The sequence below is a fragment of the Hemitrygon akajei genome, chromosome 6 (assembly GCF_048418815.1).
Source record: "Hemitrygon akajei chromosome 6, sHemAka1.3, whole genome shotgun sequence".
Classification (NCBI taxonomy): Eukaryota; Metazoa; Chordata; class Chondrichthyes; order Myliobatiformes; family Dasyatidae; genus Hemitrygon; species Hemitrygon akajei.
In genome coordinates, this window is record NC_133129.1 from 163,826,174 (window position 1) to 164,114,531 (window position 288,358).

A 288,358-nucleotide genomic window follows, 5' to 3' on the forward strand; every position below is an offset into this window, starting at 1 on the left:
ACACACTGCTCTAAAAAACATCTCATAGACATTACACAAATTGCCTCTCTTGGCATCCAACACCAATCTGATTTTCCCAATCTACCTACATATTGAAATTCCCTCTATCAAAGCACGCTTTTTCCATCCCCCATTGTAATTCATATCTCACTTTCTGCCTACCGTTCAGTAGTCTGTATTTAACTCCCATCAGGGTCTTTTTGCCCTTACAATTTCCTTCAAGGATTCTACATCTTCCAATCTTATATCACTTCTTTCTAAGGATTTGATTTAATTTTATACCAACAGAGCAACCCCATTCCCTCTGCCTAACTGTTTGATACAATGTGTACCTCAGATGTTAAGCTCCTAACATCTTCTTTCAGCCACAACTCAGGGATGCCCACAACATCATATCTACCAATCTCTAACTGCAGTACAAGATCGTTTACTTTATTCCATATACTGTTTGCATTCAAACATAACACCTTCAGTCCTGTATTCATAATTATTTTCAATTTTGCCCTATCATCTGCCTGTCCTTCCTCACAGTCTCACTACACAGTACTGTATATCAACTGCCCCACCCTCAGCCCTATCACTCCTGTTCCCATTCCCCTGCCAAACTGGTTTAAATCCTCACCAACAGTTCTAGCAAACCTGCCCACAAGGAAGCTGGTCCTCCTCAGGTTCAGGTGAAACCTGTCCTTTTTGTACAGATCACACCTGAAGCTGAAGTTGGGTGCACTTCCTGAAGATGTAGTCATCAGGAAGACTGTTCAGTACCCTGCAATGTCACAGGAGGCACATTCCACTGTCTGAACTACCATTCTGCCTACACTTGTACCTTTGGCTCTAACTTCTAAAGCTTAAATTCTACAATCGACTAGATGATTTCAAATAACTCAGCACCCTTAGCCTCCAACTGATCTCACTGAAGCCTGCTGAGCCACAGCCTGACCGCTCTAACAGTGGCCCATTCACACTATGACCATTCCAACAAAGGCCACTCATCGTTTCTTTTTATTGGCCCTTGATAAGTTACTAATAACCCAAGCAATCTCATGCTTGACGGATAAGTAATGAAAGGACTTGGTTACTTGTTAAACCTGGTGCATAAAGTTCACAAGGAACTGCTCGAACTCACTCCGCAATATTCCACTACACAGACTAATCACTAATTTATATCAAATAAACTCAGTGGCCACCTCCTGTACCTGATAAAGTACGTTCACGGTCTTCTGCTGCTGTAGCCATTTACTTCAAAGTTCGATGTGTTGTGCATTCAGAGATATTCTTCTCTACACCACTGTTGTAACAGCTTGTCAGCTTGAACCATTCTGGCATTTCTCCTCTCTACCTTTCTCCCACAGAACTGCTGCTCACTGGATGCAATTTGCTTCTCGCACCATTCTCTGTAAACTCTGGACCCTGTTGTTTGTGATTAGATATTTGCATTAACGAAGTGTACAGATGTATCTAATAAAGTGGCCACAAAGAGAAAGCGTATGCACAAACAGAGCTAAACAAAAAAAAACTTTATTTGCAAAAATTATTAGGCCAATTAAGTTGAAATGATGATCTATAGAAAGTGCTGTATCCAATTCAAAAACAAAGTTTGTTTTGTAACCATCCCCATAGTCATATACAAATTGCCTGCTGGAACAATTAGCATTAATACCATAAATTAATTCAGAAAGAAAACTCACTGATATCTGTTCAAGACATACAGGAAGTTTGCCTGCACTCTTTACTTTATGTTATCATGTATTATGACATAGCAAATACTGCACAGGTGTGAGCTGAAGAAACATTTTACTTAGCAACATTCATCTTTAGTATATGTACAATGTCCTGTGTATGTTACTAAAAAGGGCTTCTTTGGTTTGTTACGAGTAGGGATGTTTCTTTGTCTGTTAAATGTTTCTCTCGCCGTTGTTTCGCTTTAGAATGGCTGACATGGTAATTGTATTCATTTGTTAATCAATGGGGAATGTTATTGTGTTTTGTGAGGCTGGGAACTTGGGGGAGGGGTTGCGCGGGGCTTGGGGGTGAAGGGAGTCGGGAGGGAGACGCCGAGGAAGGTGGACGTGCGCACGGAAGCCCACCAGGAGTCCGAGGTGGAAGACGTGGAAGTCGGAGGCAAGTGACGAGGGGTCGAATGGTTCGATGGTTGAGCTCCAACGAGTGCACTAACTGACTGAACTTTGATAAGTTGGCGCCTTTTGTTTTTTTCTTGTGTATATATATATATATTGTATTGCCTAATACGCTTTTAATTTTAGTAAACTCTTTAAAGTGTATTTCATACCGGTATTTGTTGTGGGTTTGATACTGTTGGTGGGCGCGAGGCATAAACGCGATTCTCATAGCACCTGCGTGTACGGGAGGCGGGGTCGGTGAGTGGCTGGATCTCCTTTTCCCCTGGACATATACCAGCCTTTTGGGTAAGTGTTACATTTGATTATTGATGCAAATGTGCATATCAACAGTGATATAAATATGCTTTTCTGATTTGCTGTGACAAGTCAAGTCAAGTCATTTTTATTGTCATTTTGACCATAACTGCTGGTACAGTACACAGTAAAAAATGAGACAACATTTTTCAGGACCATGGTGTTACATGACACAGTACAAAAACTAGACTGAACTACATAAAACAACAACACAGAGAAAGCTACACTAGACTACAGACCTACACAGGACTACATAAAGTATATAATTTACATTATTTTGCCTTCAGCATTGTGAATCAGCACTGAAAGATTTCTACCCAGCAATACTGGCTTACTCTAGAAATAAAAATTTGATGTGTAGGAATTCATCTTTCTTTCCTTTGCCGATTACGCCGCTGGCATTTAGGCCAGTAATGAAGGTCCGTCATCTTTGGCTGTCTTCATAGCTTCCTTCATCATGCTAGTATCTTCCTCTTGGATTTCTATTACTGTCAGCCATGCAAGTCCCAGATGGAGACTCAGGAATACCATTACAACAGATGTAGAAAGAATTTTCATTGACGTTTCCATAACAGTTTTGTTTTATCAGTCAGGGTTGTTAGCTCTGAGCTGAACTCCCAAACCTGGAAGATCAATGGACTATTCTTAGTCCACCCTCTACCATCTGGCCTGTTTGGGTTGTGTGACCCTGCCAAGAGCCAAAGCATTAAGCCCTGACTCCAGCCAGCCTCGCTCTCTGGGACATTGAGGCATGCAAGCCTCCAAACCACAAAATGGTTGTGGTCATCTTGGAGGTAGAAATTCATGGACTTTAGATAAATCAGGAATTCACATTTGGAACACATTGAAGGACCTTGGGTAATTAGGTACAGTTCAGAGGGAATTCCTAACTACATTCATCATGCAAATCCAGAAATGAGATCCAGCATTCCCAAGAGTGTTCTAAGCAGGAACATTGTCAAAGCCAGTAATCCCTTCACACACAAATTTTCATTCCTGCACTGAGAAAGTAATGTTCAGAATAGGAAAATTGAGGCAACACGCAAGATTTCTTAAGGCCCTTACACCCAATGCTCTTTAATCATTGATATAAATTCTCTTTTTCCAGATGCTACCTGACGAGTATTGCCAACACTTTCAAACTGCAGGATTTTGCTTTCTTACATCAATGTGAAACTGAAATCACATACGTACATGTGCAACTAGCTAGGAATATAGGCTTCCCTGTCTAAAGAATATTGCTTTATTTTCATTGGCAGCTCTTATGGCCATTGCTTTTTTAAAGTATTTTTTTTTTATTGGCTTGTATTAACCATCCCAACTGGCCATCAGACGGAATGGCTTGCTGTTCTAATTCAAGACAGCTGAGAGTCAACCATTCTGTTGTGTAGGAAGTCACAGATAATGGCAAATTTCTTTACCAGAGCAACACACCATGGAATTCTCTAAATTTGCAGAATCTCTTGTGTTTAAAATTTCCTTGCCTCCCTGATAAATTTTTTATAACTATCTATTTCATGGCTACTATTACCAGTATTAGCTTTCCCTCCCACATGTTTATTTGATTACTGTAAATTAAGTTCCCCAGCTACTTAGGATTTGAACTCTGGTTTCTAGATCACTTATCCAGGTACTCGCCTATTAAACATGATTCTATACTCTCATGTTTAATGAATTAGTGATAAATTTGTTTCGGTGAAGAATAAAAGCACCTCTGTGGAATGTCCCATGAGAAGGAGAGGGTTGGGTGTATCATAGGGTTTATTTTCAATGGAAGTAGCAACGGGTGTTATGCTGAATATTGATGGACAAATGTTTTAAATGCACTAATGCCTCATTTAAATTTTCAACATGTTCTAAAATACTTGTACTTTTTCCAGTGAAGTCAGTGTTAGTCTGAGCAAACATGGCAGCCAAACTGTGTACAGAAGGTTCCTATAAACACCATGGAAATAAATAACCAGTTAATTTCTATTTGTGACATTAGTTGAGACATAAATGTTGGCCATCATATTTAATTTTCAAACAAAATTAAAATGTATTTAGATTTAACAACACATCTTAGTCCAACTTTTAGTTCAATTCCAAACTTACTACCTGTGATCTACTTCCCTGTTCAACTAAGTCATTAAAGTAATATAAAATTCTATTGGGAAAAAAATGAATTACTGCCAGAAATTTGCAGTTATCTTCAGTGAACTATTTTCCTGCAATCTAATCAGATGACTTTAAAATTCCAATTTTGGTTCAGAAGTTGATGTAGAATGAGTCTCCACAAAAGCTGTTTATAAGATATAAATGTAGCTTTTTGTCTGAAAGTAAATTAAATAAGGAAATGGATAATTGCTGCCTGAGGGCACACAGGAGATGATGTGGCAGCACTAGCTAAAACAGAATTGTTTAGAAGCAATTGGGCTCTAGACCCAGTTCCGTACACAGAACAGAGAAATTTTAATTTGTCAGCAGTGCTATTTTAAAAGGAAGTTATAAACCGAGCAAACGTCTCAGTAAATAAACTGAAATAAACTGTGTGGTCCCAGAATGTTCCAGTATCAATCCTCGATGTATGTTAGCCTAGCTGTTTCCAACTTGCAGTCACTATTCACCTTCCCAAAGATCACTTTTCCTTGATAGGCAGGAAGCTTATGACTACCTGAACTGGAAATGTAGGGTTTCAACAAATGTTTAAATCATTAAATTATCATAAATAAGAGTACTGCAGTAATATTTCAAATAGTCATCAATATTGAAATCTTTTTCTTCTAGTTTCCAAATTCTGCTATTAATCTTTTCTTGATCTCTTGAATCCTCAAAATCACAGCCAGTTGCTTTCAAGGTTGCTTCAGGTTCAGAGCTTCCATTTTGCAGATCACTATTTATTTTTGCTATTGTGTACAAACATATCTTACTCTTACTAATATTTACAAGGTTTTCACTATTTAACACTTGCCATTGTATTCTTCCTATGAAACTAGACCTTTGCAACTAATCATAAAGGCCTATTGTCATCTGTGCAATCAAACAACACTCTCAATAGACTCTTAATCACAAACACAAGAGATTCTGCAGATGCTGGAAATCGCACGTGTGTGTCTTAATCACATGTCATTTTGTTTATTCCACTTTGAAGGTAAATTATTTAACATCTCTGCCAGTTCCTTAACTCCTATGTATAATAATTTGATCTGTATGAACAGTATTCAAGACAAACTTAACATTGTGTCTTGGTACCTGCAACAACAATAAACCAATAACAATACCAATACCAATTCATCCTTAAGGATTAGTTTCACTCTACATCAGGCTTTAGGTCCAAGGATGCCAGCACAAAAATTGGGATTGACACTACTGCAGGACTTTGAGATGAGCCATTAAAACAAGAACCCATGTGCTCCCTCTGAGTGCTTACAAAATCCCATGGCACCATTTGAGAAACAGTTATCCCTGGTGTTGTATTCAGTAGCCTTCAATCAACTTGCCCAAAATCATTTTCAACTTTATTTGTTGGAGACTTTATGTTAACTTTCACTGATCTCTTAGTTATTTCATCGTTGCAGATGATGATGAGAGGCATTTGACTCTGGATAGTCAAAAGCTTTTTCCCAGGGCTGAAGTGGCTAACACGAGGGGGCATAGTTTTAAGGCGCTTGAAAGTAGGTACGAGGGATGTCAGAGGTAAGTTTTTCACAGAGACAGGTGGATGCATGGAATGCACTGCCAGCGAAGGTGGTAGAGGCGGATGCAATTGGGTTTTGAGGCTATGTGGTAGGGAAATTCTAGGCAGTTTCTAGAGTAGGTTACATGGTCGGCACAACACTGTGGGCTGAAGGGCTTGCAAAGTGCTGTAGATTTCAATGTTTCTATGTTCCTCTCACATTCTATTTCTATGGCTCTAAAATTTGAGATGTCTAAGTATAGTGGTGGAGGAGCAGTTAAGTTATTGAACTAGTAGAGCTCCAAATTAAGGTGCAACATGACAACTGTAGAATACAAATTTAATTAGCAATCATGTATTTAAAGAAACGCTACATACTAGATGTTGTATAAACCTACCTGTTTCACTGATGTCCTATACGTGACTCTAAGGCCCATAATGTAGTTGAATCTAGAGCACCTTCTAAAATTGCCAAGAAAGCTATTCAGACTCAGGGTAATTAGGAATGGATAATAGATACTAGTTTTGTCATCAAACTCCAGATCTCAAAAACATGAATAAGGAATAAGCGTGTGCATACAAGTATGCACATGCACACATAAAATTTGGGGTGGACAAATGGCACAGCCAATAGAGTTGCTTCCTCATGACACTGGTCACCTGGACATCAGCTCCCGTCCGTACAGAATTTGCAAGTTTTCCCTGTGACCATGTGGGTTTCCCTCAAAAGAACACAAACCAAAGACATTCAGGTTGTTAGATCAATTGGCCACTGGTGTTCAAATGCCTTTAGTGTTGATGTGAATGTCAAATTCTGAGTCTAGTTGAAGAAAATGTGCAAAAAAATAAAAGAGCAGCTGGAATTAGTATAGATGGGTGCTTGATGGTCAGTGTGGACTCAGAAGACTAGAGGGCTTGTTTCGGTAATGTGTGCATGACTCTCTGACAAATACAGAAACCAAAGCATACTCATTGAATCAAGTAGTTCAGTGTCAGGGGCAGCAATTCACCTATAGCAAAAACCTATAATACATCTCTATTCATCTAAGTGAAGAAAAGTGGCTATGCAGTTGACCATAAGATATAGGAGCAGAAGTGGGCCATTCAGCCCATTGAGTCTGCTGCTCCACCAATCACTGGCTGAATCAATTCTTCCAGTCATCCCCACTTCCCTGCCTTCTTCCCATACCCTTTGATGCCCTGGCTAATCAAGAATCTAACTGTCTCTGCCTTAAACGCACCCAATGAGTTGGTCTCCACAGCCACTCATGGCAACAAATTCCACAGATTTACCACCCTCTGACTAAAGTAATTTCACCACATCTCTGTTCTAAATGGACGTCCTTCAATCCTGAAGTCATGCCCTCTTGTTCTAGACTCCCCTACCATGGGAAATAACTTTGCCATATCTAATCTGTTCAGGCCTTTTAACATTGGAATGTTTCTATGAGATTCCCCCTCATTCTCATGAACTCCAGGGAATACAGCCCAAGAGTTGCCAGATGTTCCTCATACAGTCACCCTTTCATTCCCGGAATCATTCTCGTGAATCTTCTCTGAACCCTCTCCAATGTCAGTATAGCCTTTCTAAAATAAGAAGCCCAAAACTGCACACAATACTCCAAGTGTGGTCTCACGAATGCCTTTTAGAGCCTCAGCATCACATCACTGCTCTTATATTCCATACCTCTAGAAATGAATGCCAACATTGTATTTCATTTGCCACTTCTTTGCCCATTCCCCTAAACTATCTAAATCTCTCTGAGGGCTCTCTGCTTCCTCATCATTATCTGCTTCTCCACCTATCTTTGTATCATTGGCAAGTTCAGCCACAAATCCATTAATTCCATAGTCCAAATCATTGACATACATAGTAAAAAGCAGCAGTCCCAACACCAACCCCTGTGGAACTCCACTGGTAACCGGCAGCCAGCCAGAATAGGATCCCTTTATTCCCACTCTGTTTTCTGCCGACTAGCAATGCTCCACCCATAATAGTAACTCCCCTGTAATTCCACAGGCTCTTACCTTGTGGCACCTTGTCAAAGGCCTTTTGAAAATTTAAGTACACCACATCTACTGCATCTCCTTTGCTTAACCTGCTGGTAATTTCCTCAAAAAATTGCAGTAGGTTAGACAGGCAGGATTTTCCTTTCAGGAAACCTTGCTGGCTTTGGCTTATCTTGACATGTGTCTCCAGGTGCACCATAATCTCATCACTAACAATCGATTCCAACAACTTCCCAACCACTGATGTCAGGGTAACGGGTCTACAGTTTCCTTTCTGCTGCCTCCCACCCTTCTTCAATAGCGGAGTACCATTTGCAATTTTCTAGGTATTCGGTATAATGCCAGAATGTATCGATTCTTGAAAGATCATTGTAAATACCTTTGTAATCTCTCCAGCTTCTTTCTTCAGAACTTGAGGGTACAATCTATCAGGTCCAGGAGATTTATCCACCCTCAGACCATTAAGCTTCCTGAGCACCTCGAGGTTCCAAGTCTTACTTAAATTGCACTTTACTTATTTGCTAGTAGTTCAATGCTCTTATTATAAAAAACAATACTAAATATTCTTTTTATTTAAAAATTCTTATTACTTTTGAACTATTTAAGAGTCAGATTAGTCAGGGACTGTGGCTCAGCAAACTGTCAACTAAATCTTCTTCAATTTTGTTCTAACCTCTCATATAATGACATATACACATGCAAGTCCTGTCTTTGTTCTGGGCTTCATGGTTGAGGACCATGTCAATGATTGCAGGAAATTGATTCAACTGATCTGCAAAACCTAAATTCAGACCTACCATCATAAAGCAACTGCAAAGCATGGGCCCTCACTGTTGGCAAGGAATACTGGGCCATTATTTCTTGACAGGAAGTAAACAAAATATGAAAATAAATCACCATTTCCTTGTTCATCCTTTACTTATTTCTAAAGACCTGCCAATTGTTGCACTAATTTGTCTTTTTAGCAAGCCTGTAAGCCTCTTAATTTAACGAACTACTACCCTCAATCCTGCTAATAAGTTACAAATGCACTATTTTTCAAGGAAATTTTTATTTAACATAGGAAATATTTACTCAGAGCAAGTTATTTCTTTAAATATTTTCAGTGCTTAACTACCATCATATCTTTCAATCTAATTTCTCAATCTAACTGGCCAACTCCTGTTCTAAACAGTTCCACATCATGCAATTAATCTAACTATCATGTTTAAGCAACAATCTGTTTCACTTCACTATCTGCTAAAAGCAAAATAGTAAATGCAAATGATAAGTACATAGAACATGAAAATTATAGAACTAATTTGCAACCATGAATCAATTAATTTCCAATTACATATCCCTCAGGCAATTTCATTTGCTTAAATTTAAAAGTCTATTTTAAACTTTAACTCTTAAATTTAATGCAAAAGTCCAGAAGATTTTTATTATTCTTGTTCAATAGTTCTTCACTTTAAGATTACTAATTAGCCATCTCATTACACAATATTGAAGCTAAAATAGACCATTCCTAAGTTTGTTGAAACTTTTCCAGTCGGTCTAATGATGATTTGTGAATGCATCAAAAGCGAATTACTTTGCAACTTTATATTAGTAAATTAACTAATTAAAAGAGACACAAATAAAACTATATTTCATTCAACATTTATTGGACATTAGATATTCAGAGAGCATATGCAACTCTGGCAATATCGAACAAGGAATATAAAATAACCTTTTAATTAAAATATAAATACAGAAAAATATGCACCTGGTAATTCCAGAAAACAGAAAAAAAAAACAAAAAGTGGAATATACTGACGCTGTCAATGAAAGTCACCTTGCTTTCCTCCAACCATTTCCAACAACAAGATTGTCCTTTGGTCTGAAAGCCACATTTGAATGTGGGATATATAGGGATGTAGATTTTGGTTTCACTTTTTCCTTAGAGGTTATTTTTTTAATGTTATCTTCTGAACATGGCACAGGGATGGGTTTCCATGGAATTGGATTGAAGTAGCTTGGAGCTGGATATGAACTTCCATAATAATATCCTATATTAATTACAAAATCAAAGTAAGGTTTACATTGTTCAAGATACCATTGAAAATAGTTAATACACTAAAGAAATTTTGTCTCTTCAATTTAAACTACATGTGAACCAGTAGGTAATTTAATCTTTCCAACAGCAAAGACGATGAAATGGTCAAATGAAAAGCATTAAAAGATAATAGTGATGGTATTGTGCAGCACAGAAACAAGCCCTCAGACCCATCACATCCATAGCAATAATTTTGTCCATCCATACTAATCCTATTTGCTATGCCCTGTTTTGATACCCTTACGTGGGTATACGTTTACGACTATCTACCCTATCAATGCCTTTTGTACCATTATGAGATCACCCTTCTGTCTCTTTCACTCAAAGGAAAACAAAACCAGCCAGTCCAATCATTCACCACAACTAAAGCCCTCCAATAAAATAGCAACATCCTGGTGAATCTACTCCGCATTCTCTCCGATAGAACTACAATCAATCCAGCCCTCGCTTTCATGGAGCAGCTTTACATAGTGGTGACCAGCAGTCTAACCAGTGTTCTGTAAAGGTGCAACAATGTTCCTTCTTTTATATACCATACCTTGACCTCTGAAGACAAGCATGCCATCTACTTTCTTCACTGACCTATCTATGTTACCATTTACAGGGAACTATGAACTTGAAGCCCCAAGTCCTTCTGTTCATTAACATTCCTAGGTGCCCTAGCTAGCATTTTCTGGAAATGCACTTCCAATTGGATATAACATCAGTTTCTTCAACCCATATATTTTTCAGCAATTTATAGAACATAAAACAGTACAGCACAGGAACAAGCCTTTCGGCCTACAATGTTATGCTGAAGCAATTAAATTAGTAAACAAATGGCCAACTATTTCCTGGAGGCAAACTATTTCAATTCTAATTCCTGTTCCCATTCTGACACGTTGGTCCATGACTTCTTCTACTGCCATGACGTGGCCACTTTCATGTTGGAGGAGCAACACCTCATACTCCATTTGGGTAACCTCCAACCTGATGGCATTGAACATTGATATCTCTAATTTCTGGTTATTTTACCCCTTCCCACTTCCTCAATTCCCCAAACTGGTTCCCCTCTTACCTCTACTATTCTCCTCAACTGCCTATCACCAAATCCCCCCCCCCCCCACCGTCCCTTTCTCCCATGGTCGACTCTCCTCTACTATCAAATTTCTTCTTCTCCAACCTTGTACCTTTTCTACCTATCACCCCCAGCTGTTTACTTCATCCCCCCCCTCTCCCACCCTCCTTCTAGCTTGTTCTCCACGCTTGATCTCTCGTGGTCTGTACATACTGGCTGTGTGGTGAAAAAGGCACAACAGCACCTCTTTCACCTCAGACGGTTGAATAAGTTTGGTGTGGGCCCCCAAATCCTAAGAATTTTCTACAGGGGCACAATTGAGAGCATCCTGACTGGCTGTATCACTGCCTGGTCTGGGAACCATGATGCAGTCCCTCAATCGTAGGACTCTGCAGAGCGTGGTATGGACAGCCCAGCGCATCTATAGATGTGAACTTCCCACTATTCAGGACATTTACAAAGACAGGTGTGTAAAAAGATCCTGTAGGATCATTGCGGACCCATCACCCCAACCACAAAGTATTCCAGCTGCTACCATCCGAGAAATGGTACCACAGCATAAAAGCCAGGACCAAAAGACTCTGGGACAGCTTCTTCCACCAGGCCATCAGACTGATTAACTCATACTGACAGAAGGTTATATTGACTATCCTGCTGTACACACTATTTATTATAAATCAATATAAATTGCATATTTAGACAGAGACATAACGTAAAGATTTTTACTCCTCATGTACATGAAGGTTGTAAGTAATAAAGTCAATTCAATTCAATTCCCCCCACCTGCTTATTCTGGCTTCTTCCCCTTCCCTTTCCAGTCCTGATGAACGGTCTTGGCTGGAAATGTCAACTGTTCATTCATTTCCATATATGTGCTTGACCTGTTGAGGTCCTCCAGCATTTTGCTTGTGTTTCTATAGAATCTTACATATTTTTACCAATATTCACGGAAGTTGGAGAATATAGATTAGACTTAAGTAGGTTAAACAGGAATTTGTCCTAGCTGCCAATCAAACAAGGGATGACAACACCCTAGAGCAACAAAGCACTGCCATGGGGCAGGTTTACCTCTACACAATGCAACAGCAAAACTAACTGCAAACTACTGACTGAAACAAATGCTACTGATAAGTCATCATACGGAGAGAATACCAAAACACAAAAGGAACAAACGCAGGATCCTTGTAATAAATATAATGGTATCTTCTGGGCTGCCCTCTGATATCTGATATGCATGAGAAGCAAAAGCCTACAGAATGCCAAAAGAATGAAAGGAGGGAAACTTCTACTGGGTATTTGTTAAATACTTTCTGAGCCTTTCTGTTATTCTGTTTATACTTGTGCTGTTTACTTGAAAGTAGAATTAACATCTAACGTAACACAGTGAAGATTTTTTTTCCTTTTTTTGACTATTAGTATGCAGATCAGACAAATTTTAATGCCTAACTTACCACAGTGAAGAAATTTTCCTTTTTCTGACTGTAATTTTTGCTCCTCATATCAGACAAGTTTGGAAATATATTAAGTGTACACCAAAGAAATATCAAGGACCACATTTCCACCCACTCTGCTCCCTGCCCCCAGTAATTCTTTTTCATGCAATTATTCTCTATTCCATTTTCTGCTTTACATCATGGAAAAACAAAACAATATACATACATAATATACACAACTACTAAAAGTAATGGAATTCGCTTCCAGCCACAAATAAAATTACAACTATTTTACTTCTAACCTAATATATACAAACAGAAGCCATTTGACTTTTGTTGCAGCTGACAGGACTCCCATTATGATGACAACACATATAAAAGAAGGCTTGTTTACTTCCATTTATTTTGCAGATTACAGACATAGAAATGTCTTGTAAGTCAGCAAAGTACCTCAAGGTCAACGTGTTCAAGAATTATTAAGTGCTGTGTTTGGTGTGTTATCTCAGACTTTCAACATAATACTTTTAACATACTCCAGACTCCAAATTTAAAATATTTTTTTGAGAATTAAGGCTTTACAGGGTTCATAGGAAATATTCTAAGAACAATTTACAAATTTCGGTGTTTTCCCCATCAATAGTAAGAGCACTGTATTTTATTTGAATTTAACTGTGCATCATATACCACAGCTTCAATAAGAGGAGAATTGTTGCGGTATTGTTTAATTTTGTATTTTTTTGTAAATGGTACAGACCTGTGAGTTTACCATTAGCATACGCAAGGCTGCTCGGAACAGTCCGTGGTCTGCTTTTCACTTTTTCAAACCACTCTTGGAAAACTTTGTCTGCTTTTTCTCTCCTTTCCTGCAACTCAGCGATTTTCTTTTCTTCAGCATTCTGAATGTATAAAGTAAATGTTATTCACAATATCACAAAATTACTGCTTACTGATCCAAACTTGAATTGGTAAAGCAAGCAAATATTCTCCTCAGTGAAATAATGACTTGATTATACAGGAAGAGTGCTTACTATTTAACTCAAGACAGTAAAAGAACATTTCAACACTGTAATTTAGTAACATACTGCATAATTCAGATTATGGACTTAATGAAGTTAACTTTACCCAAATCAAGTCCAATTACTAGCACAGAAAAATTACAACATTAAATATTCAGTTGTATTATATAAAAATAGGTAATTGCGCCATGGGTTATAGCTAGGTGGCTACAGTTTAACCAACTACTTACCAACATTATCAGAACAAATTTTTGAGAAATAACATAGGGTAGCTGTGTGCTACATGCAGCGCTGGAATAACGACACGGAGTTGACGAGCTGCAGTTGTAAAAAGAGATTTATTCAAATTTTGCGGCCTCGCTTTAAAGCCTTCCTGATCCCGCCCTCCCCGGGCGGGAATGCTGTAGGGGGCGCGTATTCACAGTCCCGTCCCGCGCGCGGGCTTTTCCCCTTGCTGGTGAAGCAGGCTTGGCGCCCTCTTTGGGACCGGCCTCAATGCCGGCGCGCGCCACTTTGTGAGCCGGTTCGAGTGTGCTGGGAAGTGGGTTGCCACATAACCCCACCCCAGAACTGGCGACACCCCCCCCCCCCCCCCCCCCAATGTCCACAGTCTGGGTCGGACTCTGTTTGGGAGGTATGCCTCTGCGCCGCGGTGCCCGAATCTCGACCGGCTGCACCGTCCACATGGGCCGGTTTGAGTAAGTCCACCGTGAAAACTTCCTCTTTCCCCCCAATGTCCAGCACGAATATGGACCCGTTGTTTCTGATCACCGTAAATGGCCCCTCGTAGGGCCGCTGTAGCGGTGCTGATGTCTGCCCCGTCGTACAAAAACGAACTTACAGTTTTGCAGGTCTTTGGGTACGCAGGTCGGGTTCTGCCCATGCTGCGAAGTGGGTATAGGGGCCAGGTTACCGAGCCTCTCGCGTAGTCTACCCAGGACTGCTGCAGGTTCTTCCTCTTGCCCCCTTGGGGCTGGTATGAACTCTCCTGGGCCGACCAGGGGTGTGCCGTACACCAACTCGGCCGACGAGGTGTGCAGATCTTCTTTGGGTGCCGTGCGGATTCCGAGCAGGACCCAGGGAAGCTCGTCCACCCAGTTAGGCCCTTTGAGGCGGGCCATGAGAGCCGACTTCAGGTGACGGTGGAAACGCTCCACCAGTCCATTCGACTGTGGGTGGTAAGCAGTTGTGTGGTGCAGCTGTGTCCCCAAATGGCTGGCCAGAGCTGACCACAGGCTGGAGGTGAACTGGGCGCCTCTGTCGGAGGTAATGTGGGCCGGTACACCAAAGCGAGATACCCAGGTGGCAATCAGTGCCCGGGCGCAAGATTCGGAGGTGGTGTCGGTGAGTGGGACCGCCTCTGGCCATCTTGTGAACCGGTCCATGATAGTCAGGAGGTGCCACGCTCCTCGCGACACTAGCAGGGGGCCCATGATATCCACATGAATGTGGTCGAAAGGCCGGCTGGTGGGGTGGAACTGCTGTGGCAGAGCTTTGGTGTGCCACTGCACCTTGGCTGTTTGGCAGTGCATGCACGTTTTGGCCCATTCACTGACCTGCTTGCGGAGTCCGTGCCAAACGAACCTGTTGGCCACCATCCAGTCGGTTGCCCTGATAGAGGGGTGCGCTAAGTTGTGAATGGAGTTGAAAACGTGCCGCCACCAGGCTGCCGGAACGACGGTGCGGGGTTGGCTGGTGGTGACTTCACAGAGTAGGGTCCTCTCACCTGGGCCTACGGGGAGGTCCTGGAGCTGCAAACCAGAGACTGCAGTCCCGTAACTAGGGATCTCCTCGTCTGCCTGCTGCGCCTCCGCCAGTGCTTCATATTCTACCCCCTGGGACAGGGCTTGGATGTTAGGGGAGAGTGCGTCCGCCACGACATTGTCCTTTCCCGAGACATGCCGGACATCCATCGTGTATTCAGAGATGTAGGACAGATGTCGCTGCTGGCGGGACGACCAGGGATCAGATGCTTTCGTGAAAGCAAAGGTAAGAGGTTTGTGGTCCGTGAACGCGGTGAAAGGCCTACCTTCTAAGAAGTACCTGAAATGCCGGATTGCCAGGTATAGCACCAACAGTTCCCGGTCGAAAGCACTGTATTTGAGCTCGGGTTGTCATAGGTGTTTGCTGAAAAACACCAGGGGTTTCCAGCGACCCTCGATGAGTTGTTCCAGCACCCCACCGACTGCCATGTTAGATGCGTCCACTGTGAGGGCGGTAGGGACATCTGTTCTGGGGTGCACTAGCATCGCGGCGTTTGCTGAGGCTTCTTTGGTTTTAATGAAAGCGGCAGCGGACTCCTCATCCCAGGTAATGTCCTTGCCCTACCCGACATCAGGGCGAACAGGGGGCGCATGATTCGGGCAGCTGAAGGGAGGAAGCGGTGGTAGAAATTCACCATACCCACGAATTCCTGAAGGCCTTTGATTGTGTTGGGTCGGGGGAAATGGCGGACCGCGTCTACCTTAGCAGGCAGAGGGGTTGCCCCGTCTTTAGTAATCCTGTGGCCCAGGAAGTCGATGGTGTCGAGCCCAAACTGGCATTTGGCTGGGTTGATTGTCAGGCCGTATTCACTCAGTCGGGCGTAGAGTTGACAGAGGTGGGACAGATGCTCCTGACGACTGCTGCTGGCTATGAGGATGTCGTCCAAATAGATGAAAGCGAAGTCCAGGTCGCGTCCCACCGCGTCCATTAACCGCTGAAACATCTGTGCGGCATTCTTTAGGCCGAATGGCATGCAGAGGAACTCGAAAAGGCCGAAAGGGGTGATGAGTGCCGTTTTGGGGATGTCATCCGGATGCATCGGGATTTGATGGTATCCCCGCATGAGGTCTACCTTGGAGAAGATCCATGCGCCGTGCAGGTTTGCTGCAAAGTCCTGAATGTGCGGCACAGGGTAGCGGTCCGGTGTTGTAGCCTCGTTCAGCCTGCAGTAGTCGCCGCATGGTCTCCAGCCCCCTGTTGCTTTGGGCACCATGTGCAGGGGGGAGGCCCATGGGCTGTCAGACCGCCGTATGATCCCCAATTCCTCCATCCTCTTGAACTCCTCCTTCGCCAGTCGGAGCTTGTCCGGGGGAAGCCTTCGAGCACGGGCGTGGAGGGGTGGTCCTTGTGTCAGGATGTGGTGCTGTACGCCGTGTCTGGGCATGGCTGCCATGAACTGCGGTGCCAGAACCGATGGGAAATCCGCCAGGACTCTGGTGAAGCCGTTGTCGGACAGCGTGATGGAGTCTAAGTGTGGGGCCGGCAACTGGGCTTCACCCAGGGAGAACGTTTGAAAAGTCTCAGCGTGGACCAGTCTCTTCCTTGGCAGGTCGACCAGTAGGCTGTGAGCTCGCAAAAAATCCGCTCCGAGGAGCGGTTGGGCTATGGCGGCCAGTGTGAAGTCCCACGTGAACCGGCTGGAGCTGAACTGTAGCCGCACCGTACGGGTGCCGTAGGTCCTTACTGTGCTGCCGTTCGCGCCCCTCAGGGTGGGACCCAGTGCTCTGTTGTGGGTGTCATAACTCGTTGGAGGTAAGACGCTGATCTCGGCTCCGGTGTCGACCAAAAAGCGGCGTCCCGACCGCTTGTCCCAGACATACAGGAGGCTATCCCGATGGCCAGCTGCCGTAGCCATCAGCGGCGGCTGGCCCTGGCGTTTCCCGGGAACTTGCAGGACGGGCTACAGCGGTAGGCTTCTGTGCCCCACCGCTGGTGGTAGAAGCACCATTGTTGGTTGGCCTCCTCACCCCTGCCTCTGGGGTTAGCGGTCTCTGCGGCCGGGCCTGGTCTGGTTTGCTGCTGGGAGCGTGGCCTGGTGATCTGTGCGACGGATGCCCCATTCTCCTTCTTGGCTTTCCACAGCACATCTGCCCGGGCCGCCACCTTCCGAGGGTCGCTGAAATCCGCGTCGGACAGCAGCAGGCATATGTCCTCGGGCAACTGCTCCAGGAATGCCTGCTCAAACATGAGGCAGGGCTTGTGACCTCCGGCCAGAGAGAGCACTTCGTTCATCAAAGCCGACGGTGGCTTGTCCCCCAAACCATCCAGGTGCAGTAAGCGGGCAGCTCGCTCGCGCCGTGAGAGTCCGAAAGTCCTTATGAGCAAGGCTTTGAATTTTGTGTATTTGCCGTCCTCCGGGGGCGACTGTATGAACTCCTCAACCTGGGCTGCTGTTTCCTGGTCAAGGGAGCACATCATGTAGTAGTAACGTGTGGCATCTGAGGTTATCTGCCGAATGTGGAATTGGGCTTCTGCTTGCTGGAACCATAGGTGAGGCCGCAGTGTCCAGAAGCTTGGCAGTTTTAACGAAACTGCATGAACAGATGCGGCGTCGTTCATCTTCGGCCCAAATATCGTTTGGGTCATCGGGATCACCAATTGTAGTGGTGTGCTACACGCAGCGCTGAAATAACGACACGGAGTCGGCGAGCTGCAGTTGCAAAAAGAGATTTATTCAAACTTTGCGGCCTCGCTTTAAAGCCTTCCTGATCCCACCCTCCCCGGGCGGGAATGCTGTAGGGGGCGCGTATTCACAGTCCCGTCCCGCGCATGGGCTTTTCCCCTTGCTGGTGAAGCAGGCTTGGCGCCCTCTTTGGGACCGGCCTCAATGCCGGCGCGCACCACTTTGTGAGCCGGTTCGAGTGCGCTGGGAAGTGGGTCGCCACAATAGTTCATTATCCTACCTTTTCCTGTTTCTTTATCTCCATTTCCTGAAGCTTCTTTTTCTTAAGCCATTCTTGAAACGTTTTACTTGCTCTTTCCACAGCACGCTCTCTTTCTTGTTCTTTGACATTCTTTTCCTCCTGCTCTTTCTGAAGCTTCTTTTCCTTTTCCAGTTTTTCCTAGTCAATAAATTGCCCACAATAAGCTTATGTATAGATTCATATAAATCTTTACCTTGCTCAAGCAGGTTAGAACAAAAAACAGATGGATTAAGATCTTACATTCAAAAGTGATATTTACCAATTTACATCAATAATGCCAAACTGCTTATTTGCAAGAATTAATCAACAATGGACAACGTTTATCCATTATGTGCTAATACTACCTCCCCACACCACCACAAAGTCATCCATTTTTTCAACTCACTGATTAAAATCAAGATTATGGGGACTATTTATTTTTCATTTATAGCAGAAAACAATTTTCTTATCGCAGTCACAGCCCTGTGGTAAGATATGATTGCAGTAGATTCAAATTCTTCACTATTATGTTAGATTTTTGCAGGACTTTCACAATTAAAAAGACATTATTCATAACTACATATGTACTTAATGGATGTTACAACAACTAGCTTGCAATTATCTCCAGAAAACCAGGCTGAAGTTCAACATAACATCCCATCTTCTGTACTCAATAATTGATTTATGAAGGCCAATGTACCAAAAGCTTTCGTTATGACCCTTATCCACCTGTGACATTGACTTTCAAAAAATTATGTACAGTATGCCCTCCTTATCTGCGGGGGATTGGTTCCGAGACCCCCCGCGGATACGGTCTTAGGACTCAGCGGAACCCCGGACTTTATTTAATGTGTCTCAGTGTGGTGGACATTAGGACCTGGTGGTGAAGCTCTGAATCCGCAGTGTTTCTGTTCACGAAAATAATCGTGATCACGATTGAAAATAAGGTGGAAGTATTAAAGCGATCGGAAAGAGGTAAAACGCAATTGATCATTGGAAAAGCATTAGGCTACAGTCAGTCAACGATCGGAACAATTTTAATGGAGCATGTGAAAGGCCCTGCCCCGATGAAAGCTACAATTATTACTAAGCAACGCAGTGGTTTAATTATTTAAATACGTATGTTTCTTAAGTGTTTTATATGCGTAGGAAGGTAAAATATGTTCTATATACTAAGAAAAGCGTTTGACTAACTGACGCTAAATAAAACTGGATGTACCTGTTCCGACTTCAAATCTGACTTAAAGACGGACTCAAGAATGGAACTCATTCATAACCCGGGGACTGCCTGTACTTTCAAGTCATTTCTAGATTACTTCTAATAATTAATACAATGTAAATGCTATGCAAATAGTTGTTATATTGTATTGTTTAGGGAATAATGAGAAGAAAAAATAGTCCGTACATGCTCAAACAACGAGTGCTGGAGAGAGAACTTCCGAGTTTTCCCGATCTGCGGTTGGTTGAATCCACGCATGCAGAATCCGCGGATAAGGAGGGCCGACTGTATCTGTACTCCCTGATCCTTTTGTTCTACCATGCTCCTCAGTGCCTACCATTCACTGTGTATGACCTACCCTGCTTGTTCCAATCAAAGTGCAAAACTTTACACTTGAGTGCATTAAATTTCATCTGCTGTTTTTCACAGCTGATGCAGATCTCTCTGTAGTATCTCTGCTAGGGCCCCAGCAATTTCAGTACTTGCCTCCTGTAGGGTCTGAAGGAATACCTTGTCAGGCCCTGGGGATTTATCCACCCTGATTTGCCTCAGATAGCAAACACTTCCTCCTCTGTAATCTGTACAAGGTCCATAAAGTTGATGCCATCTTGCCTCAATTCTATTGACTCTGTATCTGTCTCCCATAAATACAGATGCAAAGAATGCATTTAAGATTTCCCCCATTTGCTTTGGCTCCACACATAGATTACCATTCTGGTCTTCCATAGGACCAATTTTATCTCCAACAATCTTTTTGCTCTTAACATACCTGTAGAATCCCATAGGATTCTCCTTTAGCTTGTCTGCTAGAGCAATTTTATACCTTCTTTTAGCCTTCCTGATTTATTTCTTAAGTGTTCTCTTGTATTTCTTGTACTCCTCATTTATTCCTACTTACCTATACCTGCTATACTTCCTATACCTGCTATACACTTCCTTTTTTCTCTTAATCAGGGTCTTGATATCTCTTGAAAACTAAGGTTCCCTACACTTGGCTTTACCTTTTATTCTACAGGCACATACAAGCTTTGTACTCTTAAAATTTAGTTTTTAAAGGCCTCCCACTTTCCAAGTACACCTTTGCCAGAAAACAGCCTGTCCCAATCCACATATGGCAGATCATTTCTGTTACCATCAAAATTGGTCTTTCTCCAAGTTAGAATCTCAACCCAGGGACCAGATTTATCTTTTTGCATATTTACTTTGAAGCTAATGACACTGCGGTTGCTGGTTGCGAAGTGTTCCCCTACACAAACTTATGTGATCTGCCCCGTCTCATTCCCTAATAGCGGATTCAGCATCACATGCTCTCTCATTGGGACATCTACATACTGATGAAGGAAGCTTTCCTGAACATATTTGACAAACTCTATGCATCTAGTCTTTTTACAGTATGGGATTTTCAGTCAATATGTGGAACGTTAAAATCACCTACTACCTTATGTTTTTTGCAACAGTCTGCAATCTTTTTACAAATTTGTTCCTCTAAATCCCTAGAACTACTGGGTGGTCTGCAATAAATGTAGTCATACCTTTCTTATTTTTCTTTTCCATCATAACACCTCACTAGTCGAGTTCCAGTCTGTCCTGACGGAGCACTGCCATGACATTTTCCCTGACTAGTAACGCATCCCCTTCTCCTTTAATCTCTCCCGCTCTGTCACATCCAAAAAGAACAGAATCCCAGAATACTGAGCTACCAGTCCTGTCCCTCCTGTAACCTAGTCTCACTAATGGCTACAATGTCATAATTCCAGGTGTTGATCCATCACCTGAGCTCATTCACCTTTCCTACAATACTTCTTGCATAGAAATACAGGCAGCTCAGGACACTAGTCGCAGCATGCTGAACCTTTTGATTCCTGACTTTGTCTGAGGTCTTACCACCATCTGCCTCTATAACCTCTCCACCAACTGTTCTGGCACTCTGGTTCTCATCCTCCTGCAACTCTAGTTTAAACCCCACTGTGCAGTATTAACAAACCTTCCCGCTAGGATATTAGTTCCACCCCAGTACAGGTGCGAACTGTCCCTTCTGTACAGGTCCTACTTTCCCTGGAAGAGATCTTATGCCCTCCCTCCTACACCAACTCCTTAGCCACGTATTAAACTATATAACCTTCCTAGTTCTGGCCTCACTAGCACATGGCACGAGTAGCAATCCTGAGATCACAACCCTGGAGGTCATGCCCTTTAACTAAGAAGCCTAACTTCCTAAACTCCCAATGTAGAACCTCATCACTCGTCTTATCCATGTCATTGGCACCTACATGGACCACGACCTCTGGCTGTTCACCCTCCCACTTAAGAATGCTGAGGACTAAATCCAAGATGTCCAGGCCCTGGCACCCAGGAGGCAACATACCACATGCTCGTTACCCCTTTCTGACTGTCACCCAGTTTCCTGTGTCCTGCATCTTGGGTGTACCAACCTCTCTATATGTCATATCTATCACCTCTTCAGCCTCCCGAATGATCCAGTGTTCATCCAGCTCCAACTCCAACTCTTTAACATGGATTGCAAGAAGCTGCAGCTGGATGCACTTCCCACAGTTGTAGTTGTCAGGGACACTGGAGGTCTCCTTGCCTTCCCACGTCCTGCAAGATGAGCATTCAACTATCCTGCCTGGCATCTCCACTGTCCCAGCTGAGCAGTTATAAAGAAGGGAAGGAAATAGAATTAGCCTAGAGCTTTCTTCTTTGCTTTCTCTGACCAAAGCCTCAAGATCACCACACTGACTTTGCCCACTCAGACAATGGCCGCTGTGACAATGGCTACTGTCTTCCTTTAATTCATTCTTATTAATCATTCACAAACACGGATTGGTTGCTGGTCCAAGTTCTATTACGCTGCCATAACCCGCTTGCTGCTGAATTTTTCTAGTCGGGCAGTGGACCTGAATGAAATCCCCTCCTCTCAAACTTCCAGTGTCCAGATTGGTTGCTGGTCAAAGCTCTGTTATGCTTTAAATACATCCGCTTTTTACACCATTGTCACTATAATCTGAAAAAATATCTTTAAGTGTAATAATAAATGATTGCTTTTGAGAAAATGCAGTCTCAATTCCTGATGATAGCTCTTTATGATGGAGGGCCTTCCACCCCATAAACGTTGAATGCTGGCCTTAAAACTGCAGGGAACGTGTTCCTTAACTTTAATTGGCCAAAGGAAGGTGTTCATATAATTGAACTTTACTCTAACACTATATTTCCCCCAAAAATATAGCCAGAATATTCCAAATTATTCCATCGAGCAGACCACCAACAAGACAAAAAAAATCCAGCTGAAAAATTTGATTTTATGGCAAACTATTATGACTTAATTAGATAATTCTATAATGGTAGATCTATTGAATTCTGGGAATTCTGGAAAACGTGTTTCTATTTAAACCAAGTATGGGATACACGTCCATAGATCGCTCAAAGTTACCAGACAAGTTGACAGGGTTGTTAAGAAAGCGTATGGTGTGGTGTGGACCTCATTAGTCTAGGGATCAAATACAAGAGCTACAAGATAATGTCGTAGCTCTACAAAACTTAGACTGGACATCACTTGGAATATTGTATTCAGTTCTGGTTCCTCATTATAGGAAGGATGCTTAAGCTTTAGAGAGGATGCAGAGGAGATTTACCAGGATGCTGCCTGGATTAGAGAATATGTCTTATGAAGGTTGAGTGAGCAAAGGAGATTGACAGGTGACTTGATAGAGGTGTACAAAATGCTAAGAGGCCTCGATCAAGTGGATATGGAGAGACTTTTATCCCGGGTGGAAATGGCTAATACCAAGGGGCATAACATAAAGGTGATTAGAGGAAAGTATTAGGGAGATGTCAAAAGATTTTTTTTAAACAAAGAGCGCTGAGTGCATGGAAACCAGGGGTGGTGGTAGAAGCTGCTACATTAAGGGCATTTAAAAAAACTCTGTAGAATCTACAGCAGTTGGATGATAGAAAAATAGAGGTATAAGTAGGAGGGAAGGTTTAGATTGATCAGAATAGATTAAAAGGTCAGCACAATATCATGGTTTAAAGAGTCCTGTACTTTGCTGTAGTGTTTTATGTTCTATGTAATTCATGCAGAAAATACTTAAAATACAACATACACCAATAAACTGCATTTTACTTTCAGTTAAATAAAAGCAAATTAAGTATGAGCTTTTCATCCCCAACTTCAGCTCCAGACTGACAAAGTCAAGAAAGTGGAGCTGGAGCTGGATACACTTAGGACTATCCAGGAGGATGAAAACCTCAAAAATAAAACTTTTTTTGAAGTAGTCACATCCAAAGTGGGGGCTTCAGAAAGTAAATGGGTGACCACTTAAGAGTAGTAAGGGGAGTAAGCACTCAATGCAGGGTTCCCCTGTAGCCATTCACCTCAGCAACAAGCGTACCCCTTAGGATTCTTATGGGAGGGATAACCTGTCAGGTCACAGCAGCAGCAGCCAGGCCAGTAGCACTGTGGCCGTTTCTGAGGTCCAACAGGGAAGAGTAAAGTCAGGCAGAGCAATAGTGATAGGAGACTCAATAGTTAGGGGAACAGATGGGAAATTCTGTAGCTGGCGACAGAGAAGCCAAGATGATGCCTTCCAAGTGCTGGGGTGCAGAATATCTCAGAAAGGCTACAGAATATTCTCAGGGGAGGGTGAGCAGCCAGAGGTTGTGGTGCACATTGACACCAATGACATAAGTAGAAAGGGGGAAGGGGACCTGTGCAGAGTATAGAGAGTTAGGAGAGAAGATGAAGAGCAGGGTTTCAGGTTCTTGGATCACTGGAACCAACTCTGGAACAGAGACGAACTGTATCAGAGATGGCTTGCACCTCAGCTGGAGAGGAACCAATATTCTGGCTGGGAGGTTCACTAATGCTACTCAGGAAGGTGGCAGGGGGAATGGGTACCAGAGCACCAAGTCAGAAAGTGGAGGAATAGAGAGGAAAGTAGATGTCAGGACTAGAAAAGCCAGTCAGGAGCAAAGTAATAGATACGATGGGATGGACTGTTTGAAGTGTGTGTATTTTAATGTTAGGAGTATAATGGGTAGAGGTGATGAACTTAGAGCATGGGTCAGTACATGGAATTATGATGTTGTGGCCATTACAGAGACTTGGTTGAGTGCTTAATGCTCCAGGGTTTTGAATTCTTAGGGATAGGATTTGAGTATTTGGAAATCCATAGCTTAATTAAAAAGAGCCAGCATGACTTTGTGCAGAGCAAGTTATGTTGTATTAACTTGACTGACTCCTTTGACGAGGTGCATGGGTGACTAATGAAGGTACAGCTGTAGATGTTGTATACATGGATTTTAGTAAGGTCCTTGACAAGGTATATCATGAGAGGCTCATCCAGAAGATTAAGATGCATGGGATCAATGGTGAATTGGCCATTTGGATTCAGAGGTCATGAATTTAAGGTGAGTGGGGTAACTTCAATGATGTGAGGGGCAGGTTTCTTGTTTACGTAGAGAGTGATGCATTGTCTGAGGTGGTGGTAGTGGCAAATGTATGTATTTATGTATGTATGTATGTATGTATTTATTTATTTAGCAATACAGCACGGAACAGGCTCTTCCAGTCCACCGAGACACACTGCACTACAACCCAACAATTTAACACTAGGCTAATCACAGGACAATTTACCTACTAACTAGGTTACCAATTAGCCTACTAAGTAGTGGATCTTTGGAGGAAACTAGATGACCAAGAGGAATCCCAGGCACAAACTTTTTTACAGACAAAGTCAGAATTGAACTCCAAATTCCAACATCCCAAGCTGTAACAGCATCATGCTAACCGCTACAGTACTGTGGCACCCATGTTCTATGTTCAACAGTTCTTCATTTCCAGTTTGCACAGAAACCAATATTAGGTAACCAGGCATTATTGAAGAAATTTGCAAAACTGTGAAGGGCATTGTATCATTAAGCAAACTGGGAAAAAAAAACACTAAGTGCAGTTCATAATTAAATATTTACCAAATACCAGATCACCAGGATATTGTGAAAGCTGATTAATAAGTTTCAATGCTTTGGCCAGTTACTGTAAGGTTATTTATGTTCTGATTGCAACATGAAAAGACAAGCATGTTAAAAATTTTCGACCAGCAAAATGATTGGTTTTGAGTATTTATTATTAATAAATACTACAAGTGGCATTAACTAGAAGCTTGAATAGTTTGGGTTATTATGAAGAAAACAATAAATTAAAACTTCAGGGTAGTTTAAAAGAAACATAATCTAATACAACTATAGACATCAGTCTTGGGAAAATTTATTGCATATTGAGATTTAAACAGTGTCTGGACTAGGACTAAAAAGAAATGTGTAGAACAGTAGTGTTATTTGAATCAGAAATACATAGAATGATTCTACAAAAAAACATTTAAACAGGGTAGTAGTTCAAAAATAAACTGGATTTACATCTATATACATGAATACTGGCTGCTAAAACGTCATTGCTGACATACTGAACCTAAAGCCAATCACTAAGAAAGATTAAAGTGACAGGAGGCTGTGGTCCACACAAGATTACCAGACGCTGAAGTCACTAATAAGTACATTTCCAATGAGCTCTGGTGATCTACTTATCTTTGGAGACAGGGAGGACAGTGGCCAGATTTGTTTTTGATCAATGGTATTTTAAAATAAGTGTAAATCAGACAACTGCTATTTTAGAGTAATCAGTAACATTCAGGCTCCTCACCCACAACAGATTTAGAGTGGGCATTGAGATAACTTCCTTCTATTTAATTTGGTTACTTCTGTCAACATCTTCTGGCAGAGAAAAAACAATCTCTCTGTATCCAATAGGAAGTTCAATTTTCAACCTAGCTACTCCAAAGAAAAATGTTAGTTATGCAAAATTGCAACACGGTCGTAGAGTCACAGGACAGAAACAGGCTCTTCAGCCCAATTAGTCTGTGCTCAGCAACACACACAAAATGCTGGAGAAACTCAGCAGGCCAGGCAGCATCTATGGAAAAGAGAAAGCAATCGATGTTTCGGGCCAAGACCCTTAATCAAGACTGGGAAAAAAGATGAGAAGTTAGTGCAAGAAGGTGGCAGGAGCGGAGGAAGAAGTACAAGGTGAAACTGGGAGAGGAGGAGGGGTTGAAATACAGAGATGGAAGTGAAGGGTGGAGGAGGGGGAATATGATAGGAGAGGGCAAAAGACCATGGAACAAAGAGAAGGGGGAGGAGAACAAGTGGGAGGCGATGGGCAGGTAAGGAGACAAGGTAAGAGAGGGAAATTAGAATGGCAGACTGATGAAGGTGGGGGGGGGAAGGAGAAGCAATTACCGAAAGTTTAAGAAATTGATGTTCGGGCCCTCATGTTGGAGGCTGCTCAGGCAGAATATGAGGTGTTGCTCCTCCAACCTGAGTGTAGCCTCGTCCTGGCAGTAGAGGAGGGAGGCCACGGACTGACATGTCAGAATGGGAACGGGAAGTAGAATAGAGAGGCTGCTGGGAAATCCCACTTTAGTGGCAGATGGAGCAAGGGTGTTTGGCAAAACGATGTCCCTTTCAGGAGGCTGCACCTGGAGTACTGGATACAGTACGTGATCCCAACAGACTCACAGCTTAAGTGTCACCTCACCTGGAAGGAATGTTTGCGGTCCTGAATGGTATTAAGAAAGGAGGTGTAGGAGCAGGTGTGGCACTTGTTCCGCTTGCTCAGAGAAGTATGAGGAGGGAGCTCAGTGGGGAGGGGACAAATGAACAAAAGTCATGTTAGGAGCGATCCCTACGGAAGACGGAAAGTGGGGGGGGGCAAAATGTGATTGGTGATAGGATCATGTTGGAGATGGCAGAAGTTACGGAGAATTATGTGCTGGATGTGGAGGCTAGTGGAGTGGTAGGTGAGGACAAGATTAACCCTATCCCTGGTGGGGTGGCAGAAAGATGGGGTGAAGGCAGATGTACGTGAAATGGAAGAGATGTGGGTGAGGGCAGCATTGTTGGTGGAGGAAGGAAAGCCCCTTTCTTTGAAGGAGGAGGACATCTCATTAGTTCTGGAATGTAAAGCCTTATCCTGAGAGCAGATACAGTGGAGAATGGAGGAGCTGAGAGAAGGGGAATGGCATTTTTACACGTGACAGGGTGAGAAGAGGTAGCTGTGAAAATCAGTGGGTTTATAGAAGATATCAGTAGATAAACTGTTTCCAGAGATGGAGAGATCGAGATAGGGGAGGGAGATGTCAGAAATGAACCAGGTAAATTTGAGGGAAGGGTGGAAGTTAAAGACAAAGTTGATGAAGTCTACAAGTTCAACATGGGAGCAGGAAGCAGCACTAATGCAGTCATCGACGTAGCGTAGGAAAAGTTAGGGAGTAATATTGGAACATAGACTGTTCCACGTAGCTGACAAAACGGCAGACATAACTAGGACCCATGTGAGTGCCCCTTGGTTTGAGGGAAGTGGGATGAGCCGAAAGACAAATTATTGAGAATGAGAACCAGTTCCGCCAGACAGAGGAGAGTAGTGGTGGAGGGGGAACAGGTTGGGTCTGTTGTCTAGAAAGAAGTGGAGAGCTTTAAGGCCCTCCTGATGGGCAATGGAGGTGAATAGGGACTGACGCCCAAGGTGAAAATGAGATGATTGGTTGTATAGGGACTGGGCGTCCATGGTGAAAATGAGATGATTAGGTGTATAGGAACTGGATGTGTCGAAGAGTCACAGTGCAGCAGAGATCACAGAGGGGGAGCAGTGAGAGAGGGTTTCACAGAACTCCCATAGAAGAGAAGATTTAAACTTCTTCAGGTTAGGCATCCCTGGAAGAGACTTTGCAGTGTAGTAGTAGTGCAAACATGAGAAAATCTGCATTTGCTGGAAATCCAAGCAACACACACAAAAAGCTAGAGGAACAGCAAGCCAGACAGCATTTATAGAAAAGAAGAAATACAAAATGTATTACTCTTTTCCATAGATGCTGTGTGACCTGCTGAGTTCCTCCAGCAGTTTACGTGTGTTGCTTCGATGTCCAGCATCTGCAGAATTTCTAGTGTTAGTCTGCACTGAAGTATTATTCTGCCTAGTCTCACTGACCTGAACCCAGACCATAGTCCTTTATACCCACCCCATCCATGTACCTATCAAAATTACTTTTAAAAGTTGAAATTCAACCTATATCCACTACTTCCACTAGCATTTGTTCCATACTCTCACCACCCTCGCCCTCTCAGTGAAGAAATTCCCTTTCTTGTTCCCCTTAAACATTTTACCATTCACCCATGACCTCTTGTTCCAGTCTCAGTAAACTTCAGTGGAAAAAGGCAGCTTACATTTACACTCATAATTTTGTACATCTCTCTCAAATCTTCCCTCAATCTCCTACACTTTAGGGAATATAGTCTTAACCTATTCAACCGTTCCCTACCACTCAGATCCTCAGGTCCTGGCACATCCTTGTAATTTTTTTCTACACTTTTTCAATCTTACTGATAGCTTTCCAGAAGGTATGTAGAACTGCACACAAAAATCCGAATTGGGCCTCACCAACTTTTTATATGACTTCAAAATAATAACACAATTCCTATACTCAACACTTTGACTTATGAAAGCCAATGTGCCAAAAGCTCTCTTTACAAGCCTATTCACCTGTGACACCACTTTCAAGGGTTTATGGATCTGTATTCCCAATTCCCCACGTTCTACTGCACTCTGGAGTGCCCTATCAATCACCATGTAAGTCCCACCCTGGCTTGTCCTCCCAAAGTACAACACCTCATAATTGTCTGCATTAAACTCCATCTGCCATTTTTCAGCCCATTGTTCCTTGGCATCATCCGCCAATTTGCTGATCCAATTTACATTATCATCCAGATCATTGATATAGATGACAAACAACAAGGGACCCAACACCGATCCCTGTGGCACACCACTAGTCACAGGCCCCCAATTCGAGAGGCAACCACCTATTACCACTTCCCCAGATATCCTGTGTGTGTTGCTTTGTATTCTGGCATCTGCAGAATCATTTGTGTTTATGATCAGCTTAGGAAAAAGTAGCATATTGAGTTATACTCAAGAGACAAGATTAATGTTCCAAGCAAGCTATAATTCTAAAAGGGTAAATGAGTTTCAATTTATTATTCAACTAGTCTGAAAAAAGTAATATGTAATAATGATCATGAAATGAAATTGCCCTAATGAGCCTTCATCTCACTCCGAGCAGGGAAAGAAATCTGCTTGTTCTCACTTCGTCTGATCTTTTGCATTCTGTGTCATATAGTGAAAAGCTTAGTTTTGTAAGTTATCCATACAGATAATTTCAAAACATAAATACACCGAGGTTCATAACTAAGGCAATCTTAATTGATGTTAGTGAAGCTGAAATCCCTACTACTATTAAACTATTATTTTCATACTTCTCTGTGATTTGCCAACAAACATGCTCCTTTATCACTCTCTTTTTGGATGTAAAGCGCAGCTCCAAAGTAACTACCAATATGGAGTTCCGACTGCTCTGCAATTCAGGAAGTTCAAGAGTGAACTCTTTATAAATTATTCCAAAGAAAGCTAATTTAGATGTCTTACCTTTTCATTTTTTCTCTGCACCCAGTGTCTATGCTCTTCTTCTGCACGAGCTTTTTTCCTTTGAAGTTCTTCTTGCTCTTTTAATTTTGCTTGTTTCAGTATCACCTCCTGTAGGATACAGAATATTTCTTGGATATCTATCTACCTTCCTCCAAAATGATTAATCCTTACTATATTTCACTTGTGGGAAAATTTAAAGTTAAAAAAAAATTGACTATCTCAATCTAAACTACAGATATAAACATCATAAGGTGTAGTTAGCACAACATTTTACAGCACAGGTGACCTGGTTTCAGTTCCCGCCACTGCCTATAAGTACGTTCTCCCCGTGATCGTGTGGGTTTCCTCTGGATGCTTTGGTTTCGTCCAACAGTCCAAAGACGTACAGGTTAGTAGGTTAACTAGTCACTGCAAATTGTCCCATGATTAAGATAGGATTAAACTGGGGGATTGCTGGATGGCATGGCTCGAAGTTCTAGAAGGGCCTATTCCGTGCTGTATGTCAATAAATAAAGATTGTGATAGGCGAGTAAGGCTGTATAGCTCATTGTAATTCATCAATACAGAAAATTACCAAAAATCTCCATTCATAATACAATTACTTCTTAAAAGATTCACAGGATCATGTATCAACTGCTGTCCCTATTCTTTTAGATTGATGCATAAGTTAAATGATTAGATTTCTTAGTATCCAACACGTTGAATATCAGAGAGCTAGTGATCTTTCATTTATGGTGATTGCTAAAGCATATAAATATTACATGCCAAATAATGTAGGAATTAATTTGATAACTTCACAATAATAGTTAGTAATTAATTGTCATTTGACTTTCTACATTCTGTTTAGCAATTATACCTTAAAACATCAAAGACTGTTTTTCTCAGTTTAGAAAAACACAAGCAAGAAATAAGAGTTTCAACTATACTAGAATAACTTCCACAAATCTAACTTTATTGTTATACATTATAATGTACAAGAAGATTATGAGAAGATGTCAAAAATACTTGTCAAGTAACAGAATGATCAACACAGAATCAGATTACCACGAGTCTTAAGTCAATTTTTCAAGATTACTTGTTTATTTGTCACAAGTATATTGAAACATACAAAGTGTGTCATTTGCATCAACAACCAATAAAGTCCGAAGATTGTTGTGGGGACAGCTCACAAGTGTCGTCATGCTTTCGCCACAAACATAGCATGCCCACACTCACTAACCCTAACCCTGAACATCTTTGAAATATGGAAGGAAACCTGAGCACTTGGATTAATAGAGTATGAAAGTAATGAATCTCAGGGTTGTATATGGTGATGTATATGTACTTTGAAATAAATTTACTTTGAACTTCAAATGTGAAAACATTAACACATACTAAGCTACTTACTTGCTGAGATTTTTTCTGCACTTCAGTGCGTTCTTCCTTTGCTTTCTTGATAAGCCATGCCTCCCAGGCAGTAAGCTCAACTTCCTTTAAATGCTGTTCCTCCTCTTCACTCTGTTTTGCCTTTCTTGCACAAGTTCTAAGCCTTTGAAACACATATATTACTTTATCTCAGAATGTATTCAGTTCACTACATCAGACATTAAATGAAAGAGCATAGAAACAATGCAAAGGTCAAATTGATAAACAACAAATAATAACATATAACTATGTCCAATTAAAATTGATTTACAAATATAATGGTATTTCTGGTATAGTTACAATTTGTGGATCAATTGATTACCAGCCTGACAGCAATACAATTCCATTGGTTGGCTCTAACTCAAATCAGTCAGCCTCACAGGAACTCAGTATACACAAAATTCTCTATTAAACCTTTCAAACTTCTGGTAATGTCCCCCCTTCACTATTCCCCATTCCCATTTCCCTCTCTCACCTTATCTCATTACCTCCCTCTGGTGCTCCTACCCCTTTTCTTTCCTCCATGGCCTTCTGTCATCTCCTATCAGATTGTCCCTTCCCCAATCCTTTATCTCTTTCATTAACCAACTTCCCAGCTCTTTACTCCCCCCTTCCACCTTATGTTTCTTCCTCCCTTCCCCCCACCTTATTCTGATTTCTCATCGTTCTTTCTCCAGTCCTGATGAAGAGTACTGGCCTGGAACGTCGACTGTTTGCTCTTTTCCATAGATGCTGCCTGACCTGCTGAGTTCCTCCAGCATTTTGCGTGTCTTACTTCACTGCTCAGTTGGCATCACTGCAGTGTAGGATTCCTGTATAATGAACTTTGTATATTAACTAGGTAAGCAGAAATTTGATGACTGTGGCTGTCAGTGGCATTCTGTAAACCGGCAAAATCTATACCAGTCTTCATTGGACAACTTTAGGAAAGCTAATAGCTAAAATTCCAACCAAACTTACACTGAATTAGCAAAGTGTTACAAGGGTTAATAAACAAGTTATCCCATATGTTTCTTTGGATCTGTGAACAGCTTAGTTCAAAGTTAACATTTTGTAGAAATTACATTACACTGAAGCGAGTGTATTTAAGAAGAGAGTATTTAAGTGTTTATTCTAAGGGTCAAAACCAAGCAGTGTCTTTAGACCTGCCCATGTATATTTTATGTCAAGTTTAATTAAATTACCTGTGCTAGTAACATTAAATTTCACAACAATCCAATTACAGATTTAGTTTGGTGATTTCTGAATCATAAACTACTTGAGTTTTGAAGTACCGGACCAGATGATGTAATCAATTAAGACAGTCACATTTTATATTTACAGTTTAACCAACTTTAATGCAGCCACACACTAACTTGTCACCTTTTACAGAAGTGTTATTTGAAGACTATAACTGTGTTGGCTGGACCACAATTGCATTAAGCATATGTTGAATAATACTTAGATTAACTGTACAACCATTTATCATTAAATTTTGTTCCCACCGTTCAAGTTTCCCTTGCTATTCTTACCAATTTTCTCCACTCCTGAAAGTATTAACTCTTCGTAGAACTTCAAATATTAAGGGTTATTCTCTGGAACCATTCTCAAAAATCATTCTGCAATGTTTATTCAATGTAATAGAACTTAAGTGTAATAGTTCATGTGTTTTTTATGAATAACTCAAATTAGTATAATTGGCTGGCAGAAATAGAATTCAGGGCTATGCACACTATCAGCATTTGATGCTGATAGAAATATATGAAAAACAGTTAAAATTGTGATTAGTGGACATGTTTAACAATCAGAATACCTCATCAAAGAGAGTGGCAGAATCAGTATTGATGTGCACAGTGCACCAAACTATCTTGCCAAAATGTTCCCAGTAGCTTAGGTTGCTCAAATAGCCAATAAGTACTTCAAAAACCTTAATCAATGATACAAACAAACATTTTACTTTACAGTTTAGTTACAGAAGCACTAAAAATATAATTTTAAAAAGGTCCAAAGATGAACAAATAAACTATAACAGATGTTACAAATATATGATGCAACATGTACCTAGATGTTTTTGATTTGACTGGAGTGCACATTGTCAATTTCTTTGACACAGTTTTGTTTGTACTACGTGCCACTTCTCTGTCTGAAACACTGCTTGTAGGTGTTTTGGAAGTCGCTGTCTCACCACCCTCACTTTCATAGCTGTCATGGTAAATAGGAGAGAGCAGCAATGTTGTGGATTCTTTGGAAGGCTCCAAAGTACATCTCTTGCACAGACTTTCTCTTTTCAAGCAAATGTTCTGCCTATATGAATTCAAAATTGCAGTTTAGAAATTTCAAATTTTAGATCAAAACACACTTACTACATAAGAAAACAGTTTGTTCTGCAAGCACTGCTTAAGTAAAAACCTTCAGAACAGGTCCTCTCTGTCAGCCATCACCTCTAGTATGAAAGGTACTGTACCAGTAATCCATAAAACTGTCAAAAGTTGATGCAACTTTAATCAACAGATTTCTAACAGTAAACACAAAGCCCCTCAAGAATCAAACTACAATTGAACTGTTTCCAGGCCAGTATTCCTGTAAGGCACTGTGCTTAATCATTTATGAACCAATTCTGAACAATTTAATTGCAACCTAACAGTAAGAATAAGTAAGAAAAAACAGCTTTATTATAAGACAGAACCACCCTGCTGCTAAATTACACATTCAGTCAAGCATTGAATATCAAAAGACAAATTAAACCTTTGGTCCAAAATGAAAGTTACAACACCAATACGCATTACAGTGCAATATCAAAAGAAAAAAAGACACCCTAATGAGTAGCATTAACAATTTGCAACCTCCAATAAGAAATAAACAGGAGGTTGTTATAAACCAAAACTATTTCAGTGGTGAAATGTTTAAAAAGCCTACAAATAAAAAGCTTGAAAGTGATTGTGGAAAAGTACAGCATCAAGATGATGAGAGGCATTGATCGTGTGGATAGTCAGAGGCTTTTTCCCCAAGGCTGAAATGGTTGCCACAAGAGGACACAGGTTTAAGGTGCTGGGGAGTAGGTACAGAGGAGATGTCAGGGTAATTTTTTTACTCAGAGAGTGGTAAGTGGGTGGAATGGGCTGCCAGCAACAGTGGTGGAGGCGGATACGATAAGGTCTTTTTAGATAGGTACATGGAGCTTAGTAAAATAGAGCGCTATAGGTAAGCCTGGTAATTTCTGAGATAGGGACTTGTTTGGCACAACTTTGTGGGCCAAAGGGCCTGTATTGTGCTGTAGGTTTTCCATATTTCTATGATGAGGGCTGGTGTTCATCTCACTATCCAGCAAGGTTTACTTGTCTCTGTGCTGAACTGAGGCTGTGGCCTGCAACTAACAGGCTCCTGGATCGGCTTCAGTGATAACTGGCTTAGTGGCTGTGAACTCACCTTCGTGAACTTTAGTTCTGAATGTTATTTGCTTATTTTTTATTGTTTGCATGATTTGTTCTTTTTTGCACACTGGGTGATTTTTTAATGTGTCCTATGTTTTTTTTGTGGCTGTTTGTGAGGAGATGAATCTCAAGGTTGTATATAGTTTGACACTAAATGTACTTTGAACTTTGACATTTTTGCCTGATTTGCATGCCAGTTGCACAAAAAGAATGAACAAGCTAACAAAGGTACCCAGGGTTTCCCAGGGCTGAAATCTCTAATGCCAGAGAGCATGCATTTAAGATGGGGTAAATTTCATGGAGATATGAGAGGCAAGTTTTATTTTACAGCGAGTGGTGGATGCCTGGAATGCACTACCTAGGCTGGTTCAGAGGGATATACATTAGGGATTTAAAAGAGACATTTAGATAGGCATTTGAATGTGAGGGAAACAGGATATAGATAATGTGTAGGTAGAAGGGATTAGTTTACTTGCAAATGATTGATCCTACACCCAGTCTTTCAAACCAAATTCCTTGCTCTCACTTGTCATCATCCACAAGGAAAATATATTTTATCAAAGGGATAAAGAGGTCAAAATAAGAATGAGAAGATGACTACTAGGTAACTTCTGTGCTGCACTTAATTTCTACTTTGTATCCAACAGTGAAGGGAACACAGTGAGCAGAAAGCGCAACATGGATCAGAGAAAGCCCAAGTAAATTATTATTCTACATAGAAGCAGTCATAAATTCATGAAATTAAATAAGCCGATGTTGGACTTGCTATGGCTGTATAGGAAAACCTTCAGAGTAAAGTCGGCTGAAAATAGAAGTCTTCCTGAGAAAAACTGTTCTTCTTGGAACTAAAACTGGGTAGTGAATATTTATTTTGTGCTGGTTTGATAGAACAGGTGGTTAAAAAATAGGACAGATGGAAAGAAATATGACAGAAGATGAGAACAAGGGTAACTCAGTCACAGTTATAATGGAGGAGGAGGTACTTGTAGAAGTATAGAAAATAATTAAAATTCTGAGGGTTTCTTCAAACATTGTTGGAAGAAATCTAACAGAGAGAATAAATATTAATCTACAGGTGCTAAAATGCAAAGATATACCTGGATTTCTTTTGTCCACTTGGAGTTGACACTACTGGTGTTTTTGAAAAACTAACTACCCTTTTACTTGGGGTGGATTCTGAGTATCTTCTTGAAAGTTTGTCTGTCTGCTTGCTTAATGACTCATTTTCTTCATCTTCACTTTCATAACTTTCATGGTAAATAGGAGACAGCAGAGAGGAGGTGGAACCTGATGAAGAGGATAATTCACAACTCTTGACCTGAATCTCATTTTCCAACCTGCTATCCCGTTGATATTGATTCAAATGAGAGTATATTTTCATATTTTCTTCCTCACTGGATTCTGAAGACATTCTTCGCAGAAACCTTTCTGGTCAAAGCAAAACATAAACATCAGACCTTCAAAACAGACACTAAGCTTTATTGGAGATCTACACAAAATTATTCATCATGCATTGAAAATTATATTGTCTCCTTTTCATAGCTTTTTTTCACTGGTGAAAGGGAGGTATGGAAAGGAAATTTAATTATGATAAAATCAGCCCTATTGAGCATATGGAAACAATTATTTGAGAACTTCTGACTGAGTTGTAACGTTATGTCAAAATCATTTTATTAATATATAATTTTAAATTAGTTTCACTATTAAAAAATGACAACCTTTAAGCATCAATATTTTATGCTGAGTTATACAGGTCAAAACACTTTTAACTGTGACATGAGTTTGGATGGCAGACATAGGTAACTTAGCCACTCACATCCATTCCATAACATAAATGATCCATTTCAATATTTGATATGACATACTTATAGCCCAGCTCAATAAGAGCTTTACTCCTTGATACCTTGAATATTTGTTAACCAATGAATCTCAGATTTGAAACTGACTTCCAATCACTGTAATTTATGGAAAAGTTCCAAACAATAAATATCCTTTATATATAGAAGTATTTGATAGCTTTGCTTGGATTGACACATTTAGATTATGTCTCTTATCCCTAACTAGGGAAAATCATTTACTATCCACCCTACCAACAACCCATAAAATCTTGACCGAAGTAATAAATTTAAACCATCTAAGTTCCAGTGAATATAAAACACAGTCATCATAACCTAACTTTTGCAGTCTGTCTCAACTAAATTAGATTGAGATTGACAGTTTAATTATCCTATAACAAAGCAGTACAAATATCCCTATTACAAATATTCTGAGTAAAAATTACAATATTTGTATCCTATAGCACATTTGAAGCAACAGTTGAAAGAAATCCAATGCAAAATTTTATTTTCACTAAAAAATGAAATATAAAGAAACATTGAATGCCTTTATAACTTTACCACATTAATCTGTAGTTCCACTTACCTGAGAAGGCAAACCAGAAGCATAACTTCAAACTTATTATATGTTCATTTGTTGATCATCAGCAACAGTGAACACTGAAAGAGGCAAATAAGGTATGCACATCCTAACCAACTTATTTGTTAACAAAGCAATTAAAATAATTGTTTGCAATAAATCTTGAAACTAATTCAAGAGTTGAGGGCCCATATTCACCTATTCCTCAGAAAATCTGTATTGAACTCTCTGATTTCACTCTATTCAAATGTTATATATTTACGAAGGATCTCATTCAACCTCTTGCTGTCTCAATCTTATCAGAAAAGCAGAAAATTTGTCCATCTGCATTCTGGGAAAACAAAAGGTATTATCTTCAATCCTCATCAATAAACCTATTCCTCTTTATGACAGCATCCTTTTCCAAACCTCTCTGCAATTTAAAGCTAATTTATTTTCTCATTCTCCCAGTCCTGAAGAACCTTTTTACCTTGTACATTAATTCTGCTGTCTTTCCACAAAATGATCTGCCAAGCATTTCTAACCTTTTATGATTTTCTTTATGTCTCCAGAATCTGCATTTTAAAAATATTCAATCTTTGATTCCACTTTATCTCAGCAAGATCTATTTTCATTTCAATGAAATTGAATATTTACCAAATGATAATTTTTACCTGTATCCCTTTTACCTGACTGTACATATATACAATCAAATGAAACAATGTTCCTCGGACCACAGTGCACCTACAATACATTTATCATATACAGCACATAAACAAAATATTACTACAAATAAGTTAATAATATATAATTCAAAATGCATGTTTATGTGTTGTAATATGATAAATGTACAATAAACAGGTCACTGCCTTAGTGACAAGGCCTCAGTGGAGGCAGTGCATTCATTAGTTTCACAGCCTGAGGAAAGATGCAGTTACCCAGTCTGGTAGTCCTAATCCTGATTCTCCTGTACCTCCTTCCTGACTGTAGAGGGTCAAAGAGATTGTGGAATACGTGGTAGGTATCCTAAACAATGCTTCGGGCTCCTTGTAAACAACACTCCCAATAAATGTTACAAATAGTGGGAGGGAACCCCTGGTTATCCTTCTCGGTAGTTTTTACAAACCTCTGTATGGTCTTGTTGTCCAATGCACTGCAGCTTCCCTACCACACAATGATGCAGCCAGACAGGTCACTCTCGATGGTGCTCCCATAGAAAGTTGTTAGAATGGGGCAGGAAGCCTTGCACGCCTCAGTCTCCTCAGAAAGTGAAGGCACTGTTGTGCCTTCTGGACTAATAAGGAAGTGTTACAAATCCAGGCCAGATTGTCCATTATGGGCACACCAAAGAACTTAGTGCTCCTCATTCTCGCCACAGCAGAACCATTGATGTGCAATGGAGAGTGGTCAGCCAGCACCTTCCAGAAGCCTAGAACTGTTGTCTTTTGTAATTCCAGAAACTAAGCGAATAGAAAACGCGAGAGCCAGGACACGTTTTGTCTACAGGTTTTCTTTAGTGAGGTGCTCATATATGATGTATTGACATAAGCCATTCATGTACTTTTTACATATAACACATAATGATTTATGTAAAGCAGGGGTTCCAACTTTTTTTATGCCATGGACCAATACCATTAGGTTGGGAACCCCTAAGCAAACAAAGACCACGTAATCAAACAATATATTTACAATATTGCTCAAATACTACTGAAATATGAAATACATAACTCTCTTCCCTGCTTAGCTATAAACTCCAATTCAGTATAGAATTAATGTATTGCTCTCTAGTCATCATATACATATATATACACACACACACACACACACATATATATATAAAATGACGAGATATACACACGTGCACACACAGTAAATTACATAACACAACTACTATATAGACATCCACAGCACAGTAAATTTTAAATTGTCCAATTCAGGCCTAAAGATTTCATCGGTGTGGAGGATTTCCTACTCTTGTTGGTTTCTTTCTGGATGGGGGTAGGGGAAGTTACACTGTTTGGCAGGTGAGAATTGTGGCTGTGAAACAATCTCTGGTTCCAGGGCCTCCTCCACGGTGGTTGTAGGCGATAACTCTGGGACTGCAGGAGTAGTCCTGAATGGTCTGCCAAAATCCACAGGAATCCCTTGCCAAGGCAATGCAGGCCATTAACAGGGATGGAGAGGCAATACTCTTGGCATCCCGAACAGTTCATGGCAAGCTGCTGGATCTGCTGATCTATCCCAGATAGATAGAGATTCCATAAGACTATAAAACATAGGAGCAGAATTTGGCCATTTGGCCTATCGAGTCTGTTCCGCCATTCATTCATGGCTGATCTTATTTCTGAGCCAACGCTTTCATTTTCACTATGCCTAGCTCCTCTAACACTTTAGCTCTCAGCTTGGATGGTACAACAATTTTCAATCCTCATTTAAGGCAAACCCGTCAAGACCAAGTTCTTCCTGGGGCTGGTAAAAATAAGGAACTGGAATTTCTGCAGCGCATCCCGGCTATTTTCGGTAGCCATGTAGACCTGAGACAGTGTGGGGTCTTTTCTGGTTTTCTTTTGGATCATCACCACCGTAATGTAAAGAGATTCAATTTGCGTTAGGGAGAATTTATCAAAAGGAATGATGTACTTTATCCTCTTTTATCAATTTCTGAGGCAATGCCTTTTCCAAGAGTAAACAGGACAATCCATCAGCATTTTCATTAGCTATTCTTTTGAATTTGACTTTGTAATTGTGTCCTCTGAGAAACACAGCCCATCACTGCAATTGTGCTGCTGTTAGTGGAACACCATTCTGTGGAGTGAAAATGGGCACCAGTGGTTGATGAAGATAACCTCTCTCCTGTACAGGTACTGGTTGAAACATTTAACACCCCAAACCAAACTCAAGGCCTCTGTTAATCTGTTCATAATATTTCTCTGCAGCAGTAGGGGAATATGATGCAAAGGCTATGGGGGTGTTCACTTCCATCATTCATTACATGTGGCATGACTGCACCTAGACCATAAGGTGAGGCATCACAGGTAAGCTGCATTGGATGATGTGGATCATAATGTTTGAGTACAGTGTCTAACGTGACTATTTCCTTTGCCCTTAGGAAAGCTGAATGGACGAATGGACAAGGGAGGCGTGGAGGGAGTGATCCCTGCAGAAAGCAGAAAGAGTGGGGGACAGAACTACGCGACTCCCTTGTCCATTCGTCCCCCCCATCCCTTCCCACCGATCTCCCTCACGACACTTATCCTTGTAAGCGGAACAAGTGCTACACCTGCCTGTACACTTGCTCCCTCACCACTATTCAGGGCCCCAGACAGTCTGGTGCGGCCTTCTATATATCGGTGAGACCCAACACAGACTGGGAGACTGTTTCACCGAACACCTATGCTCTGTCCACCAGAGAAAGCAGGACCTCCCAGTGGTCATACATTTTAATTCCACATCCCATTCCCATTCTGATATGTCTATCCATGGCCTCCTCTACTGTCAAAATAAATCCAAACTCAGGTTGGAGGAACAACACCTTATATATCGTCTGGGTAGCCTCCAACCTGATGGCATGAACATTGATTTCGCTAACTTCCGTTAATGCCCCCCTCCCCTTCGTACCCCATCCCTTATTTATTTATTTATTTATTTATGTTTGTTTGTTTGTTTGTTTATTATTTTCCCCTTTTTTCTTTTCTCTCTTTTTTCTCTCTCTGTCCCTCTCACAATCACTCCTTGCCTGCTCTCCATCTTCCTTTGGTGCTCCCCTCCCCCTTTCTTTCTCCCTAGGCCTCCCGTCCCATGATTCTCTCCCTTCTCCAGCTCTGTATCACTTTTGCCAATCAACTTTCCAGCTCTTAAGCTTCATCCCGCCCCCTCCTGACTTCTATCATTTCGGATCTCCCCCCCCCCCTCAAATCTCTTACTATCTCTTCTATCAATTAGCCCTGACGAAAGGTCTCGGCCCGAAACATCGACTGTATCTCTTCCTATAGATGCTGCCTGGTCTGCTGCGTTCCACCAGCATTTTGCGTGTGTTGCTTGAATTTCCAGCATCTGCAGATTTCCTCGTGTTTGCGTGATCCCATTCCCTCATCAGTTTTGTACATTCACTTCTACTCTAACAAAGCCTGTTCTTGCATTTAAGACCCTACGTGACCTCACCCCCTCCCCTTCTCTGTATTCGAACTGACACACTCCTCTAGTTATGGCCCCTAGTGTTTTCCAAATTTTAATGCATTCCAGCAATGACTCCTGTATCTTTTTAACACCAAGCTCTGTAACACCCTCCTAAATTTATTACTTCAGTATTCATTTTTCTAAACATCTCATCATGTACAGTTAGCAACTGATAAGACAGCTGGCAGAACCGAATCCTCATTGCTCTAGCAACCAGATACAATTCTAACCTCCTGCGCTCTTTTTGTGGTAATTGTACTTGTACTTTAACCATGTGACTCTCCGCTGGGAGGTCCAGTTTCCTTCACTTCCCAAAGGTGTGCAAGCTGGTTGTTGTAAATTGCCCCTAGTGTATAGGTGGGTGGTAGTATCTGATAGGAAAAGTTGATGGGAATGTGGGAAAATTACAACGGGATTATTGTATGTTAGTGTAAACAGGTCCTTGATTCAGTGAGTCAAAGGTCCTATCTTAGTATTGTTTATCATCTCGTGCTTTGTTGTTAAATCCTGTTGTAATGGAAATGGCGAATTTTTACTGCATTAATAACTTCAATGAATTAAATTGTTCTCTTTCAAGCCTTGGAACAAATATGTAATGGAAGAACAACTGACAACAAAACATCGATTAACTGATAGCCAAGCCTTTGAACCATTTAATCATGAAATCAGTGGGTTTCCCCTCCTGATTCAGCATGTCAAAAGTTGTTTCATTGTATGTAGCAAACTCAAAAGATGGGAAAACAACGACAGATGGTGAAATTCTAAAATAAAGATCAAACAGTTAACCTGTCAAGTTGATAAACAAAATTATGCTTATTTCTCTTTACATCGCCTTTACGGACTAATAGCCCATCCACTACAGGACGAATGAGTTGCACTCAGTTGTCCTGTAGAACCCTTTCCCACATTACTTACTACAATTTTATTTTGCAAAGGACCCTCCTTTTACACAGTGTGGGCCGTGCAGAGCTACTGAACTTGGTCCTGTGGGATCGGCACTTCTGCAAAGTGTCGCTGCCATTAACCCAAAACACGGCGGACTCACTACCCTCCCATCCCACCGCCAGGTCACGTCTTTACCTTTACTCGCATCGGTTTGTGCCTCGGCAGCCTTAAACCTCCCGCCCGCCGCTAACTCGGCCTCCTCCCGGGCCCGGCCGCTACCCAGAATCCACCGCGCCAGGCGCCGAATCTACCAATCAAGGCCGAGCAGAGGCTCGGAGGGACGCGGTGGCGTGGTCTCCATGGCAGCGCGTCAGTCCCTAGCGTCCGGGGGCAGGTTGCCAGAGCTGATCGGCTGTGGGCAAATCTGCGCAGCACAACCACGTCGTGAAAGCAGCTTTGCAACTCATGTTTCATTCCAAACGGTTAGCCATTCTTTCTTTGTTACCATAGAACCATCGAACATTAAAGCACAGAAACAGGCCTTTTGGCTCTTACTGGCTGTGCCGAACCATTTTCCTGCCTAGTCCCTCTATCACTCTCTGACTTCTCCCATTGAGCCAATGACTAATCCAGTTTACTACCTCACCATGACTCACCTCCCATGCGGGACCTTCTTTTTACTCCTTCTCCTTCCACAATCCATGGGCACAAACACGCCTTCCGAGCAAATCAACTATTTACTCACCTTTCTCCCATTTTAGTGTACTAAACTTGGGTGTTCGGAACAAATGATCCTCAGTTTGTAATCAGACTCCTATCCAGAGGTGGGAGTTTTGTAATGAAGATAAACACAGTGTACTCACATGACTTTTGGTATCTTGACAAAGGAGAGGGGACATTGATCTGAATCATTAATTCTGTATCTATCTCCACCCATACTGTTCGACCAGTTGAGTATTTGCTATTTTTTTTATTTCTAATTTCTAGCGTATGTAGATTTATTTTGTGGTTTTTTAACCTCAGTTAAGCAGAAGTTTTGGTACATCCTTGAGTTTAAATTTTAATAAAAGTAATCCTGCAACTGCAAATTTGTAAAAGTTTTACAGATTCACTGATGAACAAAGTATGCTTTAATCACACAGTTTATATATACCCTGCAAAATTATGGTGGAAATTTAACTTTCCTTGGAGCAATTAAATGGACAAAAAAATTGTAATGATGTCCAAATTCTATAAAGAAATATAAGCAACTAATATACCTCACGGTGAACACGTTTACCCCATGTTTGACTACAAATCACAGGTCAGGACAAACTAGGTACACAACTTCAACAAGAGCAGCTACAGTTTTTCATCCTTAATTGGTTGTCATCAAAGTCAATGGGGGTTGGGGTTGTGTGGTAAAGATGTGTCATGCACCTGGAAGGAGGTCAGAATTGTAATCAATGTACAAATTGAGAGGAGGAAGAGAAAGTACAACAAAAACTGTTTCTCATTTAATTGATGTTGGGGTATACAAAACTTGCAATCTTTCATTTTTGCATGGAATATAGTCAAGTTTTATCAATTTATTGTTGACAGTTATTTCATAAGAACATAAGAAATAGGAGCAGGAGTAGGCCATCTGGCCCGTCAAGCCAAATGTGCCATTCAATAAGATCATAGCTGATCTGGTCATGGACTCATTTCCACCTACCTGCCTTTTCCCCGTAAACCTTAATTCCCCTACTATGCAAAAATCTATCCAACATTGTCTTAAATATATTTATTGATGTAGCCTCTACTATTTCATTGGGCAGAGAATTCCACAGATTCACCACTCTCTGGGAAAAGCAGTTCCTCCTCAGCTCCATCCTAAATCTACTCCCCCTAATCTTGAGGTTATGTCCCCTAGTTCTAGACTGACCCACTAGTGGAAACAACTTCCCTGCCTCTGTCGTATCTATCCCTTTCATTATTTTATATGTTTCTATAAGATCTCTTCTCATTCTTCTGAATTCCAGCGAGTTCAGTCCCAAGCGACTCATTCTCCTCATCGTCTAAACCCTTCATCCTCTGGAACCAACCTGGTGAACCTCCTCTGCATCACCTCCAAGGCTGACTTTCCCCACCCTTATTGTCCTTGCTTTTTAACTGGAATATAGTTTTGTTGAGCACTGTGATAAATCTCTTTGAAAGTCTTCCACTGTTCCTTAACTGTCCCAACATATATCCTGTGTTCCAGTCTAGCTAAATCTTCCCATTGTAGTCTTCATTGTTTAGGCATAATAGATTTTTGATTGAACTATTGCATCCTCCATTTGTACGGAAAGCTCAGTCATACTGTGATCACTCTTTCCAAGAGGATCCCTGACTACGAGATATTTAATTTTACCTGTCTCATTGCACAGGACCAGATCTAAGAAAGCACATTCCCTTGTAGGCTCAGTAACATGCTGTTCAAGAAAGCCATCATGGATGCAATCTATGAAGTCGTCCTCAGACTGCCTTGACCAACTTGATTCACCCAATCTATGTGCAAGTTAAAATTCCCCATGATAACTGCGGTTCCATTCTTACATGCCTCAAATATTTCTCTGTTTATTGCCTGTGCCACTGTAGTATTATTATTTGGTGGTCGATAGACAACTCCCACCAGTGATTTTATCCCCTTATTATTCTTAATCTCTGCCCAGATGGATTCAACATTCTGCTCCTTAGATCTCATATCATCTCTCACTATCACCTTGATCTCATCTTTAATTAAGAGCACTTCCCCATCTCCCTTACCCTTCTGCCTATCCTTCCGTATTACCTGATATCCTCAAATATTTAATTCCCAATCCTCTCCACCCTGCAACCACTTTTCTGTAACGGTGACTAAATCATACCCCTTTGTACTGATTTGTGCCAGAAGTTCACTGACCTTCTTTTGAATACTATGGACCTTCAAATAAAGTGCCCTTACACACATTGTGCTTTTAAAATCTTGAGATCTTTAACTCTTTTACACTTGACTTTTCTTCATGCCACTCTTTCTTTTCTCTTTTTGCTTTATCTTTATCCACACTTTTCTTTTTTACTTTATCCATACTTCTCCAATCTGTTGAACCCACCCCCCTACTATTTAGTTTAAAGCCCTATCCACAGCCATAGTTATGCGATTTGCGAGGATCCAGATCACATCATAGTTCAGGTGGAGCCCGTCCCATTGGTATCGCTCCCTCCTTTTCCAATACTGGTGCAAATTTCCCATGAATTCAAACCCACTTCTCCTACACCAATATTTGAGCCATGCATTTAACTCTCTAATCTTCTTGACCCTGTGCCAATTTGCACATGGCTCAGGTAGTAATCTAGAGATTGCTACTTTTTTGGTTCTGTTTTTTAATTTAGTCCCCAGCTGTTCAAATTCCCTCAGCAGAACCTTTCCTCGTTCTAACTATGTCGTTGGTACCCACATGTACCACAACAACTGGGTCTTTCCCCTCCCACTGCAAATCAAATAAGATGCCCAAACCCAGGCACCAGACATGCAACACAGCTCAATCCGCACAACAGAGAACTCTGTCTATTGCCCTGATGATCACCAATTACCACTGTATTTCTCTTTTCTCCCCCCTCTTGAATGGCTCCCTGAACTACTGTTCCATAGTTAACTTGTTCATCCTTTGTACAGCCCCCACTCTCATCCACACAGGGAACAAGAATCTCAGACCTGTTGGACAACCTCAAGAACTGAGGCTCTTCCAGCACCGTCTCTTGGATCCCACTACCCGCCTCACTCACAGTCACACCCTCTTGTCCCTGACCACAGACCGAATTTGAGACAGCTAATCTAATGGGTGTGACTACCAGGTAACTTCCCTTCCCTGATGTGCCACAGTGTTTGAAGCTCAGATTCAAGGTCATCAACTTTGAGCCTGAGTTTCTCAAGCAGCCAACACTTGCCGTAGATGTGGTCACCAGGAACCACAATGGGGTCCACCAGCTGCCACATCATGCAGCTACAGCATATCACCTGATCCTGCATTATCCCTACTTTATTTACAGACAGACAGACATACTTTATTGATCCCGAGGGAAATTGGGTTTCGTTACAGTAGCGCCAACCAAGAATAGTGTAGAAATATAGCAATATAAAACTGTAAATAATTAAATAATAATAAGTAAATTATTCCAAGTGGAAATAAGTCCAGGACCAGCAGTTTGATGGCCACGGGCAGGAATGACTTCCTATGACACTCAGTGTTGCATCTTGGTGGAATGAGTCTCTGGCTGAACATGCTCCTGTGCCTAACCAGTACATTATGGAGTGGATGAGACACATTGTCCAAGATGGCATGCAACTTGGACAGTATCCTCTTATCAGACACCACCATCAGAGAGTCCAGTTCCACCCCCACAACATCGCTGGCCTTACGAATGAGTTTGTTGATTCTGTTGGTGTCTGCTGCCCCAGCTGCAGATGATTCTGCTCACACCATGTGACAAAGTTTCCCACCATAGCCCTGTACTCAGCCTCATCTCCCTTGCTGATGCATCCAACTATGGCAGAGTCATCAGAAAATTTCTGAAGATGGCCAGACTCTGTGCAGTAGTTGTAGTCTGAGGTGTAGATGGTGAAGAGAAAGGGAGACAGGACAGTCCCCTGTGGAGCCCCAGTGCTGCTGACCACTCTGTCTGACACACAGTGTTGCAAGTGCACGTACTGTGGTCTGCCAGTCAGGTAATCAATAATCCATGACACCAGGGAAGCATCCACCTGCATCACTGTCAGCTTCTCACCCAGCAGAGCAGGGCGGATGGTGTTGAACACACTGGAGAAGTCAAAAAACATGACCCTCACAGTGCTCACCGGCTTGTCCAGGTGGGCGTAGACATGGTTTAGCAGGTAGACGATGGCATCCTCAATTCCTAGTCAGGGCTGGTAGGTGAACTGGAGGGGTTCTAGGTGTGGCCTAACCATAGGCCAGAGCTGTTCTAGAACAAGTCTGTCCAGGGTCTTCATGATGTGGGAGGTCAATGCCACCAGTCTGTAGTCATTGGAGCCACTGAGGTGCGGCGTCTTCGGTACAGGAACGAGGCAGGACATCTTCTACAGAACAGGAACCCTCTGGAGACTCAGGCTCAGGTTGAAGACCTGGTGAAGTACTCCACATAGCTGGGGGGCACAGGCTTCGAGCACCCTGGGGCTGACACCATCCGGGCCTGCAGCCTTGCTTGGGTGGAGACGTTTCAGCTGTCTTCTTACCTGTTCAGCTGTGAAGCCCACCGTGGTGGTTTCAGGTGGGGGAGGGGTGTAGTCATGAGAGCAGGGTGGGGGGCTGTGAGGAGGGGTAGGAGGGGGGTAACAATATAGTCTATAGTTCACAGACTATATAAGTGCATTAAAATATGCAATCACTGAGAAATTCTACATTATAGCCTGAAAGCTCAATTGGACAATTCTTATTTTTGTATTACACAGTGTCTTTATCACAGCTACAGACAATATACTTGCAAGACACACTTTCAATATTCTATATTCTGGCCTTTACTGTCATTAATCTTCTGATTATCGTCTTTTTTGGTCAGCTAACTAAACCTCAGCTTTCAGTCCATTTGTCATCAGTGCTCTAAATTGAACTTTCACCATAATGACATTCAAGATGGATCATATAGGCAGAACTTAAACCAAGATATTTTTACCTACAAGTATATTGGCAAAACGTAGTACCCTTCACATACAAAATGTTCTTGGACATGTTATTGGAGTATTAATTCATTTTATGCTAAGCCACAAAAAGCAACATTCCAGCAAAAGACCAGATGTTTAGGCAAAGGGCTAAAATCTATAAAGTTTCATGAAGTGAGAGGCAAGCAGGTTAAGGCAGGGAATTGCAAAGCCTTGTTAGTTGAAGATGATCACTTATGGTGTAGTGCTCAAGGGCTCAGAGTTAAAGAATTGATTAAATCTGATAAAGGGTCTTTGAAATTAAGTATTAACTTTTATTTTTCCACCAATGCTGCCTGACTTGCTGAGTGTTTCCAGCATTTTCTGTTCCTATTTTGATTTGGAGGTGATAACAAAGAAAGGGGGAAGGGTACGAAAATCATCTTTGAAAACAAGGACTACTTAAAAATTGATATTATTTAAGGAGGGAGTCAGTGCAGGTCAGCAAGTAAAGTGGATAGGCAGATAATACTTAAATTAAGTTAGGAATTTTGATGATGAGATTTCTGTAGTAAGGGTGCAGAAATGGGTGGAATCCACTAGCATTTACTAAGGCTAAAAGGGAAGTTTTCAATGCAGATTACCCATGTCCAGGGCAGAATTGGGAAATATTAGGTCAGTAGAGCTAGTCAATCTGAGTCATGACCATATGAGGTCTAAAGCTCATCCTCCTCAACCTCAAATACGACACCCTGATTGTAAATACCTTCGTTCAGTTTCTGACAATTATGAGGAAGAGGGATACTGTTTGTGGGTTTGGGACAAACTTCATTATGTGAGATTGTAGATTATGCTTGGTCTCTGTAATGTAAAGAACAATCAACATTAATCAAAAGTCTATTTGTTACGAAGCATGAAAATCCAGACAGTAGAGATGAGTGATTTCTAAAATAAGAGTTAAAGTTCAAAAAGTTCAGAGAAAATTATTATCAAAGTACATATATGTCACCACATACAACTCTGAGATTCGTTTCCTTTGGGGCATTTGCAGTAAATACTGGGAAACACAAAAAAAATCAATGAAAAACTGCACACAACAAGATGGATGGACAACCAATGTGCAAAAGACAACAAACTACAGAATACAAAGAGAATAAAAATGAACAAATGAGCAAAAAATACCCAGAACATGAGTCACTGAAAGTGAGTCTATAGTTTGTAGGATCAGTTCAGTAATTGGGGCGAGTGAAGTTATCCCCTCAAGACAAGAGCCTGACAGCTGAGAGATAATAATTGTTCCTAAACCTGGCGGTGTGGGTCCTGATGTATTGTACCTCCTTCCTGATGACAGCAGTGAGAAGAAAGCTTGGCCTGGATAGTGGTGGTCTCTGATGATGGTTACTGGTTTCCTGCAACAGTGCTCAATGGAGGGGAGGGCTTTGCCCGTGATGTGCTGGGCGATATACACTACTTGTTGTAGGTTTTTCCATTCAAAGGCATTGCTGCTTCTATACCAGGTCATAATGTGATGAGTCAGTATACCCTCCACTGCACATCTATAGAAATTTGTCAAAACTTTAGATGACAAGCCAAATCTTTGAAAACCTTTAATGAAGTAGAGGCATTGCCATGCTTTCTTCGTAAGACCACTTACGTGATGGACCCAGGAAGAGAATCTCTGAAATGATAATGCCAAGGAATTTTAAGTTGCTGATCTTCTCCACCTCTTATTCCCCCAATGAAGACTTTCTCGTGGACTTCTGGTTTCCTCTTCCTGTAGTCAATAATCAACCACATTAAGTGAGGGGTTGTTGTTGTGACACTGAAAGTCAAGCTGAATAATCTCCCTCCTGTATGTTCATTACCACTTTTGATTCAGTCAACAATGATAGTGTCATCAGCAAACATAAATATGGCATTGAAGCTGTGCTTTGCCTCATAGTCATAAGTATAAAGCACGTAGAGCAAGGGGCTGAGCACACAGCCTTGTGGTGCACCTGAGCTGATGGAGATTGTGGAGGAGATATTGTTACCAAACCGAACTAACTGGTGTCTGCAAGTGAGGAAATTGAGGATCTAGTTGCCTAAGGAGGTACTGAAGCCTAAGTCTTGGAGTTTATTAATTAGTTTTGAGGGGATGATAGTGTTAAATATGTAGCTGTAGTCAATGAAGAGCATTCTGATGTATGTATTTTCACTGTCAACATGTTCCAGAGCTGAGTGAAGAGTCAACGACATGCCATCTGCTGTTGACTACCATTACATATCTAGACCACAAATCTGATCACATTGCTGTCCTCCTCCTCCCTGCATAGAGGCAGAAACCACTATCCAGAGATAAGGACAACAAAGAGCTTGTCATGGGAGGTGGGGGAGTGGCGATAATATTGCTTCAAGTTGGTGGACTGGAACATGTTCAAGGACTCATCAGATGATCTGAATGACTACACCATGGTTGTCACAGACTTTATAAAAACAGTCATAGACAAGTGTGTTCCCACAAAATCATCCAGAGTCTTCCCCAACCAGAAGCCCTGGATGAATAATGAGAACTGCAGTCTGCTATTGGCCTGAGTAGTGCATTCAGGTCTGGCGACAAAGTAAGATTCGAGAGGTTCAAGTACGATCTCTGGAAAGCCACCTCACATGTGAAGTGGCAATTCTGGATCCAACTTGAATCACTGAAGGATGCTCCATAGCTGTGGCAGAGCTTGAATGCGATTAACTCTTCCAAAGTGAAACTGAATGACATACAGTACTGTGCAAAAGTCATAGGCACCCTAGATTTTTCTGTAAGGTTTCAGATAGTATGGACTCCACAGAGCCCTGATCTCAGTGTCATCGAGACTGCCACGGATTTCCTGGTGAGACAGAAGCAAGCGAGCAGCCAAAGTTGAAATCAGAATCAGGTTTAATATTACTGGCATATGTCACGAAATGTCATGTAATTTGTGGCAAGTTCTCCAAGAAGCTTAGAACAACCTAGCAGCCGATTTTCTAATAAAATTCCATGACAGTGTACCTAAGAGAATTGATGCAGTTTAAAGTCAAAGTGTGGTCACACCGAATATAGATTTGATTTAGTTTTTACTGTTTACTGCTCTTTATAGTAAACCTTTTGATATTTAGAAACTTTTTATTTTGTTATGTTTGAAAGCATCTTTCACTTCACATGCGCCCAGGACTTTTGCACAGTACTCTAGAAGACAAGGCCTCGCTTTGACCTTCAAAAAAAGAAGAAGCCTTTACAAACACCTAAAGGTCCCGATGACCCTGTGATTTCTGTGACTGAGTCTGACATGAAAGCATCCTTTAGGAGGGTGAATCCATGGAAAACATCCGGTCCAGATGAGGTACCTAACTGAGTAATAAATAAAGACTGTGCTAATCAACTGACTGGAGTGTTCACCGATATCTTTAACCCCTCACTTTGACAGTCTGTGGTACCCACCTGCTTTAAGCAGGCTTCAATTATACCAGTGCCTAAGAAGAATGTCGTAACCTGCCTCAATGACTATCATCCAATAGCACTTACATCCACTGTGATGAAGTACTTTGAGAGGTTGGTGATGAAACATATCAATTCCTACCTGAGAAGTGACTTGGATCCACTCTCAATTGAAAGGTTTCAAAAGTACATTTAATGTCAGAGGAATGTATACAATATACATCCTGAAATTCTTTTTCTTCACAAACATCCACAAAAACAGAGGAGAACCCCAAAGAATGAATCACAGTTAAATATTAGAACCCCAAAGTCCCCCCAACTCCACCCACCTACGCATAAACAGCAGCAAAGCGATGAGCCCCCAGCAGCAAAAAGAAACATCAGCACCCCCCACCGAGCACTCAAACATGCATCAATAAAGACACAGACTTGCAGTACCCCAAAGACTACTCGTTCACCCTGTAATTTGACATACTACAGGCTCTCTCTCTCCCCAATAAGGGAAAAAGAGGCATCCCTGTTTCACAGCGGGAGGGGAGACATAACAAACAACTCACTGATTTACAATGTTAAAATCTGTTATGTCGCTTCTTCTGAGCTCTGTGTCCAAAGAACTTGGGACTCTAGGCACACAACCAGCAACCAGCTTGCTGCTGTTGATCTTCCGTCTCCCACGACACACCAATTTTCTTTGGTGGCACCGACCTCCAGTCCGAAATTCTGCAACCCTATAGGCGCATTAGTCTTCTAGGCTGCGTCCTTGGCATATCAAATAGCGGTCAGTCATGAGACCCCAAGAGCCTGTCCCATTCCCGCAAAGAACCAAAGTCAGCATGTAACTCCATGTCACTGTCTTCAAAAGAAAGGAAAAAAATTGAGATATTAAAGATAGAAATAGAATTGTTTCCGAAGATGCAAACAAAGAATCATTCTCCTAAGCTCCTAAGCAATTTGTCTACTGTGTTAACAGGTCCACAGCAGATGCCATTTCATTGGCTCTTCAATCAACCCTGGAACAAATAGACAACACAGACGCATACATCAGCATGCTCTTTATTGATTACAGCTCAGCATTCAATACTATCATTCCTTCAAAACTAATCAATAAGCTTCAAGACCTTGGCCTCAATACTTCCTTGTACAATTGGATCTTTGATTTCTTTATTTGCAGACCCCAGTTAGTTCAGATAGGCAACATCTCCTCCACAATCTCCATCAACACTGGTGCAGCTCAAGGCTGTGTGCTTAGTCCCCTGCTCTACCCACATTATACTCATGACTGTGAGGCTAAGCACAGTTGCAAAACCATATTTAAGTTTACTGTTGACACTACTGTCATTGGCCAAATAAAAGGTGGTGAAAAATCAGCAAATAGAAACCAAATGAAAATCTGCCTGAGTATTGCTACAACAACCTCCCGCTCAATGTTAGCAAGAACAAGGAGCTGATTATTGACTTCTGGGGGTCCATGAGCCAGTCTTCAGAGGAGAATCAGAGCTGCAGAGGGTCAGCAACTTTAAATTCCGCAGTGTTATCACTTCAGAGAATCAGTCCTGGTTCCAGCACATTAATGCAATTATGAAGAAAGCATGGCAGTGCCTCTTCTTCCTTAGAACTTTGATTAGATTTGACATGACATCTCAAACTGACAAAGTTCTCTAGCTATGTGGTGGAGGGCATATTGACTGCTTGCATCGTGGCCTGGTATGGAAACATCAATTCCCTTGAACAGAAAATCCTACAGAAAGTAGTGGATACTTCTTCCTTAACCTCTAAATGCCCCAACATAATTATACACTCAGCACTGATCTCTTGGACTTCCATGTCCTTTCCCTTGGTAAATACTGAAGCAAGGTACTCATAAAGCACCTCACTCACATTCTCCACATCCAAGCAACTAACATAGTCCCTCATGGGAGGCTAATCCAGAAGATTAATATGCATGGGGTTTCCAGTGAATCGGCTGTTTAAATTCAGAACTGGCTTGCGCACAGAAGACAGAGGGTAGTGGTTGAAGAGACTTATTCAAGCTGGAGGTCTAAAATTTGCAGTGTTCCATAGGGATCTTTGCTGGGACCTCTGCGGTTTGTGATGTAACTAAAAGACTGGATGAAAATGTAAATGGGAGGGCTAGTAAGTTTGCAGATGACACCAAAATTGGTGGAATTGTGGATTATGTAGAAGACTGGCAAGGAAACAACGCAATATAGATCATTTCCAAATGTGGGCTGAGAAATGGCAGATGGAGTTTAACCCAGATAATGTGAGGTGCTGCAGCTTGGTAGGGCTAATGCAATGAAAGAGTACACTGTTAAGGGTAATACCCTTACCAGTATAGCTGAGCAGAGAGAAATTGGTTACACAGGTCAATATGGTCATTATGGAATGCTTACTTTTATTAGTTGCAGCACTGAGTTCAAACTTTAGTTGTAACTTGAGAAAACGCTGGTTAGGCTACATATGGAGTATTGCATACATTTCTGGTTGCCCGACTATAGGAAAGATGTTGAGGCTTTGCAGAGGGTAAAGAAGAAGTTTATCAGGATATAGCCTGGTTTAGAGGGCACGTGCTATCATGAGAGGCTGGACAAACTTGGGTTATTTTCTTTAGAGCGGTGGAGGTTGAGGGGAATTCTGATAGAGGTGTATAAGATTATGAGAGGTATAAACAGAGTAGACAGAGAGTATCAGAGCATGCTGCATGCCTAGAATGTGCTGCCTGTTACAGTGATAAAGGCAAATACACTGGAGGCTTTTGAGAGATGTTTAGATAGGCACATGAATGTGAGGAAGATAGGGGGATACAGACATTGTATGGATATGGAGGAATTAGCTTTTGAGGGTTTTTGATTTACTTTTTATCTGGCTTGGCACAACATTTGGGTCAAAGGACCTGTTCCTGTGCTGTTCTATGTTCTACTGTTATGTTTTGTAACTTCAAAACATTAAACTAATGGAAGACACTCGAGTCTGAAATGTGAGTCTAACTTCATGTTCACCTTAAGCAAGGTGAGTACGTGTCATGTGGTAGCATGATAATGTATGGAGTTCAAGTATTTATATATATAACTTATAATGCATTATTTAAACTATCAAGAATGTTCAATGTATTTACAATATTACTTAAATACCACTGAAATATTAAATACACAGCACTCCTCCATGCTTAGCTGTAAACTCCAACTGAATAGAAAATGCATCTCAACTATATGCACAGTATACTACATAATACAACTAATATAAAGACACCCACTGCCTAGTAAATTTTTAAGTAGTCCCATTCAGGCCTAAATATTTCATTGTTGTGGATGGTTTCTTACTCTTTTGGGATAATATCTTTCCTGACAAGGAGGAACACTCTACTTGGCAGGTGTGACTTGTGGATGTGAAAACAATTTCTGGTCTGGGGCCTTCTCCATGGTGGTTGTAGAAGTTGATTCTGAGACTGCAGGAAGTGGTTCTGATAGCTCTGGACACCTTTCTTCTCCTTACTTTTCCTTCTTCTAGTTTGTGCATCTTGATCTTGGGAAGGTCCATTTAGTTCACTGGAGTATTGTCTTATTAAACCTTCTATTGCTCCCTTTATCAGAATCAGAATCAGAATCAGACTTTAATCGCCAAGTACCTATGCACATACAAGGAATTTACTTCCGGCAGATGTTGTCTCTCTGCTCATAACAATAATAATGATAAATATAAATGAAAATATAAATTGTACATACAGGTAGTGCAATCCAAGTAATAGTTAGCTGACAGTTAACCGGCAGTTAACTCTCTCTGATCTCTCCTTTTGGCTTCCACATCCACAACATTATCTGACGAATCCTCTGTTTTCGTATCTCCATTGACTTTTTTTCTCTTTGGTAGTCCATTCATCCAGCTGGGCTTTGGTCTTTGCATCTACTTTAACAAACAGCTTTTTGTCTCCCACTTGAAGTTCATGCAATAACCTTAATGCACACTGAGTAGATTCTGGTTCTTTAAACTCAAAAAACCTGAATGCTTGCAACTTTCCTGATGCTCCTTGAGCTCTAGTTTAAAACTAAGATACAATTTGCATTTAACTGCCTGATTAGCATATTAGAAGCTTTCTCAGATATGTTGCCTACAGAAACTTTTGATGTCGGACCACTGCTTTTGTCACTTCCATGCTTCCTCTGAGTAGTATGGTCCTTGGTCCAATATGCTTTCCAATCAAAGGCAGATAGGTCGGCACCAACACCTATTTGTCCTCTTTTGGGCAACAGTTCTTGGTGTTCAGCATGGAGACAGTTGTGGCATCATCCAGTACTTTTCTTAGTTTGCTTTCAGTTGACTTTATTGGAGGAGATGCGGCATGCCAATTGTCAGTGGATCTCCAATCAAGTTGTAGTTGTCTCAGCCAATCACGCCCCCAGAATGCTGGCCCTTCCGTTTTTACCACATACAAGCTCAATGTGGCTTGTTGGTTGTTGTATTTCACTGTTATGTATGTGATTCCCACAGGAGTTATCTATTCTCCAATATAAGTTCTTTTTCAGATATCTGCAGCCTTCAGTTTAATATCTTTGTAATGTCATTCAAACTCATATTGTGGAACATCTGAAACAGCCAAACCAGTGTCCAAATCAATTTTAATTAATTTGCCATTTGCTTCTGGTGTAAGCCATATTGCTTGCATATTGTTAGTTTTCACAATGTAAATCTTAAGGCTACACAGTCCTGTGTCAGTCTCATCATATTTTTTTATGAACTAGATGTAGATTAGTGCTCTTTTCAAAACTGCAACTTGAATTTTTGTCTTTTTCCTGTCTCCGTGCAGACCATGCTCTTGGTATGTGTTCTCCTTTGTTGCATTTTCTGCAAGTTTCAACTTTAAACATGCATTTGTCTAGCTTAGTTGATCACCTAGCACAATGGCAACACAATTTGTTTAGTCAGGCCAGTTTCTGTATAGATGTTGCAATTTTTTTTTTCATCCTCACTTTCAATTCCTGACTGCAATTCAATTTCGTCTCTGGTAGCTGTTTCTATGGATACAGCAATTTCAACCGCTCTTTTAAATGTGAGTTGTGCTTCAGTTAGGGGCTGTTTTTGAAGGCGTTCTTGTAAGATTCCACAAACTTAGGCAATCTCTCAGTGCATCATTAAGCCCATCACAGAACTAACAATGTTTAGATTATTTCTTGAATTCAGCCATGTTAAACTGAAATGGACTCCCTTTCCTTTTGATTCTGCGTATGAAAACTAAAGCGTTCTGCAACCCATAATGGTATTGGTTCTAAATGTTCCAACATTATGTTAATGATATCAGCAAATCTCGTTTCTTCTGGTTTAGTTGTAGTAGTTAAACTTCTAAGCACTGTATGCCTTTAAACCCAGTACACTTAGCAAAACTAAGACTCTCTTTTCATTGGCTATTTCATTTCATTCAAAATACAGCTGAACTCACTTAGTATACAAAATCCAGTTATAACCCATGCAATTCAATGCATCTATCTTAACATTGTGGCCAGCCATTTCTGCTTTTCAAAAATTTATGATTATTATCACAAAGTCCTCACTGTTTATGAGCCCATGAGTTTTGTATGTTTTCTGTTGTTTTTTTAATGGAACCTAAAGGATTCTGTAATCAACAAAGATTTTGGATCTAAGTGTTTCTGCATTACTTTCACAATAGCAGCAAAGTTCATTTTTGCTGGTTTGGTTGGAGCAGTTAAACTTCAAAGTAAACTGAATGCCTTTAAACCCAATGCAGTCAGCAAAATTGGTACTCATTTCTCATTGGCTATTTCATTTGCTTCAAAATACTGTTCAATTAGCTCAGAATACACAAGCCAGTTACAAATTGAGAAATCAAACATGTCAATCTTTCCAATGTAGCCAGCCATTGCTGCTCTTTTTTATGATTATTATCACCTGGTACTCACTGTTTCTTGGATTTACTGTGTATGCCCAAAAGAAAATGCATCTCAGAGATGTATATGGTGACATATACGTACTTAGTTAATAAATACTTTGAACTTTGACTTCTTGTGACAGTAGGAAGATTGGAGCAGATGCAAGTCATTCCTCAGGCAGTATGTAAACTATGGTCAGGATCACTCTCTCAGTAAGTTAAATTGATGGCACTTAATCATTAGATATTCCAGGTCAGGGGAACAAGAATGCAACAAGTCCAGTACTTCTAAGCATCATGAAGAGTTTATCATGAAACATAGACCCCCAGTTTATGCCCTCTTCAAATTTGCAGTCCAGTCTATCTGGTGGATCTATAAGTTCCTCAGTCTAGTTGTCATATCTAGCCTGTTTTAAGTGAACCATGTCTCTGTGAAGCAGAGAACACAGCAATCCCCTATTGCTGGTGATCAGGCACTATTGGAGGTGCCTGATGGAGGTGATGTTGCCAATCTGAACTGACTGGGGTCTGCAAATGAGGGAATTGAAGATCCAAGGAGGTATTGAGGCCTTGAAGCTTATTAATTAGCTTTGAGGGGATGATGGTATTTAATGTAGAGCTTTAGTCAATAAAGAGCATCCTGGTAAATACATCTTTGCTGTGCAGATGTTCTAGGGTTGAGTGAAGAGGTAATGAAATGGCGTCTGCCACAGACCTGTTGCGATAGTAGACAAATTGGAGCTGATCCAAGCTGTTTCTCAGGCAGGAGTTGATATGTTTAATCACCAAACTTTCAAAACACTTCATCTCTGTGGATTTAAGTGCTGCTGATAGTCATTGAGGCAGGTTACCATGTATTTCTTAAGCACTGGTGTAATTGAAGCCTGCTTGCTAAGCACCCACTGGCTATAGAAATACCTCCTCATCTCTGTTCTATATGGACATTCCTCTATTCTGAGACTAAGCCTTCTGGTCCTAGACTCCCCGACTATAGGATACATCCTCTCCATGTCCACTCTATCTAGGCCTTTCAATATTTGATAATTTTAAATGAGATCCATCCTCATTCTTCTGAACTCCAATGAGTAAAATGACTTTTCCTCCCCAGAGGATATGAAGCTTTGAAACCCAAGTGAGCTGTGAAGGCACAGATATTGAATACATTCAGAGTTGAACTACACAACAACAAAATATCTATAGGGGAAATGAGTGTTAAAAGGAATAGGCAAGAAAATGGAATACAGCCTAAGGTGAAGGGCCATGATATATTCAAGATCTGATTTCCTATCTTCATTGTGTTGATAAGTGTTGTTTCAAATATATTTTGGTAATTCTAATCTGGCATGTAAAACTGCATTCTCCCCCACCTCCCATATAAAGTATACCACTTTAACAAGCACATTTTGAATTTCTTGTGAAAATCTGGTGCCTTGTAAAAAATATTCAGCCCCCAACCCTTTGTTCACATAAATAACTATTACAACCAAGGATTTTGACCTATTTAACCAAGATTTTTTTATTTGTGATTCACGCACTCTTTCCACACCCCCCCCCCCCCCCACCACCCCCACAGTAGAGCCCAAAATGACAGGGAAAAACAGGCAGCATGAAAAACTAAAATTTCAAAAATTGTATGTCAGCAGTTCAAAGGTGTTCATATACATTCGTCAGTACTTAGTTAAACCACCTCTTGCAGCTATTATAGCCCAGTGGTCCCCAACCACCGGGCTGCAAAGCCTGTGCTACCAGGTTGCTAGGAAACAATATGATCTGGCGGTATAAAGCGATATGAGTCAGCTGCAGTGCATAATATAGCCAGTAGTCTTTTTGGATAAGTCTCTATTAGCTTTGCACAACATGATGGAGCAAGATTTGCCATTCCTCCTTGCAAAATTGCTCAACGTTTTCAGACTGTTGCTGAAAAGCATCACCATAGCATGATACAACTTCCACTATACTTTATAGTAGGATGGTGCTACCTGGCTGATGCGTAGTATTAGATTTATACTGCACGTGCCACTTAGACTTATCTTATCAGAAGACCTTCTTCCACATCTTTACAGTATCTTCTAAATAATGCTTTGCAGAGCCTTTATGGGGAAGGATATGTTCTTTTTTAAAGCCGGGGCTTCTTCCTTGTCACTCTTCCATAAATACCATTTTTTGCAAGGCCTTAGAGATTGTGGAGCTATGAACTTCATCTCCAACTGCAACCACTGAGAGTGACTGTTAGTGTTTAGGTGACATACTCCTCCAGGAACTAAGTTTAGGGAGGCAGCCTCACCTAGCCAGTTGTAGTTGTGGTTTCGTGATTTTTCCCTTTTTCCATATTGGTGCATTGAGTCTACAGTATATTCAGTGCCTTTGAGATGTTCTTGTACCCTTCTCCAGCTTTGTGCTTCTCTGTTATAATTTTACTGACTTTCTAAAATGCTCTCAAATTCATTTTGGGTTGGTCTATTGAAAATCGACCATACTGTTGGATCTTACAAACAGAGGGTTATTTATTCTTATGAATTCATTGAGAACAGGTGATCCCCTAATTTTCTACATCAACAAAGCAGGTGAGTTGAAAAGGTAATACTGTATATTGCACCTGAGAAAAGTTAGCAAAGTACTTACAAAGAGGCTGAATACTTCATCAGCCTCACAATTTTGTTTTTTAGTTTTTCATAAATTGTTGACAGGTTTTGATTTTTTTCCTTTTGATTTGACATGATGCACAATGTTTTGTAGATTAACTCAAATCCCGCTTCAGTATTTTTCAAATTTAGAAAACGAGACAGTAAACTGTGAAAATAGTTGTGGGGGCAGAATACTTTTTCAAGGCACCGTATTTCACAGATAAATGTAAGCATAGGCATTTCCAGCAATTAGATAAATTGTGTTAAGAAAAATATTCTTGATACAAAGTGAGGGATTATTCTTTTGTACAGTATTATCTTGGTATTCAATACAAGACAGGCAAAGAATTTTTGAAATGTAACTTTATACTTAAACCTTTTACCACTGTTCAAATGTCTGTAGGGCAAAAAGTACTACAAAATACAAGTTTGTGCTAAGCTTTTTTTTTACAAAAAAAGGTCAATAGCACAGCAATACTTAAATAATCAGTACTGTAACCTGAAGTTTTATTCAGACAACATTAGGTTACACAGCAAGACCGTAAGACATAGGAACAGAATTAGGCCATTTAGCCCATTGAGCCTGCTCCACCATTGCATCATGTAGGGTTAGTACTTTGCTCCGGGTGTCAGATGTGGGAATCTTGGGAATCTTCCAGTCTCCCAAATGGCCACATCTGTGCCAGGTGCACCGAGATGCAGCTCCTGAGAGACCGTGTCAGAGATCTGGAGCTATGGCTTGATGACCTACAGTTTATTAGGGAAAGTGAGCAGGAGATAGATAGGAGTTACAAGGAGTTAGTCAACCGGATGATGCAGGAGTAAGATAAGTGAGTGACTATCAGAGAAGGGATGGGAAGAGCCCAGATAGTAGAGAGCACCCCTATGACCATTCCCCACAGTAATCGTTATCTCATTTTGGATGCTGTTGAGGTGGGTGACCTGACAGAGGACAACCACGGTGATCAGGTTGAGCCACAACCACTGAGCCTGGTTCCGTAGTGCAGAAGGGAGAGAAGATGAGGAATGCGGTAGTCATAGGGGATTCCATAGTGACAGGAACAGACAGGAGGTTCTGTCAGCCTGATAGGGATACCCGCATGGTGTGCTGCCTCCCAAGTGCCAGGGTACGGGATGTCATGGATCGGGTGCTGAAGGGAGAGGTGAATAGCCAGAAGTCTTGGTACACATTGGTACCAATGACATAGGTAAAAAAAGGGAGATAGTCCTGAAGAGAGAATTCAGGGAGTTGGGTAGGAAGCTGAAAAGCAGGACCTGCAGGGCACTACTGTCAGGATTGCTACCTGTGCTACGTGCTAATGAGCACAAGAATAGCATGATCAGGCATATTAATGCATGGCTGAGAGACTGGTGTAGGGGGCAGGGCTCAGCTTCCTGGATCATTGGGCCATCTTCTGGGGGAGGTTCGACCTGTACAGAAAGGATGGATCACAGCTGAACCCAAAGGGGTCCAATATCCTAGCAGGCAGGTTTAACCGAATTGTTAGGGACAGTTTAAACTAATTTGGCAGGGGGATGGGAACCGGAGTGAGAGGGCTGAGGAAGGGGAAAACAGAAATAAATCAAAGATAGCATGCAACAGAGATGATAGAAAGGACAGGCAGGGGATGAGGCATAATCACAGCCATTGGAATGAGTTACAGGGCAATAGAGGCGTGGTGCAGTTAAAACAGAAAGCAACAAATACTGGACTGAAAGTGTTATATTTGAATGCATGCAGCATAATAAATAAAATGGATGATCTTGAAATTCAGCTACAGAGTGTCAAGTGTGATGTTGTGGCCATCTCTGAAACTTGGCTAAAGGATAGCTGCCATTGGGAATTGAATGGCCAAGGATATACAGTGTATCAGAAAGATAGGTAGTAGGCAGAGGGGGTGGTGTGGCCCTGTGTATAAGAAAACATATTAAATCATTAGAAAGGGATGACATAGGATCAGAAGGTGTAGAGTCTCTATGGGTTAAGAAATGAGAAAGGTAAAAGGACCCTAATGGCAGTTGTATACAGGCCTCGAAACAACATCCAGGACGTAGATTGCAAATTACAGCAGGAGATAGAAATGGCGTGTCAGAAAGGCAATGTCTTAATAATCGATGGGGATTTTAACATGAAAGTGGATTGAGAAAACCAGGCCAGTATTGGACCCCAAGAGAAAGAATTTGTAGAATGTCTAAGGCTACGTCCACACTAGAGCAGATAATTTTGAAAACACCGGTTTCACATTAAAACGATAGGTGTCCACACCAAGCATTTTTGAAAATACCTCCGTCCACATTAAAATGGGTATTTGGGCGAATCTCCTCCTACTGAGCATGCGCAGGACACATCTACCGAGAACAAGCGACATGTTTGGTGTCGAATCTCGCCGTGAAAGACTTGGTGTGTGTTTATCTAGTTACAGACTAGAAAAATTTAATTGCCAAATGACAGAGCTGTAGGCTCTCATGCAGGAAGACTTAAAACTAAAAAAAAAACAAATACTGGAGTGTATGGAGGCAACCAACAGGGAGTTCACGGACAGTATGACCCAGGTGACGACAAACATTGAAAAACTGACTAACTCTGTTGCATTAATAAAGCACCTTGTTAAATGTATAAAACATGTCTGCATCAGTGTTATCTTGTATTTCCATACAATGGTATATTAGGCTGTTACACATCTATTGTCAGAGAAGTACTTGCATAAATAGGTAAACCATCTTCAAACAGGCAAGGACAGAAAACAGGGCAAAGTGAGTGTGTTGCCTTTAAGGCATTTGTTTAGCTTTATTATATTTTTGCTAATAATTTGTTTGTAATCATTTTCTAGTTAAAGTTAAGGTTGTTGAAAGTAAATTCGCTGTCTGTGATATATCGCGGCATGCGATGATGTCACACCCGGTTTCGCCACGTCTTGTATGAAAATACCGGTTTGGAGAAACAAGGAGGGGATTGTGTGTGCAGGATCAGCGTGAGAAAAGTTTTCTTTCTACGCACTAGAAACATCAGAGAAGCAACGCCGTAAGTTCATAAGATAATCGATATGTTGAAGTAAAAATGTTAACGCTGATTCTGTTAAAAGTAATGACGGTTGATAAAGTTTATGTTCTTTGTTATTTAAAGAGTTGCAGATAGTTTGTGTTGAAGTGTATTTAAAGCAGTTGATGGCGTAGGTAGATTCTGACTGTATGTTGCACTTTAATGTAATATCGTTGTTGTAGTTTTACTTTTGCAAGTATTTATGATGTAAATGTGATGTCAAGAAGGAAACAAATACTGTATATATTTTGTATTTTATCAACAGTTTTCACCATACGTTAATGTGGAAGAGTGAACAGTAAACGGTTAATCTTACTGGGATCGCGCCTCATTGACCGGTTTATACTTGGTGTTTAGTTCAGAGTTTTTACACCTGTGCAAGAACACTACAGTGAGTATACTTATTTATTCAGTAAGTTAAGGGTCAAAGTATTTGGTGAGTACATTTCTAACTCTTCTGGCTTCAGTCTCATTGCCGTCTGTTCTGAAATTGTTAGGTTGCGTTCAAGAAAACAATGAAATGGCGTGATGCTGTCACCATCTGTTCCAGCACATCATGAGAGCGTTTTTAGATTTCTCTGGTTACCCCATCCACACTGCTCTGCCCAATCCGGCATTTTCAAATTTATACACCCTGGAGGGTGTTTTAGAAAAACTCCGTTTTCGGGGGAGGAAAACACCGTTTCAGTGTGGACGGAGGGTCAAAATGAAGAGAAAAGGCTTCGGTTACAGATTTATCCGGTCTAGTGTGGATGTAGCCTAAGGGATGGCGTTTTAGAACAGCTTGTTTTGAACCCACCAGGGGATTGGCTGTGCTGGATTCGATGTTGTGCAATGATCTGGAGGCGATAAGAGAGCTTAAGGTTAAGGAACCCTTAGGGAACAGTGGTCGAGTTCACTTTGATATTTGAGAAAGAGAAACTAAATTCCAGTGTGTCAGTATTTCACTGGACCTTTTCAGATTTACTCTCTCCCTGGTTAAGTAAAGTTTTTAAAGATGCTTTATTAGTAGGTAAATTACCACAATCCTTTTATGAAGCATCAATTTCCTTAATTCATAAAAAAGATAAAGATCCCACTGAATGTACATCATACAGGCCTATATCTTTGTTGAATGTGGATTCTAAAATCTTTTCCAAAATATTAGCGATTAGATTAGAGAAGGTATTGCCACAGATTATTTCTGAGGATCAGACAGGATTTATTAAAAATTGTTATTCACATTTTAATGTTAGGAGGTTAATGAACATTTATACACTACTTCATCCAATACTTAAGAATGTATTATTTCACTTGACGCCGAGAAGGCGTTTGATAGACTTGAGTGGAAATATTTATTTAATATACCTGAGAAATTTAATTTCAGTTCAAAATTTATATCTTGGATTAAACTGTTACATCATACACCCTTGGCTGCCATATTTACCAATAATCAGAGATCCCCCTTTTTTAGGCTTTTTTGAGGTATTAGACAGGGCTGTCCTTTAAGTCATTTATTATTTGATATTGCCCTGGAGCCCTTGGCAATTGCTATTTATGATTCACCTAATATATTTTGCATTATTCATGGGAATGGGATGCATAAAATATCATTATATGCAGATGATCTGTTATTATATATTTCTAACCCAGAGAAATCCATTCCTGCAGTAATAACTCTACTTGCCCAGTTTAGTAGTTTTTCTGGGTATAAATTGAATCTTGATAAAGAGTGCTTTTCCCATTAAATATGCAAATCCCTATTTATAGACAATCACCATTTAGATTGGCTACTGATTATTTTACTTATTTGGTGGTTAAAATTACTAAGAAGTATAAGGATATATTTAAAGTTAATTTTTTACCTTTAATTGATTATGTTAAACAACTGTTTACTAAATGGTCCCCATTGTCCTTATCTTTGATCGGTAGAATTAATGCTATTAAGATGTTTATTTTACCTAAATTTCTGTATCTATTTCAGGCAGTATCAATTTTTATTCCTAAATCCTTTTTTTGATACTATCAATTCTAACATTTCTTCATATATATGGCAATATAGAAACCCCAGGTTAAGTAAGAAATATTTACAGAAATCAAAAAAGAAAATCTTAGATTTTATTACTGGGCAGTTAATATTCAGTATTTAATGTTTTGGACACAAGAGTTGGATGAAACTCAATCTCCACAATGGATGAATCTCGAGTGGGAATCTGTACAGGGGTTTTCATTGGCTTCTATTCTAGGAGCTGGGCTTCCCTTTGTATTTACTAAACTGAATAAACAAATGATAAATCCAAATAGTTAAACATACAATACGAATATGGTTTCAATTTCGTAAACTTTTTGGATTGAATAAATTTATCCTGTCAAGCTCTATTATACCTAACTTTTTTCCCCCCAACCATCTAGAATTGATCAAGCCTTTTTATTATGGAAAACAAAAGGAATAACATGTTTTCATGATTTATTTATGGATGATTGTTTTATGTCTTTTGAACAGTTGTCTAATAAATATAATTTGCCTAGATCACACTTCTTCAGATATCTAGAGATTAGAAACTTTCTGAATGCTACCTTACCTACCCTTCTGATATCACATCCAATCAAAGTTGCAGAATTTTTTGGGGGTTTAAACCCCTTTCAGAAGAGTTTAATAGCAATTATTTATGATTTGATTATGAAAATACGTCTAGGTATTTCTGATAAAATTAAAAATGAGTGGGAAAGAGAACTTCAAATATCTTTATCTACAGAGGAATGGGAGAAAATTCTTAAACTAGTTAATACTTCATCAATGTGTGCCAGATATGCTTTGATACAATTTAAGGTGTTTCATAGGGCTCATATGTCCAAGGATAAAAGTTAGCACATTTTTACCGTCATATAAACCCTGTTTGTGATAGATGTAATTCTGAATAAGCTTCTTTGACACATATGTTCTGGTCATGCCCTCTGTTAAGAAAATATTGGAAAGATATTTTTGATATTATTTCAGCAGTTCAGCGTGTTGATTTAAAACCTCATCCTATTACTGCAATCTTTGGACTACTAGTGATAGACTCTAGTCATTTATCCTCATCAGCTTGTCGTTTAATTGCTTTCATGACATTAATAGCCAGAAGATCAATTTTATTTAAATGGAAAGATTCCAATCCTCCTACCACATTTCAATGGTTTTCCCAAACTATTGCATGTTTAAATTTGGAAAAGGTTAGGAGCAGTACTATGGATTCCTTGGTTAAATTTTAAGAAACTTGGAAGCCATTTATTCAATATTTTCATATGATGTAAGTTGACCCTTTCTAAATCTTTTTTTCAGTAACTTATTTTTTATAGATAGAGTGGAGTTAAATGACAAAATATAATTTTAACCGATGAATTATGGTAGCCCAATCTTTTTTTATAGGTTAGTTTGTTTTAGTTTGGGATTTTTTTTCTCTCCTTTTATAATTATAATGATCTTTTTCATAGTTAATTACTAAGAGATTGGGAGGTTAGACTCCATTTGTTACTTGAAATATGTGTTTTTACATGTTAACCGTTATTAATGTATTCCTGATTATGTATTAGTATTAATATTGTTTATTGGAAACTTAACAAAAAGATTGAAAAAGAAAAAGGTATTTCACTGGAATGAAGGAAATTACAATGGCATCAAAGGGGAACTGGCCAAGGTTGACTGGAAGGGGACACTAGCAGGAAGGACAAATGACTGGAGTTTCTACAAAAAATGAGGGAAGTACAAGACAGATATATTCCAAATAAGAAGAAAGTTTCGAATGGAAGGAGGACACTACCATGGCTGAGAAGTGAAGTCAGAGCCAAAGTAAAAGCAAGAGAGGGCATACAACGAAGCCAAAGCTAGTGGGAAGATAGAGGATTGGGAAGCTTTTTTAAAACTTACAGTAGGAAACTAAGGTCATTAGGAAGGAAAAGATGTATTATGAAAGAAGCTGGCAACTAATATCAAAGAAGATACTGAAAGCTTTTTTAAGTATGTAAAGGGTAAGAGAGTTGAGGATATATATAGGACCAACAGAAAATGACGCTGGAGATATTGTAATGAGAGACGTAGAGAAGGCAGAGGACTGAATGCGTATTTTGCATCAGTCTTCACAGGGAAAGACATCTGCAGTACTGTTTACCGGACATTCAAGAGTGTCAGGGAAGTGAAGTATATGCAGTGAAAATTACAACTGAAAAGCTGCTCAGAAAGCTTAATGGTCTGAGGGTGGATAAATCTCCTGGACCTGATGGAATGCACCCTTGGGTTCTGAAGGAAGTAGCTTGAGAGATTTTGGAGGCATTAACAATGATCTTTTAAGAATCGATAGTTTCTGGCATTGTGCCGGATGATTGCAAAATTGCAAATATTACTCTGCTATTTAAGAAGGGTTTGAGGCAGCAGAAAGGAAACTATAGACCTGTTAGCCTGACATCAGTGGTTGGGAAGCTGTTGGAATCGATTGTTAGGGATGAGATTACGGAATACCTGGAGGCACATGACAAGATAGGCTAAAGCCAGCATGGTTTCTTGAAAGGAAAATCCTGCATGACTAACCTACTGCAATTTTTTGAGGAAATTACAAACAGGGTAGTAATTTGTCCGGTGTCGGATGTGGGAGGTCCTGGAGTCTCCTAACCTCCTGGACATCCATATCTGCGCAAGGTGTGCCGAGCTGCAGCTCCTAAGGGACCACGTTAGGGAACTGGAGCTGCAGCTCGATGACTTTCGTCTGGTCAGGGAGAGTGAGGAGTTGATGAGAGGAGTTACAGGCAGGTGGTCACACCAGGGCCATGGGAGGCAGACAAGTGTGTCACAGTTAGGAGAAGGAAGGGGAAGAGTCAGGTACTACAGAGCACCCCTTGACTATAAGTACTCCTGTTTGAGTACTGTTGGGGTGGGGCGGGGGGGGGAACGACAGCCTAACTGGGGGAAGCAACAGTGGCTGTGCCTCTGGCAGTGTCCAGCCCTGTAGCTCAGAAGGGTAGGGAAAGGAAGAGGAAGGCAGTAGTAATAGGGGACTCAATAGTTAGGGGGTCAGTTAGGCAATTCTGTGGATGCAGTCGAGAGACCCAGATGGTAGTTTGCCTCCCTGGAGCCAGGGTCCAGGATGTTTCTGATCGCGTCCAAGATATCCTGAAGTATGAGGGTGAGGAGCCAGAGGTCGTGGTACATATAGGTACCAATGACATAGGTAGGAAAAGGGAAGAGGTCCTGAAAGGACTGGAAGCCAACCAGAGAAGGCCCCTTTTATTTCCACTCGCTGCCTCCTGCCTGTCAGCCATTCCTCTATCCATGCCTGCATCTTTCCTGTAACAACTTAGGATTTTATCTTGTTAAACAGCCTCATATGTGGCACCTTATCAAACGCCTCTGAAAATCCAAGTAAATGACATTCACTGCTTCTCCTTTGTCCACTCTGCTTGCTACTTTCTCGAAGAACTCTAACAGATTTGTTAGGCAAGAATTCCCTTTACAGAAACCATGCTGACTTTGACTTATATTATCATTAGTTCCCAAGTACTCCAAAACCTCATCCTTAATAATAAACTCCCAACAGTTTCCCAACCACTGAGGCTAGGCTAACTGGCCTATAATTTCCTTTCTTCTGCCTTCCTCCCTTCTTAAAGAGTGGAGTGACATTTGTAATCTTTCAGTCCTCCAGGACCATGCCAGAAACAAGTGATTCTTGAAAGATTATGATCAATGCATCTGTTACCTCTTCAGTAACCTCTCTCAGAATTCTGGGATGTAGTCATCTAGTCCAGGTGCCTTATCCTCAAAACCTGAATTTGCCTAGGACTTTTTCCATTGTAATAACAATGGCACTCACTCCTGCTCCCTGATACTCATGGACTTTTGGCACACTGTTGGTGTCTTCCTCAGTGAGGACTGATGCCATTTCTTTGTCCCCTATTACTACATCAGCATCATTTTCCAGTGGTCCAGTATCAACTCTCACCTTAATTTTACTCTTTGATAAAACTGAAGAAAAACTTTTAGTATCCTGTTTTATAGTATTGGCTAGTTTGCCCTCATATTTCATATTTTTCCTTCTTACAGCTTTTTTTTGTTGCTTTTCATTGGATTTCAAAAACTTCCCACTTTTGGTACCTTATTTGCACTTTCCTTTGCTTTTATTCAGCCCTTAACTTCCCTTGTTAGCCATGGTTGCTTACCCCTACCAGTTGAGAACAACTACTTCTGTGGGACATATCTATCCTGCACCATGTGAACTGTTCCCAGAAACTTCAGCCATCTCTTCTCTGCTGTCATCCTCCTCCAATCCACCTGGGCAAGCTCTTCTCCTCCCTCTGCAATTCTCTTTATTCCATTGTGATACAGATACATGTGACTTGTACTTCTCCCTCTCAAACTGCAGTATGAATTCAATCATATTATGATCACTGTCTCCTAAGGGTTCCTTTACATTAAGCTCCCTAATAAGATCTGGATTATTATACAACATCCAATCTAAGACAGCCTTTCCTTTAGTAGGCTTGAGCACAAGCTGCTCCTAAAAAGCCATCTCTGAGGCATTCAGCAAATTCCCTCTTTTGCAATCCAATACCAATCTGATTTTTTCAATCCCTTGCATATTGAAGTCCCCATTACGATTGTGTCATTATCTTTATTACATGTGTTTTTCAGCTCCCTTTGCAATCTCAACCCCACATCTTGGCTACTATTTGGAGGCCTATATATGATTTCCATAATGGTTTTTTTTACCCTTTCAGTTTCTTAACTCCACCCAAAGGTTGAATATTCTCTGATCCTATGTCACCATATAATTCAAAGGCAACACGAGTGAATCTGCAGATGTTGGAAATAAATAAAATAAAAACACAAAATGCTGGCAGAACTCAGCAGGCCAGACAGCATCTATGGGAAGAAGGTAGCGACGACGTTTCGGGCCGAATCATCGTCACTACCTGCTCCCATAGATGCTGTCTGGCCTGCTGAGTTCTGCCAGCATTTTGTGTTTTTATTTCACCATATAATTCCATCATTCCAATATCATTCCATCGAAGAGCGTGCAGAGAGATGTAGATAGGTTAACTGAGTGGACAAGGGTCTGGGATATGGAGTACAATGTTAGTAAATACGAGATCATCCACTTTAGAAGGAAAAATAGAATATCAGATTATTATTTAAATGGTACAAGATTGCAGCATGCAGCTGTGCAGAAGGACTTGGGAGTGCTTGTGCATGAATCACAAAACGTTGGTTTGTAAGCGCAGCAGGGTATCAAGAAGGAAAATGAAAACGTGGCCTTCATTGCTAGAGGGATTGAACTTAAGAGCAGGAAGTTATCACATATCAGAGACAATTTATAGGTACCAATTAACCTAGTATTCTGTGGGTCTTTAGGACATAGCTGGAAAATGGAGTAATTCATGCATTCACATAAGAATATGCAAATTCCACAGACGACTTAAAAGGTCAGGTCCAAACCTGGGTCTTTGGTGCTGTGAAGCAGCACTTCCATTAGTAGCACAGTTATGTCACTATCAGCTAGGTGAAAAATCCTAGGTTTTAGTAATGAGACTGAATTCAAAGTATTTTAAAATGCTCACTTTGAACACAAGTCATACAAATGTCTCACTTAGGTTGCTGGCATCCAGTTACTTGGGAATATATTATAAACAAATCAAATAATTGACTGGGTGTTTATATGTCCTGTAGCCATACCCAGCAACATACTAAATATTAGGAAATGGAAAATCTGTTTGATGTGTTCTATAATCTATTTACAAATCAGTCTCATATCCCATACTGTAGATCCAATAAACTTCCTCATTAAGTGAGCATAATTCACAGTTAAATAAAAGTACTTTGCACAGAACAATGAACTTGAACTAATACGGAAAATGGGTTGGAATCTATGCGTTATTTAACATGTAATGGGAATTATAATTTAAGTTTTCTAAAATATAACCATGAAGGACAATACTTCTGTTAACCTTTCTTTGCCTGACCTAGAATTAATTCTAATTCAGCAACAATTTCCCATGCTTTTCATACTCCAAGATTTTCTTACAGTACTCCAGAAGGCTCTTCTCATGCACAAAACATAAATTAATCTGCACCAGAATTAAAATGTTGCAGTTTTATTTCACATTTCTCCCTTCCTAGAAATCCCAAACTAGAAACTTAAAAAAAATAATTTTGCTTTACCTACTTGTACTTCTGGATAAATGTATTTGAACCAAAAGTACAAAAACATAGAAACATAGAAGACCTGCAGCACAATACGGGCTTTTACTAGGCTTACTGATAGCCCTCTATTTTACTAAGCTCCTTGTACCTATCCAAAAGCCTCTTTAAAGACTCTATCGTATCTGCCTCCACCACCATTGCTGGCAGCCCATTCCACGCACTCACCACTCTGAGTAAAAAATTTACCCCTGACATTTCCTCTGTTCCTACTCCCCAGCACCTTAAACCTGTGTCGTCTTATGGCAACCATTTCAGCCCTGGGAAAAAGCCTCTGACTATCCACACGATCAATGCCTCTCATCATCTTATACACCTGTATCAGGTCACCTCTCATTCTCCTTCGCTCCAAGGAGAAAAGGCCGAGTTCACTCAACCTGTTCTCACAAGGCATGCTCCCCAATCCAGGCAACATCCTTGTAAATCTCCTCTGCAACCTTTCTATGGCTTCCACATCCTTCCCGTAGTGAGGCGACCAGAACTGAGCACAGTACTCCAAGTGGGGTCTGACCAGGGTTCTATATAGCTGCAACATTAACTCTCGGCTCCTAAATTCAATTCCACAACTGATGAAGGCCAATACACCATACGCCTTCCTAACCACAGAGTCAACCCGAGCAGCTGCTTTAGGCATCCTATGGACTCAGACCCCAAGATTCCTCTAATCCACCACACTGCCAAGAGTATTACCATTAAACTTTCCTTTATTAACTGCTTGCAAATACTATCCTGTGCAAAAGTCAGGCACATGTAAAAAAAATCTGTAAAGTGAAGATGCTTTCAAAAATGAAAAGTTTCTAACTATCAAAAAAAACTATAAAGATCAGTAAACAGTATAAAAATCTAAACTAAATCAAAATTTGATATGACCAAATTTAAAACTGTATCAGTTCTCTTAGGTACACTGTTGTGCAGTTTTATAAGAAAATCAGCTGGTGGTTGTTCCAAGCATCTTGGAGAACTTGTCACAGTCCTTCTGCAGAGTTTGGCTGTCTCACTTCTGTCTCTCTAATTAATCCCAGACAGCTTTAATGATGTTGAGACCAGGGCTCTTTGGAAGCTGCAAAACTCGTTCTTCTTTTCGCTGAAGGTAGTTCTTTATGACCTTGGCCGTGAGTTTGAAGTCATGGTCTTGCTGTAGAATGAAGTTGGGACCAATCAGGCACTAATGGTGTATGATGAATGAGCATTTGCTTGTACTTCTCAGCATTGAAATTCCATTAATTCTGACCTGATCACAAACTCCATTTGCAGAAATGCAGGCCCAAACCTGCAAGGACCTGTTGCCGTGCTTCACTGTTGGCTGCAGACACTCATCCATGTAGCACTCTCCAGCTCTTCTACAGACAAACTGCCTCCTGGTTGACCAAAAAGCTTGAAATTTTAACTCAACAAGAGAGGCACTTGTTGCCATTGATCAGTCCTTGTGTTTTTGTGTGTAGTTACATTTCATGGCTTTGTTTCTACTTTGAAGGAATGGTTTTCTGGCAGCAACTCATCCATGAAGACCACTTCTGTAGAAGGTGCACTTGGGTTCCATTGGTTTCTATGAGCTCAGAGCTGATAGCAGTGCTGCACTTCATCTGATTTATAAGGGACATGAGTTTGATGTTTCTCTTGTCTGTTGCACTCAGTTTCTGTGGCTGACCACTGTGTTTCTGGTCCTCAACCTCACCCGTTTCTTTGTGCTTCTTCAGAAGAGATTGGACAGCAGCTCTTGAAACTCCTTTCTGCAGTGAAACTTTTGCTTGGGAGAAACCTTGCTGATGCAGGATGATCATCTTGATTTTTCTAGCTGTACTCACTCTTGGCGTGGTGTAAAAATTGATGATTTGAAGGTTGAACTGTCACATCTGGCACACCATCACATTTTAGTTTACTTGTCCTTAACCCAGTTTGATTCCTTCTACACTTGTATTAATCTGTCTAGTTCATTCAATTCACTATGCCATTACTCATTAGTATTATGCTTGTTATCTTTGTTTAATCATGCACTGGTCTATATACTTCCAAAACAATCAAGTTTTTAATTTGAAAAGTGGCCTTTTACTTAATGTATTACTTTCTTTAATGAAATACAAGAAGTTCCCTGTAACATTTTATTATTTGGGAAGTGAATGTTTGGAAATCTAAAATTTGTTCTTTTCTACTGACACACTAACGTAGAAGACAAAAAAAATCTAAAAAACTTGTATAAAAAATGTAGGGTGCCTAAGATTTTTGCACATTACTGTATTTGTCCCCAAGTTACATTACTATATGTGTGTGTATATATATATATATATATATATCTGTATGTAGAGAGGGGGAGAGGGGGAGAGGGGGAGGGAGAGGGAGAGGGAGAGGGAGAGAGAGAGAGAGAGAGAGAGCTCTCTCTGCTCATTCAATTAATCAATGCTATCCTTTAAAGCAAGTTTTCAGATTAAAATATAAAATTTTGAGAGTCCAGGTCAAAATCTGAACCATCTAAACACAAATGGTCCCTTTACTATGGTTTTCAATAGTATTCATTTGGAAACTGCCAAGACTACAAAATTAATGAGACAGAAATAGATGGCTCAGTAAAGTTACTATTAATGGAAGAGTACAGGCCAGAGAAACAGAAAATCTGCATATCAGTTTTAAAAACATGATTTTCACTATCATTTCTTAAGTTTCTATGTTTTTGCTAGTAACACCAACACATGTAGTAAGTGGGCAGTTGTAATTAATTGTACAATGAAAATCCAGGGAGCCATATTTTTAAAAAAAAAGCAATTTGATCGTTAAAAAATGTGCACCATTTTAAGACATGTTTGAACTTCTTAGTCTGCAATCAATACAATCAACATCTTGCAAGAAATTTCCTTCAATCTTATGTTACCACAGATGTTGAACCTGTTTGGGCAATGTGTGGCTTTTGTTAAAAGAGTGCCTTACTTTGAACCAGGTATATATTTACTATTACTTTTAGCCAAACTCAAGACATGAAGTGAATTCTGGAAGGCTTTTCTGAGAGATTTGTGATTATAAATTAAACACAATGGAAAACTGAAGATTTTAAAACATTTTAGTATTGTATATTTGGCTTAAAATCACAATATTAATATTCCCTTCAACATGATTTAAAACTACAAAAAGTTACATTGAAATATTGATTTACAAAGATTGCTTTATTTTTATAACATGATGATAATGTACATCCAAAACTATTTACAAGAATTGTTAAAACCATGTACTGTATATAGACCATAGTCGGATAAACAGCTACTGGTGGTTAACTTTAAGAGGTAGTTACCATTACTTAAAATGAGTACATAAAATCATACCCCTTATATTTTCAATCCAATAATTTATAATACAAATTTGAGAACATATGCACAATATCTACAATCCATTCCTGAAATTTCAGTTTTGGAAGTAATTTTTTGGCATCTCCTAACCATCTGAGGAGCTACAAGTAATGAACCCAAAAAAAAGGTATTCACTTTTTTTTAATATATACTAACTGTGTGGAGCTTCTGTTTATTTTGCAAAGTAGGCAAGTGTTATGTTACTCACTAGGGAAACTGATTAAAAGAAATAATAAAACTGGCAGTGAGTTTTTCATAAAATGACATTAAACAGCAGTTGTAAGCAAACAGCTACACAATGCCCAAAAACACAGCAAAATGACTATAAAACAGAATGAATCATAGATATTATTTTAAAAATAAATCTTCTTGGAACAAATTTACAAACACTTTTGTAAAAGTCTGTTATTATATAGCATGGACACACAGTTAATCTGTTTGGGTACTTCTCTTTTTGCAAGAACAGATGGCTCAAAAAAAACTTACTATCATGATTCCCTTTTCTTTTGACAAATGTCAGATTGAAGAAAAAGTGCTTCCCAGAATAAAAGTTCACACCAAGAAAAATTAGATTGTTTTTAAGTGTCCATATATTGGATTAAGTCTTGTGCGGTCAGTCCTTGATTCTTGGACTATTATATGCATAGTGAACCAAAGGAAATCCCCGACTTTGATAGAAGCAGGCCCTCCCACAGGCCTGTACTTGGTCAGAACTATCCGAAACAAATGAGTCCCCTTCATCAGCATATTCTGAGTGAGCAGACTGAGTCCCACAGTCTGACCAGTAGCCACTGGGCCGCTGGCATGGAACCACAGCCAGGGCTGGGCAGCTATGTGACTTCACTAAGTGCTTGCATGTTGAAGGTCTTGTTAGTAACAGTGACTCACAACAGTCACATACTGTGAGATTACCATGTAGGTCGGTATACATTCCACAATCGTAGTAATATTCTGGTGTCATACAGCTGTTTTGAGAGTTCATTGTCGCTGCAATCGATTTATCTTTCTGCTTTGGGCGCCATTTTAACATATTCCAGTCTTGCTTGAATCGTGGATTGAAGAAAACATATAAAACAGGGTTCAGACAAGCAGGCAGTGGAAAAAAGATTAGTGTTACAGACTTCATTATTTCAGGACTGATGGAGATCGCGCTGATGAGAGGTGCAAATGAGAAGAAAGCAACAGGACAGAAGAAAATACAGTTGGTAAAAATTAACCACGCAACATGCTTAATCATACTTGTCTGAGAATTTTCTGCAAGATCTTCTTTCTCCAAATTGCAGTAGAGCTTTGTGTAGACAATTGCCATTATCAGGAAGGCTACCGAATTTAGCAGCACGAGAGTCACTGTATAACCCAAGGAAGGAGACTCACCAGTAGGGAAGGGTAAACAGAGTGGAGATGCTGAGAATTCTCCAATATGAAACCATGGGAGACAAGCTATTATGGCAGCAAGCAAAACAGCAAAGGTAGCAGCTACCTGAAAATGTATCAGACGATGGCTTTTTCCTTTTTTGATTAAATCACGTGCGGTCATAGTCCGTTCAAAGGATGCCAAGGTAAGGAAAAAAATGGATGCTTCAGAAGAGAACATAGCGAGGAATCCAGCAACTTTGCAGCCACATCCTGTCTCCCACCAGGCACCAAATTGAGAAAAATTTCCCCAAGACACTGAATCTAGAATAGTCAGGATACCAGTATATACTCCCATTAAGAGATTGGCTGCTGCTATTAAACCCACAAACAGCTTAGCAGAAGACAATGGAGCACATGATGCAAACGTTGTTACGACAACAAGAATATTGAAAATTAGCGCCACCAGAAAGATGAACCACACAGTCAGACGAATCATCCAGCTTCCCAGCAAATGTTGGCATGGTTTGAATGCACCTGGTAAGAAGAAAATATAAACTCATTAATAATTTATCTCTAGTTTAGCAAAGTAAGTTTGTTGATTTCTACAACTCTTAAAACAATTTCTTTCTCTCTCAACAAACAACACACACAAAATGCTGGTAGAACACAGCAGGCTAGGCAGCATCTATAGGGAGAAGTGATGTCGATGTTTCGGGCCGAGACGTCTTTCTCTCTCCTCTTCTTTGAAGTAATAACTTGTATAATAAATTCTGGGAGATAATGGATTAGTTAGTTCTTCTGCAGCACTAACAGATTGTTTCAGACACAAAAGTCCATGGCTTTCACATTCACAGTATACAAATGGTTAGAAAGACTGTTTGTCTCCTCAACGTCTTCATTCACACAAAGAGACTGTTTTAACAGCTCATTCCTTTTGCTGCCTGTTATCTATTGAACTAGAGAGCTTCACACAAGTGTTAATGAATTAATAATTTAATTCATTAAATTGCCTTTTGTATTAGCTTGGTTCAATTAAACTGTAGGATTCTCTCCTTAATGAAAGTATATTTGTGGACTGTTCAATTATACAAGTTAATTTAGCAAATTATTCATACTTTTTCATAGTCTACTCTTTCGAGTAAAATGTATTTACAGTAGAAACTAGGTGGTTCATGGTCACAGTTGATATTCTTTTGTTTACTTTTTTCCTAACAACATATAGAATGGTGTTTAAAAATGGTTGCTCATCCAAAGACAGGGTAACGTGTATTTTAAAGTAGAGAACAAACTGCAATAGCTCAGTTCCTTAATATAAAGGGAAAACCTAACTGCATCACAAAAAGTAAAACACCAGAGAAAGGGGGACTGTCAGAAGAACTTTGAAAGGTTTAAGAAAATAGACATGGTGAGGAGATTCCACAAAGCAGGACCCAGTCAGCTGACCATGTTGGATCAAAGTAAGGATGTACAAGAAACAAAATTAAGTATGCCTTAGCATAGATGAAAATTTAAAAAAACTAAAATATGCTGGAAATTTGAAGCAAAAGTAGAAAATGCTGTAAAGACTCAGTAGGTCAGACAAACTTTACTTCTTTCCCACAGAAGCTAGGTTTCAGGTCTGTAGCCTTTTGCTAGAACTGAATCACTAACTGATTCGCTTTCCGCAGATGAATTTTCTCTGACAAATCTAAGATAAAAATTCCTATTAACTATTCTGAAAAGTCAGTTTTCTTATATTCACAGCATTACTGTTATTGTTTCATTTACTGCTAATCTTAAATTGAATGTGTCATTTGAACTAATACACCAATGCAAGCGCAGTAGACATGACTGAAAGGGATTGGAGTGAACAAGGGAGAAGAACGATTAGGTGCTCCTATCTCTGATCATTAGAAAGTTACCCCTCTGGCAATGGGATTGAACTTTTCTATGTTGTGCTTCACAAATAAAAAGCCAACCACCCATTAATATATTATCAGTATAACACAGATTCATAGAGAGATATAGAATGGAATTAGGCTCTTCGGCTCACTGCAACCAGCATACCATCAACCACCCACTTACACATCAATCCCATTTTATTTTCCTCATATTCTCATCAAGCTCCGCCTCCCCGCCCCTGTATCTACTACACACATATATAACACAGGCAATCTAGAGTGGCCTATAAATTTCCCTACGGCTTAGGAAGTGGGAGGAAACCAGGGAATTCAAGGGATATCCATACAGCCAAGAACATGCAAATTCCACATAAATAATTTGAGTCGGGATTGAACTCAGGTCGAAGGCAAAGTGAAGAACAGCAGCTCTGTGACTGACTGCACTACTATGCTACCCAAGTAGGAAAATAATGAAGAATAATCTTTGGAGAAAGGTGCCAAAAAAAGTGACCAATGACAAGAGAATCATACCCCAGCAGTAGGGAAAAAAGTAAAAACCCAAGAGAAATTCCCAGAGTTATTTTAAAGGTATCTATGAAAATAATTACATGTAGGTCTCCAAACATAAAAATTTGCAGAAGCAATTTTCACTGCAGATTCTGAATTAACAGAAAATTCATTAATGTCAGGATGAAAAATAACAAATGTTACTTCTGAGACTAATCCCTTCATTTCTAGTTTAGTTTTATCTAGCCATTTTAAAAATAGGTTCCTAATGACAAACCAATGACTTCCAACTATTATTTTTAAGATGAGAAATGACACCCAGATAAAAAATAATAGAAAACTAAGCTTTAATAACATTTTCTATTTGTAGTCACACACCATCACACATAAAATGATTTAAATTGAATGCTTTGTTAAGTACCTGGAGATGGAGTGCAGTGGACTATTGGCTGAATCCTTTCATCATCATTCTTAATTTCATTGTCAATACTTTGGCCTTGAAAATATAAAAGTTAAAAGATTCTGGAGAGAAATCACCTAACATTAAAAATTATCACAAATATGCTTTTGTTGAATCGAACATGCTATTATGCTGTCATGAGATGTGGATATCACTGGGAAGAACAACATTTACGTCCACTTGCTTACTAGCTGCTGTTGAGAAGATGCTGCAAGCAGCTGCCTTGAAATATTGTGGTATTTTTGAAAATTCCAGAATTTAACCCTTGATTTAAGAATAATAACTTGACAATCTTACACAACAAACCAATTCTGCAGGAGAGACAGGATTGTTTATGTGAAGCAACAAGTAGTGCCAATATAAGAATGTCATGCTAAAATTAGGTAACTAAATTTTTTAAGTTCCAGAATTGGGTGACCTGGATACAAGAGTAATAGGAAATGCAATCAGAGAAATGAGTCCAAAAGAAAATGAAGACAGACTAGCCGAATTATGTATTTTATGAACTTAAGGTCAAAGAATTGAAAAATGTCAAATATTTTTAAAGATATTATGGAACAAATGTACAAAATTACAAATTATTAATCCTTATTTTTGTGGAGCAATTACTACTACTCTGGAAAGCAAAGGATACTATTAATTTATGAATACAGGATCATGTAAAAATAAACACATTTGCCCCAGAAACTTTAATCCATGGTTAATTTCTTTTAAGGGAGTGGAGAAATTATGAATGGAGATGTAAGAGACTAGAAAGTAGAAAACAGATGGATTTCATAAATGATGTTACTCCACATAAAGGATTACTGCATAAAATTCAGTCCCGGGATAGATATTATGTTAGCTTGCATTGCCAATTAGGTTGCTGGAAAAAAGCAGCAGAAACCTGGGTACTTACAATTAATGCTGAATTTGATCAATGAATTGGATATCAAAATCCAAAGTTTGAAAGAGATGGGATATTGCTAATAAGACTCACCTCCAAAACGCTCATTAGATTTGCCCCAAGGATCCTAGCATTATGATTTTAACTATCACTCATTTGGCATGTCTCAACATATAATTTGAAATTTTAATATTAAAAAAATCAGAGAATTTGACAGAGCCGAGCTACTCAGCTAAATTTTAGCTAGGCCACAAAATATAATACTTCTCAGCAGTCAAACAAAGGTAAAAGCTTAACAAAACCCACATCTCTCTCTAGCAAACAGATATCCCACCACCAAGCAACACTAGAACTTCTTCAGCATATTGGAACATAACACTTCCTTGGTATCAGCATGGTCTTGTAGCTGCTGACCACCTGTAACCAATAACTTGCAACTAGGAGTAGATAATCAAAGAATTGGCTGCACTTACCAGTTTTCTTTTCTAATGGAGAAACACTGGTTTCCTGGTTTTTAGTGCCCTCCATAATTACAGTTTGATGGAGATCACAGCTACTAAAAGCACAGCACTGATAGGCATATGGAACCATCAAAGTCCTATAAAGTGCAAAACATTTGAATCATATTTAAAAGCAAAATATTTGTCCATTTACATCACTATATGGCTAACTATTAAATTTCTCCACTGTATGCAAAAACTCACCATGGAATCAGGTACTCTCAATTAAAATTCAAATTTTATTACTCTCCTAAATTGTCCTTATGGTTAAGCAAGCTGGGTTACAGTGACTTTCTCCCAAGAATTATAGACAATTTTCTGCAGACTGAACAGGAAAGGGAGAATGCCATGGGTCACTGATAGTCACAAATACATTCTCCTTCAAAGTAGCTTTTGGTTGATTGTCATTCATGTGATTTTAGGTTTGACAAGGTCACAATGCAAGATGAATGTGCATTAGTTCAGAGGCATTAATCTTTCAGGAATAACTAATAAAAGTATGCTGCTCTAATCTTACAACAAGGCACTCAGTTTTGCATTGCAAGCTACCTTTAGACAAAGAGTTTGAGATTCAAAACTTTAAGATCAGTCCTTGAAAGAACGTACATGAAAGATTTTGGGTTAACTCAAGCATAGACATTAACTGAGTTATTGCTACCTCGTACTTTGTGCATGATTTAGTACAGGAGCTATGGAGAAACTGTGCACTAAAGGAAATCTATAACAGAAATAACAGTGGCCAAAGGTCCAGTAAATAACCAGTTCCTGGATACCTGCCAATAACACTTGGTAATTGTGCAAGTGATTCAGAAGAGCAGCATATATCACCATATGAGACAAATACAAATGGTCCAACTTTGCTAGTATTAGTTCTTTTTAACTTCACCTTTGTGATAGTTGACAGATTGCATTCTCTTTTAAATAATTTGCCAAATAATGTTTTGCCATATGTACATTTCTAAAACTTGTAAAACAAATAAAACAGTTAAATATATTTATGAGCAGAATATCCAAAGACTTTGACCTGAAAGATTTATTTGTTGGATCAGAAGACTCAGTATCAAAATTGATGCTGGCTTATCAGTGAGTATGAGGTTGCTGGTCATGCTCAGTAATGTCAAATGGCAGCTAACATGCAATATTAATCTCTCAATCTAAGTTTCAAAGCTTTCAATGGACTTTGCCTTTTCGGAAGAATGCTCAAATCTCTACCATCTTTTGTTTTCTGTTATTTCTCTTTTGCAGCACAACACTAATTTTACATCCCCTTGTTCTGGATTTTGCTCACCAAAAAAAAAAAAGTTAATCTCCATCATACTTTGTCACACATTTCAGTAATATCTTTGATATACAGGAAAATACTGGCCCTATATTTAACCCCCATATCATTCTTGTTGAAGTATCATTTCACATCAAAGTCAAGTTATCCTTCCAATGCAATAAGAATTGAATGTAATTCTGCACTTGCCATCAAATGAGAATATTCTATAATTTTCCATTTCTATGGAAAAGTTGTAAAATTACAGACTAAAATGTTAGGAGTAAAACAAAAATTGCATTATTAACATTCATTCATAATTGGGCAACTTTTACCGCATGGTTACAAATAACGACAACAAAATAAATTCAAACCGAAAAGAAACACAAGTAGCAAACCTGAGCTTCAGGAAATTTTCCACTTTCAGCAGTTCCTTAAAGTTTGGATTCCCAGATAGTTTAAGTTGATTTAGTCCTTCTAGCCCAACCACTGGGAAATAATTCAACTGATTTGAACTCAGGTCTCTGAAAATAAATTTGCGCATTTTAAATGGTAACGCAGGCACAATAGGCTGGTTGATATATACTGAAAATAAAATTCCAATATATGGAACATTAAAGTAATGTTCTATAAAACTGAGCAAATATCTATAGTGAAGCTGTCAATATGAGATTCGGATTTAATTCAAACAAACACTTTCAAAGATCAATGATTTTCAAATACACAAATGACAGACAAATTTCAATAAGTCATATCCCAATTACTTAGTTCAAATTTGAGTATGTAAGATTGACTAAAAGGCTAAGAATTTGAGTCACTTACAAACTAGTCAGTTCAGTCAAAGAAGTTAATGCATTCTTGTGAATTGTAGAGATCTGGTTTTTACTTAAGTCACTAGAAAGGAAATGGGGAAAGATATATTATTCAAAAACATCACAATTTTATTAAACCTAACAATAAGCTATTATTATAAGCTACAAAATATATAATCAGTCACTTTTAGTAAATATGGTCATTAAGATTACAATTAAGTTGTTAGAAAAAGGTTTTTACTTCCACATTGCTTGTGCTCTGATTAGAGAGAACCTTTAGGACTCAATATTTCTATCTACTAATTCAAACAAGACTTTAATACCGATGCAGGTGAACATTTCATCAAAGAAGACAATTGTTTATGTACAGGCAATTCAGGAGAATCTACAATTGTAAAAACCTCTTACAAGGAAGATACTTTTTAAAAAAAATCATAACTTTAAACTGAGGAAAATAAAAAAATGTGTACTTACAGGTAATGCAGGGAGTACAGTCCTTGAAATGTGTCTGTTCTGATCTCTTTGATTTCATTGTGCTTCAAAGAACTGTGAATAAATTTTTTAAAACAGGGTTTGGTCAAAGTCTGAGTATAAATTTCTACTGTGGCTACTACACTTGGTTTCACACTAAGACGATAAGCAAACCAAGCTTTCTTTTGGCTCAGGTTAATATTTATGTTTATTCTCAACATGGCACAAGAAAGGAATAAAAATTGGAAGCAAGGGAAACTTGAAAGGCTATTTTGATACAGACTACGACCTTTCAAATCGTACACAAATACAGGGCTTATTTATCCCTTCTAGAATTAATGTTTTGTTAGCAGACAATAAAGTCTTTAAAAAATTAGAAAACTAAAGACGCTGGAAATCTGAAACAAAAGCGGGAAAAGCAGAAAATACTTCATACCATAACAAGAACTGTTCCTTTCCCCCAAGAGCTCCCTTCATGCACTCCCACATGCCTGAAGCTGGGTTTGGAAGATGGTACTGTAGCAGTCTAGGCAGGTAACCACAGTGGTCTTGTAGATGGCACATACTAGTTATGGCATATCATTAGTATAAGGTCATGCTGTCAACCATCTCTGACATATGCAGGAAAATGGAGAATATTCCATCATACACTTAATCTGTATTTTGAAGGTGGTGGAAATACTTTGGACTATCACCTAATGAATTACCACTCTTGTTGCCAAAGGATGTGAGCACATCTTGAGCCTCTAATTAATGGTGTCTCCGAGAGGTTAACCATGGAGTCTCTGTGATAGTAATGCTACATTGGCTTTTTGTGAACAGGACAAAATAATGCTGTAAATGTACTGGACGAGACTGGCTAGAGAAGTGGCTGGTTCTGAAAGTATGTTTTCATCAGCAATATTATCCATTTCCACAGTCTTGGGTACACCACATGGTCTCAGCTGTTTTTTAAAAAAAATATATAATAGAATGGATCAAGTTGGTTGAAGCCTGACTTCTGTGAGACTGGGGATATCAGGAGGAAGCAATTATGAACTATGCACTTGGCATTTCTGGCTGAAGAGTGGTTAAAAATACTTCACCTTTTTTAAGGATAAGACCTTCTTAGAGTCCCATCCTTCCATTTTCTGTTTAATGGCCCACAACTTTGAATGACTAGGTGTGGCAAGAACATAGAACTTTGACACAATGTTAGTTGAGAGATCACTTAGATTCCTCTATTGCATGTTGGTTTTTTTTTGGAGCTGCTTAGCACACATGTACTCCTGAATTGCACCTTCAAATGTTTAGCATCTGTTTATGCCTTTTATTCACTGAAACAGGATTCATCTTTGGTTTGATACAGTGGGGTGATGAGAAACATACTGAACCTAGAGGTTACAGGCTGTGGTGTATATTTGTGCTCTTGCTGAGGGTTCTTGAATATCCAATTTCGAGCTGCTATATCCATTTTGAAGCTCTTCTATTTAGCACAGCTGCAGTGCAAAAGAACACGGAAGCTGTCTTCACTGTGAACATGCGAATGGTGTTAGAATTGTACAGCATGGAAACAGGCCTTTCGAACCAACTGTTCCATGCCATTCAAATCACTTAACTGAGCTGGTCTTATTTGCCTAGTTTGGCCCTTATCCCTTCTAAACCTTTCCTATCCATGCAACTGTCCAATGTCTTCTAAATGTTGTAATTGTACTCACTAAAAGGACTGTGCCAAGCTGATTCCTAACAACATCAAGGACAGTTACCTCTACCACAGCTCAACTCTCAAGGATGAAGGCAAAGGAATGCACTCTATTTACCATCTGTTGCTAATGTAACTTAACAGCTATATTCTAAAGGATTTGACCAGCTTGGCCAGTGGTGGTCCTACCACCACTTAGTGATGGACAATGAAACTTTGCACTCTCGCTAGAGTCTTATCATTATTTATTTATTTTACTTTTATTTAGAGATAGAGCGTGGAACAGGCCTTTCCAGCTCAAACAGCTACATGGCCCAGCAACCCACCTATTCAACTCTAGCCAAATCACAGGCCAATTTATAATGAACACATAACCTACTAGACTGTGCGTTTTTGGACCATGAGAGGAAGCCAAGCATCTGGAGGAAACACATGAGCTCACAGGGCAATGTTCAACTTCCTTAGAGGACAGTGGAATTGAACTCTGATGCCCCAAACTGCAATAGCATTGCACTGATTGCTCTGCTCCAATGTATCTTCAGTCTCAAAGATAGTTTTCTCTTCAATTCTTTCTATCATTTTTCAATTAACAGAAAATAGGTAATTAGAAACAGTTACACAAATGGGAATCGAATTTTAAAGAGGAACTAAAGCAGACTTTTAGAACAACATGGCAGATAAGACAATTTTCTGTTATTAGTCTAGAGTCTAAAGAAGAGTTCAGGGATCCATAACTATCAATCTTCATTATTGTGAAAAAAATTGGCATACTAACATCCTTCATAGCAGGGACACTCGTACCCATCTTTTCCATCAACAACTCTATTAAGAGGAATAGAGCCAGCGCCAGCGCCTCTTCCCCAGGGCACCACTGCTCAGTACAAGAGGACATGGCTTTAAGGTAAGGGGAGGGAAGTTCAAGGGGGATATTAGAGGAAGGTTTTTCACTCAGAGAGTGGTTGGTGCGTAGAATGCACTGCCTGAGTCAGTGGTGGAGGCAGATACACTAGTGAAATTTAAGAGACTACTAGACAGGTATATGGAGGAATTTAAGGTGGGGGGTTATATGGGAGGCAGGGTTTGAGGGTCAGCACAAAATTGTGGGATGAAGGGCCTGTAATGTGCTATACTATTCTATGTTCTATGTTCTAACTCAATCTTCACAAGAACTTACAGGCATGTACTGCCATTGAAAATAAAGGTTTGGTTAATAAGTACTGCCTTGCTACTATCAAACATCCTAAGAAATGCAAACATAACAAAATATCCAGAAACATTATTTTTGGTCCTTATATTTTGGTTACAATATTGTGCCGCTGTTATTTGGGTTGCAGATTTATTTAACAGAATATTTGTTTTACAATTATATCTACATATTTATGTATCAGACACAACTTACATTTCCTCCAACGCTGAACAACCATGGAAACTTGGCAGTTCTTCTATTTGATTATAAGATAAGTCCCTGAGATGAAGAATGCAATTTTCACTTAAGAGCATCCAAACAAAAAACACACACAGCCCACTATAATTACTGAAATTAAGAACTGAATATATCTGCAGAGTTTTGCTTTTTGCTGTGACTGTCAACTTTGATCAGCAGTTTAGATAGAATTTGTGAAGACAGAACCCATTCCTTCTCTTCTTCAGAAATGAAATGTTAATTTTTATTTCACAGATGCTACCTGATCTGCTGATTTTAAAAGTTTGTTGTACTTCAATTTCCAACGTTTAGGTTTGTTTTATCTCGGCTTAGGTCAGAATTATCCCAAATTCTCAAAAAATTGTTATCTAATATTTTGTTCTATATTTTAGAGATAAAATAATACCTCTGTATCTGTTATTGGGCTATTAAATACTATATCATTGTTAATGTAATTGGATTGTTTATACAATCACTAGTTCAAAAGTTTACAGTTCCATACTGAAGGGTTTAGGAGGTCTCCCAGTTCTGGACAGTGACATGAATACTGTTGTAAATAGCACTGCTGTATAATTTACATAAATGCACATCTTGAAAGGCCAAGTGTCTCAGTTCCTCAAGCATGCAAAAGAAAATCAAATGAAACCTTAATACTCTTGCTGTATAATCAGGATAATTAATTAAAAAAATAGGCCAAAGTCAGCATGGCTTCCTTAAGGGGGAAGTCATGCCTGACAAATCTGCTGGAATTCCTTGAGGAAATAATAAGGATGGACAAAGGAGAGTCAGTGGACGTTGTTTACCTGGATTTTCAGAAGGCCTTCACAAGGTGCTGCACATTAGGCTGCTTAACAAGTAATAGCCACAGGATTACAAGAAAGATACTAGCATGAAAGAAGATTGGCTGTCTGGTAGGGGGCAAACAGTGGAAGTAAAGGTGGCCATTTGTTTCACTGTCGGTGATTAGTGGTGTTCCATAGGGAGTGGTCAGTGTTGTGACCGCTTTTTAAAAAAAAGTTATATGTCAATGCTTTAAATGACGAAATTTATGGCTTTGTGGCCAAGTTTGCAGATGATACAAAGATGGGTGGAGGGGCTAGTAGCGTTGAGATGCAGAAAGTCTGCAAAAAGGACTTAGACAGATTGGGAGAATGGACAAAGAAGTGGCAGATGGAATATAATGTAGGAAAGTGTATGGTCACGCAATTTGATAGAAGGAATAAAAGATGTAGACTATTTTCTAAATGAGGAGAAAGTTCAAAAATCGGAGGTGCAGAGGGATTTGGGAGCCTTTGTGCAGGATTCCCTAAAAGTTAACTTGAAGGTCAAGTCAGTGGTAAGGAAGGCAAACACAATGTTAGCATTAATTTCTCAAGGACTAGAATATAAAAGCAATAATATAATGCTGAGGCTTTATAAGGCATTGGTCAGACTGCACTTGGAGTATTGTGAGCAGTTTTGGGCCCTTCATCTAAGAAAAGATGTGCTAGCATTGGAGAGTATCCAGATGAGGCTCATGGCTATGATTCTGGGAATGACAGGGTTAATGTAGGAGGAGCGTTTCATGGCTTTGGGCCTGTACTGACTGAAGATTAGAAGAATGAGGTGGGATCTTACTGAAACTATCAAATATTGAAAGGCCCAGAGGGTACAACCTCAGAATAGGGGGATGTTCATTTAGGACAAAGATGAGGAGCAATTTCTTTAGCCAGAGGGTAGTGCCACGGACTGCTGTGGTGGCCAATCACTGGGGCTATTTAAAGCAAAGATGATGTTCTTGATTAGTCAAAGGTTATGGGAAGAAGGCAGGAGAATGGAGTTGAAAGGGATACTATATCAGTCATGATGGAATGGTGGAGCATACTCAATGAGACAAATGGCCTAATTCTGCTCCTATGTCTTAAAGACTTAAGGTCTAAATCCCCTTAGCTTCCCCAAGACAACAGCTCGTGATACTCAAGGCATTTCTAACATCTGTCACAAAATCTAAAGATTTTACAAAATTTATATCCTCTTAATTATCTTTATATTCTCCAGTTAACATTTAATTTGACAATATAAAGCTAATATTTCAAACTTATTCAATTTTAAATTTAATAATTGCTTTTCTGCTATTGCAAAAAGTCCAAACTTACAAAAATCTAAGCATCTTCAGTTGTTGGCACAAGTCAGGTGGAATTTTACTTATTCTTGTTCCAGTCAATGTACTGAATAGTAAGAAGATAACAATGCAGATATATTAGTATAAGGTTCGACTGTATCCAGTCACAAAAGTAAGATTTTAGAATAATTCTGTTTATCAAATAATTGTATTATCATGGTTAAAAGTAATCTGTCTTGGGTGTACAATAGCATACAGATTTCAGTTAATGCAAACGTTCTGGATTAGATATCCAGAGATGACAAGTTTGAATCCTTCAGTTGCAGGTGCAACATTGAAATCCAGGAAACTGAATAAACCTGGAATAAAAAGTTAGTTATTACTAAACCTGTTACAATTTACCTGGTTTAGTGAAGTCCTTGAGAGAAAAGAAATCTTAAATAGCCTGAAGAACCAGGCAGTAGCAAGTAAAACGTACAATAAATGTCAGTCTTACATCTATGTTGGGATCACAAGAACTAGTTAAACAGTGATCTATCTACTGAGACATATCAGTTATTGAACAATGTTGCAACAACATTAGCATGACCAAGGAACTTCAGGAGAACACACACCATTCCTCATTGAAGGGCTAGCGGTGGAAAGGTTGAGCAGCTTCAAGTTCTTGTGTGACAACATCTTCCAGGAGGGTTTAACACTTTGATGCGATTGCAAAGAAAGCATACCAGCAGCTCTACTTTGTTGTAGGTGGAGATTATTTCGTATGTCACCAAAGACTCTTGCAAATTTTTTAAAGATGTATGGTGAAGAGCACTCTGACTGGTTATATCAGAGCCTGATTTGGAGTCTCCAATGCACAGGATCACAATAGGTTGAACGAGGTTATAAACTCATCCAAGTCCATCAAAGCCTCAACCCTCCCCACCATCAAGAACATCTTCAAGAAGTGGTGCCCCAAGAAGGCGGCATTAAGGACCCTCACCAACTGGGGACTGCCCTCTTCTCATCACCATCAAGGAGAATGCACAGGATCCTGAAGACCCACACTCAATGTTTTAGTAACAGCTTCTTCACTTACTCTATATCAGTTTTCTCACCAGTCTATGAACACTACTTTATGATTCTTTTCCTACCACTATTTTTGTGAAATAGATTTTTAACTTGGCACTGCAAAACAACAAACTTCAAGTCATACATCAGTGATAATAAATTTGATTCTGAAGTACTGTTTTGTTATTAATACTATAAGTCAAGATATTAAGGTAATTGCTTTCTATGTCAACACTGAAAGTTAACTTGATTACAATTTTTAATTTATTATGCCAAACTCTTGAATGAATGCCTTTTACTTACTGATCAAATGTTAAAGGAAATTGTCAAAGGAGTAAATATAGCACAACTCAAGTCCCCGATATCTCTGCCAACAACAATGACAATCGAGGTTCATCTCGTCTGTAGTCCAAATCACTCAATTCCCAGTCAGTTCAAATGCCTCTAAAAAGTTGCTGTTGTATCAATTTCCATTACTTCCCCAAGCAGCGTGTTCCATGAAACTACCTAAAGAAAATACTTCCCTCATAACCTCCTTCAGACCTTCCCCCTCTCACTTTAAACCTATACCTAGTAGTATTTGACATTTCCACCCTAGGGAAAAGACTTGGCTATCTACGCTGTCAACACCTTGTATCATTTTATATTTCTTTCAGATCGTCCCTCAGCCTGCAACCTTCCAAAGAAAACACTTCAGATTTGCCGAGTCTCTCCCGAAGTCAATTTTCTCTAATCCAGGCATCATCTCTGTGAATTTCTTTCGCACTCTCTCCAAAGCCTGCAAATACTTGCTGTAATGCTGTGACAAGAACTGGTTACAGTACTCAAAGTGTAGCCTAATAAGAACTTAATAAAACCCACAACATGGCTTCCCAACTTTCATACTCAAAACCCTGAATGATCAAAGTATGCTGTATGCATACTTTTGTATCAAACCCCTAAAGTGTTCCATATTATAATACAATGCACTGCAACTGAATAATGATAAAATCGATCATTGCACCTTGTGAACAGTGCTTTTCTAAACTACTGGTTAAAGGCAAGTTAGTTTCACGTCCATCGCTGTATGTTTCAATGTACATGTGATAAATAAACTTGAACCTTAAATCTTGAGTTTCAGGTCATTTGAAAACTTGAGGTAAAGTCACAAATATCCTGATAATGTTTAAAATGAAGCACTTTATGTATTCAGATTATTATACTTCTACAAAAATAAAATTATCTGAGATTAGAACATACTGTTTATAACTGTTCTTTATTTTTTATTTCTCATTTTTAATATTAATCATCCTAATTATTTAACAAAAGCCCAGCCTCTTTTCAGATACTTTAACAGGTATGATGTTGTAGGAATCACTGAATCATGGCTGAAAGAAGATTATAGCTGGGAGCTTAATGTCCAAGGACATTATATTAAAAGGACAGGGAGGAAGACAGAGGGGACGGCATTGCTCAGTTGATTAAAAGAAATAAATCAAATCATTAGAAAGAGGTGACATAGGCTTGGAAGGTGTTGATTCAATGTGGATAGAGCTAAGGAACTGCAAAGGTAAAAAGATCCCCAAACAGTAGTAAGGATGTGGCCTATAAGCTACAATGGGAGACAGAAAATGCATGCCAAAAAGGGAATGCTAGAGTAGTCATGGGGGACTTTAATATGCAGGTAGATTGTGACAAAAGTCCCCCATGACTATTCTATCATTGCCTTTTTCGCATGCATTTTTTATCTCCCATTGTAACTTACAGGAGGGGTAATTTCTAGAGTGCCTACAAGATGGCTTTTTAAAGCAGCTTGTAGTTGAGCCCATTAGGAGATCAGCCATTCCGGATGCAATTCAGAAGGTACAAGATATATACATCCCAAAGAGGAAGTAGTATTTTAAAGGAAGGAGGACACAACAGTGGCTAGCAAGTCAAAGCCAACATAAAAGCCAAAGGAAAATCATATAATAGAGCAAAAATTAGTGCTAAGTTAGATGTTTGGGAAGCTGTTAAAAACCAACAGAAAGCAACTAAAAAAGTCATTAAGGTAAAGATGCAATAGAGAAGTAAGACTAGCCAATAATATAAAAGAGGATATCAAAAGTTACTTCATATACATAAAGTATAAAAGAAAGGCGAGAGTGGATATCAGACCGATGGAAAATGATGCTGGAGAGGTAGTAATGGGGGGGAAATGAAACAGCAGACTAACTGAATAAGCATTTTGCATCAGTTTTCACTGTGGAAGACACTAGCAATATGGTGAAGATTCCAGATATCAGGGGTCATGAAGAGTGTGAAGTTACCATAATCATAGAGAAGGTACTTGGGAAACTAAAAGGTCTTAAGGTAGGTATGTCAGCTAGGCCAGATGGTGTACAACCCAGGGTTCTGAAAGAGGTGGCAGAAGAGATTGTGGAAGTATTAATTTTTAACATTTATAAAGCAGTGGGAATAAATAGAGCCTTTTCTGGCTGGCTGCCAGGGTCTAATGGTGTTCTACAGAGTTATGTGTTGGGACTGATTCTTTTTATGTTATGTCAATGATTTAGATGATAGAATTGATGGTTTTCTTTTGTGCAGTTTGCAGACGACTTGAAGTTAGGTGGAGAGGCAGGTAGTTTTGAGCAAGTAGAGAGGCTACAGAAGGACAGATATTAGGAGAATAGGCAAAGAAATGGCAGATGGAATACAGTGTCAGGAAGTGTATGGTCATGCACTTTGTTGAAGAAGTCAAAAGGTTTCACTATTTACAAAATGGAGAAAGAATACAAAAAACTGAAGCGCAAAGCTACTTTGGAATCCCTAAATGTTAATTTGCAGATTAAGTCTGTGGTGAGGAAGGCAAATGCAATGTTAGCATTCATTCCAAGAGGACTAGAATATGAAAGCAAGCATGTAACGCGCTCAGTCCAATGGTTTGAGATGTGTCTATTTTAATGCAAGGAACAGCATGAATAAAGCGGATGAGCTTAGACCGTGGATAAGCACTTGGGCATTATGATGCTGTGGCCATTACAGAGACTTGGATGGTGCAGGGGCAGGAATGGCTACTTCAAGTGCCAGGCCTTAGATGTTTCAGAAAGGATAGGGAGGGAGGAAAAAGAGGTGAGGGCGTGGAACTGTTGATCAGGGACAGTGTCACGGCTGCAGAAAAGGAGGAAGTCATGGAGGGGTTGTCTATGGAGTCTCTGTGGGTGGAAGTTAGGAACAGGAAGGGGTCAATAACTCTACTGGGTATTTTTTTTTTATATAGACCACCCAATAGTAACAGGGACATCGAGGAGCAGATAGGGAGACAGATTTTGGAAAGGAGTAATAATAACAGGGCTGTTGTGGTGAGAGATTTCAATTTCCTAAATATTGACTGGCATCTCCCTAGACTGAGGGGTTTAGATAGGGTAGAGTTTGTTAGGTGTGTTCAGGAAGGTTTCTTGACACAATATGTAGATAAGCCTACAAGAGGAGAGGCTGTACTTAATCTGGTATTGGGAAATGAACCTGGTCAGGTGTCAGATCTCTCATTGGGAGAGCATTTTGGAGATAGTGATCAGAATTCTATCTCCTTTACCATAGCATTGGAGAGGGTTAGGAACAGACAAGTTAGGGAAACGTTTAATTGGAGTAAAGGGAACTATGAGGCTATCAGACAGGAACTTGGAAGCATAAATTGGAAACAGATGTTCTCAGGAAGAAATATGGCAAACATTCAGGGGATAATTGTGTGAGGTTCTGAGTAGGTATGTTCCCATGAGACAGAGAAAGGATGGTAGGGTACAAGATCTGTGGTGCACAAAGGCTGTTGTAAATCCAGTCAAGAGGAAGAGCGTATGAGAGGTTCAAAAAACTAGGTAATGATATGAATCTAGAAGTTTATAAGGCTAGCAGGAAGGATCTTAAGAATGAAATTAGGAGAGCCAGAAGGGGCCATGAGAAGGCCTTGGCAGACAGGATTAAGGAAAACCCCAAGGCATTCTCCAAGTATGTGAAGAGCAAGAGGATAAGACGTGAGAGAAAAGGACCAATCAAGTGTGACAATGGAAAAGTGTGTATGGAACCGGAGGAAATAGCGGAGGTACTTAATGAATACTTTGCTTCAATATTCACTACGGAAAAGGATCTTGGCGATTGTAGGGATGACTTGCAGTGGACTGAAAAGCTTGAGAATGTAGATATTAAGAAAGAGGATGTGCTAGAGCTTTTGGAAAGCATCAAGTTGAATAAGTCACCGTGACTGGACGTGATGTACCCCAGGCTACTGTGAGAAGTGAGGGAGGAGATTGCTGAGCCTCTGGCAATGATCTTAGCATCATCAATGAGGACAGGAGAGGTTCCAGAGGACTGGAGGGTTGGGGATGTTGTTCCCTTATTCAAAAAAGTGAGTAGGGATAGCCCAGGAAATTATAGACCAGTGAGTTTTACTTCAGTGGTTGGTAAGTTGATGGAAAAGATCCTGAGAGGCAGGATTTATGAACATTTGTAGAGGCATAATATGATTAGGAATAGTCAGCATGGCTTTGTCAAAGGCAGGTCGCGCCTTACAAGCCTGGCTGAATTTTTTGAGGATGTGACTAAGCACATTGATGAAGGTAGAGCCGTAGATGTAGTGTATATGGATTTCAGCAAAGCATTTGATAAGGTACCCCATGCAAGGCTTATTGAGAAAGTAAGGAAGCATGGGATCCAAGGGGGCATTGCTTTGTAGATCCAGAATTGGCTTGCCCACAGAAGACAAAGAGTAGTTGTAAACGGGTCATAATCTGCATGGAGGCTGATGACCTGGTGTGCCTCAGGGATCTGTTCTGGGACCCCTACTCTTTCTGATTTTTATAAATGACCTGGATGAGGAAGTGGAAAGATGGTTTAGTAAATTTACTGATGACACAAAGGTTCGGTGTGTTGGCGATAGTGAGAAGGGCTGTCAGAGGTTACAACAGGACAATGATAGGATGCAAAACTGGGCTGAGAAGTGGCAGATGGAGTTCAACCCAGATAAGTGTGAGGTGGTTCATTTTGGGAGGTCAAATATGATGGCAGATTATAGTATTATTGGTAAGACTATTGGCAATGTGGAGGATCAGAGGGATCTTGGGGTCCGAGTCCATGGGACACTCAAAGCTGCTATGCAGGTCGACTCTGTGCATATGGTGCATTGGCCTTCATCAATTGTAGGATTGAGTTTAAGAGCCGAGAGATAATGTTGCAACTACATAGGACCCTGGTCAGACCCCACTTGGAGTGTGCTCAATCCTGGTTGCCTCACTATAGGAAGAACGTGGAAACCATAGAAAGGGTGCAGAGGAGATTTACAAGGATGTTGCCTGGATTGGGGAGCATGGCTTACGAGAATAGGTTGAGTGAACTCGGCCTTTTCTCCTTGGAGCAAAGAAGGAGGATTCCCCAGGGCTGAAATGGTTACCACGAGAGGGCATAGTTTTAAGGTGCTTGGAAATAGGTACAGAGGAGATGTCAGGGATAAATTTTTATGCAGAGAGTGGTGAGTGCGTGGAATGGGCTGCCGGTGGCGGTGGTGGAGGCGGGAACGATAGGGTCTTTTAAGAGACTCCTAGATAGCTACATGGAGCTTAGAAGGATAGAGGGCTATGGGTAAAGCCTAGGTAGTTCTAAGATAGGGACAAGTTCAGCATAGCTTTGCGGGCCACAGTGCCTGTATTGTGCTGTATGTTTTCTATGTTCTATGTTTCTATGTAATGTTGAGACTTTATAAAGCACTGGTGAGACCTCACTAGGAGTACTGTGAGCAGTTTGGTGCTCTCAACTTAGAAAGGATGTGCTGAAACTAGAGAGGTTTCAAAAGTGATTCATGAAATTGATTCTGGGATTGAATGGCTTGTCATATGAAGAGCATTTGATGCCTCAAAAGAATGAGGGGGTGACCTCATTGAAACCTATTGAATAGTGAAAGACCTTAATAGAGTGCATGTGGAGGGGATGTTTCCTATGGTGGGAGAGTCTAAGACCAGAAGACATAGCCTCAGAATAGAGGGGTGTCCTTTTAGAATGGAGATGAGGAGGAATTTCTTTAGCTAGAGAGTGGTGAATCTGTGGAATTGTTTGCCACAAACAGCTGTGGAGTATTTATCTATATTTAAGGCAGAGGGCAGGAGACTGGAGCTGAAAGCATTGTTGATCAGCCTTGATGAAATGGTGAAGCGAACTCAATGGGCCAAATGGCCTGATTCTGCTCCTGTATCTATGGTCTACGGTCTTATACTTTGGAACAGTTGCTTTACAGTCTCTGAAACTAACTTAAAAAAGATGTGGCAAAATATATCACCAAGTATTTCTTGTAATAAAAAATGGAATCTTACTATTTGAGCATGCTTACATTGTGAGTTAAAAGAGCCAGAAATGTCTAAATTTCACCAAGCCTCTCAAGTTTTGGTGAGTTAGCTATCATGCCTGAGATAACAGTAGATAGCATTAATCAGAAGTTGTGCTGTGATACAGCATTAGTGCAGCTACTGGACAACTCCAGTAAACTAGGCTCATTTTGATCTTTGGTATCTGGAGCTAGCACATTCCTCCCATAACCATATTTCTTCTAGGTACTCTGGTTTGCTCCAACATCAAGATGTACTGCTACTTTTCCTGTTAGCTAATTACATTAGAGTCAATTTATAATACACATTTATCAGGTTAATGGGCATTATAAATTGACTCTAATGTAATTAAGTGGCAGGAGCATCAAAGGTGAATTGATAGACATGAATTAATTGATTGCAGGGAAATTGCACTGATGGGATTACTCTGGTGGTAGTGACTCAGTGGTAGTGTACTTTGTGAGGAGTATAAAGCATGAAAAATATGAAATAAAACTTGTACTCACAGAGACTGGAGTTCTGACAGATTCTGGAAAGCAGAAATTCCCACAGACAAGATTGGATTATCATACAAGTGTCTGAAAAATAGGAAACCAGTCAGCTAACCTACCAGAAAGCAAACTTAAAGCAAAATGTAAAGAATCTGAGTGAGTAAAATTCTACTTACATGGTCCGAAGCAAAGGATTCCCACTGAAAGCTTTATCTGGAATTACTGCAATATTGTTGCTATGGAAACCACTGAATCAAGTAAAACACAGGTCAGTTTTAAGCTCATTAAAGTTAAGGGAAAATAGAATACCACACATTTCTCAGTCTCTAATTTTGACCAGATGAAATTCCAAAACTTATATAACTATTTGTCAAACAAAACCAAGGAACAGGTAAATTTAACTGCAATACTACTTTTGTTTACCCAGTAATTCAATCTGTTTAGTACTCTATGTTTGTATTTGATGTTTTAGATAACAGCTTTTTGACTTATGTACCATAACGATTGAAAGCAGTCTTGAAGAACACATGAACATAGAAATTATTGGGTAGAAAGATATACAAATACAAGTTAGTGTTACTGTTAAAAGTTACCTATTTCTCCCAAGCTCGCTGCAGTTACAAGATTCACAAACGATACGAGTGCAAGATAAAAGTTCATGGCATTAGGGGAACAGTTTTAACATGGATCAGTTGTTGCATAAAATACAAATGGGTCTCTTTCTGTGTGGAAGGATGCAATTAATGGACTGCTTCAAGAATTGGTTCTTGGCTCCCAATCATTTATGAATTTTATTAATAACTTGGAGGAAGAGACAGTACAAATTATCCATATTTGCCAATGACACAAATAGGCAGCATTGAGGATAATTGGATCCTGCACATGGAAGGCTAAGTATAGTCAAAAAGCATGGTGATTGTAATTTAATATAGGAAGGTGCAAAATTATGCAATTTGGCAAAAGAAATCGAATGGAGAATGAGCCCTAACTACAGAATAATCTAGTTGTTTTGTACATGAATCATACAAAGTTGGCAAGTTTGTGCAGCAAGTTGTTAGGTAGGCAAATACCACATATTTTTATTGCAAACGGGTTGGAGTTTAGGGGAAGGATTGTTACAGCTTTACAGGGCCACACCTGAAGGATTGCATACAATATTGCTCCACTCCTATAGGGCAATGGAGACTGGTCAAAGAAAATACAACAGGCTATGTCCTGTGAGCAGAGGGCTGTCCTATCATGAATGGCTACAGAAATGAGGTCTAATGGGAGTGATCTTACCTTAACATACAAGGTCCTCTGGAGAAAGACCAGGTAGATGTCAAAATAATTTCACCAGTGAGAATATCTTGAGAGGACATAATCACACAATTAAGGGGCTAACTACTTCCTGCAAGGAATGATTTCTTGCTAGACTTCTCTGTCCAAGAGGATTGTGGATGCTTGATCATGGTAGGGGTGATGTGGATCAGTATATAAAGGGAAAGTGGATACATTTTTGAAAGATTAGGAAAATAAAAACTATGGGGAGCTAGCACAGGAGAGACATCAAGGTCTTATGCAGATCAGTCATTATTCTATTGAATGGCAGGGCAGACTTGAGGAGCCAGGTTGCCTACTTTCCTGCTCCTTTTTTTATGTTCTTAAAAGACTCTTATGCAGGCACATCACATAATTGGAAAAGCTAGCAAGTATTATTTATTGATATAGAAATTGGAGAAAAAGGTGTGGTTAAACTTCAGCTAATTACTGTGGAGAGCTCCTTTGGAGTACTCCGTAGTGCTGATTTTCTTACTTGAAGAATGTGAATACATAAGCAGTTCAAAGGATGTTTACTGGACTAATAACTGAAACGGGCAGGTTGTCAAGAGGCAAGGTTGGACAGGCTAGGTTTGTATCTGCTAGAGCTTAGAAGAGTGGGACGAATGTGTTTCAAAACTACATCTAGGAATTTAAAAAATTTCTTTCCAAAAAGTAATACATGAGATTTGCTTAACAATAAGATGATGGCATGTGTTCAGTGTCTCTCCAGAAGTGTGTTCCATAAATTTACTGAAGTAATACTTCCACTGATTTTTCAGTTTGTGCTCCAAGTCTATGGTTCTAGTCTTTTGAACGAAGAAAAGCTTTTCAGAATTTTATGACTACTGTGTCTCTAAAGGGACTAGATAACATTAACTTCTAATATAGCTGACATAATCATTACTCATATGTCTACCCCGTCATTCTGAATGCTCTTTTGAACCCTTGATAGTTTAATCAGCATGTAAGTAACTAAATGTACACACATTATATAAAATACACCATTTATTTATTCCAATTTATAAAGGTCCAAGAGTATTTTTGTATTTCACATTACTTTAGATCTTTCAGAAAATTCCAATACACAATTAGCTTTACTTATTGTCACAGGACACTGTGAGAATGAGCTAAATTTATTGGCAGAATCACAAATCTACCACGCTTATTGCTTTCAAACACTACTGTAATTCATCTATGAAGGTCCTCATGTTATCTTCATTGAAGTTATTGGAACAGTCATCTCGATCTTCCGGGGCACCTAGGCGTGACATGAGTAGCAGCAGTACTCTCAATGGATGTGATTAAATATTCTCATTTCAGCCTGATACGGCTAAAAATCACAACTGCTTCCAAGGTCAGTACAGTCAACAAAGATGTCTTAATGCGGTTAAACAAACTATCGCTGCCTATACTGACGGAAACTACACTGATTCCGATCGGAAGCGCCCATGTAGGATACCTCAGAGGAAGCGCGGGTGTAGAGCAGGGTTACAAGTGCGTTTAAGGAAACAGGGTTTTAAACTCCCTATACCGACTATCTTGCTGGTGAATGTGCAGTCTCTGGTGATGATCACAGAGCTAGGGTGCTGAAATAGAGGGACATTAGAACTACATGTTTCCTTTGTTTCACAGAATCCTGGTTAGCCCCTCCCATATCGATGGATTTATGATACACCGCCAGGATAGATTTATAGTCTGTCAAAAGCAGAGGAGGAGGACTATGCCTCATGATCAACTCTTCCTGGTGCACAAATATATAAGTGCTGTCCCAATTCTGTTTGTCAGACCTGGAATATCTAGCAGTTAAGTGCCATCCTTTTCACCTACCATGGGAGTTCTCTGGGATCATTTTGGTAGCAGTTTACATTCCACCTCAGGCCAATGTCAAGCAGGCTTTAGATGATCTGAGCAATGGGATCAACATGTACGAAACAGCGCACCCTATTGCCTTCACCATCATTTTGGGAGATTTTAACTAGGCCAGTCTGAAACAAAATCACTAAGCAACTACCATCAACAAATCACTTGCAATACCAGAGGAAACAACACACTAGATCATTGCTACACTACCATCAAGAATGCCTACCGTGTTATCCCACGCCCTCACTTCGGGAAGTCTGATCCCCTGACTGTACTTCTACTACCTGAGTATAGGCACAGACTGAAGACTGCAGCACAGCAGTGAGGACCAAAAAAGTATGGACAAGGGGAGCACAGGACTTCTTTGAATTGTTGGACTGGACTGTATTCAGGGATTCATCTTCGAACCTGGATGAGTATGCTGCAGTTGTTTCTGACTTCATTAAAATCTGTGTGGATGAAGGTGTGCCTATAAAGACTTACTGTCCGTTCCCAAACCAAAATCCATGGATGAACCAGGAGATACGTCATCTGTTGAAGGCTAGATCTGTGGCATTCAAGTCTGGCGACCCAGGCCTGTACCAGAAAACCAGGAATGATTTATGGTGGGCTATTTCAAGGGTGAAGAGACAATTTCGAATGAGGTTGGAGGTGACATCAGATGCATGGCAACTCTGGTAGGGTCTGCAATACATTACTTCCTACAAAGTAAAACCCAATATGTATGTATGGCAGCTTTGCTTCACTACCAGATGAACTCAACGCCATCTATGCCCGCTTTGAAAGGGAGAACACAACTACAGCTGTGAAGATCCCTGTTGCATCTGATGAACTTGTAATCTCCATCTCAGAGGCCAACGTTAGGCTGTTTTTAAAGAGAGTGAACCCTCGCAAGGCGGAAGGTCCCGATGGAGTACCTGGCAAGGCTCTGAAAACCTGTGCCAACCAACTAGTATTCAAGGACATTTTCAACCTCTCACTGCTACGTGCAGATGTTCCCACTTGCTTCAAAAAGGCAACAATTATACCAGTGCCTAAAAAGAATAATGTGGGCTACCTTAATGACTGTCACCCAGCAGCACTCACATCGACAGTGAAGAAATGCTTTGAGAGCTTGGTCATGATCAGACTGAACTCCTACCTTAGCAGGGATCTAGACCCATTGCAATTTGCCTATCGCCACAATAAGTAGCAATCTCAATGGCTCTCCACACGGCTTTAGACCACCTGGACAACGCAAGCACTTATGCCTGGATGCTGTTCACCGACTATAGCTCAGCATTTAATACCATCATTCCCACAATCCTGATTGAGAAGCTGCAGAACCTGGGCCACTGTACCTCCCTCTGCAATTGGATCCACAACCGGAAGACCACAATCTGTGTGGATTGGTGATAACATATACTCCTCGCTGACAATCAACACTGGCACACCTCAGGGGTGTCTGCTTAGCCCACTGCTCTACATGGCTGTGTGGCTAGGCATAGCTCAAATACCATCTATAAATTTGCTGACGATATAACCATTGTTGGTAGAATCTCAGGTGGTGACTAGAGGACGTACAGGAGTGAGGTATGCCAACTAGAGAAGAGGTGATGCAGCAACAACCTGGCACTCAACATCAGTAAGATGAAAGAACTGACTGTGGACTTCAGGAAGGGTAAGACGAACGAATACATAACAATCCTCATATAGGGATCAGAAGTGGACAGAGTGAGCAGTTTCAAGTTCCTGGGTGTCAAGATCTCTGAGGATCTAACCTGGTCCCAACATATCGATGTAGTTATAAAGAAGGCAAGACAGCAGCTATACTTCATTAGGAGTTTGAAGAGATTTGATATGTCAACAAATACACTCAAAAACTTATATAGTTGCACCATGGAGAGCATTGTGACAGGCTGCATCACTGTCTGACATGGGGGGGGGGGGGGGCTACTGCACAGGACCGTAAGAAGCTGCAGAGGGTTGTAAATCTAGTCAGCTCCATCTTGGGTACTAGCCTATAAAGTACCCAGGATATCTTCAGGGAACGGTGTCTCAGAAAAGCAGCGCCTCCAAAATACTTAAGGACCTCCAAAACCCAGGGCATGCCCTTTTCTCACCATTACCATCAGGTAGGAGGTACAGAAGCCTGAAGGCACACACTCAGCAATTCAGGAACAGCTTCTTCCCCACTGCCATCCGATTCCTAAATGGGCATTGAATCCTTTGACACTACCTCACTTTTTTTAATATACAGTATTTGTTTTTTTTTGCACATTTAAAAAAAATCTATTCAATATACGTATAATGTAATAGATTCACTTATTTATTTATTACTTTTTCTCTCTTCTATATTATGTATTGCATTGAACTGCTGCTGCTAACAAATTTCACGTCACATGCTAGTGATAATAAATCTGATTCTGATTCTGTTTGTAAGCTAACTCCTCAAAAATAGCCAAATGCCGCTACATTTTATCTTGGTCAGATGCCATCTTAACTTTGTACTGTTTGACAACTCATTTGGTTAATTTATTTATTATCAAAGTATTCTCTGGGTTGTTTTGAAACCAAGAAAGAAGACAATGGTAGCACGATCATCAACCCCCAAATCCCTCCTCCCTGCACAAAAAAAACCAAACAGAAACGGAACAAGCACATATCTGGCACTAATCACTTATATTTCCTGAAATATTTCCACCATGTTAAACTCCATGAGGAATCCTATGTTTGAAGTTGGTCTAAATAACAGAACTAAATTTTTCAGTAAGTTCTGGTCCAAGACATAAATTGTTTCTCAACTAAACCAACTTATCCAAGATTGCATGCATTGAAATAAATGCAGTAAAACCTACTAGTCCTCTCCTACTTGCCTTCTCACTAGATATGCTGTTCTATTTTCTCCATGAGTAAATCTCTCTCTCTGATACACTATCTTTCCAAAACCGAGAGCACTACTCTCCTCTCACATCATCTCTCTAGCTTAATACTTCCCAAATTAGGATAAGCAACCCTTCCTGCAAGTGTATTTCTGCAAGGCATCCCCTCCCCCTGCTACAATACAGGTGGAACATCATGATCTTCTAGTGCAGGGAAGATCTCAATGACCTAAAAATCTGAAGCCTCTCTCCTGTACCAACCCTTTAGCCAACATGTCCATCTGTCTCTTATAGATATGAGCATGTGGCACAAGAAGTAGTCCTGAAATTACAGCCATTGAGGTCCTGCATTTAGCTTTCTACTTGACTCTCCAAATGTCCCCACCAGTATCCTATCTATTATCTATGCCATATATACCAACATAGACTATGAGTGCTTGCTGCTCACCCTCCCTTTGCACTTGGTACAAAGCATCCTTGACCATGGCACCAGAGAGACAAATAAATAAACAAGATATTGAACTCACAGTTCTTTCAGATGTGGAAGAGACTTGATTGCTTCAGGAAACTCCATTAGGTTGTTGTAGTTCAAGTCCCTAATAAATAAAAGCAGAAACTGCTATTTAATAATAATTCTCATCACCACAAGTTTAATGAACACTGACTAAATGAAAAAAAAATCCAGCAATTTTAACCAAGGTGAATGCACCATTGAAATTCAAAAGCAAAACATTAAAGCTAAAAATCTGAAATAAAACTGAAAAATACTGTAAGTACTGAAGATTGATAATACTTGTGAGGAGAGAATTAGTATTTCAGGCTTCCCATTTATGAGAATTGGATGTTAGATCATAAATCTGAAATGTAACACGAACCAGCTGAGAATGTCCACCCTTATCTGTTACTAATTCAGATTTAAATATTGATTTTTTGTGCATCATGAAAAAATGCATGTGGATGTATGATAGGAAGGACATGCTCTTTACTTATTATAAGTCAATAAAAAACTTGCACTCAATTTAAAAAGGACAAAAGTGCAATAAATAAATTAGTACTTGCAAGATTATGTAAAAACAAAATAGAAAATCAATAAAAATATGTTGCTAAAGTCAAACATTAACATTCCGTGATTTTTTTTATTAAAAAGCTCCATTTTAAAAAGTTGAGCATTATATTATGTGAAAGATTCCAATTTTTCAAAACCTGATAATGCTGCCCATTGCTTACAAATGACAAGATCTAGAGGTCATTAAAACTCAACAGGTTAACAAGAAACATTCAGTAGAAGTGAAGTGGTTTCAGCAAGCATTCAAGTCATCTAGGTTGTTTTTCTGCAACTGTACAATTTTGGTTACTTAGCCAGAAGGCCAAAAGGAAATAAAAATAGTACTTACAGTGTCTCTAGATTGTCAAGCCCATCAAAGCAGTGGATATCTATCGTGTCAATTTTATTATTGTGAAGATGTCTAAAAACAATTGAACAATAGAGAAAGCAGGAAGATCAGCATTAAAATGACAAAAATGCACTTGTGCATTACAATCTCTTTACACATCAACATATTTGAAATAGTCCAGTGCCACAGAAGTAATAATCACATAGCAGAGAAAAGTCTTCATAAACAGCAATATAAGTGCACAATTATTTTTGGTGCACTTAGTTTAGAAAATTCGCAACAGAACATAGGGAGAACTTTCCCAACATCTATTGAAAACCTGAGAAATGGGAAAACAGTCATCCTATGATAGCATCCCCAAAAGTTAATACTATTCTGAAGTGATTCAACATGTCAAAAGCTCAGCACAGCTCACTGATCAAACTGCTGAAGGCCAAGGAAAGCATTTTCAAATTAAATATTTACATCAGATTGAAAATCTACTTGGCATCATATTCAGACTAAAATGTTTCAATTTACATGAAGCAAAACTAGGTAGTCATAAAGAACTATGTGTACTCTGCTAGAAACCTGAAAAAAATTGGGGACAAATGTTGTTTGAATTTCCAGCATCTGCAGATTTCCTCGTGTTTGCTCTTCCATTGAGAGCTACTTTTCCCCTTATCAAATTCTAGATTAAATTATTTCAAGAGTTATTACATTTGGAACAAATACTCCAAATATTGATCTTTGCAAAAGCATTGTTCCCTAAAGTCTGTCATGTATTTGAGAACTTATGCCAAGTTTATACCTTTAACTTCTTACGTACAACCTTCAGATACTTGAGTGCATACATTAAAGATGAGGAGGCAAAAGTTTAAGAAGATACAGAAGAATGTATGACTGGAAAACACTGATAACTGGAATGGGCTGCCAGAGACAAATATGACAAAGGTATTTTAAAGAATTTTAGATAAATACATCAACATGCAGGGTATGGAAGGCTATGGACATGTACAAGCATAAGAGATGTAATTTAATTGAGCATTGTGTTAAGCACAAGCATAGTGGGCCGGAGAACCTGTTCCCATGCTGTACTATTCTGTGCCCCATGTACAAGCATATTTGTATTCCAAATTAATTTTTATATTCCTGTACTTTGTAGACTTCCAAAGGTTCACTTTCATTCTAATTCCACAACTGGCTGTTTCAAACCCTTATTCATAGGGTTCAACAGCATTGAAAAATTAGTAATTGCATATGGGAGGGATGGAAGTCTCAACTTTGAGGATGAACTTTTTCATAAATGCAAACCCATCATCATATACTTAATTAATCTTCACCAGTTTCCCAATAGCTCATTTCACTTTTTGTAGGCGTTTTAAGAGATAGGTGGCTCCAGTATGCACAGAAGAAACATGCGCGGTGCCAGTTTTGGAACTGTTTATTTCCTTTTAAGGGGCCCTCCACAGTATGTCATCCCTCAGCTGAAGGGTTTTAAAATGAGAACATGAAGAAAAATTTTACAATTCCAAACTAGCAATGGGAATCTTCTAGCATCGATACAATTGCATAGTGCAAAATAGCACATCCCATTTCATATTCTTTCAACTCGATACATCTGAGAAATGCTTGTAAAAAGTGGAGAAGAAACTCAATGAATTACTGATTATGTAATATATTACATATTTATCCTTGGCATGCATGCTGTGCCACCCTATTTCAAAATATTTAACTGTTATTAGAATGAACTATTGTAAATGAATAAAGAATCACCAGTGGAAAACTAGCAAAAAAAATGTTCAAGGTTGGAAGGTTATATGCATGGATCTGTGGCATACATTCAAATCCAACTATATTACTAGCTAATGAGTGTTATTTGGATTCAAAAAGAAAATTAAATAATATAAGCAAACAAAAAGTCAAGTGAGTGGAATATGAAGGCAATATGATTTACAGTTTTGCCAAGTTGTTTGTGCACATAAAATTAATGGTGTTGTCTGAGCTCTCATTGTACTACATACATCCATACCACTACTGAGCAATTGATTTAATACTCAAAAACATAAACAATAGATTACTGAAACCCAATTAATTGCAACCCAGATTTATCCAACAAACTTGAATTTAAAATTATTTCAAGGGACTCAAGTATGCCATTAGGTATGATAGAGCAAAATATCAAAATGATTCCATTCCCTTTATTGCACAAAATATACATTTAACTCTTCCATTAGCCCAATGATGATATAATATTTGCAGTTGTATGTACATTGCATGATTAATTTTTAATAAAGCTTCATAGATATATCATTTATAATGTTTCCACTTACAAGACAACTAGACTAGAGAGATTTGCAAATGCAAAGTTGGGTATGTGAGTTATTTTGTTTAATGCTAGTGTCAAGGCTTGCAGTGCAGGTAGTTTGCTCAGTTGATAAATAGGGATTCGAGTTAGGCTATTGTCGTCGAGCCAAAGATGCCGCAGTTGCACCAGACCTTCAAAACTGTCTTCAGGCACAGATGTGATATGGTTTGCATCCAAACGCCTAAGAATAAAAACAAAACAGTAAGCAAGCATCTTTAGCCCAACTACTTGCAGTAATATCCAATCACCTTCATTCAATATATTGGTGTAATTCTTAATCAGAACAGGAATAATATCTCAATGAAAATGTTCAAGAGATCTTATTCCATTTATTAAGGTTTAAAAATAAATTTTATTTTTAGTGGTTAATATCACCAGTTTCAAAGCTATAATTGTAAAACTCATTCCATTTATAAACAAGGTTCTATAAACCATAATGAATTCAAAGGCTCCTATATTCATGTGGTAGTGGGAGGGTGCAAAGAATGACAAAAATTATAATGCTAGGTTGCATTACAATTGAAATCATAGGTTCTATAATTGCTTTTGTATTTGTATATTATTGTCACATACTGAAATATAACGAAAAGCTTTTACGTGCCACCCAGACCATGTAGTACATCATTACAAGGTAGCATAAAGAAAACCGAATGTAGACTATAGCATTGTAGTTACAGAAAAAGTGCAGTGCAAACAGACAAATAAAGTTTACTTGCACTGGTAGACTTGATTATTTTATGCAGTGCTATATTTAACAACTCACTAAATCAGCAGCAAGGGTGAGAGGATGGGATCTTTGGCAAGTGTGTGGGGAGAAGAGGTTGGCCCAGAACAGACCACTGAGCAGCTAAATCAAGGTTTGGAAATGAAAAGAGAAGGAAAGGCCAGGAAAAGAGCTGGAGGGGGTGGAAAAATCATTTTCTTCTGAATGGTGATGATTACAGCAAGGGATGTGGGAGAGGGAAAGACTAAGCAGCTCCAACCTCAGAGTGTCATGAAAAACTTTTCAACCTTCATTGCTAAAATTTTTGTGTCATTGGAAATAATGCAACATCATTTAAATTTTAATCCATCACTAATTTCCACAAGAGATCTAGATTCACTTCTGTTCTTCAAATAGTCATCCTTTTCACAACAGGAATTTCAGATACCACAAGCCTGCTGCCATAAATTTAGCAATGAGGCTTTGCTTGTGTAATGGGTTAGGATTTGATTTCTGTTATGGTCCTACACCGTTACTGGGGCGGATAAGGCTACTGCCTCTATAAATTCAGAACTAGTATTAAATGGAATCCTTTCACCCCAAAATGGGTTTCATTCAACACAACTTTTGAAATAACCCAAGCTTATTTCAAAACAGCTCAGAACAAGCCAGGTAAGACTACTATTTGAACAAGATTCTACTGCAATTGATTCATCTGATTGAACGTAACCATCTTTCATTACTCCTCCGAAATTTCATTACAAATCCTGTAAGGAAAAGTACCGGGGATCTAAAGCACCTACACCTTGGAAGATTAAGCTGCCAGTCCTGTCCCTCCCTTGAATCTATTTGTGTAATAACTATTATATCACAGTCCGCTTAGCTTCTTTTGGAGTATTGTGTCCAGTTCTGATTGTCGCATTATAGGAAGGATATGGAGGTTTTGAAGAGAGTGCAGAAGAGGTTTACCATGATGCTTCCTGTATTGGAGACAATAGCTACAAAAAGAAGTTGAACAAACTGGAATTTGCTTTTCCAGGAGCATCAGAAGCTGAAGGACAACTGACAAAAGTATATAAAATTACGAGAGGTGTAAGTAGGGTAGATAATCAGGACTTTTCCTCAGGTAGAAATGTCAAAACCTAGATGGTATAGCTTTGAGGAAAAGTTTAAAGCAAATCTATAAGGGAGGTGATTTTATTGAATCTATATACAGAAGATGGTAGATGCAAGGGAAAAATTTAAAGGAGATTTACGAGGGAAGTGTTTTTCAAAGATATACATGTGTACCTAATCACAGATGTGTACATAGATACGTAGATGCTTAATATGTGCTGCCAAGGGAAAGAGTGACAGCAATACAAGAGCAACACTTAAGAGGTATTTAGACAGGTGCATGAACAAGAAAGGAATGGATGGATATAAACTATGTGCAGGCAGATGGGATTATTTTCAATTGGCATCATTGTTGGTACACACATCATGAGCCAAAGGGCCCATTTCTGTGCTGTACTGTACGATGTTGTAAATATTCATTTCAGCCCTCTTCAACATTACCTGACACCACATACAGATTACCCCTTTGGCTGGCCACTCCACTGCTCTTAACTTGCTTATAGAATGCCTTGGGTTTCTACCTGATCTTACTCCCCCTTTTTGCCTTCCTAATTTCTTAAATTTTCTCCTGCATATTCAATTATCCTCAGGATACTAACTCAGTCCTCTACGATTCATATATTTTCCTAACTGTTAAATAAATAAAAGCATCAGACTAGTCGTGCCACACCCAAATCTTCAAATTTGATTATTCCAAAGCATTTTCTTTGGTTACTACTCAGTCACTTTGCCTGGAACTCTCCACCAGGAGTAAGCATTTAAGAGGTAAATGCCAGTCAATCAAGGTGACCAATAGAAGTGCCTAGCTCAGATACTTGAAGGTAGGATTATCTGGGCAGCTTTGACATCCTGCATGGGCACAATGGGATGAAATGACTCAGTGTCATAAATATCCTAAGGTGAACAAATCAACTGTTAAATACTTACAATTCAATAACCAGTATACACTGATTAAATGCATTTTTGATCACATCTTGATAAACTGAAAAATAATACTTACTGGATTATACTACAATCCAGGATCAGCAATCCAATTGAATACAGTTACATTTGTACTGCTGTTCAGTTTTTGAGTATAATCAAATTTACTTCTCACACAGCAATATTTAATAAAACAAGTAGCACATAGTTCACAGCAGACACATCTGTTGCACGTAAATCTTACAGTAAGAAGCTGTTCAATTTCCATTAAATATATAAGAAAGTGCTTCTGCAAATGTGTAGTGTTATATGCCATCAATGTTATCTGGCCTTTTCATAAGTTTTACACAATAGAGTTCAAACCTATTCCTTAAATCTGTGCGACATGCAAGTATGCCAGTTATGCAATATAATTTAAACATGGTATCAATTTGCCTATCTTATAAAGAAAGCAAACAAACCCAGTTATTTGTAACCTGAAAATAAGAGTAAAATCCTATAACAATGTATAGCACAATCTCCCTCAAACTGAATAGAAACAAAAATCATCGAAGAATAAAATTTTTAAAAATCTTGTCTTAATGCAGGGTGGCATAATTATTCTGGAATAACTTTCAGAATGTTAGTATGTTGAACAATTATAGCTAAAAGTAACAGCATAAAATTAACTTTAATGGAAAGTGACAGCATTTCCCACTGTCCTCAAAAATAAATACCCCGACAAAGGGTCAACAGTCTTCACTTGGAGAATTTCTTGTTTTCGAACACATGCTGCCGTCTGGAGTTAATACAAAGGGACCCTCCACTTAAAGGTAACAATCTCTGGATTGTCACCCAAGCCACATGGAAATTGGCAAGGGTTAATAAAATTAGAAAGCTTAATGTGTGGCTCAAAGATTGGTGTAGAGAAGTGAGTTTGAATTAATGGAACATTGCCACCAGTATTAGGGAAGGACAGAGCTGTTCCATGGGAAGGGCTCCACCTGAACTATGCTGGCAAATCGCATAACTAGGGCTGTGGATAAGGATTTAAACTAAATATTACAGAGGTAGGTTCAACAGCTTAGAAAAGCAAGTATAAAGTAAATAGGAAGGAGTGTACAGGAAAGCCTACAAAAGTCTCCAGAATAAACAGACAAAAAGTTTAGAAAGGGATAACAATTTAATTTTCTTTTAAATTGAAAATGGTGATGAATACAGGACTGGAAGTGTTATATTTGAATGCACATAATATATGAAATAAGGTAGATGTTCTTGTAGCAGAGTTAGAAATTGACATTTATAGCAATTGTAAGCATTGTATACCAACAGTATCGTGTTTGAAAGAAGATCACAGCTGGGAGCAAAACATACAAAGAGTTTGGAATGGTTCTGGAGGACTGCAAAAATTACAAATGTCACTCCACACTTTCAGAAGGGAGGGAAGCGGAAAAAAAAACCAGGAAATTATATACAGTTAGCTTGACTTCACTGGTTGGCAAGATGTTAAGAGTCCATTATTAAGGAGGCTTGGAAATACATGATAAAATAGGCCACAGTCACCATGGTTTCCTTAAGGAGAAAGCTTGCCTGACAAATCTGTTGGATTTCTTTGAGGAAATAACAGGCAGGATAGACAGAGGGTCAATGGATGATGTTTACTTGGATTTTCAGAAGGTGCTACACATGATGCTGCTGAGCAAGAGCCTAATGTATTACAGGACAGATACTCTCATACATAGAACATTGGCTGACTGGCAGAAGGTAAAGAGTGGGAATAAAGGAGGTCTTTCCTGATTGGCTGCTAGTGACTAGTAATGTTGCACAGCAATTGGTGTTGGGTCCGCTACTTTTTATGTTATATTTTAATGATATGGATAATGGAACTGATGACTTTGCAGCCAAGTTTGCAGATTATACAAAGATAAGTGAAGAGACAGATAGTGTTGAGAAAGCAAGGAGAAAATTCACAAATCAGAAGTGCAAAGGGACTTGGGAGTCCTAGTGCAGGATTCCTGAAGGTTAACTTGTACATTGAATCAGTATTAAGAAAGGCAAATGTAATGTTAATATTCATTTCAAGAGGACTAGAATACAAAAGGATGTACTGTTGAGACTTTATAAGCCCACATTTGGAATGTTGCGAGCAGTTTTGAGCCCCTTAGCTGTGCTGGCATTGGAGGAGGCCTAGAGGCGGTTTATGAGAATGATCCCAGGAATGAAAGAGTATACATATGAGGAATGTTTGCTGGCTTTAGGCCTGTACTCACTGGAGTTCATAAGAATCCCGGGGGGGGGGGGGGGGGGTTGAATCTCATAGAAACCAACCAGATATTGAAATGTCAAGTTAAAACTGACATGCAAAGAATGTTTCCAATAATGAAAGTGTCTAGGACCAGAGGGGACAGCCTCAGGATAGAAGGACTTTCCTTTAAGAACAGAGATGAGGAGTTATTTCTTTAGCCAGAGGGTGGTGAATTTGTGTAATTCATTGTCACAGGCGGCTGTGGAGACAAGTCATTGGTTGTATATAAAGTGGAGGTTGATAGGTTCTTGATTCAAAAGGGTTAAAAGGACAAGACAGGAGAATAGGGTTGGGAGGGAATATAAATCAGCCATGATTGAATGGTAGCATATTCAATTGGGCCTAATGACCTAATTCTGCTATTACGACTTGTGTCATTAAACTGGCTAATGAACCAATTACACTAAACAGCCTGAACAGAAAACAATTTAACTTCAAATATTATACAGTGCTAAATATAAGACAGATCACGACAAGTATAAACTGAACTAAACCAATTAAAATAAAATTTTAAATCCTTTTATAATTGATGAAATACAATTTTTTGGGGGGAGCGGGGTGGCCTGATAGTTTGCTAAGCAGCAATTATGATTTAACATCAATAAAAGCTCAGTATGAGAGTGAAGGTGAGATTTTCCATCAGTATGTTTAACAATTTAAACTATTATCAAAGTAGTTCCAATAATTATACTAATTTGGAGTGGGGAGGGAGGTGAGAACTGGAATGATGGGACTCAGGATAGGACGGATGGTAAAGATAGGGTGCAGTCAGTCTGTCAGGAAGGGCAGGCAGGTGATGGGACATAGTCGCAGCCAACAGGATGAGTATCAGTACTTTAGAGATGCAAAATCAAAAAGGGTAGCAAATACGGTACTCAAGATGTTGTCTCTCAATGTGCAGAGTATAATAAATAAGGTGGATGATCCTGTTGCACTATTATAGATTGCCAGGTATGATGTTGTGGCCATCACTGAGTCATGGCTGAAGGATGGTTGTAATTGGGAGCTGAATGTCCAAGGTTAAACACTGTATCGGAGGGATAGGAAGGTAGGCAGAGGGGGAGGCATGGCTCTGCTGGTAAAGAATAGCATCAGTTCAGTAGAAAAATGTTACATAGGATCAGAAGATATTGAATCCTTGTGGGATGAGTTAAGAAATTGAAAGAGTAAAAGGACTCTGGTGGCAGTTATATACAGGTATCCCAACAGTGGCTAGGAGGTGGACCACAGATTACAACAGAAAATAGAAAAAACTGTTATGACAGTCATGGGAGATTTTAACATGCAGGTCGATTACAAATATCAGGTTGGTAATGTATCTCAAGAGAGTGAGTTTGTTGAATGCCTAAGAGATGGCTTTTTAGAGCAGTTTGTTGTTGAGCCTACTAGGGAATCAGCTATACTGGATTGGGTGTTATGTAATGAACCAGAGGTGATTAGGGAGCTTAAGCTAAAAGAACCCTTAAGAACCAGTGATCACAATATGATTGAGTTCAACTTGAAACTTGCTAGGGAGAAAGTAAAGTCTGACGTAGCAGTATTTCACTGGAGTAAGGGAAATTACAGTGGTATGAGAAAGGAGTTGGTCAAAGTAAATTGGAAGGAGCTGCTGGCAGGGATGTCAGCAGCAGCAATGGCGTGAGCTTCTGGGAAAAATGAGGAAGGTGCACAATATGAGTATTCCAAAAGTGAAGAAATAATCAAACGGCAAAATAGCACAACTGTGGCTGACAAGGGAAGTCAAAGCTAATGTAAAAACAAAAGAGAGTGGACACAACAAAGCAAAAATTAGTGGGAAGATATCAAGGATTGGGAAGTTTTTAAAAACCTATAGACAGCAACTAAAAGAATCATTAGAAGGGAAAAGATGAAATATGAAAGCAACCTAGCAAATAATATCAATGTGGATAGTAAAAGCTTTTTCAAGTATAAATAAAAGGAGATGACAGTGGATATAAGACCGCTAGAGAATGAGGCAGGAGAAATAATAGTGGGGGACAAGGAGATGGCAGATGAACTAAATGAGTATTTTGCATCAGTCTTCACTGTAGAAGACACTAGCAGTGTGCCAGATGTTGTGGTGTGTGATGGAAGAGAAGCAGATGCAGTTACTATTACAAGAGAGAAGGTGCTCAAAAAGCTGAAAGACCTAAAAGTACACAAGTCACCCAGACTAGATGAACTGCACCCTAGGGTTCTGAAAGAGGTAGCATTAGAGATTGTGGCGGCATTAGAAATGATCTTACAAAAATCATTGTACTCTGGTGTGGTGCCAGAGGACTGGAAAATTGCAGATGTCACTCTGGTCTTTATGAAAGGAAGAAGGCAGCAGAAAGGTAATTATAGACCAGTCAGCCTGACCTCAGTGGTTGGGAAGATGTTAGAGTCAATTGTTAAGGATGAGGTGATGGAGTACTTGGTGACACAGGACAAGATAGGACAAAGTCAGCATGGCTACCTTATGGGACAATCTTGCCTGAGGAACCTGTTGGAATTCTTTGAGAAGATTACAAGTAGGATACATAAAGGGGATGCAGTGGATGTTGTATATTTGGACTTTCAGAAGACCTTTGACAAGGTGCCACACTTGAGGCTGCTTATCAAGTTAAGAGCCCATGGTATTACAGGAAAGTTACTAAGATGGTTAAAGCATTGGCTGATTGGAAGAAGGCAGTGAGTGAGAATAAAAGGATCCTTGTTTAGTTGGCTGCCAGTGACTAGTGGTGTTCCACAGGGCTTGGTGTTGGGACCACTTCTTTTTATGCTGTGCATCAATGATTTAGATGATGAAATAGATGGCTTTGTTGGCAAGTTTGCAGATTATATGAAGATTGGTGGAGGGGCAGGTAGTGTTGAGGAAACAGGTAGGATGCAGAAGGACAGATTAGGAGAACAGGCAAGAAAGTGGCAAATGAAATATAATGTTGGAAAATGCATGGTCATGCACTTTGGTAGTAGGAATAAATGTGCGGACTATTTTCTGAACAGGGAGAAAGTCCAAAAACCTGAGATGCAAAGGGAATTGGGAGTCCATGTGCAGAACACCCTAAAGGTTAACTTGCAGGTTACATAGAAACATAGAAAATAGGTGCAGGAGTAGGCCATTCGGCCCTTTGAGCCTGCACCGCCATTCAGTATGATCATGGCTGATCATCCAACTCAGAACCCTGTACCTGCTTCCTCTCCATACCCCCTGAACCCTTTAGCCACAAGGGCCATATCTAACTTCCTCTTAAATATAGCCAATGAACCGGCCTCAACTGGCAGAGAATCTGTGGCAGAGAATTCCACAGATTCACCACTCTGTGTGAAGAAGTTTTTCCTCATCTCGGTCCTAGAAGGCTTCCCCTTTATCCTTAAACTGTGACCCCCTCGTTCTGGACTTCCCCAACATTGGAAACAATCTTCCTGCATCTAGCCTGTCCAATCCCTTTAGAATTTTATACATTTCAATAAGATCCCCCCTCAATCTTCTAAATTCCAGTGAGTATAAGCCTAGTTGATCCAGTCTTTCTTCATATGAAAGTCCTGCCATCCCAGGAATCAATCTGGTGAACCTTCTTTGTACTCCCTCTATGGCAAGAATGTCTTTCCTCAGATTAGGGGACCAAAACTGCACATAATATTCTAGGTGCGGCCTTGTACAACTGCAGTAGAACCTCCCTGCTCCTGTAGTCAAATCCTTTTGCTATGAATGCCAACATACCATTTGCCTTTTTCACTGCCTGCTGTACCTGCATGCCCACCTTCAATGACTGGTGTACAATGACACCCAGGTCTCGTTGCATCTCCCCTTTTCCTAATCGGCCGCCGTTCAGATAATAATCTGTTTTCCTGTTCTTGCAACCAAAGTGGATAACCTCACATTTATCCACATTAAATTGCATCTGCCATAAATTTGCCCACTCACCTAACCTATCCAAGTCACCCTGCATCCTCTTAGCATCCTCCTCACAGCTAACACCGCCGCCCAGCTTCGTGTCATCCGCAAACTTGGAGATGCTGCATTTAATTCCCTCCTCTAAATCATTAATATATATTGCAAACAACTGGGGTTCCAGCACTGAGCCTTGCAGTACCCCACTAGTCACTGCCTGCCATTCTGAAAAGGTCCCGTTTACCCCCACTCTTTGCTTCCTGTCTGCCAACCAATTCTCTATCCACATCAATAACATACCCCCAATACCGTGCGCTTTAAGTTTGCATACTAATCTCCTGTGTGGGACCTTGTCAAAAGCCTGAGTTGAGGTTGAGTCAGTGGTGAGGAAGGCAAAGGCAACATTAGAATTCATTTCAAGTGGTCTAGAATACAAGAGTAAGGATGTGATGCTGAGGCATTATAAGGCACTGGTGAGCCTCGCCTTGCGTACTGCATAGTTTTGGGCTCCTCATCTTAGAAGAGATGTGTTGGCATTGGAGAGGGTTTGGAGGAGCTTCAGAAGGATGATTCCAGGAATGAAAGGGTTATCATATGAGGAACGTTTGATTGGTCTGGGTCTGTACTTGCTGGAATTTAGAAGGATAGGGGGGATCTCATTGAAACCTTTCGAATGTTGAAAGGCCTAGACAGAGTAGATGTGGAAAGGATGTTTCCCAAGGTGGGAGAGTACAGGACAAGAGGGCACAGCCTCAGGATAGAGGGGTGCCCATTTAAAAGAGAGATGCGGAGAAATTTGAACTTGTGGAATTTGTTGCCATGTGCAGCTGTGGAGGCCAGGCTGTTGGGTATATTTAAGGCAGAGATTGATAGGTTTTTGATTGGACATGGCATCAAAGGTTATGGGGAGAAGGCCGGGAAATGGAATTGAGGAGGAGGGGAAAAAGGATCAACCATGATTGAATGGCGGAGCAGACTCGATGAGCCAAATGGCCTCATTCTGCTCCTATATCTTATGGTCTTGTGGTCTAATATCAGTTCAAGCAAATCAAACATGATTGTAACAGAAATAGCTGCAAACAGCTCTGCCTATGAAAATGCACTGGAGCAGGCAACATTTTCTGGATTTCCATATTAAATTTTATCCATTCAAAAACCTAAAATTGCTGTCTGATTCATAGAGGAATAGTGATACAACACAAAATCCAGATCAGTACTTACAATGACTGCAGTGTTGAAAGTCCTTTTAGGGCTGCACTTGGTACAGTTTTCAACTGGTTGTTCTGAAGCATTCTATAAAAGAACAGCAGACCACTCAATTTTCAGATATAGTATGCTGTTAAATATATTAATCGGTGCAGAAAGTGTCAAAATACAATCAAATACTACTGCACATTCACTCTCTATCTATTCATTTTCACCCACTAAGTTTGGCTTACATAATTGGCTACACATTTTCCCACAAAATAGTGAACAGCAAATAAGGATATCCAAGCCAAAATTAACGTTCCATGGATCAACATATTTTCCCACTTTTAATAATCCCACAGGAATAACAGTGGTCTAAGTTAACAAGGCCTAATATTCTGGAAATGATCACCGAGACTCTGTACTGCCAGAACCTTGATGGTACAATCTAGTCACGGGCTCGAACAAACTTGACACTGGCTGTAAAAGGGGAGTATTTTAACATCTGCAGTGATGGGAAACTCAAAGCTGGAACCACTACAGACAGCATATAACAGACTGCTGAAACTGATAAACAGAACAGATGTAATTTTATATAGCTTAGAATGTAGTCATTTGGTAGATCATGTTTCTGCTGGTTCTTCTAAACTGCACCAATTATATTTATCTTCCCCATCGACCCTCAACCCAATACACATCTTCCCCCACAGACCTTCAATACCAAACTATTCAATATCTGAACACATCTGTTAGGTCCCCTCTTAAAACTGCATGCTTTAAGTTGATCTAGTAAATCTATTAATGACACACATCTCTTGCACCATTCCAGCAAAATGACATCCACACTGACCAAACACTGATTCTTCAAACATGAACCAAAATTGAAAATTATTTTCGAAACAGGCCTTAACCAATTAACATAATGTCTTTAATTTCCATTCAGAAAGTCTGCAATCTTGTATGTTTAATAGCTTTCTCAACTTATTAAAGATCTCTCATCTTTATGCACATCTGTTTGGACATTCCCTCCAAGACTGTCATATTTAGTTTTTAATTCCTTTCATTCTTGTTAAATAAAGTACATAATTCCATAGTAGGCTGTATTTAACTGTGAGTCTATCGATTCCACAGGTCTGCTATATGCCCTTCTTACTGGTTACAATGCTGAATTTCCTATCATCTGCAAGTTTTGAAATATTCTCTTTACACCCAAAGCAAAAAAAGGTCGAAGTTCAATCACCGGAAAGCCATTGCACGTGTGAAGCGGCAACTCGGGACTAAACATGTACCAATGACAGATGCTTGACAGCTGTGGTGGGGCTTGAATGTTAACGCTTATGAAGTAAAATCAAGCAACATAGGTGTCAACAGGGCTTCACTTCCAGATGAGCTCAATGCATTCCATGCTCATTTCAACTGTTGAACAATGGAAGAAACTTCACAAACTCCCACACCTCCAATGACCCTGTGATTTCATTCTCTGAGACTGATGTGAGAGCATCCTTCACGAGGGTGAACCCATAGAAAGCACCCAGATGTGGTTCCTGGCTGAGTATGAAAGACCTGTGCTGATCAACTGACTGGAGTGTTCAATGATATCTTTAACCTCTCACTTTGGCAGTCTGAGGTACCAACCTGCTTTAAGTTGGTCTCAATCATACCGGAACCTATTTAGAACATAGTAACCTGCCTCAAAGACTAATGTCCAGTAGCACTTACATCCACTGTAATGAGTGTTGTGAGAGGTTGATGATGAAACACATTGACTCCTGCCTGAGAAGCGACTTGGATCCACTCCAATTTGCCTAATGGTACAACAGGTCCATAGCAAATGCAACTTCATTGGCTCTTCACTCAACCATGGAACATCTAGACAGCAAAGATCATAAATCAGGATGCTCTGTATTGACTACAGCTCAGTATTCAACAGAATCATCCTCTCAAAACTAATCAATAAGTTTCAAGATCTTGGCCTCAATCCCTCCATGTGCAATTGGATCCTCAATTTCCTTACTTGCAGACCCCAGGTATAGTTTGGATTGCCAACAACATCTCCTCCACAATCTCCACTGGGCTAGAGGCACTGCAAGGGTGTGTGGTTAGCCCCCTACCATATTTAACTTTGCTGTCGATACCACTTTCAATGGCCGGATCAAAGGTAGTGATGAATCAGCATATAGGAGGGAAATTAAAAAGCTCGCTGAGTGATGCCACAACAACAAGCTCACACTCAATGTCAGCAAGACCAACAAGCTGATTACTGACTTCAGGGGCAGGAAAATGGAGGTCCATGACCTATTGGGGATTTAGAGGGTCAGCAACTTAAAGTTCCTCATTTCTAAGGACCTGGCCTGGGCCCAGTATGTAAATGCAACTATGAAGAAAGTATGGCTGTGCCTCTACTTCCTAGAAGTTTGAGAAGACTTGGCATAATATCTAATACTTTGACAATTTCTATAGGTGTACAGTGGAGAGTATATTGACTGGTTGCATCATGGCCTGGTATGAAAACACCTATGCCCTTGAATAGAAAATCCTACAAATAGCAGTGAGTACAGCCCAGTCCATCATGAGTAAAGCCCTCTCCTCCATTGGGCACATCTACATGGAGCGCTGTCACAGGAAAACAGCATCCGTCATCAGGGACCTCCATCACCCAGGCCATGCTCTCTTCTCGCTGCTGCCATCAGGAAGGTGGTACAGGACCATCAGGACTCACACTACCAGATTCAGAAATGGTTATTACCTCTCAGCTATCAGGCTCTTGAACCAGTGTGGATAACTTCATTCAACTTCAATTGCCCCATGATGGAACTGTTCCCAAAAAATTATGGACTCACTTTCAAGGACTCTTCCAATTCATGATCGCAATACTTTACATTTATTTCTTCTTATTATCATTATTATTTTTGTACTTACGAAGTTTGTTGTTTTTTGCACATTGGCTGTTTGTCCAACCTGTTGGATATGGTCTTTCATTGATTCAATTATTGTTCTTGGATTTACTGAGTATGCCCACAAGAAAATGAATCTCATTCTATATGGCCACATATGCTGTATGTATTTGGATAATAAATTTACTTTGAACTTTGACTTTGAATGAACTGTTCAGAAATCTTGTGGTGGGGCTCCTGTACCTCCTTTCTGATGGTAATGAGAAAAGAGCATGTCCCAAATGGTGAGGATTCCCTGTCACTGTGGAAGGAGCAATATCTGTCTCACCCTTGTTAATGTGAGAGAAAGTCTGTGGGATGTCGGAATGTTGTAGTGAACAGTTAGCTTTTGATGGGACTGTAGACCAGGGTCTCTCTTTGGGGGCTTTGCTGTTGCTTACATAGTGGGTAGTGGAAATGCTGATGCTTTATGCTAGAATAATTTAGGGGAAGAGGGCAGGGGCTTAGGGTTCTTACATCTTTATTTCTGTCATTCATTCTTTGGGTGTTTTTCCTTCTGTTCCGTGGATGTTTGCGGACAGTAAGAATTTCAGGTTGTATATTGTATATAAGACCATAAAACCAAAAGGTATAGGAGCAGAAGTAGGTCATTTGGCCCATCGAGTCTGTTCCATAATTCAATCATGGGCTGATCCAATTCTTCCAGTTCCTCCCTACTCCCTACCTTCTCCCCATACCCTTTGATGCCCTAGCTAATCAAGAACTATCTTTGCCTTAAATACACCCAATGACTTGGCCTTCAAAGCTGCTCGTGGCAACAAATTCCACAGATTTACCACTATCTGACTAAAGTAATTTCTCCACATCTTTGTTCTAAATGGACATCCTTCAATCCTGAAGCTGCGCCCTCTTGTCCTAGACTCCACTATCATGGAAATAACTTTGACATATCTAATCTCCTTTTAACATTCAGATGTTTCTATGAATTCCCCCTCATGCTCCTGAACTCCAGGGAATACATCCCAAGAGCTGCAAGACTTTCCTCATATGGTAACCCTTTCATTCCTGGAATCATTCTCATGAATCTTCTCTGAACCATCTCCAATGCCAGTATATCCTTTCTAAAACTGCACACAATACTCAAAGTGTGGTCTCATGTGTGTCTTATAGAGCCTCAACATCATATCCCTGCTCTTATATTCTATACCTCTAGAAATGAATACCAGCATTGCATTTGCATTCTTCACCACTGACTCAACCTGGAGGTTAACCTTTAGGGTATCCTGCACAAGGACTCCCAAGTCCCTTTGCATCTCTGCATTTTGAGTTCTCTCCCCATCTAAATAATAGTCTGCCCATTTATTTCTTCCACCAAAGTACATGATCATACACTTTCCAGCATTGTATTTCATTTGCCACTTCTTTGCTTATTCCCCTAAACTACCTAAATCTCTGCAGGCTCTCTGATTCATCAACACTACACGCTCCTCCACCTATCTTTGTATCATCGGCAAATTTAGCCATAAATCCATTAATCCCATAGTCCAAATCACTGACAAAAATCATAAAAAGCAGTCCCAACAGTCCCGTGTGGAACTCCACTGGTAACCAGCAGCCAGCCAAAATAAGATCCCTTTATTCCCACTCTCTGTATTCTGCTCATCACTCAATGATTCACTCATGCTAGAAACTTCCCTGTAATTCCATGGACTCTTATCTTGATAAGCAGCCTCATGTGCGGCACCTGGTCAAAGGCCTTCTGACACCACATCTACTGCATCTTCTTTGTCTATCCTGCTTGTAATTTTCTCAAAAAATTGCAGTGGGTTTGTCAGGCAAGATTTTCCTTTCAGGAAACTATGCTGGCTTTGGTCTATCTTGTCATGTGCCTCCATGTACTCCATAATCTCATCCCTAACAATCGAGTCTAACAGCTTCCCAACCACTGAGGTCAGGCTAACAGGTCTATAGTTTTGTTTTCTGCTGCCTCCCACTCTTCTTAAATAGCAGAGTAACATTTGCAATTTTCCAGTCATCCGGTACAATGCCAGAGTCTATCTATTCTTGAAAGAGCACTGCTAATGCCTCTGCAATCTCTCCAGCTATTTCCTTCAGAACCCAAGGGTGCATTCCATCAGGTCCAGGAGACTTTTCCATCCTCAGACCATTAAGCTTCCTGAGCACCTTCCAGTCATAATTTGTACTGCACATACTTCACTTCCCTGATACTCTTGAATGTCCAGTATACTGCAGATGTCTTCCACTGTGAAATCTGAGGCAAAATGTATATTCAGTTCTACCATCTCTGTGTCTCTCATTACAATATCTCCAGTGTCATTTTCTATTGGTCCTATATCTACCCATAACTCCCTTTTACCTCTTGTACACTTAAAAAAAAGCTTTTAGTATCTTCTTTGATATTAGTCACCAGCTTCCTTTCATAATTTATCTTTTCCTTTCTAATGACCTTCTTAGTTTCCTTCTGCAAGTTTCTAAAAGCTTCCCAATCCTCTATCTTTCCACTAGCTTTTGCTTTTACTTTGGCTCTGACTTCCATTTGAAAAGTTCTTATTTGGAATATATGTGTCTTGCACTTACTATATTTTTCACAGAAACTCCAGCCATTGCTGCTCTGCTGTCCTGCTAGTGATTTTTTTTCCTGATATTGTAACTATTGACAGTGGGGTGGCTTTTGCCTGTGAGGAAGTTGGCTGAGCTTACAACGGTCTGAAGCTTCTTACAATCCTGTGCACTGACATCTCCATACCAGTGATGAAGCCCTCCATAGAACATCTGTAAAAATTTGCTTATCTTTGGTGACATACCAATTCTCCTCAAATTCCTAATAAAGTTTTGCAGCTGGTGTGCCTCCAATGCGATTGTCTCAATATTGTGGGCCTGGGATAGATCTTCTGAGTTGGTGACTCAGGAATTTGAGGAATGAGGATTGGTGCATGTTCTCCCAACTTCCCCTTCCTGATGTCTATAATCAATACTTTGGTGTTGCTGACGTTGAGTGCAAAGCTGTGATTGCAACACTTGACCAGCTGACCTATTTCACTCCAGTTTGCCTCCTCGGGCATCATCTGAGATACTATCAACAGTGGTGCCATTAACAAATTTATAGATGGCATTTGCGCTATGCCTAAGCTTACATTCATGTGTGTAACGGGAGTTGTGCAGTGGGCTAAGCATGCATCCTTGAGGTACATCAAAATCAGAAACAGGTTTATTATCACTAGCATGTGACATGAAATTTGTTAACTTAGCAGCAGCAATTCAATGCGATATATAATCTAGCAGAGAGAGAATAAATAAAATAAAACATAATAATAAATAAACAAGTAAATCAATTACATATATTGAATAGATTTAAAAGAATGTGCAAAAACAGAAATACTGTATATTAAAATAAGTGAGGTAGTGTCCAAAGCTTCAATGTCCATTTAGGAAACAGATGGCAGTGGGGAAGAAGTTGTTCCTGAATCGCTGAATATGTGCCTTCAGGCTTCTGTATCTCCCACCTTATGGTAACAATGAGAAAAGGGCATGCCCTGGGTGCTAGAGGTCCTTAATAATGGACGCTGCCTTTCTGAGACACCGCTCCCTAAAGAAGTCCTGGGTACTTTGAAGGGTAGTGCCCAAGATGGAGCTGACTAGATTTACAACCTTCTGTAGCTTTTTTCAGTCCAGTGCAGTAGCCCCTCCATATCAGACAGGGATGCAGCCTGTCAGAATGCTCTCCACGGTACAACTATGTAAGTTTTTGAGTGTATTTGTTGACATGCCAAATGTCTTCAAACTCCTAACAAAGTATAGTCGCTGTCTTGCTTTCCTTATAACTGCATTGATATACTGGGACCAGGTTAGATCCACAGAGATCTTGACACTGAGGAACTTGAAGCTGCTCACTCTCTCCACTTCTGATCCCTCTATGAGGATTCGTAGCTTAACATCCATGGATATAAAAGTTAGGAATATAAATACATCGAATATAAAAACAAGGAGATAATGCTGAGCCTTTATAAGACACTAGTCAGGCTGCATTTGGAGTACTGTCAACAGTTTTGGGCCATATATATCTCAAGAAAGGATATGTTGTCATTGTTGAAAGTCGGGAGGAGGTTCATGGAAATTATTTTCTGGAATGAAGGGGTTAACATATGAGGAGTGTTTGGCAGCTTTGGGCCTGTACTCACTGGAAAATATAAGAATCGGGGGGGGGGGGGATCTTATTGAAACCTACCAAATGTTGGAAGGACTAGATACTGTGGATGTGGAGAGGATGTTTCCTATGGTGGGGGTATCCAGAACTAGAGGGCACAGCCTCAAAACTGAGGGGTGACGTTTGAGAACGGAGGTAAGGAAGATTTTTTTTTAACCGGAGAGTAGTGAATCTATGGAAGGCTCTGCCACAGACTGATGTGGAGGTAAAGTTTGTGGGTATACTTAAGGCAGAAGTTGATAGTTTCCTGATCAGTCAGGGTATCAAAGGATATGACGAGATGGCAGGTGTATGGGGTCAAGTGTTATCTGGGAATAGCCACGATGGAATGGTAGAACAGACTCAATGGGCTGAATGGCCTAATTCTGTTCTTATGTCTTATGATCTTATGATACACATTGTCTTGCAAAGACAGGCAAATAGGCAGTGATCATAATATGATAAAATTCACACCGCAATTTGAGAGGGAGAAGCTAAAGTCAGATGTATCAGTATTACAGTGGAGTAAAGAAGATTGCAAAGGCATGAGAGAGACTGGGCAAAGCTGAGAGGAAGGGGACACTAGCAAGGATGATGGTAGAACAGCAATGGTTGGAGTTTTTGGAAGCAATTTGGAAGGCACAGGATAGATACATTCCAAAGTATTCTAAAGGCAGGACAACACAACCGTAGCTGACAAGGAACGTCAAATACAACATCAAAGTGATAGAGAGGGCATATAATAGAGCAGAAAGTAGTGGGAAATTAGAGGATGGGAAGCTTGTAAAAACAAACAGAAGGCAACTAAAAAAGTCATACCAAGTGAAAAGATGAAATATAGAGGTAAACTAGCCAATATCAAAGGGAATACCAGAAGTTTTTGCAGATATATAAAGAGTAAAAGAGAAACAAAAGTAGCTATCAGTCCGCTGGAAGTTGATACTGGAGAGGTAGCAATGTAGTACACCCACCCCGCCATACTCCCCACCACCACCTCTTATCATTTCCTGTCAGTTACCTTATGTACAAAAACTCCTATACCTAGTGACACTTGATGTACATAAGCTATCCTATATATTTATATTTATTGTTTTTTTAATCTTGTTTGTTTTGTTCTTTATTGTATTGTGATTTTTTTGTGCTGCATTGGATCTGGATTTTGTTCTCCTTTACACTTGTGTACTGGAAAAGACAATAAGCAATTTTGAATCATGCAAAATAAATATTGTTCAGGTCCAAGTCAGATAGATCAACACATCCAATTCAAATAGAAGTAGTGCCTTGAATTTATTTTGAAGTGCTGGATTAGATCTCTATTTGAATGGAAAAAAATATTTTAGTTTCATTAGGCATACCATAATTTTGGAATTTCATACTTCTCTGGCTAGAATTAAGCAACCACTCAAATGCAGAAACATACTTTGAGGGACAGCGGAAAAAAAACCCTTTCTTTAAAAAAAACTCCAAAATTTATCTACTGTAAATTTATTGTTTCTTGTTCTGTTCCCTACTGTAAATAAAGCATTTATATTAACTAATGCCTCATGGCATACCGAGTCTCTCCGTATTGCTCTAACCTTGTCTAACTTGTCTGTTTTGCAAATAAGAGCCAAAGGGGTTTTATTTTTAATCTATAGCCTCAACATAAATTAAGTATTGGAAATGAAAACGTCACTTTTCAGAAGATCTTTGGATTGGTATACATGTTAAAGATGTACATGACAAAAACCAAAAGCTTTGCATTAGTTTAAAAAAAGTTTTTTTAAAACTTTTCCTGTACAGTTTCTCTATTCTTAAAAATAATGTAACTGCTTTAAAATGAAATTTCTTGCTGGAAATAATGTAACCACAATCTTCAAATACTGATGGCATATTGTAAAATTAACGTTGCATGAAAACTAAGTCTGCCTAGGCCATAACAAGGGGTCATACGTACGTTAATTGAGTGAGCAAAGAGCATAATTTGTGAATAAGTAAAATAGTCCACTTTAACAGGAAAAATAATATTAAAAAAGCTTGTCTAGATTGTAAGATAATTGAGCTCTGAAACACCAAGATTACTAGGACAATTTACATAGGATAGTGGTGCCTGTCCATTGATGCTGCCTGACCTGCAGAGTTCCTTCAGCATTTTATGTGTGTTACTAGATTAATATTGGACTGGTAATCATTGAGGGAAGGCTGTACTGATTAGGCATGTGCCTGCTAGGGTTTAGAAGAGCAAAAGGGGATTTGATTGTATTAAGTGAGATCTCGGGTCTTGACAACGTGGCTGTGGGAAGTCTTCTATTGAACCTTATCCTTCAGTTTTTCCTTGTCATGGAGGAGTTTCTGATCCAAGAATACCTTGCATTTGTGATGAATTACCTCCTGGATTACCTAATCATTCTTATCAAAATGGTCCTCCTATTTTCTGGTGAAGAACCAAAAGTTTCTTCAAAAGTACACATTATAGAGACCTTGAGGAAATCCTGCAGCTCCTGCTAGGGGTCATTAAATGTCTTTGAGGAATCCTCTAAGAAAGACATGCTTAGGCTGTCCTTCAACACTGATTTTCTTGCAGGAACATTTCTTATGTTATAACACCTGCAAACACAAGCATAGTCTTGCTGGGTAGCTGGGGGAACACACTTTAAGTGCTTGTGCAAACAAATGAGCAGTTTTTAATTACATGTGAGGCAGGTCATCACAAGCTGCATTGTGAAACTATCCCATAGAGCTACTCAGTATTAGGCAACATTGCTGCCCAAGGCAATATCAGCAGACTTGAGATCTCTCAAAATAGACTCTGGCAAATGTTAAAGGACAGAAAGAACAAAAGAATATGTATTCTGGCAACAAAAGAAAGCACAGCCTTTCCCATATATGTTGGGGATACTACTGCTAAATTAGAAGGAAATGATGAGCTGAAATCTCTCTCTCAACTATCTCACTGCATTTTCTTTATTTTGCTGACCACCACATCCCTCCCTCCCCCACCATCACCACCTGTTGCTCTAAACTCACTCACTTCCCAAAACAATGGTAATGTACAGTCTGATACACCCATATCATTTGTTGGTCACAGTATAACAAATATTTCAGTGAGATGCAGGTACAATGTAAAACTTACTTGCAGCAGCATCACAGATATATAGACCCACAAGTCTACTCATACATCCACAGCCATACTTATCATAGGATTACATTCCAAAGCACATAACTGATAAAAAAATCAATTTTCAAAGAGGAATTATAATACAGGGAAATAAGCAACTAATGCATTGACTCAGTCTTGTCATCCAGCGTTCAGTTGGAAACCAAAACACTAATGAGAAAGGGGAAAAGAAGAGAGTAGCTTAGCAGGAAACATTAAAACATGTTGCAAGAGCATCTATAAATATGTGGAAAGAGGATAAGCAAAATTAATACAGACTGAGACAAGAGAATTTATATTGGGAAATGAGGCACATATAATGATAAAGAGATTAATTTTTTCTTTCAATCTTTGTGCAGAGAGCCTCACAGAAGAGAAGTAAACTATAGGTAGTCATAGAACACTACATCAGTGAAACAGGCACTTCAGCCCATCTAATCTGTGCCGAACTATTAATCTGCCTAGTCCCATTGAAACTAACTTGCACCATAGCCCTCTCATCCACAGACCTATCCAAATTTTTCTTAAATGTTGAAATTGACCCCACATCCACTATTTGCACAAGCAATTCATTCCAAACTCTCACCATCCTCTGAGTGAAGAAGGTCTCTCTCATGTTCCCCTTAAACATTCACCTTTTTACCCTCTACCCATGACCTCCAGTTGGAGACTCACTCAACCTCAGAGGAAAAAGCCTGCTTGCATTTACCCTATCTTTCTCCCTTTTAATTTTGTGTACCTCTATCAAATCCCTCCTCAATCTTCTACATTCTAGGGAATAAAGTCCTAACCTAATCAAACTTTCCCTATAACTGAAGTCCTCAAGTCCAAGCAACAACCTTGTAAATTTTCTCTGTACTCCTTCAATCTTCTTTACATCTTTCCTGTAGCTAGATGACCAAACTGCACACAATACTCCAAAAAAGGCCTCACCAATGTCTTATACAATTTCAACATAACATCACAACTGCTGTACTCAATATATTGATTTATGAAAGCCAATGTGTCAAAAGCTTTATGTATGACCCTATCTATCTTTGACTACACTTTCATCTGTAATACCAAATCCCTCTGTCCTACTCCACTCCGGTGCCCTACCGCTCACTGTATAAGACTTACCCCCATTGGTCCTTCCAAAGTGCAACGCCTCACAATTGTCCACAAAATTCCACCTGCCATTTGTCAGCCCATTTTTCCAGCCGGTCCAGATCTTGGTGCAAACTTTTTTTTTATTGATTTTTTTAATGCATTTTCTACAACACTACAAATTTTTTAAAAAACCCCAAACCAAAATAAAAATTTAATACAGTGCAAAAATAAACATACAATAATATAATACAAAAAAGATAATTGAGAAAGCACCCAAATTGAAGTCATGTAAAGTTAGTATCCTCCCCAAGCCCCACAACAACAAAAAAACTCCAGACCAACCACAACACAATATAGAGAATATAAATCAGGACATTCAAACCCCCAAAACTGTAAATACACTTGAAAACAGAAGATAATAATGCCTACTACCAAAAAAAAGCTGAAAGTAAGGGACTGAAAAAAAAACCTTAATTAAGAGGAAAGTTATGAAAGTACTCAATAAAAGGTCCCCAGACCTTATGAAACTTTATATCCCAATTAAGAATTAAATAATGAATTTTTCAAGGTCTAAACAGGACATAATATCATTAAGCCATTGAGCATGCGTGGGCGGGGCAACATCTCTCCATCTAAGGAGGATTAGACGTCTAGCCAGGAGAGAAGCAAAAGATAATATTCGACACTTAGTCGAACTCAAACGTATATCTGTCTCACCCAAAAAACCAAACAGAGCAATTAAAGGGTTAGGTTCTAAGTGGTGATTCAGAATACAGGATAAAGTTATAAAAACATCTTTCCAAAATTTCTCTAAACTAGGACAAGACCAGTACATATGAATACATTTGCACTTATCACAAAGAGGACTAATATTAGGGTAAAATCGAGATAATTTAGATTTAGACATATGGGCTCTATGAACAATCTTAAACTGTAAAAGGCAATGGCGAGCACAAAGAGAGGTTGAATTAACCGATTTGAGAATCGAGTCCCAAATCTCATCAGATAAAGAGATATTTAAATCATGCTCCCAAGCCATTCTAATTTTATTCACAGGGGCACGCCGTAAGAATGCTAATTTATCACGAATAAATGATATTAAACCTTTACCCAGTGGATTAATAGAAAGAAAGAAATCCATAACATTTTTCTCGGGCATTTCAGGAAAGTTAGGAATTAAAGGATTAATAAAATGTCTAATTTGGAGATATCTTAAAAAATGGGCATTAGGCAGATTGAACTTAGCAGAGAGCTGTTGAAAAGATGCGAAGCGATTATCAATAAAAAGATCTTCAAAATGTCTAATGCCCTTCCTATACCAATCATAGAATGTAGAGTCATACATAGTAGGTAAAAAAAAGGTGATTATGTAAGATAGGACTAGAAAGGGAAAAACCATAAAAACCATAAAATTTCCTAAACTGAGCCCATATTTGCAAAGTGTGTCTGACAAGAGGGTTAACAATTAGTCTAGACAAACTACTAGGGAATGCAGAGCCAAGAAGTGAAGAAATAGATAAATCTTTAGTGGAATTCAACTCCATTGCCACCCAATTAGGGCACTCGGGTTGGCTATGAAAAAAAGACCAAAAGGTAGTGCAACGTATGTTAGCTGCCCAGTAATATAAACGAAAGTTAGGTAAGGCCATGCCATCCTCTTTTTTAGATTTTTGAAGATAAACTTTATTAATTCTAGAACGCTTATTCTTCCACAGATATGACAAAATAATAGTCTAGGGAATCAAAAAAGGTTTTAGGAATAAAAATTGGGAAAGATTGAAATAAATATAAAAATTTAAGGAGAACATACATTTTAACAACATTAATACGACCTACCAAGGACATAGAGGTGACCATTGTGACAGACTCTGTTTTGTAGTATATAAAAGATTGGCAAAATTTTCACGAAAAAGATCTTTAAACTTCCTTGTAACTGTAATCCCAAGGTAAGTAAATTGATTATGAACTACTTTAAAAGGGAGGTCACAAAATGCTAATTCTTGTGCTTCTTTATTAATTGGGAAAAGTTCACTCTTATGTAAATTAATTTTATAGCCAGAAAACTGGCTAAACTGATCAAGAAGTGAAAACATTGGAGGTAAGGATGTTGACGGATTTGAAAGAAAAAGTAATAAATCATCAGCATAAAGAGAAACTTTATGCTCAACACCCCACCTCCAGATCCCGGTGAGTTCAGGACAGCTTCAAAAATGCTATCGCCAGAGGTTCTATAGCCAAATCAAAGAGAAAGGGACTCAAAGGGCATCCTTGACGGGTGCCACGTTTGAGGTTAAATAACTGGGATTGCTGAAAATTAGTCAAAACAGAGGCGGTAGGACACAGATACAGCAATTTGATCCAAGAGATAAAACTTTGACCAAAGTTAAATTTTTCTAAAACTGCAAAGAGGTAGTTCCACTCTATACGATCAAATGCTTTCTCCGCATCAAGAGAAATAACGCATTCAGGAATCCCAGTTGAAGGTGAATATAAAATGTTAAATAAACGCCAAATATTAAAAAAAGGAAGACGGTTTTTAATAAAACCAGTTTGATCATCAGAAACAATAGAGGGAATAACAGTTTCTAATCTATGAGCCAAAACTTTGGCCAAGATTTTAACATCAACATTAAGCAAAGAAATCGGCCTGTACGAGGAACACTCTGTTGGGTCTTTACCCTTTTTTAATAAAAGAATAATAGATGCCTCATTAAAAGAGGGTGGAAATTTACCATAATTAAATGAGTCAGATAGTACTGAGAGTAACTGAGGAGAAAGGAGTGAAGAGAATGATTTATAAAATTCTACGGGGAACCCATCAGGTCCAGGAGATTTTCCTGAAGACAATGCAGAATTTGCAAAAGATATTTCTTCTGATGATATAGTCTCATTAAGTTTTGCTTTAAAATCAGATGAAAGCGAAAGAATATTCAGATTATTTAAGAAAAGATCAACAGAAATATTCTCATTCAGAGATTCAGAGGAATAAAGCCAAGAGTAAAAATTTTTAAATACGTCATTGATTTCTAAGTGATCCGATGTAAAATCCCCATTCTCCTTCTGGATCTTTGTAATGTTGTTTAGCTTTAGAACGCCTCAGCTGATTAACTAGGAATTTACCAGATTTGTCACCATGAATATAAAAGCCACTCTTACTTTCAAGAAGTTGGCGTTCAACAGGTTGAGTAGACAGAAGATTAAATTTAGTTTGAAGTTCTACACGCTTCTTGTATAATTCAGGATTCTTAGTTTGAGCATACAATTGATCTAATTCTTTAATCTGATTAATTAGGTCTAATCGATCTATACGGGACTTTCTATTAAGATTTGCTGTATAAGAGATTATTTGACCCCTCAAATATGCTTTCATGGCATCCCAGGCAAACTGCCTCTCGTCTTGTAGGTTTATCTACATATTGTGTCAGAAAACCTTCCTGAACACACCTAACAAACTCCACCCCATCTAATCCCCTTACTCTAGGGAGAAGCCAATCAATATTTGGGAAATTAAAATCTCCCACCACAACAACCCTGTTTATATTACACGTTTCCAGAACGGGTTTCCCTATCTGCTCCTTGATGTCCCTGTTACTATTGGGTGGCCTATAGGGGTTGTATTGAGAGCATCCTGAGCAGCTGCATCACTGCCTGGTTTGGAAATTGCACCATCTCGGATCGCAAGACCCTGCAACGGATAGTGAGGTCAGCTGAGAAGATCATCAGGGTCTCTCTTACCGCCATCACGGACATTTACACTACACGCTGCATCTGCAAAGGGAACAGCATTATGAAGGACCCCATGCACCTCTCATACAATCTCTTCTCCCTCCTGCCGTCCGGGAAAAGGCTCTGAAGCATTCGGGCCATGTAACAGTTTCTTCCCCCAAGCTATCAGACTCCTCAATACCCGAAGCCTGGACTGATACCTTGCCCTATTGTCCTGTTTATTATTTATTGTAACGCCTGCACTGTTTTTGTGCACTTTATGCAGTCCTGTGTAGGTCTGTACTCTAGTGTAGCTTTCTCTGTGTTGTTTTTTTATGTAGTTCAGTCTAGTTTTTGTACTGTGTCATGTAACACCATGGTCCTGAAAAACCTTGTCTCATTTTTACTATGTACTGTACCAGCAGTTATAGTCGAAATGACAATAAAAGTGACTTGACTTGACTTGACTTGAAAACCCCAGTAGAATTATTGACCCCTTCCTGTTTCTAACTGCCACCCACAGAGACTCAGTAGATAATCCCTCCAGGTCTTCTCCCTTTTCTGCAGCCATGACACTATCGCTGATCAGCAATACCAAGCCCCCACCTCTTTTGCCTCCCTCCCTGTCCCTTCTTAAACATCTAAAGGCTGGCACTCTAAGTAATCATTCCTGCCCCTGGGCCATCCAAGTCTCTGTAACAGCCACAACATTATAGCTCCAAGTACTGATCCACGCTCTAAGCTCATCTGCTTTGTTCATGATGCTTCTTGCATTAAAACAGACACATCTCAAACCACTAGTCTGAGCATATCCCTTCTCTACCACCTGCCTATTCTCCTTCTCACACTGTCTCCAAACTTTCTCTATTTGTGAGACAACAACCCCTTCCTCCGTCTCTTCAGTTTGGTTCCCACTCCCCAGCAATTCTAGTTTAAACTCTCTCCAATACCCCAATAGCCTTAGTATAACTCCCTGCCAGGATATTGGTCCCCCTTGGATTCAAGTGCAACCTGTCCTTTTTGTACAGATCATGCCTGTCCCAAAAGAGGTCCCAATGATCCAGAAATCTGAATCCCTGTCCCCTGCTCCAATCCCTCAGCCACGCATTTATCCTCCACCTCAATCTATTCCTATATTCACTGTTGTGTGGCACAGGCAGTAATCCTGAGATTACTACCTTTGAGGTCCTGCTTCTCAGCTTCCTTCCTAACTCCCTGTAGTCTGTTTTCAGGACCTCCTCCGTTTTCCTACCTATGTCATTGGTACCAATATGTACCATGACATCTGGCTGTTCATCTTCCCGCTTCAGGATATCGTGGACGTGATCAGAAACATCATGTCCCTGGCACCTGAGAGGCAAGCTTCCATCCTTGTTTCTTTCCTGCGTCCATGGAAAAGCCTGTCTGACCCCTAACTATAGAGTCTCCTATTACTGCTGCTTTCTTCCTTTCCCTACCCTTCTGAGCCACAGGGCCAGACTCTGTGCCAGAGGCACGGCCACTGTTGCTTCCCCCATGTAGGCCATTCTCCCCCCCCCCCCCCAAACAGTACTCAAACAGGTGTACTTATTGTTAAGGGGGACAGCCACAGGGGTACTCTCTAGTATCTGACTCTTACCCTTCTTTCTCCTGACTGTTACCCACTTCAAGTCAGGTCAAGTCACTTTTATTGTCATTTCGACCATTACTGCTATGTACAGTACATAGTAAAAATGAGCCAACATTTTTCAGGACCATGGTGTTACATGACAGTACAAAATCTAGACTGAACTACGTAAAAAACAACAGAGAAAAAAAAACAACTACACTAGACTACAGACCTACCCAGGACTGCATAAAGTGCACAAAACAGTGCAGGCATTACAATAAATAATAAACAGGACAATAGGGCAGTAAGGTGTCAGTCTAGGCTCTGGGTATTGAGGAGTCTGATAGCTTGGGGAAAGAAACTGTTACATAGTCTGGTTGTGAGAGCCTGAATGCTTCTGGGCCTTTTCCCAGGCAGCAGGAGGGAGAAGAGTTTGTCTGAGGGGTGTGTGGGGTCCTTCATAATGCTGTTTGCTTTGCGGACATAGCATGTAGTGTAAATGTCCGTGATGGTGGTAAGAGAGACCCCGATGATCTTCTCAGCTGACCTCACTATCCATTGCAGGGTCTTGCAATCCGAGATGGTGCAATTTCTGAACCAGGCAATGATGCAGCTGCTCAGGATGCTCTCAATACAATCTCTATAGAATGTGATGAGGATGGGGGGGTGGGAGATGGACTTTCGTCAGCCTTCGCAGAAAGTAGAGACGCTGCTGGGCTTTCTTTGCTATGGAGCTGATGTTGAGGAACCAGGTGAGATTCTCCATCAGGTGAACACCAAGAAATTTGGTGCTCTTAACGATCTCGATGTTCAGCGGGGGGGTAGTCGCTCCGTGCTCTCCTGAAGTCAACAACCATCTCTTCTGTTTTGTTCACATTCGGAGACAGGTTGTTGGCTCTGCACCAGTCCGTTAGCCGCTGCACCTCCTCTCTGTAAGCTGACTCATCATTCTTGCCGATGAGACCCACCACAGTCGCGTCATTGGCAAACTTGATGATGTGGCTCGAGCTGTGTGTTGCAGCACAGTCGTGGGTCAGCAGAGTGAACAGCAGTGGACTGAGCACACAGCCCTGGGGTGCCCCGTGCTCAGTGCGATGGTGTTGGAGATGTTGCTCCTGATCCGGACTGACTGAGGTCTCCCAGTCAGGAAGTCCAGGATCCAGTTGCAGAGGGAGGTGTTCAGGCCCAGTAGGCTCAGCTTTCTAATCAGTTTCTGAGGGATGATTGTGTTGAACACTGAACTGAAGTCTATGAACAGCATCCGAACATATGTGTCTTTTTCGTCCACGTGGGTTAGGGCCAGGTGGAGGGTGATGGCAATGGTGCCATCTGTTGAGCGGTTGGAACGGTACGCAAACTGCAGGGGGTCCAGTGAGTGGGGGCAGCAGGGTCTTGATATGCCTCATGATGAGCCTCTTGAAATACTTCATGATGATGGATGTGAGTACAACGGGACGGTAGTCATTTAGGCAGGACACTGAAGACTTATTCAGCATGGGGACGATGGTGGCGGCCTTGAAGCACGTTGGAATGGTGGCGCTGCTCAGGGAGATGTTGAAGATGTCAGTGAGAACATCTGCTATCTGGTCTGCACATCCTCTGAGCACTCTACCAGGAATGTTGTCTGGTCCAGCAGCCTTCTGTAGGTTGACCCTGCAGAGGGTTCTTCTCACATTGGCCACAGTGAGACACAGCACCTGGTCACTTGTGGGGGGGGGGGGGGTGGATTTCCTCGCCGCCACGTCATTTTCCACCTCAGCACCGGCATAGAAGTTATTCAGCGCATCTGGGAGGGAGGCATCACCCGCACAGTCAGGTGATGAGGTGATGAGAGACACTTATCTGTCTCTCGAGGCCCTGGTGTGACTACTTGCCTGTAGCTCCTCTATCACCTCCTCACTTTCCCTGACCAGAAGAAGCTCATCGAGCTGCATCTCCAGTTTCCTAACGCAGTCCCTAGGAGCTGCAGCTGAACGCGCCTGGTGCGGATGTGGCCGTTCGGAAGACTGGGAGTCTCCTGGATTCGCCCATCTGACACCCAGTACAGAACACTGGCCTCACAGACATACTTTCTCACAGGTAACTTACCTCATTTCGACCCATTATCGCCAATGCCCAAATGAGCCAAAGCCCTACCACTTTACCTCAGATCACTCTGATGATGACCACTCCGCTAGGCAGTGTCTCCCTTTTATGCCTGAGCCCTCCCTGCTATCTAACTCACGACTGGTGTTCCAGTTATAGCCACCGATAGGCCACGTACAATGGACAAACGCTTTTGAAGCTCCCTTTTTAAATAACCGCCACCGACGTGCGAGAAATCCCTCTTGGTAAAGCTCTGTTGACACCGCTGATAGACCATGTACAAATTCTCTTACAGTTTGTGATTTGATCCAATTATAGAACCCTGGTAATATAACATTTTGGTATCCATCTGGTCTTTGTACTGTAGGAAGAAATTATTTGCAATAGAGGGGTTGTACAATAGTCCACCAGATTGATTCCTGGGACACCGTTGTATAAGGAGATATTAGGCAGACTAGCTCGTACTCTTGAGCTTTGAAGAATGCAAGTAGATCTCAGTGGAACATACAACGTTCTTAAGAGGCCTACCAATATGGATGCTGTGCATTTTTCCCCCCTCACTAGGCTATCTAGAACCTCAGTCAAAGTCGTAAAATAAGAGGCGAGAAGAACTTTTTTCAAGTAGTGAACATTTGTTATCTTTAACATAGTGCAACACACAAAAAAGCCAAAGGAACTCAACAGATCAGGCAGGATTAATGGATAGGAATAAACAGACCCTTCATCGGGACTGTTTATTTTTGGAAGGGTTCCTAAGATGTAAAGAACAGAGTCGTACTTACAAAACTTTCAGCTGAGATAGACCAGACAAAGCATCTGGATGAATGTAGGACAGGTCATTACCAGCCAGTCGCCTGAAAGAAAAATGTAGGAGTCAAGTAATCACATAACAAAAAAATTAAGTTACCAACTAGGAAAATAAATAAATACATCATGAAATTAAAATACAATCAGGAACTTTATCATTTAATGCTTTATAGTTCAAGCAAATGATCTTTGATACCAAACAGCAAAAATGTGTAAAATGTATTAAAACAAACCTAACAGCACCATTTATCAGCATACCTTACAATGCTATCCTACAATGTGCCTAGTTTGACCGGTGTAAAATGACAGCAGGTTGAAAAATTAAATTTAATATCAGGTAAAGCATAAAAAAAAAATCACTGGTTATTGAACCAGTGTCATTGATTTAGAGAACCTGACATTAAACAGAAATTAAGCTCAATTGTTTTCCCCACAAGTAGCCCGACTGTAAATTCCCTTCAATATGTAGAGGTTCTTAATAGGAAGTTTCCACAATGCTTACCAAACCCTATCAGCAATGGATTTAGAGCAACAATTCATCTGTGGAAGGAACTCAGCAGGTCAGCAGCAGTGGAGGAGGGGTGGGTGGGTTGGGAAAAGGGATAGTATTATCGACTTTAAATAGATAGCCGACTGACCCACTTTACAAGTTTTAATCCATCCAGAATCTCAATCCATTGCTAAAATGCCAACAATACCATCCTTTGTAATAGCCAAAGTACTATTATTTGAAGAATCAAAATAAAAAAAACAAAATCAGATGTAGCATTGGAAAATTTCCATATATTCTCAATAGTCATAAATTCTTTGCATCCGTGTAGGATACCTCGGAGGAAGCGCGGGTGTGGACTGGGGTTATAAGTGAGTTTAAGGAAACAGGGTTTTAAACTTCCTATAGTGACTATCTTGCTGGTAAACGTGCAGACTCTGGTGAATAAAATCGATGATCTCAGAGCTAGGGTGCTGAATCAGAGGGACATTAGGACCACGCATGTCCTTTGTTTCACAAAATCTTGGTTAACCCCTTCCGTACCATATTCAGTGATCCAGATTGATGGATTTACTATACACCGCCAGGATAGATTTATAGAGTCTCTCAAAAGCAGAAGTGGAGGAGTATACCTCATGATCAATTCTTCTTGGTGCACAAATATATCAGTGCTGTTCCAATTCTGCTCACCAGACCTGGAATATCTCTGGGATCATTTTGGTAGCAGTTCATACTCTACCTCAGGCCAATGTCAAGCAAGCTTTAGATGATCTGAGCAATGGGATCAACCTGCACAAATCTCCCATTGTTTTGGGAGATTTTAACCACGCCAGTCTGAAAAAAATCACTAAGCAAATACCATCAACAGATCACTTGCAATACCAGAGAAAACGACACACTGGACCATTTCTACATCACCATCAAGAATGCCTACCGTGCTATTCCACGCCCTCACTTTGGGGAGTCTGATCACCTAGCCGTACTTCTACTCCCTGAGTATAGGCACAGACTGAAGACTGCAGCACCAGCAGTGAGGACCAAGAAGGTATGGACAAGGGAAGCACAGGAGCACCTACAGGACTGCTTTGAATCAGTCGACTGGACTGTATTCAGGGATTCATCTTTGAACCCATATGAGTATGCTGCAGTTGTTACCGACTTCATTAAAATCTGTGTGGATGAGTGTGTGCCTACCAAGACTTACAGTACATTCCCAAACCAAAAGCCGTGGATGAACCAGAAGGTACGTTGTCTGCTGAAGGCTAGATCTGTGGCGTTCAAGTCTGGCTACCCAGGCCTGTACCAGAAAACCAGGTATGATTTGCAGGGGGCTATTTCAAGGGCGAAGAGACAATTTCGAACGAGGTTGAAGGCGACATTGGATGCACGACAACTCCGGCAGGGTCTGCAAGACATTATTACCTACAAAGCGAAACCCAATAGCATGAATGGCAGTAAAGCTTCACTATCAGATGAACTCAATGCCTTCTATGCATGCTTTGAAAGGAAGAATACAACTACAGCTGTGAAGATCCCTGCTGCACCTGATGACCCTGTGATCTCTGTCTCAGAGGCCGATGTTAGGCTGTCTTTAAAGAGAGTGAACCCTCGCAAGTTAGAAGGTCCTGATGGACTACCTGGTAAGGCTCTGAAAACGTGTGCCAACCAACTAGCAGGAGTATTCAAAGACATTTTCAACCTCTCACTACTACAAGCGGAAATTCCTACTTGCTTCAAAAAGGCAACAATTATATCAATGCCAAAGAAGAATAATGTGGGCTGCCTTAATAACTATTGCCTGGTAGCAGTCACATCGACAGTGATGAAATGCTTTGAGAGGTTGGTCATGATCAGACTGAACTTCTGCCTCAGCAAGAATCTGGACCCATTGCCATTTGCCTATCGCTATAATAGGTTGCAATCTCAATAGCTCTCCACATGACTTTAGACCACCTGGACAACAGAAACACCTACGTCAAGATGCTGTTCATTGACTATAGTTCAGCTATAATTTAATACCATCATTCCCACAATCGTGATTAAGAAATTGCAGAACCTAGGCCTCTGTACATCCCTCTGCAATTGGATCCTCGACTTCCTAACCAGAAAATCACAATCTGTGTGGATTGGTGATAACATATCCTCCTCGCCAATGATCAACACTGGCACACCTCAGGGGTGTGTGCTTAGCCCACTGCTCTACTCTCTCCCTCTCTCTCTATATATATATATATAACTGTGTGGCTAGGCATAGCTCAAATACCATCTATACATTTGCTGATGATACAACCATTGTTGATAGAGTTTCAGGTGGTGACAAGAGGGCATACAGGAGTGAGATATGCCAACTAGTGGAGTGGTGCCAGAGCAACAACCTGGTACTCAATGTCAGTAAGATGAGAGAGCTGATTGTGGATTTCAGGAAGGGTAAGACGAAGGAACACACACCAATCCTCTTAGAGGGATCAGAAGTGGAGAGAGTGAGTAGCTTCAAGTTCCTGGGTGTCAAGATCTCCGAGGATCTAACCTGGTCCCAACAATTGATATAGTTATAAAGAAGGCAAGACAGAGGCTATGCTTCGTTAGGAGTTTGAAGACATTTGGCATGTCAACAAATACACTCAAAAACTTCTATAATTGTACCGTGGAGAGCATTCTGACAGGCTGCATCCCTGTCTGATATGGAGGGGCTACTGCACAGGACCGAAAAAAGCTGTAGAATGTTGTAAAGTACCCAGGACATCTTTAGGGAGCGGTGTCTGAGAAAGGTAGCGTCCATTATTAAGGGCCTTCAGCACCCAGAGCATGCCCTTTTCTCACTGTTACCATCAGGTAGGAGGTACAAAAGCCTGAAGGCACACACTCAGCAATACAGAAACAGCTTCTTCCCCACTGCCATCCGGTTCCTAAATGGACATTGAATCTTTAGATGCTACACTTTTTTAAAAAATCACAGTATTTCTGCTTCTGCATTTTTTTAACCTATTCAATATACATAATTGATTTACTTGTTTGTTATTATTAATATTTTTATTATTCTTAATTTTTCTCTGCTAGATTATGTATTGCATTGAACTGCTGCTGCTAAAGTTAAATTTCACATCACATACTGGTGATAATAAACCTGATTGATTCTGACGAAATGTAATCATCTGCTTTTGCAGCCTAGAGTCAGCTGCACCTTTCCTCAATCCCTGTCACGCCCACTGTTGAACTTGAACACACGTGAGGTCAACAGTTGCCTAAACACAGTGATACTCGCACCAGGGATCATTGGTTGACCTCGGGTAACTGGCTGCCTTGCACAGCCGGTGAGAAGTGCCGTTGTTACTGGCCTGGAACGCAGACAGATGGGCGCCACCTCTAAACCCGTTTACCACACCGAATGTTTGTGGGGAACCCGGTGCTAAAATACTCACCAACGACCTAATTCGGGCTCAGGATTTCATAAGTGGCAGAGCAGCTACCTCGATGCGATCTTCTGAAAGTCATCCCTCGAGCCAAACTTTTGTCGGTCGATAAATCCTACCTACCTACGGGGGGGGGCAGGCGCGCATCCTGTCACACTCCTCACTCGGTCGGTCGCTCTGTCCAGACTGCGACTGATGTGACCCCAGCACGGGGACCTCCGCCCTTACTTTGTCCTCTCACACTACCTACGACCAGCCGCACCTGGCCAACACGTCTGGCGGCGGGCGGGTGGGAAGCTGGAGTTCGGGCCTGGAGGCTGTCTAATGAGGCAATGAAGCCCTCAAAACTGCTTCACTGCACCTTAAAGACAAACCCGTTGAGTTTTGTGAGTGGAAAAAACCTGAGCAAGCGGAACAGAAGCAAGTGCTCGTAAGCCACAAAAACTAAATTGTGGAATAGACTAAACATAAGGAACCCCCTTCGAGTATTGCTGTCACACATCACCCCTCAATGGGACCGTCTTGTTGCAGGGAAACAAGCCCAGGGCTCGCATTGATTCAGCGATATTGATGTGTTGCAATGATTTTATATGTTCCTATGAGGAAATTATGCGCTGTGTGCTTAATATTAAATTCGTTAGATAAACACTTTTAGAAACAATATTGAGTGTATTAGTCACTTATAAGTGACGTATAGTTGACATATCACCTATATTCCCGTCGGGATTAACTCCCCACCGTCGGCCAGTCCGCAAGAATATTGTGAATATTAAATCAGTCCGCAGTGCAAAAAAAAGGTTGGTGACCCCTGGCCTAAAACATAATGGGTGGTGGGGTAATTTTAATTTTAAATCAATTTTCCAATTTGCAGGCTCCCTTAAAACAGAAAATCCTTCGGTAATGTAGTAACTGGAACAGCAAATCAACCTACTACCATAAAAGCAAACATGAGGAAATCTGCAGATGCTGGAAATTCAAGCAACACACACAAAATGTTGGTGGAATGCAGCAGGCCAGGCAGCATCTATAGGGAGAAGTACTGTCGACGTTTCAGGCCAAGACCCTTCGTCAGGACTAACTAAAAGGAAAGATAGTAAGAGATTTGAAAGTAGGAGGGGGGAGGGGGAAATGCGAAATGATAGGAGAAGACCGGAGGGGGTGGGGTGAAGCTGAGAGCCGGAAAGGTGATTGGCAAAAGGGATACAGAGCTGGAGAAGGGAAAGGATCATGGGAAGGGAGTCCTAGGGAGAAAGAAAGGGGGAGGGGAGCACCAGAGGGAGATGGAGAACAGGCAGGGTGATGGGCAGAGAGAGAGAAAAAAAGTGGGGGGGAACTAAATATATCAGGGATGGGGTAAGAAGGGGAGGAGGGGCATTAAGGGAAGTTAGGGAAGTCAATGTTCATTGCAGGTTGGAGGCTACCCAGATGGTATATAAGGTGCTGTTCCTCCAACCTGAGTGTGGCTTCATCTTGACGGTAGAGGAGGCCATGGATAGACATATCAGAATGGGAATGGGACGTGGAATTAAAATTTCAGTTAGTCCTGACGAAGGGTCTCGGCCTGAAACATCGACAGTGCTTCTCCCTATAGATGCTGCCTGGCCTGCTGCGTTCCACCAGCATTTTGTGTGTGACGCTACTACCGTAAAATATAACCATTCATAAAGTTTCTTAACAAAACATACTTCTTTGAGTCAAGAGGAAGAATTCATGGGAGACTCATTTATGAAATGTCAAGGTTTGCTATCATTGGTCTCAATATAAAACTGAGATTTAAAACAATAACCTAATCACTTTTCAGAATTGACACCACATCAGCTTAGTTCTGTAGGTCACATGACAAAGAGTTAAACTTTGTTTTTAAACTGATAAGGGCAAAAGTAGTAGTGATTTATACCAGTTAGGCTTGACACACCAAATGTAGAAGAGCTTTAACTTCAGATATTCAGAGCAATGGGTACGTACCTCAAACCTAGCACTGTTCCCTCTAAGCTGAGCAGGTGCATGGCGTCGTAACAACTGAAATAATCTTGTGCACATAGCCTTTGTTGCCACACAGCTAGAATTTTGTTTTATATAATGTTAATTTAAAAAAAAATTAGGCTAATATACTTTTGAAATCTATGTCAATATAATTGTGAAATTCCCTGTAATTATGTATTAATTAATATAATCTATATATTTCTAAATATATCACAACCTTTACTTTGAAACATTTTAGAGCTTTGAAATTGCAATGTTTGCTGAGCTTGCAGATGTTTCATCATCAGTCCAGGTAACCTCCTTAGTGTGCAGTTGTTGGTGTTCCTCTCTGGGACTGCTCACATTCACAAAGGGCCATGTTTGCTTGTCTCAAGTCCTGATTAGCTCACCCCATAGCCATCAGGACCAAGGCAAGGAAATGGGGTACTATATATCATCCAGAAAATTAATTTTTCATGAAATTATTCATAAAAATGTTAACTTCCATGAATCCAAAATATATTTGATTCAATGTTCTGTAATATACAAACTTCTTTCAGCCTGGTACAAATTTTTCTGCAATGATATTAACTATCCACAATCCATTCTTCCAATAGACTAAACAAAACTATTCATGTGTGTTTTTTGAGCAGAAATAGATAATCAGATCATCAGGAGTTGAAGCATTTACATCGTTTTTATGATGGTTAGCCATGACAGTCTCAAACACGATGCTAGGCAAGGTCATCTAATTCACAACTGAGCAGTTATTTAGATTCAGCCATTGCTTATCTAAATATAGTCACTGTTTTACAAAACATCTGAAATACATAAACCAGGACACAGATAATCCCTTAGCTCTCAAACTGATGTGGCATAATCATGGCCAGAATATTTACTGGTAAGTGACTCAAACTAAAGAACTAATTGTAACGCAACATAAATGTATGACCAATCTTCCTGACATTATACACACGCACAAAGCACATATCATTAAATCAACTGAAGAACAGGTCTCCATCAGGAAATTTTTGCTATATACATAGAATTCTGAGCACATAAGCAAAGATTCAGAGCCATTTTATAGGTATACTGGCTCATTAATGCAAATAGCTGATCAGTCAATCATGTGGCAGCAATCCAACGGATAAAAGCATGCAGACATGATCAAAAAGTTCAGCTGTCGTTTAGACCAGACATCAGAATGGGGAAGAAATGTGATCTAGGTGATTTTGACCATGGAATGATTGTTGGTGCCAGAAAGGGTGGTTTGAGTCTCAGAAACTGCTGATCTGGAATTTTCATGCACAACAGAGTTGAGCAAATGGTGCAAAAAACAAAGAAATATCCAGTAAGTGGCAAATCTGTGGGCAAAAACACATTGTTAATGAGCGGGTTCAGAGGAGAATGGCCAGGCTGTTTTAAGCTAACAGGACAGTAACAGTAACACAAATAATCATGCATTACCAGAGCGGTGTGCAGAAGAGCATTTCTGAAAATACAACACATCAAACCTTGAAATGGGGGGCTACAACAGCAGAAGACCACAGATATATACTCAGTGGCAATTTTGTTAGGTACATGAGGTACCTAACAAGCCTATACATCCAGCACATTACTCACTGTAACGTTCAACATCTTCAACAGGATCCTACCACTAAATGTATCTTTCCCTTAACCCTCCCACTCTCAATTTTCCACAAGGGTCGCTCTCTATCGACTCCATTGTCCACTTATCCCTTCTCACTAATCACCTTCATGAGCCTTAACCCTGCAAGGGGGACGTGTGTTACACTTGCTCCCACACCTCCTCCCTCACCACCATTCAAGGCCCCAAACAATCAATTCAGGTGAAGCAACACTTTATCTGCGAGTCTGTTGGGTTATCTACCATATCCAGTGCTCCTAGCCTCCTTTACATCGGTGAGTCACGACATACTCACTTAAATATCTATTAAATCTATAGTGAATTCTCCCTCCATCTCCTTCAAACCCTCTTACTACCTTTCCTCAATTCCTTTCTCTCAAATGTGACTCTGGCCAAGTTTTGTTACGACTCTGCTCCAAGAGATGTGTCCAATTTTTCTTCACAAAATTACCAACGTGGTCATCTTATTATTGTGATCAAATATTTAAATTGGATAAAATTATATTAGTTTAGACTTTGTAGGAAGTTGATTTGCACAACATTCCATCTGTCTATCAAATGTATCTCAACACTCCATTAAAGAGAACAAAATATACCAATTATAGTCGGAGGCCTAGAAAGATTGTAAAATACTGTCATACTCACCATCACAAATTTTTTTTATCTAACTAGAACTCTAAATTATTAAGATAATCCTAAATACAAATAAAAGTGCAATACCGTACAACAGCACAGAAACAGGCCCTTCAGCCCATCTAGTCTGTGCCAACCTGTTTTGCCTAATCTAATCTACTTGCACCCTTATCAGAGCCCTCTATACCCCGTATTCTTTTAAATGTTACATTTGCACAGTTGGAGTAGTCGTTCATTAATTCTATTATGGTTATTGGATTTTTTAAGTATGCCTGCAAGAAAATGAATCTCAGGTGACATATATGTACTTTGTTAATAAATTTGAACTCAAATCCCGGCAACACCCTTACAAATTTTCTATAGCTTTCCTGTAGGTAGTTAGGTGGCCAGAATTGCATACAATACTCCAAATTCAGCCTGACCAACACCTTATACAACTTTAACATAATATCCCATTCCTGTGCTCATTACTTGTGAAGCCACTTTCAAGGAATATAGATCTGTATTCCTGGGTTGTTTTGTTCTACCACGCAACTCAAAGCCCTACCACGGCTTGTCCTTCCAAGAATACCTGATTCTTCTCTGCATTAAACTCTATCAGCCATATTTCAGACCATTTTCCCAGCTAATCAAGATCATTCTACAAACTTTGATAGCCTTCCTCTCTCTCTACTACACCCCCAGTCTTGGTGTCATCCACAAATTTTCTGATCCAGTTTACCACTTTAAGGACCTGATCCATGCTATATTGCTCCATCAGCTAAATCATTAACAGAGATGATTAGCAACAATGGACCAAACATCAATGCTGCAACACAGCACTAGTCACAGGCCTCCAGTCACTTTGGCTTTTCCCATTAATCCAATGCTGAATCCTACTGACCTACTTCATCCTCAATGACAAACGACTTAACTTTCTGGACTAGCCTCCCATGTAGGACTTTGACAAAGGTCTTGTTAAACTCCAAGTAGACAAGTTCCACCACTTTTTTGGGATTCTCTTTTATCTTATGTCAGACAATCTAATGTCATGTTTTATCCTCCTGATTTCTCTTTTAAGTGTCCTCTTGCTTTTCATATATTCATTAAGTGTTTCATTTGATTATAACCGTCCATACCTGATGCATGCCTCCTTTTTCTTTAACAGTGCTTCAATATCCTTCAATAACTAAGGTTTTCTAAACCTGTTAGCCTCACCTTTTATTAAATTAAGAAGTAAAACATATCTAATTGGGAAACCTTCTTTGTTGTTATGTGTGATGAAATGCTTTATCCCCTACAAAGGGTAAATGCCAAGGATATCACAAATCACTCTTTTGGTGACAAAATGATACTGGCAGGGGCAGATTTTACATCTGGCAGTTGCTAGGAAGGATAAATAAACTAACTAATCAGAAGTTATCCAGAGCTACCCAGTAATATTTCAAGAAATGAGAGTTCAATATTAACATGCATCTGTTTTTTTTCTTGGTCATACTTAAATGACTGAAGATTATGCATGTGTTTCTAATCAGCTTATCAGACCCTGCAGTCATTTTAAAAATAAGAAAACCTACAGCACGTTCCTGGGTGTAGTATAAAAATAATATTTGCATAGTTTCATGTCACGTCTTCAACTATCAGCATGTTCCATCTCAATCTTAAAGTGCAAGAAACAATTCCAGATTAAAACCTCATGAGGACTGCACACCAGTGAAATATTCATCATTTATCACGTAGAGAATTTTCCATGTTTTTAATGAATTCACCGTGCAACATTCTGTAAATAAAGCTCAGCATGTGGCTATGACTGCACTCAATTCATAATTTTGACATATTTAAACAAAATGAAAAGTCCTTATAGTTTATGTAAAATAAGTTAATGATTTAGTAGCCCAGAAGCCCAAAGCACCTCTACCAAATTAATGGCGATAAACAAGTCTCCCTTGATTCACATGACATTTTTATTTCTTAATAGGAGTTTTTATAACATTCACTGTAAGACTGTTATTTGTCAAACACATGTGGAAATTGGTCATATTTCTGTTAATCAAATCTGGCTGTACACCATCAACTGCACTGATGATTGTCACATGATCTTTGAAATGACAAATTCGTATGAGAAAAAATGTGCACAAATTTAAAATATGAAACTACATTTAAAACTGAAGTTGATGAAACAAGTAAAAACAATTTCTGTACAGTAATTCTTTCAAACTCCATATTTTCTTTGATATTGCTAACACTAATTTCAATTATTTTTAAATCTATGCATATTTTAATAAATTACATTTTTGTTACAAGGTTAATAGAACATTAATGTGGCAACTGTTCCAAGCATTTAATAGATTTTCTTGTTTTAACTGCACTATTAATCACAACAAATTTATAATCCAGCTGATAAACTTACGTAAATACAAAATGAGATCAAAATAGTTATAATAAATCACGCTTCTACCAGATAATAGTATTAAAATGGAATGCATTTTAAAATACTTTAACTACTTGTACAAATGACATAACTTTCCTACTTTCTGGATATAAAGTCATAGAGCAATAAAGCATGGATTGCAGTTTGTTTGGCCCAACAAGTCCATTCTTTTCCCCCAGCCTAAATCTATGCCCTCTAGCTTTGGACTACCTTACCCCGGAAAAAAAAGTCTATTACTAGCCACCTTATTGATAGTCCTCAATATTATAAACCTTTCTAGAAGGTTTCTCCTACGTTCCAAGGAATAATCAGAATCAGGTTTAATATCACTGGCATATGTCGTGAAATTTGTTATGTGACAGTACAGTGCAATACTTAATAATAAATACAGTAAATTACATTAAATATATATATATATGTTAAAATGTTAAATTAAATATCTCATCCAAAAAGAGGGGGGAAAAGTTACTGATGTAATGTTCATGGGCTCAATGTCCATTCAGAAATCAGATGGCAGCTGGGAAGAAGGTACTCCTGAATCATTGAGTGTGTGCCTTCAGATTCCTTCCCCAACATCAGCAATGAGAAGAAGGCATGCCTTGGGTGATGGATACCACCTCTTTGAGGCAGCGCTCCTTGAAGATGTCCTGGATGCTAAGAAGGCTAGAGCCCATAATGGAGCTGAGTGGGTTTACAACATTCTGTACCTTTTTCAATCCTGTGCAGTGACCCTCTCCCCCCCCCCCCCCCACTCTGCCATACCAGGTGGTGATGAAGCCAGTAGAATGTTCTCCACAGGTACAGTTGTAAGAAAGTTTGTGAACCTTTTGCAGTTATTTGGTTTTCTGCATTAATTGCTCATAAAATGTACTCCGATTTTCATCTAAATCATAATAACTCACATGCACAATCTACCTAATAACACACAAAAAAATTGTAAACAAGACAAAATCTACAGATGCTGGAAATCCAAACAATACACAGAAAATGCTGGAGGAATACAGCAGACCAAGTAGTATCTATGGAAAAAGAGTACAGTTGACGTTTCGAGCTGAGACCCTTCAGCAGAACTGGTCCTGCTGAAGGCTCTTGGCCCAAAACATCGACTATACTCTTTTCCATAGATTTTGGATGCTACCTGGCTTACTGGTTTCCTCCAGCATTTTGTGTGTGTTTTTGTTACACAAACAATTGTATTACTTCTCGTCAATGCTAAGTACACCATTTAAACAATCACAGTCTAGGTTCAATAAAGTATGTGAACCTCTGGGGTAATGCCTTTTATAAAAGCTATTTGGAGTCAGATGTTCCAATCAGGTGAAATTGGAAGTGTGGATTGTAGAGGTGCCATGCCTTATATAAAAAAAGACACACAATATCTGGTTACTGCCAGGGCCTGCTCTTCTCTGATCTGGTTATGTGCATCATGCCTCAATCAAAACAACTTTCAGAGGACCTTAGAAGAATTGTAGGGATGCATGAAGCTGGAAAAGGCTACAAAAGCATTGCTAAAGACCCGAGTTTTCATCAGTCCACAGTAAGAGAAATTGTCTACAAATGGAGGAAATTTAGTACTGTTGCTCCTGCCCCTAGGAGTGGGCATTCTGCAAAGATTACACCAAAAGCACAGCGTGCAATGCTGAAGGAGATGAAAAAGAAGCCAAGGGTAACAGCAAGAGACCTGCAGCAATCTCTAAAACTTGTTAAAGTCTCTGTTCATGTGTCCACTATAAGAAAAACACTGAACAAGAATGGTACTTGTGGAAGAACACCACAGAGAAAACCATTGCTCTCCAAAACAAAAATGATTGCTGTATGTCTCAAGTTTGCAAAAGACCACCGGGATGTTCCACACCATTTCTGGGACAATATTCTGTGGACAGATGAGACAAAAGTTGAACTTTTTGGCAGAAATGCACATTGCTACATTTGAAGGAAAAAGGGCACTGCACACCAACACCAAAACCTAATCCAACTGTGAAGCATGGTGGAAGGAGTATCATGGCTTGGGGTGGCTTTGCTACCTCAGGACCTGGACAGTTTGCAATCATTGAGGGAATAATATATTCAAAATTGCAATAAGACATTTTACAGAGAATGTCCAGGTAGTGGTCAATCACCTGAAGCTTAATAGAAGCTGGATGATGCAATAAGAGATCTGAAAGAAAAGAGTAAAATTAACAAAAGAATTGTTTAAAAAGAAGAAAATCTGTGTTTTGGAATGGACAAGTAACAGAGGTGACGAGGGCTGTTTATGCAAGGTAGGCAAGAAATATTGATGAACTGAAACAGTTTTGTATGGAGGAATAGACTAAAATTCCTCCTTGCCATTGTGCAACTTTGATGAGCAGCTACAGGAAACATTTGGTGGAGGTTATTACTGCTAAAGGCTGTTCTATCAATTATTAAATACAAGGGTTTCATACTTTTCTAGCCTGGACGTTGAATGATTAAACATTGTGCTCAAAAAGATATCAAAAGTACAATTGTTTGTGTGTTAGATTAGTTTAAGCAGATTGTGCCTGTCTATTATTGTGACTTAGATGAAGATCCAACCACTTTTTATGAGTAATTAATGCAGAAAACCAGGTAATTACAAAGGGTTTACAAACCTTTACTTGCAACTGTGCACCTTAGAAATTTGCAAGTGTCTTTGGTGACATACCAAATCTCCCCAACTCCTAGTGAAATATAGTCACTGTTGTGCCTTCTTTGTAACTGCATTGATATGTTGGACCCGGGTTAGACCCCCAGAGATGTTGGCATCCTGGAACTTGAAACTGCTCACTTTTTCCACTTCTGATCCCTCAATGAGGACTGGTATGTGTTCCCTCATTTTACTCTTCCTGAAGTCCACAATCTACTCTTTGGTCTCATTGCTGTTGAGTGCAAGGTTGTTACTTGACACCTCTCAATGAGATGATGTATCTCACTCCTGTACACCTTCTTGTCAGCATCTGATATTCTACCAATGATGGCTGAGTCATCAGCAAATTTATAGATAGCTTTTAGGTTGTGCCTAACCACACAGTCATGGGTGTAGAGAGAGTAGAGCAGTAGGCTAAATACACATCCTTGAGGTGTGCCAGTGTTGACTATCATTGAGATGAAGATGTTACTGTTGATCTGTAAAGGAAGTCAGGGTTCCAATTGCAGAGGAAGCTAGGGAGGCCCAGGTTTTGGAGCTTTTCAATCAGAACTGTAGGAACAATTGTGTTAAATGTTGAGCTGTGGTCAATAAACTGCAACCTGAAGCAAGTGTATGTATTGTCCAGGTGATCTAAGGCCATGTGAAGTGCAAATGAGATCATATTCGATGTAGACCCATTGTGGCGATAGGCAAATTGCAGCGGGTCCAGGACTTTGGTTAGGCAGGAGTTGGTTTGAGCTCTAACGAACCTCTCAAAAGTATTTCATCATTGTAGATGAGAGTGTTACTGGTCAATACAGGTGGCCCCATTTTTCGAACATTTGCTTTATGACAGCTTGCTGTTACTAAGGACCTACATTAGTACCTGTTTTCGCTAACCAAAGGATTTTCGCTTTTACGAAAAAAAGACACCCGCTTTATACGTGTGTTTACCCCGAGGAAGACTACCATGACCATGAGGCTTTGTGTGGGCAGTTGTGCACGCATGCGTGTATGTATGTATGTATGTATGTATGTATGTATGTATGTATGTATGTATGTATGTATGTATGTATGTATGCGTGTACCTGCTGATTTTTTTTCTCCACATTGATTTTGGCTTGCTGTCTTCCCGATGTGAAACTACAGGATACATACAATATTTCTATTTTATATAGGCTGTATATTTATCATATCATTCCTGATTTTACTATATGTTTGTGTTATTTTAGGTTTTATGTGTTATTTGGTTTGAATTGTTAGGTTATTTTTTGGGTCTGGGAACACTCAAAAATTTTTCCCATATAAATCAATGGTAATTGCTTCTTTGTTTTACGACATTTCACCTCACATTTACCTGTACAGGAATCCATTTGCCACTTCTTGGCCCACTTCCCTAACTGATCATAATCTACAATAACTTAATTTTATATAATTTGCAAGCTTACTAATTAAGCCTTGTACATTCACATGAAAATCATTTATATTAATAATGAATCACAAGGACTCCAAGTGTCGACCCCTGCAGCATACCTCTAGTCAAGAAACAACCTTCAACCACTATACCTTTTCTCTAAACCAAGTTTCAATCCAACTAGATCTCCCTGGATTCCATGGAGCCCAACCCTCCAGCCAACCATATGGGACCTTGTCATCGGCCTTGCTAAAGTCCAAATAGACAATATCCATTGCCCTATCCTCATCTACCTTTTTGGTTAGTTCTTCAAAGAACTTTAAGAGGCTTGTCAAGCAAGACTTCCCATGCACAAAACCAAGCTGACTCTTCTTAATCAGATTGTCTTGTCAAATGCAGGCAGATTCTGTCCCTCAGAACTCCCTCCAGTAACTTCCTCACTACTGAGGTCAGGCTGGTCGGTCTACAGTCCCTGATTTGTCCCCACTACCCTTCCAAACAGTAGACAACATTGGCCACCTTCCAGTCTTCAGAAACGTCCGAGACTAACAATAAACTAAATATAGTGGATTCTGGTTATTGGGCCAGCAGTTAATTGGGGCAGCAGCTTATTTGAGAGAACTCTTAAAGAACAAAAACAAATCAAGAAAACAGCCATGAGTCCTTTCGTTTATTTGGGACACTAGGCCACTTAATTGGGGCAGGAGACTGCTGCCGAACATTTTCTAACTAGCGCTAGTCACAAACACATTGTGTGGCCATTAGAATACTACACTGTGCTTAAAGCAAACTGTCAAGTCGGAGTTCTTGTCCTTCTTTGAACACATGTGGCTTCCCCACTTGAAAGGGACTGAATTCGCCTACCCGAAGGTTTTTTAACCGGATTCCACTCAATGACCTGTTACATACCCTGTGGGTATCTTGTGACTGTCACATGACCATGATGTAATTGAGTCTCTGCTGAGCATGATGTAATGGTCTTGTGATGGTGGAGTAATGTAATTTTCCCGCCAGTGAGAGGTCATATGATGGCCTGTTTCAACAGGTATAAAAGGGGAAAGCCTTGATGTGACACAGGTCAGTTCATGGTTTAATTCGTCAGTGACTCCGTTATGCTGTGTATTCGTCTCATGACACAGTTTTGTTTTAAAGTGGAGTTTTACTTTCTGCCTTAAGTCTCAAAGGTTATTGTTGGCAGTCTCACCAAACGCTGCCAGTTTAGTCCAGTTGCAGAGTGAAGATTTATGGACGTACGGAGACCCAAAGGATCGACAGAAGTTGGTGTTGTCGGCAGTAATACAGGATTGACCTTATTTAATCTTCGTTCAAAGAGATAGTAACCTGCATCCGAGATAGTCCCTGCTATAAGAGCAGAAAGAGCTGGAGCAGGGTTATTTGCCAAGGAAAGGTCAGTGCCTTTAAGCCATTTTTATTTCCTTCGTCGTAAATCCTTCGGGCAAGCATATATCGCCTCAGATCCACAGTAACGTCACGTTGTCAAGGAATTCGTTACTTCAGGAAAGTCTCTCCTAATTGATTGTGTAAATCATTTGGACTTTTGCATTTATTGCTTTAAGAACTGTGTTCGCATTTATCACTTTAAGAACTGCTCGGGTTGCCGTATAGCAGTTAACTTCCGGTTAAGTTAGTCGTCTGTTTACTTTTGTTTTTTTTTTGAGCAGTGTTTAATAAACGTTTTTGTTTATAAAAAAAACTGTCTCAATGCTATATTCATTGATGCCGTATCAGAACAGACCAAACAACTTTTCTTTTTTAATCCCCTTTTATTTTTCGCAAGTGCGGCAGTTTGATAGTTCCGTTACTTATTAGTCAATAGTCATAAGTAATCAGTCATAAGTCATAAATAAGTCATTAGTCTACTCATAAGTCAGTCATTAGGTGAAAAAACAGGCTGCCTCTCGGACTTTGTAGACGAATTTGGACCTGCACCTCCGTTTCTCTGTTGGACCATTATGGCCTCCGACCATTATGGTTTCAAACTGGGCGAACTCTCTCAAAGGTTCGCGAGTCCTTCTTAAGTCTTGCGTCGTATCCGAGAAGTGCCTGCGCGCGATGATTCCCGTGGCAAAGTTAGCACTTACCCAAACTCAGTGACAGCAGTGCTCTTTTCCAAGAAACAGTCTCTCAAATTATTTAAAGTTCGGCATCTTACCGCAGATTCCAACGTTGCTCCCGGACCGCCGCTGTGATGCTGTGGGGTCGGCCCAAATGTTCCAGGCAGAAGCAGCCCTCAGGCAGTAGATTCTGTCTGGTCTATCAGTGAATTCTTGCACTTCCTTTTAAATTTTATTTTCTTTTGCCTCTAGGTCCCAATACTTTCTAGAAACTCAAGTTTGACATGACACAAACAGTTTTTAAACAGGCACTTGAATGCTTGTGTTCAAAAACAGTGATTTTTTGTCACTGATGATTGGCAAGTAATAAACACTAAGGCAATTACAGAACACAGAACATTTTTCGCTCACTGGGGTATCAAGCATTCATGCATGGTGATGCCAGAAACAGACAGGAGTGAAAATGAAACTATTTCACAACTTCAACAAGTTAGAAACTATGAAGAATTTAAAGATAACAACAATCATCTTGAATGTTACAATTAAAATGAAGATGTGAAGGACACAACAATTGAAAGCACTGTTTGAAGGTAGTCCACTATCTGCACAAGGTGTCTGTGCTGATTTTGTTCCTTTCCAGTCAGTTCAGCGTACACTGAATGAACTCCTCCATTGATAACTACAGCTGTAGTTTTGGTAGTGTTCTAACTCATTCTGTATTTGATTAAAAAATATAATTTGTCACTCAGTTAAATGGTAGTATGCATTTTTGAATACGTTTTAACAATTTCCATGAAACTTTGGCTAAGTGGGGTAGCTGTCCAATTGGGCCAAAATGTACTGGTTTCAATTTGTCCCAATGAACCATTTTCACATGAGCTTTCACAAATTCCTCTGTAACCTCTCACAATGTTGGAGACCAGCCTTTGTGCATTTTAAGGCTGCAAATGTCTCCTCCCTGGCAATATGAATGCCCTTCACTTGTTTCCCTTAACACTTGAGCAACTATGATTTTCACCTTAGTAAACACAAAGAAGAAATATTCATTAATATTCATTAAAAATCCCACCCATCTCCTGCTGTTCAAGATGTAGGTAGCCCTGTTGATCTAAGGGACCTGCTCTGTCCCTGACTACCATTTTAGACTTAATATACTTATAGAACATCTTGGAATGTTCTTTACCATTATCTACCAGATCCACCTCATACACTCTCTTGGCCCTCATAAGAGTTTTCATAATCTTTTATAGTAATCAAAGGTTTCCTAATCTTGCTAGGTTTACCTTCACCCCAACATGAACATGCTGCTCCTGAACATTTGTTAGTACACTCTTAAAAATCTCCCACTTGTTATTCATTCCTTTCCTTTCAAACAGGCTCAATAAACCTCAACTGGATCCTGCCTCATTTCTCAAAAATCAGCTCTGCTCCAGTTTATGATTTTAACCTATAGGCCTGACCTATCCTTTTCCAACACTACCTCAAAACTCAAAGAATTATATCCACTAGAGTCAAAGTGCTCCCTGACTGCCACTTTCATTACTTGCCTTACCTCATTCCCTAAGGGGCAGTCAAGCATTGCACTCTCACAAGTAATGTCTTCTATATATAGATACAGGAAAATTTCCTGGACATATTGCACAAATTGCACAGTCCAGACCCTTAACACTCTAGTCCTGTAAATATCAGGCAGATTAAAAACCTTCCAGTAATACAACCCCATTATTCCTTTAACTATGAACAATTTCTCTACACAACTCTTCAAATTCCGATTGACTATGGGGACTGGGTCTATAATCGAGCTTCACTAGAGTGACCTTCTAAGTTAAAATTCTACCTTCATTAGATGGTCCCCTAAGACTGTCATCTCTAAATACTGCTGTTACATCCTCCTTTAACAAAATATCTAATAGATTGCAACCTTAGTAATACATGATTAAAATCTATGCCATATTCATGTTATTTTAGTAATAAAGCTTTGCCTTCTGAAAAATATCCACTCTTTCCACTAGGAAAATGATCTCCACAACTGGTATGCTCTCCAACTAAAATCTTTGTTGATTTTAAGATTATACATTAATAGAATTCAGTTGTGGAATCCATCTAATCAGATTTCCCATTAACAACTGTGCAACAGTATTTACAACAAAGACCCAAGAAAACTGCCTAGAAAGATCAGTGTCTTGGCAAGGATTTCACATTTCCTGATGTCAATTGTTATCAGGTGCCAACTATACAAAGGATCTCAAGATTCCAGCCACAACGCAGAATTCTCACATCACAAAACATATGAAAGAAAAATACTTATACTTAGCTTTACCAATATTAAAGACTGTAACAGCATACGATTAAAGCAAGTTGAAATAGAAACTTCAAAACATTTTAAAGATTATATTTTGGATCATCCATCCAAGCTGATGACAATTTATGGTATAGAAATCACATTATTGGACCAAAGAGGTCATAAACAATAAACTTGGCTTTGTCTAAAATTTAAAAGTTTTATTTCATGTAATATTTCAAGGAGTTTTACTCAAAAATCTGTGAAAAAATACAATTAGACTAATTAAGATTGTTATCATACAGGAACAGAGATTAAGCAAAGGCAGCTTTTGAATTTCTTCATTTAACCGCTTACACACATTTTAGAGACCACTGATGGGAGATTTCCTCCTTTAAAACAGTTAGCACTGACAGTTTTTCTCCCCCATAGCAAATCTCTGACCAAGATATTTCAACATGAAAAGAGCAACTAGGTAGGCAAGCAGACAGAAACCCACATGCCCAAGAAAGGAACAAAAGAAAAAAAGATTGTAATCAAGTGATGGAAGTACTTTAAAAATATTACATTTTCTTCTGATTTAGGTAAAAATAAATTTTAAACAATTTTAACATGGGGAAACATTTTGAATAACAGACTAACAATGACAGACATTTTCAAAGTGCACAATGTAAAATAAGATGATATCCACCATCAGTACTCTAAAGTCATCCCTAGTGTAGAAAAATTAAATATATTAAGGAAAATAGTTGCCAGCACCAGAATATTACACTTCTAATATTCAAAGGTTTTTATTGGGCTAGAGTCCATTTTTGGGGATTAATCTCACTGTAACATGAAGCATTAATCAATCAGATTTAATCCTAGTAATAAACAAGTTTAGTAGTATTCATGTAACTTAATCAAAGTACCGTAGATGTCGGATTATAAGCCGCTACTTTTTTCCCACATTTTGAACAGCTTTGAACTCTGCGGCCTTTAATACGGTGCGGCTAATGCATGATTTTTTTCATGCCGCCAAAAACATTTTGCCTCGTAACAGTAGACCAATAAAATTGATGAGTAGTTCACAGAGGTCCAATGAAATTGTACGATAAATCAAGCGCACTTTCACAATTAAATTATTGTAAATCAGTCATTTGTACTCACCCTCATCAACATGGAAAACACTCGAAGAAAAGCATTGTGCTGCCTTTATGGCAGTTATTTAGTTTATAATATTTTCGCTTAGTAATTCATTTGTTAGTTAAAGTTAGAAGTGTTTTAACTATATTTGTTTTCTGTACAACATCGCGGGATGCTATGACGTCACACCCAGTTTCGCCGCGTCTTGTGGGAAAAATGCCGGTTTGCGATAAACGGGAAGGCGGGGGGCGAGCGGCGGAGCGAAAACGCTGCTTTTAAGTTAAAGGCGATCAATAACTTTTCCTGGTAGGCTGCAGTATATATATTTTTTTACCAGTCGTTAGGAGATATTGGAATGTTGTTCAGTAAAAAAGTATACGCAACGTATATTTAAAAGTAGCCGCGTTACAGGCACGGTTCGAAAAAAAGCATTTGCAATATGTATTTGTTTATGTTACCATATGGATTTAATTAAAAGTTAAAAAATCCTCACGTGTAATATCTTTCTGTGTAAATATCTCATATTACAATGTGGGACACCTGCGGCCGAAAATCCGGTGCGGCCTGTACAAGTAAAAAATTGATTTTCTTTCTAAAATTAGAGCCAGCGGCTTTTAATCAGGTGCGCTCTGTAGTCCGGAATCTACGGTAACTCAAAATTTCTAACCCTCAGTTAAAAAAGACTGAAGTCACAATGCATATTCTGTTGCTAACTCATTCCAGGCAAATTGGTTGCAAATTGTTAATGAAATAAAACTATACTCTCATTACAGAACATCAGACTAAACATGAAAAACACACTTTGCAATCACAAACTTAAGGGATTTGTAATGAAACAAATCGACAGTAAATGCCTTAACAAGACGGAAAATATTTAGGTGCTCAAGGCAAATCCTGTTTATTAAGCCTCAGTAACCAACCAACATTATACTTCATAATAAATCCATCTCCAGACTTTGGCAATCCTCCAAAAGACAGGATACAACTGGTGAAGTGTGGGAGGCTCCTGGCTGAGGAGTTCAGCTAATATCTATGTATAATCGTTCAACAAAGCATATGAGGACGTATGCTTTTACAGTAGCAATCTAGTAAGATTTTCCTTACAAGATTAATTTATTCCATATTGGTGCATTAGCATACAAACAAGGCATTTGCAACATGAAAGAATTATATAATCAAGTGCCAAACCGTGTTAACAAAAAAAGCATCATTTAACAGCTTGTACACAATAGGACCATACCCATACCATTTCATACAACACACAAGTATTTTTCTTACACCAATAAAAACAAAAGCTATAATGACAGCAATCTTAACTTCCTTATACTGTTGAAATAATTTTACAAAAGACTCGCGCTTTCCACTTTTCTCCACTGTTATTCCCACCCCACCAACATTCAATTAGTGGCTATTAAAAACTTGGTGTAAAGCTGAGCCAATAGACATTCCTAGTTAGTGGGCTGATAGAGTTGATACAAAATGTTATTTTTAATTTTTAACTATTATTTACATTTGTTACCAGATGTAACACAAAACAATACTTCTAATGGATTTAATTTCTAAACACACTGATTGAAAGTAATGAGAAAATGCTAGAAGTATTCAAGTTTGGTTGTAAATCAGCATTTCCACTTATTTCAGATTTTCAGGTACATAAATAAATGTGGCTAGATTATAGATTTAGTGGCAACCATGTGCCAGTCCTACATAGAATTAGCTTCTTGCTAATTAAGTTTGCACACCAAATAACTGAATCAAGTTAGTGCCCAGGCTTAGCAAATTTCTTTTTAGAATGAAGAAAGAACCTGGCAACAAATAACATCTTGTTTAATACCATTATCAAAAGTGAAATTTCATTCCCAATTCTCTTCCCACCACCCCTACATACACCCTCCAGTCGAAGGTGAATTTATGTTCTCCATCTCCAATAATTAGCTGAGGCTTGATTAGTGCGAAGTGTTGCCTATGAAATCCTTGGTACTTAGTAAAATAGGATTATGAATGCAAGGGCACAGAAAGATGCACTATTTTTCTATGACGGGAATTGTTAGCTTTTAGGAAGAAAGGTAAGTTATCATTTAATTTTTCACAATTCCAGCTTAGCATTTCCTTTTCACTAATTTTTAAAACCCGAGTTGTTTAACTTTTAGTAACTTTCATGTGTCTGAATATCAGGGTCATTTAGCTTCAAAGTAAGGACGTTCAGGATAATGGTGAATGCACAGCAAGGACATTCAGGAAAAATCCAGGCTTGTGTGGTTATTGTATAATGCAGGAACAGCCTCTTTTGGTCCACACTGAACATGATGTTGAATGAAGCTGAATCTCATCTGCTTACACACAATTCCTCTCATTCCATTCCCTGCATACTCAAATGTCTATCTTGAATGCCACAATCATATCTACTTCCACCACTACTTCTAGCTGTCCCAACCAGGCACCCAGTAACCCAGACATCACCTTTAAACTTTTCCCCTCATTTTAAATACATATCCTCTAGTACTTGACATTACTACCCTGGGTAAAAAAAGATTCTGACTGTTTACCCTATCTCTGCTTCTCAATATTATTAACTTCTAGCAGGTTTCTGCTCAGTCTCCAAAGCTCCAGAGACAACAACCACGTTTGTCTAATGTCTTATACCTCATATCCTCTAATCCAGGCAGCACACTCGTAAACCTCTTCTGCATCCTTTATTGCACTTTTTATTTCTGTGATCTTGACAGCTGAAACAAGTCTTAATTTTACTATCTTACCATGGATCTCACTTAATGGAATTCAGGTGGTGTGTCCACAACCCAACTTCTGATGATTATCTTATTAAGACCACAGACAAAGGAGCAAAATTAAGTCATCTGGCCCATCGAGTTTGCTCCACCATTCAAACATACCTGATCCTTTCTACCCCTCCTCAGCCCCACTCACTGGCCTTCTCCCCATAACCTTTGATGCCATGTCCAATCAAGAACCTATCAACCTCTACCTTAAATACACCCAACAGCCTATCCTCCACAGCTGCTTGTGGCAACAAACTCCACAAATTCACCAGTCTCTGGCTAAAGAAATTTCTCCGCATGTTTTGAATGGACACCCCTCTATCCTGAGGCTGTGACTTCTTGTCCTAGACTAGATCCTAGAAAAATCATTTCCACATCTACTCTGTTTAGGTCTTTCAATATTTGAAAGGTTTCAATGAGATTCATCTTTCTAAATTCCACCAAGTACAGACCCAGAGCTATCAAACATTCCTTGTATGACAACCCTTTCATTCCCGGAATCATCCTTGTGAACCTCCTCTGAACTCTCTCCAATGCCAGGACATCTTTTCTTAGATGAGGAGCCTAAAATTGTGCACAATACTCAAGGTGAGATCTCATCAGTACCTTATAAAGTCTCAGAATCATATCCCTGGTCTTATATTCTAGACCTCTTGAAATGAACGCTAACATTGCATTTGCCTTCCTCACCACTGATTCTACCTGCAAGTTAACCTTAACAATATTCTGCACAAGGACTCCCAAGTCCCTCTGCATCTCAGATTTTTGGATTTTCTCCCCATTTAGAAAATAGTCTGCACATTTATTCCTACTACCAAAGTGCATGACCATGCATTTTCCAACATTGTGTTTCATTTGCCACTTCCTTGCCAGTGCTCCTAATCTGTCTAAGGTCCTTCTGCAGCCAATCTGTTTTCTCAACACAACCTGCCCCTCCACCAATCTTCATATAATCTGCAAACTTGCCAACAAAGATTTATTCCCTCATCTAAATCATTGATATACAGCATAAAAAGGGTCCCAAAACTGACCTCTGCAGAACACCACTAGTCACTGGCAGCCAACCACCCTTTTATTCCAACACAATGCCTCCTACCAAGGAGTCAATGCTCTAACCATGCCAGTAACTTCCCTGTAATACCATGGGCTCTTAACTTGGTAAACAGCCTCAAGTGTGGCACCTTGTCAAAGGCCTTTTGAATGCCCAAATATACAACTTCCACTGAATCCTCTTTATTTATCCAACTTGTAATCTCCTCAAATAATTCCAGCAAGTTTGTCAGGCAAGATTTTCCCTTAAGGAAATCATGCAGACTTTGTCCTATCCTGTCCTGTGTCACCAAGTAATCCATAACCTCATGCTTAACAATTGACTCCAACATCTTCCCAAACACTGAGATAAGGATAATTGGTCTATAATTTCCTTTCTACTGCAGAGCAACATATGTAATTTTCCAGTCCTCTGGCACCATGCCAGAGTCCAATGATCGAAAAATCTTTACTAATGTCTTCACAATCTCTATCACTATCTCTTTCAGAACCCTAAGGTGCAGCTCATCCAGTCTGGATGACTTATGTACCCTTACATCTTTCAGCTTTTTGAGTATCTTCTCCCTTATAATGGCAACTGCACTCACCTCTCTTCCCTCACACCCATCAACATCTGGCACCCTGCTAGTGTCTTCCACAGTGAAGACTGATGCAAAATACACATCTAGTTCAACTGCCATCACCTTTTCCCCATTATTATTTCTCCAACCTCATTTTCTAGTGGTCCTGTATCCACTCTCACCTCTCTTCCATTTTTTTTTACATACTTGAAGAAGCTTTTAATATCTACTTTGGTATTATTTGCTAGCTTGCTTTCATATTTCATCTTTTCCCTCCTAATGATTATTTTAGTTGTTCTCTGTAGGTTTTTAAAAGCTTCCCAATCCTCCATTTTCCCGTTAATTTTTACTTTGTTATATCGTCTCATTTGCTTTACATAGCTTTGACTTCCCTGGTCACCTACAGTTGTACTATTTTGCCATTTGAGTATTTCTTCAATTTTGGAATACATCTATCCTACACCTTCCTCATTTTTCCAAGACTCACACCATTGCTGCTCTGCTGTCATCCCTGCCTTCCCATTTACTTCAGCCAACTCCTTCCTCATATCACTGTAATTTTCTTTACTCCACTGAAATACTGCTATGTCAGACTTTACTTTCTCCCTATCAAATTTCAAGTTGAACTCAACCATATTGTGATCACTGCCTCCTAAAGGTTCTTTTACCTTAAACTATCTAATCACCTCTAGTTCATATATAATTCTCAAACCAGTATAGCTGATCCCATAGTAGGCTCAACGACAAACTGTTCTAAAAAGCCATCTTGTAGGCATTGAACAAACTCATTCTCTTGAGAACCATTAACCATCCGGCTCTCCCAATCAATCTGCAGGTTGAAATCTCCCATGATTATCATAACATTGCCCTGTTGACACACCTTTTCTAGTTCCCATTGTAATCTGTAGTCCAAATCCCAGCTACTGTTGGGAAGCCATCAGGGTCCTTTTACCCTTGCAGTTTCTTAACTCAACTCACAAGGATTCAACATCTTCTGATCCTACGTCACATTTTTCTCTTGATTTGATGCTTTTTTTTTTAACCAGCAGAGCCACACCACCACTTCTGCCTACCTTTCTGTCCCTCCAATACAATGGGGTAACTTTGGACATTCAGTTCCCAACTACAACCATCCTTCAGCCACAATTCAGTGATGGCCACAACATCATACCTGACAATCTGTTATAGTGCAAGATTATCCACCTTATTTCTTATACTCCGTGCAATGAGATATAACACTTTGAGTAATGTATTTGCTACACTTTTTGATTCTGCATCCCTAATGCACTGACACTCACCCTGCCGACTACAATTTTGTCCCATCATCTGCATGCCCTTCCTGACAGTCTGAATGCATGTTATCTTTGTTTTTTTACCATCCATCCTGAGTCCTTTCACTCTGGTTCCTACCCCCTACCAATTTAGTTTAAACCTTCTGCAACAGCTCTAACAAATCTGCCCGTGAAAATATTGGTCCCCATCCAGTTCAGGTGCAACCTGTCACTTTTGTACAGGTCGTACCTCCCCCAGATCTCAATGAATAAAGAACCTGAAGCCTTGCCCACTGCACCAGCTTCTCAGCCACGCATTAATCTGTCAGATCATCCTGTTTCTACCCTCATTGGCATGTGGCAGAGGCAGCAATCCAGAAATTACTACCCTAGAGGTTCTGCTTCTCTGCCTAGCTCTCTAAATTCTCTTTTCAGGGCCTCTTTGCTTTTCTTTCCAATGTCACTGGTACCAATATGTACCAAGACATCTGGCTGCTCTTCCTCCTCCTCCAAAATGCTGTGGACATGATCCAAGATGTCCCTGACCCTGGCACCTGGGAGGCAAGGTACTATTTGGGGTCCTGTTCCCGACTATTGAGTCCCCATCACTACTGCTCCCCTCTTCTCCCTCTTTCCCTTCTGCACCATAGACCCATGGTCTGTGTCAATAACTTGGGTCTCCATGGCATTCCCCTGGGAATGTTAAACACTGCTCTTGTGTACCACTGAATCATATGTTTGTCACACTTTGCCAAAATAAAAAAAATAAGCAGGATTTAAATAAAATGTTGGTGTTGGCAAATCAATCTAAATTGAAGCTAATATTTTACTGCGAGTGCTGCACAACTGAAGCTGAGGTCTTTCAAATAAGATGAACTGTGGAACTATCCTTGATAATTGTGCCTACCAACGAAGTATTCCAAAAATAGCTCAAAGAAAATGTAACAAGCTGCATAAGTGGCTTGCCTTAAAAGGTAAAATTATCAAAGGAGCAGGGTTCAGTGAGTAGTATATGGATCAAGTACAAGATGAGCAAGGACATAACAAGAGTTAAAGCAAAGATGTCAACATAGAGGACAGATGGTTCAGGGCAAGAGGTAGAGGGCACCAGAACAGATGGACTCAACTTAATTTATGAAATGTTGGAAAAGTTCTTACACATTACACGAGGCAGGTGATAGGGAAGACTGAGAAAGAATTTTAAAGACAACTTGCAGTAGAAAAGTGGGTACTAACCCTGACATGTTTGTTTTGGATCTTATAGCAACATATTTGAATATATAATTATTTTACCAGCATGTGTTGATGCATGCAGCCTAAAAACAGGAGTAAAAGCCTGCAGACAAGGACAACAATTTGAATAAAAAAGTCTTAAATAAACTTACAAGACTTTTTAAATTTACTTTTGATAAATTGTCAAAAGCTCAATGTATTCTTCTTAGGAAGTCTTGCAGAATCAGGAACACTTATTGCTGTCTAAACTCCCGTCCAAATTTAAGACCGTAAGACATTGTAGCAGAATTAGGCCATTTTGCCAATTGAGTCTGCTCCACCATTCCATCATTGCTGATAGGTGATCTGCCCTCAACCCCATACTCCCACCTTCTCCGTGTAACCTTTGATGCCTTTATTAATCAAGAACCTAGCAACCTCTGCTTTAAATTTACCATTTAAGGATTATTTTTGAACAAGTCTTTCTGGAGAAAGTGCTCCCACAGCATTATAAAGCAGTTGCAAGATTTAGATGCAATGAGGAAACGTGATAATTTCCAAATAAAGATCATGTACAGCTTGGGGGGGGGGGGGGGGGGGGTACACAGTTGAGTATTGTTAGAACAGTACAAATGGCCAACAATTGATAAAACTTCGAATGTGATAAGGTGGCAGTGTTCTATTATCCTAATCTCATATTTTCTTTTACTCAGAACAGTTAAAGTTCACCTTCCATATTCAACAGATCATTATGTATTTTCCACCCTCTTCAATGTGATGAAACCAGCAGTCATTTTTCCTCATTTCTCAGCATTCCAAAAGGGTCCATCCCTTCAATGCCTTCTTTGTTTACTTTTCCATCTCCACCAACATCCACCTAACCAGCTCATATTACTAGTACACATAATAGGACAACATACCACAAATTAATTTTTAAATTTTTTCCTTCCCAACGTGCAGGGACGCTCCTTACAGGCGAAGCATTACCTGTATTACCAACTTGGGGTATTGTATTTGCTGCCTAGAAAGTGGTTCTACCACCCCCCCCCCCCCCCCCCACAACCCACCAAGGAAACTTACGGGTTCTGAGGCAGTCAATGAGGTCATTATGGGAACCTCAGATCCTGTTGCTCATACATGACACAGAAGGTGACTGATTGTTTGATGGAAAGACTAGGGGGTTAGGAGGGGATCTGAAGAGGATGCAAGGAAGTATTGAGTAGTTTGTCATTCTTCAATCATTTGTGTAAAACTAATATGTGTTCTCAATGCATGGTAGCAAGGGTTTCAATACCATTTTAAATGCTTCTTTTTAAGCAGTCAATGAGAAAAGATTCCCTGGAGTCAGTGGGGAAGCTTTGAGAACATCAGTGTGTTTTTTTCCAATATGTGCCTGGTTAACTCCTCCCACTGAAGAGCTCAGAAGATGGTATTTATTTATAGAGTTCGGTATTAGGCATGTGAATAACATGGCCAGCCTAATGTAACCAATTTAGAATAACCAGGATCTCAATGATAAGGATGCTGCACGCAAGAGGATGCTGATATTGATCTGCTCATTTTCCTAAGGATTATACACATTCTTATTTTTGAACAATTCTTTTTGGAGAAGGTGCTCCCACAGCATTGGAGGGAGGATTTTACAGGAACATTGATAGTTATACTTTTCCTGTGCCTCAAGAAGCCTGATTGTGATGAACAGCGCTCAGTAAACAGTGTGTGTGTGTGTGTGCGCGCGCATGCATTCGTTCCCCCCCCCTACACATCGGAATATTCTATTTCTTTAGCAATGGGGATGTGTAAATGTGAATATATTGTTTGTATATTGTTCTTAGGGTACATACTTCCGTTTTCTAATATGGTTGTAACTTACATTGTGGAGTGTATCATATTCTAATGCATGTGCAGTTTAAAATTAAATGTTGGTAACTAAAAATGGTATGCCTTAATGTTAATTTAAAGAAGCTCACTACTCTCGGGCAGAAAGATCGGGCTGCCAAGAGTTCACACTGGAAAATAGTATGGAGCTAGTTATTGTGTTTTCATTTAGATATCTTTTATAAATACTGGCAGTTTTCTTTTCACATTTTTGTAAGTTTGATCTTTTTGATGCACTTAATAAACACCCTTGCACTTTAGTGCTAAGCAACTCTAGCCATTTTGTTCTTCAGTTATAACCCACATATCTGTAAGTTAAGATTTGGTCTCAGAAACAGACAGCAAGCATCAGTACTGTCCAGAAGACTGCATTTGAGGTCCTCAAGGCCATAAGACATAGCAGCAGAAATAGGTCATTCAGCCCATCGAGTCTGTTCTGCAATTCCATCGTGGCTCATCCTCTTACACCTACCTGTCTTCTCGCCATACCCTATCATCCACCCTGCCTGGTCCTTTCAGTGCTCGGTAGGTTTCATAAGATCCCCGTGCATTCTTCTAAATTGCAGTAAATACGGGCCCAAAAGCTGCCAAATGCTCCTCATATGTTAACCTCTTCATTCCCAGAATCATCCTCGTGAACCTCGTCTGGACTCTCTCCAATAACAACACATCCTTTCTGAGATATGGGGCCCAAAACTGTTGACAATACTCCAAGTGTGGCCTGACTAGTGTCTTATAAAGCCTCAGCATTGTCTCCTTGCTTTTATATTCTATCCCCCTTGAAATAAATGCCAACACTGCATTTGCCTTCTTTACCAGACTCAACCTGTAAATTAACCTTCTGGGAGTCTTGTGCAAGGACTCCTAAGTCTCTCTGCACCTCTGATGTTTGAACTATCGCCCCATTTAGCTAATTGTTCCTTTTACCAAAATGCATTATCATATATTTCCCACCATTCCATATGCTACTTTTTTGCCAGTTCTTCAAATTTGTCCAACTCCTGCTGCAATCACATTGCTTCCTCAACACTACCTACCCCTCCACCTAACTTTGTATCATCTGCAAACTTTGCCACAAAGCTATCAATTGCATTATCCAAATCACTGGCAAACAATGTGAAAAGTAGCAGTCCCAATATTGACCCTCTTGAGGAACACCACTTGTCACTGGCAGCCAACCAGAAAAGGCCCCTTTAATTCACACTCGCTGTTTCCTGCCTGTAAGCCGTTGTCAGTATCTTTCCTGTAATGCTACAGAATTTTATCTTACTAAACAACCTCATATGTGGCACCTTACAAAAGCCTTCTGAAAATCCAAGTAAATGACATCCACTGCCTCTCCTTTTCCATACTGCTTGTAACTTCGTCAAAGAATTCTAACAGATTTATCAGGCAAATTTTCCTGAAAGGATCTCGGCCTGAAACGTTGGCTACTCTTTTCTCACGGATGCTGCCTGACCTGCTGAGTTCTTCCAGCGTTGTGTACGTATTCTTTGATCCACAGCATCTGCAGTTGTATTTTTGTGTTTTGTACCTGTGCAAGCTCCTTTCTCACACTTCTGTAATTCCCTTTATTCCATTGCAGTATGAATTCAATCATTATGATCACTGCCTCCTAAGGGTTCCTTTACATTAAGCTCCCTAATAAAATCTGGTTTATTACACAACAACCAATAGCCTTTCCCAAAGTAGGTTCAAGCACTAGCTCCTCGTAGCCATTCAACAAATTCCCTTTCTTGTGATCCGACACCAACCTGATTTTCCCAATCCCTATAACATACTGAATTCCTCCATCCCAATTGTGTCATTACCCTTATTACATGCATTTTCCAGCTCCCTTTGCAATCTCAATCCCACATCTTGGCTACTATTTGGAGGCTTATATACAATTCCCATAATTTTTTTTAAAAACCCTTGCTGTTTCTTAACTCCACCTGCAAATATTAAACATTCTCTGACCCCATGTCTTTTTAAAGATTCCAACTCTTACCAACAGAACCACACCACCACCTATGTTTTGTGCCTGTCCTTTCAATACAAAGTAAATCCTTTGATGTTAAGCTCCCAACTATGGTCTTCTTTCAGCTACAACTCAGATGCCCGTAACAGCCTGCTGACCAATCTCTAACTGCGCAACAATTTCATCCACCTTATTCCAAATACAACAAGCATTTAAATACAGTATCTCCAGTCCTGCATTCTTCGCCATTTTGAATATTGCCTCTGTGGTACAATTTAACTCTTTGCTGTCTGTATTTGTACCCAAACATTGCCTTGTCCTTCTTTACATTTATGTTACAGCCATAATCTACTTGTAAACCTGCTGACACATTCTCAGCACTATCATATCGGTTCCCATCCCCCTGCCATATTAGTTTAAACCACTCCGAACAACTTTTGTAAATCTGACAGTAAGAATATTGGTTCCCCTTGGATTCAAGTGCAACACATCCCTTATGTACAGGTCCCACCTGTCCCAGAAGAGGTCACAATTATCCAGAAATCTGAATCCTTGACCCTTGTTCCAATTCTTCAGCCATACATTTATCTGCCACCTCATTCTACTCCTATCCTCACTGTCACATGGCTCAGGCAACAATCTCAAGATTACTACATATGAAGCTGCCTCTCAGCTTCCTTCATTTTTGTATGTTGTTGGTACCAATATGCAACACGACTTCTGCCCGCTCACCCTCCCTTTTAAGGATATTGTGAACTTATCCAGAAACATTGCAGACCCTGGCACCTGGGAGGCACATTACCATCCATGTTTCCTTTTTCATCCACAGAATTACATATCTGTCCCCCTGACTATAGAGTACCCTATTACTGCTGCCATCCTCTTCAGTTCCCTACCATTCTGATCCACAGAGCCACACTCAGTGCCAGAGACATGGCCACCGTTGCTTCCCCCCTGATAGGTCATCCAACAGTACTCAAAATGGAGCACATATTGTTGAGGGGGTTGGCCATGTCCTTAAAATATGCATTTCCTTAAATGAACACAGGCTTAGGCTGACACATTAAATGTAATGCATTCAGGGCCCTATTGTGACTTTATATTGTCAGAGGGCAATGTGATGCAGTAGAAGCAGGTCTACATTCACCTCCATCTTGGCCTTCTGGATGTTACACCATTAACCAGGCTAGCCACCCTATTTTAGTCAAGTCAAGTCACTTTTATTGTCATTTCGACCATAACTGCTGGTACAGTACATAGTGAAAATGAGATAACATTTTTCAGGACCATGGTGTTACATGACACAGTACAAAAACTAGACTGAACTACATAAAAAAACCAGAAAACTACACTAGACTACAGACCTACACAGGACTGAGTAAAGTGCACAAAAACAGTGCAGGCATTACAATAAATAATAAACAGGACAATAGGGCAAGGTGTCTGTCCAGACTCTGGGTATTGAGGAGTCTGACAGCTTGGGGGAAGAAACTGTTACATAGTCTGATCGTGAGAGCCCGAATGCTTCGGAGCCTTTTCTCAGACGGCAGGAGGGAGAAGAGATTGTATGAGGGGTGCAAAGGGGTCCTTCATAATGCTGTTTCCTTTGCAGATGCAGCGTGTAGTGTAAATGTCCGTGATGGCGGGAAGAGAGATAGTTCAAATGAATGAGAGTAAGTGACTCATACTTTTAAATCAGACTTTATTGGTTCATATTCAATTATCTCTTTGGCCTAACTTCACTGTTACCCTTTCAATTTTCTTTTGAATTGATAATGTGAATGCTTCATGTTTGATTTTCTTTTATGTTTTCACCCTCGTGGATTTCAGATCCCAGGTCTTGATGTGACATTCAGTTCTGAACTCTAACTATAGCAGGATGTGAAACTACGTTTTGTACAGGCAGAACCTACTTCGTGACCAAGTAGTTCACAAAAAAAAATCAGAAAGGAATAGGAAAAGAGATGCCAAATTCTTTGAGGATGTTTAAATGGGATCAAGATACTCAAATAAGTGTCAATGGCTTTAGTTTTGGAAAAGAGGGAGTCATTCCAAATCAAGCCAATCCAGAGCACTGCCAAATCAAAATGCTATATCTATTACCCAACACAAATTAATGAAGGTAAGCATAGAGGTTCAGGAAAGGATATGATCGAAATTAGTAACAGAAATGTCAAATGGAAAGTCGTTAGGTGGTTTGGGGGCAATTTTACAATTTACTTAAGTGCCTCAGTGTAAACCAGTTAACTACCTACAAAACATTCACAATTACTTTTGTGCCTCTCACCGACTCTCGGGACTCATTCTACCCAGCTAAATCTTTGGGGGGGCGGGGGGTGGATTTAAAATTCTTCATCTCTGTATCAATAAGCCACGTCCAAGACATTAAGATGCCTCCACTGATGATGGGAATTCATAAGAGTAGTTTCTGATTGCTTCAGAGTTAATTTTATAATAACTACTTTCATTAAAAAATAGCAATTACTGACAAACTTTTTCATTCTATGAATTGAAAAATAAGTTAGGGAAACGTTTAATTGGAGTAAGGGGAACTATGAGGCTATCAGGCAGGAACTTGGAAGCATAAATTGGAAACAGATGTTCTCAGGGAAACATATGGAAGAAATGTCACAAATGTTCAGGGGATATTTGTGTGGGGTTCTGAGTAGGTACGTTCCAATGAGACATGGAAAGGATGGCAGGGTACAAGATCCATGGTGCACAAAGGCTGTTGGTGTAAATCTAGTCAAGAAGAGTATGAAAGGTTCAAAAAACCAGGTAATGATATGACTTGAGAAGATTATAAGGCTAGCAGGAAGGAGCTTAAGAATGAAATTAGGAGAGCCAGAAGGGGCCATGAGAAGGCTGTGGCAGGCAGGATTAAGGAAAACCCCAAGGCATTCTACAAGTATGTGAAGAGCAAGAGGATAAGACATGACAGAATAGAACCAATCAAGTGTGACAATGGAAAAGTGTGTAAGGAACCGGAAGAGATAGCAGGGTACTTAATGAATACTTTGCTTCAGCAGTCACTGCAGATAAAGATCTTGGCGATTGTAGGGATGACTTGCAGTGGACTGAAAAGCTTGAGAATGTAGATATTAAAAAAGAGGATGTGCTAGAGCTTTTGGAAAGCATCAAGTTGAATAAGTCATCAGGACTGGACAGGATGCACCCCAAGCTGCTGTGGGAAGTGAGGGAGGAGGTTGCTGAGCCTCTGGCAATGATCTTTGCATCATCAGTGAGGACAGGAGAGGTTCCAGAAGATTGGAGGGTTGTGGATGTTGTTTCCTTATTCAAGAAAGGGAGTAGGGAAAGCCAAGGACAGCCAAGGTAGGTCAAATATGATGGCAGAATATAGCATTAATGGTAAGACTCTTGGCAGTGTGGAGGATCAGAGGGATCTTGGGGTCCAGGTTCATAGGACATTCAAAGCTGCTATGCAGGTTGACTCTGTGGTTAAGGCGGCATACGGTGCATTGGCTTTCATCAATCATGGGATTGAGTTTAAGAGCCAAGAGTTAATGTTGCAACTATAATAAGACCCTGGTCAGACCCCACTTGGAGTACTGTGTTCAGTTCTGGTCACCTCACAAGAAGGATATGGAAACCATAGAAAGGGTGCAGAGGAGATTTACAAGGATGTTGCCTGGATTGGGGAGCATGCCTTATGAGAATAGGTTGAGTGAGCTTGGCCTTTTCTCCTTGGAGTGACAGAGGATGAGAGGTGACTTGATAGAGGTGTACAAGATATTGAGAAGCAATGATCGTGTGGATAGTCAGAGGCTTTTCCCCAGGGCTGAAATGGCTAGCGCGAGAGGGCATAGTTTTAAGGTGCTTGGAAGCAGGTACAGAGATGTCAGGGGTAAGTTGTTTTTTTTTTTAAAAACGCAGAGAGTGGTGAGTGCATGTATGGGCTGCTGGAAGTGCTAATGGAGGCGGAAACGATAGAGTCTTTTAAGAGGCTCCTGGATGGCCAGATGGAGCTTAGAAAAATAGAGGGCTCTGGGTAAAGCCTAGGTAGTTCTAAGGTAGGGACATGTTCGGCACAGCTTTGTGAGCCCAAGGGCCTGGATTATGCTGTAGGTTTTCTATGTTTCTAATCCCGGAGCAAACTGGTATTTATATTCCCTGACTGTTAACCATTGGGCTACCCTGACCATCCGTTGCTTGTTCTGTTTCCTACTTAATACCAAGCTCATCAACTGCAGGCCACATCCTCCATGTTATTATGTCCAGCCTGGTGTTTGTATTTCCCACTTCATACAGTCATCATAACAGAGCTTGAGATAGTGAACTGTTTTCATCTAACCACACTAAAAAGAATGATCATAGAGGATAAAAAAGGTGGGGGGGGGGGGGGGAAGACTCTTGCCATTTATCTTTATTTCTTAAAAAAAACAAACATATTTGACAGTATTTTATTCATACAATCTGAACAATTGAAACATTATGTACAGTAGATGCACACGGCTGGCACACTAAATTGCACACCATCTTTAATTGCAAAAGTATAAGTGACTAGCATGATTCAATTCAATTTATTAAGCAAAGTTTGTTTTTCTGATCTCCCCATTTGTGTTTATATTTTGCCCTACTGGATTCTGTATTCTGCAGCAAAGTAACAGATTTACGGTGACCCAAAGTAACCAACCCATGAAGGAAACAAGTCCTGAAATCATAGTCTGTAATTGTGTCAATTTCAAATACAACATGAAATGAATGAAAACACCTAAATTTAATATACAATACATCTGACACTGGTTTTTAGCATCACAAATTTAACCCTTAGCATTAATCATTTGTGGAGAAGGGTGCATTAATCTGGCTGCCAAATAAAATCATAGATGATGACACTATCCAAATCATTAAGCCAATGTCAAAGAAAAGTGTTTGCCAAGCAGACGTCATGGGAGCAAAATCCAAGTACTAAGCAGTCCACCATTTGTTTAATAAATTCTCAGTCATTGCGAATTAGTGCCAATTTTGAATTGGAGAAGAAACAAACAGAGGGAAACAAAGAAAAGCAATAAAGTACAAGTCTTATCAATTCAATACCATTTTAATATTTCAGGAATGTCTTTAACAACTAATAGCCTGAGAAATCCTAAGCATACTTACATAAGGATGGTAACAGTTCGAAAAATGTTGGCAAAAACACACTTGAGCCTTAACTAAACAGCTCACTGCACAAGACTTGCTTATATGCAATGTTTATTCAATGAGGTTAGCAGACTTTCAGCTGGAAAAATGCAACTGTCTGAATAACATCTTTTCCCCTTTGTGGTTGGAAAGCAAAGAATTGAAGCAAGGTTCAGGGGTGGGAGGCAAATAAGGGAATGCATAGGAGAGGGGCAATGGTTGTGTGAACTCACGGGATTTAGAAGTGGACTGGGCATCCTAGAGAGTTTTGTGTTTTGCAAACTTAGCCCTGGTCAAAAATTACAATATTTGTGCTTAATTACTCTATGAATATGGATGCTAGAATGGTCTCACATGTACAACTCAGCCAACTACAATTTAACTTCAGAAACAATATTTTCTCTTGATAAAACATCAAATATGTTTGCACATATTTCACATTCATTTGGTTTATTTGACCTATTTGCCCTCTGTTTAAACCAGTGACCTTCATTGGACACCTTATCTTGTCTCTTACCCCACCAATTACAATAATATAATATTCAAACTGCTATGGTTTCTGCAAGATACTTGGCATCCTTACATTAAGCAGAAGTTTTAATAAGTCATGAACTGGCATATAAAGCTTGCAAGTCGAAGCCCAAGAAAAGTCATAATTGCATCTTACATTCTTCAAGATACTTACAATTCTTCAAGATATGGAAGTTTTTGGAAGGAGTCTGGTTGCAGCTCAGTTATGTTATTCATGCTTGCATCTCTGTGAAACAAAAGTATTTATACCGTCAATATAACTACAACCAATACTATCAATTTAAAAACTGATAATATGTTTACTTTTTCAGCAAATCAAGCAGATTTTAAACTAACTACTTTTCTTTAGGCACAAAGTCCCTTCCGAGATCATGTAAGCCAGTGCTGCTAGCAGATACCTTGCAACGTTATCTGATACTATTTAACAGTTATACAAATTACAAGCTTCATCTAGTTATCAGTTGGATAACTAAATTGCGATCATGAAGTAGGGCCCTAGTTCATATTACCCTTTTATTGACTAGTGGGGCTAAATATGGCACTTCAACTGACATCTTAGATGAGCTTCATCAACTCTTTTTAAAACAAGAAAAAGATGGTCTGTTTACCTCAGCTTGTCAATGGGTAAATTTAATGAGTCTGGTTTAATGAAAGAGTAGCTGATACTCTATTCCTCCATAAAGAGTAGTCGCAAAACAAAAATTATATTGCATCACATAAAAGTAAACTGGTTTCCAACAGCTTGACTAATCAGAAACTATTCAGATTGGGCTCACATGCCTCACCCAAGATTCCAAGGCCAGACTATTCCAGTTGTCATTTTATACACTGGTAACTGGCTTAGCATGCAGGATCTATTCCCAGGAATGACAATATTAATAGGATCAGCACTTTAAAAAAAGGATTATAGTATTCCCACATGCTGCTCCAGGTTCAAGTTTATCATTCAATCATATACATGTAATCCACCAAACAAAACAACATTCCTCTGGACCAAAGGGCACAACACACAAAGTAATATGACTACAAACAAATTAATGTTCATTTCTAACAAGTTAAAAAGTAAACAGTATAATGCTACTAGTGCTTTATACATGATGAGACCTGGGAAGTGGCAGAGTCCAGTTGTCGCTTGACCTGAGAAAAGAAGCCATTTCTCATCCTAATAGTGGTACGGTATCTCCTGCCTCATGATAGGTGATCAAACGGATTGTTGAATGATTGGGAGGGATCACTGACAATGCTAAGAGCCCTGTGTACACAACACTCCTGATCAATATCGGGAAGGGTGGAAGAGAGATCCTGATGATCCTCTCAGCAGCCCTTGGAATCCTTTGTAGGGTCTTGAACTCAGATGCCTCAAAATTTGTGTAGCAGTGATGCAGTTGGTCAGAACACTATCAATGAAGCTCCTATATAAAAAATAGTTAGAATTGGAGTTTGGGGGGGTGGGGGGGACCTTACTTGTCTCAATCTCCTCAGGAAGTGGAGATGCTGCTATGCCTGCTTGACTAAAGAGGGACCAGGTGAGATCACCATTTTGTACACTCCCAGACACCTGGTGCCCCTAACCACTGAGGAATCTTTTACATGCACTGAGGAGTGGTCAGCCTCCAACATTCCTAAAGTCCACAATCATCTATTTAGTGGTCTTTCTGTCAAGAAGTCTAAGATCCAGTTATAGAAAGAGATGTTGAGACCCAACGAGGACAGCTTACCTACCACCTTTTAAGGAGCATAATGAAGTCAATAAACAACATACTGGCGTATAAGGAATAATTTTCCACCTGGGACAGGATGAAGTGGAGAGCAGATGCTATGCCACCATCAGTGGACTGATTTGAACAAAAAGCAAACTGGAAAGGGTCCACTGGGAGAACATGAAAATCAATGCCTGAATTGTCTCCCAGGCCAACACCCCCAAGAACAGACACCAACAGGTGCAAGCACAGCAGCCATTGTCTGATTGGACTTAGAGGGGTGATCTTAAGGCTTTAGCTCTTCGAGATTTCAGCAAAAAGAGGCTTCACTCAGACAAAGCAAAGAAAAGCTCAAGTCTTTTTACCTTCTCTTCTTTATTTCTGCTCAGCTAGGGCAGTAGAGCTGCTAAGAGGAATAGTGTAAAGTTCACCTTGTGGAATGTGGGAAAACAGGGAAGCCTCCAGTGTACCTGATGACGACAACTGCAAAAAGTGCATCCAGCTGCAGCTTCTAACGAACCACATTAAGGAGTTGGAGATGGAATTCAAAGAACTCCAGATCATTCAGGAGGTGGAAGGGGTGATGGATAGGACAGAGAGGTAATTACACTGAAGATGCAAGACACTGGAAAATGGATGACAATCAAAAAGTGGAACCAGTGCAGAGTACCCCTGTGGCCATCCCCCTCAACAACAGGTATATCACTTTGGATACTGTCGGGGAGGAATGACCTAAAAGAGGTCACAGAGGCAGACTCAGTGACTCATGGGAGAGAAGATAAGGCACAACGTGGTTATAACAAGGATTCCCGGATGGCATGTTGCTTCCCAGGCGCCAAGGTCTGGGATATCTCCAATAGAGTCCTCAGCATTCTTAGGTGGGAGGATGAACAGCCAGAAGTCGTGATCTATGTAAGTACCAATGACATGGGTAAGACGAGTAACAAGGTTCTGCATAGAGAGCTCAATGGAGTTAGGTGCCAAGTTAAAGGGCAAGATCTCCAGGGTCGTGATCTCAGGATTGCTACTCATGCCACATCTGAGTGAGGCCAGAACTAGGAAGATGATGCTAGTGGAGAGTTTGTGGAGGCAAATGTTGGTAAGACCTCAGAAAAAGTTAGGAATCAATAGGTTGAGCATGGTGCGACTGGTGTCCTGAGCTGCATATATTTCAATGCAAGTAGTATTGTAGCAAAGGTGGATAATAGTGTTGAAGGTGAGGTAGCTGGTTTACAAAACAGAGGCAATGTGTAGTGAGGAGAGGCTGCTGATAGGGCAAAATTGCAGTCAACAGGATGAGTTGCAAAATAAAAAGCAAAAAGGGTGAATGCAGGACTGAAGGTTTTGTACTTGAATGTGTACAGAATATGGAATAAAGTAGATGAACTTGCAGCATAGTTGTAGATTGGCAGGCATCACTGAACCATGGCTGAAAGATTGTCGCTAGGAGTTTAATGTCCAAGGATACACATTATTTCGAAAGGACAGACAGGAAGGTGGGTGGGGAGGGGAGGGTAGTATTACACTGTTGGTAAAAGATGAAATTAAAACATTAGAAAGTGATATCAGGTTGGAAGGTGTTGATTCATTCTGGATAGAGCAAAATAACTGCTAGGATAAAGAGATCCAGACACCCACCCCCCACCAAAGAGTAGTAAGGATGCAATCTACAAATTACAATGGGAAATAAAAAATACATGTCAAAAGGGCAATGTTACAATAGTCATGGATGACTTCCATAGCAGGTAGATTGGGAAAATTAGATTGGTGCTGAAGGGTGAATTTCTAGAGTACCTCGTAGTTAAGCCCACTAGAGGATCAGCTACTTTGGATTGGGTGCTGTGCAATGAACCAGAAATAATTAGACAGCTTAAGGTAAAAGAACCCTCAGGGGAGAAGTGATCAAAATATGATCAAATTCACTCTGAAAGTTGAGAAGGAGAAGCTCATGTCAGATGTATCAGTACTAGGGTGGAGTAAAGGGAATTAGAGGCACAAGAGAGGAGTTGGTAGAACTGATTGCGAAAGAACACTGGCAGGGATGACAGCAGAGCAGCAATGGCTGGAATTTCTTGAAGCAATTCAGAAGGCACAGAATATATACATCCCAAAGTGGAACAAGTATATTCTAAAGGAAGGATGCCACAACCGTGGCTAACAAGATAAATCAAAGCCAACATAAAAGCTAAAGAGAGGGCCTATAATAGAGCAAAAATTAGTGCGAAGTTAGAGGATTGTGAAGATTTTAAAAATCAACAGAAGGCAACTAAAGAAATCATTAAGGTAAAGATGGAATATGAAAGCCTATAATATTAAAGAGGACTCCAAAAGTTTCTTCAGATACATAAAGTATAAAGTGGAGAGAATGGATATTGGACCACTGGAAAACAATGTTGGAGAGGTAGTACAGGGGAACACTGAAATAGTGGATGAATTGAACAACTATTTTGCATCAGTCTTCACTGTGGAAGTCACTAGCATATGGTGGATGTCAGGTGTCAGGAGGCATGAAATGTGTGAAGTTACCATAACTACAGAGAAGGTTCTTGGGAAACTGAAAGGTCTGAAGGTCGATAGGTCACCTGGACCAAATGGTCTGCACCACAGAGTTCTGAATAAGGTGGCTGAAGAGATTGTAGAGGCATTAGTAATGATCTTTGAAGAATTACTAGAATCTGGAATAGTTCTGAAGGACTGGAAAATTGCAAATGTCGCTCCACTCTTCAGGAAGTGACAGAGGCAGAAGAAAGGAATCTATAGGACAGTTAGTCTTGTTGGGAAGATGCTGAAGTCAATTAAGAATGAGGTCTCAGGGTACTTGAAGGAACATGATAAAATAGGCTGTAGTCAGTGTGCTTTCCTCAAGGGAAAACCATGCCTGACAAAGGGTCTCGGCCCGAAACGTCGACAGTGCTTCTCCTTATAGATGCTGCCTGGCCTGCTGTGTTACACCAGCATTTTCTGTATGTTGTTTGAATTTCCAGCATCTGCAGATTTCCTCGTGTTTGCCCTGACATATCTGTTGTTATTTCTTCAAAGAATTATAAGCAGGATTTCTTCAAAGAAGCACCAATTGATGTTGTACAATTGCATTTTTATGTCTTGACAAGGTGCCACGCAAGGTTAGTTAACAAACTATGAGCCCATGATATTACAGGAAAGACTCTAGCATGGATAAGAAAAAGAAGTAGCCCTCAACTCAGCAGTGGAGTTATCCGGCACCGCCATGACGGTGTTTCCGTAGCAAGCTATTCTTGTTTTTACAAGGCCCAGTTGCTAGTTCAACGCTCAACTCGACTTGGATTCGAACTCGGGAACCTTCGCTCCGGAGTCCGGCGCTGATATTATTGCGCCACCAAGCGGGACTAGCATGGATAAAGCAGTGGTTAATTGGCAGAAGGCAAAAAGTGCGAATAAAGGGAGCCTTTACTAGTGGTGTTCCATAGGAACACTGTTGGGACCAATTCTTTTTACATTAGATGTCAATGATTTGGATGATGGAATTGATAGCTTTGCTGAACATTTTGCATATAATATGAAGATAGGTGAAGGGTCAGGTACTTTTGAGGAAGTAGAGAAGCTACAGGAAGGACTCAGATTAGGAGAATAGGCAAAGAAATGGCAACACTGTGTGTCAGACAGAGTGGTCAGCAGCACTGGGGCCCCACAGGGGACTGTCCTGTCTCCCTTTCTCTTCACCATCTACACCTCGGACTTCAGCTACAACACAGAGTCTTGCCATCTTCAGAAGTTTTCTGGTGACTCTGCCATAGTTGGATGCATCAGCAAGGGAGATGAGGCTGAGTACAGGGCGACAGTCGGAAACATTGTCAACATGGTGCGAGCAGAATCATCTGCAGCTTAATGTGAAAAAGACTAAGGAGCTGGTGGTGGACCTGAGGAGGGCTAAGACACTGGTGACCCCTGTTTCCATCCAAGGGGTCAGTGTGGACATGGTGGAGGTTTACAAATACCTGGGGATACAAATGGACAATAAACTGGACTGGTCAAAGAACACTGAGGCTGTCTACAAGAAGGGTCAGAGCCGTCTCTATTTCCTGAGGAGGCCGAGGTCCTTTAACATTTGCCAGATGATACTGAGGATGTTCTACGAGGCTGTGGTGGCCAGTGCTATCATGTTTGCTGTTGTGTGCTGGGGCAGCAGGCTGAGGGTAGCAGACACCAACAGAATCAACAAACTCATTTGTAAGGCCAGTGATGTTGTGGGGGTGGAACTGGACTCTCTGACGGTGGTGTCTGAAAAGAGGATGCTGTCCAAGTTGCATGCCATCTTGGACAATGACTCCCATCCACTCCATAATGTACTGGTTAGGCACAGGAGTACATTCAGCCAGAGACTCATTCCACCGAGTTGTAACACTGAGCGTCATAGGAAGTCATTCCTACCTGTGGCCATCAAACTTTACAACTCCTCCCTCAGAGTCAGACACCCTGTGCCAATAGGCTGGTCCTGGACTTATTTCCACTTGGCATTATTAACTTATTATTTAATTATTTATGGTTTTATATTGCTATATTTCTTCACTATTCTTGGTTGGTGCGGCTGTAACGAAACCCAATTTCCCTCAGGGTCAATGAAGTATGTCTATCTGTTTTTATAGAATACAGTGTCTAGAAATGTATGATCATGCACTCAGAAGAAATGAAAGTGTAAACTATTTTCTAAATGGAGAGAAAAAACTGAGGCACAAAGGGGCTTGGGAATCCTTGTGCAGGATTCCCTTAAGGTTAGTTTGCAGTTTGAGTCTGTGGTGAGAAAGGCAAATGCATTCGTTTCAAGAGGACTAGAATATAAAAGCAATGTAATGTTGAGACTTCATAAAATACTAGCGAGGCCCCTCTTAGAGTATTCTGAGCAGTTTTGGACCCCTTATCCTAGAAAAGATGTGCTGAAACTGGAGAGTGTTCAAAGGAGGTTCATGCAAATGATTCCAGGATTGAATGGATTGTCACATAAAGAACATTTGATGGTTCTGGGCTTGTATTCACTGGAATTCAGAAGAATGAGTGGGGACATCATTAAAACCTATTGAATAATGAAAGGTCTTCATAGAGTGGATATGGAGAAGATGTTTTCTATGATGGAAGAGTCTAAGACCAGGACGCATCCTCCGAATGGAGGGGTGTCTTTTTCAAACGGAGATGAGGAGTAATTTCTTTAGCCAAAGAGTGGCGAATCTGTGGAATTATTTGCCACAGGCAGCTGTGGAGACCAAGTATTTCTGTATTAAGGCAGAGGTTGATAGAGTCTTGTTTGGCCAGGGCATGAAGGAATATGGGGGGGGGGGGGGGGGGGGGGAACAGAAAGAGACAGGAGATTGGGACTAAAAGCAAAATTGGATCAGCCTTGATAAAATGGTGGAGCAGACTTGATAGGCTAAATAGCCCAATTCTGCTCCTATATCTTATGGTTTTATGATCTTAAGTAGCCCTGCATTAGCTACAGAAAGAGCACACCATCTTACAAATTGTCTACCCACCTGCTCAATAAGCCATTCAAGGCAAGTTTCCAGTTGTCGTGCCAGTCTCATCAGCCACTTCAGAGGCCATAAAACCTGTGTTGGAAGAAATCATCTTCCAACCCAAGAGACTGCCCTATAACAATAATAATATATGAAGAGCTGATGACAACACTGTCAGGAACCTAGTGTAAACTCTTTACGTGTTCGCTGCAGTGCCAGGAACCTGGCTTGTACCCCTTCATCAAAACCTAGTGCAAATTTAGCAATGAATCAAATGACTGCTCAGTGAGGACAGACTGCTGGGTGAGCTAAGACAAGCAGTGGAGTTCTGATTTGAACTCTGGCTGGTGAGCATTGGTAACATCAGCTATGTCTAAACAACTCTGGGACAAAAAGGGACCTCTAGTTTCCACCCTTTATTGGGACTTTACCAGAGAAATTTCTGGCTCATAGGAGTCCATGCACACAGTACACCATGGACACTTACAAATCTTCCATTAAACAATCTCGACATAATTTAGAAAAACAACCAAATTTATTAAATGGATTACTAAATTTGTCAGAAAAGAATTCAAGAACATGGGTTATATTTCAGGGCAATGCAAGAAAATAGGAAACAGAAAGAATTAATGCTATTAAAGAATAGTAATTAGGTACTATATAATAAATCACTAGTTACAACCTGGAATTGGAGTATCATTGTCACATATTTCAAGATAGTGATATGTTATGAAGCCTGTCTTGCATACTGTTTATACAGGTCAAATTGTTATGTGATGGGTTGAGGTAGAACAAAATAAAACAATAACAAAGCAAGTGTAACAGCTATACAAAATGTGAGGAGATAAACAATAAGGTGCAAGGTGGCAATGGAGGTACATTATAAAATGTAGTGTCAGCTTTATCACACTGGGGAACAATTACAGTAGGGTAGAGACTTTCCTTGGCCCCAGTGGTATGTGCTTTCAAGTGTTTGTATCTTCTGCTGAAGAAGGGAGGAGAGAGAATGTCTGGGGTGGGTGGAATCTTTGATTATTCTTCACTAAGACAGTGAAATGTGTAGACAGTCCATGGGGGAGGAGGAAGAGAGAGAAGTGAAAACAAGTTTGGACCAAATTCATACCTCCTACCCTAATAAATGCATTCAACCTTCCAATTACATGAAATTCAGAGCAGACAATAAATAAGAAATATCAAGGAATAAAATGGAGCTAATTGGGCACAGTTAAGCAGGTTACTGGAACTTCTGAGCAGCATAGAACTAATCATTCAAGATCATGACGTGCATAGCGCACACACCACACACCATTTTATCTGGTTATCTAATGGAAGGCCAAAGTCCTGGTACACAAGCTTATAAAAGTTCACCTTGACTTAAATGATCAAATCGAAACTAAATCAATTCTGTATCAGATTAGGGTTAGAAGCAATCCAGGGAAGAGGTACAGAAGCCTGAAGGCACACACCCAGCAATTCAGGAACAGCTTCTTCCCCTCTGCCATCTGATTTCTAAATGGACATTGACCCATGGACACTACCTCATTTTTTCAATTATTTGTTTGTGCAGTATTTTAATTTATCTATTACATATATACTTACTGTAATTGATTTTTCTAAATATTTATCATGTATTGCATTGTATTGCTGCCGCTAAGTTAACAAATTTTACAACATATACTGGTGAAACTAAACCAGATTCTGGTGGGGAAGCAAGTGCCTGTGATAGAACTGGCTGAGTCTACAATCCTTTGCAGCCAATTATGACCCTTTGCATTGAAGCCTCCATATCAGGTGACGATACACCAGTCAGAATACTTGCTCTCCATGGCAATCACTTCAAACTCCTAATAAAGTACAGCCACTGGCATGCCTTCGTGATTGCATTAATAGATAGATAGATAGATACTTTATAGATAGATAGATAGATAGATACTTTATTCATCCCCATGGGGAAATTCAACTTTTTTCCAATGTCCCATACACTTGTTGTAGCAAAACTAATTACATACAATACTTAACTCAGTAAAAAATATGATATGCATCTAAATCACTATCTCAAAAAGCATTAATAATAGCTTTTAAAAAGTTCTTAAGTCCTGGCGGTAGAATTGTAAAGCCTAATGGCATTGGGGAGTATTGACCTCTTCATCCTATCTGAGGAGCATTGCATCGATAGTAACCTGTCGCTGAAACTGAAACATGAAATATGCATGTTGGGCCCAGGCTATTGAAGCTACTCATCTCTCAATGCAGTTTGGTGTTTTCTCCCCACCAACTTCCACTTCCTGAAGTAAAACAATCAATTCCTTGGTCTTAATGACATTTAGAGGAAGGTTGTTGTTGTGAGATATCCAGCATTTCAGATCAGTTGAAAGAACCAATGGTGTTATAGCAAAAGCTCACAAATCAAGTAGTTCCTGTAGGCATGTGAACATGGATAGAGGATTGGCTATCTAATAGAAAACAGACTTGAGATAAATAGATTAGTTTCAGATTATCAAATAGCAGTGCATCACAAGAGCTAGGGCTCAGCTACTTCTGAATGACTGACAGATTGAAGAACCAAGAACAGTGCAACTAAAATTGCTGATGTGAAGGTGGATGTGAAGTTATTAAGTGGAAATGACTTAAAAACAGGCCAAGTATTAAAAAGTTGCTACACGAAATATAACATGGGGAATGGGACATTGCCATGAGGAATACCTCCAAGATATTCTTGGCAGAGCTTAGGAGGGATAAATGGCGTCTAACGGTGACACATTTGCTTGCATCTTCAGAAACAGCTCTATTTCCACCTTTAATATCTTTATTTTTCCCTTTCAGGGTTCTTTTGAAGACCCTGATCTGGAGTTACACGCAGGCTTCAGTTTTTTGCAGGAATAGGACCCATTCTAGGGGTACCATGACTGGCCATTATTCGACATGCCAAGGGTTTGGCCTGAGAGATCTCGATCATATTCGGATGCCTAAGATCTCGGGGCTCTGGAGACAGGTGGATCGAGGGTTGGTGTCACGGCAGGAGACTCGTGTGTTGTCGGGAAAGCCAGAAAATCTTTTGCAACCTTCAGACACAGAGCTCAAAACAAAGTGACAAAACGGACTTTTAACATCGTAAACCAGCAGGTTGTTGTTAGGTCTCCTGTTGGTTATGAAAATGGGGGTCACCTCCCTCTCCTTTGCCAGGGAAACCGAGAACCTGTAGATAAAATGTGAAGCCTTTGGGGTAACTGGTCTGTGTCTTTGCTATCGCTTAGCTCACGCTTGTGCTCAGTAGCAGGTGCACTTTTTGTTTTACTGGCGGGGGGAGGGGGGATTGTTGCTCGCCGCCTATGTGCAGGAGGGGGAAGCTGGGGGGGAGAGAGACACTTTGGGGTTCGCATGTTTAACTGTGGATGTTTGTGAAGGAAAAGCATTTCAGGATATATATTGCATATATTTCTCTGATATTAAATTTGAACTTTGAACCTTTGAAGAGGACCACAACCTTGACATGGTTTGCAGGCTTGTGTGCCTCAATGGCCCAAAGAGCTATGTTGCCTGGAGTCAGTGCTTTACGCTTTAGTTCTTGGTAGGGTCACCCACACCAATAGTTCAAAGGGAACAAGCCTGACTAAGAGTGGTCTATTTAGTCCTTCAGGCTCAGGGGCTTAGCTCATGACTATTAAAACAAAACTTATGGAAATAGCAATGTCGAATCCTTCTCCAACTGAGTGCAGTGGTATTCCTAAGGTTCCACCCTGGACTTGCATGGCTGACAATAGTGAAAACAGAAAAGATGATACTGGCACTATGAAGGAGGATCTTCACTGCTACCCTAAACGCCAGCAGCATAACGGGCAGCAAGTAGGTATAAAGAATAGAAAAAGATAACATAACTTAAATGGAGAGATACTATTTTTGATATGAAGAGATCTAGGTGCCCTTGTACATCAAACACAAAGTTAGCATGCGGGTACAGCACATGATTAGGACTGCAAATGGAATGTTGACCTTTATTGCAAAGGGCTTATAAAAGCAAGGAAGTCTTTCTACAATTGTACATGTTATCAGTAAGAGCACAGCTCCAGTGTTACAAGTGATTTTAGTCTCCAAATTCAAGGAGAGAAATATTGTACTCGAAGCATTTCAGAGGAGGATTACTAGACAGAACACCAGAATGAAGAACTTGTCTTATGAGCAAAGGACTTATGAGGACCTTTCATTCGAGTTTAGAGCAAGTAATGTTATTGAAACATCAAAATTCTGGGACTTGACAAAGTAAATGAAATTACATATTACATGTATTACATAGAATACAGCATAGGAACAGGCACTTCGGTCCATAACATTGCACTGAGCTAATTAAATTAATAATCAAATGCCTGAACTAAACAAGCTCTTAGGTGTCAACATCTCAGAAGATCTATCCTGTGCTCAACATATTGATACAATCACAAAGGCACACCAGCAGCTACCAAATATCTACATATGTACTATGGAAAGCTTACTGACTGGTTGGTATCTCCATCTGGTGTAGAAGCAACAATGCACAGAATTGGAAAAAGCTACAGTGCTGTAGACTCAGCTAGCTGCAATATGGGCATTAGCCTCCTCACCATCAAGAACAGCTTTAAAACGCGATGCATCAAGAACATGCTGTCCATAATGAAGGACTCTCACCATCCAGAATATATCCTCTTCTTAATACTAGAATTCAGGGGAGGTGGTACAGGAACTTTAAGACATACACTCAATGCTTCAGAAGTACTTTCTTCCCCTCCACCATCAGGTCTCTGAATGGTCCATGAATACTACCTCACTATTTTTGGTTTCTTTTCGCACTATTTATTTTATATATCCTTATTGCAAATTGTAGCATTTTATTGCACTATACTGCTACCAATAAACAATAAATGTCACGTCAGTAATTATAAGCCTGGTTCCGATTCCCTTCGGCCTTCACAATGTCCATATCCTCCACATTCACATGCCTAAGAGCCTCTTGAATGCCTCCATTGTATCTGCTTCCATTACCACACCAGATAGCAAATTCTAGGAACCCACCACTGCCATGCACATCTCCTTTGAACGAAGCCCTCTCACTTTAATTACATATGCTCTGGTATTAAACATTTCAACCCTGGGCAAGATATATTGGCTGACTACTCCATGTTCCCAAACCTTAAATCTCTATCAGATCATCCCTCAGCCTCCACTACTCGAGAGAAAACAACCCAAGTTGTCCAACCTCTCCTTATAGCACATACCCTCTAATCCAGGCAACATCCTGGTAAATCTTTTCTGCACTCTCTCCAAAAGATCCTTCTTATAAATGGGGCTCCAAGGAATAAATACAAGGGATGTGGCCTAAATTTATGCTAGAATCTAGAGCAGGGGTGTCAAACTCATTTTAGGTCACGGGCCGGATTGAGCAAAATGCAGCTTCATGCGGGCCGGATCAGTCGGACGCGTGCGAACGCAGCTTTCGTTGCCTCCGTTTTTTCAGCCTGCTCTCATGTGTCTCAGTCTCTGCTATAACTACAAAGTGTTTCACTTTACAAATTCTGTTTCTTATGAAGAAGACTGCCGAGCAAGACTGCCGAATAAACACTAAAAACCCTGAAAACCTGGTACCTGAATAAACTCAGCATTAGCCATATCATACGCCATAGGCGCTTCGATTACTGGGGCCAGCTTTAATAGTAATTACCGTAGATGTCGGATTATAAGCCGCTACTTTTTTCCCACATTTTGAACAGCTTTGAACACTGCGGCCTTTACTACGGTGCGGCTAATGCATGATTTTTTTTCATGCCGCCAAAAACATTTTGCCTCGTAACAGTAGACCAATAAAATTGATGAGTAGCTCACAGAGGTCCAATGAAATTGTACGATAAATCAAGTGCACTTTCACAATTAAATTATTGTAAATCAGTCATTTGTACTCACCCTCATCAACATGGAAAACACTCGAAGAAAAGCATTGTGCTGCCTTTATGGCAGTTATTTAGTTTATAATATTTTCGCTTAGTAATTCATTTGTTAGTTAAAGTTAGAAGTGTTTTAACTATATTTGTTTTCTGTACTACATCGCGGGATGCTGTGACGTCACACCCGGTTTCGACGCGTCTTGTGGGAAAAATGCCGTTTGCGATAAACGGGAAGGAGGGGGCGAGCACATTACGCGAGCGGCATTAGATCTGAGCGAACGCTGCTTTTAAGTTAAAGGCGATCAATAACTTTTCCTGGTAGGCTGCAGTATATATATTTTTTACCAGTCGTTAGGAGATATTGGAATGTTGTTCAGTAAAAAAGTATACGCAACGTATATTTAAAAGTAGCCGCGTTACAGGCACGGTTCGAAAAAAAGCATTTGCAATATGTATTTGTTTATGTTACCATATGGATTTAATTAAAAGTTAAAAAATCCTCACGTGTAATATCTTTCTGTGTAAATATCTCATATTACAACGTGGGACACCTGCGGCCGAAAATCCGGTGCGGCCTAAAATCCGGTGCGGCCTGTACAAGTACAAAATTGATTTTCTTTCTAAAATTAGAGCCAGCGGCTTTTAATCAGGTGCGCTCTGTAGTCCGGAATCTACGGTAGATATTATCTCGCGGGCCAAAGATAATTCCACCGCGGGCCGGATTTGGCCCGCGGGCCTTGAGTTTGACATATATGATCTAGAGTAAAGAGGGCATAGTCTCAGAATAAAGGGATGCTTGTTTAATATGGGAATGAGAAATTTCTTCCCAGAGACTGATGAATCTTTAGAGTTCCCCACCCCTTAGTTGAGAATGTAGGATTACTGAAGCTTTTCTAGGCTTCCCAAAATCTGTCTCAGCCAAGGATTATAGGCATCAGGGAGGAAAGCAAATCTGACACTGAAATCATCTACTGCATTACTAAATGCAAGATCAGACTCAAGTGGCTAAAAGGCCTACCTTTGCTTTTTCATATGTTCTTACATAAAATGTTGCATTAAAGTTTTTTTTTACAAGTTGTGTCATTGAAAGATCATAAATGATTCATTAATGGCCTTTAAATACCATAGGGTAACAAATTCTGACCTCAACTACTAAGATAAATTTAGCTTATTTGAATCCAAGAAAAATAGCAAAAAAGTAGAACTAATAACATTTGAGTTTGGATTTAAGGAAAACTTGCTCACAAGCTCAAAAGACCAGTGCTTACAGGCAAAGTAGGATGAAAACATTTCTAAGGGCCTTTTTCCTCCACCTCTTCACTTTTGCCAAATCAAAACAAATAATTCTTATACAATATTCTCATTCCATATATATATATTCATTTGCATTTCCAGTGCTTCAATATAGGCTCTCAAACGCATATTTGCTTTCACTTTACAATGAATTAATAGTCCACCAAGAGTCCTAGTGGTTAAAAATCAATTATAACATTTAATACCATCCCAATGGAATAAGAATCTGGTTTATTATCACTGACAGGCTGTGAAATTTATTTGGTTAGCAGCAAACAGAGCAAGACAAAAATTACAGGTGATTAATAAAAAGGAGCATAAAATGGGGAGTTGGGAATTGGAAGGGGCCTAAGGAAAACCCCAAAGCAGGATGACTAGAATGAGGATAAGGGCAAGCAGGGATAAAAGGGAAAACATGTGCATGAAGTCAGAGGAGGTCCTTACTGAATAAATTGCTTCAGCATTCACCAGTGAGATGGACCTTAATGAATGCAAGATCATCATAGAACAGGCTAATGTGCTAGAACATGTCAAGATCAAGAAACGGGTAGTGTCGGAACTTTTGAAAAACATCAAGATATATTAGCTCCCATGGCTGGATGGGTTACTATGGTTACTATGAGAAGCAAGGGAAGATACTGCTATGCCATTGAGAATAATCTTTGTGTACCTAGTAAGGCATTGAAAACATTTGCCAACCAATTGGCTGGAGAGCATCAAAAGGGCATCAATCATACCAGCTCCCAAGAAGAGTAGGATGAACTGCTTCAATGGCCATCACCCTATTGTACTCACATCTAGTGCAATAAAGAGCTTTGAGAGGTTGATCATGGCTAGAACCAATTCCTGCCTAAGCAAGGACCTGGACCTGCTGCAATTTGCCTACCACCACAATAGGCAACTACAATGGCTACATCTGTGTCCACAACCAATGCAACCTCACTGGCTCTCCGCTCAGCCTTCAACCACCTGAACAACAGAAATACGGACTTTACGTTGTTGTGTATTGATTACAGCCCAAAGTTCAACACAATTTCCTCAGTACTAACCAATAAGCTTCAAATCCTGGAACTACATAACTCCCTCTGCAACTGGATCTTTGACTTCAATTGGGACGCCACAGTCAGCGTGGATTAGAAATAACATCTCTACATTAACAACCAACACCGACACACCTCAAGGATGTGTATAGCATGCTGTTCTACACTTTCTACACCTATGTCTGTGTGGACCATGTTAATGTCATCTATAAATTCACTGATGACGCCCTATTGTAGGTAGAATCTCAGATGGTTATGAGGCGGCATACAAGAGTGAGATAGACAAACAATAAGATTCCATTCAATGTCAGCAAGATGAAGGAATCGATTGTGGACTAGTCCTTAATGAACAAAGGAAAGGGTGAGCAATTTCAAGTTCCTAGGTGTCAACATATTTAAAGTTTGTTCCTGGGCCCAAAAAATTCATGCAATTACAATGAAGACACATTACCAGCTATATTTCATTAGGAGTTTATGGAGTATGTTACTCTGGCAAATATCTACCAGTGAAACATGGAAAGTATTCTATCTGGTTGCATCACCATCTGGTATGGAGGGGCCACTGCATTGGATCAGAAAGAGCTACAAAAGGTTGCAAACTCTGTCAGCTCCATCATGGGCACTAGCATCCCCATCAATGACATCTTCAAAATCTGATCCCTCAGAAAGGAGGAATCCATCATTAACGACCTGCACCATCCAGGAAATCCCTCTTCTCATTGCTGCCAAAGAGGTACAGGAGCCTGAAACACACACAATGTTTTAGGAACACCTTCTTCCCTTCACCAGATTTCTGAACAGACATTGAAATCGTGAATACTACCTCAATTTTTTTTTACTGGTTGAGATCTACGTAAATTTTTTTCCTATGCATGTAATATAAATTATAATAAATGAGTATATATTTACTACATTATACTACTGCCACAAAGCAAATTTCATAACATGTTAGTGATAACAAACCTGATCATAATTCTGGATTTTTAAAGTATAAATACATTAAGAATCAAATACCTCCCCATCACAGAACAGATTTACCAGTTAAACTGTACAATACAAAATAGTCAGAGGAGCATAATGTAAACTCAGGTGGAGTGAACAAGACACTAAGTTTTCAGGTTTCCCGAGATAGATAAATGTTCAGCTGTTGCGTACAAGTTGTAAAAAGGTTAAAAGTGTGGAATATCATTCAACGCAAATTTTAATATCTAAATTTAACACTTCTACAAGAGGGAACAAGAAGATTTTACTTTGTGCCTGTGTGACTTTGGTGTATGCCTAGCCTAACAATACAACATTTAAGTTTGGAACAAAATCCAAGTAAAACTGATGAATGGTTAATGACTGGAAATATTAATCTATTGTTAATGACACTCTTGACCCACAGACATATGTTTTCTTTATTACACATAATATTGCTAGCAAGATTACAATCTCACATGCTCATACAGAAAAAAAACATTCAATACTCATCCAGAAGAGTTAACTTTCCTAGTGAAATCCAGAAATAAAATTACTGCCTGCATGGCACTAATGTACAAAAACCAATGTTTGGTCAAATTCAAACATCAAAATTTAAATCATACAATCAACAATAACTGCCAATATTTAGATGAACAATGAGAAACCAATGACCAATGCTAGCTGATTAGGATGAAAAAGATCAGTCCAAAGTAGATACATGCCAAAGCAACATATTGCCATCACTGTAGCATTGCTTTTGAGCAAAACTTAAGTGCACAGAGCAGCACAGGGTCTCAACCAGATGCTCCACCTCCACTCTAGTGACAGAGGTTCAAATCTGATATCTGATGCTAAGATGATGTCTGCATATCTACCCATACCATTGTGCAAGTTTCCTTCACTTCTGGTTGTTGGCTTAATTGAATAATGTAAAATGCCCACCATTAAGAGTATCAAGGTAGAGTTTATGGGCATACAATTAATGGGCCAAATTATGTTAACCTTTCATTTTTATGTTGCTGGTTTCAATATACGGTAACTCCGAATGTACTCCACTGAATTTAAAGACTCTTTCCCAGTTCTAACATAGGAATTTAAAGACTAACCTCTCCAGTGTAGAACAGAAATTAAGAATAACCATACTAGATAAAAGTACAATTAAATTATTTGTTATTCAAAAAAATTGACATAAAATGCTTAATCTTAGACAATCTAAAGTCAGGGAGAACAGACACTTCAAGCTTCAAAAGAACTTGAAGTTTATTGTGCAAGACACACAAAATGCTGGAGGAACTCAGCAGGCCAAACAGGATCTATGGAAAAAAAGTACAGTCGACGCTTCAGCCCAAAACCCTTTGGCAGGACTGAAGTGAAAAAGCTAAGGAGTAGATTTGAAAGGTTGGGGGAGGGGAGAGAAACATGGAGGGGAGAGATAAAGCAAAGGAGCTAGGAAGTTGATTGGTGAAAGAGACAGAAGGCCGTGGAAGAAAGAAAAAAGGGAAAGGGGAGGAGCACCAGGAGGCAAGAGGAAAGAGAAATGGTGTGGGGAAGGGGAAGGCATTACTAGAAGTTTGAGAAATTGATGCTGATGCCATCAGGTTGGAGGATACTCAAATGAAGTACAAGGTGTAGTTCCTCCAACCTTAGTGTGGCCTTATCCTGACAGTGGAGAAGACAGTGGATAGACAATTTAGAATGGGAAAGGGGATTAAAATGGGTGGCCACTGGGAGATCCTGCTTGTTCTGGGATAGAGCGTAGGTGCTCGACGAAGCAGTCTCCCAATCTATGTTGGGTCTCACCGATATACAAGAGGATTGGGAATACCGAACACAGTACATGACCCCAACAGACTCACAGGTGAAGCGTCAGCTCAACTGGAAGGATTGTTTGGGGCCCGGAATGGTAGTGAGGGAGGAGGTGTAGGGGCAGGTGTGGCACTTGTTCCACTTGCAAGGATAAGTGCCAGGAGGGAGATCAGTGGAGAGGGATGAAAAGACAAAGGAGTTGCGTAGGGAGCGGGGGGGGGGGGGGGGAGAGAAAGAAAGGGAAAGCTGAGTTTGGTGGTCGGATCCAGTCATCCAGTCGGTGGTGGCGGAAGCTTCGGAGAATTATGTGCTGGACGCGGAGGCTGGTGGGATAGTAGGTGAGGACAAGAGGAACCCTATCTCTGGTAGCATGGCGGGTGGATGTGGTAAGAGCAGCCATGCATGAAATGGAAGAGATGCAGTTGAAGGCAGCATTGATTGTAGAGGAAGGGAAGTCCCTTTCTTTCAAAGAGGACATCTCCATTATTCTAGAATGAAAAGCCTCATGCTGAGAGCAGATACGGCGGAGACGAAGGAATTGAGAAGAGGATGGTGTTTTTTTTATTTAAAAAGTAGCAGGATGGAATGAGGTATAGACCAGGTAGCTGTGAGAGTCCATTGGTTTATAATAGATCGATGGTTAAACTGTCTCTGGTGATATAAACAGTGAGACTGAGAAAGGGAAGGGAAGGACTGTGAGAAAAAGGAAAGGGAAGTGCACGCATATTGTACCTTAAAAACGGCATTGCTAGGATTCCCACTGGAGCTAATACAGATTAGAAAAGAATTTTATCGGAATGTATACACATCACATAAAAGTTAATTAAAATTTGCTCTCACAATAATTCTGGGGTACTTGTTTTGGCTGGCACTGACTAGCATCTTACCATTTTAAAATATTTTAGGCTAGTTTTAATGTCACTAACTTTTATATCCTCAAAGGAATCATACAAGTCACTAAGCCGTACTGAAAGAAAAACAGGCCCACGAACAAACACATGAACACACACAAAAAATGTTTTGGGAATGGTTTCTGCATGGAGAATTAACCTATGAACACTATTCTTGCTCTCTTTTTGGACTTCTTTAATATCCATATATACATTTCTTCTTATAAATTATAGTATTTTATGTATTGCACTCTACTGCCTCAAAACAAATGTCACAACATGTCAGTATAAACCCGATTCTGATTCTAAGTGAATCTACAAATATAATCCATTAAAGATTGTAATTCATATTAACTATCCTGAGAATTACCTGAATCTATCTTGAAAGTGTTTCGTTTTGGTATATTATTACCGTAGATTCCGGATTTTAAGCCACTACTTTTTTCCCACATTTTGAACAGCTTTGAACTTTGCGGCCTTTAATACGGTGCGGCTAATACATGATTTTTTTCATGCCGCCTCGTAAACATTTTGCCTCATAACAGTAGACCAATAAAATTGATGAGTAGTTCACAGAGGTCCAATGAAATTGTACGATAAATCAAGCGCACTTTCACAATTAAATTATTGTAAATCAGTCATTTGTACTCACCCTCATCAACATGGAAAACACTCGAAGCATTGTGCTGCCTTATGGCAGTTATTTAGTTTATAATATTTTCGCTTAGTAATTCATTTTCTAGTTAAAGTTAGAAGAGTTTTAACTATATTTGTTTTCTGTACTACATCGCGGGATGCTATGACGTCACACCCGGTTTCGCGGTGTCTTGTGGGAAAAATGCCGTTTACGATAAACGGAAAGGAGGGGGTCGAGCGGCGGAGCGGCATTAGACCCGAGCGAAACGCTGCTTTTAAGTTAAAGGTATCAATAACTTTTCCTGGTAGGCTGCAGTATATATATTTTTTACCAGTCGTTAGGAGATATTGGAATGTTGTTCAGTAAAGAAGTATACGCAACGTATATTTAAAAGTAGCCGCATTACGGGCACGGTTCGAAAAAAAGCATTTGCAATATGTATTTGTTTTTGTTACCATATGGATTTAATTAAGTTAAAAAATCCTCACGTGTAATATCTTTCTGTGTAAATATCTCATATTACAACGTGGGACACCTGCGGCCGAAAATCCGGTGCGGCCTAAAATCCGGTGCGGCCTTTACAATTAAAAAAATGATTTTATTTCTAAAATTAGAGCCAGCGGCTTTTAATCAGGTGCGCTCTGTAGTCCGGAATCCACGGTAGTTGTATTTTCTTCAATTAAGTCCCCTCATCCACAATGTACAAGAAGTACATGATACTAATATTCCTTAATATTGATAAGACCCTACTTAGTGCAAAAGGTTTAGATAGATCAGAATTTACATGTGTCCAGGAAGGATTCCTGACACTATGTGGATAGGCCATACTGGATCTGATCATGGTTGGGTGGCAAATCTCTTGGTGAGCATTTCAGAGACAGCGACAGAACTCCATGCATTTAGCATTGCCTTGGACAGATAAAGCAGCAGATGGTATGGGAAATTAATTAATTGGGGGAGGGTGAATTATGCTGCTACTAAGCAGGAACATGGGAATGTAAATTGGGAACAGATTTACTCCGGGAAATGTAAAACAGAAAAGTGAACATTGTTTAGGGAGCATTTGCATGGGGTTATGGATAGGTTTGCCTCATTGAGACAGGGAAGGATGATAGGATGAAGTTTTCTCCTGTCGGAGTGGACAAGAGAAGTGGAGTATCTAGTCAAGAAGAAGGAGGAAGCATTCTTAAAGTTTAGGAAGTCAGGATCAGACAGAGCTCTTTAGAATAAAGTAGCAGAGAAGGAGATTAAGACTCAAGAGAGCAAGAAGGGCATATTGGAAAGTCTTGGCAAGTAGTTTTAAGGAAAAGCCCAAGGAGTTCTGTACATGTGAAGAACAGGAGGATAACTTAGGGTAGAACCTATCAGGGACAAAAGCAAACAAGTGCCTAGAGTCAGAGGTGGTTGAAAAAGTCCTTAATGCCGGGATGGCCAACCTATGGCGCATGTGCCAAAAGTGACACATTGGATGATTAGAAGTGACGCATTGCACCCCAGTGATGATAATAAAAAAGTAAGCCTACTCATTCAAAAAGTATTAACCAAAAACTGATTTGTAGGAAAAAAATCTATAACAGGAATTCAAGTAACTTAGAGCTATAAATGGGTTTTACTGAGAATAAATCTAAAACTTAGCAATTATTTTTAGCGATTTTATTATTTCATGCACATCTTTTGGCGAATGTTATCTACCACATTAATCTGTTTTCAATTTTAAAAAATGTTCAATGAGTCAAACTAGGAAAGAAGGACTTTCGTTCTGCAGTTGTTCCATAACTGTTCAATAAACGTTTGATACTGAGGCGCCAGGTATCTGCACCAACGGTGCGTCGCAGGTTTTTGCCAGTCAGTTTACAATTGACACTCATGCGCCAAGTTGTGCTTTGTTCGTCCTTTGTGAACATTTGCAGTTTTGTACTTTTTCTAAAATTAAGCCTTGTTTGTACATTCAGTTACCCGTCACAGTGCAAAAGAAAAGCAGGAAGTGATAGTAAGCGTGAATTCAATGAACAGTGGGAAAATGAGTTCTTATTTATAGCGGGTCCGTCAGGAAAACCGTTGTGCATTGTTTGTGAAAACACTTTCTCTCATAATAGAAAACATGATCTTAATAAACACTATAAAACACAACGTCAAACTGAAATAGAAGGAAAACTGAAGCTAGTGCTTGGAAGAAGACAAATATATTTGTTAAAAGTCTCATTAAGGCAAGTAATGTTTATCTTTTTATATTAAATCAATATATCATGTAAAAATGCTAAATATGTCTAGAGTAACATATTTTTACAAGAATTGAATGGGGGTACAAGAGTTGTATAGTGCATCTGAACTCGTGCGTGAAAAAATTGACGCATGGAATGTAAAAGGTTGGCCACCCCTGCCTTAATGGATACTTTGCTTCAGTTTTCGTCAGGGAGAGGAACCTTGATGAATGTGAGGTCAATGTAGATCAGGCTATCATGTTGGAACAGGACAATACTAATTAAGAGAAAGTGCTGCAACTTTTGAAAAGCATTAGGACAGACAACACCACCTCAGGATACAATGGGAAGCAAAAGAAGTGATTGTTACACCTTTACCATAGACCTTTAAGTCCAGATTGGTAAATGTCCTCTATTCAATAGAGAATAACTTTGAGAATTATAGGTTCAAAGGTTCATTTATCAAAGTATACAACTCTGAAATTCTTAAATTTCTCTGGCTAACCATGAAACCAAGAAAGAAAAGACAGACAGCACGATCTTCAACATTCAAATCCGACCTCGCTCACAAAAACCAAGCAAAAACGGATCAGGCACATTGACCCCTAAATCTCTCCTCCCACACATAAACCAAACAACAATGAGTCAAGGCACATCAACCTCCTAATCCCGTTCCCCACACAAAAAAAAATCAACTAAAAATATAAAATATTAAAATTACAATATTGAAAAAGAGGGTCTTTTTCCAAGTCCACATCCAAAACACAGAAAAAACCTGGGCACACTCACCGAGTGCAGCAGCAGGCTCTCGCTTCTCTGATGCATAGCAACCGAACAAAAGACAAGCAGCCAGCGCTCACCTGCTGAACTTGCTTCAATAGAAACATAGAAAACCTACAGCACAATACAGGCCCTTCGGCCCACAAAGTTGTGCTGAACATTACCCTATCTTAGAAATTACTAGGCTTACACATAGCCCTCTATTTTTCTAAGCTCCATGTACCTATCCAAAAGTCTCTTAAAAGACACTATCGTATCCACCTCCACCACCACTGCCAGCAGCCCATTCCACCAATACACCACTCTGAGAAAACTCTTACCCCTGATCTCCTCTGTACCTACTCCCCAACACCTTAAAACTGTGTCCTCTTGTGGCAACCATTTCAGCCCTGGGAAAAAGCCTCTGACGATTCACACGATCAATGGCTCTCATCATCTTATACACCTGTATCAGGTCACCTCTCAACCTCCGTCGCTCCAAGGAGAAAAGGATGAGTTCACTCAACCTATTCTCATAAGGCAAGTTCCCCAATCCAGGCAACATCCTTGTAACTCTCCTCTGCACCCTTTCTATGGCTCCACATCCTTCCTGCAGTGAGGCGACCAGAACTGAGCACAGTACTCCAAGTGGGGTCTGACCAGGGTCCGACATAGCTGCAACATTACCTCTCGGCTCCTAAATTCAATTCCACAATTGATGAAGGCCAATACACCATACGCTTTCTTAACCACAGAGTCAACCTGCGCAGCTGCTTTGAGCGTCCTATGGACTCTAACCCCAAGATCCCTCTGATCCTCCACACTGTCTTACCATTAATACTATATTCTGCCATCATATTTGACCTACCAAATGAACCACTTCACACTTATCTAGAATACTTCAATCTCCCTTGTCTCTTTACTCAGCAAACAATGAAAGCTTTAATCGGCAAAATGGAGCCAAACATCAGCTTGCAGTCTGCCTGCTACAAGTTTCACTCATGTTGCCTGTCTCAGAATCCTCTCAGAGACTGCTTAGGTGCTCCAGTGCTCTGCAATCTCCAAACCACAAAACTCAGGCTTCAATAGTTCCAGAATCATATTCAAGATGAGAAACAAATATAAAAGACATAAAAGTAGTGAAATATATGGTTTCACGATCTATCCCACAAGTCTTACATTGGTGGAGATGATTCTGAGAAGTAGGACTACTTGCCTCACAAGCCTGATTGAATTCTTCTAGGAAATAACAACAAAATAGATTAATAATGGATATGAAGTTTTAGATTTTGGTAAGGTGTTCAATAAGGTTCATTCACAAAGTCAAGAGGAGAGAGATCCAGGGGAAATTGGCTACATGGATTCAGAACTTGCTTGCCCACAGAAGGCAAAGTGTAGTAGAAGATACCTGGAAAATAGTGACCTTGGTAACCAGTGGTGTACCACAGGGATCTATTCTGGGACCCTTGCTCCTTCTGACTTTTGTAAATGACTTAGGCGACAAAGTGAAAGGGTAGGTTAGTAAGTTGCAAATTACACTAATGTTGGTAGTCCTGTCAATAATGTAGGTTTTTGCAGATTACAGTGGTACATTGATAGAATGCTGACCTGGGCTGAGAAGTGGCAAATGAAGTTCAATGCAGAAAAGTGAACCTGAAGGCAGGATTTGTAGCAATATTTATTTTGATGTTATTCTGGCCCCAAAGACCTCGTACCCCACTATTAAAACCATGTGATCAATTAACCTACTAACCCATACATTTTTAGAATGTAAGAGGAAACTGAAGCACCAAGAGGAAAACCACACAGCCACAGGGATAACAAACTCCTCAAAGACAGCACTGGAAATCAACCCATGCTGCTGGCGCTGTAATAGCATTACCCTAGCTCCTATGCTATTGTCCCACCCGTGATTTAGCTGAATTAGAGATAAAGTTCAAGTCCAAGTTTAATTGTCATTCAACCATACACATGAATACAGGTCGAACAAAACAGTGTTCCTCTGGGGCTAAGGTGCAAAACACTGTACCAACAGTCACACACAGCACTTAGGTACAATTGCAAAAAACACACTCACAAAAAAACCCAAGTCACTGATTGGCATGGAGTGTAGATTGATGATGCATGGGATGTTGTCCTGGAGCCATGTTTCTTCAAGAACAAGCCCACACAGAATTCCTTACCATGCACTAGTGCAGCCACAGACAAATGCAACACAGCTCGTTTTCTACCGAGCGTATACTAGAGGCAGCACCCAACCCAGCATGAATTCCAGTAAGCCCACAGAATCCTCTGCTTTCGCCCATACCATCTCCAGTGGGGTCTCCTCGACAGAGTGGCAGTAACAGTTGACACCGTGGCATGAAGCCCTGGTCACACAACAACTAAAGCAAAGCAGCTCGCCTGCCATCAGTCTCGCCAATGAGCCAGTGAACTTGACTTGCAGTATTCTACATTACCAATGTCCAACAGGGCCTTGTGATCACAATAAAAACATCCAAGACAATCAGTTGCATTACTTGTTTGGCTGTGCACCACCTCTATGCAATAATGGTACACAAATCCAGTTCCATCACAATGCAGCAACTTGCTAGTTTGGTAGACCTGCAGCACTTGATGTTCTTAATATCCAGCAGTAACCTGCAATCGCAGAAAAGGACATAAAGGGCATACAATTACACCTTTGTTTGGACCCAGAGGCCACTGTGACCAAGGTAGGGCTTTGCTTTTTGGGTGGAGGATGATAAGAGGTGTACAAGATAAGACCACAAGATCATAGGACATAGGAGCAGAAGTAGGCCATTCGGCCCATCAAGTCTGCTCCACCATTCAATCATGGGCTTCCAGTCATCCCACTCCCCTGCCTTTTTCCTATACCCTTTGATGCCCTGGGTAATCAAGAACTTATCTATCTCTGCCTTAAATGTACCCAATGACTTAGGCTCCACAGCTGCTCGTGGCAACAAATTCCACAGATGTACAACCATCTGATTGAAGTAACTTCTTTGCATCTCTGTTCTAAATAGACGTCCTTCAATCCTGAAGTTGTGCCCTCTTGTCCTAGACTCCCCTATCATGGGAAATAAATTTTGCCATATCTAATCTGTTCAGGCCTTTTAACATTCAGAACATTCCTATGAGATCCCCCCTCATTCTCCTGACTCCAGGGTATACAGCCCAAGAGCTGCCAAACATTCCTCATACAGTAACCTTTTCATTCCTGGAATCATTCTCATGAATTTTCTCTGAACCCTCTCCAATGTCAGTACATCCTTTCTAAGCTGCACACCATACTCAAAGTATGGTCTCATGAGTGCCTTATACACTCATATAAGGCACTCATATAAGGCACTTATACGAGTGCCTCAACATCCCTGCTCTTATATCCTATACCTCTAGAAATGAATGCCAGCATTGCATTTGCCATCTTTATCACTGACGCATCCTGTAGGTTAACCTTTAGGGTATCTTGCACAAGGACTCCCAAGTCTCTTTGCATCTCAGCATTTTGAATTCTCTCCCCATCTATATAATAGTCTGCCCGTTTATTTCTTCCACCAAAGTGCATGACCATACACTCTCCAGCATTGTACTTCATTTGCCACTCCTTTGCCCATTCCGCTAAACTATCTAAGTCTCTCTGCAGGCTCTCTATTTCTGCAACACTACCCGCTCCTCCACCTATCTTTGTATCATTGGCAAATTGAGTCACAAATCCATTAATCCCATAGTCCAAAGCATTGATATACATTGTAAAAAGCAGCAGTCCCAACACCAACCCCTATGGAACTCCACAGGTAACCAGCAACCCGCCAGAATAGGATCCCTTTATTCCCACACTGTTTTCTGCTAATCAGCCATTGCTCTATCCATGCCAGTAACTTCCCTGTAATTCCATGGGCTCTTATCTTGATAAGCAGCCTCATGCGCTACACCTTGCAAAGGCCTTCTGAAAATCCAAGTACACCACTTAGTACTTTATCTACCCTGCTTGTATTTCCTCAAGAAATGTTATAGGAATAGATAGGGTAGAGATCTAACAACTTTTTCCCCAGGGTAACAATTGCTTTTGCGAGAGGGTATAATTTTAACATGATTAGAGGATAGTATAGGAGATGTCAGAGGTAAGGATTCCACCCCTCCTTCCCCACCAAGTGGTAGTGCCGGGAGTAAAGGGGTCAATGCAGATATATAAGACACACTTAAGAGACATGGATGAAGGAAAATCAGGGGGCTACGTGAGAGGTAATGTTTAGATTGATCTTGGAGTAGTTTACAAAGTTAGCACAACAACATGGGCTGAAGGGCCTGTATTATACTGTACTGTTCTATGTTCTTAATTCCATTCATCACAGCTACCAGTGTTTGAGCATCAGAAGATGAAGGGTTCAGCTTTGTAAAATATAAGAATGATGCTGGAAGTTAAACTGTGAATGTATTAGGAGCATTTGATGGTTCTGGGTCTACCCTCATTGGAGTTCAGAAGCACAGAGGGGATCTCATTGAACCTATAGAATATTGAAAGGCCTAGGTAGAGTGGATGTGGAGAGGATGTTTCCTGTCACAGTTGAGTCTAGGACCAGTGGGCATAGCCTCAGAATAGAGGGATGCCCATTTACAACAGATGAGAAGGAAGAGGGTGGAGAATCTGTGGAATTCATTGCCATTAACAATTGTGATGGCCAAATCATTGAGTATATATAAAACAGAGATTGACAGGTTTTTGGTTTGTCAGGGCATCAAATGTTACAGAGAGAAGCAGGAAAATGAGGTTGAGAGGAATAATAATCAGCCACGATGCACTGGCGGAGCAGACTAGATGGGCCAAGTGGCCTAATTCTGTTCTTATGTCTTATGGGCTTATAAATTAAATACAGAAACATGTTTATACCAACAAACATAAAAATCACCAAACCCAAACCACTACTTCATTGGCAGTAACTTAATGAGTGAATGCATTGTGTGGCCAGACGTAACATTTTAATGGCTTTTCTTCTTGCAGACACTGTGGTCAGATAGGTAGGTGGTGTGTAACAGATTGCTTTTACTGGAATCATGTCATGGGCAGCTGCAGCACGAAGGAGTTGATATTTCCCTCTGTCCCACCCTACATGTTCCTCAGACGGTCACTCGAGCTGATGATAACATTGAGCACCTGCATAACATAGGACACTGTGCTCCACAGGCCTTCTCCATGGTTGCACGCTGAAATAAACTTTGATTTTTTCCAGCAAGAAGCCAATCTCTGTAAAAGATGTACTTTCTGCCCAGAGCTGTTGGTCATCCAGTGTAAAGAAGAATCTGCATAGCATTGCTGACAACTGGCACACTCCTAGGTGAAGGAATAGTGCTGAAGGATGTACTAACGGATGCAGCCACTGAAAAGGCTTTTGAGGAAGAGCCACAGTTACTAGTCTTTCTACTGGACACAGGTCCGCTGGACACTATCTGCTGCATTAATAATATGAATGAAGTTTTGATTGTACTTACTGGATATATTATAAAGCACATTTGAAAAAAGCAAAATACTACACATCTCGACACCGGCTATGCTTGGAACTGCATGTCCCAAGACCAGCACTACTCAGGTAGTGTATTATCTTGGAATGCTTGTGGCCTTTTTTTAAAAATAGGAAAAAAGCTTTTCCCAAAAGAGTGTGGTTGCCTCAATTGCACTGTCAAGTTCTTGGAAGGCCAAAGAATATGCAATGATGAACAGTTACAGTCTATGTGCAGAGAGAAGGGATTTAGGCTACGTCCATACTAGACCGGATAAATCCGTAACTTTTCCTCTTCATTTTGACCCTCTGTCCACACTGAAACAGCATTTTCCTCCCCGGAAATCAGAGCTTTTCTAAAACACCAATTGTGCAGAGTAGTGTGGACAGGGTAACCGGAGATTTTTAAAAACGCTGTCATGACGTACCAGAACAGATGGTGGTGGCAGCGCGGCATTTTATTGTTTTCTAGAACGCAACCTAACAATTTCAAAACAGACAGCAATGAGACTGAAGCCAGAAGAGTTGGAAATGTACTCAAATACTTTGACCCATAACTTTACTGAATAAATAAGTAAACTCACTTTGCCCTGTTTCTGTCCTTGTTTGTATGAAGGTGGTTTACCTATTTATGCAAGTATTTCTCTGACAATAGATGTGTAACAGCCTAATGTAACATTGTAGGGAAATACAAGATAACACTGATGCAGATGTGTTTTATACATTTAACAAGGTGCTTTATTAATGCACAATAGTCAGTTTTTCAATGTTCATCATCAGCCGGGTCATACTGTCCATGAACTCCCTGTCGGTTGCCTCCATAAGCTCCAGTATTTGTGTTTTTTTAAAAAAAAGTTTTAAGTCCTCCTGCATGAGAGCCAACAGCAGTCCGTTGTTTGGCAATTTCCGTTTAAGTTTTTCTAGTCTGTAACTGCACACACGCACACTTTCACAGCGAGATTCGACATCAAACATGTTGCTTGTTTTCTGTAGATGTGTCCTGCACATGCCCAGTAGGAAGAGATTTGCCCAAATAACTGTTTTAATGTGGACGGAGGTATTTTCAAAAACGCTTGGTGTGGACGCCTATCGTTTTTACTCGATACCGGAGTTCTCAAAATTATCTGGTCTAATGTGGACGTAGCTTAAGTGTCACTAACTTAATTAGTTCAGCACAACCTAGTGGCCCAAGGTGTACTGTTGTATATGTTATAAAAATATTGTAAAGCTCTAATAATCTACTATCGGACTGTTTGGAAATTCTCTTGGTTCAGTATCTGCCTCCCCTGGAGTCTGTCTTCAACACTGCTTTTAAAATTTCAATACGTCTTCCTACCCATGATCTTTTAAAATTCACACAGTTCACCAAAACAAAATATATACACACATGAACAACTAAAACAGTGAACTAAAAGTGGTTGTACAGAAATAACATCCAATGACTTCAGAAGGTTGAAAATCTGAAGATTACTACATAATGGTAGTTTTTGCCGTTTACAAGCATGGAAACTCACAAGGCTGGGTGGAGGATGTGGTGGTGGATGGTGAGCAGTGCTTTCGAAGCAGTGCCAAAAGGAGTGGGTTAACAAAATGGATCATGATGGGTTGGAGGCCAGAAAAGATAAAGTGACTAGAAAAGATAGGAGTTAGCTAAAAGAGGCTGGCATTGGGATAAGTAAAGAAGCATAACAGATTGATCTAGGAGAGACGAAAATGTAAACAAGATTATTACTAACAGGTCTTGTGGGGATTGGGGAGAGGAGTCAATGATTACAAGAAAAATCACCAAACTCGAAGTCTAAATGCTAAAATAAATCAACATTCCATAGGTGTTGTCATTAGGAGTGTTTCAATGCAAAATTATAGACAAAAAAAGTGAAGGAAAGGATTTATCAACCCTTAGAATAGATGGAATTAATCAAATATAGGAAGGCTTTGTTTGATGAGGAAGTGGAGAGATGTGTTAGTAAATTTAATGATGACACAAAGGTTGGGGGGGGTTGTGGGTAGTATGGAGGACTGTCAGAGGTTACAGCGAGACATTGATAGGATGCAAAACTGGGCTGAGAAGTGGAAGATGAAGAGACAAACAAAGAAGAGCAACAGGAAGAGGCTGGAGGTGATGGAGACACAAGAAAAACTTTGGTGCAAATAATGCATGAATTAAAAGCATTAAAAGTAATAAAAAATATTTTAAAATGAAGATTATGTTTGATAAAATGATGAAAAGACAGGACAAAATGGACAAGAAAATTAAAAACTTGGAAGAAACAATGGGAGACACCATTGATAGAGTGAATAAAATGGAAGATAATATTTCTGCCTGGACATCAGAAAGAAAACTGTTGTTGGAAAAAGTGGATGTGTTTTAAAATTTTAGCAGACGAAACAATATTAAGATTGTTGGACTTAAAGAAGGTATAGAGGGAGAGGATCCAATAATTTTTTTTTAATGGATCCCGGAAATTTTGGAAATGGAAGAAGGAACCCAGTTAATTGAAATTGAAAGGGCTCACAGAGCCTTAAGACCAAGACCTCAAGTTGATCAAAACCCACGATCAATCTTGATAAAATGTTTAAGATATCAAGATAAAGAAAAGATCCTGAAGGCGGCTGCCCAACATGCCAGAAAGAGAAACGGGCCATTGATGATAGAAGGGAAAACAGTTCTTTTCTATCTTGATATAAGTTATGACCTTTTGAAGAGAAAGGAGGAATTTAACCCAACGAAAAAAGTTTTATGGGAAAAAGGCTATAAATTTATATTGTGCCACCCGGCAATCCTGATAATTTTTTTGGATGATGGAAAAAGGTGGTTTTTTACTGATCATCGGGATGCAGAAGAATTTGCACAAGAACTCCCAAATATTCGCTAATTACAGTCAAAGATTTAAAAGTGAAACGGATTAAAGATGAAGATAGGGACAGTGAATGGAACTGATGGATGTTTAAGGACAGAAGAATATTTAAATATATTCTTAATTATATGATACGGGGGAGAAAGGTTAAAATTTGAGATATTAATCGAGAGTAGTGATTTTTTTTCTTCTCTTATACACTTTTTTATGTTACAGGGGAGCTGGGGGAGCTTTGGATCGATTGCTACGGGATTCACGTGTGTAATCATGGCGATTGCCATGACCCGTACAACGGAGGGGGGTAATGTTGTGGTTTTTTTCATTCACAACATTAGTAGGGTGGTATTTTGTTTTTTTTCTTTATAATCTATTTTTTTTTTATCTTTCTTTCTTTGCCTGGACAATCGGGGGGGGGGGGGGGGCGGGGAGAGACACATAGCAACATGATGAATTTTAAAAAGATTCTCCAATGTACTACAAAAGTTGAAAGATTAGGTATTATTATAGATTGGAGTAACCCTGTTAAAAATAATGACTAATTTACTGAATTTTTTAAGTTTTAATGTTAATGGGGCTTAATGGACCGGTGAAAAGAAAAAGAATTTTAACATTTATTAAGAAAATGAAAATAGATATAGCTTTTTTTTAAACAAGAAACACACTTAACAGAGATAGAACATCAGAAATTAAAGAGAGATTGGGTCGGAAATGTTATTGCAGCTTCATTTAACTCAAAGGCAAGGGGAGTTGCAGTTTTGGTTAATAAAACTTTACCAATTAAAATACAAAATGTATTAATTGATTCTGCAGGGAGATATGTAATTATACATTGTCAAATTTTTTCAGGACTATGGACTCTTATATTTATGCACCAAATGAAAATGATGTAAAATTTATACAAGAGGCCTTTTTGAATTTGGCTGACACATATGACAAAATATTAATAGGTGGAAATTTTAATTTTTGTTTAGACCCAGTTTTAGATAGATCAACAAAGGTTGTTACAAAATTAAAAGTAGCAAAATTAACTTTATCATTGATGAAAGATTTAAATTTGATTGATATATGGAGAAGAATTAATCCAAAAGAAAGATTATTCATTTTATTCAAAAAGACATAAAACTTATTCAAGGATAGATTTTTTTCTATTATCAACGAATATTCAAGACAGAGTGAAAAATATGGAATATAAAGCAAGAATATTGTCGGATCATTCCCCCTTGATAATGACAATGATAATGATGGATAAAGAGGAATCGATTTTCAGATGGAGACTTAATTCAATATTATTAAAACGTCAAGATTTTTGATTTCATGAAAAAGCAGATTCAGTTTTTTTTAGATACAAATTTACATTCAGTTGATGATAAATTTATAGTATGGGAAGCAATGAAGGCATATTTGAGAGATCAGATAATAAGTTATACTTCTAAAATTAAGAAGGAATATATGGTAGAAACAGATCAATTGGAGAAAGAGATTACAAAATTAGAAAAAGAATCTCAAAGATATATGACAGAAGAAAAAAGACGACAACTTGTTAACAAGAAGTTACAATATAATACACTTCCGACAAACCGAACAGAAAAAGCAATTATGAGAACTAAACAGAGATATTACGAACTAGGTGAAGGATCACACAAGATTCTTGCTTGGCAGTTAAAAACAGACCAGACTTCCAAAACAATAAATGCAATTAGAACAAGTGTAAATAAAATTACTTATAAACCTTTAGAAATTAATGGAATTTTTAAGAATTTTTATTCTGAACTGTATCAATCAGAATCACAAAATGATAATGTTGAGATAGAAAGTCTTTTAATCACAAATAACTCTTCCAAAATTGAATTCGGAAGAACAGAAGGGACTAGATATGCCTTTTACATTAAAAGTGGTCGAAGAAGCTTTAGGATCACTTCAGAGTAATAAATCCCCAGGAGAAGATGGTTTTCCGCCTGAATTTTACAAAAAGTTTAAAGATTTACTAATTCCTCCTTTTATGGAGTTAATACATCAAGCGGAAAGAACGCATAAACTTCCAGAATCTTTTTCGACAGCTATTTAATAGTATTGCCAAAAACAGATAAAGATCTTTTAAAGCCAACATCATATAGACCTATTTCTTTGTTGAACACAGACTATAAAATAATAGCAAAAATTTTATCTAATAGATTATCTAAATACTTACCAAAATTAATATATATGGATCGAACAGGATTTATCAAAAATAGACTATCGGCAGATAATGTAACTTGGTTACTTAGTATAATTCATCTGGTACAAAAGAGGGAGGAAATGAGTGTGGCAGTTGCTTTAGATGCAGAAAAAGCATTTGATAGATTGGAATGGGATTTTTTATTTAAGGTATTGGAAAAGTATGGGTTAGGAAAATCTTTTATAAAATGGATTAAAACCTTAAATACTAATCCCAAAGCTAAAGTAATGACAAATGGTCAAATTTCAACATCATTTCAGTTAACAAGGTCAACTAGACAAGGTTGTCCATTATCACCTGCTTTATTTGTGTTGGCAATAGAACCATTAGCTGAATTAATTAGAACAGACCCAGATATTATAGGTTTCAGAGTTAACCAGGAGGAATATAAGATTAATTTATTTGCTGATGATGTTTTGCTTTATTTAACAAACCCATTGTATTCGCTGCGTAAATTATCTTCTAGATTGGAAGAATATGGGGAAAATATCAGGCTACAAAATAAATTGGGATAAAAGTGGAATTCTACCCCTTACTAAAGGAGATTATAGTCAATGTCAATTAATAACTCAATTTAGATGGCTGATAAATGGTATAAAATATTTAGGTATAAGAGTTGATAATGATATAAAGAACTTATATAAATTAAATTATTTACCATTATTGAAAAAAATTCAAGAAGATCTTGATAAATGGATGATGTTACCAATAACATTAGTAGGTAGAGTAAATACTGTAAAAATGAATGTATTCCCTAGATTACAATATTTATTCCAAACACTACCAATACAATTACCGCACAAGTTCTTTCAAGAGTTTAATAAATGTGTGAGGAAGTTCCTTTGGAAAGGTAAGATGTCAAGAATATCGTTGGAAAAATTGACAGGGAAACTTGACCTAGGAGGGTTACAACTTCCAATCTTTAAAAATTACTATAAAGCAAATCAACTTAGATTTATTGCATTTTTTTTGATGAAGATAAACTGGCATGGATTAGAATAGAACTAGATAAAATAGGAGAAAATATACCAGAAGATTTTATATATAAATGGGAATCTAAATGGATACGGGAAAAGAAAGAATCTCCTATATTAAAACATTTGATTGATTTATGGAATAAGATAAATGTTGATGATGAGATAAAGAAAACTTTATTAGCAAAGAGACCTTTAATTCAAAATAAACTTATTCCTTTTACAATGGATAACCAACTTTTATTTAACTGGTTTCAAAATGGGATTAGATATATAGGAGATTGTTTTGAAGGAGGTATATTAATGTCATTTGATCAATTAAAGAATAAATATAAAATATCAAACAACACTCTTTTTTTGTTATTTCCAATTAAGGGCTTATTTAAGAAATAAATTGAGTCAAACAATGTTATTGCCGAAACCTAATGAAATAGAAATTTTAATTCAAAAAGGAAAGTTAAAAAATTTATTTCTTGTATATATAGTTTGATTCAAAAGCAGGCAATTAAACAAGGAATTCATTAGTCAAGACAAAAATGGGAAACTGATTTGAATATTAAAATTGATGAAACAAATTGGTCAAGACTATGTCTTGACAGTATGACAAATACCACAAATGTCCAGCTAAGATGAGTGCAATATAATTTTTCACATCAATTATATATTACACCACAAAAAATAAATAAATTAAACCTAAATTTATCTGATCAATGCTTCTGATGTAATCAAGAAATTGGTACTTTTTTTTCCACACTCTATCTGGTCTTGTTTTAAAATTCAACCTTTTTGGACAAATTTAAGAGTTTTACTCGAACAAATTATTGGAATACAACTTCCACATAATCCAACATTATTTTTACTAGGCGATATTGAAGGGATAAAATCAAAATCCAAATTGAATAAATATCAGAAAGAATTCATAAAAATTGCACTGGCAGTAGCCAAAAAGGCTATTGCAGTTACTTGGAAATCGGATTCATACTTAAGTATAGATCGTTGGAAGAATGAAATTTTTAGCTGCATTCCACTTGAAAAAATTACTTATAATTTGAGATAAATATGAAATATTTCTGAAAATTTGGCGCCCTTATTTACAAAAGATAGGATTAAATATATAGGTGCTCCGAAGCTAAAAATATTGGTTATCTGAGGAAAGAAATAAATATACATATTAAAGCTATTATGAACTCCATGGAGCATGTGGGGATCTTCCGATATCCAGGCATTCTTTCTTTCTTTCTTATTTCTTTCTCTCTTTTTTTTTAATATAGGGATATGTTAGGGGGAGGGGTTAAGGGGAGGGGGGAAGGGTTGATAATTTTTTTTTCTATTCTGTAACCTATTTGAAAATTCAATTAAAAAATTTATTTTAAAAAACCATACGGTACATTGGGCTTCATCAATTGTGGGATTGAGTTTAGGAGCCGAGAGGTAATGTTGCAGCAATATAGGACTCTGGTCAGACCCCACTTAGAGTACTGTGTTCAGTTCTGGTCACCTCACTACAAGGAGGATGTGGAGACCATAGAAAGGGTGCAGAGGAGATTAACAAGGACGTTGCCTGGATTGGGGAGCTTGCCTTATGAGAATAGGTTGAGTGAACTCAGCCTTTTCTCCTTGGAGAGACGGAGGATGAGAGGTGACCTGATACAGGTGTATAAGATGATGAGAGGCATTGATTGTGTGGATAGTCAGAAGCTTTTTCCCTAGGGCTGAAATGGCTAGCATGAGAGGGCACAGTTTTAAGGCACTTGGAAGTAGGTACAGAGGAGATATCAGGGGCAAGTGTTTTTTTTTTTTAAAATGCAGAGAGTGGTGAGTATGTGGAATGGGCTGCCAGCGATGGTGGGAGAGGCAGATACGATAGGGTCTTTTAAGAGACTCCTGGACAGGTACATGGAGCTTTGCAAAATAGAGAGCTATGGGTAACCCTAGGTAAGGACATACTCGGCATAGCTTTGCGGGCCAAAGGGCCTGTATTGTGCTGTAGGTTTTCTATGTTTCTATAATATCCTAAATATTTGATTTTTTTTTAAATGAGTAACAAAATGTGGATGATTTAGCTCACATGAACTTCAGTAACACACGTGACAAGGTCCAACAGGTCATATACATTAATGATTTGAATACATATATAGGTATTATCAGCAAGTTTGCAGATAACATGAAAATTGGTGGCATTGATAGTAAAGAGTATAGTCTGAGGTGGGAGGATATTGATCAGTTGGTAAAATGGGGAGAGCAATTAATCCTAAAATATGCCAGGTGATGCACTTTGGGAAAACTATTAAGGAAGGTCATATCCAGTGAGTGGTAGGGCCCCAAGGAGTTTTGAGCAACAGTGGGACCTTGGTGTACAAGTCCAAACATCTTTGGAAGTGGCAGCACAGGTACATGAAGTGGTAAATGTACATACAATACCGGTCTTCGCTAGCTTAGGTACAGAATACAAAAGCAGGGAGATTATAAAACTGCTTTACAAAACATTAGTTAGGTTCCAACTGGAAAACTACATGCAGTTCTTATCGCTACACTGCAGGAAGATGAGATTGCACTGAAAAGGATCCAGAAAAGATTCACCATAATGGAACATTTCAATTATGGGAAAAAGCTGAAGAAATTGTGATTTTTCCCAGGAGTGGAGGAATCACTGTTATAAATTATAATAAGTGTCTTGCACTGTACTGCTGCCATAAAAAAATGAAGACCAGTAATAATAAACCTGATTCTGAACCAAGATGACAAAATAGGTAGGCTGTCATGTGGGCACATAAAATACCACTAAGACCACACTGACCTGCAAACACCCAAACTCTTAATCTAAGCAGGCTTGGACATAGATAGTTCTTTAACAGGAGACTGCCTATGTTTTGATCTTATTGTTACCGTACAGTGGTTATCATATTAAGCTAATGGGTGGTAGGTTCCCAATTCAAAACATGGAAGTAAAAAGAAAAAAACTGCAGGTGCTAAAAATATGAAATGAAAATAGAAAGTGATGGAAAAATTCAGGTTAGCTAGCAGCTATACAGAAAGAGTAAATGTTCCAGGACAAAGTCCCATCATCAAAATTGAATTTTTAAAAAAAGGTGCTAGGGCATGTGTCACACATTAATCATTAAGGTTAATCTGGTTGCTCCGGCTGGCTCAGCAAATATCTGATCATCAATATTATCCCAATGAAACCTAACATAGACTAGAGTAGTACCTAATCTTTTGTTTTAGCATGTTCTAACCTTTGGAACTCAACACCAAATTCAACAATTTTTGATAACCAGCCTTAGACTGCACAGAGGACTGTGTGTCTCGCAAGACGATACGGGTATTCCCTAACCGGAAACCTTGGATGAATTATGAGGTCCAGTCCCTTTTGAAGGTTAGAGCTGCAGCTTTTAGGTCCGGAGATACCAGTCGCTACATGGAATCCAGGCGTTAACTCCAGAAAGCCACTAAGGACACCAAAAGGCAATATCGAGACAAGTTGGAAGCCCAGGCTAACCAGAGGGATGCCAGTAGACTATGGCAGGGTCTAAACGTGATCACTGGGCACAAAAAGGCTGGAAATATCAATAACTGTAGCGTTTCTCTTCCTGACGAACTTAATGTATTCTATGCAAGATTCGAACAGAAGAGGAGCATCCAGCCCCCTCTGGATAAACCAGACCTGGTGGCATCAAGATTCATCGTCACCGAGGAAGACGTTAGAAGAGCCTTCCTGAAGATAAATCCAAAGGCGGCGACAGGCCCAGATGGCGTCCCGGGACGGGTTCTCCGGGCCTGTACAAGCGAGCCAGCTGGAGTGTTTGCTGACATCTTCAACTGCTCCGTGCTTCAGTCTAAGATCCCCTCGTGTTTTAAGAAGCAACTATAATCTCGGTGCCAAAGAAAGGCAAGGTGGCATGCCTGAATGACTACCGACCTGTGGCTCTAACATCAATTGCTATGAAGTATTTTGAGCGATTGGTTAAGGCACACATCAACCATAACCTGCCGGTCAACCTCGACGCTTTACAATTTGCCTACCGGAGCAACAGGTCAACGGCAGATGCCATCTCTCTGGCACTACATTCCTCCTTAGAACACCCGGAGAATAAAGACACATATGTAAGGCTCCTTTTCATTGACTACAGCTCTGCCTTTAATACCATCATTCCAAATAAACTGATTACTAAGCTCCGGAACCTGGGTCTTAGCACTCAGATCTGCAGCTGGATCTTCAACTTCCTCACATACAGGACCCAGGCTGTAAAAATAGGGGACAAGCTCTCCTCTACAATCACTCTGAGCACCGGTGCCCCACAAGACTGCGTACTCAGTCCCCTGCTGTACTCACTGTACACCTATGATTGTGTAGCCAAGTTTCCATCAAACTCAATATACAAGTTTGCTGATGACACCACAATTGTAGGCAGTATCTTGGGTAATGATGAGTCTGAGTACAGAGAGGAAATTAAGAACCTGGCGGCATGGTGCGAAGACAATAACCTATCCCTCAACGTCAGCAAGACAAAGGAATTGGTTGTTGACTTCAGAAGGAGTAGCGGACCGCACAACCCCATTTACATTGGTGGTGCGCAGGTGGAACAGGTCAAAAGCTGTAAGTTCCTCGGGGTGAATATCACAAATGACCTGACTTGGTCTAACCAAGCAGAGTCCACTGCCAAGAAGGCCCACCAGCACCTTTACTTCCTGAGAAATCTGAAGAAATTTGGCCTGTCCTGTAAAACCTCACTAATTTTTATAGGTGCACTGTAGAAAGCAAGCTTCTAGAGTGCATCACAACCTGGTATGGAAGTTGGCCTGTCCAAGACCGGAAGAAACTGTAGAAGATCATGAACATAGCCCAGCACATCACACAAACCAATCTTCCATCCTTGGACTCACTTTACACTACACGCTGTCGGAGCAGTGCTGCCAAGATAATCAAGGGCAAGACCCACCCAGCCAACACACTTTTTGTCCCACTTCCCTCTGGGAGAAGGTTCAGGAGCATGAAGACTCGTACGGCCAGATTTGGGAACAGCTTTTTTCCAACTGTGAAAAGACTGCTGAACAGATCCTGACCCGGATCTGGGCCGTACCTTCCAAACATCTGGACCTGACTTGCACTACCTTACTTTCCCTTTTCTATTTTTCTAATTATGATTTATAATTTAAATTTTTATTATATTTACTTTGATTTGTACTTCAGGGAGCACGAAGTGCAGAAACAAATATCATGTGATGATTGTATGCTCTAGTATCAATTGTTTGGTGACAAACAAGCATACTAATAATAATAACAACAATAATAATAGATAAACAACAGGTACCTTTAAAAAGGGGCATATAATACAGTTCCACAATTTAGCATGCCCCGGCTGCTCCGTAACCTCTTGGGTTCTTAAGAGCTTCCAGTTTGCTCCCACCCTTACTCTCTGAACACCCCAACTCTCCTCTCCACTGTTCCAGCTCACCATTGTCTGATCTTCCCGTCAGAGACAGAACATTCTGTCCTCAGCAAGGACATTGCCTTTGTCCTCCTTTGCCTGCATCTCTGAGTTCCACACCTGCCACAATGCCAAGCTCTTCTTCTGTTGCCTCAGCCTCTGAGCCCATTTCTTTGGCAAGAATTCCTCACTCCACACCGATAACCCCTTCTCCCATCGCTAACACCCCCCCCCCCCGAACACTCACTCTGGTTTGTCTATAGCGCATTTCTTCATCACTAATTGCCAATGAGACATCAACCAACTTGACCAGCACTCTTCAATCCTCTGAGCTTTACTTCTCATTGCACTGCCCTCCACTCTCAACACCAATCCTAACCTTGCCAAAGCTGCAGGCAAATGGAGCACTGTAATAGTGTGGTAGACTGACCTCTACCTTGCTGAGGCCAGGCAGCAATTTGGACATCTTCTCTTAATTACCCCTTGAAAAGGGCCCAACTCAGACCATCAGAAAATTGCCTCCGACACCACTAACCTCATCAACCCTGAAGAACTCCCACCCACTGCCACCAAACTCATAGTTCCCTTACCCTGCACTGCTCATTACTACATCCTACCCAAAATCCTGAAACCTGATAGTCCACGTATGCCCACAGTCTCTGCCTGCTGCTACCCCACTGAACTCACGTCAGCATACCTAGACTACATTCTATCATCTTTGCTTCAGTCCGTTCCCACCTACATCTGCAGCACTTCACATGTTCCTGATCTCAACAACTTTAAATTTCCTGGCCCTGACCGCCTCATTTTCACCATAGATATCCAGTTTCCACAGAGTTTCAACCCCACCAAGGCCTTAAAGCTCTCCACTTTTTTCCTCAAAAGAACTAACGAGTTCCCATCTACCACAACCCTCAACAATTTCTCCTTCAGCTCCTATAACTTTCTCAAAACTCAAGTGGTAGCCATGGGTACCCACATTGGCACCAGCTATGCATGCCTCTTCAGTGGCTACGTAGTACATTTCATGTTCCAAGCCTTCCCTGGTCATGCTCCCAAACTATTTCTATGCTACATTCATGAATGCATTGTCAATACTTCATGCAACCATGCTGAACTTGTCAATTTCATCAACTTTGCCTCCAACTTCCACCCTGCCCAAAAATTCACTTGGTCCATTTCTAATACCTCTCACCACTTTCGTGATCTCTGTCTCCATCTCTGGAGACAAAATATCTACCGACATCTTTCATAAACCTACCACTCCCCATGGCTATCTTGACTCTACCTCTTCCCACCATGTTGCCTGTAAAAATACTATTTCCTTTCTTCAGTTTATTCATCCCCAATGCATCTGTCACTAGAATGAGGCTTTCCTTTCCAGGACACCAGAGATATCCTTCTTCAAAGCAGCTTTCCCTTCTTCCATTATTGATACTGCTCTCACCCAACCACCTCCACTTCCCAAATATCAGCGCTCACTCTATCTTTCCATAGTTTTAACAGGGATAAAGTTCATCTTATCTTTACACACTGCCCTATGAGTCTCTGCATCCAACACATTATTAATGCAACTTTCACCATCTTCTACAGGATCCCATCACCAAACATCTTTTCCTCCCTAACCCTTTACAGGGTTCATTCCTTCTATGATTTCCTTGTCCATTTGTCTGTCCCTACTAATCTCCCACCCGGCACATATCCCTACATGACAAAAATGCTACACCTCCCCATTCACCACCTCCAACACCACTCAATACCCCAAAGAGTCCTTCCAAATGAGGTAACACTTCACCTGCGAATCTATTGGGGCTGTCTACTGTATCTCATATCATGGAGGATGCAGCCTCCTCTACTTTGGCGAGACCCAACATAAATTGTCAAGACCTCCACTTCTGCCAAAAGCTGAATTTCCCGGTAGCCACCAATTTTTATTCCTACCCAAATTCCCATTGCCACATGTCAATCCATGCCACAATGAGGCCATTCTCAGGGGTGGAGGAGGAACACTTCATTCCACCTAGTACTGTAGCTTCCAATCTGATGTCATGAGCATTGATTCCTCCTTCATTAACTTTTTTCTCTTCTTTTCCCTTCCCCTCTTCTTCTATTCCCCACTCTAGCCTCTTACCACTTTTCCTCACCTGCCTATCACCTCCTCCTTTCATTTCTCCCATAATCAACTTTTCTATCAGAGTCCTTTCTTTCCCGGTCCTTCATCTTTCCTACCACGTGGCTTCATCTATCACCTTCCAACTAGTCCTCCTTCCCCTCCCCACACCTTTTTATTCTGGCATCTACAGACTGCAGATGCTGGAATCAGGAGCAATAATAAAAAAACACTATTGAGGAAAAAACTCAATCAGGCAGCATCCATAGGGAAAGAAAAGAAATGGTTGATGCGTCAGGTCAAGACCCTGCACCGTTTAATTTACTGTGTTGCCGAGTCACATGCCCAGGCTCATTATGTAATGCTACTAAAAATAATATGCATTGTCTAAGATGTGTTTATTTAAATAGTTAATTTTAAAATAATCAACCTTTTGAAAAATAATTTTGTAAATTTGATCACAAACAAGAGAAAATCTGCAGATGCTGGAAATCCGAGCAACACATACAAATTGCTGGAGCATCTCAGCAGGTCAGGCAGCATCCAGAGAAAGAGTACAGTCGACATTTCGGGCCGAAAGGTCAACTACTCTTTTCCTAGATGCTGTTACTTATTGTAATATTGTCAAATGTTGTATAGCTTCACTATGCCCTCTAGTCCAATCCTCACTAAACATCAGAACCCTGGGAAATGCTCAAGGAGAAACCACACTTTAATCTGCAAAGTTTTCATCATAGCCTTCCCCTCTGCTGATTTTTCTTTTTGCATCTATGCTTCCATGTTTTTATCCCATGGGTATAATTTGGATTTAAACAAGTTATTGCATTTAGTCAAAGTGATGTGTGTTTAGCAATTCCGTTCCTTTATTAGCCCTCAAGGCACCTTGCATAGATACAACTCCTTATTCATCAAATGAAGGATTCTGTAACTAAAAACCCAACCACTGAATCAGCCTCATCGATAGCAGCAACTTAGCAGCATTTTCTGATTTTTTTTTTTAAAAAGTGTCTAAAATGTCATAGGAATATCTCAAAGATGCTCGCCTGTACTAAAACACCTAGTACTGCCCACTTCTCATAATGTTCCTCAAGATCATTTATATTTAATCAGTTGCATTTTACAATGACAGAACAAATAATCAAAAATCATTCAAGACTGCAAAATCTGATTTCAAACTACAACAGCCTGCAGTAATTTTGTGGATTTTACTTCATAGAAACTATCTGATTTTAAGAATGCTTATTAGAATAAATGACCACAATAAATCCTACTGCCAACGACAGAGCTGAAACTGTCAGGAAGCTACTGAGAGACAGGATGTCAGCTGTCACCACTAAAAAGGCCACATTGTACAGAGATTGAATCCATTAGCTCTTTGACCAACTTTCTCACAATACTCATATACCAAACTTCACTTTTCTATTCTGGCCTGTCCTGAATGCTGCACTAGGCTATGTTTATTTCATAATGAAGTAGAACCTAAAAATGAATTCAAAACAATATTTTTGAAAACCATGTTTAAAAAGCTAATTCTCTTTAACAAAAAAAATCAAGCCAAATTTCAGAATTTAAGTTATTATTTAAGAATTTAAGTTTCAAAACTCTTTACTGCAACTTAATAACATCCACCCCCACACCCAAATTACTGGCCCTTCATCCCAGGCGATCTAAAATTCACTAGAACAGTACTGGAATCCAAAAAAAAACCATTAAAATTATACATTTGTTACCTTAGTAACTGTAAACTTTCTGCTTTTATAATTATTGGTATCAACTTGTTACAGAGATGGAAATTGTCCTCTTGTACCTTAAGTATCAATTATTTTTCAACATTAGCCAATGCTGCAAAGACAGTATTTAATTATAAAAGAGCAATCACAGTAGTTTCTTTCTTCACAAAATTCCATTTGCAGCTAAAAAGAGATTTCTCTCCTTAACCCAAGAACAAGGTCAAGTATAACACCTATTGAAATTCACTACTTTAGCACACCCACTTTTGACTAACCTTCAAGGAAATATGCCCAAACTTCACACAAAAAAATCTTCCACAGCAAATGAACCAAGTTAATGTTTTGCAAAAATTCATATGAATCGAGCGTGAAATTAATAGTACAAGGATCCAAAACAAATCCTTAATGATAAGCAGACATAGTAATAGCAATATAACAGCTCTTTGTTTACCCTCAAACTGAAATCATTTTCTCATCAGTCGTATAATAATCAAGACATTAACAGTCACTTCAGTTTTCACTAGTTTCTATACATCAAATTGCCTTCCAGTGGTCCCTTAACATCCAAATGCACAAAGCTTTACAAGGAAAACATCTTAATGATTCACTCAAATTCTCAACTAAACCTAAAATGGTTGAAAATTTCTATTTACCTTCAGTTTAATCTCCCATGCTTGCAGCTGCCCTTTGAAAGAAATTCAATAATTGGCTTCTTTCACCTCTGTTAGTCCAGAACAAAAGTGTCATTCAGTTTAAATTTACAAAATGCACCAATGGATGGTCAACTAGCAGAACCAACAGGGTGGAATAACAATAACTCTGTAGCATTTTCTTCCTTCTTTTGTTTAGCTTTTCAAAGCCGTTAATTAAGACTTACACAATGCACCCCCGTGGATTTTTTTTATTTTGGGGCATTACATGCTTGTACGTTTTTGTCCAGATAAAGGAGAATGAAAGTTTGAATCTCAAAACAGACACATTAAATTAGGTTAAACTTAATTTGTGAAAAAAGCCCATTTTACATTATATATGACTAAGAAGTCTATTTCATGATCTTGAAAAAAACCTTGGATTCGTTCTTCATGTAAATGGGTGGAATAAGGTACCAGGAGAGGCCCAGGATGGGGAAAGAGATCATGGAATGAAAGACAAACCTGTAATTTAAACTCTAACTTTTGTCTTGATAGATCCTAGACCATTTTGGCAAAATCCTGACTGTTCCGTTTTTCTTTCTCTTCATGATGAGACTGAGTGACAGACTAATGTGATTGCTTCTATTCATGGTACACTGGGGGTGGTTTTGGGGGAGGGTGTTAAACAGGAACAAATGCCTAACAATGCGTTCATTCTGAAGAGTAATTTTCAATCCGTCAAAGAGTAATCTGGCCCCATTCTATTGTAAATGTGTTTATTCTGTGGTAAGCAGCACTAGACCCGTTTCCACGCAGCAGCATGATAGAAAGATGGAGAATGCAGGCCACAAAACTCCCAGGCTTTTTCAAAAGGAGCCAACATAACAATCAACCTCAACATAACCTTTATTTTTTGTCTAGGAATTACTCCAACTCCAGATCTAATCGTGCATGGCTTTCTGAGAGGCTTCTGTACATTTCCCTCTATTGAGTCCACTATCGTTTCTGAGTCCTTTTAGCAAGTTCAGCTATACACACAGCTGACACCCCCTGCACATTTTATACCATTAACTTGTAATGCTCTTTTGAGAAGTAACAAATCCTATTACAGTAACATCTTTAAGAGACTTTCAAAAACTCACGTATAAAGTTTAGCAAGGGGCTTAGTGAGACTGGTATTTAATTCAAGAGGTCTGGTCCACAATGTTGGTTTCGATACCTTTTTTGTCTTTTGGTGCTTACTGAGGGTTTTCCAAAAAAAATCAAATACTTTCATATCAGTTTGCTGCTAGCAAATATGTTTTACTACTGCTGCAAGAATAGAATTCACAAAGCATATAGGACAAAAATAGATGTTTGATTACTTTACGTTAAAAATGGTAACCAATGTCTTACTGACATCTGACTAACAAATTGGGACTAAATTTCAGTTAAATACCATACAGTTAGAATATCTACGCCATTTTTGTTGCAAAATTCAAAAGGAAAAAAATTACAACCATTCTCTGCCATTGCTAATGGAGTTTGTAATATGATATACTGCAATTAGTCAGAGCAGTAGAACCTCAGGACTAGTTCAAGGACTATAATTATGCAGGGAGAGGGTAGCAAAGAATTAACACTAAACCGATAGTTTATTTATTGGCAAGGGAGGATTTTTACTACATCAAAATTTTCATCAAAATAAATATGGTCAATAAACCTGGGCAATAACAATTCACAGAATTAGCAGTAGAAAGTGTGTGAAAAACATTCAAATGTAAAAACGAACACAACAGCTAGCTTCCCATGATGCAACAAAGTAAATATGTACTTCAGCCTTGAACTGGGCAATGTGGAGCAATAAATCAGGAAGACACCATTCAGGTTGTTCTCATTACCTAATGGTAGGACAATGCAAAAGCTCATTCCTACATGATTTTTTGCCATTCTTGGTCTCTCTATAACGACTGTAAACTAATTATCACCCACTATAGTGAGCAAAATAATCCCACCCATGTCGATGGAACAGAAAATGAATGTTCTGTCCCAATTAGTGTAATAAATTTCAATTTTCAATACATTTCCCTGCTATTGACAGCAACATTGCTAGCTACTACATACAATAATTACTGATAGGCAAGAGTTTTTTTTCCAGTATGCGGAAGGATAGAGATGCATTCTATCACCTTCTTTACATACCCCATGACAATTTCCATTTATATCTTTATTTTTAAAAAGGTTTTACACATGCAATTTACAGAAATTCTACACATTGACCTATCTATGCAATTTATTCTTATTTATACTTAATACACATTAATGTCAAACTGGTGCTTTATGAAAACCAATGAACCCTTAAATGTGCAAATATTAAACATTTGCAATAGTTCAGTGAAGTTAATCTATTGTAGAATAATAGATGTGCAATAAAAGGGGCTGGAAGTAGAGATAACTTCAATGTTTATTTTAACTACCAAGATAGCCTCAATTGTATAGCAGCTAGTAAGACACAATTGAAGCTCAAGGTGGAGTTCTGTGTTCAGTTCCGGCATCGTCCTTGTGGAATGCATGGGTTTTCCCCAGGTCTGCCGGTTTCCTCTCACAACCCCCGTGTAAGGAGTTGCTGGGCAGCGTGGCTCAAAGGGCTGAAAGGGCCTATTCCGCGCTGTATCTCTTTAAAAAAAAATGGTAGTCAAAGTAGAAACATTCTACCAAATCAGATATCCAGAAAGTTTCCATATATAGCAACAAACTGGTACTTTACTACCTTTATAGAGCAAATAAGTTGCATTTGGACACAAACCAATGTAATTTGTATCTAATGTGTATCTTATTTACACATTGAGCTATTGCTCATTTGGGACTGGATTTGGATTGAAAAACTCAAATTGCCCCTTGACTCCAAAAGTTAATAGATAATGAAAGTTACATCATTAACCATAAAAACTGCAGATGCTGAAACCAAATAGCAAAATGTATTAAATTTTACAAGCAACAGTTTATCAATCAGGAGATCACTGGTTTGAATGTTAAAGACCTAAAATGTCAGCATATTAAATCAGCCCTAGTATGGGGCTGATGAATTCACATGATCAATTGCAAAGTACTGTACAAGTCAACGAGTCGCAGAAAAGAAGATTACCTCAACTTGGGAAAGGAGGGAAAATAAAATGAAATTTTGTGTCTGATAAGTGAGCATTTTGTGTTCTTATCATGAAGTGTTTCCTGCTACAAATAGCAAATGTGAATACCGGTAGTAAAAGACTGGTAAGTGGTCGCATAGATCATTTAAAAATCAGTAAGTAACATACTTAAAATAATCATGAATACCACATGCCAGACTTAACATTCATACTAACATTTATATACAATACTATACTGTATTAACACATACATTATCACAATCTTTTTAATGAAATTTCTCTTTTGCCAATTTAACAAGATTTCTCATGATTCAGAACTCCAGTGTAAATATTGGGTGCATGTAACAAGTTGTCAACAATAGTAAACCAAATTTTGTAATTAGACCAAACCTTTTCAAAAAAAATCTGATGGCTAATAAAAAGACGATATTGTATTTTGGATAAACAGGCAGCTTTTCAAGAACACTACAGACAGCTTAAGAATAAAATTATTAGCAGAGGTCTGCTAAACTTACTCCACACAAACAGGTACAAGTTATCTAAAAAGGAAGCTTAATTCACTGTGTGGTTTAATTGCTTACTGACTAACACTCCCTGAAAAACAAATTAAACATCTAGGCGTTTCCTGGGTGAAAGGCCACAGAACTCAATTACTGGAAGGAAATATCTCACTAGCCAAAGAGAATAATCAACCCTGCATGTCATTAACCACATCGAGATTTAAAGTCAACTTAATGAGGTGGAAAAGGGGGCAAACAAGGAAAAGGCAGACAGACAAAGTAACAACTTCAACAAGGCTTTCAGACTATTTATTCTTGATGGGATGACTTATTTGGAAAGAAAAGTAGGGGGATTTGTTGAACATAGTAACAGCACCAATTTCACATCCTGCAATCAAATGCTTAATAAAAGAAATCAGGAAACCTTGGCGTCCCCACAACTTCTGTAGAGCCCTCTACAACACATGCTGGAAAACTGCCCTTGAAACTTCTAGGCTTGCTCCAATCTTCTATGAAGAACAATTTTGTCAATTATTAACCACTCTGTTAGTGTTTACTATTCCAGATTAAGGTGTTAATTATAAACAATGCAATGACTCAAAAACATGCACATAACACTGCTTCAACATAAACCATACTAGAGACCAAAAATTAAATGCTGCTTTTCAATTTAACATCTTAAAATGCAAAGTCTTATAAAAGTACATGCAGTTTCAAACACCAAATTTACAGCTGCATGGGTTCTTCAAAATACCACTGAAAGATAGGTCAAAGCTGACCCCATGTTCTGAAACTGATGGTTATATGCAGCACAAATCACCAAGCTGTACTAACCTAAAAAGGGAAAGTGAAATATTCCATATGTTTTCTTTGTTACCAGCAAGGTTCCTGCCATAAAGCCCACATCAGCTTCCCTGTGGAGGGACCAGGTCAAGGGCCTGTGCAACTATTCATATGCAACCAAGTGGAAGCTAACAACTCATTTCAAAATGGATACTGTGAAGCTTGCCAGTAAACATTTTGCTGCAGTTTGCTTTTGTAATTTCTTAAAATAATTAAGGTAAAAAGTTAAGCTATAAAATGTGTCCTGCCAGTATGAAATATTTGGCTTTATATTATGAATTGAAAAGATTTTAAAACTATATTCTTCACCACTATTTCAATTCTTCTATTACACTTCCTGGCTAAGACAGGCAGAAGGCAATCCACTTGCAGGGTTCCAATGAACAGCTAGCAAATAAATCTACCAATGACTAATTGGACTTACCTGCCAATTTCTCTTTCCTCGTAAATAAAAGGCAACTCTTACTTTCCTCGTTATACCACACACTCAATTTAAATGTCGCGAATATTATGATTAATCAGATGAGCCAAGTCACAAAATGCCATTCCTCCTTAAGCATTTGACAGATCACGTTTGTATTTTAAATTGTTAAACTTTACTATAATGGATTCAGAGTGATTTAACAAGCATAATTATAAACGTAAAGCAACTTTTAACTTGTCTACCACAAGACAAACTTTATTGTAAACTTTTAGATATTTCTGAAAATAAATTTGTCAAAGCAACAAGCCGAAATGTTGTATCACACAAGCCAGTTCTAGAATTACAAAATGCAAGTTTAGATGAACTAATATAGACCAAACCCAAATCACTACAGCAAAACCGAACAATGTCAGACACCCAATAATAAAAATACAATTGTGCAATTACAATCAAGTGTTACTAATGTCACTGCCTAATTAAAGCAATGAAAACATACAGAATCAGAATTTAGGATTTGGTCATTCCACCTATTGGCTCTGAGCAAGCTTTTTTTGAAAATATTAAATAATACCACTACCTTCCATCTTCCCACACCCCCCCCCCCCCAATAATTCACCAATTACCTTCCCTGCTCACTAGTATAAAAATTTATATCAGGGAATCTATTTCATCACCCTTTAAGCCAGTGCATTTCAGATGTGTCAGATCAGTTTTCTACATCATGTACATTCAAAAATATGCTAGCCTGAAAACTCACAGGTAATCTTTCTCATAAAGTAGCTTAAGCTGTAAATATCAATATGCTGTGTTACTAGATAATTTATTCACAGCAGTGTCCATAACATAATTGAGGGCGGAATGGACTAAATTCTAACCTGCTGTGAAACCAAATTACACACCACTACAACAAAACACTACCATTTATTCAAAGAGAATTGTACCATAAGCTCTGGCGTACAGCTGCCAACCTTTAAAATTACAGCATTTTTTCCAACATGTGCTCCAGTGTGATAGTAGATAACAATTTATATTAAGAGAACTGAAATGAATGCCAAATTTCATTGTTTGGGTTATTATTCAGATCATACAAATTAAGATCTATAGCCACTGGCAACCCTGCTACAAATAGTCCCAAGCACAGTTGGAAAAGGAGGGATGGGCATGGAGCAAGCAACCCATCTTAAAAATACAAAGCTACAAAAATGCCAACAGGAGTTCCTAAAAACTCATCCCTGGGAGAGGAAGAATCTTTTGAAGATGGACTATACCTGGGGACAACTTGAAAGAATGGTCCGGGGGGGGGGAGGTTCTAGTAAACTGCTGTAGGTTGCCTATGCCCCAGTAGGGATGATAAGTATGAAGTACCAACCACTGGCAAATGGATTGTTTTTTTAAAACATGAAATAATCTGAGGACAGTTGTAAAGATACATTGCATTTTTAAACTTTAATTGCTTTCACCAAAATCCAAGTAATTGCTACATGCAATAAAAAAATTAGAAACATATTCACCGTCCTGCCATATCATGGCAATTGTTTGAAATGTTACTCTTATTGTATTTAAAAACCAAAGTAGTTCAGTAATCCTGCTCTGTAGCTGTTAGTTCACAAAGAAAATATTCAACTTACCAAGAAATCTAACTGCTTTCCTTTTGCTGGTAGTTATCCATTTTAGACCTGATAACAATACCAGAACAAATACTAAAAAGCTAACATTTATATTTCAGGTCCTGGATTCCCTAATGTCTGTCAACCATAATTATTAATCAATACTGTGTCCATTATCTAGGGAACATTAGTTGTGTAGACATCAGTTTTGCTCAGACACTTTTCAATGTAATTTTTCTACCCAGAGCAGCCTGCCCGCATCTACAGTACCGTAGATTCCGGATTTTAAGCCGCTACTTTTTTCCCACATTTTGAACAGCTTTGAACTTTGCGGCCAATAATCCGATGCGGCTAATGCAAGGTTTTTTTCATGCCGCCTCGTAAACATTTTGCCTCGTAACAGTAGACCAATAAAATTGATGAGTAGTTCACAGAGGTCCAATGAAATTGTACGATAAATCAAGCGCACTTTCACAATTAAATTATTGTAAATCAGTCATTTGTACTCACCCTCATCAACATGGAAAACACTCGAAGCATTGTGCTACCTACCCTCTTAGTTTAAACTATATTTGTTTTCTGTACTACATCGCGGGATGCTATGACGACACACCCGGTTTCGCGGCGTCTTGTGGGAAAATGCCGTTTGCGATGAAACGGAAAGGAGGGGGGGAGCGGCGGAGCGGCTTTGGATCCGAGCGAAATCTGCTTTTAAATGCCGTTTGCGATGAAACGGAAAGGAGGGGGGAGCGGATTCCGCGAGCGGCTTTGGATCCGAGCGAAATCTGCTTTTAAATGCCGTTTGCGATGAAACGGAAAGGAGGGGGGGAGCGGCATTACGCGAGCGGCTTTGGATCCGAGCGAACTCTGCTTTTAAGTTAAAGGTATCAATAACTTTTCCTGGTAGGCTGCAGTATATATATTTTTTACCAGTCGTTAGGAGATATTGGAATGTTGTTCAGTAAAGAAGTATACGCAACGTATATTTAAAAGTAGCCGCGTACGGGCACGGTTCGAAAAAAAGCATTTGCAATATGTATTTGTTTTTGTTACCATATGGATTTAATTAAAAGTTAAAAAAATCCTCACGTGTAATATCTTTCTGTGTAAATATCTCATATTACAACGTGGGACACCTGCGGCCTAAAATCCGGTGCGGCCTTTACATTTAAAAAAATGATTTTATTTCTAAAATTAGTGCCAGCGGCTAAAAATCAGGTGCGCTCTGTAGTCCGGAATCTACGGTAGTTAACATGTAGAACTTAAATCAATTGACAGAGAACACCGGGTGACACCATACCTCAGCAACAAGCTGCATTTTCAGAAGATGGAATACAAAAAAATATCCAAATCAATAGAAAGATTTCATTCATCTTTATTAGCTTGTGGATACAATGACTATTCAACACTTAGCAAAACAACAGACAAGATTTTAATACAATTGCTAAATATAGATGGATCATTACCGTTACACTATACACCAGTCCAATACAAGCACACAGCACCATCCATTCAGCAAGTATATCCATTAAATATTCTGCAAGTTTAGTCAAGACAGTCAAATTAAGGTGGCAGAGCACCACAGTGATGAGGATGGACAATAAATGCTGGGCTAGCTGGAAGCACAACATTACACACAGAAAGCAAGGTTGCTCAAGTACACTGAATTGTAGTAACTAATTTTAAAAGATTAATGCAATATTAAAGTTTTCTTTCTTTTGTTCTACAATAGATCATGGAAATGTGTTAGCCAGAAAATATTTTTATTAAGGTAACATGAGTGAATCTGCAGATGCTGGAAATAAATAAAAACAAAAACACAAAATGCTGGCAGAACTGCCTGCTGAGTTCTGCCAGCATTTTGTGTTTTTGTTTTTATTTTTATTAAGGCAGTTTTTTTTATAGCTCCAGCTAAAAAGAACACACCAGCATTCTTATCATAAGAATTATCGAAGATTCTACCCTGGAGCAAAGCTAGAAAATCTACAGATTTCACCCCCCCCCCCATTTATAAATTGTCAGACAATACAAATACAATGTAGTTCATAAGCTTGTTAGCTACTTTGGGAAGGATGTTTGGAATTATGAAACTACAACAAAAGTCATGAACCTTTGTTTGAAATCATTACTTTATTCCAATGTAGCTATAAAAGTCTAAAATATAGGTTCGCCACTGGATCCAATTTATGAATGTTGATGATGCTACTGCACAAATGGTTCTACTTTTTGTGAGCTGAGGTGTCTCTTCTCTTGAAAACCATGGTCATAAAAAAAAGGTATTCTAATCAAAGGAATAACTAAAATAATAGTACATTAATGACTAACTACATTTTAAATTATTCCAATTTTCAGCATGTGATGTAAATGAGGCACACTGACCATTAATTACGGCAAATAGTAAATCCTTGAATTATACAAGGCTTCAGACAGTTATTCTAGAAAAGGTGACATCTCAGAGTTTTATAAATCCTGCAGTTCTGATTGACTGAAGATTATAGTGCATCATTAACAGCCTTTTCTAGCATAATTTACTTTCTGCTGTTAAATAGTTATCACGTTTTGTTTTTAAGGACATCATTCTGGCCATAAGACCAATTACACCTATGAGACCAATTAACCTACTAACCAGTAGGTCTTTCAAATGTAGGAAGAAACCACAGCAGCCAGAGGAAACCCACAAAGTCACAGAGAGAATGCACAAAACACCTTTCGGATAGCAGTGGGAATTGAAGCCATGTTGTTGACTCAAGACTATTTTGTTACTCCTTCCATAAAGAGGCAAAATAGAAATCACGCTTATCAATACTATCATGGTCCATTGAAAGACCTAGGAACTGTATGGACAAAACTAAAAAAAGACACCTGAATTGGAAGGCATCATAACTTTGAGAATTATTTTCCACTACATTCCTTTTCTAGGTTATAAATATATTTTACATTCTTCAGAATTTAATTTTCCATTAAAAAAACACACAATACCATTTTCTAATTAAGTACCCAAAAACTATATGAATGGAAAACTGATGAACAAGTTATTATTCTGACATTCTCAATGAAATGTGTTGTGTAAAACCCTATTTTAGAATTTTACTGTAACATTAATACACCATATAACTTTGCAAGGGCAAACATGGATTCTATCAAAATAAACACTTGATTAAGTTACTCTACCCTGCTGATCATTAATAATGCACAAGTAATTTTCAACTGCTCATGCTTTTTAAAAATTATCTTTGTACACAAAACATAATCAAAATTAAGAGTCCAATGTGACATTTGCGTGTCTTTCAAAGTATCACAAATAATTAAACCAGAACACTTTCAACATCTATAGGAAACAATTTCTTTCAAGTGTAGCAAGTTGATAAATGCAAGAGGTAATATTTACAATTGTTGTTTATATAAAGAAAGCACATTGTCTATACTAAACACATCTTCAAAAGATGTTAAAAGTAAAATCATTAAGGCTTTTGACATCTGGATATTAACAAATGAGTTTAGCAAGATATATATTATAAATAGATAGATATACTTATTTATTCAGTTAAAATAAAACAGTAGATTTCTTTGTAGAGAAGCTAACTCAATACAGCAGAGGCTATTATTTCGAATTCTTGCATTCCAAATTCAAGTTGTAGACTCTGATACCTTTTTCATCGTGACTTTCTGATTTGGCAAGAATTGAAACACAAAAAGGTGAAACTAGAAAACATCTGAACAACAAACTTATTCTGGAATTGATCTCCATTCAAAACAAAACATGATAGTAAGTAATAAGCAGAACTGATTGACTTCCTTACTTGAAATTGGGGAACTAAAAAAAGTGGAGGGCTACTGCACTCAAAAAATCCCAGGGAGGAAAAAATACACAATATGTAATGGTGCTGTACTGCTTGCTCAATTATTTAACATAATTATTCATGTTCAATATATATTGTGACAAGCAATGCAACACTTTGCAGCAATGTGGCCTGGCAACCAGAATTAAATTGCCCATTTACATGGTTGTCTTTGGAGGTGAGGGGTTCTGAAAGGGGAGCCTCACATGTGCAGATAAAACACACACAGAGCTTACCAGTATTCAACCACTGCTGAAATTGTTAATGCAACAAGTCCACAGATTTTACAAAATTTACGTATTTATTTTTAAAAAGCTTCACACTTTAATAACTATTTAACTGTTTTCCTGCCAAATGCATTTCCCACTGATATCAAACGACTAAATCAGCAGCGTCATTCAGCAGGTTCAAATTTGTGTGGTCTTTAAGAATCGCTCAGTGCTAAAGATAAAACATTTAACACAACTGATGCTCTGGAACATGTAAATTCTTCCAATTTAAGGTTCTTGAGAACGGAATACTGGTCAGAAGGAACTACTGTACATTGTTTTAATAATAAAACAATTGCGTAAAGCAAAACCTTAAAAACAAAATTTACATCAGAACCTAAACAGGATACATTTCAACAAATGTCCAAGACACTGGGCCTGTTAATAGTGATTAGTAATGTAAAACAAAATTGTTAACTGAATATGGATATCTTAATTAAATATCCAATCTGACACACACCTATTAAACCAGGTAATGAAAAATGACATTTACCAAAAATACTTCATACTTCATGCCTACTTCATATTACTACTACAAGTACTTTCCAAAACACATTATATTATATTCGGTACCATATTGGGGGGGGGGGGGGGTATGAAGTTCCAACAAACAATTAGCTTTTGTCCTCAAGTTTTTCACATTGGAAATTTCTTGCTATAATCCTACGTGACAAGTAGAGCCACAAAGGTTCATACTTTGGTTCCTATAGATACCTTCCACCAGGACACTTCACAATTAATATTTACTGCAATCTCAATTACGGGAATTTTCCCTCATTCATACTGCGTTAAGATGAGCCAAGGCTTACTGATTTAAATCTAAACGCAACCAGTGACAGCACCACTGCACAACATGGTATCACACCTTTGATACAAGAGACTGTAACACCTTGGATTTGTGGCTCAACTCTACTTACAAAAAGAAGGTGTAGATGCCGAGGCCTTGCGGGACGGTGGTGAGCGCTCGACCGGAGCAGTCGACTCTTCGCGGAGAATCGCTGTCGCCTTCACAGAGGCACACGGCCGGGCACGGAGCAGCCACATTCTCGGCGCGTCTGCCGCTCGATCCCAGCCAGATCAGCAGCAGAAGCAGCGGCCGCAGGAGGAGCCGAGGAGCCGGGCAGCGTCGTCCCGGCACCGGCCGCTGGCACCGTGCGCACCACGGGCACATGGGATGAAAGGAAAATCTTCTTCTTCTTCTCTCTCCCTCTCTTTAAAAGGCAAACTCAGCGATGGACGGAGGCTAATTAAATCCACCCCCGTCTATACTGTCGTCCTACCCTGCGAGCCAGCAACCGCCACTAACACCAACAGTCGCTCCGGAAAGCTGAGCTCCGCACCGCCGCCGCTCGGTAAACAGCTGACGTGCGACCCCGCCAAGGAGACGACGATCCAACGGCCGGGCCCCTCTCCCGTCGCTATTGGATACGCCGCGAGCCGTGGGGCGGGGCCAGCCACTTGACTGACACCTCGGCTGCTGCTCCTTGCTCCCTCACCCCCCCCCCCCCTCCGCCCACCTCCACCCCCACAGGCATTTCTTACAATTAACCTGAAACTGCGTGCGCTGATTTCACGCAAGTTTATGTTGTGCCAACTTTATTTTGAAACCACGACGTGAATGCACGAGGCTCAGAGTAGCACGTCGTTTTGTGGGTAAATTATTAAAGGTGAGAGCCAGCACTTATTATGCAAAATAATACCTATCCATTTGGCCTTTCGGACCAGTAGTTTCGTCGATTATGAAGCCGCGGTAATGTTACAGGGAAAAACAGAAGCGGCAAGATAGTCAATGCTATTGTTTCTTGAAGAAAGGGGAGCCCGGAGACAAAAATTCCTGATGTGATTTCAGTGTAACATTGTTGGAGAAATTTCAGCGGACCAAATTTTACTCCCCAAGATCAAAACACCACAGACAAAATGCTGGAGAAACTCAGCAGGCCAGGCAGCATCTGTGGAAATGAGTTAACAGTCAACGTTTCAGGCCGAGAGACCCTTCATCGGGACTGGAAAGAAAGTCAAAGCCAAGGCAGGTGACAGGAGGACAAGGTGGAAGATGATAAGTGAAACTGAGAGAGGGGAGGAGTGAAGTAAAGAGCCAGGAGATTGATTGGTGAAAGAGAGAAAGGGCTAGAGGAGGGGAATCTGATAGGAGATGACAGACCATGGAAGAAAGGGAAGGAGGACACCAGGTGATGGGTAGGTAAGGAGTTAAGGTAAAAGAGGGAAACATGAATTAGGAATAGTGTAGGGGGTCAGCTACCAGAAGTTCGAGAAATTGATGTTCGTGCCATCAGATTGGAGGCTACCCGGATGGAATATAAAGTGTTGTTCCTCCAGCCTGAGTGTGGCCTCAATATGGACTGACATGGAATGGGAAGTAGAATTGAAATAGGTAGCTACCGAAGATCCTGCTTTTTCTGGCAGTCAGAGCGTAGGTGATACTTGTTCTGCTTGCAAGGATAAGTGACAGGAGGAAGATCAGTGGGGAGGGACGAATGGGCAAGGCAGTCGCATAGGGAAAGATCCCTGAGGAAAGTGGAAAGTGGGGGGGAGCAAAAGGTGTGCTTGGTGGTGGCAGGTTACAAAGAATTATGCGCTGGATGCGGAGGCTAGTGGGGTGGTAGGTGAGGGCAAGAGGAACCCTATCACTGGTGTGGCAGCGGGAGAATGGGGTGAGGGCAGACGTGCATGAAATTGAAGAGGTGTGGAGAAGGACAGCATTGATGGTGGAAGAAGAAAAGTCCTTTCTTTGAAGAAGGAGGACATCTCATTGGTTCTGGAATGAAAAACCTCATCCTAAGAACAGATGGAATGGAGACGGAGGAACTGAGAAAAGGGGTAGCCTTTTTACAAGTGATGGGGTAGGAAGATGTATATTCCAGGTAGCTGTGAGAATTGTTGGTTTATAAAACCTATCAGTATTGATAGACTGTCTTCAGAGTTGGAGACAGACAGATCAAGAAAGGGAATGGAGGTGTCAGAACTGGAAATGGAAACAGAAATAGAAACTCCCCAATTCCTCGATATATATTGTATACCACATCCAGACAAAGTATTTAAAATCAACACCCCATCCTCAAGCACAACATGTACTATTCAAGTGAAAAGATTAGGAAAAAATGGCAAAATGTAATCTTGTCACAAACAAATGAAGTTTAATTAAGTGCATTAGCCACGCAGTCTATAATACCATATTTTAAGATTTGCCACATTCATATTAACTATAGCGTGGTCCCTCATAAAGACTCATAAGAGCAACAGGTAGTGAGAAAGTCTTGTCTTCAGCATTAGACTCGGTAAGATCAAGGCTGCTGCCAAGTCATTACACTCATTTAAGGCAGGAGTCATATAGCCTTTGATAAAATCCAAAGTGACAGCTGGTGGAAGGAATTACCTGCAGGCAGAATGTGAGGATGTTCATTGTCAATGCCTATCGTGAGTGGATTTCAGAGATGTGAACAGATGGCATTAAAGTTGTACTTCCAATTGGAATCATCATGTGATGAGGTACTATTAGTATTTATCCTGTAGTCAAGAAACTGCACTTACTTACCTGAAAGTAAATTCGCCAGTTTAATGTCACTCTAACTTCATATATCATTGATAAAATCTTAGCCATTTGAAGTAAAGTAGTTCATCTTAGCTGATTTGCTGTTGGGCCTTCATCCTCCAGGCTTGGGTTTGCCAGCTTTCCCTTAGTGATGCTCCACCAACTTCAGATCAACGAAAACTCTGCTGTCTATATCCTCAACCATGTAAGAAGAAGAATTATTACGTGTAAGATGGAAAGTAAATGAAGAAAATATGCAGGCACTGGAAAGTCAAAAACCAGAAACCCCTCTGTGGGAGATTAGGTAGTTGATAACTGCACTGAGCAGATCTGCAGTATTTCAAGGCACAGCTGAGCTAATAATAGAACTGAGGAGCACACTTATCACTTCTTCCCAATAAACTCGATTACTCTGCAAGTCAATGAATCAGAGATCTTGAGGCAAGTTCTTAATCAATTTGAAAGTCTAATGGTACTCTGTACATGCAGACTGTTCAAGTTTACAGGTTGATTTCTACACTATCCTTACACATACAGTACTTAGGACTTGTAACTTTACTTTCTGTCAAACTATAAAGTCCCTGGGTAATTGTGCTATACTCTTGTGAGGTTAGTGTGTATGTGAACATTTTTCAGCAGCCTGGTTTCCATTCAACTGAATAAAAAATGTTTAATGAGCCGTTGTGTACTGGGTTGTCAGCCAGATCACACCAGTTGAAGTTGTCTCTTTATCTTTGGCAATAATGGAGCCAGTTCCATAGGTGCTTTTTGCTACAGGATCATGGTTGATAGCAAATGTATATTGCTGCTCTATTCATTATAAACAGCTGTAGTATTTAAGAAACTTGATAATATGTAAAGAATAATTCTGCCAATATGCTAGGACAGAGTTGGGTCTTGGTAGTTAGCTATTGTGTTGTGTACGTTCCAGACCAGCCGTCAGTTGTGGCTGGACTTCAATGCTTTAACAATCTACAAAACCAAGTCAGACAGTATCACAGACAACAGCACATCCCTTCCAGATGAGTTAGTACATTCTATGAACATTCTGAGCAGAAGGGGATTGGAATGACTGGATGGTCCTTTCTGATTGAATGGTTAGAATAAGCTGTCCCTACAGACTCTAAAGCACCTGAATCCACAGTCACCATTGAGGACAGAAAATTAGTTTTCCAGAGAATGAACTCAGAGAAACCAAGTAGCCTGGATGGTGAATACGAAAAAGTCTGCAGATGCTGGAAATTCAAAGCAACGCATACAAAATGATGAGGGAAAACTGCAGGTGAGAGAGCATCTATGGAAAATAATAAACAGTTGACATTTCAGGCTGAGACCCTTCTTCAAGACTGAGAAAGAAGGGGGAAGATGCCAGAATAAAAAAGTGAGGAGAGGGTTCCCCATCAATGCTGTCTGACCTGCTGAATTCCTCCAGCATTTTGTGTGCTTTGCTTTGGATGGTGTCCCTACCTATGTTCTTAGCTCCTGCGCAGATTATTTTGCAGAGGTATTTGTAGACATTTTTATCTCTCCCTGCTTCAATGTAAAATTCCCAACTGCTTTAAGAAGATCACTATCATCCCAGTGCCTAAAAAAAGCAATATGCCTTAAGGATAAATGCCTGGTAGCTCTGACATCTACTATCATGAAGTGCTTCAACAGGGTGGTCATGACACACATTAACTCCAGCCTCCTGGACAACCTCCACCATCTGCAATTCACCTACTGCCAAAACAGGACTATGGCTGATGCCATTTCCCTTACTACACTCATCTCTGGAGCACCTGGACAGTAAGGGCGCCTATGCTAGACTATTGTTATTGATTACAGCTCTGCCTTCAATCCTATAATTCAAAGCAAACTCAACTCCAGCCTCTAAACCTGGAACTCAGCACCTCCCTTCACAAATAGATCCTTAACCTCTTGACCAACAGATTGCAATCCGTAAGAACAGGCAACAGCAGATCCACCATGATTATTCTCAACACTGGCGCCCTATCAGGTTGTGTCCTCAGCTCCCTCTACACTCATGACTGTATGGCCAGATTCTGCTCTTGCTCTGTCTACGAGTTTTGCAGATGAAACCACTATGGTGGGCAGTATCTCAAATAATGATGAGTCAGAGTACAGAAAGCAAGTGGAAAGCCTCGTAACATGGTGGTCATGTCAACGACCTGTCCTTAAGTGTGTGCAAAACAAAAGAGCTACTCACTGAAGGGCGAGGTGCAATGCACATGCTCCTGTTTGCATCAATGGTGATGGTGCTAAGAGGGGGGAGAGCTTCAGGTTCCTAGGAATGAACATTGCCAATAGCCTGTCCTGGTCCAACCATGTTGACACTATAGCCAATAAAGCTCACCAGCACATCTACACCCTCAGGAGACTAAAAACCCCTGGCGTGTGTCCTTATACCCTCACCAATTTTTATTAACGCACCATAGAGAACATCCTATCCAGATGCATCATTTTACAACTGTTCTGCCCATGACTGCAAGAAACTGAAGAGAGTTGTGGACACAGCTCAGTGCATCACAGAAACCAACTTCCTTCCATAGACTTTGTCGACACTTCTCATGGTCTCTCAGTAAAGCAGCCAGCATAATCAATGATCTTACCCACCCTGGATAGTGACTTTTCTCCCCCAACCTTCTGGGGAAAAGTTACAAAAGCCTGAAAGCACTTACCACCAAGCTCAAGGATAGCGTCTATCCTGCTGTTATAGGACTATTGTGTGGCGTGTGGCCAAGTGGTTAAGGCATTGGACTAGTGATCAAAAGGTTGTGAGTTTGAGCCCCAGCCAAGGCAGCGAGTTGTGTCCTTGAGCAAGACACTTAACCACACATTGCTCCAGTCCACCCAGCTGAAAATGGGTATCAGCAAAATGCTGGGGGTTAACCTTGTGATAACCTTGGGTTAACTAGCATCCTATCCAGGGAGGAGTCTTGTACTCTCAGTCACTTCACGCCACGGAAACTGGCATAAGCACCTGATGAGCCTATAAGGCTCGGGACATTTATAAGACTCTTGAATTAGACCCCTGAACCTCAGAATTTACCTCGTTGTGACCTTACTCCTTACTGTACTACACAGTCTCTGTACTGTAACAGTTTACACTGTCATTGTTTTATCTTATACAAGCTGAAAGCACCATTGTAATGTATTGAGCTGTAGGGATGATATGCAAGTCGAGTTATTCACTGTACATTTTGCAATAATCAATTAATCTTCCAATTTACCGATTGCATTATACCAAGACTGAAGTTATATTAAAATTAATTAATAACATGGAAATTGCTGTACATGAGCTGATGTTTTTAAGCATACTTTAAAGAACCATTTTTTTCAGATATTGTACCATAAATTCTTGGTGTTTCTTGTTGCTCTTTCAGTTATCTCATTTTACTTTTCTTGGACAAATTGCCAAGAGTTTCATTTATTCCATGTTAATACGTATCTATCAGATCTGATTTAAAATTAGATTTGAAATAATTGACCACTTGTGATGTCATTTTAAGCTACTGTTATATAATTAATGCAGTAAAACATAGGTTTCTGTCAATTTGTTAAAAGTAATTGCGTTGTTAAACCCATCTTCTTATTCCAATATCTAAAAAGTGAATTTCATTGTTAGTTATATATTTTAGGTGCTGATTACTGAAAAATTATTTCCTTCATGTAGAGGTCATCCAGATTACACCTGTTGAAGTTATCTCCATATATTTGGCAATAATGGACCCAATTCTATAGGTGTTTTATACAGCAGGACCACAGTAAGTAGCAAATGTGTATACTGGCACTGTCATATAGTGTGCAATAACATGCCTGCACTGCAGTATCTCATATTCAACTTGGGTTACAATGTAATGGTGTGGGCACTGAATTTTCTAGCTTCGGGTTCCCTGCACCTCCTGTTCTCCTTCCTCTCCTTCTATCCACCCAGGTACTTTCCTCCCCCACCAGGTTCTGTTTGTTGATCACCATTGCACCATATGCTCAAGTTTACCTTCATTATCCCTTAAAAGTTTCATCTGCCCAGTGTTCCCCCACACCTGTCTACTTTTGATCGGGTTCGCCTTTAACCTTTCTTACTAGATTTCAGCATCTGAAGTCTTTTGTGACTCCACATCATCTTCCAGCCTTTAGCTCTCTCATCACTCTCCCCTTCCCTCGCTGGATTCCGTTTGCTCCCTTTTTTCACTCTCCTTATCCAGCTCTACCTACCTATCATCAGATGTTGTCTCCCAACAGCAGCCCTCCCCTTCCTCTGTGTGGATTCATCTGCTCATCATTTCCCACCTCACCCTGTTCCAACTATCACCTGCTAACCCCATCACACCTTCCCTTTCATCTCTTTATACCAGCTATCTCCCCTCGACACTCTCAGTCCTGACGCAGGCTCCTGACCCAAAACACCAACTATCCCTGCTCAACTGCTCAACTCGCTGAGTTCGTCTAGCGTTCCTTTTTTCAGAGTAGAGCAACTGCAGCCTCTGTGTCTCCATCCTTAATTGTCCCTGAATGGAGTGATATACCAAGCCAGTTCAGTCCAATTAATCATTCCAGTGGATCTAGAGCCAATTGTAATGGTGAACAATGGGAAAAATTATAATAAAGAACAAAGAGAAGTTTTGGCACATTGGGTTTCATAAATCAGGGTATCGAGTATACTGTAAGAGTTAGGATGTTATGTTGAAGTTGTATAAGACCTTGTTGATGCCAAATGTGGAGTATTGTGTCACAAACAAAAGAAAATATGCAGATGCTGGAAATTAAGGTAACAAACACAAAATGCTGGAGGAACTCACTAGGCTGGGCAGCATCAATGGAAAAAAAGTAAACATAAGACCATAAGACAAAGGAGCAGAAGTCGGCCGTTCGGTCCATCAAGTCTGTTCTGCCATTTCATAATGAGCTGATCCAATCTCCCCTTTAGTCCCATTCCCCCGCCTTCTCACCATAACCTTTGATGCCCTGACTACTCAGATACCTATCAATCTTTGCCTTAAATACACCCAATGACTTGGCCTCCACTGCCGCCCGTGGCAACAAATTCTGTAGATTCGCCACCCTCTGGCTAAAAAAATTTTTTGCATCTCTGTTCTGAATGGGCACCCTGCAATCCTCAAGTCATGTCCTCTCGTACTAGACTCCCCCACCATGGGAAGCAACTTTGCCACATCCACTCTGTCCATGCCTTTCAACATTCAAAATGTTTCTATGAGGTCCCCCCTTATTCTTCCAAACTCCAAGGAGTACAGTCCAAGAGCGGTCAAGCGTTCCTCATATGTTAACCCTCTCATTCCTGGAATAATTCTACTGAATCTTCTCTGAACCCTCTCCAATGTCAGCACATCCTTTCTTAAATAAGGAGGCCAAAACTGCACACAGTATTCCAAGTGAGGTCTTACCAGTGCCTCATACAGCCTCAACATCACATCCCTGCTCCTATACTCTATTCCTCTAGAAATAAATGCCAACATTGCATTCGCCTTCTTCACCACCAACTAACCTGGAGGTTAATCTTAATTTAAGGGTATCCTGCACGAGGACTCCCAAGTCCTCGTGATGAGAAAATGGCGGCACAACGGCAGCGCGCGTGGCCTCTCCAGGAATGAATATCTGTTATGCGTAAGTAGGGGCCGTGCACAATGTTATAATTATGTGGTTTTTTTAAGTTAGTCTTGGTCTGTCTTGTGTTTTTGTGATATCATACTGGAGGAACATCGTATCATTTCTTAATGCATACATTACTAAATGACAATAAACAAGGACTGAGTGTCCTCACAATCTAATCTAAAAGTCCCATTGCATCTCAGAACTTTGAATTATCTCCCCATTTAAATAATAGTCTGCCCGTTTATTTCTTCTACCAAAGTGGATGACCGTACACTTTCTGACATTGTAATTCATTTGCCATTTCTTTGCCCATTCCCCTAATCTATCCAAGTCTCTCTGCAGACTCTCTGTTTCCTTAGCACTACCAGCCCCTCCACTTATCTTTGTATCATCGGCAAACTTAGCCACAAAGCTATCTATTCCATAATCCAAATCATTGACATACAACGTAAAAAGAAGCGGCCCCAACACGGATCCCTGTGGAACACCACTGGTAACCGGCAGCCAACCAGACTGGGATCCTTTTATTCCCACTCTCTGTTTCCTGCCAATCAACCAACACTCTATCCACATATGTAACTTTCCCGTAATTCCATGGGCTCTTATCTTGTTTAGCAGCCTCATGTGCGGCACCTTGACAAAGGCCTTCTGAAAATCCAAATACATAACATCCACTGCATCTCCCTTGTCTAGTCTTCTTGTAATTTCCTCAAAAAATTCACTAGGTTTGTCAGGCAGGATTTTCCTTTAAGGAAACCATGCTGAGTTCTGCCTATCTTGTCATATGCCTCCAGATACTCCATAACCTCATCCTTGACAATCGACTCCAACTTCCCAACCACCGATGTCAAGCTAAGAGGTCTATAATTTCCTTTTTGCTTCCTTGCCCTCTTCTTAAATAGCGGAGTGACATCTGCAATCTTCTAGTCCTCCAGAACCAGGCCAGAATCTATCGACTTTTAAAAGATCATTGCTAATGCCTCCACAATATCCACTGCTACTTCCTTCAGAACACAAGGGTGCATTCCATCTGGTCCAGGAGATTTATCTACCCTTAGATTATTCAGCTTCCTGAGTACTTTCTCTGTCATAATTGTGACTCCGCGTATTTCTCTTCCCTGACACCCTTGAATGTCCGGTATATTGCTGATGTATTCCTCAGTGAAGATTGATGCAAAATACTCGTTCAGTTCCTCTGCCATCTCCTTATCTCCCATTACAATTTCTCCAGCATCATTTTCTATCAGTCCTATATCTACTCTCACCTGTCTTTTACTCTTTATATACTTGAAAAAGCTTTTAGTATCCTCTTTGATATTATTTGCTAGCTTCCTTTCATAGTTCATCTTTTCCCTCTTAATGACTTTCTTAGTTTCCTTTTGTAAGCTTTTAAAAACTTCCCAATCCTCTGTCTTCCCACTAATTTTTGCTTCCTTGTATGCCCTCTGACTTTGCTTTTACTTTGGCTTTGACTTCTCTTGTCAGCCACGGTTGCATCCTTTTCCCATTTGAAAATTTCTAATTCTTTGGAATATATCTGTCTTGCAGCTTCCTCACTTCTCGCATAAACTCCAGCCACTGCTGCTCTGCCGTCCTTCCCGCTAGTGTCCCTTTCCAGTCAATGTTAATGTTTAATGTAAACAGTTTATGTTTCAAACCTGATGAAGAGTCTCAGCCCTAAACATTGACTGTTTACTCTTTTCCATAGATGCTGCCTGGCCTTCTGAGTTCCTCCAACATTTTGTATGTGTTACCTTGAAGTATATGTGTAGTTCTGGTCACCTACAGAAAAGATATCAATAAGATTGAAAGAGTACAGAGAAACTAACAAGGAAATATTCCGATTTGAGGACCTGAGTTATACGGAAAGGTTAGGACTTTTTTTACCCTGGAGCAGAGCAGAATGATGGAAGATTTGATAGAAGTGTACAGAATTATGAGGGGTATAGATAGGGTAAATGCAAGCAGGCTTTTTCCACGGAGGTTATGTGAGAGTAGAACTAGAGGTCATAGGTTCAGGGTGAAAAGTAAAATATTTAATGGGAACCTGAGGGGGAACTTCTTCACTCAGAGAGTGATGCGAGTTTGAAATAACCTGGCACTGGAAGTGGTGGATGCAGGTTTGATTGCAACATTTAAAAGAAGTTTAGATAAGTACTCAGATGTAAGAGGTATGGAGACCTATGGCTCAGGTGTGGGTCGATGGGACAAGGCAGAGAGCATTTGGACAGTCTAGGTGGGGCAAATGGCCTGTTTCTGTGCTGTAGTGTTCTAGGGCTTTATGACACTGTAACAAAGGAAAGGCAAGAGAATTAAATGCTATTTTCGTGGAGGAGGACACAAATTAAGAGTTTAATGAAAAGGAGGGATTAAAAGAAATTAGTGTAAATTTCCAAAATATGCTGGAGATTTGTGGTGCACCAGTTGTGGTACAATGATACAGCAGTTAGTCTTCTCCTTCACAGCTGCCTAGATCCAGGCTTAATCCCAGCCTCAGGTGGCCCTGGCACAGTCTTTGCACTTTCTCTCTGGACTGAATGAGTTCCTCTGGATAAATTAATTGGCAAAAGGAATCAAATTGGCAATTCATGGGTATGTGTGACAGAGAGTGATTTCTAGATTACAGGGAAATTAAGGAAGGATCAGTGGGGTTATCCATTGTTACCTGACAAAGGCTGACTGATCTCTTTCTGTGTTGTCCTGCATATGCTTATGAATTAATGAGATGGATAAGTCTTCATGCCTTTGTGATCTGCATCTCTGAGTATCGAAAGAGATGCATGTGCATTGCTTCTCATCTTCAACAATTCCATAGATTACAGAGCAGTTTCAGCAAATTCTAGAGTGGCAAAGGGAACCCCATTATTTAATTGTTGTTGTTCTTTTCTTCACCTTGTAGTGCATCTTGTGGCAACCTGGCCCTTTCTTTAGCAATTTTGTCTGTTTTTTTTTATGAGGCCAAGTTGCTAGCTCAAAGATCAACCCAGCACACGTGGAAAGCGTGCAAGAAGCTGGCCGGATTCGAACCCGGGACCACTCACCTTGAACTCCGGTGCGGATGTCACTACACCACCAGCTGGCATTATTTAGTTGGAGGAGAGAACAATAGGTTGGTCACTCGAAGATATTGCATGAAAGTTCAGATAAACCAGTAACTATTCAGACTCCTGGTGGTTCAGCATCTGACTCATATGGTGATGTTTACCACTCCCATATAGCTCACCAGGGCAGCAGTTCTTACACTCCCTTCTGACTCACCAGGACCTCGGCTCACACACTATCACTCAATTCACAGTACCATGCTCTTTGGAACTTAACAGCTTCACTAGAAAATTTATTCTACTGCTGTGTTACATTTTTAAAAAGTGAATTAGAAGTGTTCTGGTGGATTAGTAGGAATAACTTTTGAACAGTCTCTAGCAGTCTGGCACTGCTGAAGTCCTGAGCATTTTAGATTATCAAAGTTTTACAGCTTTAGGAGAAATACAAGGCTATTATAAAGGATAAGATAACAGGCCACTTAGAGAAACAGTAATGCAATTAGACAAAATCAACATGAAGTTATGAAAGGGAAATTATGTTTGGCAAAACAACTGAATGTTTTTGAGAATGGAACTGATAGAATGCTTCAGGGAGAATCTGTGGATCTGGTATATCAGGATTAACAAAAGGCCTTAACAAAATCCCATATAAGAGGTCAATGTGCAAAATTAAAGGACATGGGAATATAGAAGCACAAATTGAAAACTGGCTGACAGACAGAAAACAGAGAATAGAAATAAATGGGTCTTCTTGATTAGCAAGTAGTGACTGATAGTACCGCAGGGATCAGATCTCAGGCCCCAGTTATACATCAATGACTTGGTCGAGGAAACCAAACGTAATCATGTTAAGCTCTCCGATGGCCTAAAACTGAGCGAGGATGTGATTATGACAATGCAAAAAAGGCTTTAGAGCTATTGAGGCAAGTAGAGCATGGAAGATTCAGTTTAATGGGGATAAATGTAAAGTTATCCATTTTGTTAGGAAATTTTTTTAAAAAGATGAATAAATGTTGTTGTAGAAAGAGATTCAGAAGTCATTGTGCACCAGCTAATAAAACTAAACAAACAGATTCATTCAGAGTTAAGAAAGCAAATACCACCCAGACCTTTATTGTAGGAGGTTTTGATACATACTGCCAAAAGCCAATGTTAACCAAGTACTCGAGACATTGAATGCTGACATCACCTAACAAGAAACAGCCCATCCAACACCTTTCAAATCATAGTCCAGGATGTCAATCAAGCTTGTTTGAATAAATCTCTGTCCAATTATGATTAACATATAATCTGCAGCACCAGGGGTCCCAACACACTCGACCACTGCTATAAATATGATTAGGAATGCCTACCAATCCATGCCTTGAATGCATTTTGGGAAATCTGTTAACTTGGCTGTCCACACATAAGGACAGTAAAGAGATGGTCACAACAAAAGATTAGAGAAGCAGCTATGGGACTGCTTTGAGTCGGTGGACTGGGCTGTGTTCAAGGTCTCAATGGAGGATCTGAATGAATACCCCATGGCTGTCACAGACTTTACAAATAACAGTCATAGATGAGTGTGTCCGCACAAAATCATTCAAAGTCTTCACTAATCAGAAGCCCTGGATAAATTTGAAATCCACTGTCTGCTATTGGCTAGATCAGTGGCATTTAGGTCTGGTGACCAAGTAAGATTCATCATGTCTAGTTATGATTTCCAGAAAGCCATCTTACATGTGAAGTGGCAATTCCAAGCCAAACTTCAATCACTGAAGGATACTCAACAGCTGTGGCAGGGCTTGAATGCCAACACTTCTATCAAAGTGAAACCAAGTGACAGATGTGACAAGAAGGTTTCATTCCCAGATGAGTTCAATGCCTTCTGTGCTCCCCTTGACCATCAAAGCATAGAGGAAACTTCACCAACTCCCACAGCCCACGCTGACCCTGTGATTTCAGTCTCAGAGACCAAAGTGAGAGCATCCTTCAGGAGGATGAACTCATGGAAGGCATCTGGCTCAGACGAGGTACCTGGCTGAGAACTGAAGGCCTGTGCTGATCAACTGACTGGTGTGTTCACTGATATCTTTAACATCTCCCTTCAGCAGTCTGAGATACCCACCTGCTTCAAGCAGGCTTCCAATTATACTGGTGCCTAAGAAGAATGTGGTAACTTTCCTCAATGACTATTGGCCAGTGGCACTTACATCCACTGTGATGAAATGCTTTGGAAGGTTGGTGATAAAACTTATCAACTCCTGCATGAAAAGTAACTTGGATCCACTCCAGTATGCCTACCAGCACAAAAGGTCCACAGCAGATGCCACTTCATTGGATTTTCACTCAACACTGGAACACCTGGACCGCAAAGCATACATAGATAAAGGTTCTTTATCAATTACAGCTCAGTGATCACCACATCAAAATTAATCAATAAGCTTCAAGACCTACGCCTCAATACCTCCTTGTGTAATTGGATCCTCAACTTCCTCACTTGCCGACCCCAGACAGTTCGGATTGGGAACAACATCTGCTCCACAATCTCCATCAGCCCAGGTGAACCACAAGGCTATGTGCTTAGCCCCCTGCTGTTCTCACTTAATACATATGATAGCGAGGCTAAGCACAGCTCCAATGGTAGAGTTAAGTTTGATGACAACATCACTGTCATTACCAAATCAAAGGTGCTGATGAGTTAGCGTATAGGAGAAAGATTAAACATTTGGCTGAATGGCGACATAATAACAACCTCTCACTCAGTTACAGGAAGACCAAGGAGTTAATTCAGGAAGAGTAAACCAGAGATCAATGAGCCAGTCATCATCGGGGGATCAGAGGTGGAGAAGGTCAGTATTTTTAAAGTCCTCTGTGTTATCACATCAGAAGATATGTTCTGGGCCCAGCACAAGAGTGCCATTGTAAAGCGAGCAGCTCCTCTACTTCCTTAGAAGTTTGCAAAGATTCAGCATGACCTCTAAAATTTTGTCAAACTTCTACGGACGTGTAGTGGAGAATACATTGACTGGTTGCATCACAGCCTGGTATAGAAACATCAGTGACCTTGAATGGAATATCCTACAAAAAGTAGTCAATATGGCCTAGTCTGTCACGGGTAAAGTCTTCCCCATAATTGAGAACATCGACATGGAGTACTGTTGCACAAAAGCAACATCTACCATTAAGCATCATCACCTTCCAGGCTATGCTCTTTTCCTGATGTTGCCATCAGTAAGATGGTACTGGAGCCTGAGGACCCATATCACCAGGTTCAGGATCAGTTATTCCACCTCAACCATCAGGCTCTTGAACCAGTGGGAATAATTTCACTTAACTTCACTCGCCCCAATCACTAAACTGTTTCCACAAACTATGGACTCACTTCCAAGGACTTTTCATTCATGTTCCCGATATTTCTTGCTTATTTATCTATTTATTTATTATTTATTGATTTTCCACATTTTATTTGCACATTGTGATGCCTTTTGCATATTGGTTGTTTGATTTGTTGAGTGTGGTCTTCCAATGGTTCTATTGTGTTGCTTGTGATTTACTGTGAATGCCTGCAAGAAAACTAATATGGTCACATATATGCACTTAGCTAATAAATTTACTTTATACTTTGATTCAGGAGCAAAGATGTTTACTACAATCACACTAGACCTTGATGAGACCACAGATAGAGTATTGTCTGCAGTTTTGGTCTTTTTATCGAAGAGAAAATATACCTGCTGTAGAGGGAGTGCAACAAATGTTCAGCAAACAATTGCTGGAACGATGGAACTGTCATATGAGGAGGAATTGTGTTGACTAAGCAAGTATTCAATGAGGTTTAAATTGAAGAGAGGAGATCTCATTGAAACTTGTACAATTCAGACATAGCTTGACAAGCTGGATACAGAAAGGATGTTTTCATTAGATAGCAGTGTCTAGAAGAAGGGTTTGCAGTTTCAGGCTGGTAACAGAATGCTAACACTTCTCTGCAGGATATTAGCAGTCTGGTAGTTTTGTGGAGCATATAAAAGAAGTGATAAATGGAAATGATCACATTTTAGTAAATGGAATGGAATGATAAAGAGACAGAGATAAATTTAAGAAGAGAGAGTTTTTTAAAAGCAAAATAGTGTTAAGTTTTGTAATGTTGGCCACCCAAAATTATTCAGGATTGCAAAGGGTAGTACAGCACAGGACTTTGGTCGATAATATGTGTCGACCTAGCCTACTGCATATGGCCTGCTCCCTATGTTCCTGCTTATCGATGAGACTGTCAAAAATCTTAAATGCATCTTAAATGTTGCTTTCATATCTGCTTCTGCCACTTTCCCTGGAATCGTATTTCAAGCACCTTCCATTTTTTTATCTAAATAAAATTATGTTACTCGCTTGCTTTAAACTTTCCCTCTTTCATCTTAAAATATACACTTTGGTATTTAACATATTCCACCTTGGGAAAATACTGTGACTATTTCCCTACCCATGCTTATCATGGTTATATATACTTCCATCAGATTGACCCTCAGGCTCTGACACCCTAGAGAAAACAATTCAAAGTTCTAAAGCCTCTTCTTGTAGCTAAAGTACTCCAATCCAGTTACCATCTTCGTGAAACACTTTTTTATCCTTTGTATCCTTCCCATAGTGTGGTGAACAGAACTGCACACAGTATTGCAAATGTGAAGTTTACAAAGCTTTATGCACCTGCAATATAACTGGCCAACATTCACACTCAGTGCCCGAAACGAAGAAGACAAGTATGCCGTACATCAAGTTTACCAACCTATCCACATGTGTTGCTACTTTTAGCCCTGCTACTCAAGACCCTTCTGCCCATCAGTCCTCTTAAGGTCATCGCTATTTACTGTTTACTTTCCTCCCAAATGCATCACCTAACACTAATCAGGCAGCAAAACATGTTCATTTCCCACCCTCCCATCCATCCACCCAAAGAAGCATCCATCCTCAGGAATGGTCATCTCCGGTCCTCAAGTCCTTGGCTCCAGACTCTCTGATTCATAGATATCCGGCTTCCAATCTAAAGTCCATGGTCCAGACTGGTAGTCATCATTCCTTTGATCTCTAGACAAGCCAACCCAGGGGCATCGACCTTTGGGCCTCCATTTCTGGACTTGCCAACTCTGATCTTCTATCTTCACCGAGCATTGGACTTTGACCTTCAGCTTTGCCTTCTGGACTTTGCTGACGTCTGGGTATTGATCCCAGTACTTGCTGATCACTGTATCAGTTTCGGGCATCCGATCCCAGTAATCTGGAGGCAAGGGTCACCGGCTCTAGCGACTCCCACCTGCACAGGTCTCCAATCCAGGACTCACTGACCTGGGGATCACTGGCCTCCTCAGTGCCAGCAGACCTTACCTCTGGAATTGCTCGCCTTCGACAATGGAGTGCTCCAACCTGGATTCTGAACACCGGCTCCCGCCCCTGACCTCTAACCCTCCTTCATGCTTGTCCCTAGGCCCTAACCTGACACTTAACTCTGTGAGCTGTCCCGAATAATCTCCCTACGCACCTAAAAGACAACTAAAACAACTACGTCTGAACCATGACATTGACAAACATCACAGCTTGGTGCTATTTGATTGGCAGCACTCACATCTACCCTAATGAAATGCTTTGCTAGATTGGTCTTGGCCAGAATTAACTCCTTCCTGAGTAATAGATAGATAGATAGATAGATACTTTATTCATCCCCATGGCATGGACCTGCTACAATTTGCCTAGCACCACAACAAGACTACAGAAGACACATTCTCACTGGCTCTCCACTGGTCTTTGAACCACCTAAATAGCAGCAATACCTACAACAGATTGTTGTTTATCAATTACAGCTCAGTGTTCAACACCATTATCCCCTCTATACTAATCAACAACTTCCAAAACTCAGCCTCAATACCTCCCTCTGCCAATGGACTCTTGACTTCCTTATTGGGAGACCATAGCCAGATTGCATCTGCAGTGGATTTGTGGAAAATCAGAAATAAAATCTCTTCCAGTCAGCATATGTGCATCTCAAGGATGCATGCTTAGCTCTGCTCTGCTATCTCTACACTAATGACTGTGTGGCTAGTCACAACTGAAATGCCATCTATAAATTCACCCATGACACCACTGTTGTTCGCAGAATCTCAGATGGGGACAAGGAGGCATACAGGAGCAAGATGAATCAGTGGCTGAGTGGTGTTACAACAAGAACCATAAACGCAAGGTGAGCAAGATGTGAGAATTGAATGTTGGCTTCAGGAAGCGGAAGCTGGGAGAATACACACACCAATCCTTATTGAGGAAAACCTCCTCTCTCCCCCCAATGTCCAGAATGTACGTGGACCCGTTGTTGTTGATCACCTTGAATGGCCCCTCGTACGGCCGCTGTAGCGGTGCCCGGTGTCCATCCCTTCGTACAAACACAAACTTACAGTTCTGCAGATCTTTGGGTACATGGGTCGGGGTCCGTCCGTGCTGTGAAGTTGGTACGGGGGCCCGGTTCCCGAGCCTTCGCGTAGCCTGTCCAGGACTGCTGCAGGTTCTTCCTCTTGCCCCCTTGGGGCTGGAATGAACTCTCCCGGGACGGCCAGGGGCGCGCCGTACACCAACTCAGCCGACGAGGTGTGCAGATCCTCTTTGGGCGCTGTACGAATTCCAAGCAGGACCCAGGGAAGCTCGTCCACCCAGTTAGGTCCTCTCAGGCGGGCCACGAGAGCCAACTTCAAGTGACGGTGGAAGCGTTCCACCAGTCCGTTTGACTGTGGGTGGTAGGCAGTTGTGTGGTGTAGCTGCGTTCCCAACAGGCTGGCCACAGCTGACCACAGGCTGGAGGTGAACTGGGCGCCTCTGTCAGAGGTAACGTGGGCCAATACCCCGAATCGTGCTACCCAGGTTACGATCAGTGCTTGGGCGCAGGAATCGGCAGATGTGTCGGTGAGTGGGACCGCCTCTGGCCACCTCATGAACTGGTCTACCATAGTTAGGAGGTACCGCGCTCCTCGGGACACTGGTAGGGGGCCCACGATATCCACATGAAGGTGGTCGAACCTCCGGTGGATGGGTTCAAACTGCTGCGGCGGGGCTTTAGTGTGCCGCTCCACCTTGGCTGTTTGGCACTGCGCGCACGTTCTGGCCCATTCACTGACCTGCTTGCGAAGTCCGTGCCACGCGAACTTGCTGGAGACCAGCCGGACGGTTGTCCTGATAGATGGGTGCGCCAAACCGTGTATGGAGTCGAAAACTCGCCGCCTCGAGGCTGCCGGGACGATGGGGTGAGGTTGGCCGGTAGCCACGTCGCACAGGAGGGTCCTATCACCTGGCCCTACGAGAAAGTCCTGCAGCTGCAAACCCGAGACTGCGGTCCTGTAGCTGGGCATCTCGTCGTCTGTCTGCTGCGCCTCTGCCAGTGCTGCATAGTCCACCCCCAGGGACAGGGCCTGGACAGCTGGTCTGGAGAGTGCGTCCACCACGACGTTGTCCTTTCCCAAGACATGCTGGATGTCCGTCGTGTACTCGGAGATGTAGGACAGATGTCGCTGCTGGCGAGCTAAATAGGGATCGGACAACTTCGTGAACGCAAAGGTCAACGGTTTGTGGTCTGTGAACGTGGCGAACAGCCTGCTTTCTAAGAAGTACCTGAAATGCTGGATTGCCAGATACAGTGCCAACAGCTCCCGGTCGAAAGCACTGTACTTGAGTTCGGGTGGTCGTAGGTGCTTGCTGAAGAATGCCAGGGGTTGCCAGCGCCCCTCGATGAGCTGCTCCAGCACCCCACCGACTGCTGTGTCGGATGCATCCAACGTGAGGGCGGTCGGAACGTCCGTTCTGGGGTGCACCAGCATCGCGGCATCTGCCAAGGCTTCCTTGGCTTTAATGAAAGCGTCCGCGGCCTCCTCGTCCCAAGTAATGTCCTTGCCTTTACCTGACATCAGGGTGTACAAAGGGCGCATGATATGGGCTACTGAGGGGAGGAAACAGTGCTGGAAGTTCACCATACCAACGAACTCCTGCAGGCCTTTGACCGTGTTAGGCCGGGCAAAGTGGCGGATCACGTCTACCTTGGCGGGCAGAGGTGTTGCCCCGTCTTTGGTAATCCTGTGGCCCAGGAAATCGATGGTATCGAGACTGAACTGGCACTTGGCCGGGTTGATCGTGAGGCCGAAATCACTCAGGCGGGAGTAGAGCTGGCGGAGGTGGGACAGATGCTCCTGACGACAACTGCTGGCTATAAAGATGTCATCCAAATAGATGAACGCAAAGTCCAGGTCGCGTCCTACTGCGTCCATTAGCCACTGGGACATCTGTGCGGCATTCTTCAGGCCGAACGGCATTTGGAGGAACTCGAACAGGCCGAACGGGGTGATGAGTGCCGTTTTGGGGATGTCTTCAGGGTGCACCAGGATTTGATGGTATCCCCGGACGAGGTCTACTTTGGAAAAGATTCTTGCCCCGTGCATGTTTGCTGCAAAGTCCTGTATGTGCGGCATGGGGTAGTGGTCTGGAATGGTAGCCTCGTTCAGTCTGCGGTAGTCGCCGCACGGTCTCCAACCCCCGGCTGCTTTGGGCACCATGTGCAGGGGAGAGGCCCCTGGGCTGTCAGACCTCCGTACGATCCCCAATTCCTCCATCCTCTTGAACTCCTCCTTCGCCAGGCGGAGCTTTTCCGGGGGGAGCCTTCGTTCGCGGGCGTGGAGGGGTGGTCCCTGGGTCAGAATGTGGTGCTGTACCCTGTGTCTGGGCATGGCTGCCGTGAACTGCGGTGCCAGAATCGATGGAAAGTCCGCCAGGATTCTGGTGAATTTGTTGTCCAACAGCATGATGGAGTCCAGGTGTGGGGCTGGCAACTTGGCTTCGCCCAGGGAGAACGTCTGGAAAGTCTCGGCATGGACCAGTCTTTTCCCTTGCAAGTCGACCAGCAGGCTGTGAGCTCGCAAGAAGTCCGCCCCCAGGAGTGGTTGGGCCACTGCGGCCAGTGTGAAGTCCCACGTGAACCGGCTGGCGCCGAACTGCAGCTGCACTGTGCGGGTGCCATAGGTCCGTATCGTGCTGCCGTTTGTGGCCCTCAGGGTGGGTCCTGGCTTCCTGTTGCGGGTGTTGTACCCCGTCGGGGGCAAGACGCTGATCTCCGCTCTGGTGTCGACCAAGAAGCGGCGTCCCGACTGTTTGTCCCAGACGTACAAGAGGCTGTCCTGGTGGCCAGCCACCAAAGTCATTAGCGGGAGCTGGCCCTGGCCCTGGCCCTTGCAGGGTGGGTGACAACGGCGGGCTTTTGTGCCCCACCGCTGGTGGTAGAAACACTACTGTTCACTGGCCTCCTCACTCCTGCCTCTGTGTTGTGTGCACCCCCCTGCCGGGCCTGGTCTGGTCTGCTGTTGGACGCGTGGCCTGGTAATCTGACTGACAGATGCCACACTCTCCCTCTTGGCTTTCCACAGCGCGTCTTCCCGGGCCGCCACCTTCCGGGGGTCGCTGAAATCTGCGTCAGCCAGCAGCAGATGTATGTCCTCGGGCAGTCGCTCTAGGAACGCTTGCTCGAACATGAGGCAGGGCTTGTGTCCGTCAGCCAGGGACGGCATCTCGTTCATCAATGCTGATGGCAGTCTGTCTCCCAAACCGTCCAGGTGAAGCAGGTGGGCACCTCGCTCACACCGTGAGAGGCCAAAGGTCCCAAAGAGCAGCGCTTTGAATGCTTCATATCTGCCTTCTTCCAGGGGCGACTGTATGAAATCCACAACCTGGGCGGCCGTCTCCTGGTCAAGGGCACTCACCACATGATAGTAACACGTGGAATCAGAGGATATCTGCCGAATCTGGAACTGGGCTTCTGCTTGGCTAAACCACACGCATGGTCACAGCATCCAGAAAGTTGGCAGTTTTAGCGAAACTGCATGAACAGATGAAGAGTCGGTCATCTTTGGTCCAAATTCCGTTTGGACCGTCGGGGTCACCAATGTAGCGATGTGCTACACGCAGCGCTGAAATAACGTCACGCAGTTGGTAAGTCGTTTGGAGACTAGTTTATTCAAACTTTGCGGCGCTGGCATTTAATCCCTAGCGCCCGCCCTCTCCGGGCGGAAATGACATCAGAGGTGCATTACCAAAGTCTCCCCCCCGCGCGCTGGCTATTTGTGAGCTGGTTCGCCTGCGCAGAAAGTGGGTCGCCACAATACCCTTCCCTGATCTCACTGGCAACCATGTCCTTCTCCTTGGTGAATACTGGTGCAAAGATAATATAGTGATAGATTCCTTCCTCCAGTATGCAGGACAAGAGGTAGGAACTTTATTGCACATAGAATAAAAATGGTTGGATAGGATTTATTGTTAAAAAAAAGGATCAATAGTTCCGGTAAGATGGTGACATACTTGGTTGCAGCGGCCTCTCGGAGTCCGACACATACAACAAATATATGCCTTAATCATTTTATTGTGATTGGAAGACCCTGATATACATTGGTAATACAAAATACTGCAAGTCTAGTTCATTGGTGGGACCAATGACAGGGGAGCTGTGTGGTTTCTGTTGTTGTGCAGACCAGGCCCTCATACCGCAGTGTTATATGTTACAGCCATCCGGGAAAGTGGTGTGGGAGAGAACAGCTGAAACCTGTGCTGATTTGCGGGCTGGCTGTTGTAGGCCAGCTCTCCCGTCTGGGCTGCTCTCAAGTGTTTGCTCCCTGGAGGACAAGCTGGATTGTGTTTGTCTGAAGCTGACTCAGTGCGAGACAAACTGGATGGCCTTCATCTGTGGTTGATCCAGCATGAGATGAGGAACTGCTGCCTGCTTTCTCTTGCAGAAATGTGGCTCCGGGCTGTATCCCATCTACTATAAATCTTCAGACCATGCCATTCAGGGCCTTGTGCTAATATTATTTTTGTAACTATGTGTTATCATAATTATATGCAATTTGTTTTGCACCTTGGCCCTGGTGGAATGCAGTTTAGTTTAGCTGTATACATGTGTTTGGTTGATTGACAATTAAACTTGAGCCTGAACTGAAAAGCACTGCTTAAACCACTGTTAAAGCAAAGTACACAAACTTCTTCTTTGAAGTCAAACTAAAACGTAGAATATTAAGAAATGTGGAAATCCGCCAACTGCAGTTGATGGGCCAAGTACTATTTCAAAACTAATTAGAACTGATGAATCAAAGGTTGATTTTGACCAGAAAAATTTGATTAAAATATGGAAGTTGGCAGCGGTAGCTTAAATGGTAAAATTGAATGTCTCAAATAGTACAACTTTTATTGGCAACTGTAATACACAGAAGAAACTATAAACAAGTAATTTCCTGACAAATACCATACATCATCAAGATATTGTTATAGCAGATAACAATGGTATAGAAATAGGACCCAGCATCATTTCCAAAGAGAGTTAATATCTTCTACAACATTAACTGTTTTCTCTTTTCACAGATTTCCTCAAGCATTTTCTGTTTTTGTTAATGTAAATGGTTTTGGAAGGAGTTTACTTCAATCATCAATGAACATCCTTCAATTATCTTGTTTTACAAATGTAGAATTGTCCTTCTTTGGACTGTGAACCACAGGCACCTAAACAACAACCTTAATGATTGTCAGAAAGTTTGTAAAATGATACGCACTGTTCCTATTACATTAGAAAGCCTGTCTTCTTATTTTCTTTAATGTCATTGTTGTGAATCAATAATGATGTGCTATTCCATTTCTAGTACCTGGTTGGAGGTGTCATTACTCTGTTGCAAAAACAGATAGAACCTGTCAATAGGCTACAGGGTTTAGTTTGATTCCATTCTCACCCAGTGCTTTTAACAAAGCTTGTCAGATTGTAATCAGACATGGGATCCTGGTGATGTTTTTCTGTCTTGATTTCAGAGAGTTGTAGCCAGTTGTGGAACGCCTCCCAGTAATCTAAGATTAGCTAACATCACGAACTGACTATTGAATTTAAAAAAAATTATGTTTGTTCAACCACAAATGAGGGACTGAGATCACCTATTTTTTTTGTAGAATTGCCAAAGGGAATATGCTGCCAGTGTTCTCATAGGTAAAGGTACTACTTTGATGTTGCTATAAGACCAGAAGGTTCCAGTTACTGTGTTTCTTTAATTTAACTACCTTGCAGAAATGGGCATTAATTAGTCCCTTCTACCAAATACTCTCTAGTAATTACTGTTACAAAATGCTGTTGATTAAAATTAGATCATGTTGGCTTTGATCATTTTCTCAGCTGAACCCTGTCAATGCATTCAAAAATCTAAAGTTAGTAAAAATGATATCATAATGTTTTATCACTATGATCTCAATTTCACAATCTGCTTAAACCATTAGAATTAGAACTGCATAACCCAGGCGATTTAATATTGCAGTGAATTTTTGTTGCTTACGCTGACCCCAACAATAACATTTTGTAATGGCTACTATCAGTGAAGTCAGGATGAATATGAAGAGTGACCATTTGATTAAATGAGGACTGAAGAGCTATTGAGGGAATAACTAAGAAACACAAGAGATTCTGCAAATGCTGTAAATCCAGGGTAACACACACAAAATGCTGTAGAAACTCAACAAGTCAGGCAGCATCTTTGGAGAGGAATAGACAATTGACGTTTCAATTTGAGACATTTTATTGCGACCAACTTAGTAAGAGTCAGAGAAAAAAGGAATAAGAAATACAATGGTAGAAGGAGTTTCATGAAACAATTGTAGCTCAAAGTAAATTTATTATCAAAGTACACATAGTGTATGTGACCATATACAGCCCTGAGATTCGTTTTTTTGTAGGCACATTAAATCCAAAACACACAATGGAATCAATGTAAGACCACCCCAATGGAATGGTCAGACAAATAATGTTCAAAAGACAACAAATTGTGCAAATACAAGAGAAAAATAATAAATATATAAGCTATAAATATCAAGAACATGAGATGAAGAATCCTTGGAAATGAGTCCGTAGTTTGTGGGAAAATTTCAGAGTTGAGGTGATGGGGTGAGTGAAGTTGAGTGAAGGTATCCCCTCTCATTCAAGAACTTGATGGTTGAGGAGTAATTACTGTTCCTGAGCCTAGGTTCTGAGGTTCCTGTACTTTCTTACTGATGGCAGCAACAGGAAGAGACCATGGACAGTGATGGGTGGAAGTCTTTGATGAATGATCTGCTTTCCTCTGATAGGGCTCCATTAGATGTGCTCAGTGGTGGGGAGGGCTTTATCTGTGATAGACTGGGCTGTATCCACTACTTCTTGTATAATTTTCCATTCAATGGCATTGGTGTTTGCATACCACGCTGTGATGTAACCAGTAAATATACTCTGCACCACACATCTGTAGAAGTTTGTCAAAGGTTTTAAATATCATGCCGGATCATCCCAAACCTGTAAGGAAGTAGAGATACTGCAATGCTTTCTTTGTAATGGCACTAATGTACTGGGCCCAGGACCAGTCCTCTGAAATGATAACACCAAGGAATTTAAAGTTGCTGACCATCTCCACCACCGATCCCTTTATGAGGACTGGCTGATGAACCTCTGGTTTCCTCCTCCTGAAGTCAATAATCAGCTTCTTGGTCTTGCTGACAGAGTGAGAGATTGTTGTGGCACCACTCAGTCAGATTTTCGATCTCCCTCATATATATTGATTCATCACCGCTTTTGATTCGGCCAATGATAGTGGTGTCATCTGCAAACTTAATTATTTCATTAGAGCTGTGCTTAGCCTCACAGTTATAAGTATAAAGTGAGTAGAACAGGGGGCTAAGAACTCGGCCTTGTGGTTCACCTGTGTTGATGGGAATTGTGGAAGAGATGATGTTGCCAATTTGAACTGACTGGGTATGCAAGTGAGGAAACCAAGAATTCAACTGCTTAAGGAGGTATTGAGGCCTAGGTTTTGGAGCTGATAGATTAGTTTCGAGTGGATAATAGTATTGAATGCTCAGCTGTAGTTGATAAAGAGCATCCTGATTATAAATCTTTGCTGTCGACATATTCCAGGGTTGAGTGAAGAGTCATTGAAATGGCATCTGCTGTGGACCTTTTGTGTTGGTAGACAAACTGGAGTGGGACCAAGTTACTTCTCAGCCAGGAGTTGATATGTTTCATCACCAGCCACTCAAAGCCCTTTATCACAGTGGATGTACAGTAAGTGCTACTGGAGGACGGTTATTGAGGCAGATTACTGCGTTCTTTCGAGACACCAGTATAATTAAAGCCTGCTTGAAGCAGATGGGTACCATAGACTGCCAAAGCAAAAGGTTAAATATATTGGTGAATAGTCCAGCACAGGTCTTTCTTACTCAGCCAGGTACCCCATCTAGGCTGGATGCTTTCTGTGAGTTCACCCTTCTGAAGGATACTTTTTCATTGGCCTCAGAGACTGAAACCACAGGGTCATCGGGGGTTGTATGAGTTTGTGAAGGGTCGTCCATGTTTTGATGGTCAAGGTAAGCATAAAAAACATTGAGCTCATCTGGTGGTGAAGCCTTGTTGTCACCGATGTCGCTTGGTTTCTCTTTATAAGAGGTAATAGCATTAAAGACCAAGCCGCCACTGTCAAGAATCCTTCTATGATTTAAGTTTGGTCAGATATTTCCAATTCACACATGAGATGGCTCACCACATATCATACCTGGGCCTCTTGTATCTTATTTGGTCGCCGGACATGAATGTCACTGATCTCATAGTTCACGCAGGGCTTCTGGTTGGGGAAGACCCGGAATGATTTTGTGGGGCCACACTCATCTACGACTGCTTTTATGAAGTCTGCGATAACCATGGTGTATTCATTGAGATCCTCTGATGAGTCGTTGAACACGGCTCAGTTCACTGACTCAAACCAATCCCATAGACACTCCACTGCCTCCCATGGCCACTTCTTTGTTGTCCTTATACAGCCTTGCTCTTTAGCCGCTGCCTGTATGCATGTAGGAGAAGGACACCAAATGATCAGATTTCCTGAACTGCAGACTTGGTATGGAGTGGTAGGCATTCCCAATTGTAGTATAGCAGTGGTGGACTCCTGGTGCTGCAGGTTATATGCTGATGATAATTGGGAAGAGTGAAATTTGCTATATAAACAGTCTATTTATACTAGACTGTTACATCTAATCACCAAACCCTATTATTTAAAATTATTGAGATCTTCTAACAGTATGTTTCTCAATGGTAGAACTTATTTTATACATAGTTATGCTTGAAAATTAACCAATAAATATATAAAGCTGATGCTTTGTTGTATTTCAAGAGATGTTTGACAATTTGGGTCTATATTTCATTAAAAAAGAACATGGAAGATGTGACTGGGAAAAATTGGGATTTTGTTTGTGGCTTTTTGCTGAGTAGCTGATCTTTGTCAAGTCGATTGTAATGTCACCATAACTGACCCAGATTAGGAGCAGAATAAAGGCCTTTGTTTCATTTCCTGATCATTATGCAGCCACACTGGCTGAAATTACACAAATGCCAACAACAGACAGGGATTGGCCTTTATTTACATACTCCTTGGAGCCATCAGCATGCTAACACCCAGTAACTGAGCTCACTCATGAATAATGGACACCACAGCAGCACAGTGTGTTGCTTTACAGTTTAGGGCATCAGAGTTCAGAGTCCAATTCCAGCGCTGTCTTTCCCAGCAGCACATGGGTTTACTTTGGGTGCTCTGGTTTCCTCCTACACTCCATAGATCTACCGGTTAGTAGTTTAATTGCTCATTGTAAATTGTCCTTTGATTAGACTTGGGTTAAATAGGTGGGTTCCTGAGTGGTGCAGCTCCTTGAGCTGAAATGGCCTGTTCCGTACTTTATCTCTAAATAAATAAAGTAAAAAATAATAACTAGCTTAGACAAGGTAAAGACTGGATGATCCAGCTTGAACAATATCTTACCAACCAATCAATGCTTTAAGAGAAGAAAGCAGAAAATTGATGAGGAAGGGAATATATTTACAGTGTGTTGTCTCAATAAGCTTATTTACAAATACAATGTAACTAAGTAGCCTAACTAGTATATTATTCCTGGTTGCATTATTATCTCATCAATTTGACAAGTGAGACCTGTAATTTTTCAATTATTGAAATCTCGAAACATACAATTATTCCCTTTTCATCTCGTATTCTTCAGGTTTTATATAGTGCAAAATATCAACATTCTACTTATGGTTTTACATAATATAACTTTGTAAAAATTGCTACCTGCTATCTATACTGATCAGTTTAGATTTTAAAAGGTAATGCAGAGGCTACACAGAGATGCTTCGGAGCATGAAAATTTAAACAACAATGCAGATGTTGGAAATCTAATTTAAGATCAAAGATGCTGAAAGCACTGAACTGATCAGGTAGACTCTGTGTAAAGAGAAGCAAAGTTAATGTTCATTCAAGAACAGCTTCTTCCCCTCTGCCATCCGATTTCTGAATAGACATTGAACCTATGAACACTATCTCACTACTTTTTAAATTCTATTTTTGCACTACTTATTTAATTTAACTATTTAATATTTATGTATTTCCTGTAGTTAATGTTTTTTTTCTATTATTAGGTATCACATTGCACTGCTGCCGCAAAGACAACAAATTTCATGACATATGCTGTTAATATTAAACCTGATTCTGTTTTCTGTTTTATTTTAGATTGTTCTTCAAAACTGGTGAAGGGTCTCAGAACTAAAACATTAAATTTTGTTTCTCTTCTCACAATAATGCTGCTGGAGGCAGTGCAGTTGTCTCTTGGCTCCAACAGCCCAGGTTCAAATTCTTCCCCTCCAGCATCAGAGTTATGAACAGTTCATGAAGCCATGAGCCATTATTCCTTTCTTTTTGCACTATTAATTTTGAATTTTGTATTAATTTTATATCTGTGTTGTACTACTGCTGTAAAGCAATAAATTTCCCATCATATAAGACAGTAATAATAAACCTGATTCCGATGCTCTTCATTGACTACAGCCCTGCGTTCAACACTATCATCCCCTCAAAGCTAATCAATCAGCTCCAAGAAATAAGCTTCAGAACCTCTTTGTGCAACTGGATCCGCAGTTTGCTCACTTGCAGACCCCAGTCAGTTCAGATTGGCAACAACATCTCCTCCACAATCACCATCAGCATGGGTGCACCCACAAGATTGTGTGCTCAGCTCCCTGCTCCACTCACTACATACTCATGTCTCTGAGACTAAGTAGAGCTCCAATACCATTTTTAAGTTTGCTGATGACACCACTGTTGTCAGGTGATTCAAAGGTGGTGATGAACTGTCAGCATATAGAAGGGTTATTGAAAATCTGGCTGAGTAGCGCCTCAACAAAAACCTCTTACTCATTGTTAGCAAGATGAAGGAGATGATTGACTGGGAGGAGGAAACTGAAGGGTCATGACTCAGTCATCATCAGGGGATTAGAGGTGGAGAGGGTCAACATTCCTTGGTGTTATCATTTCAGAGGATCTGTCCTGGGTCCAACACATATGTGCCGTTACAAAGAAGACCTGTCAGCAGCTTTGCTTTCTAGAAGTTTGCAAGGATTTGGTATGTCATCTAAAACTTTGACAGACTTCTATAGCTAAATGGTGGAGAATATACTTCCAGGTTGTATCTCAGCCTGGTATGGAAGCACCAATGCCGGTAGACAGAAAAGCCAACAAAAATAATGATACAGCCCAGTCCATCACAGGTAAAGCCCTCCCCACCACTGAGCACATCTACAAGGAGTGACGTCACAGAAAGCAGCATCTGCCATCGAAGACCCCAACCGTGCTGTCTTCTCACTGCTGCCATCAGGAAGAAAGAACAAGAGCCTCAGATCCCACACCACCAGGTTCAGGAATGGTTATTGCTCCTCAACCAGCAGGTTCTTGAACCAGAGTGAATAATGTCATTCAACTTCACTCACCCCATCACTGAAATGTTCCCATGACATATGGACTCACTTTCAAGGACTTTACAACTCATGTTCACCATATTTATTGCTTATATATTTATTAACATATTTTTTTATTTTTTGTGTTTGCACAGTTTGTTGTCTTTTGCACATTTACCGTGAATGCCCACAAGAAAACAAATCTCAGTGTCGTATATGGTGATATATATGTAGTTTGATAATAAACTTATTTTGAACTTCTGATTCTAGTTGTGTCTTAATGGAGTTTGCACACCCTCCCTGTGACCATTGGTTCTCTCCCTGTGCACTCCATTCCTTCACACATCTCAGAGCTGTGATGGCTGTAAGCGTTATTAGCTACTGTAGGTGATCAGTAGTGTATGTGGATGGTGGGAGAATCAGTGATTCCTCTGAGTCGTAGCATAGATCCCGTGGATAGAGTTGGCTCTGCGTTGTAAGGATAAATGAAATATATTATGAATGCTTAAAGATTAGTTCTGATTTTTCATTATTGTTCACTTGCTAAAATAATAGAATGAACAAAGAAACTGCAGAATTTATATAACCTTAGCATCCAGGAACTAAAAAGTTTTAATTTTTCTGAGTTTACAACAGTGATACTACCTCATCTAATTATACTTAATTGCTCGTAACAAATTATGATCATTCATTTACATTTCTGCAATTCAAAACCATTTTATTAAGAATTTTATAGAGTCACCTAATAGGAGCTTGATTGGCAAGGCTAATGTTTATTATCCATCTCTAATTGCTGTGAAAGGGTTCACCTAAGGTGGGCATGCTATGTTGGTGCTGGAATGTGTGGCAACACTTGTGGGTTGCCCCCAGCATATCCTTGGATGTTTTGGTGGTTAATGCAAATGATGCATTTTATTGTATGTTCTGATGTATATGTGAATCTGATTCTGACTCCATTCTTGACAATTAGGAAGTTTGTTGTGTCACCAGTGGCCAAGGTTGAGACCCACAGCTAAATCAATTATACTAGTTTAAAAAAGTGCCATTTACTGAATTTAAAGTTCTCAGCTGTATGGTGCCATTTAAAATGGAAAATTTGGATCATTAGTTTTCTGCATCACTAAGCCAGCAATTCTGTAATGTATGGATCTATTTCTTTTAGAGCAATGACACTCCCCCCCACCCCCCCTCAGCACTACATATTGGTCTGTTGTCTCCACTTGCACATTGTTTTCTCTCTCTCTGGCTGAAAGGTGAATACACTAGTTAAAGCCATCTCCAGCGTGCATACTTTTATTTAATATATATGTAGTTGTGCACTGATTCAATAAATTGGCAACAAGTATAAACCTGAATGTCAGAAAATATCATGAACTGCACTGACAGTTATGGGACAAAACTGTGCGTGTTAAACAGCACGAGAAAGCCAAAGTAACAATGAAAGACGTACTAAATTTAAAGTGAAAATAACATGGTGACGGCTTCGGTCAGGAAAGTTGACAAATTTGATAGTGCTAATGAAGGCTGGGAGTCATTTATTGAGAGGGTTGAACTGTTTAGTAATGCAAACAACGTGGAGGAGCAGAAGAAAGCCCCTACGCTTTTTAGCTTAATGGGCCCAAGAACATATAGTCTCTTATACAACTTAGTAACCCCTGAAAAGCCAGCAAACAAGACATTCAATGAAATTGCTACAATTTTACAAAATTACTTGAGCTGTAAATTGCTGGTAATAGCTGGGAAATTTAGATTTTACAAAAGGAACCAGTCAAAAGATGAAAGCATTTCTGAATACATTGCAGAATAGTGCAAACTCTCCCAGTACTGTGAACTAGTCAAAGCACTCAAAAGAGGCCACTGTCTGAAAGAGACCTAACCTCGGAGTGTGCATTGATCATTGTAATATCAGTAAGAGACTACAGCAAAGGTTGCAGCAGAACTACAGAAAAGGAGGTTAGAATGTGAAAAGCACAAAATGACCTTGAATGATGTGCAAAGCCAATGTGGCAAATCCCCCCATGAGGTAAATGACTATTGTTTCAAAGGAAAGGTCTGCAGAAAGTGTCACAGACAAGGTCACATAGAAAGAGTAGGCAAGGCAGACAAAAAGCACAACTGAGAGAAAAGTCTCAAACACAAAACTAAGCAAATATATAAAGTTACTGAATGTAAAACAGAATCAGACAATATAGAGCCTGACAAAGGTGAACTGTTATGCTTAGAACTACATAGTATAACTGAAGCAGATCACAAAATCATCTGGATCACAATCACAATGTCTGGTGTAAAACAGAAAATGGAGTTGGATACTGGGTCAACTTTGTCCATAATTCCAGAGGCTGACTACAACAAAATGTTTTCTAAGATACCATTAAAGAAGACATCAGTGATGGTAGAAACAGTGTCTCCCAAAGGCAAACTGAAAGTAAATATGACGTGTTGAGGTCAAGCACAACAGTTAGAGTTTTATTTATTGAAAAATGGAGGGTCAACACTTTTTGAACATGAATGGTTGAGAAAAATCCAACTAGACTGGTTCTCAATCAAAGCTTTCAGTGGGGCATTAACAGGTAACTGTGGCCCAAATGGTAGCACTAACCTGAGGCTATCACAGCTGCTTAATGCTAATCAGAAGGTGTTTGAGAGGGAATAGATAAACAGATCGAAGACTTGGGCAAAACCTGTTCAGGATTTCAAAAGGTTTAAAATGCACCCCCACAGGCACCATTATACCTGTGGGAGTGGCTGTCATCACCATGGCAAAGAGTACACATTGACTTTGCTGAGCCATTCATGGACTCCATGTTTCTGATTGCTGTGGATGCTCATTCGAAGTGCCCAGGGTTATACCAATGAAGTCAACCACCTCAGCAAGGACTGTCTCCACCCTGAGGACTATCTTCACTAGAAACGGCTTACCAGAACAAATTGTGAGTGACAACGAACCACAATACATGTCACAAGAATTCTGACTGTTCATGAAGAAAAATGGCATCAGACATTTCAAGTCAGCTCCTCACCACCCAGCAACGAATGGGTTAGATGAAGGGTTTACCAAACCTTCAAGTAGTCCATTAAAGCTATCGACAAGGAAAACATTTCTCTACAGCACAAGGGAGACAGCTTCATTTTTGTGTATCGGAACTCTGTTCACGCAACAACAAATCAAACACCTACAATGCTGTTCATGAGCAGGAATCTGAGATCTTGCATAGACCTCCGGAGGGAAGTACAGATTAAACACTTCAGCCAGTTGCCAGGTGATGCAGCAAGGAGCTTTGAGATTGGACAGCAAGCCCTAGCGCATGATTACCAAGAAGACAGGTGGACACCCTATAGGATAGCTACAAGAACTGGACCACTGATGTACACAGTGGATGTTGGAGATCAGACATGGAGACGTCATGTGGAACAGATACTGGATGCTCAACTGAAGAACACACCTGAGTCGATTGCATCCAACAAGATGGACACTTTCCAGCTACCAGACACACCTCTCAGTGATGATCATGTCACTGACATCAACACAACACCGGAAACCAAAAACGTTGTCTTGGACAAGACACTTAACAAACCTCATGCCATTCCGAAGGCCCAGAGGTGCGATGAAAACGTCATCATTGACAAGACACTTGCCAAACCTGATGCCACTCCACAGGTCCAGAGGCACTATCCTTGACAGAAACAGAGCACCACCCAAAAGACTGAACCTTTAGACCTATGAAGTTAGTTATGGACTGTTATTGTGAATGCATGTTTATTTGGAATATAGGTTTATGAAAAAGTAATTGAATATTTTGTACATATGCCATTTTGTGCTGCATTAATCTCAAGGAGAAGGAAGTGTAATGTATGTATCTATTTCTTTTAAAGCAATGACCCCCTCCCCCTTAGCTCTACAGATTGATCTGCTTTGTCTACACGTGAATAGTGTTCTCTCTCTCTCTCACTGCAATGCAAATACACCAGTTAAAGTCATCTCCCACATGCATGCTTTTATTTAATATATGTGTAGTTGTGCATAGGCGCAAAAAATTCAACACTTATACTGTACGTTGTACTCCTCAATTTGATATTTTTGAAAACAACCTTTTTGTGTTCAACTTATTGTGTTTTTGTGTTTTTGTGTTCAATTCTGGTCACCTCATTGTAGGAAGGATGTGGAAGCGATGGAGAGGGTGCAGAGGAGATTTACCAGGATGTTGCCTGGTTTGGAGAACAAGTCATATGAAGCAAGGTTAGCAGAGCTGGGACTTTTCTCTTTGGAGCGTAGAAGAATGAGAGGGCACTTGATAGAAGTCTACAAGATTATGAGAGGCATAGATAGGGTGGATAGTCAGTACCTGTTTCCCAGGGCACCAATAGTTAACACCAGAGGGCATATGTACAAAATTAAGGAAGGGAAGTTTAGGGGAGACATCAGGGGTAAGTTTTTTACACAGAGGGTTGTGAGTGCCTGGAATGACTTGCCAGGGATGGTGGTGGAGGCTAAAACATTAGGGGTATTTAAGAGCCTCTTGGACAGGCACATGGATGAAAGAAAAATAGGGGGTTATGGGGTAGTGTGGGTTTAGTACTTTTTTTTAAAGGATTATATGGGTCGGCACAACATGGAGGGCTGAAGGGCCTGTACTGTGCTGTAGTGTTCTATGGTTCTATGGTACCTTCCATTATTAAGTGCATTCCACAAGGACACATTTTAAGACCATAAAATCTTAAGATTTAGACACAGAATTAAGCCATTTGGCCCATCAAGTCTGTTTCACTATTTCATCACGGCTGATCCATTTTTCCTCTCAGTTTCAATCTCCTTCCTTTCCCCCTGTATCCCTTCAGGCCCTGACTAATCAATAATCTATCCACCTCTGTCTTAAATGTGCATAAGACTTGGCCTCCACAACTGCCCATGGCAATGAATTCCATGGATTCACCACTCTCTGGCTAAAGAAATTGCTCCGCATCTCCATTCTAAAAGAATGCCCCTCTATTCTGGGGCTGCGTCCTCTGGACTTAGACTCTTCCAACATAGGAAACATCAACTCCACATCCAATCAAGACCTTTCATCATTTGATAGGTTGCAATTAGGTCACTCCTCATTCTTTTGGATTCCAGTGAATAAAGGCCCAGTGTATTCAAACACTCTTCATATGACAAGCTATTCAGTTCTGGAATCATTTTTGTGAGCCTCCTATGAACCCTCTCCAGTTTCAGCATGTCCTTCTAAGATAAGCGGATGAAATTTGCTCACAATATTCCAAGTGAGGCCTCACCAGTGCTTTATAAATTCTCAGCATTTATCCTTGCTTTTATATTCTAGTCCTCTTAAAATAATGCTAACGTCGCATTTGCCTTCCTCACTACAGACTCAACCTGCAAATTAATTTTTAGGGAATCCTGCACAAGGGCTCCCAAATCCTTTTGCATCTCAGTTTTTTGTATTTTCTCTCCATTTAAAAAATGTTTATCCTTTCATTTCTTCTACCAAAGTGCATGACCATACACTTCCTGACACTGCATTCCATCTGCCGGTTCTTTGCTCATTCTCCTAATCTGTCTAAGTCCTTCTGTAGCCTCTCTACTTCCTCAATATGACCTGCCACTCCACCTATCTACCTTATGGCAGCTTCACACACTTGAAGTTCCAGCATACTGCTAGTGTCTTCCATTGTGCTATCTGATGCAAAATACTTATAGAGTTCATCCGCCATTTCCTTGTCCCCCATTACTACCTCTCCAGCAACATTTTCAAGTGGTCTGATATTCACTCTTGGCTCTCTTTTACACTTTATATATCTGAAGAAACTTCTGGTATCCTCTTGAATATTATTGGCTAGGTTACTTTCATATTCCATTTTTACCTTCTTAATGACTTTTTTTAGTTGGCTTCTGTTGGTTTTGTTTAAAGCATCCCAATCCTCTCACTTTCCACCAACCTTTGCTCTATTATATGCCCTCGCTTTGGCTTTCATACTGGCTTTGACTTCTCTTGTTAGCCACGGTTGTGTCATCTTGTCTTTAGAATACTTCTTCCTCTTTGGGATGTATGTATCTCATGCCTTCTGAACTGCCTGCAGAAATTCCAACCACTGCTTCTCTGCTATCATACGGCCAGTGTTCTTTTCCAGTCAATACTGGCCAACTCTTTTCTCATGCCTCTGTAATTCCCTTTACTCCACTGTAATACTGATGCATCTGACTTTAGCTTCTCCTTCTCAAATTTCGGGATGAATTCTATAATATTATGATCACCTGTCCCTAAGGGTTCCTTTACCTTAAGCTCTCTAATCAATTCTGGTTCATTGCAGAACACTCAATCCAGAGTATTTTATCCCTTAGTGGGACCCAACCAGGAATTGCTCTAAAATGCCACATCACAGGCATTGTAGAAACTCCTCCTCCTGGGATCCAGCACCAACTTGATTTTCCCAATCAATCTGCACATTGAAACCCCCATGACTATTGCAACATTGTCCATTTGGCATGCATTTTCTATCACCCATTGTAATTTGTAGACCGCATACTTACTACTATTTGGGAGTCTATTTACAACTCCCTTGCAGTTCCTTTGCTCTTTTCACAATGAATCAATAACCTTCTGACCCTACATTACCTCTTTCTAATGATTTTATTTCTTTTTTTACTGACAGAGCAACACCAGCCCCTCTGCCTTCCTCCCTATCCTTTTGAAACAATGTGTATCCTTGGACATTAAGCTCCCATCTGTAACCTTTCAGCTATGATTCAGTGATGCCTACAACATCAAAATGCCCATCTGTAACTGTGCTACAAGTTCATCTACCTTACTCCATATCCTGCATGCGTTCAAATATAACAACTTCCATCCTGTATTCACCCTTTTTGATTCTGCTGACTGCAATTTTGTTCTATCATCAGCCTCTTCTTACTAAAAATCTCACTACACATCACCTCTGTTTGTAAACCAACGACCTCATCCTCAGCACAATCACTCTGATTCCCACACCCCTGCCAAATTAGTTTAAACCCTCCTGAACAAGTCGAGCCAACTTGCCTGCAAGGATTTGAACCCCCACGGGTTCAGGTGTAACCTTTCCCTTTTGTACAGGTCGTACCTTTCCAAGAACGGATCCCAATGATCCATTAATTTAAACTCCTGCTCCCTGCACCAGTTCCTCAACCATGCATTCACCTGAGAAATTATCCTATTCTTACCCTCACTGGCACACAGCACGTGGCACAGGCAGCAATCCAGAGATTACTACCTTGGAGGTCTTCTGAAACATCTTAACTCTCAAACATCTGTACAAATGACCAAACTTCAGAATTGAGAAGAAATGTGATCTTTATGATTTTGACCGTGGAATGATTGTTGGTGCCAGACAGGGTGGTTTGAGTATCTCAGAAACTGCTGCTCTCCTGGAATGTTCATGTACAATGGTCTCTAGAGCTTACAGACAAAACAAAAAAACAAAAAAAACCATCAATTGAGCAGCAGTTCTTTGGGCAAAAATGCCTTATTAATGAGAATGATCAGAGAAGAATGGTCAAACTGGTTCAAGCTGATAGGAAGGCAGCAGTAACTCAAATGCCCATTTGTTACAACAGTAGAGTGCAGAATAATATCTCTGAACACAGAACATGTCAAACAAAGTGACTGGGCTAGAAAAGCAGAAGACCACACTGTGTTTCACTCCTGTACTGAATAAAGTGCCTATAGAGTATATGTTTGAATATAATTAAGATGAGAATGAAGGTGTCATGACTAGTTATTAGGCAGATCACACCAAATTTGATGGTATAGTGGACAGAGAAGAAGGTTATCTAAGATGCAACAAGTTCTAGATCAACTGGGAAAGTGAGCAAACAAATTGCAGATGGGATTTAACTCAAACAAATGCATAGTGATGCATTTTGGGAAATTAAGTAAGGGCATGGCAAACACAGTTCAATGGCAGGCCTTGGAGAGTGTTTTATTTAATCTCTCTTGGTAGGACAATCCTCTCAGAGCTGTAATTAACCTGGCGAATCTCCTTGCTATGGCCTCCAAATATTACTGAACACAGTATTCCAGTTAAGTACTCACCAATATCCTGTATAATAGCAAAATAAAAACACCCAATTTCCTTATTACTCCCTCTGTGAACTTTGCTGCACTCCCTCTGTTACTCATATTGTCTCCAACATAGAAATCAGGGATTTACATAAGCCTCCAGATGTTGTCTGACCATAGATTTATATAAACAAAGCAATCATAGGATGATAAGATAAAGGAGCAGAATTAGGACATCTGGCCCATTGAATCTGCTCCACCATTCGATCATGGCTGATTCATTTCCCTCAACCCCATCTTCTGTCTTCTCCCCATAACCTTTTATACCTTGATCTATCAACAATCTATCAACCTCTACAATAAATACACCCAATGACCTGATCTCCACAGCCACCTCTGTAGGGAATTCCACAGATTTTACCCTCTGGCTAAAGAAATTCCTTCTCATCTCTGTTCTAAATGAATGTCCTCTGTTATGAGTTTGTTCCCTGTTCCTAGACTCCCCACTCACACCCACTCTATCTATGCCTTGCAACATTTGATAGGTTTCAATGAGATCTGCCCTCATTCATCTGAATTCCAGTGGGTACAAACCTAGAGCCATCAAACACTCCACATAGGATAAGCCTTTCAGTCCCAGAATCATTTTCACACTCAATGTTAACACATCCATTTTTAGATAAGGGGCCCAAAACTGATCACAATACTCCAAGTGAGGCTTCATCAGTGTCTTGGAAAGCCTCAGCATTACATTCATTTTTTTTTAATGTTCTAGTCCTCTTGAAATGAATGCTAACGTTGTATTTGCCTTCCTCACCACCAACCCAACCTGCAAGTTAACCTTTAAGGAATTCTGCACGAGGGCTCCCAAGTCCATTTGCACCTTGGATGTTTGAATTTTCTCCCCGTTTAGAAAACAGACTATGCTTTTATTCCTTCTGCCAAAGTGCATGACCATACACTTACTGACACTGTATTCCATCTGTCACTTCTTTGCCCATTTTCCTAATCAGTCTAGGTCCTTCTTCATACTACTGGCCCCTCCACCTATCTTCGTATTGTCTGCAAATTTGGCAAAAAATTTCGCGAAAAATTCCATCATCCAAATCATTGACACACAGCGTAAAAAGGAGCAATTTATTTATTTTACCTCTCACCCCATTCTCCTGCCATCTCCCCATTACTTTTGACACCCTTACTAATCAAGAATCCATCAACCTCTGCTTTAAATACACTCAATGACTTGGCCTTCACAACGATCTGTGGCAAGGAATTCAGCAGATTCACCACCATCTAGCTAAAGAAATTCCTCCTCATCTCTGTTCTGAAGGGATATTCTTCTATTCAGAGGCTTGACCCTCCGGTCCTAGACTTCCCCACTATAGGAAACATTCTCTCTGTCAAGAAATGTAGAGGAGCCTTGACCCAAATGCAGATTAGCAGAGACAATTTAGCAACAAATGATAACTTTAATGGCAAGGCAACTGATTGAGGGTGGCTGGTTCAATGGGTGAACAAGGACAGTGGATGAGAGCTGAGTTCAAATGGGCTACAGGTGATGAGTTAGAAACGAGTGGTACATGTCTCGTATTAGCTGGATGGAGACTGGGAGGAGCCTGACAGGAACACCACCCGCCCTCAGCTGACCCCGACACCTAAGGTGATCTGGAGGGGTCCAGTGGAACTTCTTGATAAGCAATGGATCCAAGATGCAACTGGAGGGTACCTGAGATCTCCTCCATTCCATGCCCTCCCCAGCTGACCAGGTACTGCACCATCCACAACAATGTGAACCATCAACTGGCCAACTGTGTACCCTACACCACCTTCCACCATCTGAGGTTCCGGAGGTGCCGGCTCAGGTGGATTGAGTGGTCTACGGTCAACAGGCTTGAGGCAGGGCACGTGGAAGGTAGGTGTGATCTTGAGGGACAATAGCAGCTGAAGTACTGACTGGATTGATGCAGCGGGTAATCTTGAAGTGATCAATTAACCTGGGCAAGAGCTTGCGGGAGTAGATGTGCTGGGGCAGATAATTGGGTGGACAGCCAGATACGGTTCCTAGGCCAGAGTAGTCTGGCTGGGCCCTGATGGTGGTTATCCTGGCAGAAGGAGGCATGATTGACAACTAGGATGGCCCTTCCTGCCCTCTTCCAAACATTAAGGCAGCACGAAACTAGGGCCCTGGCATATGGAACCTCCACCATTGGCTCCTCCATGTTCAATAACGGTTTGGTAGACATAAAGTTACTTCAAAAGGTGACTGAGGCAGAGGAACTGTGTAGATTGTGGGATAGCTTGGCTCAGAGCAGATACTTCTTCCATGTGCAAGAGTTAGAGGTGGTGAACTATTGCAAAAACTTCTACAATTGCTAGTTGGTTCTTTCAGATTGACTGTTTGGTGTGCGGATGATAACCAGGGGATAAAGTCAGTGAGGTGCAGGGGAGGGAACAGAAGGCTTTCCAGAATGTGAGAGGAATTGTGGGCTCTGTTCTGACACAATGTCCGGATGGAAGGTGTGGAGGCGAACTACATGTTGGAGCACCAGGTCTGCTCCCTCAAAGATTGACTGAAGTTTGGCAATGAAGTGGGCTGCTTTGGAGAATCAGTTCACCCGGTCAAGATCATCGTGGCCCCATCAGAAGGTGGCAAACCTGTGATGAAATCCATGGTGATGTGGGACCCAGGGCAACATCACTAGTGTCAATTGAGCTTCTTAGTTACACTCAGTTGACAAAATTGTGAAGATTCCATTGTCTGCATGCCCAGCATTATAATCCCAAAACACTCTGCTTCTAACTCTGTCACTGGAAGAGATTGCCAAGCAGACAAAGAAAAAGATTCAAGGATGTGCTCAGTAAAGAAATGCAGCATCCTCAAAAACTCTTGAGAACCCCTGGTATATGACTGGTCAAAATGGAGAAGGAGCATTTGGGGTGATATAGAGATCTTGTGTGGAAGCACACAGAAGTACAGTATAAACAGTAGAAAGACTGAACTACCTCACAAGCTAATCACTCACTTGCCCCATCAGACATTATCTATTCCATCTAGATCTTGTTGTTCCCATCTTGGCTTTGTTAACAACCTCAGAATCCAAAAAATCAAGAGTAGATGTAAGACAAACTCAATCACAAGGGTTTGCTTAAGAAAATGAATTCTTCTTATTAACCATTGAGTTTTTACTACATTACTTTCTAAAGTTGTTTCTTAATCTATCATAAAATGGCTTGACTCCTTGCTCTCCAAAGTTGAGGAATCTGGTATCATCCTAACAGGTGAATCCCTATGGGCTCCATCCTGGCCAGTGGATACCAGCCAGAGGGCATGTCAAAGGGCAGAGGATGGGACGGGCTGCTCTTTGACCCCCTGGAGATAGGTGGCTAAGGTAATCAATGCCTCCAAACTTCTTCTGTTTGCCTCCTGTTTATGATTTATAGGATGTTGGAAACAAATGGATTAACTAAATAGACAGAGTTCAATGACTACAGACATGAGTTGTCAGATTGGAATGGCTGGATTTGTTCTCTCTGGAAGCAGAGCAGGTAGAGGGGATATCTGATAATGGTGTATAAAATTATAGGGGGATCAATAGGTCAGATAGTAAAAGTTTTTAAACAAGAGGCATAGTTGAGAGGTAGGGGGATTAGAGGCCAGATCTTCAAACGTATATTCCCTTTACCATGAGATGATAGAATAGGAGTTAGGGCAACACTATTACAGCATCAGTAATCAGGCTTCAATTCCACCTCTGTTTGTAAGAAGTTTGTATGTTCCTCAGGTGACTTTATGGGTTTCCCCTGGCACTCTGCTTTCCTCCCACATTCCAAAGACTTGAGGATAAGTGGATCAATTGGTCATATGGCTGTAATTGGATGGCTTGAGCTTGTTGGACCAGAAGGGCCTGTACCATGCAGTATCTCCGGATAAATAAATTAGTTAATTAAATTATTAACAGAAGAGATTCTGCAGATGCTGGAAATCTAGAGAAACACACACAAAATGCTGAAGGAACTCAGCAAGTCAGGCAGCATCTATGAAAATGAAAAAATAGTTTACATTTCAGGCTGAGAGTATTCATCAGAACTGGAAAGGAAGAGAGAAGATGCCAGGATGAAAAGATGGGGGGGTGGGGGTGGGGGAGGAGGACTAGCTAGAAGATGATAGGAGCCAGTTGAGTGGGAAAGGTATAGGGGTGGAGAAGGAAGGATCTGATAGGACAGGAGAGTGGATTGTTAGAGAAAGGGAAGAAGGAGGGGTACCAATGGGAGGTGATATGCAGTTGAGAGTAGGGGCGCGAGGACAGAGTGCAGAATAGAAGAAGAGGAAGGGGTAAGGGAAAAAAAACAGAAAAATATTGAAGGTCATGTCATCAGGTTGGATGCTACCAGATGGGACATGAAGTGTCACTTCTCCACCCTGAGAGTGGCCTCATTGTGGCAAAAGAGGAGGCCATAGGTTGACATTTTCAAATGGGAATGGGGATAGGAATTAACATGCTTGGACACTGGGAAAAATCCACTTCTGGCAGATGGAGCAGAGGTGCTCGACAAAGCAGTCCACAGACTCCTCTTCTGCCACGATGAGGCAACCCTCAGGGTGGAGGAGCAACACCTCATATTCTGCCCAGATTGCCTCCAACCTGATGGCATGATGATCAATTTCTCCTTCCAGTAATATTTTTCTCTTATTTGTCTTTTCCCCTCTCTCTTCCCTCTTCTTCTATTCCCCACTCTGGGTTTTTACCACTTGCCCTCACCTGCCTATCACCTCCCCCGGTGCCCCTCCTTCTCCCCTCTCTCCCATGGTCCCCTCTCTTTTCCTTCTTCTACAGCCTTTTACCTTTCTGACCCCTCTTACATTCTAGTTAGACCTCAGCCTTTTTATCCTGGTGTCTTCCCCCTTCCTTTCCAGTCCTGATGAAGTGTCTTGGCTTGATACATCGATTGTTTATTCATTTTCATAGATGCAGCCTGACCTTCTGAGTTCCTCCATCATTTTGTATTATAATAAATAAAACTAGAGGACATTGATTTAGAGCAAAGGGTAAGAAATTTAGATGAGATGTGAGGGGAAGCTTTTTCACTCGGAGAGCAGAGAGTGCTTGGGTGAGAACACTGGAGAGAGGGGTGGACCAGTGGTTCCCAAAGTACAAGATATTGTCCTCCCCACTTGGGTTTTGTGGGAAATTCTAACATGGCAATAAAGATAAAGGGGGCAGGGGAAACTCAGAAGCAAGGGGTGCAGTGGAGAGATTACAGGCTTAATCTTAAAAACGGATTACTTATTATAAGCATTTGACCCTCAGTGCCTCATAATTGATTACAATGATCACATAATCACCTCTTGCTAACCCACTGATTTCTTAGACTTTGCTTGAAGTGTGTTATAGTTGTTGAAAAGTGATGTGACACTTGTATTTGGCATATCATGAGAAATCTGTACTGAAGAAATCATGTTATTTCTGGATCCAGCCTGTGCATTATTGCCGTTCACTACTGTAATACAGTGTTAGCAAGTACAATACCCATTCTCTAATCACGCAATGACATAATTCCTGTCAATTAGGGTATGGTGTACAATGGGGTGAAGTTCAGAATCTGCCCTTTCAAGCTGATGACCTAACTGAGATATCGCTGCCTCAGTTAATGTACCTTCAGGCAGAGAGATAGGGTTTGCCTGAGTTATAATGATGTCATGACTTTCCCCTTTATTGATTGCAGCACTTGAGGTTGGACTTAAACAATAGGGAATTGACAGTGGTTGTTAATCCATAATGAAAATGGCAGAAGCCGGCCAAAAAAAATGAAGTGCAGGCAGTATAGTGTGGAGTTCCTGAAATATAGATTTATACCAGCACAAGGCAATCAACAGCAGCCAATGTTTCTCTTCTGTGAAAAGGTTTTTACAAAGGAGGGAATGAAACCATCCAAGCTATTTGAAAATCTGAAGAGAATACACTCTGATAAAGCACAGAATAATGGGACTTCTTTTCAGTCACCGTGGAAACTTTCAGAAATGGAAAACACTTCAAAACATGTTTGCCAGCACTTCACAACAAAACCATGATCGTTTGCCTGCTTCATACAGCATTTCATTGTTCATTGCTAAATCTGATATTCCCAAACAATGGGAGAAATACTGATTCTGCCAACAGTAGGGAAGGTTCTGAAAACAGTTTTGCCAAAGTCACCAAACCAAATGACTAAAGTGATTCTGCTCAGTGACAGCTCTGTTTAAAGACAAATAGATGAGATGTCTGAGAATGTGGAAGACCGATTGTGCAACATACTTAGGACAACAGAATTCACTCTGCAGTTGGATGAGTCGGGCAACTTTTCCAGGCAAAAATCTTTGCTTGTTGGTTATGTTTGGATCATAAAAGATGAAAACAAGGTTCAAGAGTTGTTATTTGCAAGGGGACTAGAAACAGATATGAAGGAGGAGTCAATATTTCGGAATGTTGAGCAATTTTTCAAAGAGAAGGACATTTTGCACACAAACATTCTTGCTTGTACAACAGATGGGGCACAAACAATGGTAGGATGCCAACGTAGGAATATTATTCTCTCAAAAAATGCTCTATCTAACATACATACTATTCTCCAGGTAATTCACAAATAACACCTTGTCACAAAAAACCTAACTAAACAGCTGCACTAATCATTAAATAAGGTTATTACAGTGTTAAATAAAATCAAGTCCCATGCTATTAATTCTCAACTAATTTAAGAGCTTTGTATTGAGAATGATGAAAAGTTTGAGTACTTGCTGTTGCACACAGGAGTTAGGTGGCACCCAAACGGGAACTGCCTGAAATGCTTTTCTGCCCATTTTGAAAATGTGATAAAATTCTTTGCAGGCTTCAACTCAACTGAATATTAGGCATGATGCTGCTTATTTGTCAGAATTATTTGCAAAGATTAATGAAGTCATTCTTTATTTGCAAGGAAATGGTGTGAATCTTATCAAAGATAAGTCAGAATTCTTTATAGCTTTTATGTAGAGTTTTTATGTTTTTATGGAGGTGATTTAATTACTACTCAGGTTCCTGGGAAGGTATCCTGAGTTCAAAGTGAGATTGCATATTACAGCTAATCTTCCTTCACATCACTTTGAGGCTCAGTAATTTTATTGAGCCTCACACTGCTAGTGCAATGCAGTTTGTTTAATTGCACAACTCTGAATAGTATAGTGGTGTACTCATACAAATTTCATGGGGCAAGGGTTTGAAAATGATGCAAATTGCTTTTTCTCTTTCTCATTCTCTCTTTCTTTCCTTTTCTTCCTCCCCCACCCCTTTTACCCCTCCCTCCCACACACCCTGTATAGATTACAGAGGTTTGGTTCTCTCAGGATTTACGTAAAAGTAAGAAAGAATAAATGACATTTCCTCTGAACTTAAGAACCAATGAAAACTTCCCTTCAAAACCCAAAGAGCTAATAAAAACAGAAAACACCAATGATGTTCAGGGCTTGAAGCATTAATTATTTCTTTCCTAATAGGTGCTGTTTAACCTGCTGATTGGTTCCAGCATTTTGTGATCTTATGTCAGATTTCCAACGTTTGCAGACTTTTTTTTGGGATCAGACTAAGCTTCTGTGTCTCTGTAATAGGTTACTAACACTTGAGGCTGAGGGAAGAGCCCTGCACACCAGACTCAGCCGGTAGAAAAAGAAAAACAGAATCAAAATAATCCAAGCAGAAATGGCCAGTATCCCAGTGGAAAGAACAAGTTCCCTGAAGTTGCACATTTGGATGCTGAGGTTTGCAGGCTGCAATGTGCCCAGAAGGACGATAAGGGTGCACTGGGCCTTGTTGTAGTAGCTCAGAGGGCCACAGGCAGAAAAGTCACAGAGGGCAGGATCAGAATCAGGTTTATTACCATGGATATATGCCATGAAATTTGTTGTTCTGTAGTTGGAGTACAAGGACATAAAAGCTCATAAGTTACAAAAATAGTTAACAGAGCAAAAGAAATAGTCTTAATGGGCTTATGGGCCGTTTAGAGCTCTGATGACAGAGTGGAAGAAGGTATTCCTGAATTGATGAGGGTGCATCTTTAGGCTCCTGTAGCTCCTTCACTATTAGTTCCAATATTGTTTCTTGATTATGTTGAGGCCACAGGTTGATGTCAAATGTAAGTGAAGCCCACCTTACTAAGAGTCTGTTTTTTGGCCCTTACAGTTAAAATCCTGAGGGAACCTGACAGGGTTTATTGGGAAACAGGTTTGCTGTTTGGTGGGAGAATCACATGGCTTTGGGATGTGCGAGGACCCTAGAGCAGAAGGAGGAAACGCTTATGGTCACAGAGAGAATTCACAAACTCCAACAGGGAGCACCCAAGCTCAGGGTGAAACTTTGGTTACTGAACTCTGGGGCTGTCTCCCTGTTAGGGTCTTAATTTTTAATTAAGAGTTTGAGGCCTAGACTGGGAGCAGAATAATGTTAGTGAAATGAATCCAGATACCTGGATTCTTGCCTGGATTGGATAATCTGGAATTGTTGACAGACTGGGAAAGTTGCTGGTGATCTGACAGAGGTAAATACAATGGTGAAGGATGAAGACAGAGCAGAGAGAGGGGAGCTTTACACTTCATCCATTGGGGCACAAGCAGGAGAAAGTAGAAAGAAGGGTCTTTGCATGAAATGTCTGCTTATTCCCCTCCACTGAGACTGCCTAATTTGCTGAGTTTCTCCAGCATTTTGTGTGTTGGTGTATAATGAAGACATTTAGTAAATAAGCTAAGAATGATGAAAGGAAATACATTTTTACACTTCAATTATTTAATATCTGGAGGGAAATGGCAGTTGGAATAATAAGGCAGTTTCATATGTAGACTTCACTCAAGAGTGATAGTGTTCCATCAGGACCCCAGGAATGGGACACCGACACTGCTTCAAGGCAGTGACATTGGAAAGGACAAAGTTTGCAAGTGGTCACTGGGAGCGGTATGACATTTGCAAGGTTAATGGTCTCATAAGAGATTAAATGGGCTCATAAAAACTCACACTTGTTCCTCAATCATGCTTTATTTATTTGTGCACAAGGAGAACAGACCAGCCCACGTCACCAAACATCTGGTCTGTACAGAGAAATGCCATTTTTACACCAAATTGACCAGCATTTATGGATATTGGCTGTTTTGTTAACTCTGCATGTTCAGATTCCTGACTTTCAAGAACAATCACAATTCACAATACAGATGTTAAAAGTCTATATAAACTATAAGCTAACAACTAATGTTACATCAAAGTTAATAAAGTAATTATCCCTTATCTGCTGTGTGGTTTGCCTCCTTTGACTACATCTTTATCTTGACTCCTTTTGCCAAATGTCTCCAGTCCCCGACTGTGCAACAGGAAGCTGTACTGTACCTTTCATGTCTGGGCTGACTGCATGGCATCTATCCTTGCCTGGACATTATGATAATCCTTACCTTACCATAGCCTCCACTGGGAGTGTTCGAGGCAGGATGCCGGGAGAGGGACAATGGACACAGGAAGCTCCCAGAAATGTGAGGATATACTTAAGGAGACAGTAGGAGAGGGCTAGTGTTCACAGGAGGTTATCATTAACAGCAGTGTGTTTTCAAGGGGATTGCAAGGAGTGGGACAATATTCATAAGAAGTGTCCACAAATATTTATTTAAGTTTCTGCATGCAACAATAATCTTTATTTTCCAATTCTTTAAGGTTACATTAAATTGGGAAAAATAATTGAAAATGTTTTGTGCAATGTCTCAGCCATTTCCCTGTCCCCATTTATCTGAACACTGAATCATCCTTAACCAGATAAGGGGGCAGGGAGAATTAACAATCCCAACCACTTCCATTCCCAAGGTCGCAGATCCAAGATCACCATAGAACTCAGTTCCTCTCTTCACCCTCATCACATCATTGTAACCCAGCAACTGAATGGGGATTTTACTAAATAAGGAGATGTTGAGGTGTGCCCTCTCAGGGAGTGGTCAAACCCTGGCATCACAAGGCCACTGTGAAACCAGTGAAATATGTCACAATCAGATGCAGCATCACAGCAGGTTTCAAACTTAGGTCACCAGGAAATCAGAGACAGAATAAGCCGTCCTTCAGTGCTGCTACAGGAGATATTGAGATTTCCCTGGTACCCAAGTAACAGATCTGGTCCTTAGATCTTCCAGCTCCACTACATTCCCAAAGGAGTAGCACTGATAGAGTCAAGACCTGGTGAATTCAAACCTACAATGTAGCAGGGCCACAATGGGCTGAAAGGTCTCATTGTGAACTCTGGAGTTCTTCTTTTCAGTGGGATTTCATCATGGCCTCGACTGCTTTTCCCGATCTGCATCTTCAGTCTCTGAGGTCGTAAACTGAAACAGGTGCAGACTGTGGAATTGAACACATCCTGTCAAAGGTTTGAAGCTTCTGAGACAGGAAGAGCTGTAGATGGGATGGAATAGGTCAAAGAAGGACATGGAATATCTGTGGAGCATTCACCATAATGGCACCACGATGGATGAAGAACTTCTTCTAAGGTAATGTTAGGGCTTTTCAGTTCAACTCTGGAACCCAAAGGCAGTTGGGAAGAAGCTGCTGTTGAAACTTGAGGTGTGTATCTTCAGGTTCCTGTACCACCTGCCTGATGAAAGCATTGAGAAAAGTGAATGGCCCAGTTAGTGGAGCTGGAGCTCCTGGTACCAGACAACATCTAAAGAGATCATGTGGTCTGCCATGCCATGATTGTCCTGATATTGGAAGGAGCCAGGCATCCTGCCCAAATCCCTGTTCCCTCCCATTCACTTCTGGACTATTTCCAGCAGAGTGATCCTATCAGGTCTATTCCCTTACTTCCTTTCTCACTGCAGCCCGACAACCTATTCTCCCTCACATCTCCATGCATTCCATTTTGATTCTTTTTACATCTACCAACATAAAGGATTAATTTATGGTGACTGAAGGATTGATTTACAGTAGGAACGGTTTTGGATGTGGGAGTAAACCAGTGTCTCAACCATAGGTTCAGCAGCGCAGTAGATACAGCAATTGCGCTTGTGAATATGCACGTGTCAGCTAATTATTATCTTTTCTTTTTCAATATTTTTATTAATTTCTTACATAAAAGAATACAGGGTTCAGTGAGATATATAATATATATCAATTACAGTATATTGAAATCACAGATTAAGTGTAATTACCCCATAATCATATAGATTAAATTTAAACGTAAAATTGAAAAGAAATAATTTTATTATACGAAAACTCTAAACCCAATACCAGAAAAAAAGCTATTTGGTTAAAAAAAAGAAAAGGAAAAAATCCTTAACATATAGTAAAACATATTATTAGCCGACATCTGTGCTTAATAGCAAATCAAAGATTTTGAAAGTAATTCAAAAAAAGGTCCCCACAATGTTAAAATATCTTGTCTGGGTTCAGAAATTGAACAGCGAAGCTTCTCTAAATTTAAACAAGACATAACATCATGTAACCAATGAGTATGAGTAGGCGGAATGACATCCTTCCACTTAAGCAACACTGCCCTCCTGGCTATAAGAGAAATAAAGGCCAAAATATGCAAATCATGTGTCTCCAAAATAATAGCATTTCCTCCAACAATACCAAATAAGGCAGTCAAAGGATAATGTTTAAAATTTACTTTAAAAAGCACTGGAAAAGTTTGAAATACTTCCTTCCAATATTTTTCAAGACTCAGACAAGTCCAAAACATATAGGTTACTGAAGCTTCTCCATTATTACATCTATCACAATAGGGAGATATATCCGAATAAAAACAAGACAGCTTATCTTTAGACGTATGTGCTCTATGAACCACTTTAAATTGTAGAAGAGATTGATGGGCACATAATGATGAGGTATTAGCCAATTTAAAAATTTCATTCCAAGTATCCTCAGAAATTGAAATCTGTAAATCTTGTTCCCAAAGATTTTTAATTTTATCTAAAGGAATATTTCTTATTCCCAACAACATACCATAAATGTTAGATATAGATACATTATGGAAGGGTTTCAAATTAAAAATTTTATCAAGTAAATTTTTATCTGGAGTTTTAGGAAATGTAGGTACTTGAGAACACAAAAATGTCTCTAATTTGTAAATATCGAAAAAAGTGAGTTCTCGGTAGACTATACTTAAGTGACAGTTCTTCAGATGAAGAGAGACAAACAAATCATGAAAACGTTTCAAGCAACACACACAATATGCTGGTGGAACGCAGCAGGCCAGGCAGCATCTATAGGGAGAAGCACTGTCGACATTTCGGGCCGAGACTGTCCTGAAGTGTCTCATCCCAAAATGTCAACAATGCTTCTCCCTACGGATGCTGCCTGGCCTGCTGAGTTCCACCAGCACTTTGTGTGTGTTGCTTGAATTTCCAGCACTGCAGATTTTCTCATGCTTGCTATGAAAACATTTAGTACTCAATCTATTCCACTCTTTAAAAACTACACCAGACATAGAAGTTTAAAAAAAATGGTTAGAAAAAATGTGACTGGAAAGTGAAAGACTCAATAAACCAAAATATTTTCTAAATTGTACCCATCCGCGACGTGTGTTTAACTACAAAATTATCAGTTAAATTACTTAAAGATAAAGGAATTGAGAATCTGAGAAGAGAAATGATAGAAAATTTATCAACAGAGTTAGCTTCTGAAGAAACCCAGACCGGACAGTCCTCTCGATTAATATAATATAACCAAAATGTAAGATTCTGTATATTGACTGCCCAGTAATAAAACCTAAAATTGGGTAAGGGTAAACCTCCATTCTTTTTAGCTGTTTGAAGATGAACTTTATTTAATCGAGATATTTTATTATTCCATATATAACATGATATATTAGAATTCAAAGAATCAAAAAAGGATTTAGGAATAAAAACAGGTATGGCCTGAAATAAATATAAAAATTTAGGGAAAATAATCATTTTAATAGAATTGATTCAGCCAGCTAATTATTATCTAATTGTGATAGTATTTAACTCCATACTTGTCGTCGAAGTGCTTATCGAGACCTGGACATGGAACAAAGCTACGCTCCATTGCCTGCATTCGGCCTTGCCTGAGAAACTGGACTGTTGAGTCAATTGACTCTGAAGAATAGTTGTATTCGTTTTATGTTTACTGTAGTTGTTCTTTTCAGCCGCAGTGTAGGCTTCATTTTCCATTTGAGAGTTTTAGTTAACAGCCCTGTTTGGCCGAGAGTTTATTGTTTTCTTCTCCCTTTAACACTGTTCGCATTAAAGTCTGTGAACTATCAACCTGCGTCAGTGTCTCTCACTCCGCACTTGGGCCATATCCGACCCGGGTGACAACCAGAGCATCAGTGGGAAACGCACACTTCACAGAGGGAACGTGCAAAGATCACTCAGACAGCTCCCGAAGTGTGGTTGCAGCTCAGGTTCTCGGAGCGATGAAGCAGAAGTGCTAACTAATGCGCAACTGTGCTTCTACTGGTGTGCGTGATGATGCATGGAACCTTCCCTGGGAGCATGTGCTTGCAACATAACAGATTAGAAGCTTAGGAAATATGCAAATTATCTGGTTCAAGGTACTAATGACAGAGAAAGTGACAAAAGAGAGAGTAAAGGGAAAAGTTGCTCTGGGACAAACGTTTGAGAGGAGCTATCAGATGTCAAGCCATGTGTACATTTTGTCCAAGACTGAGGCAGATGAACATGTTGCAATATTTATACAATGAAGGAACCATCACTTAAACCAACTCTAGAGGATCGCAGAGACACCAAGAAGAGAAATCAATACTTGAACTTGAACTAATTTCAATTTTGAAAATGAATGGAAAAAGACAGAAACATCTCATCATCGCTGTGTTCAAAGTACTCCTATTCTCACAGTGTACAGTGCAGAACTTCATTTATTCCCTAAGCTCACTATAGTTGACAGGATCCTCTGATTTGCAGACCCAAAGATGAATTCAGCCAGACTGTACTGTGCCTGATGAGAATAACACTTCTATAAATAACACACACAAAATGCTGGTGGAACGCAGCATCTATAGGGAGAAGCGCTGTTGATGTTTCAGGCTGAGACCCTTCGTCAGGACTCTGACGATGTAATGACAATGTAATGACTGACACTTGGCTACACTTCTTCAGTCCTGACGAAGGGTCTCATCCCGAAACGTCGACAGCGCTTCTCCCTATAGATGCTGCCTGGCCTGCTGCATTCCACCAGCATTTTGTGTGTGTTGCTTGAATTTCCAGCATCTGCAGATTTCCTCATGTTTGCATAACACTTCTATATAACAGTTTGCCATCCATTAGAATTGCACTACATATATTGCTGTATCTCATAGGTGATGATGCAATGGGCATTCTTTATTCCAGAACTTAATTCCAAATCTGCATCACTGGCATCTCTTCAGTCTCTCTCCCACTCTGGCTAACTACTTATTGTACAAAGTGTGCCAGAAATTGGATTAGCCCTGACTGTGCAGGTGTCCTGGCTTGGGATTGTAGTAAACGACAAGAACAGAATTCTTTATTGCTTTCCATCATGAGTCTGAGCAATTACACTAAACAATGTAATGACTGACAGTTGGCTACGCTTCTCTTTCTCTTCCCACCTCTGCACACAAGCTGGGCCCTGTGGACATCAAAAGGAAACTGCAAATGCTGGAATTATCTTTTGATGTTCACAGCATACACAGGGTTCATTCCTGAGAAGGATTCTGGGAATGAAATGGTTAACATACGAGGAGCACTTGATGACTCGGGTCCTGTATACAAGGATTAAAGATTTAAAATCAGAATTATTTGTCACAAGTACATCAAAACATTGAAATATAATCACCACAGTTTAAAAAAAAGGGCGGATCTCATTGAAACATACAGAATATTGGAAGACCTAGATATGTGGTTCCCAAAGTGGATGATATTCCCCACTGGGGGCAGTGAGAGTTTCTAAGGGGCATTAAAGTTAAAGGGGATGGTGGTGGTGGTGGGGCTCTTGGTAGAAAGAGGGGCAGTTTAGGGATTAAAGGCTTGATGGAAAAAATGAATTACTTACAAGCATTTGATCGTCAGTGCTTCATAATTGATTAGAATGATCATGTAATCACCTCATCTCTTGCTAAGCCACTGAATTATTAGAATTTTTGAAGTGTGTTATGTTTGTTGAAGAGCAAATTGACACTTTTGTATTTGGCACGTCATGAGAAGTCTGGATTGAACATTTTTGATATTTCCGGGCCTGGCCCACACAATATTACCATGCACTACCGTAGTACAGTGTTAGCAAGAATGATTCCCATACTCTAATCACACAGTGATGCGGTTCCTGGGAATTAGGGTATGGCATTCAATGGGGTAACGTTTCAAATGGCCTTGTTGCATTTCTCTAGCCGATGGCCTGACTGAGATATCGCTGCCCCAGCTAATGTACCTTCAGGCAAAGAGTCAGGTTTTGCCAGAGCTATGATGATGTTTTAACTTACCTTTTCATTGATTTAAGTGCTGAAGATTGGACTTAAACAAAAGGCAATTGACAGTAGTTGTTAATCCATAACGGAAATCGCAGAAGCAGGCCAAATGAAAAAGAGTGGACAAAATAGTGTGCAACATCTGAGATATTATACCAACACCAAGCAACCAACAGTAGCCAATGTTTCTGTTGTATAATTTTGTTTTCAGATGAGGCAATGAAACTGACCAGGCTCCTTGAACAGTTGAAGAGAACACACTCTGATAAAGCAAGCAATAACTTGGTGTATTTTAAATCATTTTGTGAAAACTTTCAGAAATGGAAACACTTCAAAATATGTTTGCTAGCAATTTACAGCAAAACAGTGTTGTTTTGTGTGCTTCATACAACATTTCATTGTTCATTGTTGAATCTGGAAAGTCCCATACAATTGGAGAAGATCTGATTCTGCCAGCAGTAAGGGAGGTTCTGAGTACAGTTTTGCATAAGTCATCAGACCAAATAATTAAAGTGATTATACTCAGGGTTAACTCTGTTCAAAGACAAATAACTGAAATGTGTGAGAGGGTGGAAGACACATTGTCCAACACACTTCTAACAGAATTTGCTCTGCAGTTGTATGAGTCAACTTTACCAGGCAACAAAGCTTTGCTTTATAAAAAATGTTTTGTTTTCATTTATAAAAAATGAAAACAAGGTTCAAGAGTTGTTATTTGCAAAGACACTAGAAACAGATATGAAGGAGGAGTCAATATTTCAGGTTATTGAGCAATATTTCAAAGAGAAAGACATTCCACTCATCAGCATTCTTGCTTGTTGGGGCACCATGACATACAAGATTATTATTTTCTTGAAAAAAAACCTGTACCAAACATATTTGCCATTTACTGTGTAATTCACAGACAGCTTCTTGTCACAAAATAACCTATGTGATCAGCTATACAAATCATTAAAGACAGTTATCAAAGTGGTAAATGGAATCAAGTAATATGCTCTAAGTTCTCGACTTTATTGAGAGCGTTGTATAGAGAATGATGAACAGTTTGAAAGCTTACTATTGAACACAAAAATCAGATGGCTCACAAAAGAAAACTGCCTGTGACACTTCCAGGTGCTTTTTGAAACTGTCAAATTTCGTAGAAGGCTTGAATGCTTCATTTGGTAATCAACTCAAGAATATTAGGCAGGATATTGATTATTTGCCAGAAATATTTGCAAAGCTTTACGAAATCTATCTGCAATTGCAAGGAATTGGTGTGAATCTTATCAAAGCCAAATTAGTCTTCTCCACATTTCTGCTTAAGTTAATCCTATTTTAAGTGCAACACTGGCTGTCGCAACTTTTCCAATTTGTGAGCCTCTGAGTTGGAAGAGAAAGAAAGAATACCAGGTGATGATCTTCAAGTATACTGTGCCCACCTGGGTGAGCTGCATAAAGAGAGATCTGAGGATCTTCTTTCAATCCAAATTACAGCTGGTACAATAAATCCATTCCTGAACACTTGTAATGAGGAACTAACAGGAAGGATGGAGGAAGAAATGATCTTGCTACAATACAAGATGACTTTGAACTGAAGCAGAGTTCGAAAAAATCACATCAAGACTCTTAGTTGCAGAAAGAAATATCTGAATGCTATCAAGCACTGTGGAAAAATGTCAAGATGTTCTTTATTGTCTTTCAAACATCATTTTTAGTGGAGCATGGTTTCAGTTCTTTCAAAGCAACAAAGCAGACTACAAATTACTGAACATGGGGAACACATACTCCTTCTGAGTGACATGCAGCCTGATGTTGAGAAGCTGATATCTCTGCACCAAGCCCATCCATCTCACTGAAAGGCCAAATAGCAATGAAGTAGTGAATTCTTGCACTGCTAACGTATGCTCTAAAATTGTTGGTGAAAATTGTTTTAATTGTAATTAAATAAAAAAAACTAATTTTATTTTTAGTTTTAAACAGATTTGAATAATTTTTGCAATTATTTGTCACAGCTTTGAATTTGCAGTTCCTATTTTCTTTCACTGTGCATTGTAAGTCAAAATTCTGTAATGTTTTTTGGTAATGGTCACAAATGGGGTGGGGCACTAGTGATGTGGTCTGGGAGCCAAGGTGGCAGTAATCCAAAGTGTTTGGGAACAACTGCTCAAGGCAAATACTTGAATTGCCTGTGCACAGAAGGTTCTGAGGCAGGTGCTGAAAAATACAATTAATATGAATGTGATTAATTTGGATCAGATGTTCCTACAGGGGTTTGACCCAAAACAGCTACAATTCCTTTTCTCCCAAAGATGTGATTTGACCTGCTAAGTTTCTCCAGTGGATGGTTTTTGCTAATAAAGGATATTCTCTTACTATACTGTACCTTCCCAAGTATGTTTAACTCGTACTTATGAGGATTAAATCCAATTAGCTAATGTTTTATCTTACTGACCAGACCATTTAGACCTTCCTGCAGTCTAAAGCTTTCTGTCTGACTGTTAGCAACATGGATAAATTTGTATTACGTGCAGGCTTCTCTGATAGGCTGCTGCATTTGGATCTAAATCTAAATCTAAATGTAACAAAACACAAGGGGACCAAATATGTGTTGTGTGGAACACCACCAGTAACTGCCTTTTGTGTGTCAAATACTCTCATCATGTAGTAGCCTTTGCTTTTTGCCACAGAGCCAGTTTTAGATCTAATTTGCAACTTTGGAGTCCCTAGGCTTACTACTGAAGGGTTTGTCAAAATCCTTGCTGTAAACCATGTAGACTACATCAAATGCTCTGCACATTAATGTGCATTGTTAATTACTTAAAAAAAAGTCAATTAAGTCATACATGTTGCCATAACAATTACATGCTGACTGCCTCTGAATAATCAGTGCTATTCAAAATGATGCTTCATACTGTTCAGAATGGAATCCAATGACTTACTCCGCACCAAATTTAAATTAACTATCCAATAATTCCCTCTCAGTCCTTGCCTTTTAAACAATGGTGCAACATTAGCAATTCTTCAACCTTCTGACAAGTTATATGCAACTGTTCTTTGGGATTAAAGGTGTATAAGTGACTTTTGAGGAATCTGTTAAAAATACACTCCATATTCCATTATGAGAAGTTAAAAAAATACTCCAAGTTAATCATCTCTCCTGGCTTAGTTTGCCACAGCAACTGGTCAGAATAAGAGATTCTAGATTTCAACCTTGCGTTAGATTAGTTTGATCAGCAGAACGAATGATGGGCAACATCAATTAACTTCAATGCACTTGAAGTTAGGAAAGTTAAAACATATAATATAGAACACTACAACACAGGAATAGACCGCTCGGCCCACAACGTTATGCTGAACCATCTATAAAGTAAATCAAAAACCCTCCTGAACTAATCCCTCCTACTTGTGCAATGTCCATACCCCTCCCATTTTCCTCACATCCATGTGCCTATCTAAATGTTTCTTAAAAGCCTCCAATGTATTTGCCTCTACCACCATACCAGGCATCCAGCCCTCTCTGAGTAAAAAACTAACCCCTCACCTCCCCTTTGAACCAAACCCCCCTCACCTTCAAATCATGTGCTCTGGTATTAGGCACTCCTACCCTGGGAAAAAGATACTCACTGCCTACTCAGTCTATGCCTCTCACAATCTTATAATCCTCTATCAGATCTCCACTCAAGCCTCTGTCGCTCCAAAGAAAACAACCCAAGTTTGACCAATCTCTCTCTATATAGCACATGCCCTCTAAACCTGGCAGCATCCTGGTAAACCTCTTCTGCACCCTCTCCAAAGACTCAATATCCTTCCTGTAGTGGGGCGACCAGAACTGTATGCAATACTCCAGATGTGGCCTCACGAGAGTTTTATACAGTTACAACATCACCTCTTGACTTTTGAATTCATACCTCAGCTCATAAAAGCAAGCATTCTATAACCCTTCTTAACATATATGAAATGTAGTAAACTTGAAAACAAGTCTATAGTTAATCACATAGTGACCTGAACCCATCACATAAGGCTTGTATTATATAGCAGTGAAATATTTGCAGTACCTAAAACAATGGTGAAAATAGCTATAATGTTCAGTTATTAAATAAATTCCAACATCTTAATAGTTACATTGCTACATTTGTACTAGGTATAGCAAGGTAATGACTGTTTCAGGCTCCATGAAAAGCTGGAGACAAATAACACAATACTATTTGGAAATAGCTCTTTAAATATATTGCACAATGTAAACGTTGATAACAGAACCTTAAGATAAGAAAGTCTGGGCTGTCCACAGCAAAAACAAAATGGCCAATTACATTTTTGTTCACGACGATGCAAAGCAAGCTCAGCCTGAGCCAGAATTCATGATGGTGACTTCTTCTCAACAGCTTGGGAACAATGTGCATATGAGTGATAGGAGGTGATTCTTTCTGCCAGGATAACCTTTGCTGTCTCAGCCTTCCAGCTGACAGCACTTAGGTGGTGCTGTTTTACAACCGCATAGAATTACATTTCTGGCAGGCAAGAGGTAAAGTAGTACCACTTGTTTTTTTTCCTGCTTTGTGTTATGCAATCATTGATGTTTGTCTGGAAAACAAGCCAAAGCTGACTAACAACTTTCACAGAGATGACATAAGTTGAAAGAACCGACAATTTAAAAACAGCCCTGGGTTTTAGGTTATGGCATTTGAACACAACAGCATATGTGGCAATGGCTGCCCCCAGCACATCCTTGAGTCTGTTGGTTGTTCATGCAAATGACACATTTCTCTGTATGTTTTGATGTACATGTGACAAATACATCTGACCCTGAACACATAATTACATTGGACATGATTGAGTTGTAAGTCCTCCTAAATTATTCCTTCACAAGTTATTTCTTCACCGGTATCAGAGGAATGAAGCCAATAAAGAGCATGAAGAGAGACATAAAATGGTTGCAGGCAAAAATATGATGAATTTCTGGAATGAAAATTATATGTTATAGTTAAATATAGATATTGTATTCTTTGCCAGTCATTAACCTTTCAATTAGAAAACGAGAAACAGCACGATATCACTAGAGCATAACTTATTTCAAAAAAATCTCTCTAATCGTTCTCCCTCTTTAGTCTTCTTTTCAACATCCCCTCAGAACCAGTTCACAGGTCCACAGCACACCTTCTAATTCTAGGGGGTATTTTCTCTTCTCCCTTAGTCATCGAGTTTGTTCTTGTTTCTTCTCGGCCCTCTCCTCTTCAAATCAGTTACAGCTGCTTCTCTCATTTTCTGCTTCCAATTCAAACTGGCAAATTTGCCTCTTCAAGGCAAAGTTTAAGATGACATTTGCCCTTTTTATAAAACTTAGTGTAGATTCTCACCCCAAGTTCACATAAGCTAGGTAATATTCTATCACCCAATTTTTAATTAATATAGTGCAGTCACTCGAGTTGAGTATAATGTTCTCCTAAGTGATTATTTAATGTGGAGAGGCTAATGCACAGGTAGCCCCTACATGATTGTTGAATGATTGGGGTTAGGTTGCACTGGCATGGAATGCAAAAACTCAGCCTTTCTCTGCCTTCACCATCATCTTAGTAGATACAGAATCCCACCTCTACCAAACCATTGAGCCGAATTGTGCTGGACCACTCTCTTGAAAATAGTTCTCAGACAAATGAACCCAGGATGTGCTCAGAAACAGATATTATTCCATTTGTCACTGGAGTCTACATGGAATCCCAGAGCAGAGCCCCATCTTAAAGTGTTCGCCCATCATGGTGTCAAAAACACCTCACTCCAGTTGAAGATTCAATCCATCAAAATGAGATTACTGTAAAAGACTGATTGCTGGCATGAACTCACTGTGACCCACTATATCTCTAAACAGGTCAAATCTGGCATAAGGTTAAAGAATGCATCCATTTTAATTGGGATTCACTGATAGGAAGGTTAGTCAATTATTTTTTGTCCTTTTTACTTTAATTCCTTCAACTTTCTACTGCTCTAGTGTGTTTGTAATTCTTAATTTAGTTTTAAACTAATTTTTAATATTATTTCACTTTAACATTCAATCTTCTTAAATATTTCTGAATGTCAAACACGTATAAGATATCCTATAAAACAACCTTAAAGGTTTTTGGCAGGAGACCATGCTCCATTGTCAGATTTTCCTCCTGTCAAAAGCTTCTGTGGGGTGTGATGTCTCTGCTTCAATGCTAATGAAACATTGCTACACTTTGCTGGATGCCTTCCTCCTTGAAGAGGGTCAGCTTGATCAATCCTTTGCATTTAGACATGGCAGTCATATTCACTGGGTGACGGGCCAATCCAACTCGATTCTTTCCAGTGTTTCCAAATGTTCTAGTCTCCCATTCTATCCTTTTATTCTCCCGCTAGCTTCACACTCAGTGTTGCCCTCTCCTTACCTGCTTAGCTAAGAGAAGTTATTCTGATTATTTTACTCTGAAAACAAGAAAGCCTGTTGCATTTGGAGTGTTGGAAGAGAGTTTGCAATAGATATAAACACTTCATTTAGTCGTGAGAAAGGATTATTATCAGAAAAGACATGCAAGCCAAGGATTTACTGCTAGTACTTGACACGTGTGAACAATAATATTGTGAACAAAACTATTGAGTAATGGAATGACAGAAATATATTGTAGAAAGGAGGGATACACAAATTCTTGGTTCTTGGATTGTTCCCGCTTGACCAGTCCAGAATCTAATGTAGGACCAGAAAGTCAGATGAAGCTTTGATAATATTCAGCCACAGAGCAGAAGAAGGAAATACTCATGTTTTGGTGCACACCAAATATGTCAGAATTAGGCTGCTTCCTCCTAAATAAATATCGGACATGTGCAAATAGATTGAAATATTTTAATTCAACATTATATCAAGAGGGCATCTGTAAATTATTAACAACAATACAGCTTTTTTTTTGGAGACTATACTGCACAGGCAAAAATTTCTGTTTGCAGAGCTAGAAGTAAAATTTTGAAAAATGGAATTTGAAAACATTCAACTCTGCTTAGTGTGAATTTGGGAGCTTGACTGGAACAGAATACTAATTATATTCACTGGCCGATTTATTAGGTACACGGGTAAACCTGCTCATTAACTCACATTTCTAATCTGCCAATCACGAGGCAGAAACTCTATGCATAAAAGCATGCAAACATGGTCAAGAGAGTTAATTGTTGTTCAAATCGAATATCAGAATGTGGAATAAATATGATCAAACACACACTCAGTAGATAGATAGATACTTTATTCATCCCCATGGGGAAATTCAACTTTTTTTTCCAATGTCCCATACACTTGTTGTAGCAAAACTAATTACATACAATACTTAACTCAGTAAAAAATATGATATGCATCTAAATCACTATCTCAAAAAGCATTAATAATAGCTTTTAAAAAGTTCTTAAGTCCTGGCGGTTGAATTGTAAAGCCTAATGGCATTGGGGAGTATTGACCTCTTCATCCTGTCTGAGGAGCATTGCATCGATAGTAATCTGTCGCTGAAACTGCTTCTCTGTCTCTGGATGGTGCTATGTAGAGGATGTTCAGAGTTTTCCATAACAGTAGCCAGTTAATTACACCCGGGAGGTACAAGTAAAGAGGCTACTGAGTAAATATTGTAACCCATATGTCCTAAGGTGAATATTGTGTTCAGCTTTCATTTTGGTGTGTTCAGTTTTTAATAATCCATTGCACCCTGAACAGTTTTATGTTTATTCTCCACTTTAATAAATCTTAAGCAAAACTTTATTTTTCTCGACAGTTGTTCTGTTCAGTATTATATTTGGGCTATTTGCGGGTCTGTTTTTCACAAAGCCGGGTTTGACTCCAGACAGAGTGAGCATGTGGGGCATGTGGAAATTCACTTTCAGCCTGACATGTTGAGCTGGAAACCAGTGGTATTTCTGGAAGGTGAGTACCCAATAGGCCAATAAAGAACAATGAAACGAGAAAATAAATCTTGGTCAGGTTCTTCTTCTACAATTCAAGATGAGTTTTTTTTCAGAGCAGAAAATAAGAGGGTAACCAAACAACATAGAGTATAGAATCAAAGAAAAGTAAAGCACAGGAGAAAGCCATTCAATCTATCAGAGTTGAACTGGCTCTTACAAAGAGCAAGCCAGTTCATCCCAACCCCTGTTCTTTTTCATAGAATGACAATATGCAATCAGGAAGCTAGGATTCACAGAGCTTAGTGTTCCCAGACTAAATATTTGAAATTAACATGGACACAGAGCAATCTCAGAGGAAGAGTTCAATAACTTTAACATTTTTTTCATCTGTACTTTGTTCTTGTTAGTCATGTTGTCGCGTGCAGCTGGCTTCATCCCCCACCTCCTCTTGAAAGAGCATTCTTCTTCATCAAGATAAACAAGACTAATGTGGGAGAGCTCTAAGAATAGGACCAGTTAAGCTCACAGATTGTTTACCATTCATACCTTGTGAAGATAAAATAGAAAGAGGAAAAACAAAATACCTGCTCCAGCCAAATGACAATTGAAGATGCTATAGGGCTGGTAACATGATTCAAACCACTTCTTGTGTCTAGCTTAAATCAGCTTTATTGCAGGTGGTTTTGTGTTTTTCTGTTGCCGTGAAGGATCTTATCAGCAT

General features: G+C 40.1%; 2 protein-coding genes across 5 annotated transcripts; both read right to left on the bottom strand.

Annotated features, from left to right (window-relative positions):
- Positions 1–9,744: 9,744 nt before the first annotated feature.
- Positions 9,745–42,754, bottom strand: LOC140729664 (uncharacterized). 3 transcript variants are annotated; one of them, XM_073049701.1, is made up of 8 exons: positions 42,565–42,754; positions 36,012–36,338; positions 33,545–33,787; positions 31,487–31,628; positions 30,101–30,208; positions 18,351–18,509; positions 13,422–13,563; positions 9,745–10,130 (listed from the first exon to the last, which is right to left on the bottom strand). In XM_073049701.1, the coding sequence occupies exons 2-8, from the start codon at positions 36,323–36,325 to the stop codon at positions 9,913–9,915; spliced, it is 1,326 nt and encodes a 441-aa protein (XP_072905802.1). In that variant the 5' UTR covers positions 36,326–36,338; positions 42,565–42,754; the 3' UTR covers positions 9,745–9,912. The 3 variants fall into 3 exon arrangements, with proteins under 3 accessions (XP_072905802.1, XP_072905801.1, XP_072905803.1); XM_073049700.1 differs by having other exon boundaries at positions 36,012–36,342; positions 42,565–42,753; XM_073049702.1 differs by lacking the exon at positions 42,565–42,754 and adding an exon at positions 37,336–37,354 and having other exon boundaries at positions 36,012–36,342.
- Positions 42,755–74,330: 31,576 nt separating this feature from the next.
- Positions 74,331–227,661, bottom strand: lgr4 (leucine-rich repeat containing G protein-coupled receptor 4). Of its 2 annotated transcripts, XM_073049703.1 has the most exons (17): positions 227,202–227,661; positions 171,705–171,776; positions 135,068–135,139; positions 115,618–115,689; positions 105,461–105,676; positions 103,149–103,220; positions 102,282–102,350; positions 95,908–95,979; positions 95,747–95,818; positions 87,899–87,970; positions 85,740–85,805; positions 82,663–82,734; positions 82,199–82,270; positions 81,775–81,900; positions 80,092–80,216; positions 78,694–78,768; positions 74,331–76,419 (listed from the first exon to the last, which is right to left on the bottom strand). In XM_073049703.1, exons 1-17 carry the CDS (start codon positions 227,453–227,455, stop codon positions 75,143–75,145), a joined length of 2,856 nt encoding a protein of 951 aa, XP_072905804.1. In that variant the 5' UTR covers positions 227,456–227,661; the 3' UTR covers positions 74,331–75,142. The 2 variants fall into 2 exon arrangements, with proteins under 2 accessions (XP_072905804.1, XP_072905805.1); XM_073049704.1 differs by lacking the exon at positions 87,899–87,970.
- Positions 227,662–288,358: the final 60,697 nt, after the last annotated feature.

Excerpts from the sequence above, each read along its gene's own strand:
- LOC140729664 (XM_073049701.1), bottom strand. The coding sequence starts at position 36,325 with ATGTCTTCAGAATCCAGTGAGGAAGAAAATATGAAAATATACTCTCAT. Across the intron at positions 30,209-31,486 it reads TGCAGAAAAAATCTCAGCAA|GAGGTGATACTGAAACAAGC; the intron begins GTAAGTAGCTTA and ends TGTATCCTACAG. Across the intron at positions 13,564-18,350 it reads AGATAAAGAAACAGGAAAAG|AATGCTGAAGAAAAGAAAAT; the intron begins GTAGGATAATGA and ends TTATACATTCAG.
- lgr4 (XM_073049703.1), bottom strand. The coding sequence starts at position 227,455 with ATGTGCCCGTGGTGCGCACGGTGCCAGCGGCCGGTGCCGGGACGACGC. Across the intron at positions 135,140-171,704 it reads CTTCCATATCTTGAAGAATT|GCGACTGGCTGGTAATGACC; the intron begins GTAAGTATCTTG and ends TTTTTCTTTCAG. Across the intron at positions 81,901-82,198 it reads TTGACTGAACTGACTAGTTT|AGACCTGAGTTCAAATCAGT; the intron begins GTAAGTGACTCA and ends ATTTATTTTCAG.